The sequence below is a fragment of the Cibotium barometz genome, chromosome 31, assembly GCF_041138505.1.
Source record: "Cibotium barometz isolate CiBa-2024 chromosome 31, ASM4113850v1, whole genome shotgun sequence".
Taxonomy (NCBI): Eukaryota; Viridiplantae; Streptophyta; class Polypodiopsida; order Cyatheales; family Cibotiaceae; genus Cibotium; species Cibotium barometz.
In genome coordinates, this window is record NC_141076.1 from 35,022,739 (window position 1) to 35,311,096 (window position 288,358).

Here is a 288,358-nt window from a genome sequence, read left to right on the forward strand (position 1 = left end):
ACCTTAAAGTTGTCTCCTTGAGATAACCTTAACCTTGGTACAAGTTACTAATCCATATTGCAGATTGATACTCTAACAAGGTAACTTGTGAGAGGAAGATTGAGCTAGATGAAAAAGGAAATGGAAAAGAAAGCTTAGACGGCCTTAAAGTTGTTGTCTCCTTGAGACAACCTTAAACTTATCTCCTTGGTATAAAAAGGTACAAGGTACCGATCCAAATTGTAGACGATATTATAACATGGATACTAAGCTAAATGAAAAAGGCGTTTAGAAAAAAAAATCTTAGACAATCCATGGAGACATATCTAAGTAACCACTTAGTAATCCATCATTGAAAGTTAGTGGCATAGTCCTAATTATTAGATTTGGCATTATATTCATGCTATAGCACTGTAAACCATACAGTTGGGAATGCAGTTCTACCCCGATGTGTCCAAGTCATTCACTGTGCTGAATTAAATCCCTATGAAAAAAAACCTTTAGAGAGGTTATATATACCTAAAGAATGGATTGAATCCCTAATGCTTTGGTTACCAAAGCGACATACTAAGAGGATTCTAGAACTTGACCAATCAATTATCCAATTATTTGGGAAGAAAATTGGGATGGGGAAGGTAGATGCAAATAGCTTTCCCATGCTTAGATTTAATAGCAATTAAATGCAAGAGAAAGCCTTGCATTCCCACACTGTTTTTTTGATGCCATGTTGATCATAATAGCCAATTTTTAGATATTGACACACAATTTAGGAAAGCTTGACATAGTTCACATAAAAACATTTTTCCCAAAAAATAAGAATATTTGTAGATATTTTATGTTGAAATATAACTAAAGCCCTTAAATATTGAAATAAAATTTACAAGTTAAAACCAAAATTGTTCTTGATGGCATATTTAACTAGCTCGATTACAAGAAGAACAATCCCAACAAAACCAAACTCTTATGTGTGTGGGAGATTAGGCATTTACTACCAATCAAAAAAAGTAAAGGAAAAACCTTCTCTCTTAGAGGGTGGCTACAAGCCAAAGGCAAAATCAGCCAAGTCTTTCATCAAGGATGCCAAGAAGGGGGGTGGTAAACCTAAGAAGAAAGGCAAATGCACCTATTGTCGATAGTAGCCAGGCCATTATATCAATGGGTGTAAAAAAAGTTCGGAAGAAGGAGAAGAAGAAAGAGTTGGGCATGGTCGTTGGTTGATGCATCAACTCCAAGTGTTGAAAAGAAAGAGTCAGCAAACTATGCATAGGATGATTCGGCATTCATTGTACATTGTAGTTATGACCCTTATGTCCATGATATATTCATGTCAGTGATGACAGAGCAGCACGTCCTAGTATTTTGACAGCGATTCTTAGCGTGGTTTATTTCCTCCCTTTAGTTTGCTCCTCAAGGAGGCATGGTCACACGTGTAAACAACTCCTCATATTCAGTGAAAGGAGTTGGTAAGGTTGTGCTCCACTGTTACAAATGGTGGGACAATCACTCTCTCAAAAGTCTTATTTGTGCCAATCATTAAAAAGAACTTGCTATCACAATCTATGCCATTGCTAGGGCAAGCATACACATTTGTTGATGAGATAGGTGTGTGCAATTCATGACCGAACTGATGGAGACAACACTATAGTATTCGATACTCTAAGCCATGAGCTTTATAGGTTAGAAATGTATGAGAGATTGGCACATAATTCTTATTTAGTTTACTACCACACGTGCTATGAGTGACGTGGAGCTGTGGCATGCATGCTTTGGTGGGGTCACTTGAATTTTGGCAGTTTGTTGCTCCTTAATGGTGTCACAGTTACCATAGCTTGAGGCCCCTTTTCGAACATGTATGTGAGGGGTACATTTTGGGCAAGATGATATGGGCATCATTCTTGAAAGATGGATCAGTAAGGGTTATCCAAAAATTGCAACTTATATATAGTAATGTATAAGGATTCCATTGATCAGGGGATATGTCTACTTTGTAACTGATACTGGTGACTACTCCAGGCACACATGGGTGAAGGCAACGTCAAAGTTTTTTACATGATTTAGACACTTTCTTTCTATGGCTAAAAATGTGTCTCTGTATAAAGTAAGTTGGCACCCTTCATATAGATCAAAGGGGGGAGTATATGTCAAAGGAGTTTCATGCATATATGGCTAAAAGAGGCACTTACACACCTCAAAAAAATGATGTGATAGAGAGGAAGAAAAAGTATCTCATGGAGATGGCATGTTGCATGGTTAAAGGTCAGGCCTCATGTTTTTTGGTTGGAGACAATTATGTGTGTCATAAGCTAAAACACTGCGATCGCCTAGATTAGAGTCTCATCACATTGCTTGAGGGTGGAGACTATGGGCAAGCAGAGGGCATTTCCATGGAGAATAGACTTACCGATTCTCTTCACTAGAGCTCGGGGATGGAGGAGCACTATTTTTTCAAATACCCAGTGTATTATAAGATACGACAGAGGTTTCATTCCCTCTTTAGGGGTGGGGATTTTGGGTGACTATCATTGGTCATTGATTTCCCAGACCAACAATGCATGTGACTCTATCTATTTGACTGCGTTATGCCACACCACAAGGATTAACTATGCAGAAAGGCACAGAGGCATACCCCAAGTACCTCACAGCCCACCATCACGAGCATGTTTCATCGAATAGAGGTCCTCACTAATGGCCATGAGATAGACCCAACCCAGATGCCCCTATTTCACAAGCTAGTCAACAACGCACACTAGAACAACATATGTGCCACATGTGTCACCCCGCTTCTTAAGTGTCTCCCTAGACACAACAATCCAAGTGCAGTGAGCTTGACACCTAAGACCCACTAGATTGAGGAGATGCTTCACCCATTCAGATATGAGAGATCCTCCAAAGATATAAGAGTGCCCCTCCAAAAGAAATGGATGTGGAAAGCCTCTATATAGTCATAGATGTTGAGGACCCACTTTGATCCCCTCACATTGTATCATTGTATGCAACTTACAAGGCTATTGTTTTTTCTCTCAGCTCTAGTTGGGTTTTTTATCACGTTTTTTCCATGCTTTGTCACTTCATGGACACATTATAACACTTTTGGTCTCATAGACCCTTTGCTGTTTTGTAGATGTTAATAGAACTCTCTCTTTTGGTACATAAGGTTATGGTACAAGGACTAAGGACCATAGGGGTCACTGGTGCAAGGACTAAGGACCATAGGGGTTACACAAAAGATTGGGGTGTTGAGCACAACAATGGAGGGAAGAGGAAGAGGATATTGTGTTGGCATGCCCTGAAGCCTTGTATATATTCTAATCTGTGTGGCTAAGTAGTAAAGCAAAGCTTTTTATTATTTAGTAATACTAGTCGGTAACTTGTTCTTCTGAGACTCCAAATTTAAATTTTACCCAAACTTCCTCAAACCTCCTCCTCCTCTTCCCGAACCTCCACAATCTTGTGACGTGGCAGCTAAGTTAATTGATGAATGGTAGTAAGGAAATCCCATTTATGCTGCTTAATTTTAATGGTTTTTATGATTTAATTCTTCCTTAAGATAATATAGAGATATAGTACATCGCATTATAGTTTTTTCGTTGTCCACGAGATTTCAAGACGTCATTATATAGAAAACTATTTTCAATCAGATATGTGGTTTTCCTCTCGTATATAGTACATTTCAGTATCTATATAGTTCTTCCTTCTTCAATCTAGTAGGAAAGTTGGGTTTCATCTAGGAGATTCAAACATGTGTTCCAACTACTATATACAATTGTTTTCTCTCAAATTGATGCTCTATGCGAAGGGTAGGCAACCTTAGGTTATTACATAATCTCGAGCATTGTTAGGTTATTACATAATCCCGAGCATTGTTTAAAGAATCCTCTATGGACATTCAACTTAAAAACCCACTTTGACAAAGTTAAGAACCCACTATGGACATTCAACTTAAAAACCCACTTTGACAAAGTTAAGAACCCACTATGGACATTCAACTTAATAGCCCACTTTGATAAAATATATATTCTATTAGGTTATAACTTATGATATAAAAGCCACCATCATTAAGGGTCACTTTTATGATATAAAATCCTTTGAATGCCATTGACTTATAGAGGTACATATCTAGTTTTGTGATGAAATCAAAGTTTTCACGATTACATGTGCCACTTAGTCATGTATGCACACATGCACGCACGTGTGTACGCACATGCACATGCATGTTCATGAACTTTATACACTTGGCATTGATGGGGGCAGTAGTGGAAAATGAAGGATCTCATGTACTTTATACACTTGGCATTGATTGGGTAATGGAAAATGCACGATCTCATTGACTATACACACTTGGCATTGATTGGGTAGTGGAAAATGCTTATTATGAACTTTATACACTTGCCATCGATGGGCAGTGGAAAATGTACGAGCAGGGTACAATTGCATTAAGTGTGTAAAGTTTGATCATCCTTAGCACTTGTGCTAGAGAAGCTTATAGTAGGAGGTTCAAACGGATGCACGTCCATTATGTGCGACAAAAAGCTCTAACATCTAATGGTGGGCGAAACTAGGATTGCCTTGTGATGGGCCTCCTTGCCATGTGAAAAGGTTAAAACTAAATGCCTTCTGTGATCTATGATGTAATTGAAAACTAAATGTCTTTTAACACCTCTGCCAGCTTTTATTGCTCTTGCAACTTGCACATCACAATCAAACCCTTTGACATAATATTAGGTACATGGGCCTGTTAAAAAACACCTGCTAGAATAAAGATGCCTCCACTTGCATCAATGGTCCAAAAGTGGATTGATTAAACTCTATTAATAAAACAAAACAGTTGAGGTGTCTCAATCCGATTGGCTAAAAATTTGTCATAATATTGGCCCTTTGCGAAAAATATTACTTCTTGGTGTGACATTATGGGGGAAGTGGTTTTCATGGTTCTTGATTTTATTTTCTTACCATCTCTTGGAAGTTGTATGCTTACATTCTTTCGTGAGTGATCGTGTTTCTTTTTTTGAAAACGATAAACCGGAAGGCCTTTATCGGAGAGGCCCATTGAAATTTAGGGTAGGTTCACAAGAAGGCACCGGGGACACCATTCCAAAAGGGTCCATGCTAATCAGGTCGAGTATTTTTGCCAACCCATTCACATCAGGTGAAGGACATGTGGAGGTATAGCCGACATGTACTGCCACCGTGAGGATAGCTTCGCCATCATTTTATTGGGTTTCCCCATGGGACAATTGCAAGCTTCACCCAATATAGATTGTGCCACTCTGTAGTTGACTATTGGACAGCTACATCCACATGTGTAGTTGTTCGTTGGCTGCTCTGACTCCCTTAGGTAGATGTCATTGAATAGTCCCCTCTACCCTAAGGACACCCACCCTTAGGACATGGGTTCTAAATAGTCCCCTCTACCCCGAGGACACCCACCCTTAGGACATGGAACGCACAGCCTTACTATCCTTATCAAAGTTAGCATTTTAGTTATTTTTCCTCATGAGAATCTTGGTTGGAATATTTTCTTTCCTTTACATAAAAAACATGGTTATAAATTATAATTATTGAGGCAATAAGGCCACCAAAATCTTTTTTTTATAAAAAAGTGATATAATTACTGGCTAATACTAACTTTATGGGAGATTGGATTACAAATCGTTTTTTTTTGAAGGTTGTAGCTTCATCATGGGTATCTATCTATCTATTCACGCAATAGCCAAAAAACTGTGAATTAATAAAATGCCACAAGTGGTATCAAAAGTCAAATTTAAGCTTTAATTAGGGATACAAACCCTGCTTTTTGAGAGAATTATTCGTGATGGTGGTGATGAGTCATGAGTCATGACTGCACGTTCGGACAAAAAGTACAGCTGCATTAAATAGAGGCTGTTCACACGCAGCTTCCCTGGCCACCTTGACCGTACGGTAAATATAGCCCTGGTCGTGCTTGTACTGGTCTAGACTCTACACTCCAAGGCTCAAGGCACAAGCCCCTCCCACTACCTGTAGCCTTCAAGCAGTAAAGACGCTCCCACCATAGCCATCAGGCCCATAGCTTTCGCTTTGCAGCAAGCAATGCCCACTTTTAACCTTAGCAAGCAATGCCTACAGCACAGCCACAGCAAGCAAAGTTTAGCTTTAAGATTCCATGTATTCTGTAGCCATAAGCATCTGCAGAGAGTCTCTCCTGGCTAAGCACAGCCCCCTTGCAAACTAGCCATAGCCATAAACCAAGGAATGTTTGCTACATAGAGAGCATCTTCCACTAGCTTCTCCAAGAAGCAGCCAAATCCTTTACAAACAAGAAGAAGACATTTTTTGGGTCACCTTGCCCTCGAGGCTGGAAGGATGCCATCTCTGTCTGTAGCAGGAAAGCAACAAACAACGCACGAAAAACAAGCAAAAAAGGGCACAGAAGAATCCCTGAGTAGTGGGTCATGCTGAATGATTTCTCCTTCCAAGCTACTTCTGTTTTTGCCACAGTGGATGTGATCATGTGGCCCGAGCAAAAAAGGGCACAGAAGAATCCCTGAGTAGTGGGTCATGCTGAATGATTTCTCTGTTTTTACCACAGTGCAGGCCCAAAAGCCACAGCGTTGCAGAAGGTGAAAAAGTGCAGTCCATATTTTGCATGTGGCCTAAAACAAGAGGGGAAATTTGAAAAGGTTTAAGGTGCTCATCATAGCTCGTCTCTTTCAGTATGTCACCTCTGCATAAGACATACTTGTCTACCATCTCTTCAGACATCTCCTCTCCTGCAGTAAAATGCAGAATCTTTAACCATTACACTTTGCAGTAGTATCTTTATTGTCGCCTGCACTCCATCAGAGGCTTCCAGTCCCTTTCCTTCATCTGAAGCCAACCCTTCCATTCACATTCTCCTTCCATCAAACATCAAAGGAAGGATGATTAGATCCATGCTTCCACTCAACACAGCTTCTGCAAGTGACAAGCTGATTCCCTGCCTGCAACAAACCTCTCTGGCCCTTTATATGTTCTCTTACAGTGGCTTTCTCCTGTCCAAGCTTTCCCTGTGGAGGATCACACATATACTGCCTTCATCTTTAATGCATCAGTGAGCTTGTAAATCCTCCTCTGATCGGCAAAGGGGGAAAGCAGGGTTGTGAAATGGTGGTCAGACCTTTCTACAGGTTGTGCCATACTGTTCTCCTTTGCACAGTGCTGCTGTGCTTTCTTCTCAATTTGGTAAGCACAAAGAATGTTTCAATCTTGAACATAGGTGCTTTAGTTTCTTATGAAACTGTCATCGGAAGAGTGGCCAAACAGGCTATAGAGATAGCTGTGGCTGACATAAACAGAAACAATAGCTTGTTGAATGGCTTGAAGCTTGTGCTGCACATGCTGGACACCAATTGCAGTGCCTTCCAAGGGGCTGCTGGTGGTAAACCTTCACACCTTATGCTACCCTCTATTTAAATTTTTTCATGATAGCATCAAATGTTATGGCTAATTGTAAAGTTTAGTGTGTTCTGATAGAACTTGCATAGAATAAACTCTCAGACTTGTGTACCTCTTGGACTGCCGTGCAATTATGAAGTTTGTATTGTGATTCTGTTGGTGTTTGCAGCAATGGAACTTTTGAAAAAAGAGGTAGTGGCAGTGGTAGGCCCTCAGTCTACTGCCGTTTCTCACTTTGTGGCACACATGGGAGGTGCTACACAAATCCCCCTTCTGTCATTTGCTGCAACAGATCCGGCTCTCTCAGAGTCCCAGTACCCATATTTCTTTCGCATAGCACATTCAGATGCTGTGCAGATGGAAGCCATAGCATCATTGATAGGAAATTATGGCTGGCGGGAGGTGGTTGCCTTGTACACAGATGACGATTTCGGAACTAATGGGGCTGCTGCATTGAGTGATGCCCTCGAGCCTGTAGGAGCTCGGCTTGTGCAAAAAGCGGCTCTTGTTCCTGGCATCAACAAGACTGGCATTGGCAACATCTTAATAGATCTTGCTGCTATGCAAACAAGAATTTTTGTGGTTCACATGCCCCAGAACCTTTCATTTGTGCTGTTTTCCGAGGCCAAGTACCTTGGTATGATGAGTGCTGGCTATGTCTGGATTGTTTCTGATTCAATGGCTGGAACATTGGGCTCTACAGAGGTGGATGCTAGTGTTTTTGACACACTACAAGGTGTAGTTGGGATACGGGGCTATTACGCACCAGATTCCCCTCAGCTTCAATCTTTTCTTTCCGAGTGGAAAAATCAGTCATTAGGGAGCAATGATACAGTTCAACCCAATCTTTATGGGCTCTATGCATATGATGCAATGTGGATGATTGCCCACGCCCTTGACAGCTACCTCAGGGATGGTCTCAACTTCACCTTTAAGGACCCTGTCTTTCCACCAAGTGATGCAGGAGGTGCTTCGGAGCTGGCTCAACTGAGGGTTTTCGAAGGAGGACCATTGCTCCGAACCCATATTTTACAGACAAAATTTGCTGGCACTTCAGGGCTTATACAAGTGAACTCAAAGGGTGACCTTATCCGATCCGCATTCGAGATTGTCAACATTGTAGGAGGGCAACTGCATGTGCTTGGGTACTGGACAAATGAGACACAATTATCCATCTCCCCTCCTGGGAGTGTGACTGATGCAAGCCTTGACTCCCTTGTATCTTTAGACTCTCAAGATTTTTCCTTTCAAGTTGTCTGGCCTGGAAATTCTACCGATACACCTCGGGGATGGGTTCTTCCAAAAAATGGCAGGCCTCTGAAGATAGCTGTCCCAAACAAGGCAGGCTTCAAGCAGTTTGTAAGCTGGTCCGGTAACTCCAGCAACGTCACATCATTCCATGGTTTCTGTTTAGAGGTCTTCCAAGATGCTCTCAAGTACCTGCCTTACAGTGTTCCCTACACCTTTGTCTTGTATGGGCATGATTCTACACCGGTCTATGATGATATGATTCAGCAATTAGCAAACAAGGTATGATTTGATTGCAAAATTTCCAAACCTTCTTTTTAAGGTTGAGATTTACTCAAGTTTGTATGGTTAGATTTTACCTACACAAGTTTAGTAGTTTGTCTTAGGTATGTGGTTGAATAGGTTGATATATCATGTTGAGAAGGCTGAAGCCCTTTCTTTGAAAAATAAAGCTTCTAGTGGATTATAAACCATCTTCACTTCTAAGTTCTCCTTTCTTCTGTCTTTTTTTTCTTGAGAAGAAAAGAAGAGAAAATGATTTTGTATGAAGAAGATTACAAAGCATTAGCCAAAGGGTAGATAGAGTGATCGGACATAGTTGAAAACCAAGAAATCACCCTACATGGAAAAGTTGAAGTAAATCCTCAAGGCAAATGTTGAGTTGATGCAAATCCTCGGTTTAACTGTTGCAAGAGCAGGAAGAAGTCCAATTGCAAATGAGTATCTGATTGAGCAAAGGTTGGAGCATAAAGAGCCAAGATTCCTTACACTGCATGAACGCAGGTGCCTGAGGAGATTGGGGGGAGACTGTAGAAGACTTGCTTATTCCTGTTCAACCACAAGTCCTTGAGAACCCAGCATCTAAGAAAAGCCAACTGGATTGGGCAGCAAGGCCATACTCACATGTCTGTCAAGCAACTAAGATGTCCAAAATAACTAGTGCATAAATGTGATCGTGGCCCAGGAAGAGACGTGTCATCAGAAAAGTTTAATGGTTGGACAAGATCACATAGCCAGGGAAATCAAAGAGGAGACCACCACAAGAAATACGCATTAATGAATTACTCGTCACTGCATTAGAGCCCTCCCAATGCAATAAGGACACCCTAAACCCCAAAACATTGTGCAGGACAGGAGGACTAATGATTTCTAAAAACATGGAACAATCAGCAAAACATTGGATGAGCAATTGAGACCCATCCAAAAGGAAGACACTGAACTCAGTTATCCCTGGCTGCTTGCTCCAAAACAACAATCAAAGGATGAGCAATAATGATAAAGAGTAGGTGAGTAAGTGGGTAATCCTACCTGACAATGATAAAGAGTAGGTGAGTAAGTGGGTAATCCTACCTGACAATCTGCACAACGGAAAAGAACCCACCACTTAGCTGTTTCATTGTAATCATTATCCACAATTGAGCGGGCCTTATGAAGCCATATTGTGAAGGAGAACACTTTTTGAAGAAGATGGGTCATTCTCAATGCCACCACCTTACAGAAAGCAAATAGCATTGTGATGGCCCTCCAATGAGGAAAAGTGGAGCATTCCACTCTTTAACATGCTAACTATGCGGAAGTGTAATTAATGACAATTAATGCTAAGCTATAGAGATTAATGCTAATCACATGCGCAATGATGACACAAAGAAGTAGAAGAGAGAGACTCTTTACCTTGCCTACTCTCACTGCATATAACTGAAACATAATGCATATACAATGATTGTTTAGATCTGTAGTAGATTTGGACACACTTGAATGCTGTGCAAAAGTACCATGCTATGCATAAATGATATATACTTGCTGTCCTCCTGTCGTGCGTTGATGAAACGCTGACATGGAGGCCCTCTGCTGAAGTAGATGTCAGGCTACTGCCTAGGGTACTGTGGCTGCAAACCACTATGCTCCTAAATGACCCTCGACATGCCCATTTGTAGGCTGCTACAGAGCTGGTCGGTTGGTAGGATTGGTTAGGGTTGTCCATTGGTTGACCCACAACCCAATAAAGTGCAAATATCTGTCCACACATGGTTGAGAAGAGGAATCAAAACTAGGTAGTGGCACTTTGGGTGCTGGCACCAAGAGAGAAAAGAGAGGGAGAGAGTCACCCATCTTCTGTACATCCATAATCGAGCGTGTAGTTTTTGTTTTCTTGAGCTTCACAAGCCCTTTTCTTTCCAATCAAGAGATGCCATGTGGCTGAACGTGCTTGCATCACATTTTTAAGAACGTTCTTATGCTGCCCAATAATATTAAGGTTTCATTTCTCACAAGTGGATGCGCAAATTGGGCCAGCCAGAAATGGGCTGCCCGGGCCCAAAACAAGCCTATTTCACATGCACTTTGCATGGCCTTTGTCTTGTGGGCTGTGGGCTGCCCACGCTGTTGCTGAAAGAGTGCACAGAGTGGAAGCAAGATATAGAGTGTAGTGATCTGAGAAGTGCAAAAGAGAGAGAGAGATATGAAGCAACTATGCTGAATATACTACAATGAAAGCAATCCCGAGCAAGAGACAAACTAGTCTCATAAGTGAGGGATACAAAAGACGACCAAGCTATGAAAAAGTGAGGAGGCAAGCCCACCTATAAATAGGTCATGAGGGCTGGCCGACTGGAGCAAAGCAACTGGCTAACTGGACAAACAAATGCTGGCTGATTGGAGATAAGTCACCTGACCTGGAAAAAATACCAGGAAAAATAGAGGTGGCCAGCCCACATCCAAGGGCCATAAAAGGGATCAAAAGGGGACACCAAACATGGGTAGAATTTGGAGATGAATATGCTAACACCCCCTCTCAGCACCAGATGCTGAACAAACTCCGAGAAGCCAAAGATGAGGAGCCAAGGAAGCCTGAGAAACCGGCTTAGTGAACAAATCTATTGCATTCTTTGTTGAAGGACAATACTCCAAACGCAAATCTCCAGCAAGAACCCGTTCACGAACATAGTGATATTGAATTTCAATGTGTTTCGTACAAGCATGAAACACAGGGTTCTTGGTGATAGCGATGCAACTCTAATTGTCACACCAAAGAAGAGTAGATCCAGTAGAAGGAAAGCCAAGTTCTTCCAATAATCTCCGCAACCAAATCGCCTCACATGTAGCATAACAAACTACAAGATACTTCGGCTCTGTAGAGGAAAGCGCTACAACAAGTTGCTTTTTATTGCTCCATGAAATGGCTCCTGACCCAAGTGAAAAAACACAACCGGTGGTCGAACGGCAAGTATCTGGATCTCCAGCCCAATCTGAATCAGACCATCCAAGAAGAGTGCACCCTTGGCCATAGAAGATGTCAACGTCCAAAGTACCACGCAAGTACCGAAGAACCTTGAGAGCACATCGCCAATGCTGCTGTACTTTTGCTGAGAGAAGAAAATACCCTTAGGGGTCTGCCAAATCTCAAAGCTAAGAAAATAATGCAAAAGGCCAAGATCCGTCATCTCAAACTCCGTCTCCAAAGCGTCCATGACTAAACGGATTCTCACAGAATAAGAACCTGTAAAAATGAGGTCATCAACATAGACCACAATGATGACAACTAACCTCCTCTCAAGGAGGATATAAAGGTTTATTTCTGCATGAGAATGATGTAGGCCAAGGTTCTGAAAGAACTCATCAATCCGCTGGTACCAAGTGCGCGGAGCTTGCTTCAGACCATACAAAGCTTTCTTCAGCCGGTACACGTGATCTTGTGTGCCTGGAACCTCAAATCCCGGCGGTTGATCAACATACACTTCCTGTGTAAGCTCTCCATTTAGGAAAGCCGACTTGACGTCCATCTAGAATACAGGCCATCTATGATGTCCTGCAAGAGCAAGAATGGTGTGAATAGTAGTCATCCGGGTCATTAGAGCGACGGTCTCATCGAAGTCGACTCTTTGCACAGCCCTTGGCAACCACCTCACCTTGTGCTTGTCCAAGTTGCCATCAGCTCGGTACTTCGTTTTGAAGATCCACCACACACCAATCACTTTACGTTGCTGTGGCCTAGGCACCAAAATCCAAGTGCCATTCCGTTCAATAGCATCGAGCTGTGCTTGTATAGTACGACTCCAAGGCTCATGTAAAAGAGCCTTGTCCATAGAAGTGGGATCAGAAGGACCATGAATAATAGAGGACATAAGAGCGTAGTTAACAAACATGTTGCTCTCATGAATTTGTTTGCCTGAAACTCTGGAAGATCGATGCTGAGAGAACCAAGCAAAGGAGCAGAAGGAAGCTCTCGTAACCCAGAATCACAAACTATAAAAAAATACCATCTAGGCACCAATATGCTCGAACTCGTTGAAGGAGAAGCAGAGTCATCATCATCATCATCATCTGATTGAGAATCCACAGCTGGAGGTGTAATAGAAGTAGGGGAAGGAGAAGGAGGTGGTGGAGGAAGAAGAAGCTCACCACCCCTCTCAAAAGATGCAGGAGTCTCGTCAAACACCAATCTGCAAGCTGCAACACTTTACACCAGTAATTCTGTACACTTTCTTGAAACAGCACCAAGATTTTACACTGCAACCTTCTTCTTACAATATTCCTTCAAGAACTCAAAAATTTGACAATCTAGGGTTTCTAACTTGAAGAAATAAGGGCTCTAAGGATTAATCTTTGAAAAAGTACGCTCCCTAGGTAAGATAATGCAAGAAATCACTCAAAACTGGTTGCTAAAGTTTTTGTAAATCCTAATTTTGAAAATGAAGAAAATTTTCCAGAAATCAAGATCAAGAAATTCAAAAAATCAAGCAGGACACGGAAGTGTATCCGAGAAAAGTCATGCGTTGAGACGTCAAGTCCAAGTTGGAGCGATGCTCCTTAGGCACACTTACATACACTGAGCAACTAAATACCCGCAAATGAACAACAGAGGGCTTCTCACCATGGAAAGTCTCATATGGAGTTTTATCTGGAAGAGCAACATTAGGAGACCTGTTCTGAATATAGACAGCAATAGAAGCCGCCTCAGCCCAAAAACGTTGAGGTAACGAAGAATGCTCAAGCATAGCACGGGCCATCTCCATGATGGTCCTATTTTGATACCATGAAAGAGTGCACAGAGCGGAAGCAAGATAAGCACTAGAGTGTGCCGATTCGAGAAGTGCAAGAGAGAGAGAGAGAGAGAGAGAGAGAGAGAGAGAGAGAGAGAGAGAGATACGAAGCAACTATGCTGAATATACTGCAATGAAAGCAATCCCAAGCAACAGACAAACTAGTCTCACAAGTGAGGGATACAAAAGATGACCAAGCTATGAAAAAGTGAGGAGGCAAGCCCACCTATAAATAGATCATGAGGGCTGGCCGATTGGAGCAAAGCAACTGGCCGACTGGACAAACAAATGCTGGCTGTTTGGAGAAAAGCCACCTGACCTGGGAAAAATACCAAGAAAAATATGGAAAAATAGGACATCCAAGGGCCATAAAAGGGATCAAAAGGGGACACCAAACATGGGCAGAATCTGGAGATGAATATGCTAACATCTGCCCACTGTGCATAATCTGCTCGTCTCTTGCCCTGTATGGTGCCCCATGTGCCCGGAACTTGGGCATTCAGCCCTAAATCTGCCCTAGGTATTCTAGGCATGGGGTTGTATCTGAGCTGCAGGACAACGCTCGACTTGACACCTCAAATGACCTAGACTTGAGGGCAATGGCAACCCCTTCTTGGACTAGGGCTAATAACATGCCTAGTGCTCAGCTGTACTCCTTTAGTGCTGTCTTTGTGGCACATTAGTACAATGGGTGCACAAGACACTTGTCCACACTTGCATGTCTGCCGAGTAACCAATGCAGCTGATACTACTGGAATTGGGTCCTTTCCAGACCAAGTAGCACAAGGAGCGGTAGCAAAAGGAGGGGTAATACCATTACCCATGATCTAATGATTATCCAAATCACTTCTGCCAGAGTTACTTGACATTGGTTTCAGAGAATTTTTAGACAGTGGTATCTCAAGCTATAACTTTGGACCTTCATATCCCGCATGGTGTATAATCACCTCAAGAATAAGTAGAACCATATAGGAAATAGGGTGATCTGTGATGCTGAGCAAAGGAATGAACTTTCCTTCTCCAAAGCTGCTGAAAGTCCCACAAGATGAAGGCACTGACAATTGCTGTTGAATGCTGAGTTTATGGGATGTTTCATGCGACTTCATGGGATGCAATATGTGTTCAAAGGGGGCTGCAGGGATACCGATTCAAGGAATGCTCAAAATAGGGGAAAGGGGGCCTTTTGTTTTGACATTTAGTAAACCAGCAAAAAAGGGGGCTGTTGCGTCTTTGCAACCCTTGTGAGCTGCTTCACCTTGGCAGCCCTGGGCTGTGTGAGGGCAAAAGGACAAAAGGACAAAATGTACGAGAGATCATAGCAAATCAACACAAGATGAAATGGGTGAATGAGTGTATGTATGATGGTGAATGAAATCATGTACAAGAGGCCCTTTGATGTGAGGTGACTGAGTAGTAGACCGGTGGAGAAGCAAAGACACGGTTGGTGATGAAGGCTCGCGTCGATGTGAGGCAAAGGCACTCCGAGAGGTGGTTGGTGTTGAAGGCTCGCGTCGGTGGATGTAGAGGCACTTTGAGGTGGTAGATATCGATAGTGGGCAGCGGAAGGTGAAGTGGTGCAGGCTCTGGTGGCAAGGGTGCTGCGATACCTGAGGGGTGATGAGGAGCAAAGAGGGCTGCTGTCCCGAACGGTGCAAGCTTTGGTGACGAGTTTGTTGCAATACATGAGAGGTGGTGAGGAGCAGAGAGGGCTGCCGTCTTGAGTGGTGCAGGCTCTGGTGATGAGGTGCTGCAATACTTGAGTGGTGGCGAAGAGCAGAGAGGGCAGCCGTCCCGAGTCGATGTCGAATTAGTAGAGAGGGCTGGCGTCCCAATGCCGAATGAAGATAAGCAGAGAGGGCTGCTGTCCCAATGATGTGAGATGGTGAGCAGAGAGGGCTGCTGTCCCAACGATGTGATGATGATGAAGCAGAGAGGCCTGCTGTCCCAACGATGTCGAATGAAGATGAGCAGAGAGGGCTGCTGTCCCAAGTCGATGGAGGATCAGGAGTAGAGAGTGGGCTGCTGTCCCAAGGTAAGCTACAAGAGAAAAGCGCTGATGTGACGGATGCAAAGAGGGTTGCTGTCCCAAGATGTGTTGCAGTAGGAAAAACGCAGATATGGTGAATGCAGATAGGGCTGCTATCCCGAGCTGTGCTGAGAGTAGAGAGGGCTGCTGTCCCAAGATATGACCTGTCCTCACTACACTCATGTCCTCTCTTACTTTATAAATAGGGTTCATATTGGCCTTATTATTTGCAAACCCTAACTTCAGTGTTCCTCAGTAGACATGGCACAAGCATCTGCCAATGCACTATCAGTATTAAGGGCACCAGCAAGTGAAAGGCTCTCCCACTTTTAGGTTTTGGTTCTCTATAAAATACGTGTATTCACGTGTTCTAGGATTTTAAGGCTTGTTAGGTTCACAAAAAGATTGGTTTAATGGTGCATCAAAAAGGTGGAAATGTCTTCTTACAATGGAGCCTTCATACATGCTGTGCAGGTGTATGATGCAGTGGTGGGCGATGTTACCATAACAACAAAACGAATGGAGATGGTGGATTTCACGCAGCCTTACACAGAGTCTGGACTTGTGGTGGTTGTGCCCATCAGGGATTCACATTCTAACTATGCATGGGCATTTCTGCGACCTTTTACACCAGCTATGTGGTTCACGACTCTAGCATTCTTTATCTTTACTGGGGTCGTAGTTTGGATGCTTGAACACAAGAAGAATCGGGACTTTCGAGGCCATCCCAAAAAGCAAGTTATAACTGTTCTATGGTAAGCTGTCCTCAATATTATACTGCAAAAACGCAGGGCAAATTGTCCGATTGCATTTTGCATAACTATGGCTTGATGGCATAGCTGTTTCTTTACATCATGCAGGTTTACTTTCTCAACCCTCTTTTTCTCTCAGAGTGAGTGCACACTTATCCCCCATAAAAGGTCGAAGTGGTTCTATAGAAGTGCTTCTGTAATGGATCTTATCTTGACATGTCTAACAGAAGATATGGCTCTTTTCAGGAGAGAAAACAAATAGCACATTTGGAAGGTTTGTCATTATTATATGGTTGTTTGTGGTTCTCATCATCACGTCAAGTTACACAGCCAACTTGACCTCAATCCTGACAGTGCAGCAGCTCACTCCTACCATTCAAGGTATTAGCAGCTTGCAAGCTAGCAATGTTCCCATTGGCTATCAAACTGGGTCCTTTGCGAGAGACTACCTGATAAGCCTCAACATAGCAAAAGAAAGACTAAAGCCTCTTCCTACAATGGCTGCTTATGCTGAAGCCCTTAACTTGGGTCCCAACAGAGGAGGCGTTGCTGCTATTGTTGATGAGCTTCCTTATGTGCAAGTCTTCTTGGGCACTCAATGTGGCTTCACCATAGCTGGCCAAGAGTTTACTAAAGGAGGATGGGGTTTTGTAAGTACTTGTAGTCGCTTTCTCTGCAAAAATTTCCTGAATTCTGTTTTGTCAGTCCAATAGGGGCTGTTCCATAGCTTGATTCTCTTTGATCTGTTTATCTGATATGTTTTTGTCCACACAGAGGTTGGTATATTTACACTCGTTTTTTTTCCAAGTTTTTCAATAATCAGAAAAAATCATTGTTTTGGAGCCAGTTAGCTTTGGTTCTGAATATACAAACATCCATTGCAGCCTCACCCAAGCTTTGGATTGGTACTCACAATAGAGTGTCCCGTGGGTTGACACTCTGTATGTAATATACTAAGTTCTCACTATGCGGAAGTGTAAAGAATGATTGCTACAGCTGACAGGCCTATAGGCCATGCCCAGCCAGGCAGCAGGTAATAGAGGCTGTCCCACAGCCATGTGCAAGCTGGAACAACAGTCTGGACAGCAGCCAGCACATGTGCAAGGTGGCCAGCCGGTCAGCAGTGTGAAAAGCTGCTTTATTAGCATTTAATTCAGGTTTGACCTGGTCGTGGGGTTTCAGCAAACAGGCCGACCCCTGTAGAGGCAACTGACCAGCAGTTTGAAGGGGTATAAATACCTAGCATAGAAATCAGTCATAGCATCTCATTATTCACAAGTGTTGCTGCGTTCCAAGGGCCAGGACAGCCACGGTGAAGAAGTGCACGTCAAGAACCAGTCTTTATTTCCAGATTTACATCATTCTAATAAGGCAACTACACCATTCATGGTGGGGGGCCTACAGAGGGTATTCGGGACCCAATTTTGTCCTCTTCTCCCTCTCTCTCTCTCTCTCTCTCTCTCTCTCTCTCTATTTTCCGCACATCTTCTTCTATGTGGTGTGTAATATTCATCGTGAATGATTGCTGAATTCTGAACATTGAAGTTACCGATTCTTCAACCGAGATTCCACATATTACATTGGTATCGAAGCCTTCTTCAAGTGTGAAGATTCAGCCAGATTCACATCATTCTAATAAAGCAAATACACCATTCGTGGTGGGGGCCCCACAGAGGGTATTCGAGACCCAATACTGTGTCTTCTTCTCCCTCTCTCTCTCTCTCTATTTTTCTGCACATCTTCTTCTATGTGGTGCGTTATATTCGTCGTGAATGATTGCTGAATTCTGAACATTGAAGTTACAGATTCTTCCGCATGTTACACCTAAATACAACCTTGCTATCAAATCCCTATATAAAGGCAAGTCAAGGGTCATTCCAAGCATTTAAAGACAGAGATTGCACAGCCAAGACCAAGGGCATGTAGTCACAACATTTGGATCGGCGAAGTACACCTCCTGTGGAGGAACAGTAAGGCAGTAAGCATGGTGTTCATCTATAGCATTCACAATCCATAATTTACTGTAATTTCATTCATTTAGTAATGTAGTAGGTTAGGTAAAGAGTCTCTCTCTACTTTTCAAGTCATTGTGCAACACCATATTTGTTGGCCCCTTGGGGTGGCACAATGTCTACCCCTTGCCCATTCAAGGGATGGAACATCCCCTTCTTGGGATAGCCGTAAGGGCTGGCCGCGTCCTACATGCAAACTACATGCAATTCCTATAGACACCTGGTGTCTGGTTGCAAACCCAACACTCAGATCATTTGACATCATTCCAGAGGGAGACTCACAGTATGGACTGGCACTGCTTCATGCGCAAGACAATGCACACTTGACCTCGGACGCATAGAGTGGAACCCTAGCTGACTCGTCCACAGGACTGGGCCCACGTGGGACCAATTTCCACTCTAGGTCTTACATCTTCTTGTTCAGATATGTCCATGTGGCATCCAAGCGTGGGATGCACGTAACATCCCCTTTTGCTTAACTTGACGGAAGCTGCATAGCTTCCAAATAGTCTGTCAATAAAGCTGGATAGTCTTCAAAGAATTCCTTGTTAAGCCATACTGTTTCGTGGGTCCCTCATTTCTGAAACTTCGTGAGGTGCTGTCCTTGTCTTCGGCTTGAGCCATGCTTGAAGCGGTGCAAAAGGATCTGTTCTGGAACCATCACTTCAGTTTCATCAACTATGTCTAGTTTCACTTCGTCTTTCACTTCTAAAGGGATTGGACCTACATATGGTTTTAGCCAACTGACACGGAACACATTGTGCATAGTTTGGCTCGGAGATAGCTTCAACTTCATTGACACCTTGTTGATCTTTCTTTGGATAGGAAAAGGTCCGAAGCTCTTGAATGATAATTTTGGGCATCACTTGCCCACTTGTTTTAGTCTTTGCTTCATAAACCCAATCTTCTTTTGATAACTTCACAAGTGTTCGGTCTTTGTTGGCCCATCGAGTGTAGGCATCTTGCGCTTTAGTCAACCTGTCTTTTATTGATTCCAAAATCTTCTGGTAAGACTCCATTCTCTTCCGGTATTGAAGACGAGGTTTTGGTCAATAGTGGACTTAAATGGTCTTCCAAACATTGCTTCATATGGAGTCCTGCCAAGAGCTGAAGAAAACTGCTTGAACTAAAGGCAAATATGATTCCCACTTACCTTGCTGATCGTGGACATGACACTTAAACACATCAAAGGTCAACTGGTTGTAGATTTCTATTTGGCTATCAGTCTGGATAAAATGCACCGGATAAATTCAGTTTAGTACCAAAATTATCAAACAATGCTCTCCAGAAATGATTGACACCATGATCCTAGGGATCCCGCTAATCGAGTACCAATCTTGAATAAATAAACGGGCAACGTCTTCGGCGGTCACATTGGCCCTGCCTGGATAAGCATAACAAATTTGCTAAATCTATCAACAATAGTTAAGCATTGCGTATTACGCTTACCTGGATTGGAAGGTAGATTTGTGACACAGTCCATCGATATATCTTGGAAAGGTCCTTCGAGAATTGGTAAAGGCTGTAGCAATTCTATCTGCTTTCCACGAGGAGCTTTTACTTTCTGACAAATGTCACACTGTTGCAGATAAATGAACACATCTTGCCTCATTCTTGGCCAATAATATTGCCTCTCTAGCTTCTCTAGAGACAAATTCATGTCCGAGTGACCTCCAATGATAGCATCATGGGCGCCATGGAGAAGAACTGCCTTGAACGACTTCATGACACAAAGTCGGCCTCTGTAGGAAAGCCAACTATCTCGTATCAAAAAGTCGACTATCTCGTATCAAAAAGTGGCATGGTCCTTCGTGTGCTTCATGTCATCTAGTCTCATACCAACAAGGTGTACCCATCCAATGCATGTTCCCACTGTGTACTGAATTTCTTGAAATTCGTGTGCTTCATGTCATCTAGTCTCATACCAACAAGGTCGAGTCTAGTGGTCTGAATCAATGTCACTGTTTCTCTCCTGCTCAAAGCATCGGCCACGAGGTTGGCCTTTCCTGGAAGGTGCTTGATCATACCACCAAATTGTTGGAAGATTTGGCTCCAGCGGTGTTGACGGTCACTCCACTGTGCACTTGGCAGCATTGTTTGAATCTAGTGTAATGCACTGATAGTCAGTGCGAACCTCAAATTCACAGCCATAAAGGAAATGCTTCCAATGTTTCAAGGCCTGAATAACTGCTAGGAGTTCTCGATCGTAGATCGAGTAATTCTTTTTCGCAGACAGTGGCAATAACTTACGAGACATGTAAGGCTACTGGATGACCATTCTATTGTAACACACCTCTAATCGCGAAGTTACTTGTATCGGTGATTACTTGGAACGGCTTGTTCCACGAGGCAAGTGCTAGAAAAGGCGCTTGTGACAAAGCCACCTTGAGGTTCTTGAATGCCTCCAATGCTCGTAGAGTCATTTGGATCCACTGCCTTCTTGTCTTGACACTCTTTAGCAGATTAGTGAGATCCGCCGAGAGGTCAGAAAATCTATCTATGTGGGTGGAGTATGCTTGGCATATACCTACAAAGAAACTAATGACTTCCCAATTGACAATCTCGGTCACCTTGGCTAGATCAAGTTAGATGCCCTCAGCATTGATTATATATCCAAGGTAGTGAACCTTGAACAAATAAAATTCCGACTTCTTCTCATTGACGTGGAGCTCGTTGCTTTCCAGCAACTTCAAGACTTTCTTCACATCAATGTCATGCTACTCAATCGTAGCTGAAAATACTAGTATGTCATCCAAAAATATGAACACACACTGTCCAATCAAGTCCCTGAAAATATGCATCATCATGCGATTGAATGTGGCTGGGATGTTCATCAAGCGGAAAGGCATGACCACAAATTCATAGTGAGCCCGTTCGTATGGAAGATTGTCTTGGGGATGTCCCCCTCAACAATTCTCACTTCGTGGTACCTACTCTTCAAATCTAGTTTCAAGAACACCTTGGCCCTATTCAACCTCTCGTGAATATAATCTATTCAAGGTATCAAGAACTTACTCTTGGTAGTTACCTTATTGAGTGTACGACAATCGACACACAATTGAGAAGAAGCATCCTCTCGTGAATATAATCTATTCAAGGTATCAGGAACTTACTCTTGGTAGTTACCTTATCGAGTGTACGATAATCGACACACAATTGAGAAGAAGCATCCTTGGAAAAAAGTGCCTTGGTCCATTATCAGCCTACGTCCACACATCACTATCATATAAATGGCTAGAAGCTGCCTCCTTGAATTGCTCCTCCGAATTGGAATAAGTCTCCTCCTCGAATTGCTCCTCTAGTTCTAAAGATCCCTCCTCCTTGGATTGCTCCTCCAAGGTCCTCGGACAATCCTTTGCGATGTTCTAAGTGGAGTCACAATAAAATCATTGTCTAGCAGCCATCTTGGCACGATGCTCTTCAGGGGTGAGGCGAGTCACCGAGGCTCCCTATGTTGCCTTGTCCTTAACATCCTTGGCCTTGGATAGATTTGTGCTTGCATTCTCAATACTCCCCCTCAAGCTCAAATCTATTTGATGGACTCCCATTTGATGTCTAAAATACTCAAACTTGTCCTTGCCCAATGCTTTGGTGAAAATATTTGCCAGTTCACTTGTTTGCACATAAACCAAATCAACATCTCTTGGAGTCACCTTTTTCCTCTATGAAGTGATGGTGAACTTCTATGCGCTTAGTCCTTGCATGAAACACTAGGTTATGTGCTGATTATTCCTTCCATGTCCTCTACCTCTTTGGCCTTCTCTTGACCTGTCATCTTTGTCTCTGTTCCCCATGACAAAGGGTTGTTCTCCAATGGCTTGTAGTCTTTGCCAAGACCATGCAAGGTGACCAAAACAAGGCCATCATCATCTACAAACTACATCAATGGATCCTAATTGATCCACAATCCTTTTAATTTTGAAATGGTGGGTAGTTGTCCCTCATAGATATGGATGTCTCAAATGGCTCATAGTCTTTGCCAAGATCATGCAAGGTGACCAAAACAAGGTCATTGTCATCTACAACTACATCGATGGATCCTAACTGATCCACAATCTTTTTAATCATTTTTGCACAGAGAACCCTTGCTACTTTTATGCAGTTCTTGCTTCAGCAGTAACTTCCTTAGCTTAGAAGAAGAATCAAACACGTTGGCCAATGCATTCCATGTATCTTCAGGAGTGTCTACAACTTGTGTGCGTCCAATCATTCCAACCCATCAGACACACTAATGGATATGTAATGTAAGCCGTAACACTTGCATCAATCTGATACCCCCATGCTGTGTGCGAAACACTAGACACTTGGTTTTGGAAAAAAATCCAAAGAGTCCCTACTTCTAGACTGCATTCGAAGGCTTATGGGATCACCCTTAACATTCAGGAAGCTTTTAGGTGGAGGTTGTGGCACTCGTACAGGGAAATGAAGGTATCCTCTTTTATCTGGCCTTCTCTACATGGTGGACTTTCCACCAACCAATGGAGATCTGTCATCGGCGCTAGCCCAGCTTGTCCTAGATGTGCAGGAGCTTCAGAGACAGTTTACCATTGCTTATGGTAGTGCAGGGAGGCACAGATGATCTGGACTACAATAGCACACCTTTTTGGAAGGATGAGGAGAGACACCAACATTTGTTTTGGTGCTAATGTTTGGTTGACATAGTTGGGCCCATAAATCAGGTTTGAAGGGAATGAAAGAGATATGATCATGCGGGTTACCCAGGGAGTGGGTCGGCGGTGTCATCTTTAGGACATGCCAGAGTTAGGCTACGTACCTCCAGCACATAGGTTGGACATTGCGTGAGAGATTATTGCTAGCATCACAACGTGGCACATCTGGAAGGCTAGATGCACTGAGGCCATGGAGGGCACTTTGGTTTATGATACCCAGTGCATTTGCACGATTTGGTCTGATATGATCACACTCATGACCACTTGGGCCAAGATTCAGGAATCTTCGAGGGCTGCGGAAAGAAAATGTGGCTAATTTATGAGAGAATGGGATCATGGCATTTTTTTGCACTTGATCTCATATGGGGCCTTGCTAGCAACACAAGGCACTTGATTGGTTGAGATTTCTCCCTTGCTTGGTCTAAAATCTTCCTTTTTTGTAAAAAAATTTCATACTTAATAGAAGTCTCTTTTTTGGGAAAAAGAAAGATCTGTCAACTTCCAAAGATGCCTATGAGAAACTGACACCACATAGAGGCCGGAATGGGCCGACCCCCCCCCCCCCCCTCCCCCCCCACTTCCCCCCTTGGAGTATTTTATTACCCAAGGAGAATAATATCATGTACAAGCTTTGAGGCCCTTACTCTCCCCACGGAGATGCCGGATTATCCATATACAAGTGCCATAACATAGCCCAACACGAGACTACCAAGCCGAAAGATAGGTTGTAGAAATGTCGGGCCAATACTATAATCTATATACCTCCGTGTGGGTATTGATTCTTCCCCAAAAACGACGGGTCTTCATGCAATAGAGTTGGTACAGCAAGTACAACGCTCCATTCAGCGTGGTTGGTACAGTGGTTGGTACAATCGGTACGATGGTTGGTACAGCAGGTACAACAAGTACAAATGTTGGTATAGTAGGTACAGTGGCTGGTACAATTGGTACAATGGTTGGTATAGTAGGTACAACAAGTACAAGGATTGGTACAGTCAGTACAATGGTTGGTACAGCAGGTACAAGGGCTAGTACAACAAGTACAAATGCTGGAAATCATAATAAATGATTAAATACCCTTGTCTTCAGTATTTCTTCGCGATGGAAGCCTCCAAAACAATCCTCAACAGTCGGTATTCTTCATGGGCAGCCTTCAAGAGAGAGAGAGAAAGAGAGTAGCCATCATTAGGGAAGCCTGTAACGGTGGTAGAGGCTAGTGTGTAGCAAGAGAGCCTCTATTAATGAAGAGAGGGCTCCAATTTATAGATTTGGGCCTCCCATGAGCTAAAATGGCAAGAGAAGGCTACAATGACAAGTGGAGAGCCACACAATAGCTGAAGTGACAAGTGTGAGGCCACTTGTCTCATTTTGATCCACTTTCTAACAAGTGTCAGGCCACTTGTTTCAGTTTGGTCCACTTTCTTGCCACATGTCCCAATCTAAGAGATGGGTCCTTCCATAAACTTTACCTCTAAAAATATCCCAACTAGTAGACATTCTGTAATAGGCACTTTCCAACTCTTGGTATCTGCTCAATTTGAGATGTAATGACGCGAACAGAATTTTCATCGGAGTTGGGCCAAAAATAGCAACTCTCCTAAATTTTAGGAGTGTGGTCTTTTGTATTCTAGGATAATCTCCCATTCCCAAAGCTTGTACTTTTCAAATATTTAGACATCCTGGAGTCCACTAGACCCCTTTCATATTGGGAAATGTCCAGGCTGGTGATAGGTCATAACCTACTTCAAAGAAGAAGGGCGGCGGATCAAGAACAAAGAAGAAGGGGGAGACAACTCCTTCACAAAGAAGAACTTCAAAGGTATAAAGTGTGCCCTTTGTGGTAGGACTAATCATGCAGAGAAGGATTGCTATTCCAAGAAGTCGTGCAAACATTGTGGGAAAAAACAATGAGAAGAGCTGCTTTCACAGAAAAGGCAGATGCCAATATCATTGAGGAGAAAGTGCTTTTCAAAGAGGAAGCTAACTTGCATGAAGAAGACTCGGCCTTTAAAGTCCATTGTGTGTGTGTGTGTGTGTGTTTTTATGTTGTGTGTGACTTGATCCCTTGTTTATCCTTACCCATGGGAGATCCCATAACTGGCTTGTGAAACTAGAGCCATGTGATTTATCCTTGACTAGGAAAATTGGCATGAGAAACCATGAGCCTACATTTATCCTTGACATAGTATGAGGTAATCTGTTGAGGGAGGTTTGTTGGGAATCAAGGTCTTACTTGTGTGTGAACCCACTCTTATGAGTGTAACTATTTATTTGTGTGTGCACGACCTCTTAGGGTATGAATAATATGGAGATATTTATCTATGTGTTTGACACAAGCATTGATGTCATTGGGGCAATCTTTGTAACCTATAAAGATACTTATACTTCATTGAATCTCTAATGCATTTGTACTTCCCTTCCTCTCTAGTGCATTTGTACGTCCCCCCCTCCCTCTCTCATTCTCTCTATCCAATGCCATAGCCATGGCCATGGCCCTGTACCCCTTCAAGTCCCCATAGCCCAATGCACTACTCTCCCCTTGTACCATCAAGCTCAAGTGGTAGAGATGTTTGATCAGGACCAGGAGGTCTTGGGTTCAAAGCCCCACATGGTTCTTCCTCGGCAGCATTGCCTATGGGTAGATAAAAAGCGCCTACAGGGGGGCGCATACGAACAGTGAAAAATGGTAACAACGAGAGGATCCTTAGCCTTACAAATGTGTGAAATTTACAGACATGCTTACAAATGTGACATTGGTAACAAGTGGGTAAAGGCAGTGATACCTGCCTACCCAACAACACCTATGTTCTACCTAATGTGTTTTGTGAGATGGTGGTAGGTATCAATATCACCCCTTCACATTTGGAGAGTGTTGATCCAATTGCAGTGCCAACAATTTGTCTACTTCACTCTTAAGTCCTCTTTATCATGATTGCTACTGTATGTAGTACTGCAAATGGTCAAAACTTGAACCAGTACAATGATGTTGTCATAATGAACTGGGGTTTTGGGTTTGCTAGCTTATGCTTTACTCTCTGGATATGCTTCATGATAATACTCAGTAGTGAGTTCTACCATTGTATCTGTGTGCAAACCTGGTCTAGCATTTTGAGAGCCCAATGCACTCCTCTCCGCCTTGTACCATCGAATGAGCTGTGTAATTAATGTTGTTTAATAGCTTAATGGATTTTGTGTCAAATAGGAGGTTGCTGAAGCTGGCACCTACATTGGATAGGGCCAATTTCCACACGGGGCAGTTTTTGGGGTGGTTGACAACCAATTGTTCCAAAACAGCAAGCAAATCCTATGTGTTTAGCTTGCAATTACACAATTGTGGGTGATTTTGTCCTCTTAGAGTTTATATCTCTTCAAAATTGAAACTGGTTCTGAATTCAAGCATTCGTGAAAAATGGGTCATAGTTGTGAGTAGGGGCTGACTTGCATTAATACCCAACGAGCTTCATTGCATACATTCAATAAAAGAAAATTTTTCTGAGTTCCTTAAGCCAAGGTGGTTCTTAAGTCAAAGGGGTAAATAAGGGTTCATGAGTATAAGACAGAAGTGTAAATATTCTTAGTGTAAATGTACAAGTAGGGGAGATGTGAAATACCCTTAGTGTAAATGTACAAGTAGGAGGGGTGTGTGCGTGTGCGTGTGTTATCAAACGTGCACATGCTGCTCCTCTGTTACTCCTGGAAATTTACTTTGGAATCACAAGTTTTTCAAGATCACAATTAACATGCTATATGAAAATTTCAGGCTTTCCCGAAGGACTCTGAGCTGGCTATTGACATGTCAACAGCCATTCTCACCCTGTCAGAGAATGGACAACTGCAAAGGATTCATGATGTATGGCTAACAACAACTCAATGTGGCTCAGATGGCAGTCAAGTTGAATCCAGTCAGCTAAGTTTGAGCAGCTTTTGGGGCCTCTTTTTAGTCACTGGGTTGGCATCAATAGCAAGCGTTCTCATCTACCTAATCAGACTACTGTTGCAATTCTCCCGAAATGGTGCTGCCATTGATGGACCTAGCAGGTCCTTGTCGTCTCGGAGTGCAAGGTTCATCAAATCTTTTGCTTCATATGTGGATGAGTCGGGGATCCAAATGCCTGACCAAAAAGGGTCTGCTCATGTTCAGAAGAAAAAAAAGCAGAAGGTTGCCCATCATCGTCCAGATCAGACGACTCTTCATATAAACACTCAAGAATCCCAACATGTGTCTTTGTGATAAGGGGTGGTGGTTCCCATCAATTTCTCCATTCTCTTCATTTAAACACTGATTCATGATAAGGGGTGGTAATTCCCATCCTGTTCTCCATTGTCAACCATGGATACATGTTGGCAATTGTTTATTTCAGAGAGTGTTTTACATGCCAAACTGGGTAAAGCACTAACTGTACTCAGAGGAACATACACCATTCTTAGGTACTACATCAAGTTTGCATCACACCAGTTGATACCACCCACTTCATCGCCTTCTCTGTGCCACCGTCGGCATGGGGCCGCTTGATAGATCTTGGAGGGTGGATGATTGCTTCAGGGGAAAGGTGGAAGGAACCTGAAATCATATAATATAGTATCTACTGGATGTGTACACAATAGGTACTATCTAGGTTTACAAGGGCATAAGGATACTTGCACTAGTTGATACTATTCACAAGGTTTTGCAGAAGAATCTTCAGCAAAGTATGGAACAACACATAGCTTGGTCCATTGACATAGTAAAACTGTTCATATATTTGCTTGTTGACCCCTCACTTAAGAGGAAAGTGATTGCCATGTTGGTAAGCTGCCAAATGAGCAGCAGCACTATGCCATTTTTCCCATCATGACAAGAATTGTTAAGTAATTTGTTGCGAATTGGAGGTTGGTAATTTGAGGCTGCTTGGGGGGCAGCAGACCCTTCAAAAAAAAGGCATAATGTAAGGTTCTTTTACAGGAGGATGATCTGTAGCTGGTTGATAGTGTTAGAAAATCTAATAAGAATTGCAATAAATTTAAAGTACAACTTATGACATATAATGAGTATAAATTTGTGACCCTACAATTAGTCTACACCCTAGATTGACTGTCAAGAATCAAGGTTGAAGGATTTGTAGTGGTGCTTATAAGTTAAGTCAAAAGAAGGAAAGGTTTGTATTTACATATTTTCAAATGATCGCTTTTTTACTTTTGGGTCCCCCTCTAGTCTCTATATTATCTTAAGGAAGAGTTTCACAAACTTGCCATGTGGCAAGAATTTGGAGGTTTGGGAAGGGGGGGAGGAGGAGGTTTGGGTAGAATTTGATTTTGGAAGCCTCAAAAGACATGCGAAACACGGGTTCCCAACTAGTACTGGTAATGCACTCGCTAATAAGTACTGTTTTGAAAATGAGGTGGTTTTTTTTGCTGTTAAACGCAAAAGAGATTTGTGGCAGGAATGAGTTTGGGGAAAGGTTATGGTAGATTTTAGATTTATGTTTACAATGACATGTATACTTGCATACACAGAATTCAATCCTTGTAGAATGAATAATCATGTGCAATTGTAGTCAAATTCTATAGTAGCAAAGTCTCACTAGAAGATGAGTATCAACTTATTTTCTTATAAATGCTTAGCTAATGAAAAGCAATGGTGTAGAGCAATGGAGCCAAATGTAAGTTGTAGTGCCAGTACCTTTGGGACTACTTGATAGTGAACAAGTTTCAAGGGGGATCTTGTGCCTCTTTATTTCGGCCAGATTTTTTATGATGTTATGCTTGTTTTTGGGCATTTTGATCATCAAATATTGGTGAAATTTGAGGGCTAACGTCATAAATTACATAGATGTTGGTAAAAAACTTCCAAAAAACAATTCAAACTTTGAGGGCTTCCATCATAAGTTACATAGGCAACAGTAAAAAACTTGCAAAAAACAATGCATTCCTCTCAAAATGAAGGATGAGGGCACCCGTCAAAAAGCAACCTTGCTAGGATCTATGATATGGTTTTTATTTGATTCTCACTCTTTGAATGACCATGTTGATAGTTGTCTCACACTTTGAATGTCCATGTTGATGGTTGTCTCACCAATCTGGTGATGCCAAGTCTCCAATCCTCTTCAAATTCTTTGACAATAATCCTTCTGAAATGCTCTTTCGGTACTCCACTTTGTTTCTCTCTCACAAATCACCAATGAACTCTAAACCACTCATAAAAACCCAACAACAAGAACTACAACTTGCACCCTCTTCCTCTCTATGCAAGCTTATGCTCAAATACCATGTTCAGGAATGAGGGGTGCAAGGAGTTCTTATATATGTAATCCCAGAAGAACTCGAGAGACAGATAAACACACAATTGATTCGATTCCATGACCCAGTTAGAGAAATTAAGGCAAAATTGAACACCAATTATGATTGTAGAGAAATCAGCTTATGATAATGATTAATATAGAATATATATGACGAATCATGTGAATAAGGGAGATTTGCTCAATCCGAAAGGTGGATGCCTTCTAAACACGATACCCAGTAAGCTAATTGCATTGTAAAACAATTTTCCTTAATGCTTGATTATAATGGGTTTGTATAGTGAAGCAATACTGTGATGGACTACAGTGTAGGGAGTAATTAGATAAAGTTTCAATAAGATGAAAGCCATGTAGGAGGAAAATAAATTCTCTACATGCTAGGAGAACAATTCTACAAATGATAAAATACCCTTGGAATGAATACACAAGTAGTTTGAAAGAATTCCATTAATACTTAATGGGGGATTTAAAGTAAATATCATCTCTATTGTAGGTGGTGAATCTCTCTCATAACGAACACCTACAAAGATACCAAATTAAACAAAGGGTCTCACAAGTATAAGTCAAGGTTGTAGGGCAAAGTGTCACAATTTCATTTGCATTTCTATGAGATCTTGAAGTCTATTGAGCCTACAAAGCCATTCTTGGTGGTCCATGGTTGCGCACACATCATGTCTTGTCTTAGAAAATGAACAGTGTGATCAACTTACACCTTGATCTTTGGGAGTAGGGATGAAATGATCAACTTACACCTTGACTTATCACGAAAGTTAAACCATCATGTACCCTTTGATTGATGATTAATCTAAACCACTAAACCAAATGAGGTAATGACTCTTGGTTTTTTGCAATGTGAGGAGGTGGTTAATTGAAGGCACCTCCTAGCCACCATTTACTAGGCATGATAAATGCCTTAGTAGAAGAGAATGTGAAGGGCTCACGAACTTCACATAAAGGAAGGAAGTTACTGTGAATGCCTTACATTGTAAAGAGAAGAAGAACTCATAAGGAAGAGCCCTATGCAGATGATGGTGAAACTACATCTACAATCCAAGAATAGTGAGGAACTTATTCTGATCAAAAGCCATGCCCACCACTATCATCACATCAACTAAGCCTCCCTCCTCATAACAAAAAGGGCTTGAAAAGCCATGCCCACCACTATCATCACATCAACTTAGCCTTCCTATGGAGATGATGGTGAAACTACATCTACAATCCAAGAAGAGATAGTGAGGAACTTATTCTGATCAAAAGCCATAGCCTCTCTCCTCATAACAAGAGGGGCTTGAAAAGTTTCATGCAAGAGAGAGGATGAGAGGATGGAACACACCTTGAAGGTGGTGGACATGGATGTCACCTCTTCAGGAGGATTGAACTCTGGAGATACTCATATGTTTGCCTGTGTTGGCCCTGCAGATCTCGTGGTCACTGCACCAGCTCTGCTCACCTACAGCAACACATCCAACTCTTAGGCAGAAAAGAAGGCGAGCCTGCTAAGCAGCTGCAGGTGCGGTGGGTGTGGGGGTGTCTCTCTCTCTCTCTCTCTCTCTCTCTCTCTCTCACACACACACACACACACACAAAATAAGCAAAACCAAACACTCGTATCTCCATCCATCACATCACCATTATCACAAATCTAACGGTCTTCTTTGCTGCCCGTGGACTGGTTTTTCACCTTGAAAACCCCAACCCTTGTGTGAAAAGGCTTTATTAGCCTTTAAGGCTCAGGGTAACCACCCTACATGCTTCAGCCCTTGAAGGTTCCTATCCAATAAAGCCAAAAAAGGAAAGTTTTGAAGAGGGCTTGCTTGGTCCACCATTTCTTGTGGAAAAAAAATGAGGTGGTGATGGTTTTCACACATGGCAAGTGAAGGTAAAGTTTCTACTTACTATATGAGAGAATCTTTGGGGAGAATTATGAAGGGAAGCATGTCCTACCGGTGAAGAAGCATCACACTTGGTAACAGAAAGATGAGCGTGGGCGTTCTATTTGTAGCAACTGGACTATCCAATGCCTTGACACATCAAATTGCATCCATTTGATGCTTGGGTTACACTTTAGACACTATTTTTGGGACACAAGCCAGACATTCAAGCCTCAATAATATAATCTTTGGGCTTAAAATGAACATCTAAATTCATAGATTGGACACATGGAAATTAAAATGTTTGAAAATGTATGTCTACAAACCTTGGGCCTAAGCTTATCAAGGACGAAATATGAAACCACTTGGATGATGTTTTAGTCTACAAGATTGCACACACACACAATAGGTATTACCTATTGTCGTGATACTCAAGAAACATTGAAAATTTGAGTATGTGTCAATTTTGAAAATGTTTATGTAGCTATAAAGAGGGATCACTATCTGTTACCATTGATGGAGCATGTCTTGTAAAGAGTAGTTGGGCTTTAGTGCTATAGTTTCTTGGATGAAATTTTCATTTATAGTGACCTCTTCATTAATGCCAATGAGAGATACATGACTACTCTGCAGCTACACGGGATATTTTTGCATGCAAGAGCTAAATCTTTTGAGTAATCTAGAATGCTTGACATCTTCAAAAGCTACTTCTTTTAAGATTCAACTTATAGGAGGTCATCATGGATGGACTATGTGTCTTTTTTGATTGGCATGATCATCTCCACAAGCCAGAAAAGGCTTTTATCCATTATAAACTTTATCATCTCCCCCAAAATGCTAGTTTATGGTTCCACATAGTACTATCCTTGGATACATAGTATCTTTCCATGGGACAGCCAAAGAATCTAACCCTCCCAAAATCTATAAGGAATCTTAAGGCTACATATGATACTTATCTATCATTATGCGAAGATAGGTAGGCCTATTTGTTGAGTGTCAATATGGAGAATGATCTAGAAATCCCAAGGAATCGTTAATTTGAGTTTATAGAAGCAGCATCTATATGCCCACATTGATTGATTCAACCTTGCCCTTGGAAGTATACTTACATAATCTAGGAAAGGGAACCTAGAGTTTCCTATCTACATTGAAGCAAAAAATTAAACAAGGCATAACAAAACTATTCAAGTACAAAAATTAATCTATGCCCACATTGATTGATTCAACCTTGCCCTTGGAAGTATACTTACATAATCTAGGAAAGGGAACCTAGACTTTCCTATCTACAATTCAAGCAAAAAATTAAATAAGGCATAACAAAACTATTAAAGTACAAAAAAGGGGAAGGCCTTGCAATGATATAAGAAAAGAAAATTTACATATAGATTTTTTTGCATTTCTATGTGGATGATTGAGCCCTTCTTTATCTTATTAACAAACCATGTGCAATCGAGAGTGTCTCTAGGTGACTCATAATACTTAGTAAATTCGACTTAAATGTAGTAGTAACAAGAAGAAATTAACACATCATGGTTGATCTTCCTTCAAAAGATCACAACTCGAGACAACTACTAGAATTAATGATAATTTGACTTGATGCACTTGTCTTCCTAACCCCTTTGGAGCAAGGGGATTGGTGAGTTCTTATTTAGTAGACCCATCGATTCTCCCTAATCAAAGATGGAGCTAGAAGATAAGTGAAAACAGTAGCACCATATCTTAGTGGCATGACAACTTTGCATCCTTAGAAAGGATTGAATCCAAAGGAGATGTGTCAAGAAGATGAGATGCTGAAGGCATTTCCTCATGCTAATCAAGGAGCAACCAATGGACACTTTGCCTTTGTCATTACTACCAAAATGGGTTAAAAGTTGGATATGACAGCCAATGAATGCTATTCAAAGAGACTGTTGCACATTGCAAGTCCTATGATGTCTGCCATAACACTTAATCAAGATAAGATGTCATTACATGCTACTGATCACAAGGAAACTATCTTAAATGGGACATCAATTATGTTGGTCCAATCCATCCTATGTTAGGTTTGTTACACTCAAACCTACACAATTGTAACTATTGATTACTTAACAAAGTGGCTGAAACAATAGTAAGAAACAATTGTGTAGGTTTGTTACACTCAAACCTACACAATTGTGTAGGTTTGTTACACTCAAACCTACACAATTGTAACTATTGATTACTTAACAAAGTGGCTGAAACAATAGTAAGAAATGCAAATAATTGCCGACTTCTTGGGTGAGGAAATCACTATGGGTTTTGATTAGCCCTAGCCCTTGGAGATAGTATGATTGAAGAACTCACTCTCCTTAGTACAATATTTAGTAGTCGATTAGAAATCATTTCTATACCATCCATAGAATGGCCAAGCTAAACCAACACAGTGCTATATACAAAATCATCACAAAGATAATGAAGATAAGTTTGCAGAAAATTGTTTCCCAGCTATCACCCACTGCTAGCTACCTACAAACTTGCATCCCCTTTTACCATTTGATTTCATATCTTTTATTAATATATTGGGCACTCACCCTTCACACATAGAAAAAAGTGTACCCCCTGCCCATGCTGACATTAGAGCCCATCAAAACGGTAATCTTAATGGTTGGACATGGATGGGCAAGCTAGAAAATGACCAATCAACACAAAGCCCTCTTTTTGGAAGAAAGGAAAAAAAAAGTTCCATTCCCACTTCTTTTTGAGAGCAAGCTAGAAAATGGTTGTGTAAAGGGTGCTCGACCAAGTTACAAATTTATTTAAAACTTGAACACCTGCCTATAGAATAGGCATGCAAAGAGAATGATGGCTTGTGTATAAAGGGCCTTATTGAATCAATCAAAGACTCACTGTGGAAGTAATGACAATAATCAATGACTAACAGAAGAGGCCTCTGAGGATGTCAATGACTTAAGAAGGCCTCTGAGGATGATTCATTCTCAAGGTGGAACAGATTTGAAGAGGTAGATGAACTCGTGTTGCTAACATAAGGAAGAGAACGGGTGTCGAATCCAGCTGAGAAAATGAGCTGGTCGCCAGCAGTGTGCAGTGGCTTTCCCTGCCTCAGAAAAAGCAATGCATCTAGTACCTCCCTCATTGCTGGGCGATCCCCAGGAGCCTCCTTGACGCAAGACAAAGCAAGGACCAACATACTGTACATCTCATGATGCTTTCCCTCCGTGGCTTCCTCGTGGAGGGCTGGATCAATCACCTCCATCCAGTTCACAAGGATTGCAGACCGCACCCATACTGACAGGCTTGTGCCCTCAGCAAAAACCTCACTGGTTGGCCGCCTTCTTGTGAGCATCTCTAGGAGCACAATCCCATAACTATACACATCCACTTTGTCCGTCAAAGTCTGGCCATATGCATATTCTGCCACATGCAAGCATGCCAACAAGTCAATCGTCAGGGAAATCACAGTTCTTTCAGCTATCCGTTCCTCAAAAACGCATGGGTGCACGTGGGGGTGCTCGTACACACACAAATGCATGCACATGTACACACTCTTGTACGTACCATGGTACACATGCACAAGCGCACGCACACACCATGTGCCTTGACACACATGCACACATACACACACACCCCATGGTACACTGGCGCCCGTGCATACATACACACACACCCCACATCCCCCATGGTTACCATGGTGCAGGGGAACACGGTGCCCCCATGGTTACCTGGTGCACACACGCACACATCCCCCATGGTTTACCATGGTGCAGGGGCATACGCACCCCCCATGGTTACCTGGTGCACACACGCACGCACCCCATGGTTACCATGGTGTAGGGGCACACACACCCCCCATGGTTACCTGGTGCACACACGCAGGCATGAATGCATGCACATGCACAGACTCTCTTGCACACATGCGCTCACTCACCATGGTGCCGCACACGCATGCACGCGCACACACCCAATGGTTACTTACCTGGTGCCACATAGCCAATTGAGCCACGCAGAAGAGGTCCAGATACGGACCTATCCATCTTGGAAGTAATCAGCCTTGCAATTCCAAAATCGCCGATATGGGGTTCAAAATCCTCATCCAGAAGGATGTTGCTAGGCTTTAGGTCACAATGAAGTATCTGCCCAAATCCCGTCTCATCATGCAGATATACCAGTCCATGTGCCACACCCAGAGCAATGTTAAAACGGCAGCCCCAGCTCAAACCACATCCATCCTTGTACAGATGCATATCCAGGTTTCCATTTGGTATATACTCCAGTATCAAGCATTTGAAATGCCTTGTTGTACAGGTTCCCAATATTTTCACAAGATTCCTATGGCGTATTTGGCCTAAGGTGGTTAACTCTGAGATGAAACTCTTCTGTGCCTCAGGGTGGCTAAGCATGCTCAGTTTTTTGACAGCAACAATCATCCCATTATTCAGTATACCTTTGTATACAACGCTGAAGCCACCTCTGCCAACAATGTTAGCATCACTGTATCGTCTTGTTGCATGAGAAAGAACTTGTGCAGAGAGTTTGATCCTCTTATCGAATACTTGAACTTTGGGTTCCTCTGTGCTACCGTGTTGCCTCCTCTTTGAAATCGCATAGCATGCTAGAGCAGTAATTATCATGCCAGCGGCAACCCCAGATACACATCCTGCTATAATCTTGAGCTTCAGTGTGGCACTATGATGCACCATGGCTGCTTGTGTGTTGGGTACTGAGCACTCAAAAGCAAGTGGAAACCCACAGAGATCTGTGTTGCCTAGGTATGATTGACTTGTAAAGGAATTGAACTGGTTTCCTAACACACAAGAATTAAAACGGTGAACAAAGGGGACGTACAAACCTATGAAAAGATTAAAAAGGCAACTACATAGTACATACCTTTTGGGATTGCCCCAGAAAGCTGATTATTTGATAGATTTAAGACTGCGAGGGATGTTAAGTCTGTGAGTCGAGGGGGTATTTGGCCACTCAGCAGATTGTTTGACAAATCCAACGACTCCAGAGTCAGAATACTTCCGAGACTACTTGGAATGGGCCCTGTGAGTAGATTACGCGAAAGGTTGAGGTTGAATAGGCCACTTAGTGACCCAAGCTCATTGGGTATGACACCAGATATTCTATTTCCTGACAAATCTAAAGAGATGACAACTCCCAATATATACTTGAAGTGTGCTTCTGTGCCCTTCAGATCCAAGCTCACATCATCATTCCACAAAGTTTTCTCACTGTTCACTGTGCTCTCATTGTGTTTAAAGCCGTCTGCTTGGCTTATCTCTGTGGAGATGGTGCCCGAAAAGAAGTTGTTTGATAAGTCCAGAAGCTGTAACTGGTAGAGACTCCAAAGCCAAGATGGTAAGGAACCGTCGAGATGATTACTGCCCACACTGAGAACCCTCAAATTCTCAATCTGAGCCCAAGAGTCTGGCAGATGCCCACTAAAGCCATTGTGCTTCAAATCCAGAACCACCAAACTGCTATGGTTCGCGAAGAAGGCTGGAAGGCTTCCATAAAAGTTGTTATTTGCAAGAGAAAGGGTGTGTAGCTGATACAATAAGGTATACTCATAGGGAAGCTCCCCACTCAAAGAGTTATTGGCCATCTTAATCCACTGCAACTTTGTACAATCAGCCAGTTCCACAGGTAAAGTGCCTGAAAATCTGTTTTTGGACAAATCAATATAAACCAGATTTCTTAGTTTTCCTAGAGTGGGAGGGATGGGTCCGTTCATCTGGTTGGGGCTCACTTCAAAGTACTGGAGATTCCCTAGATTTCCCAATGTAGGGGGTAGGTTTCCGGAGAAGCCATTGTCACCAAGATATAGTGAACTTAAATTCTTCAACTCTCCCAGCTCTGCTGGAATGTATCCACTCAGGCGGTTGGAGAAGAGAATGAGGTTCTGAAGGTTCTGAAGCTTGCTCAGCTCAGCTGGTAATGACCCAGTAAGCTGATTGAAATAGAGATGGAGGTCTTGCAAGCTTTCTAGTTGACCCAGCTCGGGAGGGATCTCTCCAGAGAGACTGTTGCTAGCTGCATAGAGATGCTGGAGATTCTTCATATTTCCAATCTCGTTGGGAATGCTCCCAGTAAGATTGTCTTGGAATAATTTCAGCACTTGCAGATTTCTTAGCTGCCCGAGCTCCGGTGGGATGGTTCCAGAGAGCTGATAGTTAATTGAGAGGTCAAGCTCTATCAAATTTTGAAGTTTACCCAACTCTGTTGGTATGGTGCCTTGAAGCTGACAAGAAAGGCACCACAGGTATTCAAGGTTAGTGAGGTTTCCAAGATGAGGGGGGATGCTTCCCTCAAAATTATTGATGGACAATGCCAGGATATCAAGATTTTGGAGCCGGCCGAGCTCGGGATGAATGGTACCATTCAGATGGTTGATGAAAAGATAGAGCTCTTTGAGGGTGGCAAGGTTCCCAAGTTGAGGAGGTATACTGCCTACGAGGCTGTTGCTGCCAAGATAGAGGTATGTGAGATGAGTGAGATTTCCAAGCTGCGGGGGTATGGTACCTGTCAAGTTGGACAGGTCATGAAGCTGGAGCATGTAGAGGTTGGTAAGCTGGCCGAGGGAGGGTGGAATTGTGCCTGTAAGCCGGTTATGGCTGAGATCAAGCCATAGGAGGGAGGTGCAGTTGCCAAGTTCAGGGGGAATAGGGCCCGTGAGCCTGTTTTCCTTGAAATCAAGATGGGTCAGAGAGGTGAGATGGCCCAATTGGGGTGGGATGAGGCCAGAGAGGCTGTTGATGGAGAGGTTAAGGTGGGCTAAATGGGTGAGGTTGGAGATGAAGGGGGTGATGGTACCTGTGAGGTTGCTAGCTTTGAGGTCCAGAGAAACCACTCTGCAGTCTTTGTCGCAAGTGACGCCGGCCCATCTGCTGTCGCAGGGGAAGGACGCATTGGAGGCGCTCCAGGAGCTCAGCATTTGAAGTGGGTCTTGAGAGATGCTAGCCTTGAAGCTAAGCAGAGCCTGCTTTTCCACTCTGTTATCCATGGAGGCGCTGCAGGAGCTCGGTGGGTATTCAGAGATACTGGCCTTGAAGCCAAACAGAGTCTCCTGTTTCTTTTCCAGCTCCTCCATGGAGACGACCCAGGAGCTCACAGTGTGAGCGGGGTCTTGAGGGATGCTGGCCTTGAAGCTAAGGTCTGTCTCGGAAGGGAGCAAGAGAGCTTGACATGAGAGCAAAAACAAAATGAAAGAGATGGTACCTTGCCTGCGAGTTCGCAACAGCATCGAGCTCAAATTACACCTTCCTCTAAACGAAGATGAGATTTCTCTGTGGCAAATCCCCCGCTGCTTGCCACAAGTCTTCTCTAAAAATGGGAGGTCACCAAACATACCGCTCTCACGACCACCGACACGACTTAAGCTAATGACAAAAGCGTCTCTGACCCCAGCTAGAAAAACTTCATTCCAACTTAAAAATTGATGTCCACTCTTCTATATATCTATGTCTCTATCTATCTGGGTAGGAATTGGGAGGCTCGGGCACACATTTTTAGGAGATTAGAGTGGTAGCAGTCTCTAATACGCGTGAGGTTACTCGTAGTGGCAATGTAACCCCTTGGGAAGTGAATCATGGGTGGCAATTCCACTTGAAGCTCGGGCACACATTCAGGAGATTAGAGGAGTGGTAGGCTCCTACCCGTCTCTAAGACGTGTGAGATTACTCATAGTGACAATGTAACCCCTTGGTAAGTCAGTCATGGGAGGCAATTCCGCTTTCCCTTTGACAATCCGCCTTCAATAGGTCACCAGGAAGCTATTCCCCTTTGGTAAGTCAATCATGGGAGGCAATTCCGCTTTCCCTTTGACAATCCGGAAGCTATTCCCCTTTGGAAAGTGGCAAAAAGTAATTCTCCCTTTGAAAGCTTTGCCCTTGGAAAGCCGTGTCAAATATTCATAGGGAAGTAATGAACAAGGCATAGATCTTTGTGTGGTCATTGAATTTTGAGGTTCCTCTATATAATCAATATAGTATGGAAAAATCATATTAAACATATTTCTTCATGACAAAACAACAATGATCAATGCCATGGTTGGCCAAAATTCTAGAGCACTACATACTTCTTGGGAGAGATACAATGTGCTCCACTACCCATGGGTGGCCCACGAGAACTATCTTGAGCACCATGATGTTTGAAAGTAAATTTGTCCATGAACTAATGTAAAATCTCCACTTCAAGAAGACACAATATTTATATAAGACTAGTCATGTACCTATGTGTGTATGTGTGCACATGTGCATGTGGAAATTATGGGGGTTAGAGGAGGGGAGCATATTCCTTGAGTTTTGATATTGTTTCATCCAGACTATACTTTATTTAAAAGTATCATGTAAATTAATATTGATGAAATTTTTTTCTTGCTACAATCATGTTTCAACAAACATGGTTGATAACAACTATGTTTCAACAAATTAATATTGAGATGAATTTTTTTCTTGCAATCAACCATGTTTCAACAAACACATGTATAGAAGAAGTCATTAAGCTGAACTTATCCCTACAAAAAGGATGAAGCGAATATCATTACTCCATACATTTCCTCTTATTCCTACTCCCACTTTACCAAGCTATAAAAGTAGGTCATTTCACACACGTATAGCCACATAAATAATTGAATGAAGATATCCTTAATACGTGATTTAAGTACACCAACCTTATTTAATCTACACATCAATACATAAAGAAAGTTGGAAAAAAATACAAAGAAATAATAATATACATTTATTAAAAAACTAAAAAATGTTAGCATAAAAAAGGATTAGTTGATCATTCATCGTCGGTGCACTAGTGAGAGGTGGCTCATTATCAAGTGTTAGAGCAATAAAGGTTGCACAAATTGGCACATGTGTAGGCTCCTTGAAGCTGGATGCTTTTGGATTACATTTTTCCAACCCATTAAAAAATGACGACTATCCCAACATATAGATTGTATTTTTGCACAAATTGGCACATGTGTAGGCTCCTTGAAGGCTGGATGCTTCTGGATTGCATTTTTGCAACCCATAAAAAAATGACTACCATCCCAACATATAGATTAGTGGTAATATCAAATGCAACATGCTGGCCCTAAGAAGATGTAAGCAATTTGGCAAGAAGATATGTACTGACAACAACCACTTAGACATCTAAAGGGAGAATTGTGGAATGAAGTCAACGAATTCCTCTACGGTCCAGTGATACATTTTAGTTGTTTATAATAATTTATATTGCAATGCACATGTAATACAAGTCCAAAGGAGCACACCCAAAAGTGGAGCTTGGTTCCAAGCTCGAATTTTGAGAACATTCTCTCATTCTATCTTACAAATCCCTATTGGTTACACAAGGATTTGAAATAGTGCATTGGCTGTAAAGGGAATATGGGTCCAAGAAAATATGCGGTTTCTCATGAACACAAGGGTAGCATGGCCAAAATATATGCTTGGCACCAAGTTTGAATTTTGATCACATTTCGTCCTTCTATCGTGGGCCCTCACTATGGCCATGAAATAGTGTTGATTGGTCCTTTTCCCATTGGCTCCTCTTCTTGTGTTTATAGTGATGAATTTAAAGAAAACATGCCCAAAAGTTATGGGTGTATTCTCCCCTTTATTTGACCTTTACACTCTCTTCTTCAACACAAACATAAATAACACCAACTTTATCAATTATAATTTTATCTTGAGTAGCCATGTGTGTTCATCTCTTGGATTTATCAACAAGTGCGTGGCCCCAAATATCATCTTTTATGATATTGGTCATGACCATGTTGGCTTAGCAAGCAATGGCCTACAAGGAGATCAAACGAAACATGCCTACAAGGAGATCAAACGAAACATGCCCAAGTGTTAACCACTTCATAGGTTAACATGGTTTCACCCACCCGACCTACCGTTAAGGTGCTTTGCCGTCTTAATGGTGTTGGACTTTATAAAGTAACCTTACCACCATGAGCTTATTAATGCTAAATAAATGCTAAATAAATAAGTAAACTTACCATGAGCTTATTAATGCTAAATAAATAAGTCACAAACTTCATGTATACACTTGCTTAAGGATAGAACTAGTGGTCAGAGACTATTTCTAAGTTATGGCCAGGGCCAATTATGAACACTAGCCGTTTTAAAGTTATGGCCAAGGCCAAGTGTGAACAATAGCAATACACATTCTATTCCCTTGCAATAGAATACTTGTGAGCTCTCATTCTTCTTAACTCTTGCTTGCTTGTAGTGTGTTGGATTCTTGCATGAATAGGATTGAGTGTAGGCTTTACTCTCTCCTCATGAATCGGATTGAGTGTAGGCTTTACTCTCTCCTCATGAGCTTCTTCTCTCTATTCTCCTTGTCAAGAGCTTCTTGCATGAATGGGATTGAGTTTAGGCTTCTCCCTCTCATGAATAGGATTGAGTGTAGGCTTCTCCCTCTCATTAGCTTCTTCTCTCTATCCACCTTTTATGAAAGAGAACCACCATGAAGGCTCTTCTTGCCCCCATCTAGGCAAAGATAGCTCTTCCTTCACTCCATTAGCAAAGGAAACATTCCAGTGTGACAATAGAATGAGGACATGATAGACGAGTTAGTGCACCCACATCACGAAGTTACATTTGCAGCTCTAAGGCAAGACCAAACAACACTTATTTCATCTTAGGCTAAGGTAATATCTTGACTTAGTGCCACACTTAGATGGAGACTAGTCTAGGGCTTCGCTCTAATATTCTGTCCATTCCAAGCTTTTGGGATTACACAATATTAGTCGGTGTTGTTTAGGAGGTCACACTCCAAAACCATAAAGTTTTTTTGGTAGGTTTGAATGTGTTAGATTCTTTATGTTTTATTTTATTTTTAAAGCTTGTTTGTATTAGGTCATTCTATTTTCATAAGAGAAAACCCGTCTTTCCTTGTTGGTGATTTGCATGATTTTGACGCTGATAAGGCTTTGATTTATTTATTTTTTGCATTAATAAGTAGCTTAGCATTTGCGAGTAGGAGTGCGATCCACTCATAAGGCTTTGATTTTGTTGCATTAAATAGCTTAGCATTAGTGATTAGGAGTGCAAAACATAAGCTTTGAGTGCTTTTTGGTGTGGATTAGAATGAGAAATTGAGAATTTTATTCATGCATTTCATAATTTTTCACATGAGCCCACAAAGCTTGAGGCATAAGCCAATAGACATGAGCCCATGGACGTGATGTGAGCCTATTAAGAATAAAAAAAGTCAAAAAGCTTAAAAAGGAATAAATTTTACTTTTTTCAACTTGGGCAGAACACATGTGTCTAAATCCATTCATACCTACTTTAAGAAGCACTACAGATCGATTCACTAGAGATAAAACCTTCGATGCAAACTTGTTCCATAATAACTGTTGAAAACGATTATCTAATTGACTACAGTAGCATCAAACCACACCTCCTCAAACCCACCCATCCTTCGGTCCCATCAAATGACCCGCATCACTTAAAATATAGTGCTCCCCTATTAAGAAGCCAAGACTCCTTTAAGAATCTACCTTAAGTAGAGCTTTAGGACAAAATGAGCCAATTAAACATAAACATGGGTGGAGAAATATTAACTGATTCCACGATTAGCTGGGTGGATGACTCTGGCATATCCCACCAATAATAATTTTCATGGCCAAAAGTGTTTATAAGTATTCTTGTAACCAACTATTCTTGTAATAATTTTGTAACCACAATTAGTTGGGTTGATGACTCTAGCATGTCCCACACCAATAATAATTTTCATGGCCAAAGTTTATAAGTATTCTTGTAACAACCAAGTATTCTTGTAATAATTTTGCAACCACGATTAGCTAGGTGGATGACTCTGGCATGTCCCACCAATAATAATTTTCATATAGCCAAAAGTGTTTATAAGTATTCTTGTAATAAATTTTCAACCAAGTATGCGTTTATCTTCTTATACCATATGCTCTGGGAGCCTACTTAAGGCCATATAAAGCTTTTCTTAACTTACATAGTTTAAATTCCTACTCATTCTCAATAAAGCCATGAGGCTGAGATACATGAACCTCCTTATGAGCTTGAGATACATAAACCTCCTTATGCGGTTGAGATACGTAATTGCTTCTAACAAAAAAAACCTGAGGCAAATCTTGGCCTTTAGCCATGTAATGTGCCATCTCCATGAGAGATATGTTCTTCCTCTCAGCCATATTTGGAGTGGTGAGAATATAAAAAATCCTTGCTTCTCCTAAGCCTTTCATCTTTTCTTCCATGAATTGTGACCTCACATTTGATGTTTTAATCTTTACCTTAACTCAAGGAGAGAAAGGGAGGCGATGAGGAGGCTGTGAGGTTTCATGCGTTTTAGATTCTAAGAAGTGACCAAAGTGAAATCCCCTAGCTTTATGTCACACTATTCAAAGAAGACGATGAATACACAAGGTACATCTATTGAAGACCTCCATAGCCTGTCTATTGCTTCTCCATCAACTTTAAATCACTCTAGAGAAAAATATGAAGAAAATATTTACACGTGAAAAGTCATGGTTTTTCATGCCTTGAAAAATATGAAGATTTTCACACTGTGTACAACATATTTAAAAGAAGTATATTAGTGGACGACATATTTAAAAGAAGTATATCTTATTTGTATATCAGTAAGAAAAGAAGTATTTAATAATATCTTAGTGTGTACATAAGGGGGAAATCTCCTAAGGAGGGAAAAACTTATTTGTATACCGGTAAGAAAAGAAGTATTTACTAATATCTTAGTGTGTACATAGGGGGGAAATCTCCTAAGGAGGGAAAAAGTATACTTCTTTTAAATATGTTGTCCACTAACATATTTAAAAGAAGTATATCTTATTTGTAAATACTTCTTTTATAAATATTTATTTGTATCTTATTTTTTTCCCTCTATTTGTGCATGCATGTCATAAAGGGACAACCCTCAAATAACTAATTGCTTACACCATAAAAAACTAGTTTGGTTTTTCACGCCACATCAACATATTAAGAGAAGCTAAATTTTTCAAATTAACTACATGTGTAGCCGATTGCTCATGTCAATTAACAAAACACCTTATATTTACCTCATCTTGTGAAAAAATCAAAGTTTTTCATGCCAGCTATTATCTGAGGAAAAGTATCTAAAAACTTTATTTTCTTAACTCTCATGCATCATAAAAAAAACTCTCATGCATCATAAAAAACTTTATTTTCTTAACTCTCATGCATCATAAAAAACTCAAAGTCTTTCATGCATAAAAATATAATTGTTTTTTCATGCCAAATGAAACGTACCCAAAAACTTTATTTTCTTAATTCTCATGCATCAAACTAACCACTAGAAGATGTAGGTGGGGGGTGGTTGTGTCCAACACCAAGATCTACCAAAAGACATCTAAGCCATACACACTCCACAATCACTGTAAAAGCTACCTTGTACTCACTTTCGCATCTCAATGTGGCTAGCATTGGCTGCATATACTGAGCTATGATATACATGAATCAGCAAGATAAAAGAAAAGGCCACTAGTGGACATTCGCGTGTATTAATACCCAACCCAATCGAAATCACTTAAAACATGTAGCTGAATATCCCCCCCGCGCATAAAATAGCCTAAGGTATTGAGAGCGCTGTAATAAGTATCAAACTACTCTTTGTTTCTAATGCTTATAAACATGTTCAACTATTTGGCCTTGTATTGCATAGATAGATGAGGCACCCAATAGCTTGCTTATAAAGTGATGCATGAAATGGTTCACCTGCATTGGAGACTGAGCCTAACACCTCTATCTACTAGTGTAGCAACATGCTTTTAGTCTTTAAGACCAAATCGTGTAAGCAGTCTCTCTCTCTATATCTCTCTCTATATACTTTGACCGTAACATCACAATACCATCATCACGTTGCATAAAATGTATACCCAAATAATAATGCAATAAACCCAAATCAGTCATCTCAAATGACGTAATTTAACCTTAATGGCCAAAATCTTCTTCTTATTAAGTGCAGAAAACTTAAAATTGTACAAAGATAGCTCAGACTAACACTCCCTTGGGATGTCTACGAAAACCTTACAACATATGAACGAGGCTCGAACATGCTTGGCTTGAAAGGCATAGGTAATAACACAATATAGGGTATACCTTCTCCACATGAGAGGACAACTTAATTTAAGATAACTAGAAGAGCAGCTCGAGGGGCCAAGAGAACTTGCTCAAGGGGGTGAGGGCCAAGAGAACCTACTCAATCTAAGATAATCACAAGAGCAGCATAAGGAGGTGATGATAAGGGGATAAGGCCAAGAAAACCTGCTATGATACTAATTATTGGAGTGGAGATAAAGATAGAAATACACACACATATGCAACAAGTAGAGATAGAGAGAAGCACAATACTCAAAGTACATTGATGAGAATGAGTAAAGTACATGTGAAGTGATATGATAAGGTCCCTTACACAGTCACTCACAATAGTGTGTACATAGGGGGGAAATCTCCTAAGGAGGGAAAAGGTGCATCGGTCTATTTTTAGCCTCTATGTTCACACATCACTACCATATAAACAATTGCACTTTGTCCTTCCATTTCTAGTTAATCTGTTGGGGCCAGTTATAGTGCTACAGTGTGGCATGCGTGGGTGTTATGGAACCGTGGTGGTGATCCCCTTGGGCCTTAGGAATGCTTGAAGGTGTCAAGGAAGTATGTGTGTAGCTCTGTTTGGGGTGCAAACTATAAAGTTTTTGGGTTTGAGGCCGTGTCTTGACTCTCTTTGACTTTGAAGATTGGGGTGAAGACTACAAAGTTTTTGGGACCTAGATAGAAGGGTTTTCATTGTAGAAGCCTTAAGCTTCTAACATCTTGATGGGAATCCATAGTTGTTGGGGCTCTAATTGAGGGTACACCACCTTTTCTTGAGACTCCCACTTGGTAGATTTATGCTCATGGGTTGGCTTCTAGAAAAGTGGTGGTTGCCAAGGTATTGTACATTCCTTAGCTAGCCATGGTAACTTTTGGTACCCAGACTTCCCTGAAGGGTTGTTGACTAAGTAGGTGGACTTTCTGGGGGAACTCTAGCTCAAGGTGAGCAAGTTCTACTATTGGTTCTATTTCAAATACATCTAGCATGAACAAGGATGTGATTTTGGTATGTCTAATCATGCAAACCTTATCCCAAGCTTCTATGGAAGAGTGTCCATGATCACCAACATGTGAATTTGGTCCTTGAAGTGGTTAGTCTTGAGAGGGGCTCTAATTCCTCATCTTCACCATCCAATATCTTCTTTTACAAGCTCTACATGTATCAATCAAAGTCGTATGAGATTTTGTGTTACATGCTCTATAGATATCAACTGAAGCTGTCCAAATGATTGTTTCATGCTTATTAGTGAGAATGCCTCTCATTAGGAAGATTCATTGCTAGTACTGCGGCTTGGCGCATTTGGAAGGCTAGATGTACTTAGTCCATTGAGGGCACTTTGGCACATTGCATTTGGAATATTTGGAGTGATATCATCCACACCCTCATTGGTCAATTTGGCTAGAATCCAGGGATCATCAAGGGCTACAAAGAGAAAGTACAACCAATTTATAGGAGAGTGGGATTATGGTATCTTTTCCACTCTCACTTATATGGAACCTTGTTGGCAATACAAGGTTATAGAATTGGTTGAGATTTCCCTATTGTTTGGTTTGAAATCTCTCTCTTGTATATATTTTCATACTTAGAAGTCTCTTTTTTTCATTAGAAAAAATAATGCCTTGACCCCTGAGATGATTCTTTCCTATTTTCATGTCTATTTTCAAGGATTGTTTACCCGTAAATATATAAATGTGATTGGTTTCCAAATTGTGAAGAACCAACCTTACTTCTTAGATATAAGGCCTTTTGGGTATCATGGTGTATGACTCTCTTGTGTGGAAATCCATCACCATGAATGTGTGGTGAAAAATTAGCCCCAAGGTCTTAATCTTTGCATCCTAAAAATGGTTTAGTTGTATGCTCATCTCAGTAAGCTTGACTAGAAGGCTTCAATCCTTGGTTGATAATGTTGACTCCAGCATTACCATCCAAGGTTATGGAGAGACCATGATTTCTTTATAAATGACAGGTAACACACCATTCATTTCATCACTTTTAAAGTTGTGTCCTAGCTTGTTTCTTTATAAATGATAGGTAACACGACATTTATTTCATCACTTTTGAAATTGTGCCCTAGCTTGTTTATGGGAACTTTTGGTTCCCTTAGTCTTGGATATAGAAGCAGTGTGCTCAACAACGTCGCACAACTCATCCTCCTCCTCTTTAGGTTCAAATGTGTGGGCTCTTAGGTTTCCAATCACCTAGTCAAATAAGTCTCTCCAATGCTAAGAATTCCCTTATAAAGAGAACTTATCGGTACTTGGACCTCCAAGGACAAGAAGACTTTGAGGCCTAGTATGTCCCATAGGCAATATTCACTTGGTTTATACTCACTCAAAGTTGGGCTTGGAGTTGCCAAGGTGTAAGGAATGTGCAGTGAGTTTACCCTAGGAGGTGATACCTTAGATGGGGTCGAAATGTAGTCATTGCCAATCACCTCAGAGAAAATGTTATGGTGGCCAACTTTTTTCCTCCCACTGAGTCCTCCTTCACGAAATCTAGCAATACTGGAGTTTGGGTGAATTGGTTCTAGAGGCAGAGGCTCTAGAATTTGCTCTTGATGCGGCCTCTTGAGAATGTCTATGGGTTTGGGTAAGACCTTTGGCACACTTTGATACTCCCACCTAGGTTCTATTATTGGCTTAGGGATAAGGTTATGGATACGCTCTCAAGAGAGGCCATTGGTTTATACTCGACCATTTTCTCAAGGGTTGTCTCTAGTTCATTTTCTCAAGGGGCTTACTCTAGTTCAGCCTGAACCTTCTTTACAAGATCTTGGCCTTGTTTCATTTGCTCCTTCTCCAACACTAGGTTAGGGTAATCTTTGAGTTTCTTTGAAAGGTTTGCATAGTTGACGAGCTTATTCTCTTTGGGAAAAGCTGGTTTGCATAGTCCATGGGCTTCTTCTCTTTTAGAAGAGCTGGTTTGAGCAAGAGATTGCTTGCTACCTTTGTAAGGGAGGAAGCTTTGAAGCTCTCGTTTTTCGAACCACTTTCAATGGTCATGATGCCGTTGTCCTTGATGACTAATCTTTTTTTTTTGCGTGTTCTTTGACCTTTTCTTCTTTTGGATCCCTAGTTACAATCCTTTAGCCTTTTCAAGGGTTTCAAGGGCTATCGTGGCCTTTGGGACTTGGCCTCCTTTGGGGCTTACGCTTTAGCCTCTTTAGTTGTTGTGGCCTTGAGGTTGAAGCTTGAGCTTTCTTCTTCTTTACTGCCTTGGATGTTTTCTTAGCAACTATCCTCGTCTTGGTTTAGAGCCTTGTGATGACATTAAGGGAGACTATATGAATAAGTCCTCCTTATACTCTTAACAAGTGAAGGCTTGTTGTTAAAGTGGCTGTTGCTCTGGCCACCACTAGGATGATTGTCACTCTATTGGGACAATCCTTGTATGCTTACGAGTTAAAAGGATTATAGAAGTGGTTGATGCTCTGGCCACTGCCATTGGGGTGATTGTCACTATGTTCGGACAATCCTTATATGCTTAACAACTTAAGGTTTATAGAAGTGATGTTGCGGCCACCATTAAGGTGATTGTCACTCTATTGGGATAATCCTTGAAAGCAGGTTTGAATCTACACTTGTAACACGTGCTTCTATAAGGAATGACTTTGGATTTTGATACTAAATTCGTGGATAGAGTTGGGGTACTTGTTGGTGCAATATCTATATGAGGACACTCAACAATAGAGTGCAGGCCCTTATCATGGAAACATTGAAGAGGTGGACTTGCATCATGACATGTGAATTCTCTTGCTCTTTATTGCACCATAACTTCAAATAACAAGGAGGCATATATAGTCAATGGCTAGGGGTTGTTTGGATATCCATAGGAATTATATTGCTCATATAACTCATAACTCTCCTATTCTAGACTCTCATATAATTGTATTGCTCATATAACTCATAGCTCTCCTATTCCACTCTCAGAGTCCATTAGCAAAAAGTTATCGAGTATTATTATACTGGTGTGGTTCTAGGAGGAACTAGTTGGGGTGGTAATAGATATGGGTATGGTGTTGGTGGGAATCTATACATACCTCTCAGTAAAGGGTTTGGATAAATAGACACTAGACTATGTACAAAAGCATCTAGTATTATGGCTAGTAAGTTGCATTTGGTATTATGGCTGGAAGGTTAAGTGGTTACTTTTAGCACCGGGAGCATCTATACATACCTCTAGGTTAAAGAGGTTTGATAAAACAAAAAGTGGACTATGCACTAATTAAGGAGCATTTAGTATTATGGCTAATAGGTTTAGTGGTTTCTTTTAGCATCCATAGCATGGGTTGTGGTGCCAGAGTCCACCCTACTCGATTTCCCTAGTACCAATAATGGATTTCGTGGTTCCATGTGGGAATGGCATGAGCACGATATTGTTGCTTTCTAAGCCGTAGCAATGCAACACTCCCCACTTGCATGGTTTTGGTGGCAAATTACACACCAAACCATGTCTCTCTTCTGTGGAAATAAGTGAGGGTATTCGCCTTTAAGAATTGGCTAGGGTTGGTTGGCCTTAAGGTTGTTTAACTTAAGAAACTGGTTAGGGGGGGGGGGGGGTCTTCCTTGGGGTTGGCCTTGACGGTTAGCCTTGGGGTTTCTCTTAGGGTTGACTCTCCCATTGCTAGCCTCGAGGTCTCCCTTGGGGTTGACCCTACCATTGCTGGCCTATTTCATTGAGCATATTTTCTACCAATTCATCCATGCTCATGTTCGTGACTACGACCCTTGCTTGTGCTCCTTTTTGCAGAGGCTTTGAATGATACATCCCCTATCTCTTGGTTTGGGTGGATGACTTCTGCATCCTTGTCTCATGAAGGGTGTCTACTAGGTCTATTGCATTGCTGGCAACACTCATCAACAATGTAGTGTCTATACCTATAGAGATAGTCATGAAGCCTCTTGATCTTGAGATCGATAGCCGATAAGTCATCCACTAGTCTTTTGTAGGGGATTGTATCTCATGTGGCGAAACTTGATTCTATTGACGTAATCCTGGCATTATCTCTCCTTCCTCTTGCTTGAGGTCATAGATTTGAGCAATGGGGCTTCATCTAGCTCCACTAGGTGAGAATCCCATGGTGAATGTGTGTCTCAAGAACTCATAGCTAGCCTTTTCAAGTGAGTTTAGAGACCTAAAACACTAGCCTACTTCGCCTCTTCAAGGCAAAGTCCGAAGGAGCGTTTCTTGGTGGGATCGTCAATCCTTCCCATGGCTTTACAAGCATGAATGAACTTCTCTAGATACTAAATGGGATCTCCAGTTACATGAAATTTGGTCATTGTTGGCACGTCCTTTTGTCTTTTATATGTGTGGAAAGATTATGGAGACGTTAGCCCTTTCCACTATAGGGTAGCTAGATCCCCATGACTACCACGAAGTGTCCTATGCTCTCCATGAGACCTTGGAGCATCTCCAAGAACTCCTCTTTTCTCTCTACTCCTCTTTGCTATTTGTTTTATCAATGCAATGTGGATTGGCTTTATTATGTCCAATTCTGAGCCTCTAGGTACTATGTTTGTGGTATTTTAAATGCTATCTTAAGCATGTGTTTTGCATATTCACATATGGCGGTGGAAAGTCCTAGTCCTCACATAGGTCTGGTGAGCTAGACTCATGTCATGGACCTATGAGCTCATGATCTAGTCAGCATGGACCTATGAGCTCATGGTTTGGTGAGTTATACTCATGTCATGGACCGGTGAGCTCATTTTTGTGGGGCTCACGTCTCTAGACTTACACACGTAGACTCACGCCTCTAGACTCATGTCTCTAGATTCACGTATATAGGCTCAAGCCTATAGACTCATGTCTGTAGGCTCATGCCTTTTTTGTATAAACTAGGCTTATGGATTTGATTTTTTATGATAGAATAGGCCTACCTGAGCAGCACAGAGTTTTATGAAATAGGCATACCTAAGCATATTTTTTTAATAAAATAGGCCTTATAACAGGGTTGGCGTGAAATCATAACAGGATTGGTGATAATAATTATACTTATTGTCCCAATAATTACAAAGGATAAGAATTTCCTCCTTGGAATTTAAAGCTATATGGTAGATTGTATGACAAGAACTTTTCTCCTTGGAATTTATAGCTGATATAGATTGCTTATGATAGGAAAATCTTAATTAGAAGAAGCTAGAATTAGGATGGTCACTAAAGTAGACACAATATATCCTTGAAAGCAAGCATCAAAACCCAGAAGTTTGAATTTGTGAAGCTCAAAAATAAGTTTAATCTTCTTTATTGGGCATTGGATAGTCCAAGATCTCAAGGTTATCATTTGTGAGCATGAAAGCTAGGTACACACAACTATTTAACATATGTCATGCTACCCAATGCAATGAGCACCCAATTTCAAACGTGTCATGTTGTCACTTTGTCTTTAGTCACCAAGGGTGAGCACCAAATATGGGACAAGGATAGTTTACGATTGCTCCCCTTATCCTATTTGCATGTTTGGCCCCTTGTGTGTGGGGAACCTTTTTAAGGCTAAGAATTCGTGACATTCTTAGAGAGCCTAGTCATGTAAAAATGTGCACAATGTTGTGCATCCAAGTGCATCCTGCCCTATGGCCCAACCAAGATTCAAACCCCCTAACCTCCCTCTTCACAATTACATGCTCTACTAATCGCACTAGCTTTCTTGCAACCTTGGGAAAGTTTTAAATATGGTATACATTTTGGCATTCAATCCCCTCAATGGCCAAAAAGGGGCCTAGAAGAGAACGAACCACGCCTAGATCTATCCTTAGCACCAAGTATGCAAGCAAGTTGGCTAGAATGGGATAGCCTAAAGAAGGAAAATAAGGTTGCTTTTTGAAGGGACTAGTTCCTAGTAACTTTGACCTCTTACATGACACTTTCATATCAAAGCCTTGCCGGTTAGGTTATCACTTCATGGGCTAAGGGAAATCAAAGGTGGTAGATGAAGAAAACTTACGAATTAGTGCTTGTTTTGCTGAGTGATTTGTGTGAATGCATCTACATTGCAAACTCTACAAGGAGAACCCATGATCCCTCTATCTTTTACCCTTGTTTAATCTCTATTTGTTGCTTCTTGATCTTTATTTTTACCTTTCCTTCTACGATTCTAATTTGAATTCCACCACCCAAGCTCCCTATTGTCTTTGGAGTCAAGACATAGGACACATCACTTAGTTCAACCTTAGTTCAAACTTTTGGTAAACGAGATATCAAACGGAGTTGTCAAAATTAATGATAGTTTTTCTTGAAACAAGTAGAGCATTGAAAACTTGATGACATTCATGTAAATATTTATTGAGGTCTTTTATATTATTCCTAAAATCTCTCTCTTCTTGAGGTCTCTATTACTAAAATTGATGTTGAAAATGTCATTAACTATGTTTTTCAAATGATACCTTGAAAATATAAAGGGAGTAGCCAATGAGTTCATGTTGATGTGCAGGTAAGAGGTTGAATGTTGAAACCTTGGCACCTTAGTATTACTACTAAGTCCCTCTCAAAAAGAAATTGAAGGCCGGTATATAATGAACCCTTCTCTTGTTTCACATCTTTGAATGTCCTCTTAAACACTCTTCGTTTGCCAATTTTTACCTTGGTTAAGCTAATTATTGCTTGACCTTGGTTCTATGATCAACTTTTTTTTAAATTCTCTCAATTAGCCTTTCACAAATTTCTATTGAAACCCTATCCTTCTTCCAACACGAAGGCATTTCGCAATATAGGCTTCTTGCCCCATACAAACTTAAAAGTTGCTCTCTAGCACCAGGCCTGAAACTTGAAGGCTACAATGGGCATCAAAGCCATTTTAGCTTTCAGGTGAAGGCTACCACTAAGAAGAAGCTTGCAAGTAAAGGCCATAAAAGTAAAATTTCCTTAATTGTGGGATTCAAATGGAAGCCAAGATAGCACCTAAGCCTTCAATTTTGAAGTCGAGGGAAGGGTTCCAAATTTCAAGCTTGTCTAGCACGATGCAACATAAAAAAACACCTACCAAGAAGTCCCAACAGCTACCGACACTAATTCCAATGTAGCAATAATTCTTAATGTAAGCTCACAACATTGCTGGCTACTACACACAAGTCAAGGCTTCTAATTTTCAAACATAAGGTAGGTTGTTCCGTAATATTCTCCGGGGAGAGAACTAATTTAGTAAAAATAGTGATGTTTTTCACATTTTAAAGACAAGTAGAGGGCCCTTATTCCCTCTTTTTGTGATGATGTAAAAAAGACTCTTATATGTTGTAATTTTTGTCTTTTTGAAGTTTAATATTATAAATATTTTTTTATTTTTTTATTTAGTGGATATAGTTTTTATATTCTAATCTATTATTATTATTTAGGGAGTTTAGGGAAGAAGGGTTAGGAGTGCCGCCAGAGCCGTGCCCAAGGGGTTTCGAACACAGACACACACACCGGAACCACCCGGATGGGGCTCTTTTGGCATTATAAATATTCTTTTTAAAAAAATAGTGCATGTTTTTTTTTTCACACTTTTACCTTATTCTCGACCAAGGAAGATTTAAGACAGGCAGATTTAGTGCCCTTTTTCAAGCACCAATGAAAATTCAGGACAGTCGTTCTCCAGCAGGATTTTCGAGCCGCGTCGCTCCACCAAGCAGGAGACGGCAACGGCTTCTCCAATGATAGCTTGGCACGGGAGTCTTCCCCGTCATGGTCGTGGGAGGAAGGATCTGAGCCGTGCAGACCACATGCTTTCTTCTGCCCAGCCATACAATAAGGAACTCTGCTGCATCTACTTCGTCCCAGACTTCAGGATCGCAAGAATTCAGTGCCATCCGGACAAGCTATCACAATTTCCTCGAGAATCCTGTCACCACAATGTTGCTGCTGTTCTGAAGAGAAACTGAGTATTGCTTCAATCAAGCTCAGAATGTTGCTGAAGCTCTAAATTTCCCTGCTCTTGCTGTCATGGTGTAAGGAATGGGCAACGGTAGGCCTTTCCAAGGAGGAAATCCAGTGAGTGAGGAGGCCAAGAATTGCCACTACAAGAGGGCACTCTTCATGGCTTCTAGCTTAAGAAGCAATAAGCTAAAGGAGATGGTGAGACCGTGCAAGCCGTCACTACAGAGAGGGTGACTTTAAAGGCTACACATAAGTTTCTCTCTTTGTAAGGTGTAGGATGTGTAGAGGAGGCCAAGATGGGCCATTACAAGAGGGCATTCTGCATGGTTTGTAGCTCATCAAGTCATCAACTAGCAGTGGCACCAAGTCGTCATCTTCTTCCATCTCAAAGGAATTCGATGCCGCTTCCCACTCGTATTCATCTTCACTAGCTCTGTCTGCTGCCACCACTACATTCATCAGTTAATTCAGGAGTTGACTTGGCACCTCAAGTAGCAACACTCATAGGCAAGTGTAACAATCTCATATTCCTAAAAAACATACACCAAATCTGTAGTACTAAAAGACCTTAATTTGTTACGACAATTCGTATGGACACTACCATATTCTTTCCACCACATCAGATCTCTTTACTGTATCCAAATACCGTGGATCACCAGTACACCTCCTCTTGCAGCAGCAAGTCTTACACGTTGATGAAAGGCCTAATTTTCCCTAATCCCTTGGCAATAGCCAACTTTGAAATTTGTACTAACGTGCATGTATCTGAAAAGTGGGGTCTAATGCCAAAGGCATCACCAGCACCTTCTCTTGTAGCAAATCTTACACGTTGATGAAAGCCCTATTTTCCCCGATCCCTTGGCAATAGCTAACTTTGAAATTTGTACTAACGTGCATGCATCTGAAAAGAAGGGTCTATAATGCGAATGCATCACCATACAAAGGAGTGTGCATCTACTTGATCCCATCGAGTCTTGGCTTATGCAAGAATCTGTGGGTGCCCTCTGTTAGAGAACTTGTCATATTCTGTTACATGATGACGATTAGCCTCTGCCATGAGCCAATATACTTTCCCAATTACAAACTTCTTAGTGTCCAAAGCATGGCAAAAGGCCTACAATGCCAACTATTTTGTCAACATTACGCCAAAATACCATTCAATGAATCGGGCTCATGCTTTCTAGCAGCTACGGCATGCTTTGGATTCTTTGCCACCCAAAGATCCCAACATCTGTAAGCCACCTTCTTGCAAGGCTGCACTAGAGCACGTGTAAACTAATGCTCTCTAATAAATTTTACAGTGTTAATTTTTCAATATCCTTCAATAACAAATTCAAAGTATAAACAACATAAAGAAACCAATGTTACTGGGCATGAATAGAAAGATTGATGCATTGCCCGAGACTAATGCTGTTACGTTCTTTGGCACTCACTGTAGCAACGGCCACCATTGCTTGCACAACATTATGAATGTATTCGGAGACTGACAGATGCCATCATCTAGCTCCCTACGATACATATAGATGTAGTAGAGATCTTCCACCTTCTCATGTATTGTACAGAAAATGTGATTGGATTAAAAAAAACATTTTTTCCTCGGGTTTCTCTTTAGGAAGCAATGGCCACTACAACCAATGCAAGATCATCCATGTGCCTTGTCACAAGCGGATGCTGAAACATTTCATTTAATTGATAGAACAGCATAGCCAAAACCATACAGCTCAAAGTGGGTTGTATGATATCTGCAATACGGTTAAGCCATTGGTGCTTGTGCACTAGCCAAGAAACTGAGTTTTATGTGCAACCTTTTGCTCTTCCTTTGGGCCTTTAAAATAAAAAATTGCCTGGTCTTACAGTTTTAGGGCGTATGGTAATCTCTCTCTCTCTCTCTCACCTCCCTCTACACCCAAGAAGGCCTCTCCACCATCAAAGGTTTGTACAATGGATAGGTCTGAAATTTAAATGTAAATCATATAAGTGAACTGCTGCTACTCCTTGGGAATGTAAGATAACTCCATCATTTATAATAATTAACATATACTAACACCAGGTTGACTTCCAAAGCCCCTTCCTCATCTCTTCACAAGATGCGTCATTCGCAACTATAAACTATTGCCACTCACAACTATAACTCATGCATACTGCACAGGATGCTCAATCGACCTTCTCCCTCCTCCCTCGGATATAAGGCTCTGTTCAACATACTTTGTTTTCCAAATCGAATATATTCTTACGTGAGTGAAGGAGAGTTACTCATTACGTGACAAAAAGAAGATGTTTTGGATCATCCAGAAGGTGTACAGCATCACTTAAAGAGATTTCAAACTGGGAAGGCAATAGATTTCCATAATTAGTTTTCGGACTCCAGTAAATAATCACAGTGCCAATGTGAATAAAAACAGCTGTACTGCACCCATCACTCGACACAAAACATAAACTCATATCTCATCATTATGTACACACAAGTTATTAAGACATTCTTGAAAGAATTTCAGTGTATACAAGCCACGAGGCTAGAGTTACAAAACCTTGCCATGCTTGATATATACAAATTTTAGAATCTCACATCCAAGCCTAGCTGAATATGAAAACAAAGCCGTATGCTTCCCTACAAAGGGCTTTACAAGCTACTACACTTTTGTGCTATAAATCTCTTCAAGAATGTGTTTTAACAACCCAACAATGGGAGTGACACTGAATTTGACAGTCATTTGTCCCTTCTATGTATTACAATGTATTACAAACAAATCACGACTCCCAAAATTTTGCTGGGTCTTTGCTATAAACTGTGCGGTTTTGAATTTCTAGATTGCCAATGTGCCGATCAAGCATTCGAGCTTGTATGATTTTACATATAAAAAGAGCACTAGGAAACATCCACCAGCCACCTTCTTCCCTACAAAATCAAAAAATAAAAAGAACAATTTTCAGTAAAAATGCTCGAAACGAGACCATCATTGCTTGGGACAGAAAACCAAGGTCTTAATCACTTAAGGATTTAGAACTCCGGCCTTGAAAAAACACTTACGTTGTAAAATTGAAGGCATGCATGGCACCAACACCTCCATCTGAAGATGATTGCAATTTGTAATGGGAGAGTCCAAAGAGCAAGGCTATGATCTGGCAAACAAATATACTAATCTCTCTCTCTCTCTTTCTCTCTCTCTCTCTCTCTCTCTCTCTCTCTCTCTCTCTCTCTTTGGATTGTACATTGATGCAGTCTCTGATTATGTAGACAGATTGGGAGGCCCAAGGGCATGCCTCGCAGGGGTGTTGATACCCATCTTGTTATATGCTGATGATATTGTTCTAATCTCAGACTCTCCAGAGGGACTACAGAGACACCTGGATGCATTACAAGCTTTCTGTGCGGATAGAGATTTGACAGTGAACCTTGGGAAAACCAAGGTTATGGTGTTTAACACCACATAGGCATGGGTGACGAGATCAGAACCTCAGTTCACTTTCCGAGGGGAGCCGGTAGAGTACGTCAGGTCATATGTCTACTTGGGAGTTACTTTCACAGGACCGCGTTTCTCCTTGAAGGAGGCAGCAACAGCTAGATTAGCTCAAGGGCATGCAACCTTGGGGGCACTTGAGAGGCAGTGTGCACACATACACTTTCAGGAGCCACGCACCAAATTGTGGCTATTTGATACGCTTGTCACATCGACCCTCCTGTACGGAGCTCCAATTTGGGGACCCAGTATACATCACAGATCTCAGAGAGGGACAGATGAGGGATGGAGGCAAATGCAGAGACCACTGATTATGATGATTGCCCGCATGATTCGGAGCAAATCATCAGTACCACATGAGATTGTTCGGGCTGAGCTGGGTGCCCCACCAATAGTAACCGAGGCCCTATTCTAGGCAGTTACCTTTTTACAGCGGCTATGGGAGCTCCCTCAACAGAGGTACTCCCGTTTGGCATTGACCTCATCCATACAGTTGGCAAAAGATGGAGATACTCATTGTTGGTACGCTCAGATGAGATCATGATTTGACTTACATGGTTTGCGGGTAGAGGCACTACCACCCTTCCAGTACAGTCTGGATTGTCCGTTTTTGGATCTCACCCGCTCAAAGCAAAACCGCGTGATCAGGATGGATATCATCAGAGTGGACACAGAGAGGACATGGACTAGTCCCCTTGAGCCCTTGGGCACGAAAATGACTCACTACAAGAGCCATTTTCTACACCTCTCACCGGATGATTTTATCACCCCCCCGGCGTACATGGATGTACACCTATCACATGGGATACGTTGTGCCATTGGACAGACCCGGACCTCATCACACCAGCTGCGGATTGAGACAGGGCGATATGTGCATTAGATCGTGGATGACCGTATTTGTCAGCTATGCTACCAGGAGGTAGAGACAGAGGAACACTACATTTGCCGATGTACAGTCTATTATGAGATCCGAGGGAGATATCACTGCCTCTTCCGAGAGGGTTTTGGGCCGTTACGTAGGGTCATGGAGTTTGAGGATCAGAGATGCCTGGGATTGTTTCTACTTGAGCTCAGGAGACACAGAGAGACCCTCTTGGCAGACAGGAGGCCGAGCCATGATGCACCTAGACAGAGGACCCTGACAAATTTCTTCGGCACCAGTACCTGTAACCCAGCCCACACAACCCATGATACCTCCTCCATTGGGCCATCAGGGCACCGACCACGCTCCCAGGGAGTCACCACTGATAGAGCAATTATCTTACGTCGTGCTCGTCGGCCACGCCCACCAGGATCCCGACCACGGCATCCTCACCATCGCCAGATCAAAGCCATTATTGCTCGACATCGGAGGCGCCTACCTCGCTTCTACGACCTCTCCATTCTAGACAGCCCCATGGCGGAGATACTTGATCTAAAGAGAGGGCAACACTTCAACTAATCAGCATACATGGATCTACTTGATATACATTTTTCAGTATTTTCCAGTATTTTCTACTCAGTATCATCTCGGAGTCTTATAGTTCTGTTCTTATAACTGTAGGACAATCAGTTTATTGTACTTTTTAGTCTCATTTAGTTGTTCTCTTTGATGAGACACCAATTTCAGATGTACTCTCAGTTTTGGTCTCATAGGCCACTATGGCCTCTTAGAGACATTAATATATCATTTCATTTCTCTCTCTCTTTTTCCTTTTGCATGGCTCAATATTCATCATACATATATTGTACAACCTTTTTCATCTCAAAGACCCTCTTGGTAATACATCTCTCTCTCTCTCTCTCTCTCTCTCTCTCTCTCTCTCTCTAAGTACACAACCTGGATGCCCCTCTTTTTGATCTCTTATGGCAACAGAATTGACTCAGATTCACAGACTGGACATGGCAGTACCCACCAGAGCTTTCTACACACAAGCTCTTGAGTGCTACAGAGGATGGTTTGATTGAAAAACCCAGCTATATCTATAGACATGTCCCATCTTATCTTGCAGTGACCTTTACAAGCCCAACCTACTCCATGAGACCATTTGGAGAGAGTGTTTCCAGGCCCACTACCAGAAGCCTTGCACCACACATCAACTTTAGTGCGTGCCATACAGCGATGTATGGTGCCTCTTTACGGGACCTGATTTCCGACTAGAGGAGGATAGAGGACTGCAGGTGGTGTACTTTCACAAATGATCAGGAGTAAGCCATCAGTAACATATGAAAATTTCCTAGCTGAGTTTGGAGCAGCCCCTCTCATCATAGATGCCCCGATCAGGAGTAAGCCATGAGTATGAAATTGTCTAAGCTGAGTTTGGAGCAGCCCCTCTCGTCATAGATGCCCTCTTTCAAACTACCACCTACGTACATCATGTGTATACACTGGATGGAGACCACTTTCCAGTCCCCATTCAAGAGGGAACGAGTTAGTCAGCTGGTTTGACCGACATGGTCTTCACATGGACCGCCTCCCCCCATTCTAGTGCAAGCTGGGCTTCCCTTTCTTGGTTTTCTCCCAAAGCAAGAGATCAACCCCCTATTTCTCTCCCAAGTGAAAGATGGTGGAAAAAACCTCGGGGGTATATGGAAAAGTAAGCTGCCTTTAAAGCAAAGATTGTTTCTTTGGCGCTGTTTAGTGGGTGTCCTCCCTGTTGCGGAGATGCTCGCTAAGAGAGGGATAGCTGAAGCCACTTGCTGCTGCAGATGTGGAGCTCATTTTGAAACTGTACCACAATTGTTATGGCATTGTTTGGAGACCAAGGAATTTCTTCGACAACTGGCCGATGATATCATAGGACGCTTTCGACATTATAGAAAGCAATTCTGGATATTTGGGACTGGTGTGCCCAACTCTCCTAATTTTGATGAATTCTTTCTATGGACTAGATATTGGGCTCTATGGACCATATGGAAGATGAGAAACAATGCTATCTTTGGGCAGACACCTCTAGAGGCATATGCTTACTTTAAGATGAATTTGCGACAATCCCTCCATGACTACTTCCAGTTGGACATTGCTTTTAGCCAGTTTGAGGTGTTTTTCCACTGCTTCTGAAGTTCTTTGAAGATAGACTTGTCTTGAGTCCATCTCCTATATTGTACGAAGTCATTGTTAATAGAAGCATGGTTTTCACCCAAAAAAAAGTGTGAACAGCCCCTAAAAGGATTAAGTGTGCTTGTAGTGTGTGAATGCTCTCTTATGAGTGGATAAGATGTGTGCAATGTGGCACTTGCGTATTAGTGTGTGATTTGTATGGATCAAAAGATAAGGCTGCAAGCCTACAAAAGCATTGTACTTGGTGTGTATCATCACATCTTTCAGTCAATCTCCCCTGCTGCCCACCTAAGCACATCATCTCCAGCACGTATCTGCTGCCAATTGTGCCCAGCGCTGCCCATTTGCTGCACCTAAGCCTCCACAACCACCACCGGTGTCCAGAGCTGCCACCGTTCAGCACCATGTCCAACGCCGCCCTCTACAACAACTTGCCTCAGCTCATCATTGGCATCCCATCTGGTGTACCTGCAAGCTCCCACGTCAAAACCAAAAAAAAAGGGGGTTTTCAAAAAAAAAAGGTGAAAATCCTCTACTTAATGCTATCACACCTATAATAATTTGGGGCTTTTGCAAAAATTGAGTCCTCTACATCAAATCAAGGCTTTAGGAATATCCAAATTTTGGGGCTTTTCCAAATCGAAGCCTCCTACATCGAATTGAAGCTCGCGCAGTGCCATGGAAGGAGCAGTGGCATGGAAGCATCACCAGAAGAGACCGTTCTTCATCAACAAATGCCCGGGAAGTTTTTAAAACTTCCAAAATAAATCCTTATTTTCTGTTTTGTTCTCTGCCTAGTAAGTCCCCCAAAAACTGAATTAAATAACCTGTGTGTGTGTGTTTTCTATTTTGTAATGCCTTATTGTTATAAAAGGCCTCGTTTCCATGTCATACCCTACTTAGAGCCAAGGGGATTGTATTTGGGTAGACTGATGTAGGCATATTCATGTGCGGTCAAGCTCTTATATCAGGCTTGACATGAGAGTTCGAGTGTTGGCACACTATGTTCTTTTATATGACGTGTTGCAATTGAGAGCCTAAATCACCATGGCTATTCAAGGTCTTCTCAAGCATCTCCACCTTCGCTTTCGAAGGGGGGTCTGTTGGGATTCAAAGCCTCGTGTGTGTGAACCCATGTTTGTGTGTGTGTGTGTGTGTGTGTGTGTGTGTGTGAACAACCCCTAAAAGAGTTAAGTGTGCTTGTAGTGTGTGAACACTCTTATGAGTGGATAAGAGAAGTGTGCTATGTAGTGTGTGAACACTCTCTTATGAGTGGATAAGTTAAATGTGCCATGTGGCACTTGCTTATTAGTGTGTGTGATTTGTATGGGTCAAAAGCATTGTACTTGGTGAGTATCATCACATCTATCAATCAATCTAATCATCATTTAAGTCATGCAATACTCTCTCTCTTTGAGCATTCTCTCTCTCTCTCTCTCTCTCTCTCTCTCTCTCTCTCTCTCTCTCTCTCTTTGAGCATTTCTTCCGACCATGGATGCCATACCCACAACTTCATCCAGCCACACATTTTGGAGTGCCCGACCCCCCGCCAGACCCCACTCTGGTGTGACTCTACACCGGGCCACAGCACTATACTGAGCCCGACATCCCAGACTCCATGGACCTTGCCAGCAACACAGACATCAGCCCCAACTTGAGGAGATCATGGAGAGTCACAATGTCACCTTCCCACACCGGCGGATTCGCAAAGCCTTCTACAAGCTAACCCCATGCTCGATATCCTTGATGGCCCCCTCCCCCTATCAGGGGGTTAGCTCCATAGGTTGTATGATGATGATGGTCCCACTTTGTATCATATGGCTCGGATTTGACATTCAGAGCTCATAGCTCTCGTCTTTGTTTTCTTTTGTACCATGATGAGATTACATGGACACTATTGTATCACTTTTGCCATTTGGTCTCATACCCACTGGGTCTTTTGAAGGCGTTTAATATAACACCCTCTCTCTCTCTCTCTCTCCCCCACAGGAGTTCTTAGCGAGAGAGCTTGATCCATTCTGCCAACCAGACGTCCCCGACCGAGAGCATCAAGACCCTCCACCACACAAAGACAGATTCGTGAGGTTCTCCACCGACGTGACACGCTCCCATCACAGAGACCTGACATTCACTCCACCATCACATCAGTTCTGGTCGAGGCAGGTATCGCCATTAGTTGATCACAGGATCATCTGTTGATCACACGTACTGTCAGATGTTTTCATTTTACTTTTTCTTTCAGTTTTCCATGGCTCAGTATATCCATGGTACCATTGTATTACTTTTGGTCTCACAGGCCCTTTGGGGTCTTTCGTAGACGTTAATATAACTCACTCTCTCTCTCTCTCTCTCTCTCTCTCTCTCTCTCTCTCTAAACACATGCCATGGAGATCTTTGATCCCCCATACCTAGAACATGTGGAGTGCAGTCCTAATCCAACACGTCCCAATGCAAGTACTAAGAAACGAAGATTTCCAAGCTCATATTCATTTGTACAACTCATGTTTGCATGCTTGAGTAGTGGATTTTACTAGACGTTTGACGTATCTTCGAGTATTGCTTGGGATGCCATGCTAAAGTCAAACAGTGTTGGCATGCTTCCTCTTGACACGTGCGAATGCTAGTGCTTGTTGACGTGCGACTGTCATTTTGCAAGACTCAAAAGTTGTGCCAGAACTCAGCTAAAAAACCATGTTTGGGGGACTAAGACAAATTTTAAACTTGATGTGTTCGCACACATTAATGTGTGAACACCTTTATGTGGGCACCAAGCATTTATGACAATTGGGCACCCTATTCACTCCTTTTATTTTGGTCCAAGTGCCCTCTTTTGGACTAGTTTGGGGTGCCCATGCATTCTATCGGGAAGTGTGGACTGGCCTCTTGGAAATGTTCACACTTTGGTAGTAGAAATGTGTTTGGTAGTAAGGAATAAAGTGCTTGGGATGGTGCACTTAGGCGCACACATAAATAAAAGGTAAGAACCTTAGTCTAGCACCTATAGGGTAAGTAGCTGCCTAGGTGGACACTTATCATAAGTAGCCACCTAAGAGGACACATGGCTAATGTGTAATAATTGCTATGTAAATGATGTATGAGGCCTAAGGTTATAAAAGGGCCAAAAAAATCATGAATAAAGTATGCTTTGTCCACAGACCACGTCTTTGATTAATCCCCATTAATCCCTTTGTTTAACCCCTAATCTCTCATTCATCTTGATTAAGTTTTAATCTGTTGCTAACAGCCTGTTTAGAAGGCTGTATTTAGCGTGTTGTGGTTGTACTTAGCCCTTTGCGGCTGTTTTTCTTTAACTAATTGAAGGATCTTTTTCCTGGAAAAAGAAACCATCCTGTGTAGATGCTCGTAAGCTCTCTTTGTCTCTCTCTCCTCGGCATTAACCCCAACAATTGGTATCAAAGCAAGGAATCGTGTTCAAGCAATATCAGAGTAAGGATGTTCGAGGGAAGAGGTTCTTCAGCTCTGAGATTCCATCCAAGCTGATTCCATTTAGAGGCTCCGTCTATCTGCAGACTTCCGTCGACGCCTTCTGCCCATTGGCTGCCATCCAATTTGTCCATCGACAACATCGACCACAGTAGCCTTGCCATCGCCTTTGTGCGCCATAGTATCTCAACTCTAGCACCCACCTAAAGAGACAGTGTTGCCCAGTTGTTTTGTGAGAGCTGCGCTGCCCAGAACAGCGCCTGCTCTGCCTTATGCATTGCCTCTACTCCACCTCTACAGCGCCCAATCACTGCATCGCCACATCTGCAGCACCCAGTTGCTGCAGTGCGTCTCTTGTGCAGAGTTATTGCCACCTGTCACCTATGGTGCAACGCCTAAAGCCACTACTCCGCCACAACAGCAAGGTGAGTGAAGGGTTGTCGCCAGAGCAGCCAGGTAGGAGAGGAGCCACCACTGGAAAGTGGAAAGAGCTGTCGGAAAGGGAGGAGCTGGCGCTAGAAGGGGAGGAGCCATGGCCAAAAGCAGTGCCTCCAGGAGAGTAAGGATCTGTTAGTATATGTTGGCAAGGATCTGTCAGTACATGTCGAGTCCTCGTGATTTGTGCATTCAGGTGCTTCAAGCTCATTCCGGGTGATCTTGTTCATACGCTCTTACTAGGCACCAGCAATTGCATCGCCCCGTTCTCTACGCTTCTATGCAGTGCCCAGCACCGCTTCCTGCCACCACATCAAAGGGAAGGGACGCCACGTCAACGTCTCTACAACAGCAGTTCAATCATCAGGTACAAAATCAACAAGGCATATTCAATAAAATTTGGGGAATTTAGGGCTTTTCAGAAATTTCAGTAATTAGCAAAAGAAATCAAAGCCTTTTTGTTCGCACAAATTGGGGGATTTCAGTTAAAAGGGCTTCTCGTAAAAACATTTGGGGTTTTCTTGGTGGATTCTGAAGCATGACAGTGCACTTCTGTCTCTCAGTACATTCAGGAGCATTAGCTCATTTCAGTAAACATTTTCTTATGTGCTTATTCAGTTTGGTGCCACAATCTCTCAACGCAGGGGGGGTTCTTTCTGTTTAAGCACTTGGTATTTGTAGTTACGGGATTCTATATTTGTGTGAGTATTATGGCACAGGTAACTTCATGTGTGTTTGGGATCCTGTCCTATGAGGATAAGCTGGATGGCTCCAACCACCCATTCTCTAGCCATCCACTCCTCCTCAAGGTCAAGCTACGGCAGCTCAAGTGGTAGCTGGAAGATATCCTGCGCCTCTTGCTCCTACTCCACAACAACAAAGATGGGTTTCCAGAAAGCTATGTCACTTATAGCGCTTTCAGTGAGGAGGAGTATTATTTCCCACATTCAATCTTCTAGGACAACCAAGCAGGCTTGGGAGACCTTGGAGACCATGTATCAGACTCGAAAAGAGGTAAAAGACTTAAGGGAGAAATTGTTGAACGTTGATGAGGTAATTCCAGACAGGCAACTCCTCACAACCAATCTCAACTCACTGCCTCCCTCTTATAATGGCTTTCACACCTCTCTCAATCTCTATATGAGAGGAGGTGCTAGTCCGATTACCTTTGATATTATTATTACAAGAGGAGTAAACTAGAGTTAATATGTCAGCACTTGTGGTGGTGATCAAGCATTTGCAGTTAAAGAGGCAAAACCAAGGTTGATTCAAGCCAGCTATCTTCTCACTAAGAAGATTCATTGACCAAAGGTGATGCTTTTAAAGCCAAGAAGAAGGCCAAGTGTCATTACTGTCACAAGCCTGGCCACTGCATTGGTGAGTGCAGGAAGAGGATTACCGATGAAAAGAAGAAAGAGTATGGAAATACACTGTCAGAAACCTCCAAGGAAAAGCAAGAACCAAATTCAGCCAGTTCTGTTGAACAAGATTGGCCCTTCTAGCTGTCTCTCAATGATTTGGATATTCAGCATATCACTATGGAGGAGAAACATATTCAGCAGCTTCGGTAGTGGAAATGTGTTTGGTAGTTAGGGATAAAGTGCTAGGGGTGGCGCACATAAATAAAAGGTTAGAACCTTAGTCTAGCACCTATAGGGTAAGTAGACACCTAGGTGGACACTTGTCATAAGTCGCCACCTAAGAGGACACATGGCTAATGTGTATTTACGTGCTATGTAAATGAAGTATGAGGCCTAAGGTTATAAAAGGGCCAAAAACATAAAGTATGCCACCTAAGGACACATGGCTAATGTGTATTTACGTGCTAAGTAAATGAAGTATGAGGCCTAAGGTTATACAAGGGCCAAAAACATAAAGTATGCTTTGTCCACCATGACTTTGATTAATCCCCATTAATCTCTTATCCCTCGTTACTCTTGATTAAGTGTTAATATGCTACTAATCGCTCTAAGTAGCTTCTCTAAGCTCTCTCTCTCTCTCTTTCTCTCTCCTGGGCAATAACCCTAACATGGCCTGTCACTTGGCCAATCTCTACCCACCTACTACTCTCCCCAATCTCCCTCTCCTAGAAGCTAGGTGTCAACCAATGTCCAACCCCCAACACTGCCCCACGACGGACATGTGCGGACAGCTGTCAATTTGTTTGGGCAGCATGTATCACCTGTGCAGAAACACTAATTTGCTGCTTCTGTCCCCAAACAATCATTTAAACAGGCTGTTTTATCACACTTTTTCTGCTGGAAACCTGTATTTGATGAATTCACATTGCCCCCTCATTGTTGGTGCTGGTTTGAGGCTTGGTGCTAGCTCAACCCTAATTTGGTTGCCAAGAAGGTGTATTACTTGCCAGAGGAACCTTGTGGTTTGCTAATTTGGTTGCCAAGAAGGTGTATTACTTGCCAGAGGAACCTTGTGGTTTGCTGATTTGAAGACCCCCTTGCCAGGTGTGAGACTACGAGTTTTGCTAGAGCACACAAGTGTGAGATTGGGCAATCTCCTCAAAAATCCACCCTGTTAACGAGTGAGGCATGGAGTTCTCCCCTTCCTGTGTGGCTTGGGCGGCGGCGCCTCTACTCCTGCTGAGTCCTGTTAGTAGCAGGCAGGCATCTCCCCTTGCTGAGTGGCTTGGGCAGGCGGTGGTGACTCTACTCGTGTGCTGACTGGCGGTGGTTGGTTCTTGACCCAGCCCACTGGCTAGGGTTTGGAGCTATTGTTTGAATTGTTTTCATGTACTTGGAAATCTAGTGCTCGGCACCCTCATACTTGTATTTGTAAAATGCTCTTTAATAATTTCCTAAGGGAGGTCAGCCCGCTCCAGCCCCAGTGTGTCTTCTCTATTTTTATGCTAAGTGAATGGTATTTTAAGTTGTTAACTGTTTAAAGGACTTGTTAATGTGAACACAGTAGTGAGAGAGAGGCCATATTGTCTCGTCTGCCTTACAATAACTGGGGAGGTGGGGATAGAGAAGCACTATTTATTCATATGCCCACCCTACTATGAGATTGTGCTGGCCTTTTTCGAGACGAATCCCACCCCACCCTTCCAGAGGTTACGCATTTGAAGATTGGATACATCAGGGCATGTACAAATTGAAGCTTCACCACCGTTGAGAGGTCTCACTAAGACACTACCCAAGAAGTCGGAGCCAATGAGATGCCTCCTAGACCTCCATCACAAACATCTTTGCATTACATTTTCCGACTGCAAAGCCTGTCACCCAGGTTCAACAAAAGCAATGCGATCAAGCACACAACTGCCCTCATACACAAGCATGTGATCCTCTGGCTCAACACATTACGAGAGAGAGAGAGAGAGAGAGAGAGAGAGAGAGAGAGAGAAATGAAATGAAATGATATATTAACGTCTCTAAGAGGCCATAGTGGCCTATGAGACCAAAACTGAGAGTACATCTGAAGTTGGTGTCTCATCAAAGAGAACAACTAAATGAGACTAAAAAGTACAATAAACTGATTGTCCTACAGTTATAAGAACAAAACTGCAAGACTCCGAGATGATACTGAGTAGAAAATACTGGAAAATACTGAAAAATGTATATCAGGTAGATCCATGTATGCTGATCAGTTGAATGTTGCCCTCTCCTTAGATCAAGTATCTCCGCCATGGGGCTGTCTAGAATGGAGAGGTCATAGAAGAGAGCTAGGCGCCTCTGATGCCAATAATGGTTCTGATTTCGCAATGGTGAGGATGCCGTGGTCGGGATCCTGGTGGGCGTGGCCGACGAGCACGACATAAGATAACTGCTCTATCAGTGGTGACTCCCTGGGAGCGTGGTCGGTGCCCTAATGGCCCAATGGAGGAGATATCAGGAGGTGTGTGGGCTGGGTTGCTTGTGCCGAAGAAATCTGTTAGGGTCCTCTGTCCAGGTACATCATGGCTTGGCCTCCTGTCTGCCAAGAGGGTCTCTCTGTGTCTCCTGAGCTCAAGTAGAAACAATCCCAGGCATCTCTGATCCTCAAACTCCATGACCCTGCGTAACGGCCCAAAACCCTCTCGGAAGAGGGAGTGATATCTCCCTCGGATCTCATAATAGACTGTACATCGGCAAATGTAGTGTTCCTCTATCTCTACCTCCTGGTAGCATAGCTGACAAATGCAGTCATCCAAGATCTGATGCACATATCGCCCTATCTCAATCCGTAGCTGGTGTGATGAGGTCCGGATGTGTCCAATGGCACAACGTATCCCATCTGATAGGCGTACATCCATGTACACCAAGCGGGTGATAAAATCATCCGGTGAGAGGTGTAGAAAATGGCTCTGGTAATGAGCCATTTTCGTGCCCAAGGGCTCAAGGGGGCTAGTCCATGTCCTCTCTGTGTCCACTCTGATGATATCCATCCTGATCACGCGGTTTTGCTCTGAGCGGGTGAGATCCAAAAATGGACAATCCAGATTGTACTGAAAGGGTGGTAGTGCCTCTATCCGCAAACCATGTAGGTCAAACCATGATCTCATCTGACGCCACAATTTGGTGTGTGGCTCCAAAAACTGTGTGTGTGCACACTGCCTCTCAAGTGCCCCCAAGGCTGCATGCCCTTGAGCTAATTTAGCTGCTGCTGCCTCCTTCAGGGAGAAACGCGGTTTTGCGAAAGTAACTCCCAAGTAGACATATGACCTGACATACTCTACCGGCTCCCCTCGGAAAGTGAACTGAGGCTCTAATCTCGTCACCCATGCCTGTGTGGTGTTAAACACCATAACCTTGGTTTTCCCAAGGTTCACTGTCAGATCTCTATCCGCACAGAAAGCCTGTAATGCATCCAGGTGACTCTGTAATCCCTCCGGAGAGTCTGAGATTAGAACAATATCATCGGCATATAACAAGATGGGTATCAACACCCCTGCTAGGCTGGCCCTTGGGCCTTCCAATCTGTCTACATAATCAGAGACAGAGTTAGAGGAGCACTGTATTTGCCGATGTACAGTCTATATTTGCCGATGTACAGTCTATTATGAGATCCGAGGGAGAGATTTTTGGGCCGTTACGCAAGGTCATGGAGTTTGAGGATCAGAGATGCCTGGGATTGTTCCTACTTGAGCTCAGGTATTTTAAGACAGATCATCAAAGTCTTGGGTATTTTATGTCTCAACCTAAGATTTCAGAAAAGAATATAAGATGGACTTGTTATTTGGCCCAATTTCACTTTCAGATTATGCATACTCATGGGAAAGACAACAAAGTAGCAGACGTATGTCGAAGGACCATGACCCATGCAGTTTCCATGGGATATCATTTGGACTTCACTATGATGAAAGATCTTTATGCTAAAGATGAAAATTTCAAAGACATTTGGGATAGGTTACAGAATAAAACGCCCATAGGGCTACAAAAGATCCTCTCCTGCTCATAAGAAAAACAGAGCAGTGAACAAAGCAAGGTAGCCCGGGAGACTCTCCCTAGGTGCTGCAAAATACAAGCATCAGTACAAAGAACTTAGGGGCTAAATCATACAATAGGAGGGGGGAAAAGCCAAATAGGTGGCTTGTAGTGCCAACGGGGGGATCCCGCGTGTAGTGTATAGAAGGGGCCGCTGCGCCAGGTGGTGTGAAAGGCCTGGCGCCACAAGATCGCCTCATCCGAGTCGCCCCGGATGCGGTCATACTGTCCTAACAGGGTGTGGATCAACTCCTGCCAAATCCCCCGTACAGTCTCTGCTGGAGGCTCCAGTCTCCCCTCAAAGGCCCTAAAACACCGGGCCCTCCAGGTGAACCAGATGGTGAGGCTGCTGAGGAGCTCCCATCGTAAATCCCTCTCCTGTGTCCAACTGGCGGACGAGAAATCCGGTGACAGAACAAGGCGAGGCTAGCCCCTAATGAATCTGATGGCCTGACTGTCCTGCTCCATCTCATAAACCATAGCAGGCCCTGACGAAGTCGACCAAGCAGCGGCACCCCACGTAAACATACCCTTTGGAGAGAGGGGGGCCAGAATACGCAACATCCGCAGCCAAATTTGCTGCGCCTGAGGGCAATCCCATAGGCAATGTCTATGTGTCTCCATCGGGTGGCCGCATCGGACGCAGGCCGCCGGAAGACCGCTGAAAACAAGCCAGGTGCCAACTGCTGAGCCCTGTGGGGGGCGACCAGTCACTGGAAAGTCGAGATCCTGCGGGCCTGTCGACTAGCCCAGAGCCGGGCCCAAAAATCCTCCAGGAACTCCTGTGAGAGTCCCTGTAGCCGCCAGTGCCCCGCTGCAGCTGGAGAGACCATCCTCCTCGCCGGCAAAATATGCCGCCCCAACCGAACAGTATACTGGAAAAAGGTGATCTCTGTGGCCTCAAGGGATGCATAAGGATCATGCCACTCATACTCCCCAGGGTCCCACTGTAGCCGGGCCAAGGGGCGCGCTGCATATGCCCATATGCGCCAATCCGGGAGCACATCTGCAGGGTCTAGGTCAATATGCCACTTCCGAGAAGCGGCGGCCACTACCCGTATCCTCTGAAAGGTGCACTCTGCAACCAACGGCGACTCCACCTCCACTCTCTGAAGTCTGCCCTCGTCCTGAATCTCATAGTAGGGGCATCTGCCATCCTCAGTGCAAGCTCTGACAGCAATCAGGATCTCCAACTGTGTAAAGGCTCCCATCCACCATGGGGCCACTGGCTCGATAGGCGTGAACCACTCCTCTATGAGTGCCTCCTGAATATCATCCCTCATGATCAACCCCCCTCTGAAGTGACTCAGCCTCTCCACCTGGATCTCCTCTGGGAGACTGCAGAAGGCCTGTCAGTCTCCAAAGCTGCGTGCTGGGCCTGCCGCCAAAGGTCCCCAGGCTAGACGAGGCCGAGAACCCAACATATGACCCTGCTCTGTGCGAACCGCTGGGCTCCAGATGAGCGGCTGTCTGGCCCGCTCTCAACACAAGAAGGAGGTCGCTGAGAGAGCCCCGGTCTCAGCAGCTCCCAAGCTCTCAGGATGCTCAAAGCAAATCTGTCCTCCCATCCTCTACTGAGGCCTGTCCCCCTCATCTCTATGAAGATCCATCGAATCTCTAGTGCCCAAGTGCCCCCTGCTGGGCGGAGCCCGAGCCTGCAACCGCTACGAGAGAAGCTCTTTCCAAGGCTCAACGCCTGGAAGAAGCACCCGAACAATAAGCTTCCCTAATAAGGCTCTACTCTGATCGACTGGATCTATAATGCCCAAGCCTCCCTGAGCCAGCGGAAGTGTAATAACTGCCCATGCAAACTTTGCCCGGGCTGGCTGACCGTCCCGCCCAGACCACAGAAAGTTCCTGATCAGCCTCTGTACCTGGCTGATACAAGAGCTCGAGAAGATCCAGCAAGACGTAATGTACCACATGGTCGCTAACAGCACCTGATTTGCCACCACCACCCTCCCAGCCAAGGATAGTCGAGCTGTACTCCAATACAAAAGCTTCTTCCGAATGCTCAGAAGAAGCGGGGCAATCTGCTGCTCATGTGACAAATCTAGTCCAATCTGGCATCCCAAATACCGCACTGCTGTGCCAGGAGGAATCCATCTACAACCGGGGTCCGGGCTCCATCCCGGAGTGGGAGCGCTGCTGATCCAAAAGGCCACTGTCTTGCGCCAATTGATCAATGCTCCCGAAGCTGCACTAAAAACCTGGAGCGACCGCTCTGCCCGAAGAAGATTGGCCTCTTGGCCATGCAAAAATAAGCCCGTGTCGTCAGCAAACTCAGCATCGAGCAGGTCCTCCCCCCGGACTGGGAGCTGGATTCCTCTCAAACCAACCTCCTCTGCCGTCAAATACATGCTCATAGCCTCCGCAAAGAAGAGAAAAAGAAAAGGGGCGAGGGGACACCCCTGACGGACTGATCTGGTCACCTCAAAACTCGGCCCCCGTCCTCCTGCAATCAACACCTGGCTACGAGCTGTGGAATACAGAGCCCCTCTAATCCAACTTGGCTTAAAGCCCAGGCGAAGCATAGTGCCCTCTAAGAAACCCCAAACGACTCTATCGTATGCCTTCTCAAAATCGAGAAGCATCACGACCAAGTCCTCACCAAGAAATCTAGCTCGAGCCGTCGTCTCGTGAAGATGTTGTCAAGGATACTGCGCTCCTTGACAAATCCTGTCTGGGTAGCATGAATCAACTCCCCCAGGAAGGGCTGGATCCTCAAACTCAAGGCCTTCGCTAAGACCTTGTAGACAGTATTGAGGATCGTAATAGGTCGCTAATGCCGAATATCATCTGATACTCTCTCCCCCTTGGGGATAAGAAAGATCAAGCCCTCTGAAAAGCTCTGTGGCATCACCCTAGTGTCCAAAACATACTGAAAGCCCCTGCGGAGGCCTGGCCCCAAAAGGTCCCAATAGCGCATAAAAAAGGCAGGCGTCAGTCCGTCCTCCCCTGGGCAACTATGTCGCGACAGGACCCTCAAGGCCTCAGCAAGCTCAATCTCTAAAAGAGACGCACCAAGAACTGTACGCATACGATCTGTGACCCTCCTCTGCACATGGGCCCACACAGTCTGTCTGCAAGCATCTCGATCCTCAGTGACTGGCTACCCTGAAAGCAAGTCTCTATAGAATCCACTGGCAATGGCTCTGATCTCTCCAAGCTCAGTAGCTACCGATCCATCCGGCCTCCCAAGCTGACGGCCTCCTGCTCGAGCATGGCGGGTCCAGTAATCTCAAAGAACTCCCCAGTCACTCTATCACCAAGCTGCGTCCACTGAGAGGCCTGACGACGATAGTAAAACTCATGTCTCTGCTCCTCTGCCTCTCTAACCAAATGGCGTGCCTGGCTAAGCTAGGACGCCACCCACTCACATGCAAGCTGCTGCTCCTTAAGGCGATGAAGCGAAGCAAGGCTGCGTCTCAACCGATGCTCCCGCGCGCGAATCTCTCCCAGCCGTGTCAAAGCTGCAGCGTGCAAAAAAGAGCTAAGCTCGATGACTGGGCACACTGGCCAGCTGCATCCTGGTCAGAGCACTAACTATCATGCCAGATCCTCTCAATGTCCTCAGCGAGACTGGGATCTGTAAGTACCCTCTCTGGGATCCTCAACTGCAAGCTGGGCTCCCGTGTCCTCTCCTCCAATGTCAAGATAACTGGCGCATGATCTGAAAATGAGGTGCCAGCGAGAATGCCGACGGAGCCCCCTCGCTCCCCTAACCAGTCGCTCCCCTAACCAGTCGCCCACATAAAAGCGATCAATCCGTGATAGATTAGTCCCTCCCTGGCGGCGATCCGACTGAGAGAAACTAAGACTGTCCTGAGAGCGGGAGAAGGCCCCATGCTGCCATGCATCAGTGATCCTCAGTGACATGCAAAACCGGTCCCAAGCTGCAAGCTCCGTGCCGTGCACTGAACGTGACTGCCTCCCACCCTATCGGCCGGGTCCTCAAGCATGTTGAAGTCTCCCCCGACACACCAATGTGCGGCCTCTGGCAATGCATCCGTAACTTGGGTCCAGAACTCTACTCTCGCACTAGCATGGTTGGGCGCATAGACGTTGAGCTCGCCCAATAGCTCATCGTGCATCCTCAGAATGACATACTGTGCTCTACCAGGCACAATGATCCCTCGATCCACAATGGCCTGCCGCCATACATCTGCAATGACCATGCATACTCCTCTCTGTCCACCCAAAGGACCAAACCTTGCAGACCAAAAGGTGTCCCATCTACCAGGCATCACCGAACCATATCTCCGGATCCTGCTCTCACCCAAGTGGTGCTCCTGCATCATCAAAATATCAATGCTGCCACCAACCAGGCATCTCTGAAGATCCTGCCTCAAGCAACCACGATAGCGTATAAAATGTGCTCCGCCAAGGCCCTGTACATTCCATGAGATGATCCTCATGGATGACCTGCTGAGGTGGATGTTGTCTCAGCCGTACGGCGGGCCTTCGCAAGCGGCTTGGATGGAGAGTAGTCCCCATCCGAGCGGCTGCGAATCTGCCCACCCGCTGTAGTGCCAGAATCACGAATCAGGGGCTAGTGGCTGTGGCCCATGGCGACTGCCTTCCACTCTGACAGAGCAACCTCGTGTATACATACATATCCAGGGTCGCGTGCTAACTCTGCCACTATGCGAACGACCAAATGACGAATCCCTAAGGCGTCCACACTCCCGGGATCCAAGAAAAAATGAGCCAACTCCCATAGTCGGCCTATCACATCTATCACCTCTAGATCGCTCACATGGTGAGAAAACTCAACTGCCTGAGTCTTCAAGGTGCTAAGAGTGAGCTCCAAAGTCCACTCCCGGTCACATGGGCCACAGAGAGGGAACGAGAAGGCCACCGCTGAATCAAGTGCCTCCTCCCCGCGGGCCGGAGGTATAACTACATGAACTCGGATGGGTGCTGGCTCATGGGGGTCCTCTGCTCCAAAAAGCCGTGTGAAGGAGTAATCAAAAGCCTCCGAGCGACGCTGTCTAGTGTCGAGGCGACTCAGCCGACTGTGGATAGATGATATCCGTGAAGCCCGAATCGGCATGGTAAGTCTCCTCTGCGGTGCTCGATCAAGATCGGTGCTCAGAGCCCTCCTGACTGCAGGTGAACGCCAGGGGACTGCCAGGGCCTCCCGGAGAGCTGAGGTGGGCAGGGCGGGAGGAGGAGGGAGCGAGGGTGGTGGAGAAGGAGCCACTGCCGAAACCGGAGCGGGGACGGGAGGCGGCGAAGGTGGAAGCGAGGCGGTATGGGGGGGTGAAGGAGGGGGTGCTAGCATCTCTTGGTCCTCAGTCGTCGCAGGGGTCTCCTCCTGGAGGGGAGCAAAGCTGTTCCTCACGGGAACCCAGTGATGCTGAGACTGTGGCTGCTGCTGCAACGGTCTCTGGGCGTGCTGCTGTGGCTGTCTCCCTCGACAGCGCCCCTGTCCAGGCTGCCACTCCGAGGTCTCTGGGGCCTGAGCAGGTGTCCCGGAGGCTGCCTGCCAAGCCGCATCTGTGGGCGGGCCATCAGGGGCCTGCTGCTACGGTGAAGGCCGAGGTCTCCTGCGAGGGCAGGCCTTAGCCAGATGACCGACCTGCCTGCAAATAAAGCACTGGTTCGGGAACCCCGAGAACTCCACTCTCTGATCAATCCATCCCCCCCCTATCCTAGGTAGCTGAATGACCTTCGGAAGGGAGGAGATGTCAGACACCAAAACTCTGACTGAAGGTAGCCCAGCTGCTCTGGCCACCACTGATGCTGCTGTGGGGCCAGTCTCTAGCACCGAACCCACCAATGCTCCTAGCCTGGGAAGGAGCGGAAGGTACTCCCGGCGGAGTCCAGGGAAACAAACTGTAATATGGAAGATGCGCTCTCCCTGCTCGGCCGCTGCTGGGTCCAAGCCGTGCTGCCAAGGTCTGAAGAATGCCCGAGCTCCCCTGATGTCAAGGGGACTCATGGCGAGGACCTGGGCCATGCTCTGGGCTGTCTCGAACTCGATCTGGTAATGCCCACGGCCCAGTAGTAGTTGAACGTCCAGGATCTTGCCCACATCTGCAAGAAGGCGGGCCTGGAGAAGATCCCGGATCTCCCCTTTGCTGGGGCGAGTGCCGACTATACGGCAGATGGTGGAATGTGCCTGGAGGCGTTCCACCTCTGCACAGCGAGGCTCGCTTCCTCTTCTGGCGAAAGAGAAAGCCTGATGGGGGTATCCTCTGGGGCGGGCGAGAGGGCTGTGGAAGAGTCCCTCTAAGGTGGGGTGGGAGGAGCCTCCATCAGAGTCTGAAGCTATGGCGAAGGCGAGGCGAAAGCGGAGATCCTGCAAGAACCGAGCTGCACACAGAGAGGCAGAAGACGAAGGCCGGAGAAAAAGGAAAAAACCCCCCTGGGGACGGAAATCAGCAAGAAAAGGGAGGGGGGAGCGAGGAGGCGAAGGAGTAGCCCTAAAGGGGGGGGGGGGGGCGCGGGAGCTGCGCGCAAGAGGGGTGGGAGGGGGGAGGGGCGCTGCAGAGGGAAGGTGGGCGCGAAAAGAAGGGGGCACGAAGGAGAGGTGGGGCGGCGGGCAGTACAGCGAGGGAGGGGGGCGCAATAGCGAGGGCAGGCGGGGGGGGGCAAGGGGGACGCGAGGAATGAGGGGGGCGCGAGGGGGCGAGCAGGCAGGTAGGTGAGGGGGCGCAGGTGTGCAGGTAGCGCGAGCAGGGAGGGGCAGGAGCTTCAGCGAGCGTAATTTGTTCGAGTTTCCAATGATGCAACCATCAAGGAAGGATTTCTTATGATGCAAACCCGTTTTTGTGTGACCAAGGATTTGAGACCCAAAGTAATGGAAGAATGCCATGCCCCACCTTAGAGACATAGAGGTATCATGACAACAACTCAGGCTTTGGAAAGTTATTTCTTTTGGCCTAGTATGAGAAGGGATATTGAACAATATGTTCAAGAATGTTTGGTTTGTCAGAAGGTCAAGTTTGATCGACAAAAACCCGCAGGATTATTACAACCTTTGCCAATTTCCAACATTCCATGGAAAAGTATTGCTGTGGACTTCATCTTTGGATTACCAAAGTGAAGATTTCGGAATGATGGAATATGGACTATTATTGACAGGCTCAGTAAGCAAGCTCACTTCATTCCAGTGAAGAAGACCATTCGTGCAGATCATATGGCAGGATTGTTTATTCAGCAGATCTTCAAGCATCATGGATTACCCAAATCCATTGTCTTCCACAAAATTTAAAAACCAATCCTTATGGAAAGTCATTTGAGAAGATGCACCAGAATCAAGGAAGCACTCACCATCATGAGTTGAAGTGGTCTATTACCATTAGTAAGAATCCATCATTCTTCTCTCTTTGATCAAAAAAGTTTTATGATTGCTTTCCTCAGTTGGGAAAGTTTCTTTCCTTCACTAACCTCAATTGATCTATCGTGCTTGTTGCTTATTACTACAATCCCTCTCGATATGCCCTTCTTTTCCACAATCTTATGAAGGTCCTTTGCTTTGCTTTGCATTGTCGTTAGATGATCTGAAACTTTCGCTTCCTTTAGAGTTATAAATTTAATCGAATCTTTGTTGTTGTCGTCCTTGATGCCCTCACCTTGGCTTTGCATTCGTCAACCAATAGCATTTCTTGAATTACCTCTTCCATGACCTTGACCCTCCTCTTCCTCTTCAAAAGTTTCACATTAGATACTTTTTCACTCCCCCTTGAGCTCTGGAGATTCAACCATTTTGAGTTTAACTCCTTTTTAAGTAAATGTCTCAATGATCTTCAAAGAAGGGAGTGTTTTCATGAATCATTAGAGCCCTACGCAAACTATGCCAACCGGGAGGTAGACCCTTGAGCACAATGCTCACCATATCCACATCAGCAGGCACTTGTTTCTTCGCAGCTCATCACACCTCTTTGAGGTTTGTCAAGAAAGACATCACCGAGCTATTTCATCTCCATATTGCATACCTATATACTGATGCATCCAAAGATGACTTGCCAATTCATAGCATTTCTTGGTCCAAACGCTATGGTTATTGCTACCCTTAGTCTTGGTTCTCTAGCCCTCGGCCTTGGCTTGGGAACCTCTGTATACAAATGCCTGTGAATGACCCTTCACTTGCCTTAATATAGGGAATTGATACCAAATCGTATTCAGGTTGGCTAGCGCTTTTATGACCTCAAAAAATTACAAAAAAAGGCCCATTATTTTGCTCATATTGTGCCCAACTTGTGTCCCAACTCCTGGTCCATGTCATGGGCACCCTTGGGCTATCCACGTAGATTACTCACACCTCTTTACGTATAATTGAAACTTAGTCTATCAGCCATTCAATGTTCTAACACCTGAACTAATTGAGAATGTCCTAGGTGCTAATAAATGAATGCTATCCAACACAGGAAAGACACTAGTAGTGTAATTAAACATGACTAGCTCATCCATAAACCACGAGGCATTTTTTATTTTGTTTTTGAATGCTGATCCCCTTTATTATGACTCCGACAAGTTCTGAAAGATTTCAAAAAGTACCCACCTTGAAAATAATTGTGCATGCACAGTTTCTCTTTAAATACCATGCCAATCTTTAAGAGCATCAACTTTCAAGAGGCCACTATTGCACTAGAACAGTAACTAACATTGGAGGAACTTACAGTGTTTGCAAGGGAAGTGGCATTCCAGAGTGCATATACACGGGCATGATAAGCAGACCTTTCAGGTCCATGGCTAAAAAGAGCAAATAGTCCAGTGAAAAAGGGTATCAAAGATGCTAGAGGAAGAATAAGTAAAACTACAAGGAATGCAGCTATCGATATTGAATAGAACTGCAACAATGTCAGCAGTGTCAAGCTGAAATCTCCAAGAAGCAGAATTGAGATGATCAAACCCATCACATCCTGCAAAACCATAGAAAAACATACAAAAGAATGCATCAAGGTTTGTATCAGCAGTCTCTAGCAGCAAGAAGCTTACTCAAGCAGCAAAAAGTTAGGATAACTCTCTTACCTGATGACCAAAAGGGCGGACGTTGTGCAGTATGAGTGTTAAAGGGAAAAATATATCTTTTCTGTCTTCCACGGACTTAATTGTGGTTCTATCAATCACACCACCTCCTATCTTTCTGTGAGAAATGGTACCAGGAATACGATCCTTCTGCCTTTTACATAAAAGGGGATCATCAATATGACCATTATTTGACCTGTTGATAAAAGCTCAGAGTCAGGGAAGCTTGGAAGACCAGATTAACCTCCAATTTCTTTAACTCGCGGTGGGAATAAGCTGATTCAAGAATTGCAAATTACAAACCTATTTTCTTTAAGGCCAAAATCAAAGCTCATATCAGGTAAGGAAGTTGGCTGTAAGACATCACTGGCAGCACTGACCACAAGACCAAGTTGAAAATAACCCGATGCAGTTGCTTGAAACCAAGCAAGATCAACACAAACACCTTGAGATGAGAGCCGAGGATTGGCATGTGTGCCCAGCCAGTCAACAACTGGTAACAACATGCTTCGCAGGCATCCCCGGCGAACTGTACGAAGCTGTGCATTTAATCCAGCAACCATGCGATACCACATTGTCGCAGGGACAGCCTGCAGTAAACACATGGTTAAAGCAGGCCTTTGATCCTAGTCACAAAACTGCCATATGTTTTGATCACAACAATTCGAAATACAAGAGTACATGATATCCTTAACCTGACCCAGAAGGCTTGTCAGAAGATTATCACTATGCAGGTAATAGGCAGCCACGTAGCTCCCATTTCCTCCAAAGATAATAGAAAGCGGCAGCCTTTGCAACAAAGGTGGGGGCAAGTCGGGCCTCTTCTCATCACCCCCAAGGAAAAAATCGATGTAAGCCAACATCAGATCAGGTGTGGCAGCCACCTAGAACACAAAAGGTTGTAAAAACCTTTGCCACAAAACAGTTGAAGCTCCAATGGATTTCTTGCAAGAAAGAATAATATAACCAAAAGCACCAATTCAAAGACCTATATGAGTACCCAAGCTTGCAGCTACTTGCCTTTAGACCTTCATATAAAGCCCGTGAACGACAAGATCGCAGGCAGGCATGATCATACCCTGACCGGACATACTCACGCAGTTGCTGCACCTTTTTTCTTCGGCACCATTGTTTCCATGTGTATGCCAGCGGATAAGCAAGCACTGCTAATATTCCATGTACAGCTCCTTCCCACCACTGATAAGCAGCACGTGAGTTTATCTCATCTACAAATCTGTTGAAAGCATCCTCATATCTGCAACAAGAACAATGCTGGTTCAGTTATTCTGCCGTTCTTTCTTTCCAACCATCAAACTCCAAGGATCTAGCTTAATGCCTTTACCTTGTTCAACTTATATTTATCATGTCTAGCATAATGCATGATAGCGCATGACACACCACCTTGTGGAAGATCATGGTCATACCACCGACTTTTGTGCAAGACATCATCTACTCTCAACATGACCTATCAAACTAGCACTAGAAAGCCCAAGTATTTTTAAACTCAAGAAAAACAATGACAAAAGTTACAGACATGAGCTCCATAATCTGCTTGGGAGGTGTATGTGGCAAATGCCAGGGTTCTGAAAAGGAGTTATTTCCCATAAAATAGAGTCTGTGCACATGATTCTGTGATTCTTCCACTCTTGTTGTCTCCAAAACCTGCAAGATAATATCTTGTATAAACCAGCTAGAAAGAGTCGGAGCATTCATTGCCAAAATGGCTGTTCTACAACCTTACCTCATTCAAGGATTCCAAGAAAGGAAGCGAATGATCAATATGTGCCCCTGGAGGAGTTGGAGTTGGGCCTGAGAAATCATCTGCCCCTATCAATTTGACTCTGGCAACACTTAGAACTAAAGCCAGTAGAACAAGTAATCCAACCAGTATAAATCCAAAAATCCATGGACCACCAAAAGCGTATATTAACTCCTGCAGGGGTGTGTAACAATAGGGCATACGATACTTGTCCGATATGCATTTATACGGGCACATCGAGGATGTTACTCCTCCTGTCAAGATTTAGACAGTAAATTGTTATCATTTTCACTCAAACCACCCCAAACTCAATAAAACATTGACAATTTTCAAGTGTTCAGAATTAGAAAGATGGCATTTGCACAACCATGGGCTTAAAAAAATTCACAAATTTCTTTTTTCTTTTTTTTTAAGCTGAAGGGAAAACATACAAGAACAGCATATTCATTGCATAGGCATGAGGACTCAAAGCACAAGGTCTAGTCGTCGATACTAAGAAATGCCATGTCATTGACACTAAGAAATACGATGCATTCTTTCTGAACCATTCTTTTGCCAGCCTTTAAACTTGTTTTCAGCCATAAGAGCCTCAGCTATAGCCCGTCATTATCTCAACATGCTCCATTGGGAAGGTTCACCACTCTAGCACTGGATCATGTGCTGAAAGCATGTCCAAAAATAAAAGTGGAAGCATCTGCAACACGAATGGTGAAAATCAAGAAAAAGGAAACAGGAAAGAGGATTGAGAAAGTACAAGACCAGGTAGGCAACTAGGTAGATAGAACACGCCAGGGAAGGAGACAAGTAACTCATTGGCTCATTAGAAATCTGGACATTGCAGCTGAGGCAGTGTGGAGGACACAGGACTGATTCAAAAGCTAGCAGACCTGATTCCATATTCTTGTGTCTGGGCAGCAGGAGTGGATGTCAAGGATAGCTGAGCAGCAACAGCAAGTGGGCGATAGAGAAGGGACTATGCCGAGAGCCTGAGATGCCATAGCAGCTTACCTATTAATAATGACCTCATCAAGTGCTACTACGGTAGTATGCAACGATCGCCACCAGCTGGAGCATCCCCCTGTCTGTGCACCTACTTCTCCTCTCCCCCCTTCCTCCTGAGCGCTACCCCCACCACCCTCATAAGCGCTTCCACCCACCTTTGTCAATCCCCCCCCCCCCCCCCGCGAGTAGTGTCGTCCGCCCCTCTGAAGCCCTTCTCAAAGTCTGCCCTAAACACGGCTGGAAACCAAAGTTAGTACACGAGGTAGCAAGCTAGCTCACCTCCCAACTATGACCCACATCCACCAATCTCCCCCAATCCAAGGCTATCCTACAGTCTCGCCATGTGTGTGGCATCAGCATGTCTACTGTAAACCAAATCACGAGGTAGCAAGCTAGTTCCTCCCAACTATGACCCGCATCCACCAATCTCCCCCAATCCAAGGCTGTCCTACGGACTCGCCATGTGTGTGGCATCAGCATGTCTACTGTTTTAGTCCAAGCCAGACCTTCAGTGGTGCATCTGCACAACTATGTCTCATAATAACCCAAGCTCTCACTTATATAGTAATAAGTGCGCCATAGATAGCTAACTTGCTATAAAAGCTTGTTTTATCAATCTAGGAACCCTAGCCAAGCATTTGCTTGCTAATCCCTAATCTCGGGGCTCCCTAACCCCGTTGGATTAGATCCCTAATCTGTAGATTAGTGTCCAAGTACATAACATTCTTCCCCTGTACAAACATTTACTCTTAAACGAAATTAGGGAAACGCTTACTCAAACTAGTTGTCGACTCCCAAGCTGAGTCCTCCTCCGCTCTTTCCACTTAATCTTCTATTCAGGGAACAACTTGTTCTTAAGTTGCCTTTTCTTGAAATCTATCACCCTCTTGGGTGCAGGTGGAACATAGGGTAACAAGGTTATCCTCAGCTCCCAACATCTCTTTCACTCAATTGATATGAAAGACTGGATAAACTTTCACATTCATAGGCAACTCTAGTCTATATGCACTATTTGCTGTTGCGATCCTGTCGCCCAGCCAGGTTCGCATGAACGCTGCTCGCTGAAGCTACGCCCCATCCCTGCCTGCGCGACCTGCACACCAGCGCCCCCCCCCGCCATTACGCCTGCTCTTGCCCCCCCCCCCCCCCCCCCCCCCCCCGCCTGCTGTAGTTCCTGCACCCCTCCCCTTGTTGCTCTGCCCGCCGCCCGTCTCTCCTCCCCCCTTCGCCTGCTTCGCTGCTGCGCCCCATCCCTCGCTGCTGCGCTCCCTCCTCGCCTTCTCGCCCCTTCCCTCCTCGCCTCCTCGTCTTCTCGCCCCATCCCCTGCTTCGCGCCCATCTCTCCTCTGCTTCGCCCTGACCCCCCTCCGCCAGCATTCGCCTCTTTCGCGCAGCTATCTCCTCCCCGCCTCTTTCGCTCTCCTCCCGCCTCATTCGCTCTATCTCCTCCTTGCCTCATTCGCTCTCCTGCCCGCCTCATTCGCGCAGCTGCCCCCCCCCCCCCCCCCCCCCCCCCGGGTTTTTTTTTCTTTAAAAAAAACCCCCCCCCCTCCCTCTCGTGCTGTTTTCCGCCCCCCAGGGGGTTTTGCTTTTCTTTTTTCCTCCGGTCTTCCGCCTCTCTGTGTGCAGCCCGTTTCTTGCAAGATTTCCGCTTTCGCCTCGCCTACGCCTGAGCTTCAGACTTTGATGGAGACTCCTCCCGCCTCGCCTCAGAGGGACTCATCCGCAGCCCCCTCGCCCGCCCCTGAGGACACCCCCATCAGGCTTTCTCTTTCGCCGGAAGAGGAACGCCTTCAGGCCCATTCCACCATCTGCCGTATAGTCGGCACTCGCCCCAGCAGAGGGGAGATCCGGGATCTTCTCCAGGCCCGCCTTCTTGCAGATGTGGGCAAGATCCTGGACGTACAGCTTCTGGGCCGGGGACATTATCAAATCGAGTTCGAGACCGCCCAGAGTGTGGCCAAGGTCCTTGCCATGAGTCCCCTTGACATCAGGGGTGCTCGGGCTTTCTTCAGACCTTGGCAACATGGCTTTGATCCAGCAGCGGCTGAGCAGGGAGAGCGCCTTTTTCATGTTACAGTTTGCTTCCTTGGACTCCGCCGGGAGTATCTTCCGCTTCTCTCTCGGCTAGGAGCATTGGTGGGCTCGGTACTCGAGACTGGCCCCACAGCAGCTTCAGTGGTGGCCAAAGCAGCTGGGCTACCCTCCGTCAGAGTTTTGGTGTCTGACATCTCCTCGCTTCCTAAGGTCATTCAGCTACCTAGGATAGGGGGGGGGATGGATTGATCAGAGAGTGGAGTTCTCGGGGCTCCCGAACCAGTGCTTCATATGCAGGCAGGTCGGCCATCTGGCCAAGGCCTGCCCTCGCAGGAGACCTCGACCCTCACCACAGCAGCAGGCCCCTGATGGCCCGCCCACAGATGCGCACGGCAGGTTGCCTCCGGGACACCTGCCCAGGCCACAGAGACCTCGGAGTGGCAGCCTGGACAAGGGCGCCGCCGAGGGAGACAGTCACAGCAGCACGCACAGAGACCGCTGCAGCAGCAGCCACAGTCTCAGCCTCACTGGGTTCCCGTGAGGAACAGTTTTGCTCCCCTCCAGGAGGAGACCCCTGCACAGCGATTGAGGACCAGGAGATGCCAGCACCCCCTCCTTCACCCCCCCCACCCCCATCCCCTCCCACTGCCTCGCTTCCACCTTCGCCTTCACCCGCTCCGGTCTCGGGCAACGGCTCCCTCTCCGCCCCCCTCGCCTCCCCCTCCTCCTCCCCCACCCGCCTCGCCTTCTCGGGAGACCCTGGCAGTCCCCTGGCGCTCGCCCGCAATCCGGAGGGCGCTGAGCACCGACCTCGCTCGAGCACCACAGAGGAGACCCACCATGCCGATCCGGACTTCACGGATATCATCTATCCACAGTCGGCTGAGTCGCCTCGGTGTTAGACAGCGATCGGAGGCTTTCGGTTACGCCTTCACTCGGCTTTTTGGAGCAGAGGGCCCCCCATGAGCCAGCTCCCATCCGAGTTCGTGTAGTGATACCTCCGGCCCGCAGGGAGGAGGCACTTGATTCAGCAGTGGCCTTCTCTTTCCCTCTCTGTGGCCCTTGCGACCGGGAGTGGACTCTAGAGCTCGCTATTAGCACTTTGAAGACTCAGGCAGTTGAGTTTTCTCATCATGTGAGCGACCTGGAGGTGACAGATGTGATAGGCCGGCTCTGGGAGTTGGCTCATTTTTTCTTGGATCCCGAGAGTGTGGATGCCTCAGGGATTCGTCATTTGGTCGTGCGTATAGTTGCAGACTTAGCACGCAACCCTGGATATGTATGTATACACGAGGTTGCTCTATCAGAGCAAGAGGCAGTAGCCATGGGCCACAGCCACTGGCGCCTAATCCGGGATTCTTGCAGTACACCGGGTGGGCAGATTCGCAGCCACTCGGATGGGGACTACTCTCCATCCAAGCCGCTTGCGAAGGCCCGCCACACGGCTGAGACAGCATCTACCTCAGCAGGTCATCCATGAGGATCATCTCATGGAATGTACAGGGCCTGGGCGGAGCACATTTTATACGCTATCGAGGTTGCTTGAGGCAGGAGCTTCAGAGATGCCTGGTTGGTGCCAGCATTGATATTTTGATGATGCAGGAGCACCACTTGGGTGAGAGCAGGATCCGGAGATATGGTTCGGTGATGCCTGGTAAATGGGATACCTTTTGGTCTGCAGGGTTTGGTCCTTTGGGTGGACAGGGAGGAGTTTGCATGGTCATTGCAGATGTATGGCGGCAGGCCATTGTGGATCGAGGGATCATTGTGCCTGGTAGAGCACAGTATGTCATTCTGAGGATGCATGATGAGCTATTGGGCGTGCTCAACGTCTATGCGCCTAATCATGCTAGTGCCAGAGCAGAGTTCTGGACCCAGGTTACGGATGCATTGCCAGAGGCCGCACATTGGTGTGTCGGGGGAGACTTCAACATGCTTGAGGACCCGGCTGATAGGGTGGGAGGCAGTCATGTTACAGTGCACGGCACGGAGCTTGCAGCTTGGGACCGGTTTTGCATGACACTGAGGATCACTGATGCATGGCCGCATGGGGCCTTCTCCTATTCTCAGGACAGTCTTAGTTTCTCTCGGTCGGATCGCCGACAGGGAGGGGCTAATCTATCACGGATTGATCACTTTTATGTGGGCGACTGGTTAGGGGAGCGAGGGGCTCCGTCGGCATTCTCGCTGGCACCTCATTTTCAGATCATGCGCCAGTTATCCTGACATGGGAGGAGAGGACACGGGAGCCCAGCTTCCAGTTGAGGATCCCAGAGAGGGTACTTACACATCCCAGTCTCGCTGAGGACATTGAGAGGATCTGGCATGATAGTCAGTGCTCTCACCAGGATGCAGCAGGCCAGTGTGCCCAGGGACTCATCGAGCTTAGCTCTTTTCTGCACGCTGCAGCTTTGACACGGCTGGGAGAGATTCGCGAGAGGGAGCATCAACTGAGACGCAGCCTTGCCTCGTTACAGCGCCTCCAGGAGCAGCAGCCGGCATGTGAGTGGTTGGCGTCCCAGCTGAGCCAGGCTTAGAGAGGCAGACGAGCAGAGACATGAGTTTTATTATCGTCGTCAGGCCTCTCAGTGGACGCAGCTTGGTGATAGAGTGACTGGTGAGTTTTTTGAGATCACTGGACCCCGCCATGCTCGGGCAGGAGTCCGCCAGCTTGGTAGACCGGATGGTTCGGTAGCTACTGAGCCCGGGGAGATCAGAGCCATTGCCACTGCATTTTATAGAGACCTGCTTTCAGCGGAGCCAGCCACTGAGGGCAAAGATGCTTGCAGACAGACTGTGTGGGCCACGTGCAGAGGAGGGTCACAGATCGTATGCGTTCAGTTCTTGGTGCGCCTCTTTCAAGAGATTGAGCTTGCCGAGGCCTTGAGGGTCCTGCCACGACATAGTTGCCCAGGGGAGGACGGACTGACGCCGGCCTTTTTATGTGCTATTGGGACCTTTTGGGGCCAGGCCTCCGCAGGGGCGTTCAGCATGTTTTGGACACTGGGGTGATGCCGCAGAGCTTTTCAGAGGGCTTGATTTATCTTATCCCCAAGGGGGAGGGAGTATCAGATGATATTCGGCATTGGAGGCCTATTACGATCCTCAATACTGTCTACAAGGTCTTAGCAAAGGCCTTGAGTTTGAGGATCCAGCCCTTCCTGGGGGAGCTGATTCATGCTACTCAGACAGGATTTGTCAAGGAGCGAAGTATCCTTGACAACATCTTTACTTTCTGGGAGGCGACGGCCAGAGCTAGATTTCTTGGCGAGGACTTGGTCGTGATGCTTCTCGATTTTGAGAAGGCATACGATAGAGTTGATTGGGGTTTCTTAGAGGGCACTATGCTTCGCCTGGGCTTTGAGCCAGGATGGATCAGAGCGGTGGCGGCTCTGTATTCCACAGCTCGCAGCCAGGTGTTGATTGCAGGAGGACGGGGGCCGTGTTTTGAGCTGACCAGATCAGTCCGTCAGGGGTGTCCCCTCGCCCCTTTTCTTTTTCTCTTCTTTGCGGAGGCTATGAGCATGTATTTGACGGCAGAGGAGGTTGGTTTGAGAGGACTACAGCTCCCAGTCCAGGGGGAGGACTTGCTTGATGCTGAGTTTGCAGACGACACGGGCTTATTTTTGCATGGCCAAGAGGCCAATCTCCTTCGGGCAGAGCAATCGGTCCAGGTTTTTAGTGCAGCTTCGAGAGCATTGATCAATTGGCGCAAGACAGTGGCCTTTTGGATTAGTAGTGCTCCCACTCCGGCATGGAGCCCGGACCCCGGTTTTAGATGGATTCCTCCAGGCACAGCAGTGCGGTATTTGGGATGCCAGATTGGCCTAGATTTGTCACCTGAGCAGCAGATTGCTCCGCTTCTTCTGAGCATTCGGAAGAAGCTTTTGTATTGGAGTACAGCTCGACTATCCTTGGCTTGGAGGGTGGTGGTGGCAAATCAGGTGCTATTAGCGACCATGTGGTACATTACGTCTTGCTGGATCTTCTCGAGCTCTTGCATCAGCCAGGTACAGAGGCTGATCAGGAACTTTCTGTGGTCTGGGCGGGACGGTCAGCCAGCTCGGGCAAAGGTTGCATGGGCAGTTATTACACTTCCGCTGGCTCAGGGAGGTTTGGGCATTATAGATCCAGTCGATCAGAGCAGAGCCTTACTAGGGAAGCTTATTGTTCGGGGGCTGCTTCCAGGCGCAAAGCCTTGGAAAGAGCTCCTCTTGCAACGGCTGCGAGCTCGGGCGCCCCCAGCAGGGGGCACTTGGGCACCAGAGATTCGCTGGATCTTCATAGAGATGAGGAGGACAGGCCTCAGTAGAGGATGGGAGGACAGATTTGCTTTGAGTATCCTGAGAGCTTGGGAGCTGCTGAGACCGGGGCTCTCTCAGCGACCTCCTTCTTGTGTTGAGGAGCGGGCCAGACAGCCGCTCATCTGGAGCCCAGCGGTTCGCACAGAGCAGGGTCATATGCTGGGTTCTCGGCCTCGTTTAGCCTGGGGGCCTCTAGCGGCACGCCCAGCTCGTAGTTTTGGAGACTGGCAGGCCTTCTGCAGTCTCCCAGAGGAGATCCAGGTGGAGAGGCTGAGTCACTTCAGAGGGGGGTTGATTATGAGAGATGATATTCAGTAGGCACTCACAGAGGAGTGGTTCACGCCTCTCGAGCCAGTGACCCCACGGTGGATGGGAGCCTTTACACAGTTGGAGATCCTGATTGCTGTCAGAGCTTGCACTGAGGATGGCAGTTGCCTCTACTATGAGATTCAGGATGAGGGCAGACTCCAGCGAGTGGAGGTGGAGTCGCCTTTGGTTGCAGAGTGCACCTTTCAGAGGATTAGGGTAGTGGCCGCCGCTTCTTGGAAGTGGCATATAGACCCCGATCCTGCTGCTGTGCTCCCGGATTGGCGTATATGGGCATATGCAGCGCGCCCCTTGGCCCGGCTACAGTTGGACCCGGGGAGTACGAGTGGCACGATCCTTATGCATCCCTCGAGGCCACAGAGATTACCTTTTTCCAGTATACTGTTCGGCTAGGGCGGCATATTTTGACGGCGAGGAGGACGGTCTCTCCAGCGGCAGCGGGACATTGGCGGCTACAGGGGCTCTCACAGGAGTTCCTGGAGGATTTTTGGGCTCGGCTCTGGGCTAGTCGACAGGCCCGCAGGATCTCGACTTTTCAGTGGCTGGTCGCCCACAGGGGCTCAGCAGTTGGCACTTGGCTTGTTTACAGCGGTCTTCCGGCGGCCTGCGTCCCGGATGCGGCCACCCTATGGAGACACAGAGACACTGCCTTTGGGATTGCCCTCAGGCGCAGCAGATCTGGCTGCGGATGCTGCGTATTCTGGCTCCCCTCTCTCCAGAGGGTATGTTTACGTGGGGTGCCGCTGCTTGGTCGACTTCGTCAGGGCCTGCTATGGGCTATGAGACGGAGCAGGGCAGTCAGGCCATCAGATTTATTAGGGGCCAGCCTCACCTGGTTCCGGCACCGGATTTCTCGTCCGCCAGCTGGACACAGGAGCGGGATTTACGATGGGAGCTCCTCAGCAGCCTCACCATCTGGTTCACCTCGAGGGCCCGGTGCTTTACGGCCTTTGAGGGGAGATTGGAGCCACCAGCAGAGACTGTACGGGGGATTTGGCAAGAGTTGATCCACACCCTGCGAGGACAGTACGACCGCATCCGGGGAGACTCGGATGAGGCAATCTTGCGGCGCCAGGCCTTTCACACCACTTGGCGTTGTGGCCTCTTCTACACCTTACACACGGGATCCCCCCGTTGGCACTACAGGCCACCTGTTTGGCTCTTCCCCCCCCCTATTGTATGATTTAGCCTCTCGTCCTTTGTACTGATGCTTGCATTTTGCAGCACCTAGGGAGAGTCTCCCGGGCTGCCATGCTGTATTCTCTCCTGCTCTGTTTCTCTTATGAGCAGGAGAGTTCTGTTGTAGCCCTACGGGCGTTTTTCATTATATAACTAATGAAAGGATCTTTTCTCGGAAAAAAAAAAAAAAAACTCTAGTCTATATGCAACCTCACCAATCTTTTTCAAGGTTGTTGGACTTACTTCCTCTTCCCCAAAGAAGGTCTGTGAAAGGTATGGTAACTGTGAATAATCCCTCACTAACTTCTTAAGAAACACAGTGAATTCCAAAAACAACTGATGTTGCCTTACAGCCTGAAAAACTTGCTGAGAGAAAGTGACTTATATACATGGCCATAAGTATTCACACACACTTAAACTGTGGCCTCGCCGGATGCCCAAGGCTCATAAGTGACCTATCACTTATACGATGCTTAATCTCATAATACATGTGTGAAGTACATTCACAAGGAATCCATTCTAGCTTGTTACCAAACGCTCTTGAGTGGGAATCGTCATGAGTATTCCGTTGAACCTTTTCTGGGCATGCGTCCATGTCGTAGATTTGGACACTATTGCTTCTGTGGGACCGGTCTCTAGACTGGACCTCATGCTAGGACCCTCTAGGAAGTGGGTGGGACCTTCACTCTGGATGGTGGATCTCGGGATAAATGCTCGATTGTCTCTACTTGAGTCTGGACTGTCTCGCCTGGCGGTGGCGCATTGCTCTGGTAGGGCATCGTGCTACCTTCGCTTGTCGTCTACTACCTATCCCCATCCTCGTCCTCAGGGATAGGGTTCTGGTGCTCCGTCTTGCTGGAGGGGAGAGGTGGCGTTGTGGCGCTCAGTCCGCTCTCTCCACTAGCCCCTAGGCGGGGGGTGGGGACCAGCGGCTAGAGCTCGCCTAGAGTGGTGACGATGGCAGGTGACCCATCTGACAGCAAATGAAACACTTGCTAGGAAGGCTTGAGTACTCCACGTGAAGGATGGGGTCCCCCCAAGAGGCATCAAAGAGAGATGACGTGTGGTATTGTGTCCGGAGAGAGGAAATGTTGATGCGAAGTGAAGGGGTCCCAACCACACGCAGAAGTATCAAGGCGGTTGTTACCAGGGTTTCCAACACTTGTCCTATCATTCTCTCAATGACTGGAGTACTCCTTGGGGCCTAGAAAACAACTTGTGACCGAGAATCCAAATACTCTAGTTAGGGTCGGAGAGGCGGATCAAAACCATGCTGCCAATGTGCAAAAAACACACGGGTTGTGCGCAATGCAACAGGTCTCAGTTGAATCACGTGGTTCGAAGTTGCTACTGGGGTGTTGAACTTGTGAGGGACTCCTCCCAAGGATCACCTAATATACATGCATAAACAAGATTCGAGCAACAAAATAAAAGGGGTGCATGGAAGCTCACCACTCAACCATAGGTTCGCGTTCGCAAACCTCCTCGGAGTCGGGGGCTAAGGTTCCATTCCCCACAAGCCAAGTTAGTCCGCCCTGGCATCCAATACTACCAGAGCCTATCTTGAGGGACCTTTGGCAAGACAACCTGTGAACTGCCGTGTCCATGGCATGAGTAAGCCTCTTGGTCCAGGTCCAGACTACAATGAATGAATAATAACCCAAGACTCACTTATATAGTGCTTATTGCTGCTATAAATAACAATCTAGCCAGAAATAGCCAATAACCTTGGATTTATTTCTATCTGTGTTTAGGGCAGATTTTGCGAAGGACTTCACAGTTGGTATCAGACCACCCCAACGTAGAGGCTGAAGAGGTATGTGCGTCTAGGCATCATAGATGTTGGAGTTCCCCCGTATTCCTTTTCTCTTTCTATCAAAAGCAAATTGCTGTACTGAAGTTTTAAAAGGTTTGTTGGCATCAAGGATTGCGTGTGATTCGTGTGTCAGAGAGATGAGAAGAGGGCTGTTTTTTATGTGTGATTGGAGTTGTGGCCTGAAGCTGCTGAGGGGACCCCATTACTATTCTGGAAGTCTTTGTGGATGGATTACCTAATGGATATTAGCTCTAGTATTCCGAAGATGGATATTAGCTCTAGTATTCCGAAGAAAAACATTGGATGATTTCATCCGATATGCCAAGATTTTCGATGGGACATTGGCGAAGAAACAACTAAAGGGACCCCAACAACCCTCAGTGATAGACTAGGCAACATCCCATTGTAAACAAAAGTTTAAGCATGTGAAGACTTCACAGACTCTCACAGTCAATCACAGACTTTGGGTGACCCCAATTCGAAGAAATCAAAGAAATCAAAGAAATTAGAGCAGACCCTTTTGTACATTAAGGGGAGTCGGTGCTTCACTTGTGGTCAGCAAGGGCACATGAGGATGAAATGCTCATTGTTGAAGGGCAAGTGAAAGTCAAAGGATGCCCATGTGATTGAGGCTAAAGATGAGATTATTTTTGTACATATTATTGTTTTAGAACATAGTTCTTGCAAGGATTGTAGCTTTAATATGAAAGTTTTAAGTCCTACAGGCCTAATACAGAAGTATGGGTCAATTGTGGGGAAAAATCTACACATTCTTTTTGACCCTGGGGGTACTCATAACTTCATGATTGTGCAGATGTTGGGAGTGGAGACTATTATGTACTTGGACACTAATCTACGGATTAGAGATCGAATCCAGCGAGGTTAGGGGGTCCCGAGATTAGTAGGCAATTACGTGGCTAGGGTTCTTGGATTGATAAAACAAGCTTCACGGCCCCTTATAGCGAGTTATTTTTTTATGGCATAGTTATCACTATATAAGTGAGAGCTTTGGTCACTGTGAGACATAGTTGTGCAATGCACCACTGAAGGTTTGCCTTGGACCAAGAGTGTAGACACGCTCATGCCACGCACATGGTGAGTACGTAGGTTGGCATGTCAAAGGCCTGTGGTATGGGACGCTAGAGTTAGACACGTGCCTATGGGATTGTGAAGGAAGCCCTAGCCTTCGCTCGGGGGAGATCGACGGATGCTGGTTGCGGTTGGGATGTGAGCTAGCTTGCTACCTCATGATTTGGTTAAGGACTAACTTGGGTTTCAGTTGTTTTTAGGGAAAATTTTGGGAAGGACTTCAGTGAGACGTAGCCAAGTGATCACTATTATTGTGTCGACATGCCGTCGGACACACAATTTTGGGATCGGCAAGTGTCTTAGTTACCTATAATTATATAGAGCCTACTTGGAGCCACTAGATTTCATGATTATGAATCTAGATAAAGTAGATGTAATTATAGAAAAAGAGTGGTTTCTTCATAATCACAATGTACACATAGATTGGAAGGGTCATAAGCTATCTTTTCTTCATGGTTGGTGTCCAGTTTTGTCTACAAGGATCCTCTACTCTTGTAAACCAAGTTGAACTTCGTAATATAGTAAAGGATTCTAATTATGAAGTGTTTCAATGTGTTCTAGAAGTTGGGAATTAAGGTCTTACCTATGTGAACCCACTCATATAAGTGTGGTAGTATGTGTGTGTGAAGGGCTATTAAGCCTAAATATGTGTGTGTGAACATCCTCTAGCAAAGGAGTAAGCCTAAATATGTGTGTGCGTGTGTGAACATCCTCCAGCAAAGGAGTAAATACCCACTTATGTGTTTGTGTGTGTGAACCACCTCTTAGAGGGGTATAAATAATATCTAGATATTTTTGTGTGTGATAACATAAGCAATGATGTCAGAAGAGAACCTTTGTAACCTATAAAGCTACATGTAGTTCATTGAAAGAATATAAGCTAATGTCACATTGAGTCGTGTACTTTACTCTCTCTAGCATTGTCTAACTCACTCACTCTCACTCTCTCTCTCTCTCGTTTATTTGCGTTAATCAAATGCCATGATGATGTTCTAGTTCCAGCCCCCATAGCCTAGCTACCTGCAACCTTAGCAAATGCCTGCTCCCTCATATGGTATCAGAGCTTGGTACCTGCTGTACCTCAGACATTGTCCCTGCCTTCTGTCTATGCCTCCCTCTGCCCGTGTTGCTGGCCACCATCCAAGACAGCTGCGCATCATCTCTACGCATATAGACACCTGCAACCACCTGTGCACACCATCTACATGCTGCTGTACACTCCGCTTTGCTGCAGTTTTCTCTAGAACTTCCCACTTGCTGTCTCCCGTATACCTACTGCTCAGCCCAACTGTGTGCCACCTGACATCTGCTGCCACTGACTGACAGCCACTTGTTCTGCTGTCTGCCATTCTCCACCAGAGTTGCTGCCCACACAGAGCAGCCGTACCAACCGCTAATGCCAATGATAATACTTCTGCGGTGCCCCCCCTTATGTGAGGATTAGTAGCTGCTTGATGTTAGCACAAAGAGAAGATAAAAAACAGCTAATTAGGGCCTTCATGTCTTGAAAATTTAGGGTTTTTTTACAAAATCCTACTTAATCGAAGCATTAATCTCAACTCCCCCAACATTTTTCAAAATTGAGGGCATATATCAAGCATTGGGGAGTTGCTACAGCGTCCTATAGCATCTGATTCAAGAAACCCTAATTTTTGAGAAACCCTAATTTCTCTTGAGCATAAGATGAAAAATATGTTCTATGTGATGATTCAACCTTTGAGCCACCAAATGAGTAGGCCAAGTTGGTATCAAGGGGTGATGGTGATAAAAGCGGTGCCACAAGAGCAAAAATGTGTGTTGTCATGTGGATGTCAAATGTTTGTGTTTTGTTCAAGGGCTTTTTAAAAGTGTAAGTTATGTGTTGTTCTGTGTGTTGTTTGCTCTTGTGAGTTTGTGACCTGATCTTGTGTGTACTCTACACTTGGGATCTCATACTTGGCATTTGAAACTAAAGCCATGGGCCTAGGTTTATCCTTGACACAGTATGAGGTAATCCCTTGAGGAGGGGGGTGGAAATCAAGGTCTTACCTGTGTGAACCCACTCATATAAGTATGGTAGTGTTACGACCCTGTCTTTTTCCTTTGGACAGTAAGCAGGTGGGCACGGCCACCGGCACGGGATGGACAGTGTGAACGGCATCAGCTTGGATATGAAAAGGAAACCCATGTGTGGCCAGCCCAAGTGTGAAAGGGACAAAAGGGATTTAAAGTTTATAAGGTTTTAAAACCTTAGATGATTAAAAAGAATTATTATATTTGAAGGCATACGTTTTTGCTATTGCTTTTAGTTTTTGCAGAAAAAGCAGGTTGATGCGCCTCGTATTGAATGTCATTATTGTGGCAAGAAGGGTCACAAGTCACATCTATAGCAAAGGACAGGACGATTGCGGATCGAGACCGCTCACGGAAGCTTCCGCTCCCCCCTGCTCGCGCTGCAGCTTGCATGCACACCCCCTCCTTGCCTCCTGTCTGCCTTCGCGCCTGCTCCCCCCGCCTCTGCTCATTAGCGCCCCCCGTCTCTCTGCTCATTCGCCGCCTCTTCACATTCGCGCCCCACGCCTCTGCTCATTCGCGCCAGCCCCCCAGCCCCCCGCTCCGTCTCCTTCGTCCCCCCCCCTTTTTTCCTTTTTTTTTCACCCGCCCCCCCCGGCCTTAGTTTTAATCCTTCCCTCATTTTCTTTCCGCCCCCCCGTTGTTCTTCCGCCCCTCCCCGCTCCGCCTCTTGTGCAGCTTGGTTCTTGCAAGGCTTTCCGTTTTCGCTTCGCCTTCGACAAAGCTTCAGACTCTGATGGAGGCTCCTCCCGCCCCACCTCAGAGGGACTCTTCCACAGCCCCCTCGCCCGCCCCTGAGGATACCCCCATCAGGCTTTCTCTTTCGCCAGAAGAGGAAGCGAGCCTCGCCGCAGAGGTGGAACGCCTCCAGGCACATTCCACCATCTGCCGTATAGTCGGCACTCACCCCAGCAGAGGGGAGATCCGGGATCTTCTCCAAGCCCGCCTTTTTGCAGATGTGGGCAAGATCCTGGACGTTCAGCTACTGGGCCGCGGACACTACCAGATTGAGTTCGAGACAGCCCAGAGCGTAGCTCAGGTCCTAGCCATGAGTCCCCTTGACATCAGGGGCGCTCGGGCCTTCTTCAGACCTTGGCAGCATGGCTTCGACCCAGTAGCGACCGAGCAGGGAGAGCGCCTATTTCATGTCACAGTTTGCTTCCTTGGACTCCGCCGCGAGTACCTTCCGCTCCTTTCTAGGATAGGAGCATTGGTGGGTTCGGTACTTGAGACTGGTCCCACAGCAGCTCCAGTGGTGGCTAGAGCAACTGGCCTGCCTTCGGTCAGAGTTCTAGTTCCTGACATCTCCTCTCTTCCGAGGTCATTCAGTTACCTAGGATAGGGGGGGATGGATCGATCAAAAAGTGGAGTTCTCGGGACTACCGAACCAGTGTTTTATATGCAGGCAGGTCAGCCACCTGGCCAAGGCCTGCCCTCGCAGGAGACCCCGACCTTCACCGCAGCAACAGGCCCCCGATGGCCCGCCCACAGATGCAGCTCGGCATGCAGCCTCCGGGACACCTGCTCAGCCCACAGAGACCTCGGATTGGCCGCCTGGACAGGGGCGCCGTAGAGGGAGACGGCCACAGCAGCAGGCCTAGAGGCCGATGCAGCAGCAGTCACAGCCTCAGCATCACTGGGTTCCAGTGAGAAACAGCTTTGCTCCCCTCCAAGAGGAGACCCCAGTGCAGACTGAGGATCTCGAGATGCCAGCACCCCCTCCTTCGCCCCCACCCCCCCTTCCCCCGTCCCCCCCTCCCGCCTTCGTCTCCTCCCGTTCCCGGTCCTGTTTTGTTAGCGGCTCCTTCCCCACCCCTTCTCCCCCCCCCCTCCCCCTCCACTCGCCTCAGCTCCTCGGGAGGCCCTGGCAATACCCTGGCGCTCACCTGCTGTCCGGCGGGCACTGAGCACCGACCTTGCGTGAGCACCACAGAGGAGACCTACCATGCCGATTCGGGCTTCACGGATATCCTCTATCCGCAGTCGGCTGAGTAGGCTCGACATTAGTCAGCGCTCGGAGACTTTTGACTACTACTTCACACGGCTTTTTGGAGCGGAGGGCCCCCATGAGCCAGCACCCATCAGAGTGCATGTGGTGATACCTCCGGCCCGAGGGGAGGAGGCACTTGATTCAGCGGTGGCCTTCTCCTTCCCTCTCTGTGGCACTAGAGACAGGGAGTGGACTCTGGATCTCGCTCTTAGCATACTGAAGACTCATGCAGTTGAGTTTTCTCATCATGTGAGCGATCTGGAGGTGACAGACGTGATAGGCCGACTCTGGGAGCTAGCTCACTTCTTTGATTCCGGGAGTGCGGATGCCTCCGGGTTCGCCACTTGGTGGTGTCGCATAGTGGCGGACCTAGCACGCGACCCTGGATATGTATGTATACACGAGTTTGCTCTCTCTGAGCGGGAGGCAGTCACCATGGGACACAGCCACTGGCGCCTGATCCGAGATTCTTGCAGCACATCGGGTGGGCAGATTTGTAGCCGCTCGGATGGGGACTATTCTCCATCCAAGCCGCTTGCGAAGGCCCGCTGTATGGCTGAGACAGCCTCCACCTCAGCAGGTCATCCATGAGGATCATCTCATGGAATGTACAGGGCCTTGGCGGCGCACACTATGTACGCTATCGTGGATGCTTGAGGCAGGAGCTTCAGAGATGCCTGGTTGGGGGCAGTATTGATATTCTGATGATGCAAGAGCACCATTTGAGTGAGAGCACGATTCGGAGATATGGTTCCGTGATGCCTGGCCGATGGGACACATTTTGGTCTGCAGGGTTTAGCCCCTTGGGTGGGCAGGGAGGAGTATGTATGGTCATTGCGGATGCATGGCGGCATGCCATTGTGGATCGCGGGGTCATTGTGCCTGGTAGAGTTATTCTGAGGATGCACGATGAGCTCTTTGGCGTGCTCAATGTCTATGCGCCTAACCATGCTAGTCCCAGAGCAGAGTTCTGGACCCTTGTTACAGATGCATTGCCCGAGGCCGCACATTGGTGTGTCGGAGGAGACTTCAACATGCTTGAGGACCCGGCCGATAGGGTGGGAGGCAGTCATGTTACAGTGCACGGCACGGAGCTTGCAGCTTGGGAGCGATTTTGCATGACACTGCGGATTACTGATGCATGGCAGCATGAGGCTTTCTCCCGCTCTCAGGATAGTCTCAGTTTTTCTCGGTCGGATCGCCGACAGGGAGGGACTAATCTATCACGGATTGATCGCTTCTATGTGGGCGACAGGTTCGGGGAGCGCGGGGGCTCCGTTGGCATTCTCGCTGGCACTTCTTTTTCAAACCATGCGCCAATTATTTTGACACTTGAGGAGGGGACACGGGAGACCAGCTTGCAGTTGAGGATCCCAGAGAGGATACTTGCAGATTCCAGTCTTTCTGAGGACATTGAGAGGATATGGCATGATAGTCAGAGCTCTGACCTGAATACAGCAAGCCAGTGTGCCCAGGGACTCATGGAGCTCAGCTCTTTTTTGCACGCAGTAGCCTTGACACAGCTGCGAGACACACGAGAGCGGGAGCGCCGCTTGAGACGTAGCCTTGCCTCACTCCAGCGCCTTCAGGAGCAGCAACCTACATGTGAGTGCGTGGCGTCCCAGCTGAGCCAGGCACGCCAGGAGGTTAGAGAGGCAAAGGAGCAGAGACACGAGTTCTACTATCATCGCCAAGCCTCACAGTGGACGCAGCTTGGTGATAGAGTGACTGGGGAGTTCTTTGAGATTACCGGACCCCGCCATGCTCGAGCAGGTGTACGCCAGCTCAAGAGACCGGACGGCTCGTTAGCCACTGAGCCCGGGGAGATTAGAGCCATTGCCATTGAGTTCTATCGAGACCTGCTCTCAACGGAGCCAGCCACGGAGGCACGTGATGCTTGCAGACAGACTGTGTGGGCCCATGTACAGAGGAGAGTCACAGATCCTATGCGCACAGTTCTGGGTGAGCCTCTTTCAGAGGATGAGCTGGTTGAGGCTTTGAGGGTCCTTCCGCGCCATAGTTGCCCTGGGGAGGACGGATTGACGCCTGCCTTTTTTATGCGCTATTGGGACATTTTGGGGCCAAGCCTCCGCAGGGGATTTCAGTATGTTTTGGACACTGGGGTGATGCCACAGAGCTTTTCACAGGGCTTGATCTTTCTTATCCCCAAGGGGGAAGGAGTGTCTGATGATATTCGGCAGTGGGGGAGACCTATCACGATCCTTTTTCTCTTCTTTGCTGAGGCTATGAGCGTGTATCTGACAACAAAGGAGGTTGGTTTGAGGACTCCAGCTCCCAGTCCGGGATGAGGACCTGCTCGATTCTGAGTTTGCTGATGATACGGGATTATTTTTGCATGGCCAAGAGGCCAATCTTCAGAGGGCAGAGCAGTCACTGCAGGTTTTTGGTGCAGCTTCGGGAGCATTGATCGATTGGTGCAAGACAGTGGCCTTTTGGATCAGTAGCGCTCCCACTCCGGCATGGAGTCCAAACCCGGGTTTTAGATGGATTCCTCCTGGCACAGCAGTGCGGTATTTGGGATGCCAGATTGGACTTGATTTGTCACCTGAGCAGCAGATCGCCCCGCTTCTTCTGAGCATTCGGAAGAAGCTTTTGTATTGGAGTACAGCTCGGCTATCCTTGGCTGGGAGGGTGGTGATGACAAATCAGGTGCTTTTAGCGACCATGTGGTACATCACGTCTTGCTGGATTTTCTCGAGCTCTTGCATTAGCCAAGTACAGAGGCTGATCAGGAACTTTCTTTGGTCTAGGCGGGATGGTCAGCTAGCCCGGGCTAAGGTTGCTTGGGCAGTTATTACTCTTCCGCTGGCCCAGGGGGGCTTGGGCATTATAGATCCAGTTGATCAGAGTAGAGCCTTATTGGGGAAGCTTTTTGTTCGGGGGCTGCTTCCAGGCACTGAGCCTTGGAAGGAGCTTCTTTTTCAGCGACTGCAAGCTAGGGCTCCTCCAGCAAGGGGCACTTGGGTACCAGCGATACGATGGATCTTCATAGAGATGAGGAGGACAGGCCTCAGTAGAGGATGGGAGGACAGATTTGCCTTGAGCATCCTGCGAGCTTGAGAGTTGCTGAGACCGGGGCTTTCTCAGAGACCTCCTACTTGTGATGAGGAGCGGGCTAGACAGCCGCTCTTCTGGAACCCCGCGGTACGCACTGAGCAAGGTCATATGCTAGGTTCTCGGCCTCGTCTAGCCTGGGGACCATTGGCGGCAAGCCCAGCACGCAGTTTTGGAGACTGGCAGGCCATCTGCAGTCTCCCAGAGGCGGTCCAGGTGAGATGGGGCAGTGACACCTTGCTAAACTTATGACATCACTACTTACACACAGAAACATTCTAGTGGCTATAAGAGGTTGTTCACATGCATGTACTCACTCATATAAGTGAGTGTTCACACACATATAAGGGTTGTTCACACACAGACATAAACAGGGGTACACGTAGATGATGGACACACACACAAACTCCAAAATACCCAACAATACACACCCTCCGTGGCCAGGAGGAGAGAAGCCTCGAGGCAGCTCTGAGCGTATGCAGAAGCGCCGAGAGGCTTTTCTGTGGAGCAATGAGGTTACTTGACTATATAGGCCACGTGTTTGGCTGTTCCCACCTCCCCCCATTGTATGAGATAGCCTTTCTCCAAGAGCATCCAGCTAGCGAGGAAGAGCCCCTCTCTGTCCCCTATTGTTTTTCTTGTCTCCCTTGAATGAGACTGAGACATGTACTTAGCCATTTCGGCTATATTTAATGGAAGGATCTTTCCTTGGAAAAAATAATTACAATAATAATAAATAAACACCTGAACAGGCTGCAACAAGTAGAAACAGACACACGCTAATGCAGACAAGAAGTTGGTGAAAGATGCAACCCATTTTCCATATACATTTTAGCATTGGCATTGCAATTAAAAGCAATGCGAGTTCTAAAAGCAGTCTTCTAAATTCTATAATCCATCTCTTGAAAAAAATGAAAAAACAACTCGAAATGCATTTATTTGTTGTTTCTGTAAGCTCCAACAGAAATTTATTTAAAATCAAAGAGAGAGACATATCGAAAGTACTACAAGCATTACATAAAGTAGCAAATAAGAATTTTAACACCAACCACGAACATAGGTGAAATTTGCCCGCTGCGGTAGTCTTTCAAACGAGCAAGGCTTGCAAAAAGTATCATCAGAACCATACTCATCCTTATATGTACCCACAGGGCATTCCTGAAACAAGTCAGAAGCACACATTTACTTGAGGGCATTCCTGTGAGGAATCACATGCATAGGTTTCCAGAAGCAGAATTCATAATTGTAAGAGCCCTTGTCATTCCCAGAAAATCAACACATTCATGGAGTATGAGACTCAAGCCATCATTCATAGCATAGACATCACTACCCTTCTCATAGCACCCAAGACTAGGTGAGTGTTTGAAATGTCACTTGTTTACGCCTATGTCAGCACACCGGAAGCATCACACTATTTAGATGGAAAACCAGGCGACTTGTATTGGAGCCACAAAGAAAGGCAGCAAAGAGCAGAATGCACTTTCTGAACAAATATTTTTTCACCTTGCAAAAGACACCAAAAAGTCCTGGAGGGCACTCTTTCCCTGTCAAAGTCCCATTTTCTCCCGTCATAGCATCCTCGCTTCCAATGCCTCCACTGCCATAGTACAGACCAATAGCATATAAATAGTCTGCATCACAACAATAAACTCCCGACATCGACGACAACATCCAACATCCATCTATCAACTACAAGTCCACCACGTTCTTTTAGCTAAAAGGAAAGTGTGACTTGTCTCTTTCTTCGAGATTCCAAAGTCTCCTCGACAAAAATGCATGTCAAATATCAATACATGTTGATCTCATTGTCGTTGTGCAAGAAGGAATAACTTCCAATGTGTCACAGACGGGCGCGTGAATACACATACTATTTGCCAAGACACAACATACATGCAGCATTCATCACATCATTGACATGCTCCAATACATCTATCACAAATATCAAGAACATATACGTCCTGTAAACACCAAAGGACAACCTTGCACATGACACACCACTAGGGGCTGAAGTTAGCCCACCCCCCCCCCCCGCGCGGGGCGGCCCGGGCGGACGTATCTTTATTACCAACAAAGTATTTTCTTGTACAAGATGCGGGTGCCCAAGAGTTCATACTCCTCCGCCAGCACCATATTTATCCAAATCAGTAAGTACAGAAAAGAAAACAAACCCTTGGTCACCAACCCAAGGCAAAGCAGTCGACAACTGCTCTCTTGATTACCTCAGGGCACCTGTCAAGCCCACCCGAGTGCTAGTATGTGATCACACCCTCTAGCTTAAAGCTGTCTACACAGCTGTTGGCACAACCAGCTTTGTGGACACCCGTACGTTCCACAAGATCATACGTAAATCCTCCATGTTTGCCCAGAGCGACTTCCTCTCTGTCTTCATGACTGAATTCAGCCTGCATACTGTCAAGACAGTCCCAGAAAGCCCTCTGAACAAAATAGTTTAGCAACTTGTGTGCAGTGTAGTTGCCAGGCAAATCCTATATCTATTCCGACCAATGAAACTCTTGATATCCAACCCTGTATTATGCTGAAAACAGTTCAGCCAACCTGTAGGGAAGGGGGAGACAGTGTTGACCAGCTCTTTGTTAGCCTCCTGTGCACTCAGCCAGTCCCAAAAAAATAAACAAAACCTGTCGACCCGCTCTCAGAGACTCTATGGCCAATCCAACCAGCAAGAGCACCCTGTGTGCAGGTCGACTAGCCCTAGAACTTCCTCTGTACAAGTCTGCCAGCCCCTATGCTCCCTCCAGGTGAAGTCGCCATGCCAAAACTTGCCCTAGAAGTCTATAGAAGCACATGTGTGTGGTCTGCCTTGTCCAACACACTAGGGTTTCCCTGAAAAGCAACTCGTAGGCTTCAAAAATTTTCTTCCCAGCCTCTTTTAGTAACTCGTGGGTTTTAAGCCATATGCCCAATCTACCATGCTAGTTGAGCATTCAAAGGCAAAGAGGCTACTTCCAGTGCCTACAGTTCCTAAGGAGTCAGTGTTGGAGACATCATTGGAGACAACAAGTCTAGTAACCATGCTATTGGAGTTCCGACCGTGTGGAGCAGAGAGCGAGTTCACCAGAAGAAGATCCGTACCGTGCTGGAGTGGTTTAGCATCATTTGCACCTATGCTCCAATGTAGGCAGGAGCGGAAGTCACGTGCACAATCTCCCCAGTGTGACATGGACGTGCGTCTACCCATTGGCCAACTCAGAGGTCGAGTATGTGGCCGGATTTGTGTTTGTAAGGGCTATTCTGCCAAATCTTTGTAATATTGTCCAGGCACACAATGAGCAGCCCGATGTGGACAGAGTTATTGAGTTATTGTGTGAACACACTTAGTTGGACATTATTATTAGGGTTGGTACAATTGGTAGCCAACTAACCAACATTAGACACTATAAATAGGAGTCTAGGCCTTGGCCATATTCATTCATAGATCATCAAGTAATCATTGAAAACTCAAGAGCATTGCTACCATTGAGTATCTCTATTCAGCAATGTATATATTTCATGTTAGTAATACATGTAGATTAGGTCATCTCTCTCTATTGTTTATTGATGAAGAAGAAGGAATTTGTGCATGGGTTTAAGTCTCAAATTAGGTGCTTATCACAATCAATCAATTCATAAACACGCTTCCACAAGCACCCATTTTTCAATCTGGCCTCTATCAGGTACATCCTGAGGTCCTCATACTGCATCTAGTGAAACCTCCCCCGTGTCTCACAATACGCTGCTCATACGAACATATCGTGGGCCGCCTCCTCCACCTCCCCTATGGTGCATATTCTACATATCTTCTCCTCTGGTGGGATGTTCTCGGCTCTCCCAGTCTTTACTCAGAGGTGGTGGGAGGATACTATGAGCTGACCAATCGCAATGCGCATAGCATGTGACATATGTGGATCTGCATGTACCTCAGGATCTCAAAGAATCCATCCTTGGTGAGTCTCAAAAAATGCTCCCTGTAGAACTCACGTTTCGTCCCAATCTGTGATGATAACACCCAAGAATGTCCCTTGCTTGGAAGAGACCTGTTGCAAATTTGTCCCCAAAGGAGGTGTCAAAAAAAACCAAGAAACCATCCTCCTTTTAGTCGGAAAAAAAGTGTCTGCCCCAGGCAAATTACAACCCTCATTAGAGGTCAATAAACAAAAGAAGAGGGGCTCCCTCCCCGGCTGGCCACTCCTCAGGAGGGAAACTACAACAGCCCCACCTGTGGGCCTGCTGCGGGGGGTGTTGTGTTGCGCTTGCAGTGCCATTTAATATCGGAGTCCTCTCCAGTGAGAGATAGAATGCCTCTCTGAGAGAGAGAGAGAGAGAGAGAGAGAATGCCTTTCTTTAAATTTACAACACTCAGTCCTACTTCACAAAAAGTATGAAACGCAAACCTCAATGCAATTGAACCCTTCACACTTGCAATGGGAATGAAATCTTCTCCAATAGCAATATTTGACCAATGAAAATGTATGCGACCTCCACCCCCACCACCGCCTCCTACTGCACTGCCGTGACCACCAGCAGAGGACAGCGAAGAACCATTCCCCAATGTCAATGTTTGTAGGAAGAATAGGAGGCTTCCCCCAGAGCCTCCACCTGCACCTCCACTTTTAGAGGCATTCTCTGAATGATAGCTTTCACCATCAGAAGTCACTGCTCCAAAAATTTCAAGATTCGACAACGCATGTTCCAGGGATCCAATCACTGTCAACAATACAGGAAAACCAACTTCATTTATAACCCAATCTCAAAGTTGACTTCCTTTCAAAACATATACTGCATTACTCAGCATTACAGGAACCAATAAGAGATGCCTGAAAAGTGTTCTGTTCTCACCGATCACACCACCACCAACAGTAACTTTGTCAGTCGTCAAGTTACCACTTCCACTCCCCAATTCACAGGGTAATAATGTGCTTCCATATTCTTTCCCGCCATCAGCCCAGCTTTCATTGAAATAGCCTTTACCACCTTTCCCACCATGTCCAGCACCTCCTGCTGCACCTGTTCTTGACAAGCCTCCTTTTCCAATGCCACCCCTGCAACCTGAAGAATCTCCACAAGAAATACCCCAAATTACTTAGATGTTTATCACAAGATGAACCTTGGTTAATCCAAAGGCTGAAAAAAATTACCCCGTCCAGATGCAGTCACTTGCCCTCCTGCATTTATTGTGACTGTCCGAGCCCGATGTATGTGGACAACACTTCCCTTCAACAAGCCATAAACAATCACATCCTCCACTCGACATATCTGATCATGCCCACTCCAGTCATCCAAAAGACGATATTAATTATTTACCACATCTGAAACACTTTCTGTGCAATAAGCAAAACTAGGCCTCAGGTATTTGTTGAAATAGGTCAATCACCTGAAGAGTGAATGGCAGAGACGTGTTTAAATTGCAATCTTCAGGGGGTTGGGTAATCTCAGGAGGGCAAATTGTGCTGTCACAGTAGAGGGACACTACCCTACCACAAATAAATTTAAAGGTAGTAAGACCTCGATGGTTGATAAGGCAGAGGTATGTAGATCCCAGGAAAGAAAGAGTTTCACTCACTCGTTTTTTGGATTGTCTTCATCCAGTGGAGCCTGCAAAACAGCTTTTGAACCAATCTGCACATGTTAACACCATTCAGTACTCTTTTGTCACAGGACTTAGATTGCAAAAGATGGCTACCCATGATTCCATCAGGCATAAGATGCACCCTATGGTAGTAATAGAAGGCCAAATGGCAGAGTAACATATCCACTCTCTGTCTTACTCTGATAAGACACTGCGAGGATGTGAGGTGGTTAACAATAAACAGTATTTCCATGACATGATAAAACCATGGGAATGTTTTTCTTTCTCCTCTCTCCTTGCATTGTCATTCTCTCTTCTTACATCTTTGGTAATTTTGTACTACAGAGAATGTGAGACCACCAAAGATACTCCGATCAATGCACTTGATTGCAGCAGTGAAACCATGGGCATGAAAAAACTGATTGTTTCTTTCACCAGTATTTTGTTTGTTTATGAATGCTTTTGTTGAACCTTCAGAAGACCGTGGACCATAAGGAGTTCAACAGGTTTGTGGAGAGTCAATATTTGTATGCATTTAGCATGTCTCAAATGCAGTTCTTTAGAGAACAAAGCCTAAGGGATGAGAGGCTTCCAAGAAAGGCTTTGACCAACAGAGTCAAATCCCAACCTCACTTGGCCACCTTGCACGTAGGATGGTCCTTGGGGCCTTTGTTACTGGCTACTAGAGACTTACTACATTTACTTTATGAGGGCAAGTGCTTTACGTACTCATGAAGGCAATGTCAACATTACACCTCTACACAAGAACAGCACCCCCTTCCCTTCTTTTGTGGGGCCTTTCTTTATCCCTGGGGGCTTTGTTTCTGTAAAGACTCGGTGACACCTCTTTTATGAGTGCGAGTGTTTTTCATGCTCATGAAGGCAATGTCCCATTACGCCTCTGCATGAGAATGGTCCTTATACTCCAAGCGCCCACGCGGGCGCTGGGGGGGGGGGGGGGGGGGGGGGGGGGGGGGGGGGGGGAGGGAGAGAGAGAGAGAGAGAGAGAGAGAGAAAAGAGGGTAAGGGGGGATGACTGGGAATAAGAAACTGGTATTAGCTTTGTTCAGACCCACTAATTGAAGCTGCTGCATGTTTGCAACCCACATGATGCTGCTGCTTCCATAAACAATTCTTGTTCTTGCAGCCTGCCACATGTCTTGCTGCCATGTTCTCTCAAAATCTCTTCCTCCAACCACATTTTCATAGTGCTGACTACTGATCGTGGCTGATAAAGTGACAGCTGCCCCTGGTTTTGTGGCCTCATGGTAGACCTAATGTTTCATCCAAGTTGAAAATCTCATACAAAAAGGCGATAATAATGAATGATCTTATAGAAGATCTTTTCCAACATTGCTCAGACTCTACATTATTGTTCAAGGAGAAGCCAAATAAGTGCCTCATGCAACAAAATAGTTTGATTTGCCTTGCACCTTACAAAGGATTGTCTGTGATGCCTCTATCACAATATTCATGTTTTAGCCTTAAAACAGGATGCCTATGGGAAACCAGAAGCACCATATACAGGTAGCATCCGCTATTAATTTTAAGACCTTTAAGGTCACTGAAACCCACAGCAATGTCTGCAATAAAATCTGAACCATGAAGTAATAACACCCAGAAGATACAAATCTTGAAGAAATAGTTAAACTCTAAAGAAATGAGAACTTACATTGACATTATAGAACAGTGAAATGAAGAGTCTTTGTGCTTTCATAGCATCCCCTGGCCCATTTAATTTGAAAAAACCTTGCCCATGAACACCAAGGTTGGAGTTTGAAACAATAATAGATCCCTCCTGCAGCTTGAAGCTCAGCCTATAAGACTCAAAACACTCTTCTGAACTCCTTGAGTGTATTATCTTGAACTAGAAGTGTCTATTTAAGGGAGCATATACCCGCAGAAAGACAAAGTTGCTGGCATCAACAGTCGAAGTCTCGACCATGACTCCGCCTCCACCATCAATTTGCAAGACTGAGTTGCACATTTGCAGCACTTTCACAGAAAGCCTCAGTGCACCATAAACCTACAGCTCCAAAAAGCTTTGATTAAAGGAATCATGCTGTTTGGCACCCGTGTACTTGAAGTTCTTTTGCAAAAGTAAACGAATACAAGAAACAAATAATCCATGCCTTATCAAGAAAATCTCTTGGATGGGGTGGGTCATGAACAAAGCTACGACTTATTTCCTCAAAATCATCAGTGTGCATGTGAAACATCCAACACAAAACTAATCACAGAGAGGCACCAAGTCACCTTTATTGTTGAATCGGTCATCTCCACCTCATCGGCAACCAACTCAAATTCTGAGAAAGGATAGTGAGCCAAGCCAGAACTGAGAGTCCCATGGCATTTCAAACTTATTTGTCCTCGTACCTGACTTCAAAAAGTAAACATCTTACTAACGTTGCTTGTCAACACAAACAAAAATTGGAAAGAAAAATTGCAAAGAGTATTTCAGCACATTGGACATGGCAATCCTAAAAACAGACTTGACATGTAGCATGTTTAAAATGCTTGCTGACCTGGACTCTGCTCCAAAGCAAAGGTATAGCAACTTTTGCATAATTCTCTACGTAAACATTTTCCCAAAGAGGATATGTGGGGAACTCCATCAATAGTGTGTCAGTTTGTGTAGATTTGTTGCTGTTACTGACAACTAAACTTTGTGGTACCAGATCAAATCTCGTACCTGCTGCACCAGCATTATCTGGACACCCCAAGCTATCTCCTCCTACACAAGGCACAAAACACACACTTGGGGATCTTCTGAAACAAGATAGTTCTGTTAAGAAAAACAGCCAGTAGAATACACCAACCTGAAAAGAAATATGTATTTATTCATTCACCCACAGTATGCTCGATGGACAAAAGCTTGCCCCTTCTATATGGGGAGAGCTAATACACAGCAGAGTCCAAGTACTCTATCAAAGCTAGACCAAGGCAGTCAACATCAAGCTTTACCAGTAAAAACTCACGTGGTTGATGGTTTTTAATCCCAGCTGCTATCCTTTGGATCAAGAATGGCACACATCCAAATGGAGATTCAATCTCTCATCTACATAGCAAATGGTACAAGTCTAGATGGAGATACGGCGTTGCCTGTGAATGAGCGATTGAAGACAATCTTTTGTAAGATGTGAGATCTATTGAAGACAATCTTTTGTAGATGGGAGATCTGTGGTTATGGTTGTGCAAAAAGCTCTTCATTGTGGTTGAGTCATGCATGACAGATAGTCATGTTTGAACACATGAACTCGTTTCTATGCATGGACGTTGCAAGGATTTAATACTTGTGATTTACTTGCAAATCCAGAATGAAGAAACTGGCCATCCTGGGCACCAGGAATTCACAAATAACAATGTGTTTGAATACTAATAAGTTTATTATAGTTATACAAGACAAAATAAGAAAGATTTATAATTATTAGCTTTCTACTTTCACAATTTTGGTCTGAATTTAAAAGTAAAAACGAATGGCCAGCCAACATACACTTGCCTTGGCTGGCCAATCGCCAAAAAAGGTGAGCAATGCCTAGCGACCAGCTTTTCCTCAGTGAGATCAGCCCTTCAGCCCCACTCGACATCAGCAATCATTGCCCAAATCAGCTATACTGCCATGCAGCTTTCTGGCCCCAGCTGTACAGACTGCCCTGCACAGAACAACTGTACAGAGTCCAGACGGCGGCCAAAATGCCCCAGCGACCTGCACATGTGTGGAAACACCTGTATCAAGATTATTCTCCATGCGCTTGTGCACCTTCTGGCATAACGCGTGCACTGATTTAATCGTGGGCATATGGGCTGTTTCTGTGGATGGAAGACAGGAGTGTGAGATGAAGATAGCACGAAGAATTGTCTTTTTCTAGAACTGGGTCCAAGATTGTAACCTAGACTTGGTAAGAACAGGGGAACAAACATCTTCATCATCGAAAGCCAAATTCCTCATTAATTGGTATAATTTTTTTGTGTACATGCCAAATCTGAGGGCATGGAATCTGTCCTTCTGCAAAACATTGTATCCAGCTTGTCTAATAAAAGATTACATGAAAGAGGGAGGTGGGGTGCATACTTCAGTTTTGCCAAGGCAATGTATGCACACTAAGCACACATACGCACACACAACTTACTTCTATTGCATACAATACTTGCATCATCTTGTTGTTATTTAAGTGAACCATTAAGATCTAATGGGAAAACCCTATTATAAGAGCATTTGACACTAACTTGCGCCTGTTGTATGACCTGCTACCGACCTGTCCAGACTTCTCCTGCTGGCCTGCCCAGCTGCTTGACTTCAGCAACCTGCCTTTTGGCTATTTTATTCATGTCTGATGCCCGGCACTTGGCCTAGTAAGCGTCCTGAATATTTGTACACACATCAATTTCATATGGGTTACAGAACTACATGCGGTTTGCACATATATACAACTACTTGGATTCACCCTGGCCTATCCTGATGGCAACTAGCGACATGTCCCCGGACTTGGGCTCACAAAATGTACAACTCACATCACTAACCCAGAACTTGCACTTTCTAGCACTGCCATGCTGCCACAGTGCCACCCAAGGGGAGTGGGTGCACATGGCATTCGCTCCTGCTTGACAAGAGTCCACTCCTTCCAAGTAATCTATGAACAAGACATTATCCTAGAAAAATAACTCCTTGTCAAAGTACCAAGGAAAAATTGCATCATCTATGAAACGGACACCTAGAGAAGGTGCAGATAAAACCATACCTGGGTATAGACCAAGACCAAGTCCTTCTAGCTCAAACCTACAAATCAAACCAAGTGTTATCAAGGACCAATAAAGGGGAATCTGGCATCTCGCCACCCAGCCATAGATCCAAGTCCAAGGATCTTCCTCCAAGCCTGAGGCTAGACAAGCACCGTGCCCCATCCCTCGCCACAACCCCTATCTCCCATACCACAAGGATCCACCAATCCATGTGTTAGACTGGATTTAGTACATGCCTGCTCTTAGTCCCAACGTCCTCGACAATCATCCCATCATTTCTTACCCATTAATAGCACACATACAGCTAAGGACATATATACCTAGATGAATCCAAGAACATGCCCAAATTCACCTTTTAGGAACGTGCTTGTTATATACTCATAGTAGTCAACCCACAAGACTATATAACTATCAACTCCATTATACATAGTATGGACTAGATACTACGACATCCCCACTAACGTCATCAGCGCCCAATAGTGGGTGTAGAACACTGTACCAAGATTTGCTCTCACACGCGCACTCCACACACACACAGCTAAGGACATAGCGAACATATTTTTGAAGAACATCTTTAAGCTACACGATATGCGTACCCAAAAGAAGAGCTCTCTTAGACTTGGAGAGTTGAAAGTAACGAGCGCCTACGCATTCAGGACCCTTAAAAATTTTACAGGGAATTGGAAAGCAAGGCTATCAATTTCAATTGCCACGAGGGAGCAGTAAAAGCACATAATGTTTTTCAAGCCAGCTTATTGAATCCAAGCCACATATTCGATAACATTACAAAGGTGAAAGAAGTGGAAAGTTTGAGATTGAGCTTGAGATGGTTAGATCGCAAGATCAGGAAATCAAGACATCGTGAGATACTAAATCTATTGGAGTGCTTGAAAATGCATTGTCCTCACAACGTAGAAAAAGCAAGTGTAAAGACTTTGAATCTGAGCTTGGGATACCAAAGTGGCACCGGCAAGTATGTAACATACCTGTTTGGAGTGTAGTTGATTTTTTCACTTTTAATATGTTGTTTCTATGATGATGATTTTAATTGACTCTTTTCATGAAAACATGTAGAAGAGAGTACTTAGATGGTTTATGTTGAGAGAGCAAGCTCAAGTAGGAGCCATGCCACCTTGAAGGACATACATGACATGCCAAGATGATGTTGCCACATGCATGAATGACATGATCTCGACCAGCAAGGCATGTCACATGATGGGTATTGTTATGTCCCAAGGCTAATCAGGGTTAAAACCTTCGGGTTAGGCTAACCATAGCCTAGGGGTTGTTGGGCATCCTAAGTGGGGATTAGTAGCTTTTATGAGATGTGTGCTATATTTGGCTCCTCGTTTATAGAAGGCCTATACAAGTAACTCTATAAGTCAGTTTGAGAGAGCGCTCCTCATACCTGGACTCGAGGCCTTGTGACTACTTGCTTCTTACATCCAATGGGCGTGTACTAGTGGTATGGCCTTTCTTACTTAACTAGGCCTTGGGTGGCCAATATCTCATAATATACAACTTTTATAGTACCGTTTCATGACACTTATTAATGTCCTCAATTGGAGGAGCATGCTTGTTAATCCAAAATGGGATTAACAATAGCATGGCAGATGTACATATTTTTCGTATAATACAAGAAAACCCTAACAACAACTATCTTTCTCTCTCTCTCTTCTCTCCTCTGTCATAATCACGTTCATTCAGCATCTTGTTCTTAATTAGGCTTAGGGTTTTGATACCAATGTTACATGTGCGAAAGCCTTGTTGTACCGATCCTCCACAGCTTTAAGTTTGATTAAGCACAAGATGTTCATTAACATGTGGAGCCATATGGGATGCTACTATCCCCCGATGCTCCGAGGTGAGCCTGAACAACTCTATGGGTGGGTGGTGAGCTAGATGAGAGTTTCTATGCGTGTTTCCTCTTACTCGCAAAGTCTGTTAGCCTAGGAGTTTTACATTGGTATCAGAGCCAAACCTGCTCTAATTAAGTTGGGAACACTCCAGAAGGAGAGGAGAAAATCCATCGCGTGGATCCTATGGGTTGTAACCTAGGGCTGCTTTCTGTCTTCCAAGGCCCGGTGGTATGTGACACCTCGGACGGAAGATTGAGCAAAGTCATAGGTGAATAAAGACGGCGGTTTGGTTAGGTATGCGCACACGGTTCTTGAAATCATTGCATATATATGGAAAAAGCAAGAGCTTTTTGTCACGTGTGTGTTTGCTTGTTCTCTAGCAGTCCTGGTATGCGTGTGTTTGAGGGTGATGCCTTTGGCCTTTGTCATTTTCATGCACAGAAGGCTTTTGAACTGATTTCTTGCATCATAGAGAGGGCTGGTTGACTTCTGCTGGAAGCTGAATCCCATGTGCTTTTGGTTGTGCATGGGAGTTTATGCTTTTTGGGACTCTACCGCAATGTATATAGCTACCAACAACAAACAAGAAAATGACTATAGGAATCCAAAAATGGACAATCCAGACTGTATTGAAAGGGTGGTAGTGCCTCTATCCGCAAACCATGTAAGTCAAACCATGATCTCATCTGAGCGTACCAGCAATGAGTATCTCCATCCTCTGCCAACTGTATGGATGAGGTCAATGCCAATCGGGAGTACCTCTGCTGAGGGAGCTCCCATAGCCGCTGTAAAAAGGTAACTGCCTGGAATAGGGCCTCGGTTACTACTGGTGGGGCACCCAGCTCAGCCCGAACAATCTCATGTGGTACTGATGATTTGCTCCGAATCATGCGGGCAATCATCATAATCAGTGGTCTCTCCATTTGCCTCCATCCCTCATATGTCCCTCTCTGAGATCTGTGATGTATACTGGGCCCCCAAATTGGAGCTCCGTACAGGAGGGTCGGTGTGACAAGCGTATCAAATAGCCACAATTTGGTGCGTGGCTCCTAAAACTGTATGTGTGCACAATGTGTGCACACTGCCTCTCAAGTGCCACCAAGGCTGCATGCCCACGAGCTGCTGCTGCCTCCTTCAGGGAGAAACGCGGTCCTGTGAAAGTAACTCCCAAATAGACATATGACCTGACGTACTCTACCGGCTCCCTCGAAAAGTGAACTGAGGCTCTGATCTCGTCACCCATGCCTGTGTGGTGTTAAACACAATAACCTTGGTTTTCCCAAGGTTCACTATCAGATCTCTATCCGCACAGAAAGCCTGTAATGCATCCAGGTGCCTTTGTAATCCCTCCGGAGAGTCTGAGTTTAGAACAATATCATCACCATATAACAAGATGGGTATCAACACCCCCGCCAAGCATGCCCCTGGGCCTCCCAATCTGTCTACATAATCAGAGACCGCATCAATGGACAGTCCAAAGAGGGTGGGCGATAGCGGGCATCCTTGCTTCACCCCTATCGTGCTGGTCACCCTATCAGATAGTCCGCCTAGAGCTCGGACTCTGCCTGTCTCACAGACTCATACAAAGCATATATCCCCCACTGCATATCCTTGGGTACCTCAATGTCATGCAATCTGTGCATAAGCTTAGCACGTGGTACGGTATCGAAGGCTTTGCGGAAGTCCACAAAGCAGCAGTATATCCTTCTCTTCTGTGCCCTGCCCTCTTCAATAAGTGCCCGAAGTGTCAGTATGTGATCCAAGGTAGTAAATCCTCTCCTCAAGCCAGCCTGTCCATGTGCTCGATGACCATGCCTCTCTGCCCATCGGCTCAGCTCCGACTCCAATATAGAGCCATATAGTTTGGCCAAGTAATGGCCAATCATGATCGTCCTGTAATTGCCTGGTACCATGGGGTCCCCACTCTTCAAGAGTGATACAATGATATGCTCTATCCAGCTTGTCGGGAAACCCTCACAAATGGCACAATTAAACACATGTACGATGAGCGGAACCAAAGTGTCTTGTGCATATGAGAAGTGCTCTCCAACTAGCCCATCATGATTATGTGCCTTTCCATTCTGTAACATGTCTATCGCATCTAGCACCATCGTGGTAGTAAAAAAGGTACTGCTAGCCACACAGAGAGAGACAGAGAGAGATGAAAAGAAATGAAATGATATATTAACGTCTCTAAGAGGCCATGATGGCCTATGAGACCAAAACTGAGAGTACATCTAAAGTTGGTGTCTCATCAAAGAGAACAACCAAATGAAACTGAAAAGTACAATAAACTGACTATCTTACAGTTATAAGAACTGTATGTAAGACTCCTAGATGATACTGAGTAGAAAATACTGGAAAATGTATATCAAGTAGATCCATGTATACTGATCAGATAAAGTGTTGCCCTCTCCTCAGATCAAATATCTGCACCATGGGGCTGTCTAGGATGGAGAGGCAATAGAAGCGAGGTAAGCGCCTCCGATGTCAAGCAATAATGGCTTTGATCTGGCCATGGTGAGGATGTCGTGCTCGGGAGATCTTGGTGGGCATGGCCAACGAGCACGACGTAAGACGACTCTCTATGGTGACTCCCTAGGAGCGTGGCTGGTGACCTGATGGCCCGATGGAGGAGGTATCAGGAGATGTGTGGGCTCGGCTTCTGGTGAGGGTGCTCAAGAAATCTGTCAAGATCCTCTGTCTAGGTACATCATGGCTTGGTCTCCTGCCTACCAAGAGAGTCTCTCTGTGTCTCCTAAGCTCAAGTAGGAATAATCCCAGGCATCTCTGATCTGCGTAACGGCCCAAAACCCTCTCGGAAGAGGCAGTGGTATCTCCCTCGGATCTCATAATAGACTATACATCGGCAAATGTAGTGCTCCTCTGTCTCGACCTCCTGGTAGCATAGCTGACAAATGCGGTCATCCGAGATCTGATGCACATATCGCCCGGTCTCAATCCACAGCTGGTGTGATGAGGTCCGGATCTGTCCAATGGCTCAACGTATCCCATGTGATAGGTGTACATCCATGTACGACGGGCGGGTGATAAAACCATATGGTGAGAGGTGCAGAAAATGGCTCTTGTAAGAGCCATTTTCGTGCCTAAGGGCTCAAGGGGACTAGTCCATGTCCTCTCTGTGTCCACTCTGACGATATCCATCCTAATCATCCGGTTCTGCTCTGAGTGGGTGAGATCCAAAAATGGACAATCCAAGCTATACTGAAAGGGTGGCAGTGCCTCTATCCGCAAACCATGTAGGTCAAACCATGATCTCATCTGAGCATACCAGCAATGAGTATCTCCATCCTCTGCCAACTGTATGGATGAGGTCAATGCCGATTGGTAGTACCTTTGCTGAGGGAGCTCCCATAGCCGTTGTAAAAAGGTAACTGCCTCGAATAGGGCCTCGGTCACTACTGGGTGCGGCACTCAACTCAGCCCGAACAATCTCATATGGCACCGATGATTTGCTCCGAATCATGCGGAGCAATCATCATAATCAATGGTCTCTCCATATGCCTCCATCTCTCATATGTCCCTCTCTGAGATCTGTGATGTATGCTGGCCCCCCAAATTGGAGCTCCGTATAGCAGGGTCGGTGTGACAATTGTATCAAATAGCCAGAATTTGGTGCGCGGCTCCTGAAACTGTATGTGTGCACACTGCCACTCAAGTAACCCCCAAGGTGGCATAACCTCGAGCTAATCTAGCTGCTGGTGCCTCCTTTAGGGAGAAACGCAGTCCTATGAAAGAAACTCCCAAATAGACATGACCTGACGTACTCAACCTGATCTTGTCACCCATGCCTGTGTGGTGTTAAACACCATAACCTTGGTTTTCCCAAGGTTCACTATCAGATCTCGATCTGCACAGAATGCCTGTAATGCATCCAAATGTCTCTGTAATCCCTCCGGAGAGTCTGAGATTAAAACAATATCACCTGCATATGACAAGATGGATATCAACACACTTGCCAAGCATGCCCTTGGGCCTCCCAATATGTCTACATAATCGGAGACCACATCCATGTACAGTCCAAAGAGGGTGGGTGATAGCGGGCATCCCTGCTTCACCCCTATCGTGCTGGTCACCATATCGGATAGTCTGCCTGGAGCTCGGACTATGCCTGTCACATACTCATACAAAGCATATATCCCCCATTGTATATCCTCAGGTACCTCAATGTCCTACAATCTATGCATAAGCCTGGCACGTGGTACAGTATCAAAGGCTTTGCGTAAGTCCACAAAGCCGCAGTATATCCTTCTCTTCTATGCCCTTCCCTCTTCAATAAGTGCTCGAAGTGTAAGTACGCGAGCCAAGGTAGTAAATCCTATCCTCAAGCCAACCTGTCCATGTGCTCGATGACCATGCCTCTCTGCCCAGTGGCTCAACTCTCTAACTCCAATATAGAGCCATATAGTTTGGCCAGGTAATGACCAATCATGATCGTCGTGTAGTTGCCTAGTACCATGGGGTGCCCACTCTTAAAGAGTGGTACAATGGTATGTTCTGTCCAACTTGCCGGGAAACCCTCACAAATGGCATGATTAAACACGTGCACAATCAGCGAAGCCAAAGTGTCACGCGCATATGAGAAGTGCTCTCCAACTAGCCCATCATGATCCTATGCCTTTCCATTCTGTAACCTGTCTATCGCATCTAGCACCATCCGCGCATAGTAAAAAAGGTGCTGCTAGCCGGTCTAGCTCCTAGTGGAGGGGCGGTGGGGGGCTGTCCCGGTGCATCATACAGCTCTCTAGCATAAGCATGCCATGCCTCAGGTGCAGTAATCAGAGTACCAGGCTGTGTCTCTTAAAACCGGTCAATGGACACATAAAGCGGTAGTTCATTCACAAATAACCTGGACTTACTCAGACACACAATCACAGAATCCTCGCTCCCTCGCTCAACAACACATTGGCCCCGAAGTCCGGCGCCCCTTGCGGTATTTCTTTATTGTTAAAAGGTTGGAATTTACAAAGCACAAGTGCAACAAAGCACTCTACTTGCATCAGCTGAGTTTTACAAATTCTGAGAGAAATTTGCCAGCATAACTGCACTAAAACTGTTCCATAACATCTCAGAATGAGTCCCAACTGACAGGCTCACTTCCATAGGCATTAGACTATCCAATGGAGTCCAAAACATCACAATTCAGCTTGCTGTAATTTTCTGCACAAACCTGTTTTCAGCTCTGTTTTCAACCCAAAATAACCCTTGTATTGTCCTGGAGGACTTTAGCAAAGTCCTACTGCATTTTGGCATCAACCGGGCAACATAACAGCCCAAAAACAGCACCTAAACAGTGCTGAAACAGCATTGTTTTGAAGAGGTTATTACCCTCTTCCGTCTGTTTTGGTGTAGGAACCAACTACACCTGTTCCTGTTCAAGGAGGCAACTAACCTTTGCATATAAGCATGAAATTCACACAACTGTACCTGATTTTATCTGATGAAAGCATTTGCATAGTCTGCGAGAGAGAGAGAGAGAGAGAGAGACGCTGTGGGGAGCAAGCTCAACCCTCAATTCATGAGTTGTAGGGCAAGAGAGTGCACCACCATAGCTGTTTTTCTTGCAACAAAACCACACGATGGCTGCAAATGAGCCTCCTCTTCCCAAATTCCCACGCTTCCCTCTTCTCTATGAGGAAAATGCACCAAAATTTGACACTTGGCACATTTTTAAGCCTTTTCCACATGCAATCTTCCAGGCTAAAAATCTCCTGACTGGTTCACATTCTCACAACAGTCCTTTGTCAGCTTTTGGTCCCCTTGACATTCCGCACAAACTGACGCGAACACTTTTCAATTCCGACACTGCCAAAAATAGCAGTTCCCTAAATTTTAGGGATGATGTCATCTGCATTCCTTTTGGTCTCCTGACCATCTTTGACCACTATGGTCACTTCAGAATTTGCTTAGAATTTAAGATACATTCACATTTCGGTGGCGGCCACTTACTAATGTAAACTGGCCTATACCCTCATTCAGTGGCCATGTCTTGGACACTGTCCTTCATCTTTCAGTGCCCATGTCCTGGGCACTGTCATTCATCTTTCAGTGCAGTTCTCAGGCTTAGCCAACCACTGGTCCAAAGTCCCACTGGCTGACCCATTCTGACATTGCAATGGCCCAAGCCCTTCCAAGAGATACCGGGGCAAAGCAACAGCAACCAGAGAGAAAGAAAAGAAAAATATATATATATTTATAAAAAATTGTAAATAAGGAAAACAACTGCAAAAAGTTTCACCTCCTGGTGACATACCCCCCTCTTGAAAGAAGCAAGCGACCTCGATTGCAAGTCCACATGCAAACGGATGACACAGGACGATCACAAGATTCCCCATGTGATTAGTGTCATCGCATGTATCTCCTGCCAACGGATGACATGGGGCGATGATAGGAATTCCCCACTACCATTTGTGCCATCGCAGGTTCAAGCCTTTCAAATACATGTTTCCGGATGCAACACAGGGCGATAGCATATATCTTGTACTATTAGTGTCACAACACGTAAATCATTCATTTGAAGCGTAAGAGATACAACTTCAAAGCACTGAAAGTTCATTCATTGATTAAGTCATTGACAACAAATGTCAAAACTGTACATTGCCAAACATATAATACAAATGTACAGGTCATTCAGAATTCAGCTTCAAAAAGCATATTAAATCATTGCAGGTTCTAACAGGAAGGCTTCCTTGTAAAGTTGCATCAACTGAGGTGAATCAGCCAGTTCAATCTCATCCATCCATTTAGCATCCATTGGTGAATAATTTCTGAATTTCACCAAGTACCTTCTTGCAACTTGTCCTTTCACTTTTCTGTCTTTATGGGCCAGAATCTGCTCAGGAACCAGAATTTCATCCAATTCCTCCACTTCAGGCTGTTCCTCTGGCACCATATCTTCTGGCACATTGCCAATAAAAGGCCTCAAAAGGCTCACATGAAATGCATTATGTATCTTCCAGGTTTCTGGCAATTTCAGCCTGTATGCTACATCACTTATCTTCTCTGAAACTTGGAAAGGACCATAATATCGCATACTCAGCTTAGGAAACAGACGTTCCTTGCCCTTTCTTTTTCTCAGTCGTGCCTTTTCAAAGCGCAATAAGACCCAGTCATTCTCTTTAAACAAGAGCTCTCGACGATGCATGTCAGCAGCTCTTTTCTGCTTAGCTTGTGACTTTTCCAAGGCATATTTGACCTTCTTATACGCTTCTTGCCATCCCTCAATATACCGATCTGCTTCAAATATGTTATCCTTTGTCTGCAGAATGGGAGGTACTTTCTTGCCACCTTCAACAATTTCAAAAGGCGCCTTGCCAGTAGAGGAATGCACTGTATTGTTGTAGGCATACTCTACTAATGGCAAATAATGCTCCCAAGCTGCCTTATGTTCTGACACATAACATTTCAGCAGATCCAAGACAGTAGAGTTAGCCTCTTCAGACTGCCCATCAGTTTGAGGATGAAAAGAAGATGAGAATTTCAAGGTCGTGCCCATATTCTCAAACAATGCTTTCCAAAACAAGCTAGTCATCCTTGGGTCTCTATCACTGACTATAGACTGTGGCATACCATGGTATTTAAAGATACTCTGCATGAAAATCTTAACCATGTGCTCGGGCTTTATCTTCTTTCTAACAGGAATGAAGTGTGCCTGCTTGCTGAATCTGCATATAACAGTCCAGATTCCATCATTCCCTGTCGTTGTCCTTGGAAGATCAAAAATGAAGTCCATGGCAATACTTTCCCATGGTCTCTCTGGAATAGGCAGTGGTTGCAATAACCCAGGTGCCTTCTGTCTATCAAACTTGACCTTTTGGCATACTAGGCAAGATCTGACATAAGCATCAAGATCACGTCTCAAAGCTGGCCAATAAAAGAAAGTCTCAACCGCTTTCACTGTAGCATCAATGCCTCGATGTCCAGCATACGGTGGAGCATGACTTTGTCATCTATGATATGTACCGCATGCTCTGTAGTAGGGTTTGAGGAGGCGGCTTACTTTCGGCCTTAACTCCTTAGTCACACATAGCTTTCCATGCATCATGAGAAAGCCGTCTTTCAGAACATAGTGATCATGATGTTGATTATTCATTAGCTGCTCATAGATTCTAGAAAAATCTTCATCATTGGCATACTGTTCTTTCATATCATCCAATTCCTGGTGATAAGAAATAGAAACAGCTGACACTTGTGGTTTGCGAGACAATGCATCTGCAACCACATTCTTCTTGCCTTCCACATGCACTATCTGAAAATGGAAAATTGACAGAAAATTTGCCCAACGCATGTGTTTCTCTGATAACTTTGCCTGTGTGAGAAAGTATCTGAGTGTCTGATGATCCGTTTGCACAACAAAATCAGCACCAAGCAAATAGTGTTTCCAACTAGTAAGTGCATGGATCACAGCTAGCAGCTCTTTCTCATAAATCTGATAGTTCTTCTCAGTGTCAGAGAGTATTCTACTCTCATATGCCACGACTCGTCCATTCTGCATCAAGACAACACCAATGCTGTTCCCACATGCATCACACTGCACAACAAATGACTTAGACAGATCTGGCAATGTCAACACAGGATCTGTAGTCATTTTCTGTTTCAGGCATCTAAATGCTGATTTCTCTTTATCTGTCCATTGCCATTTAATAGCCTTCTTTTCAAGGGCATGTAACGGTGAAGCAATCTCTGCAAAATGCCTTACAAATCTGCGGTAGTAAGAGCATAAAGCCAAGAAAACTGCGAACATCATGCACAGTCTGTAAATCTGGCCATGAAACGATTGCTTCAATCTTAGCAGGATCCATTGTGACACCATCCTTTGATACAATGTGCCCAAGGAAGTGAATTTCTTTCAGAAAGAATTCACTCTTCTTGCCATTAATGAGCAATCTGTTGTGTTTCAGCTCATTAAAGACTGCTGTCAGATGGTCTTTGTGCTCCTCTTCACTCTTTGAATAGACTATCATGTCATCAAAGAATGTGCCCACAAAGTTTCTGTAAGGGCGGAAAATTCTATCCATCATTCTGTTAAATGTGGCAGGAGCATTTGTCAATCCAAAAGGCATGACTAAGAACTCATAGAGACCAAATGTAGTGCGAAATGCGGTTTTGTGCACATCCTCGGGTCTGATTCTAATCTGATGATACCCACTCTTCAAATCTATCCTGCTAAACATTTCTGCTCCTTGCAAACGATCAAGAATATCATCTATGCGCGGAATCGGAGATCTATTCTTGATCGTGTTCTTGTTCAAGGCTCTGTAGTCAATACACATTCGCCATGAACCGTCTTTCTTTTGTACTAGTAACACAGGTGAACAAAACGGGGAACTACTGGGCTGAATTAGTCCCTTCTCTAACAGCTCATTAACCTGTGTCATAATCTCTTTCTGCTGGGCTGCACTAACCCTGTACGGTGGCCTATTGGGCGGACTAGACCCTGGAATAAGATCTATGGCATGATCCTCTGGCCTCTCAGGGGGTAACTCTCCTGGTAAAGACTCTGAAAAGCAGTCTCTGAACGTATCCAAGAAAGCTTTTCTACCTTCGTCTAGTGTAGACAAATCAGTTTCAACTTCATTCACTTGCTTTGCAAAAACCAAGTACGCAGAAAGATGATTTTTCATTACTGAAGTTATAGCAGAAGCAGAAATGACTTGGACAGACTCTCCTTTCAGCTTCACATCCAAAACATGAGTCTTGTCCCTATGTACAATTGTGATTTTCTTGTTGAAAGCATCCAACACTGCATGTTTCCTATGACACCATGGAATTCCCAACAAGACATCACATCCTTCCAAGGGCATGATAAGAAACTCCTCTGTGTCCACATAACCCTGTATATGCATGCGAAGTTTGCCAAGTATAGGAGTGACAGGAACTGAATGCCCAGGGCATGCCAAATCAGCCTGTCCAACTGGTCCCATCTCTTCAGCACGAATTCCCAACTTGGCTGCCAATGCCGGTGAAATAAAGTTGGCTCGAGCACCAGGGTCAAAGAAAATCAGCCCTGTAGCATCTCTGATTTTACCCCATGCTCTGCACAATTCTGTAGCATTATCACATGGCTGGTCACCAACCATGTCAGGTACCAATCCTGCACTCGGCATTGTCTTCTTCTTGGGTGGCCCTTCTTTATCCTCGGCATCTTTTGTTGGTTGTTGTGGACATTTTGCAGCCATATGCCCTTTCTGTTCACAGATGAAACATTTCCCAGCTTGCATCAATGCCTTTCTCTCTTCAAATGACTTGCCATATAGTGGCCTCTTCTGTCCTTTGCCTTGACCAACACTTTTCTGAGGTTGTGATTGCCAAGTCTTCTTCTCAAATGGCTTCTTTCTATAGAATGGTCTAGGTGGGAAATCCCTCTTCACAAGTGGTTCCTGTTTGCCCTGAGGTTCCTTATTCGCTGTGCTCTTAAAGCCACGTGAACCTCCCTGTAGCAATGCATTAGCCATGTTTGCATTCTCAATGAGCTGAGTCATGTTAGAAACGTTGGTCTTAATGCAATAATCCCTAATTTCTTTGGGCAAACCACAGCAATACTTCTCTATTTGCTCTGACAATGGCACTGTACTGTAGGAAGTTACTGGCAAGAGTGCATCCCAAAACTTCTTATTATACTCTTCCAAATTTACACAGTTGGCTGCATCAAGTTTGTGCCATGCTGTCATAACATCCACTTCAAAAGTATTTGTAAGCCAGGCAAAAGAGAACTGCTGTTTAAACTGAACCCATGTAGCAGGTGCTTGTCCTTGCATCAACAGTGAGGTCCACCACTGCAATGCATTACCTTTAAAGAAAGTAGCAACCTTCCGCACCTTAGAAGACTCTGTAAAGTTACCCCCAGTGTATGCTGCATCAAACTGCTGAATGAAAGTCAGCGCTTTCAATTTGTCCTGCATCCCACTGAAAGTCTCAAACTTTACTGCTTGACCTCCTTCTTTGTAATCCTTTTGCACCTTTTCTGCATCAGTCCTTACTGCTCTTTGTCCACTAGGTTGAGAAAATTCAGCCACACTGACAGGTGCTGCGGGCCCCAAAGCTGGACTAAAATAAGTTTGAAATCCGGGCTGCACACCTATATTGGCATAAAGAGGGTTCACAGCTTCCATAGGCATCATTCCTGGTGACCATCCTGGTAAAACTGTGGGCCGCCTAGCCATGGCCTGGAAAACAGACCCACCACCAAAATAGCCGGGCTGGAAAGCAACGAATGGAGGAATGGTCGGCATGACCCTTTGCACATTACTTTCCTGGCCATTAAATGCATGTACCTGTGCCGGTGTAACATGCTGCACTGGATCAGCTGCCACTGCTGGTGTCTGCTCTACATGCTGTGGCATCCTTGGCATTTGTTCCTGTGCCCTCTCAACTACATGCTGAGATGATTCAGCCTGGGAATCCCCTGTCCTTGACTGCAAATACCTCTTCATCCTAGGATTCTTCACCAACTGTTCAAGGTACCAACCATGCTCAGGAGCTGCGCATGAAATAAATCCTCTTGTTCCTGTTCTTCCTCTAACAAGGCTGGCTGTACTATTGGCTCCATCCGAGCAGAGGCTGACACCTGAGCACCTGTCACCTCTATATGCTGTCTGCGAGTAGAAGAGGAACTCTCTTCGGCAGGGAGCTTGCCTTTCCCTTTGTCTGTCATACTGTCAACTGAAAAATTAAGAGACCGTACTCTTTCTCACCTGTAATCAGTTGTACCTCACTATGTGTGTCTCCTGTTCACCCAATCCAATCTGTGTCCGGGCTCTTGCAGAAAAGAGGACCCTATCCCGGCAATGGAACCATAAAACCGGTCAATGGACACATAAAGCGGTAGTTCATTCACAAATAACCTGGACTTACTCAGACACACAATCACAGAATCCTCGCTCCCTCGCTCAACAACACATTGGCCCCGAAGTCCGGCGCCCCTTGCGGTATTTCTTTATTGTTAAAAGGTTGGAATTTACAAAGCACAAGTGCAACAAAGCACTCTACTTACATCAGCTGAGTTTTACAAATTCTGAGAGAAATTTGCCAACATAACTGCACTAAAACTGTTCCATAACATCTCAGAATGAGTCCCAACTGACAGGCTCACTTCCATAGGCATTAGACTATCCAATGGAGTGCAAAACATCACAATTCAGCTTGCTGTAATTTTCTGCACAAACCTGTTTTCAGCTCTGTTTTCAACCCAAAATAACCCTTGTATTGTCCTGGAGGACTTTAGCAAAGTCCTACTGCATTTTGGCATCAACCGGGCAACATAACAACCCAAAAACAGCACCTAAACAGTGCTGAAACAGCATTGTTTTGAAGAGGTTATTACCCTCTTCCGTCCCTGTTTTGGTGTAGGAACCAACTACACCTGTTCCTGTTCAAGGAGGCAACTAACCTTTGCATATAAGCATGAAATTCACACAACTGTACCTGATTTTATCTGATGAAAGCATTTGCATAGTCTGCAAGAGAGAGAAAGAGAGAGAGACGTTGTGGGGAGCAAGCTCAACCCTCAATTCATGAGTTGTAGGGCAAGGGAGTGCACCACCATAGCTGTTTTTCTTGCAACAAAACCACACGATGGCTGCAAATGAGCCTCCTCTTCCCAAATTCCCACGCTTCCCTCTTCTCTATGAGGAAAATGCACCAAAATTTGACACTTGGCACATTTTTAAGCCTTTTCCACATGCAATCTTCCAGGCTAAAAATCTCTTGACTGGTTCACATTCTCACAACAGTCCTTTGTCAGCTTTTGGTCCCCTTGACATTCCGCACAAACTGACGCGAACACTTTTCAATTCCGACACTGCCAAAAATAGCAGTTCCCTAAATTTTAGGGATGATGTCATCTGCATTCCTTTTGGTCTCCTGACCATCTTTGACCACTATGGTCACTTCAGAATTTGCTTAGAATTTAAGATACATTCACATTTCGGTGGCGGCCACTTACTAATGTAAACTGGCCTATACCCTCATTCAGTGGCCATGTCTTGGACACTGTCCTTCATCTTTCAGTGCCCATGTCTTGGGCACTGTCATTCATCTTTCAGTGCAGTTCTCAGACTTAGCCAACCACTGGTCCAAAGTCCCACTGGCTGACCCATTCTGACATTGCAATGGCCCAAGCCCTTCCAAGAGATACCGGGGGAAAGCAACAGCAACCAAAGAGAAAGAAAAGAAAAATATATATATATTTATAAAAAAATGTAAATAAGGAAAACAACTGCAAAAAGTTTCACCTCCTGGTGACATCTCTCCTGTCCTTTCCCAAGAAGAGTTGGTAGATCTCCTCTAACTTAGCCAGGTAGGCTCGTTTCTTCCTCCACACAAGGTGCCGAAAGATCATCATGGCCTGTCTATGTGTGTGAGTCCCAATGGCAATCTGACGTTGTAGCTGTGCCCGTGTCTCACGACACTCATCATCATACCAACTGTTATGTGGGGCAATACTTGGGGGGGGGTGCTGTGGAAGGGATCACAGTGTAGGGAAACGCGTATGAGGCGGATGCATGTAGTACACCTACCAATCCTCTCGTAATCTCGTCCAGAGGGCTATGCAAGTCTAAAGCCAACAAGGCATCAGATACTGCATCTCGGTAAACCCTAGTTGTCTCACGTGTAAACTGATATCTCGGGTACCTAGGTAGATGAGTGGCTGGCCCATCTCTCAGGGATCTACCTACTAGTGTGAAACTCAGGTATGCATGATCGGCTGCTATGCCAATGGGCCGACTGGAAATCATGAAATCCGCACATCAGGTATCAATGACGTAGATCCCATCAAGTAGTCCACTATGCTCGCTCCCCCTTTAGAGTTCCAGCATGTGAGAGCATCTGATCCCTTCCATCTCAATATGCCATTGTATATGACCAACCCATGTGCACTCCCGAGTGTGAGAAAATGCCTGCCATAATCTGTAATATCCCCCTCACCCTGTGCTGATCTCTACAACCCTACATCCTCTACCGTGATCTCTCGATACATAGCCTCATGAGTATCATACAGCTGTATCTGCTATGTGCCTGTACGTGCATTAAAATCTCCCAATAGTAATATGTCTCCCATGCTGGCAAACCTCATGATATCATCATATAGCGACGTATAGGGCGACTCTAGATGGTGCAAACCTGGAGTTGGTTGGGGTAAAGTAGCATACCACCACATATAGCTCGCGGAGCCCCTCTCTGCATTCTTGGACCCACATGTACCTCGCATCTGCATCTCTATGTACCACATGTATTTTGTCACGAAGCTCCTCACTAAAAAGTATTGCCACTCCTCCAAATCCTCTAGTACCTCCCACTGTGTGTGGCTGAGGGCAGAACATTGATTCCCATCTATAACCCCGCACGTCAAGAAGCCTCTTGTTTGTGCACTGATGGGTCTCCATATACATAGCAATATCACTGTGTCTGAAAGTATGCTCCATCTGTTCTAAGGGCTCCATTGCAATTCCACACCATAAATCGCAAGGTCTCATAGGCCGCACACCATCTGGCGGGCCTCCTATCCGTAATGATGACTCGGCCATCTCTGTATACCGCCCATTTTCCCTCTTTCCTTGCCTCAAGCACATGCGACATGTGTTCCTTCCGAGAGAGGCTGTGAACTGTGCCATCCTGGGCATGCTTTTTTTTCCCGGAAAAGAGACTTCTATTAAGTATAAAAAAATATACAAGAGGAAGTTTTCAACCCAAACAAGATGGACATCTCAACCAATCCGATACCTTGTGCTGGCAACAAGGTCCCATATGAGTGGGAGTGAAAAAAGATTCCATAATCCCACTCCCTCATAAATTGGCCACACTTTCTCTCCGAAACCCTTGAACATCCCTGGATTCAGGCTGGGCCATGAGGGTGTGGATGATATCATTCCAAATCCTGCAAATGCATTATGACTCATAAACCAAATTGCCATACAGCACTGTTTGCTTCACACACACACCCATGCTTTTTGACTGCCGTACAGCATTGTTTGCTTCACACACATAAGCATGGAGGCCTAATTTTGTGGGCGTGTATAGATGCATGCTTTTTAGGTGGAAACTTCTTGTTTCTAGGACTTGCTTAAACTAACCCCTTATGTGTAAAAGGCTAGTCAACCTTAGTGAGCACTTGTGTCCAAAGAAAAACATGTTTTTTCCCCTTATTAGCTGAGCAATCTCTATTACACCCCGTTATTTTGCTTTTTACCCCCTGTTTGCTGAGAGTTACGCATCCTATACTCCATGGTGAAACAACAAGCAACTTCGGGGGTTCATGTGGGTGCTTTTGGTGGCTATACCGTCACAAGGCCAGATGAATATGAACTTACAAATAGTTTTAAAAGAATGAAGAGAATCACCAAAAACAAACCAAAAAAAATTTAAAAATAATAATAATAATAAAACTTAATAGAGACCCGAGAAAAAATAATAATAATAATAGTAATAATAACTTGCAAAAATAGACAAATACATAACTAAATCACACACGCCCACATACACACAAACAAATTCTTTATTGAACCACAACAAAAGAATTTCCAACAAACAAGCTAAATAAATTTTTAATAACTAATTAGCAAAAACCAACTTTAAATGACTAATTCGCTAAAACAAAACAAGTAAAGACAAGAATACAAAAAGTGTGAACTTTACCTCAAAGATTCTCCAATCATGAAGTATAAGATCATCAACTTCATCATGCATAGCATGGACTAGGTGCTACGGCATCCCTACTCACGTCATCAGCGCCCCAAAGTAGGTGCAAGTTTACATATATATAAAAATTGTTCCAACCAAGAGGACAATTTATATACAGACACCAACGAGCTGAGTTTCTATCACTTCTCCAGAGATGAAGGGCAAACTCAGCCATGATGAAGGCTAGCACTTACAACTAGACTAGCAAAAACAAATAACTTCCCTATTAAAGCAATGATTCATCAAGACTAGAAGCATGATAAATAACTAAGAGCTAAAATGATTTAAACAAAAAATGGGCTTTTAAGCTCCCCATTTTTGTGAAACTTATTACTTATAATCTTAAACATTCCAAAAGCAGAATCTCAAAGATATATCTACTTCTATTCAAAAAGCAACGAACTTTGCTTAAAACCTTTTGAAAGCAATAATCCTTTTGCACAAGCAAATTGATGAGTTTGCAAACTTGAGTAATAAACGCAAAACTTGTTTGAACAAATACGCGAGAATCTGAATAACTGAGAAGAGACAGCACTATATTTGGTTATTTTAGAAATGTTAGAAGTGAAGTGAGGCATTCTTATGATATTTAAGTTGGAATACTCGGGTTATAAACATTTATCATATATATCTACATCTAAACCAACACAAGATTGAGAAATCTTAAGGTCCAAAAAAGAACAATGGTCATTAGTTAAGTTCACAAAACTCTTTGGGATAAATTCCTCCACCTAGAGAGGTAGTGTTTAAATACATAGCGTCTTGGAAATCAGGAATATTGGGAGCAAAAAGATCATCAACAAAACGTCTCACTTGACAAAGCTTGTGGAGAAAGACAAGACACCTATCAACGAAAACTAGGCGTTCCATAAATTCAAATTCATATGTAAAAAGATAAAAGTTGGCAAGAAAAACGGCACAATTAGTACCCATAGGAATACCAATGGTTTGTTTAAATAAGAAATCGCCTAAGGTTATCTAGAAGAAAATCTACCCAAGACATAATATCATCTTGGTCTACAATCTTAGTGTATCTTTTTTTATTCTTGGCTATGTCTTGGTTTTTGTTTTTCAACCAACAAAAATCAAAATGAAGAGCTGATTTTTCTATCAACAAAGCTTTGTATCTATTGTACTCTAGTTTGTAATGAAAGACTTGACGAATCAGAGATTTAATTCTACTACGCAAGTCGTTTAAGTCCAATTTAGTATAAAGTGTAGTGAAATCAAAAGTTTGAAGGCACAAAGGAGAAGACTTCTCAGTGAGACTACGAGAAGAGTTTAATAATTTAACAACGGAAATCACTCCCACTGAGTCTTTTAAGATCTAACTACAATCTATACATACATCCTTCTTTCTAAGCAAATTTCTCCAAAGCTCATGGACACTCGACAAAATGGCTTTACAGCAATTACTCAACCATTTTGAGACCAAAGATAAAGAGGTATTACTAGAGGCAACTATAAATCTAGGCTTCTTGGGATGTTTATGAAACTTCCAAATAGCATAAAGAAAAGGTAACTTATTGCTCACCTTGAAACCAAAAGATTTGCAAAAATCTTGGTGTTTTGCAATATTCTCTTGGGACGAGAGAGAGCTACTTTCATACATTTGAGTAGAAGAGTTAACTTCTTTCAAAAGACATTCTAAATAGAACTTTTTGCATCTAAACCCAAAATTATTAGAACATTTATCTACATAGGAAATTACAAAATGTCGATGAGACTTACGAAGAGAAATTAAGTCACTTGAAGATAAAGAGTTTCCATTAGAGCAAATAGTACTTGAATGGGATTCCATAAGTTTTAAAGAGGCCTTTCTTAGAACCATAGCTTTCCAATGAGAAAGAATGCCTTGAACTCCAAGAGACTCTTCTAACTTATTGACAAAATTAGAGATACCCTTATCAATAGCTTTCAAAAGGCAAGAGTCAACCGAAGAGAAAACTCTAAATTTAGTATCTTTCATAAACAACTCTTTAAGCGACATAGAAGGAAGAACCTTGTGGCTAGCGCACAACCATGTCATCTATATATAACCTTGTGACCAATACTACCATGCAATCTGCAGAGGTTCCTCTCCACACTCAAGTACACACAACTTGTACGCCTCAAATACCATATCCTTGGCTGAGGATGAATGACCTAGTAACATGCGCTAGTGTAATTCATCAAAAAAATTAAGAGGGGTGTTAGCAAAGATCAGTTAGAAAAAGAGTTAAGATTAATTAATTAAAGTTTGATTAAATAAGCTCACTATCAAGAACAAGTATTTTTGGTCGAGGATGGATGACTTGGTAGATCATCTTCACAATGCTAAGTATTTCACCAAGATTGATCTACGGGCAGGCTATCATCAAATAAGGATTAAACCAGAGGACGTGCCTAAGACTTCGTTTCAGACGCACTGTGGCCACTCTGAGTTTTTGGTCCTACCTTTTGGGTTGACCAATGCTCCTACTACTTTTCATCAGATGATGAATGATTTAATCCTGGATTGTTATCTCCTTGGATGACATACTGATTTACAGTAGGCCATTCGAAGAGAACATACACCATCTCCGAGTCACCTTGGAGAATCTCAAACAAGAGAAGCTATATGCCAAGGAGTCAAAGTGACTTCTTCATGCAAAACCTCTTGTATCTGGGTCATGTCATCTTTGTTAATGGTATGTGGATTGATCCAAATAAGATTCGTAAGATCCTAGAATGGCCTATTCCACAGACAATTAGGCAAGTGAAATATTTTCTTGGTTTCCCTAGCTTTTTAAAAAGGTGTGTCAAGGCTTATGCCAGGATTGTTGTCCCCCTGACTCGCTAAAGGGAAAATCTAAACACAAGAAGCAAAAAAAGTAAGATTTGCATGTCTCACACATGGTTGCAAGTTATGTCGAGAACCCCACGTATTGTTCTTGCGGAATTGCTCGGGCTTTGATCTCGGTTGAAAAGGTATGGCCGGACGTCATACGCTTTCTTGGGGCTTGCGGACAGAGGTTTATTTGATTTTTTTCTAGCTCTTTTCTTCTACCTCAAGGCAACCCCCGCTAGATTACCTACCTTGATGGTCTTTCTCATCATGTACAGCACCGGGGGACAGCAACGAGCTATGGACCCGGTTTAGAGGGGACTAGGGAGATAGGAGCACGTAGATACTTTGATATTTAGATGGCAGAACTTTGAGAGGCTCTTGCAACGGGTAGTTTTGAAACTGTGTTCTTCCGTGATACCTAGTTCAATTGTCACCATTGGTCCATCTCCATTTCTAGTACCACTTCTACTGAACTATCACTCTACAGAGCGGCCAGATTTGTGCCACACTCACATGAGGCTAGGCCGGTGTCTCCTGTGAAAGGGCCAGTTACTTTGTGTCACACGGACGGGAGCCAATCTCGTGCCACCCGTGTATAACCAGGATCGCGTCATATGGACGGGGGCCTGTATCGTGCCACCAATGTAAGGCCAGGACCGTGTCTTGTCCATGGGACTGTCACTCCATGGAAGGATCCGTGTTTGTACCGTATCTTGCCCATGGGATTGTCACTCCATAGGAAGGCCAGGGTTTTCACATCTTCTAGCGCCAGATTCATGCTAGAATGATTTGCACAAGTTTCATGAAAGGGAGATTTCGTCCATTACATGTGCACGTGTATCCATCTTTGTATGTTGGATTTGTTTTCGCATGACTTCTTTTCGTGTGACTGCCTACTACGTCGTGTCAGTGCATTGGACGATACCATGGGTGTGCCTATCTACTGACGCGTTGGTGTGGCATGTGAACAAGTGGTAAGTATTCTTTTTAGCCCATTTTCTAAAGTTATATTTTTCTATTTATGCTAACCCTTGTACTTACAAGGTTATGAGTTCACATTCATTGAACCATTGGCAATGGTTGTTCCACGCTGAAGGTGAAAGCCTTTTTTAATAAAAATTAAGGTGGAGTTCAACCTTAGTGATTCCCACGCTTGCATGTGGGTGACCAGTGTGGGTAGGTGACCATGCCCACCCCCACACTCACTTAAGTGGGGCTCCCCACCTTGGCCCCTAAGTGGGTGCCCAAAGTGGTGCCCACATTTAAGTGTGTGTGAACAAAAGACCTTATAAATCAAAAGGGTTAGAAATATGAAACATTAAAATAACATGTGCCATATACTTACCACCTGTTCACATGCACCAAAACTTGTCAGAAGACAGAGCAGACTTCACGACTCACTGGCAGGCGTCCCCGCTCAGTAAGTAACACGTCAAGCAGGCAAACACAAAAATACAAGTCATGCGAAAACAGTTTCAAACATGCAGAACATGAGTGCATGTGCAAATAGTATCATGGACATATCTCCCGTTCATGGAACAAGTACAAAATATCTGTCGGCACAAAACTGGCACGACATAAAAACATAAAAACCTGGTCTTCCCATGGAGTGACAGTCCCATAGGTAAGACATAGTTCCACTGAACGGGTAAGAATAAGTGTGGGTGCCTAAAGTCTTGTGTAAATAGAACTTGCCATGAAGACTAGTAGCACGTAAGTGGGCTGGACGGGTCACGGGGGCCACGTTAGAGGAAGGCATGGAGGAAAGAACCTTCACCAACTCTCTCTCTCTCTCTCTCTCTTCTAGCAAACAAAGCAAACCTGACTCTCACCCAGCGAACTGAAACGAATCTCTCCTCTCTCACCCAGCGTACTAAAGCGGACCCCAACTCGTCCTGTCACCCGATGGACTGAAGTAAATCCGACTTCTTCTCTTATCTGGTGGACTGAAGTACCTGACTCTCCTCTCACACGGTGGACTGAACTACCTGACTCTCCTCTCTCACACAGTGGACTGCAGTGAAAGCCCTCGAATCTCTCTCTATCTCATTCGGCGGACTGAACCAAGGGCTGTGTCATAAGAGGAGATAGAAATAGCTGGTTATGACATCCTCTCCACAAGGTAAGGGCTGCATACAGAGTGATGCAGCAGATCATTTTTTTTCCACTCTTACACATTCACCAGGCTGCACAAGTGGGTGGTGAACCATTCAATTTAGTGTGGGACCTACTAAAGATTCTCCATCAAGCTCATCACTTGAAACCGGTGCCTTGAAGAAGTAGCATTTGGTGGAGTTCTTCTTGTAAAAGAGTTCTATTATCCTTTCTTCCTACAAATGGAACTCTTGAGGATGCAAGAGTCAAGATGCTAGAGGATGGGGTAAGAGGTCGGGATTGAAGCTCGATGTATTTCTCTAGGAGAACCGGCTCTCCTGTCACCGTGGTTGAGCACTTTGCCAGGCGTTAGTACGGGAGTGCCAGTTCGTGCACGGTCCCGAAACATTAGTTTCGTAAAAGTGTTCAACCTAGGACAGGTGAGGATTGCCCGAGATTGGACTTCATCGGCAGAATTCTTCACCGACACGTACATTGTTTTGGTATTTGTATTCTCTCCATGTTTTGGACAAACTGGCTCTCAGGCCTGTGAAACTTGTAGTCATCAAATACTCCAAGAAATACATCTTGTATTGAGGGGGGTTCCGCCCTTTCCGGCCCCAGTGGTGCTGTCAAGTTGTTTATTATCATTTTCAGATTTGTGGGTGCTTGTGTTGTTCATAATTGTCAAGGTTAAGTGATCTAAGTTTGTGCATTTATTTTCCGATTGTGGTTGGTCTCCCGTGGGGAGCAGTTGCATTGGTGTTCACATTGTTGCACACTCTCATTGTCTTTATGCCCAAGTCTATCCCACTTCTCTCTGAGAGTTTGCTCCGCATTTGGAGGAAAAAACTCGGCATAAAACCTGTCCTTGAACTCTTTCCAAGTGCAAATGGGATCTTTGGTGGCCTTTTCAGTGATCCACCAATGTGCGGCTGTCCCCTTCAAGAACATGCTTGCATGGTGGGCTTGACTTCTCGATGAAGTCCTCATCACTAAAAGCAATGTCGAATTGTGCCACAAATGCTAGCACCTTATCATTATTCCCCATGAAAGGCATTAAATTTGACAGACTTATCACTTGCCTTAAAACTCCTTGAGCTTTTTGGCATGTGACTCATGTTCTTCCCTCTTCCTCTTCCTCTTCCTCTTCCCCTTATCCAACCGGACAGCCCTCTTTGCATGGGCTTTATGAGCAACCAAAGATGTTTCACAAGTCACGGTGGCATGTGCTCTATGAGCCTGTGGTCCAGATGCATGTGACCTCCCTAGATGATGCAATGTCTCACCACGAGATAACTCAATGGGCAAAGTTTTTCGGTTTGCATGCCGACCACTCTCACCATGAAATACATGCTTTGAATCCACTTGACCATCATGCCTTCCACTGGCTCCAACATGCACATTACATGCTTCCTCCTGTCCCATGCGGAGTAGATGCATGGCGAGAAGTGACTAACACCTCTTCCCTGTGCACATAAGATCTAAACTGTTGTGATGTTCGGTCATGAAACCGATCCCGTCAAGTGGAAAGACTCCGTTGGACACCCACACGCTTAATAGCACAACTTTAAAACCACAAATTTGAAACGGACAACTTAATACAACTTGAAATTGAAATGAAAATGAAATGGAAAGATGGACACCAGCACTGGGGCCGGAACGGGCCGACCCCCCCCCCCTCAATATATGATATATTTATTCGGAGTATTTAATAAATACAATGCTCCATGGGTTCCAAGAACCAGATGATGTCCATGTACATATGAAAAAAGTACCAAACGAATAGGCTCGAAGTCGAAATTCGATGTAGAAGTTCGAAGCAGAATGACCACTAGTGTGGTCCAATCTCTACGGTCCTGTGCTTTCACTGGACTCCGCGGAGAGCGCCTCACTGGTGTTCCGAGACCACGCACAAACAGGCGATCTCGTACTAGCGCCTGGCTCTCCCGATCTCAGCACCTTTGGACCGAGGTTCTCCAATAGAGCTTGGACAACCCGGCACCGAACGGGTGTTGGCCGTATAGGGAGTCGGGAATCCCTTATCAGATTTAAACACAAAATACTTTACTTAAATCTGAAATTCACTTACTTGTCGATGGCTTGATAGAGAACCAATACCCGTGGTATTTGTGTAGAAGATGTAGCCACCCAGGAGATGTGAAGTCTTCTTGTAGTCGCCAGTGGAGAAGATGTGCAATCTTGTTGAGATGGCGCAGTCGCCTTGTAGATAAACTTAGTGTAGCCACCAGGACAAGTACCACCGCAAAGACCACAGCCGCCTGCTGTGAGAGAAGGAGTACCCACTTGCAAGGGAGAAGAGGCCTGGCTGCAGCGTGGAGAGAAGATGGAATGGAAGAGCATAATCTGAACTGTGGCAGCCGCCTATGAGGATGGTGGGCAGCCCTACAGGTAAAACAGGCGCAGCCTGTGAACTGTAGAAGGTGGGTAGCCTGCAGGTAACACCAGCGCAGAGGATAGGGCAGTGCAGCCTGTGGTTGTGCAACCGCCTACTGATGGAACCGCCTGCTGTCTGCCAGCCAGCCGCCTGTAGGAGTGCATGCGCAGCCTGTTAAGAAGAGAGAGAGCACACACACACGCCTGGCTACTGAAAGGAGAAGAGATGCCTAGTCGACTGCAGTAAACAGGCGCAGCCTACTGGACAGAAGAGGCGTGCGTAGTCTGCTGAAGATGGCAGCCGCCTGTAGGAGAACGAGCGCAAGAGATGGTCGCCGGGTGGTTTCTCTACGCAAGAAGGTGATCGCCCGGTTGTTCCACGCTGAAGGTGAAAGCCTTTTTTAATAAAAATTAAGGTGGAGTTCAACCTTAGTGATTCCCACGCTTGCATGTGGGTGACCAGTGTGGGTAGGTGACCATGCCCACCCCCACACTCACTTAAGTGGGGCTCCCCACCTTGGCCCCTAAGTGGGTGCCCAAAGTGGTGCCCACATTTAAGTGTGTGTGAACAAAAGACCTTATAAATCAAAAGGGTTAGAAATATGAAACATTAAAATAACATGTGCCATATACTTACCACCTGTTCACATGCACCAAAACTTGTCAGAAGACAGAGCAGACTTCACGACTCACTGGCAGGCGTCCCCGCTCAGTAAGTAACACGTCAAGCAGGCAAACACAAAAATACAAGTCATGCGAAAACAGTTTCAAACATGCAGAACATGAGTGCATGTGCAAATAGTATCATGGACATATCTCCCGTTCATGGAACAAGTACAAAATATCTGTCGGCACAAAACTGGCATGACATAAAAACATAAAAACCTGGTCTTCCCATGGAGTGACAATCCCATAGGTAAGACATAGTTCCACTGAACGGGTAAGAATAAGTGTGGGTGCCTAAAGTCTTGTGTAAATAGAACTTGCCATGAAGACTAGTAGCACGTAAGTGGGCTGGACGGGTCACGGGGGCCACGTTAGAGGAAGGCATGGAGGAAAGAACCTTCACCAACTCTCTCTCTCTCTCTCTCTTCTAGCAAACAAAGCAAACCTGACTCTCACCCAGCGAACTGAAACGAATCTCTCCTCTCTCACCCAGCGTACTAAAGCGGACCCCAACTCCTCCTGTCACCCGATGGACTGAAGTAAATCCGACTTCTTCTCTTATCTGGTGGACTGAAGTACCTGACTCTCCTCTCACACGGTGGACTGAACTACCTGACTCTCCTCTCTCACACAGTGGACTGCAGTGAAAGCCCTCGAATCTCTCTCTATCTCATTCGGCGGACTGAACCAAGGGCTGTGTCATAAGAGGAGACAGAAATAGCTGGTTATGACATCCTCTCCACAAGGTAAGGGCTGCATACAGAGTGATGCAGCAGATCATTTTTTTTCCACTCTTACACATTCACCAGGCTGCACAAGCGGGTGGTGAACCATTCAATTTAGTGTGGGACCTACTAAAGATTCTCCATCAAGCTCATCACTTGAAACCGGTGCCTTGAAGAAGTAGCATTGGGTGGAGTTCTTCTTGTAGATTTGGGACAGCCTTGTCCTTCCCCTTTGAACCTCCTTGATCCTGTTTAATCTTGAGCACCAATTGCTCCGTAGCAAGAGCAGAAGCTGTGAGCTGTTGCAACGTATGTTTCGGGTGCAATTCAATGCCCGATCGATATGCTGGTTGCAGTCCAGAACGAAACTTCCTCTTTCTTTCATCATCAGTGATTTGCATAAAGGGAGTCACTTCCAGCAACACTTTCCAGAACTTGTTAACATACTGTTGCACGCTTTCATTGTCTCTTTGTTCCAGCCTGTCCCACTTTTGAGTGAGAGTTTGCTCCGCATTTGGTGGCAAAAACTGAGCATAGAATCTGTCTTTAAATTCCTTCCAAGTGGAAATGGAATCCTTGGTGATCTTTTCAGTGATCCACCAATGAGCAGCAGTCCCTTTCAAAAACATGCTAGCATGGTGTACCTTTGACTTTTCAGTAAAGTCCTCATCACTAAAAGCAATGTCAAACTGTGCCACAACTGCTAACACCTTAGAAGCATCATGTTCACCATGAAAGACATCAAATTTAACAGATTTGTCACCTGCTTTGAATTCCTTGAGTTTTCTGGCATGAGGCTCATGGTCTTCTCTTTTTCTTTTCCCCTTATCCAACGGGGTAGCCCTATCTGCATGGGCTCCATGGGCCGTCATAGAAGTTTCATGAGGCACGGTGGCATGTGCTCCACGAACTCAAAACTCAGATGAATGTGACTTACCTGCATATGGCATTGTCTCTCCATGAGACAACTCAGAAGGCAAAATTTTTCTGGAAGCAGACCTGTCACCATGAGATACATGTCTTGCATGCATGAGACTTTCATGCCCTCCATGAGCACTGGCATACATATATCTGTCAAGCTTTGTGCCTTGTGGAGAAGATGCATGTCGAGAGGTGACTGTCACCTCTTCCTTTTGCATAAAAGATTTCAGCCTTTGAGATGCGGAATCTCCATGCTTCAAACGAGGTGGATTTCTGAATTTCAGCTCTCCGTCATCCCCCTCTTTAATATCACCTTTGCGGAGAAGGTAGGCAAGTGCCAACTCCCTTGGTTTCTTGCACACTTCCCGAGCCATAGACTCAAAAGTTACATCTACCATTGCATCAGCCTTCCTGGCTTCAATAGCACTTTGTACATGGAGATCTTCATGCAAAAACTTTAACTCTTGCTCTTGAGCCTGCAAAAGTTCTCATATGTTCCATTTCAGCCCTCATAGCATCAGGCTCTTGTTCAAGCATAACTGTCTTTCCTGGAGACAGTTGACCCTTTGATTCACTATCATTAACCCTTTCAAGGGGCTTGTGTCTTCCTCGCAGGGCATCAGACCCACGAGAGGCACTAGATGGACCCCTCGAAATAGGCACTTCCAAAGGGTTACCTTGGCTGTCCATTGTGTTTTAAGTTTGCTAAAAGCGGGATGTCCAGTACACAGGTTCGTTTCCCCACTAGGAAGAGGGAAACAACCGTAGTTTGATACCAATGAAACCGATCCCGTCAAGTGGAAAGACTCCGTTGGACACCCACACGCTTAATAGCACAACTTTAAAACCACAAATTTGAAATGGACAACTTAATACAACTTGAAATTGAAATGAAAATGAAATGGAAAGATGGACACCAGCACTGGGGCCGGAACGGGCCGACCCCCCCCCCCTCCAATATATGATATATTTATTGGGAGTATTTAATAAATACAATGCTCCATGGGTTCCAAGAACCAGATGATGTCCATGTACATATGAAAAAAGTACCAAACGAATAGGCTCGAAGTCGAAATTCGATGTAGAAGTTCGAAGCAGAATGACCACTAGTGTGGTCCAATCTCTACGGTCCTGTGCTTTCACTGGACTCCGCGGAGAGCGCCTCACTGGTGTTCCGAGACCACGCACAAACAGGCGTTCTCGTACTAGCGCCTGGCTCTCCCGATCTCAGCACCTTTGGACCGAGGTTCTCCAATAGAGCTTGGACAACCCGGCACCGAACGGGTGTTGGCCGTATAGGGAGTCGGGAATCCCTTATCAGATTTAAACACAAAATACTTTACTTAAATCTAAAATTCACTTACTTGTGGATGGCTTGATAGAGAACCAATACCCGTGGTATTTGTGTAGAAGATGTAGCCACCCAGGAGATGTGAAGTCTTCTTGTAGTCGCCAGTGGAGAAGATGTGCAATCTTGTTGAGATGGCACAATCGCCTTGTAGATAAACCTAGTGTAGCCACCAGGACAAGTACCACCGCAAAGACCACAGCCGCCTGCTGTGAGAGAAGGAGTACCCACTTGCAAGGGAGAAGAGGCCTGGCTGCAGCGTGGAGACAAGATGGAATGGAAGAGCATAATCTGAACTGTGGCAGCCGCCTATGAGGATGGTGGGCAGCCCTACAGGTAAAACAGGCGCAGCCTGTGAACTGTAGAAGGTGGGTAGCCTGCAGGTAACACCAGCGCAGAGGATAGGGCAGTGCAGCCTGTGGTTGTGCAACCGCCTACTGATGGAACCGCCTGCTGTCTGCCAGCCAGCCGCCTGTAGGAGTGCATGCGCAGCCTGTTAAGAAGAGAGAGAGCACACACACACGCCTGGCTACTGAAAGGAGAAGAGATGCCTAGTCGACTGCAGTAAACAGGCGCAGCCTACTGGACAGAAGAGGCGTGCGTAGTCTGCTGAAGACGGCAGCCGCCTGTAGGAGAACGAGCGCAAGAGATGGTCGCCGGGTGGTTTCTCTACGCAAGAAGGTGATCGCCCGGTTGTTCCACGCTGAAGGTGAAAGCCTTTTTTAATAAAAATTAAGGTGGAGTTCAACCTTAGTGATTCCCACGCTTGCATGTGGGTAGGTGACCATGCCCACCCCCACACTCACTTAAGTGGGGCTCCCCACCTTGGCCCCTAAGTGGGTGCCCAAAGTGGTGCCCACATTTAAGTGTGTGTGAACAAAAGACCTTATAAATCAAAAGGGTTAGAAATATGAAACATTAAAATAACATGTGCTATATACTTACCACCTGTTCACATGCACCAAAACTTGTCAGAAGACAGAGCAGACTTCACGTCTCACTGGCAGGCGTCCCCGCTCAGTAAGTAACACGTCAGGCAGGCAAACACAAAAATACAAGTCATGCGAAAACAGTTTCAAACATGCAGAACATGAGTGCATGTGCAAATAGTATCATGGACATATCTCCCGTTCATGGAACAAGTACAAAATATCTGTCGGCACAAAACTGGCACGACATAAAAACATAAAAACCTGGTCTTCCCATGGAGTGACAGTCCCATAGGTAAGACAGTTCCAGGCACGAGTCTCCCTATGGTGTGACAGTCCCATAGGCAAAACACGGCACGAATACTGGCTCTTCCATGGCGTGACAATCCCATGGGTCGAACACAGTCCAGGTCATACACGGGTGGCACCAGTCTGGCTCCCGTCCATACGACACCATCCTGCTAACACACGGGTGGCACCAGTCTGGCTCCTGTCCATGTCAGCAAAATACTGGCCTCTTCACATGAGACACCGGCCTGGCCTCAAGTGAACGAGACGCAAAAACTGGAGATGGACCAAATGGTCGGCCAATTGGTGACATCCCCCCGGGCTTCTAAAGAGTTGACCTCAACTGAAAAGCCTCAAGATATGCCTGCAACAACTGCGGGTAATCAACAAAATAATCCTTATTTACCCACTTGGCATCAATAGGCAAATAATTCTTAAACTTCACAAGGTATCTCCTGGAAAGCTTTCCGGCAGGTAGCTTTCGCTCCTTGTGAAAAACAATCTGTTCTGGCTGGAGGATCTCCTCAAGCTCTTCAATCTCTTGCGGATCTTCTGTGACAGGCTCATCAGGATCTGGCCCCACATATTTCCGAAATAGACTCACATGAAAAGCATTGTGAATCTTCCAGTGACTAGGTAAAGCAAGCCTGTAGGACACTTCATTGATCTTCTGAATCACCTTGAAGGGTCCATAATAGCGAGGAGAAAGCTTAGGATATGACCCTTCTCATCCTGGCCTCTTCCGAAGCCTAGTCTTCTCAAATTTCAGCAATACCCAATCACCTTCTTTGACTTCCTTGTCCCTTCGATGCTAGTCAGCAGCCATTTTATGCTTATCTTGAGATCTTGCAATGGCTGTCCGCACCTGACCAAAGGCAACATCCAAGTCACGAACATATTCATCAGCTGCAAAAATCTCATCCTTGGTACGAAGGATGGGTGGCAATACCACTCTGCCATAGATAATCTCAAACGGAGCCTTTCCCGTGTGGAAGCATGGATCGTATTGTTGTAGGCAAACTCAACAAGTGGAAGATACTTCTCCCATGCATTCTTTTGATCTACCACATAACACTTCAATAAATCCAACACGGCTGAATTTGCAGCTTCACTTTGGCCATCCGTTTGGGGATGATAAGCTGATGAAAACTCAAGCTTAGTACCCATATTATCAAATAAAGCCCTCCAAAAGAGGCTTGTAGTCCTGGGATCTCTATCCCCAACAATGGATTAGGCATACCATGATGCTTGAAAATATTTGCAAGAAAAAGCTTTACCATATGATCAGCTTTAATGGTTTTCTTGACGAGCAAGAAATGAGCTTGCTTGCTAAACCTATCCACAATGGTCCAAATAGCATCATTCCTATGCTAGGATCTAGGCAAGTCCATAATAAAATCCATAGTGATACTTTCCCAAGGTTGCGAGGGAAAAGGCAATGGCTGAAGCAAACCTGGAGGTTTTTGCCTATCAAATTTCACCTTTTGGCAAGTGATACATGTATGCACGTAAGCCTCAATGTCTTTACGCATGCTCGGCCAAAAGAAATACCTCTGAATCATGCGTGTAATAGGCATAATACCTCTATGACCAGCATAAGGTGGAGCGTGACATTCGTCCATAACCTTTGGACGCAAATCCTTCAGGTGGCTGTCCACCCTTTTGCAGATTTGGAACAACCTTGTCCTTCCCCTTTGAACCTCCTTGATCCTGTTTAATCTTGAGCACCAATTGCTCCGTAGCAAGAGCAGAAGCTGTGAGCTGTTGCAACGTATGTTTCGGGTGCAATTCAATGCCCGATCGATATGCTGGTTGCAGTCCAAAACAAAACTTCCTCTTTCTTTCATCATCAGTGATTTGCATAAAGGGAGTCACTTCCAGCAACACTTTCCAGAACTTGTTAACATACTGTTGCACGCTTTCATTGTCTCTTTGTTCCAGCCTGTCCCACTTTTGAGTGAGAGTTTGCTCCGCATTTGGTGGCAAAAACTGAGCATAGAATCTGTCTTTAAATTCCTTCCAAGTGGAAATGGGATCCTTGGTGATCTTTTCAGTGATCCACCAATGAGGAGCAGTCCCTTTCAAAAACATGCTAGCATGGCGTACCTTTGACTTTTCAGTAAAGTCCTCATCACTAAAAGCAATGTCGAACTGTGCCACAAATGCTAACACCTTAGAAGCATCATGTTCACCATGAAAGACATCAAATTTAACAGATTTGTCACCTGCTTTGAATTCCTTGAGCTTTCTGGCATGAGGCTCATGGTCTTCTCTTTTTCTTTTCCCCTTATCCAACGGGGTAGCCCTATCTGCATGGGCTCCATGGGCCGTCATAGAAGTTTCATGAGGCACGGTGGCATGTGCTCCACGAACTCGAAACTCAGATGAATGTGACTTAACTGCATATGGCATTGTCTCTCCATGAGACAACTCAGAAGGCAAAATTTTTCTGGAAGCGGACCTGTCACCATGAGATACATGTCTTGCATGCATGAGACTTTCATGCCCTCCATGAGCACTGGCATACATATATCTGTCAAGCTTTGTGCCTTGTGGAGAAGATGCATGTCGAGAGGTGACTGTCACCTCTTCCTTTTGCATAAAAGATTTCAGCCTTTGAGATGCGGGATCTCCATGCTTCAAACGAGGTGGATTTCTGAATTTCAGCTCTCCGTCATCCCCCTCTTTAATATCACCTTTGCGGAGAAGGTAGGCAAGTGCCAACTCCCTTGGTTACTTGCCCACTTCCCGAGCCATAGACTCAAAAGTTACATCTACCATTGCATCAACCTTCCTGGCTTCAATAGCACTTTGTACATGGGGATCTTAATGCAAAAACTTTAACTCTTGCTCTTGAGCCTGCAAAAGTTTTCTCATATGTTCCATTTCAGCCCTCATAGCATCAGGCTCTTGTTCAAGCATAACTGTCTTTCCTGGAGACAGTTGACCCTTTGATTCACTATCATTAACCCTTTCAAGGGGCTTGTGTCTTCCTCGCAGGGCATCAGACTGTCACGTGCACACCAGTCAGGTGTACAGTGACATGGCATCATTATGGCTTCATTAGCATCATCAGGATATTATCAGATATTTTATTGGCATTTATAGGCATTTTTACAGGCATTTATGGGGCAGCCGACAGCATTTATGGACATGACATCTGGCCGACCAGCCCTCTCACCCATATAAATACAGGCGCCTCTCCATTCAGCAGAGCAAGTCCATCATTCAGTCATCAAGGGCTCATCAGTGAAGCGCATCCTCATCAAGATCATCTGGCGTTTCAGCATATCATCATCAGCAGTAGTTGGAGTTAACGCATCATCATCAGCAGTTGTTGCAGTTAACGCATCATCATCAGCAGCATAACCAGCAAACGCATCATCCTCAGCCTTCATCTTCAGCAAACGCAGCATCATTCAGTTCAGATTCAGCCATCAGGTCTGCGTTTCATCATCCCATCAGCATTCAGCATCTGTTCCAAAGTCTCCCTTCAGTGTTTCCTTCCCAGGAGACAAGGGAAAGAGTGGACAGCAGTTCATCCCGCATATTCAGCATATAGGCAGCATATTCAGCAGTACAGATCCATTTGGATCTCATTGTAACATCATTCATTCATCTAATATAGCTGCATTGCATTGACACATATCTGTTTGTCTCTTAAACATCATTAAGTGCAGTTTAGTTAGACTAAGGTTGTGTTTACGACGGTCATAAGCTCTCTCACATGTCACATTGGTATCAGAGCGTTCCAAGGTAACCAGCCTTAGAGCATGTTCAGTTCATCAGTCATTCAGTCAGTCATCAGTTTTATCGCTTCCGCACAGTTAAACCCAGTTCTCAAAATTTTGCAAGCCACCCTTAGGGATTTTCCCTTAGGTTTGCATCAGTAACCCATCCATCTGCATTCTTGCACAGCATATAGGGTTGCACATGGCTTGCATAACAGTCATCTTAGCAGTCAGTCTTGCATACATGTTGCCCATGAACTCTCAGGGAAGAATGACATCCATCATCAAAGGAAGACATAAGTTTTGGGCTTCAACTGGCAGCAGCAGGGGGTTTCTCTTCCACAGAAGACGGAAGTTTGCTCCAACATCGCCTCAGGAGGTTCAGACCTTCAGGTACGACGGAGATGGTAGGTGAAAGGTTTCCACAGGCAGGTCAGGGGTGACTCAGGTATTTGCCATTTAGTTCCCGCAGTACATAGCGTCTTGGCTCAAAGGATTCCACTCCTGCAGACGGCCTCAGTCCAAGCAGAAGACAGAAGGGGGCAGTGGTTCGGAGGAGAAGGATCGCAGAGGAGTCGAAGGTTGCCAGGTTTATCACCCAGCAACAGTTTAGCAGCGGGGAATGTCACGTGCACACCAGTCAGGTGTACAGTGACATGGCATCATTATGGCTTCATTAGCATCATCAGGATATTATCAGATATTTTATTGGCATTTATAGGCATTTTTACAGGCATTTATGGGGCAGCCAACAGCATTTATGGACATGACATCTGGCCGACTACAGCCCATCTGGCCGACCAGCCCTCTCACCCATATAAATACAGGCGCCTCTCCATTCAGCAGAGCAAGTCCATCATTCAGTCATCAAGGGCTCATCAGTGAAGCGCATCCTCATCAGGATCATCTGGCATTTCAGCATATCATCATCAGCAGTAGTTGCAGTTAACGCATAATCATCAGCAGTAGTTGCAGTTAACACATCATCAGCAGCAGCATAACCAGCAAACGCATCATCCTCAGCCTTCATCTTCAGCAAACGCAGCATCATTCAGTTCAGATTCAGCCATCAGGTCTGCGTTTCATCATCCCATTAGCATTCAGCATCTGTTCCAAAGTCTCCCTTCAGCGTTTCCTTCCCAGGAGACAAGGGAAAGAGTGGACAGCAGTTCATCCCGCATATTCAGCATATAGGCAGCATATTCAGCAGTACAGATCCATTTGGATCTCATTGTAACATCATTCATTCATCTAATATATGTTCCATTTCAGCCCTCATAGCATCAGGCTCTTGTTCAAGCATAACTGTCTTTCCTGGAGACAGTTGACCCTTTGATTCACTATCATTAACCCTTTCAAGGGGCTTGTGTCTTCCTCGCAGGGCATCAGACCCACGAGAGGCACTAGATGGACCCCTCGAAATAGGCACTTCCAAAGGGTTACCTGGGCTGTCCATTGTGTTTTAAGTTTGCTAAAAGCGGGATGTCCAGTACACAGGTTCGTTTCCCCACTAGGAAGAGGGAAACAACCGTAGCTCTGATACCAATGAAACCGATCCCGTCAAGTGGAAAGACTCCGTTGGACACCCACACGCTTAATAGCACAACTTTAAAACCACAAATTTGAAATGGACAACTTAATACAACTTGAAATTGAAATGAAAATGAAATGGAAAGATGGACACCAACACTGGGACCGGAACGGGCCGACCCCCCCCCCCCCTCAATATATGATATATTTATTCGGAGTATTTAATAAATACAATGCTCCATGGGTTCCAAGAACCAGATGATGTCCATGTACATATGAAAACAGTACCAAACGAATAGGCTCGAAGTCGAAATTCGATGTAGAAGTTCGAAGCAGAATGACCACTAGTGTGGTCCAATCTCTACGGTCCTGTGCTTTCACTGGACTCCGCGGAGAGCGCCTCACTGGTGTTCCGAGACCACGCACAAACAGGCGATCTCGTACTAGCGCCAAGCTCTCCCGATCTCAGCACCTTTGGACCGAGGTTCTCCAATAGAGCTTGGACAACCCGGCACCGAACGGGTGTTGGCCGTATAGGGAGTCGGGAATCCCTTATCAGATTTAAACACAAAATACTTTACTTAAATCTGAAATTCACTTACTTGTGGATGGCTTGATAGAGAACCAATACCCGTGGTATTTGTGTAGAAGATGTAGCCACCCAAGAGATGTGAAGTCTTCTTGTAGTCGCCAGTGAAGAAGATGTGCAATCTTGTTGAGATGGCACAGTCGCCTTGTAGATAAACTTAGTGTAGCCACCAGGACAAGTACCACCGCAAAGACCACAGCCGCCTGCTGTGAGAGAAGGAGTACCCACTTGCAAGGGAGAAGAGGCCTGGCTGCAGCGTGGAGAGAAGATGGAATGGAAGAGCATAATCTGAACTGTGGCAGCCGCCTATGAGGATGGTGGCCAGCCCTACAGGTAAAACAGGCGCAGCCTGTGAACTGTAGAAGGTGGGTAGCCTGCAGGTAACACCAGCGCAGAGGATAGGGCAGTGCAGCCTGTGGTTGTGCAACCGCCTACTGATGGAACCGCCTGCTGTCTGCCAGCCAGCCGCCTGTAGGAGTGCATGCGCAGCCTGTTAAGAAGAGAGAGAGCACACACACACGCCTGGCTGCTGAAAGGAGAAGAGATGCCTAGTCGACTGCAGTAAACAGGCGCAGCCTACTGGACAGAAGAGGCGTGCGTAGTCTGCTGAAGATGGCAGCCGCCTGTAGGAGAACGAGCGCAAGAGATGGTCGCCGGGTGGTTTCTCTACGCAAGAAGGTGATCGCCCGGTTGTTCCACGCTGAAGGTGAAAGCCTTTTTTAATAAAAAATAAGGTGGAGTTCAACCTTAGTGATTCCCACGCATGCATGTGGGTGACCAGTGTGGGTAGGTGACCATGCCCACCCCCACACTCACTTAAGTGGGGCTCCCCACCTTGGCCCCTAAGTGGGTGCCCAAAGTGGTGCCCACATTTAAGTGTGTGTGAACAAAAGACCTTATAAATCAAAAGGGTTAGAAATATGAAACATTAAAATAACATGTGCTATATACTTACCATCTGTTCACATGCACCAAAACTTGTCAGAAGACAGAGCAGACTTCACGACTCACTGGCAGGCGTCCCCGCTCAGTAAGTAACACGTCAAGCAGGCAAACACAAAAATACAAGTCATGCGAAAACAGTTTCAAACATGCAGAACATGAGTGCATGTGCAAATAGTATCATGCACATATCTCCCGTTCATGGAACAAGTACAAAATATCTGTCGGCACAAAACTGGCACGACATAAAAACATAAAAACCTGGTCTTCCCATGGAGTGACAGTCCCATAGGTAAGACACAGTTCCAGGCACGAGTCTCCCTATGGTGTGACAGTCCCATAGGCAAAACACGGCACGAATACTGGCTCTTCCATGGCGTGACAATCCCATGGGTCGAACACAGTCCAGGTCATACACAGGTGGCACCAATCTGGCTCCCATCCATAAGACACCATCCTGCTAACACACGGGTGGCACCAGTCTGGCTCCCGTCCATGTCAGCAAAATACTGGCCTCTTCACATGAGACACCGGCCTGGCCTCAAGTGAACGAGACGCAAAAACTGGAGATGGACCAAATGGTCGGCCAATTGGTGACAGGTCACCAAGCTTCAAGCGAGGTGGATTCTTAAACATTAACTCCCCATCCACTCTGTCTTTGAGATCAACCTTTCGGATGACATAGGAGTGCCAACTCCCTTGGCTTCTTGCCCACTTCACAAGCCATGGACTCAAAGGTCATATCCACCATAGCATCAGCTTTCTTTGCTTCAATGACACTTATGAGGATCTTCATGCAAAAATTTCAGCTCTAAGCTTCTTCATGTGTTCCAATTCAACCCTCAATGCATCGGGCTCATCCTCATGCGTAGGCTCCTTTCCACAGGATGGCTGTCTCAACAAAACATTGTCATAAACCCTCTCAAGGTGCTTGTGCCTTCCTTGCAATGCATTAGAATCTCGCGAGGCACTTGATTGACCCCTTGAATTCGGCACTTCCAAAGGATTGCCTTGGCTGTCCATTGGGTCAAGTGTCTACATGATTGCTTCCGATTTCAAAAGACCGTGACCCCTCTTAAGAAAGAGAGACAACCGGGCTCAAATAAGTTTTGGAAGGTCTTGCTTGAGGTTACTCCCTTTATGCATCTTTCCAAAGATGAAAAGAAAAGGAAGTTTTGCTCCGGGTTGCAATGAGCCTACCGTTCGGGCATCGAATTGCACCCGAAACACACCCTTCAGCAACTCATAGCATCTGCTCTTGGTACGGAGCAATTGGTGCTTAAAATTAAGCAAGATAATGGGGGTTCCAAGGGCAAAGAGAGGGATGTCCCAAACCTGCAAAAAGGTGGACAACCACCTAAAAAGAACTTTCGAGAAGCCCAAAAGGGACGTAAAGCTGAAAATACCTCATCTAGAGACAATGGGACAAAGAAGAATAAGTTTGGCTTGACTCCTAAGCAAAGGGAGTAATATGCAAAAGAGAGGAAATGCTTTTCATTTGGTAGCAAAGAGCACATGCTTAGGCAATGCCCAAACCGCAAGCAAAAGCAAGAGGACAAGCAACCTAAGGTCAATGTCCATGCCATTCCCGATGTGCAAGGTAGCACTCAGCATGATGGCAAAGAGGGAACGGCATGGGGGCAAATCAAGGATCAGCCCGCCTTGTTTATGTTTGATGATTGTGCAACGGATAACTTCATCTCTACACAGCTGGCAGCAGCCTTGGGCATAGAGGTTGGGGACATGGGACCCTACACTGAGGCAGAGGCCGCCTTTGTTGGCAAAGTGATACATACACATACAAGGTTATCTAGATCATGAGCACTTCTTGATTGCTCCTTTGAATGGATGTGATGTATTACTTGGTAAGCCATGGCATCATAGGCTAGAGCCCCACAAAGAGTACAAAACAAACACGATCACTTTTATGCATAGAGACCGCATGCATGTCATTGATGTTGGCAAAGAGGGGAACTCCATCCAAGTTGTATCACACATCCATATTAATAAGGCAATGAAAAAGAGTCTTTCCGTGTACTTGGGTTTTTTTCGTGATAAGATTGAACAAAGTAATGTGAATGTGGATGTATTGACTCAAGATAGGCTGAATTTTCTTAATGCATATAGAGATTGTTTTGCCGATGCATTGCCAAGAGAGCTACCTCCTGAGAGGCCCGAGGATCATCGCATAGATCTTGTGCCAAGTAGTTCCCCACCAAACAAACCTACATACCGTGTGAGTGCCACACAACAAGAGAAAATCATGAAGCAGGTTAATGAGATTTTGGAGAAGGGTTTGGTTCAGCCAAGCTCCTCACCTTTTTGCTCTCCGTGCTTCTTGTGCAAAAGAAAGTGGTTCATTCCGTATGTGCGTGGATTACCGAGCTCTAAACAAGCTCACCATCAAGAACCAGTTTCCAATTCCGTGCATAGATGATATCTTGGATAAACTTGATGGTTCGGCTTGTTTTAGCCGCATCGATTTGAAGAGTGGTTTACACCATATTCGTGTGGTATCCCAAGATGTCCATAAGACCGCATTCAAGCCAGCTTTCCGGTTGTATGAGTTTTTGGTGATGCCTTTTGGCCTTACCAATGCCCTGACAACATTTAACCGTATGATGGACAAGATCTTTCAAGCCCATCGTAAATTCACATATGTATTCTTTAATGACATCTTGGTTTTCTCCAAGAATGAGCAAGAGCATAGGATTCACTTGGCCACAATATTTAAAGAGTTGCGAAAGCATAAACTCTTCATAAATGCCAAGAAGAGTGAGTTCTTTCAATCATAGACACACTACTCGAGGCACACAGTATCCAAGGAGGGTGTGAGAATGGATCCTGCTAAGGTCAAAACCATTCGGAATTGGCCAGAGTTACATAGTGTGCATGAGGTCCGTAGCTTTCTTGGATTATGCTCATATTACAGGAGGTTCATAAGGCATTTTTCCAAGATTGCCTGCCATTACATGAGCTTACAAAGAAGAAAGCCACTTTCAAATGGACCCAGGATGAACAAGATACCTTCTACCAACTCAAGGATGCTATCATATGTGGGCCTGCATTGATCATTCCGGACTTGCAAAAGCCATTCACGGTGGAACGTGATACTTGTAGAAATTGCATAGGGACTATCCTCAATCAAGAGGGTCATGCAATGGCATATGAGAGCCGTAGATTGCATGATGCAGAGATCCATATGGACATTTATGTAAAAGAGCTCTTGGTTGTAATTCATGCCTTGAAAATATGGAAGTGTTATCTTCTTGGGGCTGAATTTATAGTCAAAACTGATCACCAAAGTTTGAGATACTTTCTATCTCAAATAAAGCTCTCGGAGAAGCAAATGAGAATGGCAAATTTCCTATGTTCCATTTTCAAATTGTACACACTCCGGGAAAGAAGAATGTAGTGGCAAATGCCTTGTCCAGGAGGCCATATGTGGCTGCCGTTTCAGTGGCCTCACATGGGGACTTGACTGCCATGCGTGATTTGTACCATTTGGATACTGATTTTTGCCATATTTAGGCTCATTTGATAGCTGGTCACACACACGTCTTTAATGTGATCAAATAGGGTTCTCTCATGAAGGATAATTGCTTATGTGTGGTAAAGGATATGCGTGCAAAGGTTATGGAGAAATGTCATGCTCCACCTTATACTGGTCATAGAGGTATTTTACCTACAACACGCATGATAGAGAGATTTTTCTTTTGGCCAAGCATGCATAAAGACATTGAGGCTTATGTACACGCATGTATTACTTGCCAAAAGGTGAAATTTGATAGGCAAAAAGGCTTGCTTCAGCCTTTGCCTATTCCCTCGCAACCATGGGAAAGCATTACTATGGACTTCATTGTGGACTTGCCTAGATCCCCACAAGGGAATGATGCTATTTGGACCATTGTGGACAGGTTTAGCAAGCAAGCTCACTTCTTGCCAGTCAAGAAAACCATTAAAGCCGATCATATGGTGAAGCCTTTTCTTGCTCAGATATTTAAGCATCATGGTATGCCAAAGTCCATCGTTGGGGATAGAGACCCTAGGACTACGAGCCTCTTTTGGAGGGCTCTATTTGACAACATGGACACTAAGCTTAAGCTCTCATCGGCCTCACACCTGCAAACGGATAGTCAGAGTGAGGCTGCAAATTCAGCTCTGTTGGATTTGTTAAAGTGTTATGTGGCAGATCAAAAGAGTGCATGGGAGAAGCACCTTCCACTTGTAGAGTTTGCCTACAATAACACAATGCATGCCTCCACGAGAAAGGCCCCGTTTCAGATTATTTATAGTAGAGTGATCTTGCCAACCATCCTTCGCACAAAGGATGAGATTGTTGAAGCTGCTGAGTATGTGCATGATTTGGATGTAGCCTTTACTTAGGAGCACACAACCATTGCAAGGTCCCAAGACAAGCATAAGAGGGCTACCGACAAGCATAGAAGGGACATGCAAGTCAAGGAAGGTGATTGGGTATTGCTGAAATTTGAGAAAGCTAGGCTTCGGAAGAGACCAAGATGAGACGGATCATACCCTAAGGTTTCTACTCAATATTATGGACCCTTCAAGGTGATTGAGAAAATCAATGAAGTGGCTTGCAGGGAAGTGGCTTACAGGCTTGCTTTAACCAGTCATTGGAAGATTCGCAATGCCTTTCATGTGGTTCTTTTGCGAAAGTATGTGGGGCTAGATCCTGAGGAACGTGTCACAAAAGATCCGCCAAAGGTTGATGAGCTTGAGGAGATCCTCCAGCCAGAGCAAATTGTGTTTCACAAGGAAAGAAGGCTACCAGCTGGACAGCTTTCCAAGAGATACCTTGTTAAGTTTAAAAATTATTTACCCATTGATGCAAAGTAGGTAGATGAGGATTACTTTGTTGATTGCCCGTAACTTTTGCAGGTATATCTTGAGGCTTTTCAGTTGAGGTCAACTGTTTAGAAGCCAGGGGGATGTCACCATTTGGCCGCCCATTTGGTTCATCTCCGTTTCTGGTACCACTTCTATAGGACTGTCACTCCATAGAGCGGCCAGATTTGTGCCATGTTCACATGAGGCCAAGCCGGTGTCTCATGTGAAAGGGCCAGTTACTTTGTGTCGCATGGACGGGAGCCAATCTCGTGCCACCCGTGTGACCATGATCACGTCATATGGACGGGGGCCTGTATCGCGCCACCAATGTATGGCCAGGACTGTGTCTTGTCCATGGGACTATCACTCCATGGAAGGACCCATGTTTGTACCGGGTCTTGTCTAATGGGTGGTGAACCATTCAATTTAGTGTGGGACCTGCTAAAGATTCTCCATCAAACTCATCATTTGAAACCAATGCCTTGAAGAAGTAGCATTTGGTGGAGTTCTTCTTGTAAAAGAGTTCTATTATTCTTTCTTCCTACTAATGGAACTCTTGAGGATGCAAGAGTCAGGATGCTAGAGGATGGGGTAAGAGATCGGGATTGAAGCTCGAAGTGTTTCTCTAGGAGAACCAGCTATCCTATAACCGAGGTCGAGCACTTTGACAGGCGTTAGTACGCGAGTGCCTGTTCGTGCACGATCCCGGAACACCAATTCGTGCAAGTGTTCAGCCCAGGAAAGGTGAGGATTGCCCGAGATTGGGCTTCATCAGTGGAATTCTTCACCGCCACACATACATTGTTTTGGTATTTGTATTCTCTCCATGTTTTGGACAAATTGGCTCTCATGCCCGTGAAACTTGTAATCATCAAATACTCCAAGAAATACATCTTGTATTGAGGGGGGGGGGGGTTCAGCCCTTCCGGCCCCAGTAGTGGTGTCAAGTTGTTTATTATCATTTTCAGTTTTGTGGATGCTTATGTTATTCATAATTATCAAGGTTAAGTGATCTAAGTTTGTGCATTTGTTTTCTGATCGTGGTTGGTCTCCCGTGGGGAGCAGTTGCATCAATGGCCCTTCTTTCACGCCAGAGCTTTTTGGGGTGACAAGAGGGACAACTTTGAGAATTCCTAGCTGAACCGAAGGATTATCCACTTGGACTGCCACCTTTCCAAGGTATCGCGGAAGTACAGATTGTACAAGGGTTCCTCACAGGGCTAAGGGGAGGCCCCAACCGGGTGGAGGAAGATTGTGGAGAAGTTGACTTCGGGGGTTGAATTTGAGCCTCAGTTCCGGGCTGAATTTATTCAATGGGAGGATGAGTTCGATGTGATGGCTAAACTTACAGATGACCAAACTTACAAATTTGAGCATGTAATGGGTGATGGATGTATCTTTCGATACTTATTCAATGACCAGTACATTACAATACTTATTCGGTGACCAATACATTACAAGGAGGGAACACACATCTGCTTGTGTGGATCCTTGTGATTGTAGGCTACTTGGTAGATTCCAAGGGATGAGTAGGAGGAATGATTGATATGCTTTGGATATCCAGACTTTTGCCAACATGATTGTCGTGATTATCATAATTGTCAAGACTGACACATGGATTCCTTATGACACCTTTCGATTCTAGGATAAATTCTCGATAGATTGTCCGTGATTGGTCGACAAACGAAATTTGGTCAGGATTGTTAATTCAACATAATCAAGATTCATCATAGCTGAGTGCGACTAACTAGTAGAAACTGACTATTGTAGTTGCTATTACTTTCCTATACAATCATTGATCTTGCCTATTTTGACATTACCAATTAGAGCCTTGGTTCACTAATCCGGTTCCAATGATATTATATGTTTTACAAAGGGATTGTGGAGGAGATTGGGCACATTTTTTTGTTGTCATGAATGGTACTCTTCAAGGTATTATTTTAGAGCATCCCTTGATAGAGTTTACAGCTTTACACTAGGGTTTCAACGGGGCTCCCGGTTGCATGGAGGTTCTTGCGACTCGGACGAGTCTCAACCACGAGAAGTATACATCTTGACTACTATCAAGACTAATTCACGGAGGTGATTCGATACACTGACGAGATTTCTCTATGTACACATGAGATAGCTTTACAAATATAAGCATGTGAAGGATGGCCCATAGTGCCAGTTGATTTTACTTGAGGTGCACTAGTTTTACAGGTACTTATCCAGTAATTCCGAAGTGTGCATGTTAAGGTTCTACAAAATAGATATCCCTTTCCACGATCGGATGAGCGTGGATAACAATGTAATGTGCTTGGTCTGACAAGTATACCAAGTGTCATTCAGTTGAGGAGGAGGATGTCTTTATGACAAAGCGACCATTACCAGATTTCCAAGATACCTTTGTGTTATGTACCTAGCACTAACCCTTGGGGTTAGAGACTAATCTGTCGGGGTTAGGAGAGCCTTGGGGTTAGAGAAAGCAAGCGGATTCAAGTGGCTAGGGTTCAGAATCAATAATAACCCAGGACTCGAGCAAGCGGATTCAAGTGGCTATGGTTCAGAATCAATAATAACCCAAGACTCACTTATATAGCTTGTTGCTGCTATAAATAACAGTCCAATCACTAACCTTGGATTTATTAAATCAATTTTATGTACCTAGCACTAACCCTTGGGATTAGAGACTAATCCAACGGGATTAGGAAAGCCCTGGGATTAGGGAAAGCAGGTAGATTCAGGTGGCTAGGGTTCAATCCAAAAAACCAAGGGTTTCCCAAGACAATCCCGCCCACACGCTTGCATACAAATCTCATCGTTGTCCCCCCTTCTTTCAGAATCGACATGAACCCTATCTTGCCAGCAAAACCTAAAAAGCACCTACTTCTTGCAGAGTCAAAACGTAGATATGGTGATCAAGAGATATCTGGCTTCGGCAACCTTGATAAAAGCATGATGACATGCAAACCTTGCTTTTTCCCACCTCCACAATTAGGCTTGCTCTCATACCAACTGTGAGAGGTGGGATCACTTAGGGGCTTTACACCTTTAAAATGATGGATAGCAAAGAAAAAGATGAACAAGGGAGACTCCTAATAACCTACCAACCTTTGCTCATTCTTATAGAAATCTTATAAGTGGACTTAGGTGTGCAAATCCCTTAAGTAGAAGAGTTGAGTACTTCATGATGCTTGGATATTTCCTTCCGAATCTTCTATGTTTCTTTCTTATTTGATACTAGTCTAAGAAACCTTGTATTTGGTGTTCCCATCTCAAAGCTTCATGATGCCTGGATATTTTGTCCCAAATCTTTATCCTCTATCCGCATTCGCCTAAGTAGTCTCAACACTAGACAGCACTCGGAGGCTTTCGACTACTCCTTCACACGCCTCTTTGGAGCGATGAGCTAGCACCCTTCAGAGTTCATGTGGTGATACCTCCAGCCCGAGGGGAGGAGGCACTTGATTCAGCGGTGGCCTTCTCCTTCCCTCTTTGCGGCACTAGCGACCGGGAGTGGACTCTAGATCTCGCTCTTAGTGTGTTGAAGACTCACGCAGTTGAGTTTTCTCACCATGTGAGCGATTTGGAGATGACAGATGTGATAGGCCGACTCTGGGAGTTGGCACATTTCTTTGATACCACGAGTGCGGATGCCTCCAGGATTCGACATTTGGTGGTTCGCATAGTGGCAGACCTAGCACAAGACCCTGGCTATGTATGCATACATGAGGTTTCTCTCTCCGAGCGGGAGGCAGTCGCTATGGGACACAGCCACTAGCGCCTGGTCCGAGACTCTTGCAGCACACCGGGTGGGCAGATTCGTAGCCGCTCGGATGGGCATTACTCTCCATCCAAGCCGCTTGCGAAGGCCCACCGTATGGCTAAAACAGCCTCCACCTCAGCAGGTCATCCATGAGGATCATCTCATGGAATGTACATGGCCTTGGCAGCGCACACTATGTACGTTATCGTGGTTGCTTGAGGCAGGAGCTTCAGAGATGCCTGGTTGGAGGCAGTATTGATATTCTGATGATGCAGGAGCACCATTTGAGTGAGAGCAGGATTCGGAGATATGGGTCGGTGATGACTGGTAGATGGGACACATTTTGGTCTGCAGGCTTTGGCCCCTTGGGTGGGCAGGGAGGAGTATGTATGGTCATTGCGGATGTATGGCGGCAGGCCATTGTGGATCGCGGGGTCATTGTGCCTGGTAGAGCACAGTATGTTATTCTGAGGATGCACGATGAGCACTTTGGTGTGCTCAATGTCTATGCGCCCAACCATGCTAGTGCCAGAGCAGAGTTCTGGACCCTTGTTACAGATGCATTGCCCGAGGCCGCACATTGGTGTGTTGGGGGAGACTTCAACATGCTTGAGGACCCGGCCGATAGGGTGGGAGGCAGTCATGTTACAATGCACGGCACAGAGCTTGCAGCTTGGGAGCGATTTTGTACAACACTGCGGGTCACTGATGCATGGCAGCATGAGGCTTTCTCTCGCTCTCAGGACAGTCTTAGTTTTTCTCAGTCAGATCGAGGGACTAATCTATCACGGATTGATCGCTTCTATGTGGGCGACAGGTTCGGGGAGCGTGGTGGCTCCGTTGGCATTCTCGCTGGCACCTCTTTTTCATACCATGCGCCAGTTATTTTGACACTGGAGGAGAGGACACGGGAGACCAGCTTGCAGTTGAGGATCCTAGAGAGGATACTTACAGATCCCAGTCTTTCTGAGGACATTGAGAGGATATGGCCTGATAGCCAGAGCTCTGACCTGGATGCAGCAGGCCAGTGTGCCCAGGGACTTATCGAGCTCAGCTCTTTTTTGCACGCTACAGCCTTGACACGGCTCGGAGAGACTCGAGAGCAGGAGCGTCGCTTGAGACGTAGCCTTGCTTCGCTTCAGCGTCTTCAGGAGCAGCTGCCTACATGTGAGTGGGTGGCGTCCCAGCTGAGCCAGGCACGCCAAGAGGTTAGAGAGGCAGAGGAGCAGAGACATGAGTTCTACTATCATCGCCAGGCCTCTCAATGGACGCAGCTTGGTGGTAGAGTGACTGGGGAGTTTGTTGACATCATCGGACCCCGCCACGCTCGAGCAGGAGTACGCCAACTCAGGAGGCAGGACGGATCGTTAGCCACTGAGCCCGGGGAGATTAGAGCCATTGCCACTGAGTTCTATAGAGACTTGCTTTCAGCGGAACCAGCCACGGAGGCACGTGATGCTTGCAGACAGACTATGTAGGCCCATGTGCAGAGGAGGGTCACAAATCATATGCGCACAGTTTTGGGTGAGCCCCTTTCAGAGGATGAGCTTGTTGAGGCTTTGAGAGTCCTTCCGCGTCATAGTTGCCCTGGGGAGGACGGATTGACACCTACCTTCTTTATGCGCTATTGGGACCTTTTGGGGCCAGGCCTCCGCAGGGGCTTTCAATATGTTTTGGACACTGGGGTGATTCCACAGAGCTTTTCAGAGGGCTTGATCTTTCTTATCCCCAAGGGGGAGGGAGTGTCAGATGATATTCGGCATTGGAGGCCTATTACGATCCTCAATACTGTCTACAAGGTCCTAGCAAAGGCCTTGAGTTTGAGGATCCAACCCTTCCTTGGGGAGTTGATTCATGCTACCCAGACAGGATTCGTCAAGGAGCGCAGTATCCTTGACAACATTTTCACCTTTTGGGAGGCGATGGCCCGAGCTAGATTTCTCGATGAGGACTTGGTCGTGATGCTTCTCGATTTTGAGAAGGCATACGATAGAGTCGATTGGGGCTTCCTAGAGGGCACAATGCTTCACCTAGGTTTTGAGCCAGATTGGATTGGAGGAGTGGTGACTCTATACTCCACAGCTCGTAGCCAGGTGTTGATGGCAGGAGGACGGGGGCCGAGTTTTGAGTTGACCAGATCAGTCCGTCAGGGATGCTCTCTCGCCCCGTTCCTTTTTCTCTTCTTTGCAGAGGCTATGAGCATGTATCTGACAACAGAGGAGGTTGGTTTGAGAGGACTCCAGCTTCCAATCCGGGGTGAGGACCTACTCGATTCCGAGTTTGCTGATGACACAGGATTGTTTCTCCATGGCCAGGAGGCCAATCTGCAGAGGGCAAAGCAGTCGCTACAGGTTTTTGGTGTGGCTTCGGGAGCATTGATCAATTGGTGCAAGACAGTGGCTTTTTGGATCAGTAGCGCTCCCGCTCCGTCATGGAGCCCAGACCCGGGTTTTAGATGGATTCCTCCTGGCACAGCAGTGCGGTATCTGGGATGCCAGATTGGACTTGATTTGTCACCTGAGCAGCAAATCGCCCCGCTTCTTCTGAGCATTCGGAAGAAGCTTTTATATTGGAGTACAGCTCGGCTATCCTTGGCTGGGAGGGTGGTGGTGACAAATCAAGTGCTTTTAGCGACTATGTGGTACATCACGTCTTGCTGGATCTTCTCGAGCTCTTGCATCAGCCAGGTACACAGGTTGATAAGGAACTTTCTTTGGTTTGGGCGGGATGGTCAGCTGGCCCGGGCTAAGGTTGCTTGGGCAGTTATCACTCTTCCGCTGGCCCAAGGGGGCTTGGGCATTATAGATCCAGCTGATCAGAGTAGAGCCTTGTTGGGGAAGCTTATTGTTCGGGGGCTGCTTCCAGGCGCTGAGCGTTGGAAGGAGCTTCTTTTTCAGCGGCTGTAGGCTAGAGCTCCCCCAACAGGGGACACTTGGGCACCAGAGATACGGTGGATCTTCATAGAGATGAGGAGGACAGGCCTCAGTAGAGGATGGGAGGACAGATTTGCCTTGAGCATCCTGCGAGCTTGGGAGCTGCTGCGACCGGGGCTTTCTCAGAGACCTCCCACTTGTGATGAGGAGCGGGCCAGATAGCCGCTCATCTGGAGCCCCGCGATACGCAGAGAGCATGGTCATATGCTAGGTTCTCGGCCTCGTCTAGCCTGGGGACCATTGGCGGCAGGCCCAGCCCGCAGTTTTGGAGATTGGCATGCCTTTTGTAGCCTCCCGGAGGAGATCCAGGCGGAGAGGCTGAGTCACTTCAGAGGTGGGCTAACTATGAGGGATGACATTCAGGAGGCACTCAGTGAGGAGTGGTTCACGCCTTTCGAGCCAGCGGCCCCACGGTGGATGGGAGCCTTTACACAGTTGGAGATCCTGATTGCTATCAGAGCTTGCACTGAGGATGGTAGATGCCTCTACTATGAGATACAGGATGAGGGCAGACTTCAGAGAGTGGAGGCAGAGTCGCCTTCGGTTGCAGAGTGCATCTTTCAGAGGATACGGGTGGTGGCCGCCGCTTCTCGAAAGTGGCATATTGATCGAGACCCTGCAGATGTGGACTCTGATTGGCGCATATGGGCATATGCTGCGCGCCCCTTGGCCCGGCTCCAGTGGGACCCTGGCGAGTACGAGTGGCACGATCCTTATGCATCCCCCAAGGCCACAGAGATCACCTTTTTCCATTACACTATTCGGTTGGGGAGGCATATTTTGACTGCGAGGAGGATGGTCTCTCCAGCTGCATCCGAGCATTGGAGGCTACAGGGACTCTCACAGGAGTTCCTGGAGGATTTTTGGACCAAGCTCTGGGCTAGCCGACAGACACGCAGGATCTCGATTTTCCAGTAGTGGCTGGTTGCCTACACGGGCTCTGCAGTTGGCACCTGGCTTGTCTACAGTGGCCTTCCGTCGGCCTACGTCAGATGCGGCCACCCATTGGAGACACAGCGACATTGCCTATGGGACTGTCCCCAGGCGCAACAGATTTGGCTAAGGATTTTGCGCATTTTGGCCCCCCTCTCTCCAGAGCGCATGTATACGTGGGGAGCCGCTGCTTGGTCGACTTCGTCAGGGCCTGCTCTAGGATACGAGTGGGAGCAGGACAACTAGGCCATCAGATTCATTCGGGGCCAGCCTCGCCTTGTTCCTTCACCGGATTTCTCGTCCACCCACAGGAGAGGGATCTACGATGGGAGCTCCTCAGTAGCCTCACCATATGGTTCACGTGGAGAGCCCGTTGTTTCAGGGCCTTTGAGGGGAGACTGGAGCCACCAGCAGAGACTGTTCGGAGTATCTGGCAGGAGTTGATTCACACCCTGCGAGGACAGTATGACCGCATCCAGGGCGACTCGGATCGAGCGATCTTGCGGCGCCATGCCTTTCACACCACTTGGCACAGCGGTCCCTTCTATACTCTACACGCGGGTATCCCCCGATGGCACTACAGGCCACTTGTTTGGATTTTCCCCCCTCCTATTGTATGATATAGCCTCTCAGTTATTTGTACTTGTATTTGCACTTTTTTGCACCTAGGGAGAGTCTCCCTAGCTGCCTTGATTGCATCTCTGCTTTGCCTTCTTATGAGCAAGAGAGGGGTTTTGTAGCCCAGTGGGCGTTTTTTATAACCAATGAAAGGATCTTTTCTCGGAAAAAAAAAAAAAAGAAAACTTGATTGAGAAGATTGGAGAGTTTACCCATATCAAGCTGCAGCTTGAGGAGTATGGAAGCACCATCAACAATCCCATCCATAAACTTCTTGGTAAGTTGCCTGCTTCCTTTGACTCTTTCAAGGATAATATTTATTTCTGTGATCCTCTTCCCCCTTTTGTGGAAGTCGTGAGTAATCTCCACAACTAGTTAATGCTTCGCGGAAAAGGCAAGTCAGAGTTTGCCTTTGTTGCCTCTGACAAGGGCAAAAGCAAAGGCGGAAAAGGGAACTCCAACAACAAAAACAAAGGCAAAGGCAAGAGTAAACAGGATTCTAAGAAATCCAAGGACAAAAGCAATGAATGTGATTACTGTAGCAGGTCAGGTCATATTGAGGGTCGCTGCTTTGCTCATCGTGATGATTCTCGAGCAGCCAAAGCCAAGTATAAAGCCCAAGATGCTTCTAAAGCATCTGACAAGGACAACACCAAAGATAAAGGCAAAGTTTCAGAGGAGGGATCTGCCAAAGTTGCATACATGGCAGTCACAGATTCATCCACTTCTTCACAGGATTCATTCCTCATGATCGCATATATGACTTCTCCTGAAGCGGTTAGTGACACACCTGAAGCGATGGAATGGGTCGGTGATAGTGGTGCTTCTGCCCACATGACCGATCAGGCCCATATCTTGGAGGACTACTAGACTCTCTCTTCTTCAGTTCGTATTGGCGACATCTCTTCGTTTCCTGTCACCGATGTTGGTAATATTTCTTTGGGTTCCTCTCCCACCTTACATGATGTTCTACATGTACCACGGATTTCCAAAAATTTATTTTCAAAATACAAATCTTCTCAGAAGGGACTTGGTGTGTACTTTGATGATGAGGTCATCGAAGTAATTGACAAGAAGACTCTCTTGGTTGTTGCCAATGGAGTCCATGATGGGGGTCTCTACAAGATCACCAATTTTTCTTCCCAGATCCCTCACATTGATTCCCATATTCATCAGCTTTTCTCCCCTTGATGACTTTGGTTTCTGAGGCAGATACTTCTCTATGGCATTCTCGCTTCGGTCATGTACCCATTGCTGCCTTACAGAAGTTCCATTCTAAGCAGGTTGTCGACAAACTACCTCAGCTCAGGTCTCTCACACATCTGCTCATCCTCAGGTCTCTCACACATCTGCTCATCCTGGCATGATGGGCAAGCATCATCGAGATGCATTTCCACAGGAGGCCACTCATCGAGCAACCCAAAGACTCGAGCTTATACACGCAGATCTTGCAAGACCTATGGAGGTTGAGTCTCTTGGTGGGGCTCGATATTTTCTTCTTCTTGTGGATGATTTCACTCACAAAGTCTGGGTATGTTTTCTGGCTTACAAGTCAGATGCTTTTGCCAGTTTCAAGACTTGAATCGCAATGGTGGAAAATCAGTTTGGAAGTAGAGTTTCATTCCTCCGGATAGATAATGGTAGCGAGTTTGTACCATTTGATGACTTCCTTGCTTCAAAGGGCATTCACCAACAGACTACAGTTTCTTACACTCCTTAGCAGAATGGAGTTGTGGAACGGAAGAACCGAACCTTCAAGGAGATGGCTCGTGCTTTGTTGCATCATGCAGGTCTCCCTCCTGCTTTCTGGGGTGAAGCTGTGGGCACCTCAATTTATCTCATTAATCACTCTCAGAAGAGCGGTTGAGGGGATGACTCTGGAGGAGGTTTTTACAGGCCACACGCCTTCTGTTTCTCATCTTCGTGTTTTTGGTTGTGTTGCTTATGTGCATGTCCCAGATAAGAACAGGACCACACTCGCACCGAAGTCAAAGAGGCAGTCTGAGATGCAAAGGGTACCGCTTTTGCGATCCGAAGGTTGATAGCATCATCATTTCCCATGATGCTCAGATTGATGAGATCTTGTTTGGCATTGATTCCTCTCCACCTGATGCATCTTCCAACTTTTCTGGATGATCCATTCCCGACAGATGCTAGTGATCTTTTACCTCTTCCACGTCCAACTCCTCCTCCTCCCCCTGCTGCAACCCCGGTGCCAGCTACTCCTTCACAGTCACCCGTTCCCATTGCATCAGCTTCTGCAACTCCGAGTCCCTCTACGAGTCCTGCTTTGACTCCAGGATTAGCCTCACCAATGCTTACTTCAACACCACTTCCAACAGCATCAAATGAGTCCTCTACTACAGTTGGATCTTCTTCTTCACGCTTTGAGAGGAAGGCTGGCCGACCTCGATGGGTTCAGTAACTCTTTAGAGATTCTGGTCTCACTGATGCACAGCTCCATAACCAGATCTCTACCACCACCCCTGGACCTCGCCGTTCATCTCAAGCTTCCACATCTCATCACAGTGAATTATGCTCTCATGAGTTCTCTCCATGAGATCAATGAGTCTGAGACTCCAGAGGAGGCTCTTTCACAGCCGCAGTGGCGGCAAGCCATGGAAGCAGAGATGGCCTCTATTGAGAGGAATAACACTTGGTCTTTGGTGCCACGGCCTTTACATCGTCGTGTTATTGGTGTGAAATGGATTTTCAAAGTCAAGTTTCATGCAAATGGTACTTTGGACAAGTACAAAGCCCGCCTTGTTGCTCGAGGATATGCTCAAAAGGCAAGTGAAGACTTTGATGAGACATTTGCTCCTACAGCCAAGTATACCCCCATCAGGATTGTTTTGGCTCTGGCTACACACTTCAGATGGCCTGTGTTCCAGATGGATGTCAAATCTGCTTTTCTGAATGGAGATTTAAAGGAGGAAGTTTATGTTGAGCAGCCTCCTGGTTTTGTGATTCAGGGACAGGACACCCATGTGTATCTTCTGCAGAAGGCTCTTTATGGTCTCAAACAGGCACTCCATGCCTGGTATCAGAAGATTGATCTTCTTGTTATCTCTTGGCTTTGAGAGGGCATATGATGACAGCAATCTCTATGTGCTTCTTTCTAATGGAGATATTTGTGTCATTGTTTTGTATGTTGATGACCTTATTCTTTCTGGCTCAAATACTAGGTTAGTCACACAAGTTCAGTCCAAGCTTTCAAAGACATTTGAGATGACTGATCTTGGCCTTCTACATTATTTTCTTGGGCTGGAGGTTTAGCAGAAAGATGACTGTATCTTCATTTCTTAGCACAAGTATGTGAATAAGCTGCTCTCACTTTATGGGTTGTCAGATTGTACACCTCCTTCGTCCCATGGATCCCAATGCCAGGTTATCCAAGGAGGATGATACACCCTTGGTGGATTCCATAGAGTACCGACAGGTTGTTGGCTCATTGCTTTACCTTGCCAACACCCGTCCAGACATCTCCTATGCTATGAGTGTTCTCATCAGCCAGTTCTCATCAGCCGCTCGAAGGTCTCATTGGCAAGCAGCTTTGAGAGTTCGTTATCTTCAAGGTACTTCAGATTATGGCATCACCTACTCCAGTGGTGCTGATTTGGTTGGCTTCACAGATTCTAATTCGGCAAGCTCCATTGATACTCCAAGATCTACATCTGGATATTGCTTCATGCTTGGTTTTGGATTGGTTTCTTGGAAATCTCAAAAGCAGAGGACTGTTTCTGCTTCTTCCACCGAGGCTGAGTATAAATACTACCTTCTCTCTTGGTTCTGGATTGGTTTCTTGGAAGTCTCAAAAGCAGAGGACTATTTCTACTTCTTCCACCAAGGCTGAGTATAAATACTACCTTCTCTCCTCCACTAAGGTACTTTGGATTCATCAGATTCTGGAGTATTTGTGCTATGCCGGCACTTCCCCGATTACTATCTTCTCGGATTCTCAGAGTGCTATTACTCTAGCACAGAATCCTATGATACGGGGACGATCCAAGCATATTGAAGTACATTATCATTTTGTACGCGACTGGATCGAGTTGGAACTTCTTCGACTGGCCTACTGTTCTACCAAGGACAATGTGGCTGATCTCTTCACCAAACCACTTTCGAGAGCTACTATGGAGGTGTTACTTCAGCGTGCTGGTATTGGACCGCCTCTCTCGCGCTGAAGAGGAGGTGTTGGATTATATCATCTCCAAAGGGTCTACATCACCATTTTCATGCTTGTATTGGCCATTTATGAGGCCCTACATTGGCATATCTTAGCAGATATTATTCAGCATTTTCTACCATTTTTTAGGTATTTTATAACATTTTATGCTATTGTCCTGCTGTCGGCTTGCTACAGCTGGCCAACCAGCACTCTGAGGTATATATAAGGGTTCTCACCCTTTACCTCATTTTCATCTCATTCTTTTGCATCTTGTTGAGGTCATTAACAGCTACTTCTTACCATCGTACAGCACCTACGGGCTTCCCTCATGCTCAGTTTTCAGCAATAAACATTAGTTTCCAGCATTTACAGGTCTTGTACTTGGGCCTACATCTGTGTTTTCTATTTGCTTTACTTTTTTTCATGGTCCAACAAGGAGGTAGCTTCAGCTTCATAGAAACCTCGTTGGTCTTCTTTAAAATGGGAAAGGGTCCCAAGCTTGGAAATGATAACTTTGGGCATCGCTTGCCCATCTATTTCAATCTTTGCTTCATAATCCGTAGATATACCTAATCTCCTACCGAGAAGATCACGTCTCTTCTGTCCTTGTTGGCCTATCGAGTATAGGACTCCTGCGCTTTAGCCAACCTATCTTTCACCGACTCCAATATCTCCTAGTAAGATTCCATCAATTTGTTAGCTTCAGGCACTGAGGACAATATTCTGGTCAAAAAAGACTGGAACAATCTTCCAAAGGATGCCTCATATGGAGTCCTACCAATAGCTAAAGAAAAAGAGTCATTCAACAAAGCTTCAACTAGGGACAAAAACTGTTCCCACCTACCTTGTTGATCGTGGACATAACACTTAAGCACATCGAACGCCAATTGATTGTAAATCTCCCTCGGGTGGTCGGTCTATGGGTGAAATGCACGAGAGAAATTCAACTTAGTCCCAAAGTTGTCAAATAATGCCCTCCAGAAATGACTGGTAAACTTGGCTCACGATCTAACACAATGGTCCTAAGTATGCCACCTATGGGGTACCAATGCCTGATGAACAATCTAGCAACATCCTCAACAGTAACGTTAGCCCTGCAAGAAATAAGCATAACAAACTTGCTAAAATAATCAACAATCGCCAAACACTGCATATTACACTTACCCAGATTGGGAGGCAAATTCGTCACAAAATCCATAGATATATCCTAAAAAAGTCCTTCGGAGCCATGGTTGTAACAACCCTATCTTCTTCTCACGCGGAAGCTTTCACCTTTTGACAAATCAAACAATGTTGCACATGTTCAAACACGTCTCACCTCATTCTCGACTAGTAAAATTGCCGCTCTAACTTCTCCAAAGTCGAGTTCATGCTCCTATGACTGCCAATAATGGCATCGTGGGCATCATGGAGAAGATGTAACATGTGGAAGCTTAGATAGTCTTCTTTCAGCCCTAAGCACTACACAGGACATGTTGATGTAAGAACAATCAAAATAAACGGAGAGAGGAGGGAGAGATGTGGTTGTGTATTCATTATATTCATATGATACAAAAAGGTGTATATGTCTGACAAATTCCATGGCCTTTGGCTAGCTCAAAAGAGTGACTAATGCCCTTCTAATTCCTATCTAGGACCTATCTCCATATGGGAGAGAGATCAAGAACCATGAACAATGTTACACCTTTTTATAGGCTTTTGGAATACTAAATAAACTGGCCGACTTACCTTCTCGAGGCCAGTTCCACAGACAACAATAAATATGGTTATCTATTGCCCATCAGGGATTAGCCTTAGATTAGGCATGTCCATGTGCATGTACATGACATCCCCTCCTGCTAGACTTGATGACGGGATTCCAACCTTGACCTTGGATAATTCTATCATCATCCTCTGTCCCCACATATGGTCTCCCATACTTGTTATCCTTCCCTTCTTGGCAACCTTTTCACTGAAAACCTTGCCATATGTCTCTGAATCCACTCCAAATTTGGTGTAAAGATTTGTGCATCTGTTCCACTTTGTCCCCTTGCCTTTTTACCCTGTCCCTAAACACAAACATGAATCCTCCTCCTTGAAATTGATCATGGCACCCTTGGCTCCGCCCCTTGATTGAGGTCGAAAGGCTGCAACAACAACAAGGACAAAGGAAAGGTTCACTATCCCTTGGAGTTGCTCCATAAAAGCTTTTCAGTAGCCCCAACTGGCTACCAACTCTCGTGAAACCCTCCCCTTTGGGTTTACCTGACACCAACCAGCTTCTCGGAGTCTTAACACATGCTGAGTTACTCTCCTTGGACTTGTGCACTTCTTCTAGGACACTAACAGCACTTAGCATGCCACCTTGCACCACGAGCTATATGATATAGAACTGAAAAACGCAACTTTGAAGCAAAAATGCAAACATGAGGTGAAAAAGTTGATGATGACACGTTTCTTCCGGATAAAACTCTACGCCTTAATCAAAAAAAAAATTGCAGACCTCCTTGATCAAAGCCTAACGCTCTCATACCCAATGGGTGCTTGTAGAAGCGTGTTTATGATTGATTGATTGCGATTAGCACCTAATTAGAGACTTGAATCCATGCAACAAACTGTTGCTTCTTCATGCTCAATACATAGCAAAGAAGATGACCTAATCTACCTTGCATTACTTATCATAAAATATATATTTATCAATGGATGATGAATGAAGGATCAATGTGACTAAGGACCTAGACTCCTAACCTAACTGTCTATTCACACGATAACCCAATAATTCTCAACACTTGGCTACTCACTAGGCACCTAAACAATACTACAATGAACCAGCACAATCACTTTTACAAACACTTGAATCCATCCATGTACTTGACCTTTGAGCTTGCCAATGGGCATAAGCATGTCTACGTCACACCTCAGAAGAGTGTGCACGTGACAACTTACTTTTGTTCTTTGACGATACCATTGGTGCACCCTCGTTGCCACATGAGGCAATGAGCATCGTCACACCTCAAAAGAGTGTGCACGTGACAACTTACTTTTGTTCTTTGACGATACCATTGGTGCACCCTCGTTGCCACATGAGGCAATGAGCATTGTCAATTTCTCATAATGTACCACATCTTCGAATGGCAGCACACATTATTATGAGTGTCTTAAGACCAATAAAGTAATACATGCACAGGTAATGATTTGAAAACTATAAGTTCTATTCTTGCGAAGGCAACACGGAACTCATTTGAATAAGCTCAATTCCCAAACAAACCATGGTTCAAAAGCCCATTCTCTCTCCCCTCTCTTCTCTTCAATATACACACCAAAGTGATTGCACGCCTTAATCACACAGCTTCCGCACTCCATATGACATTCGTAACGAAGCAGAGTAAAGCCATGTCGCATGTAATAGCTCAGGTTAAAGCCTAGATGCTCAAGATGCTAAAGCCTCCCAAGTTCAATGGGACGAGCAATGGTAGTCACAATTGAGCTCAAGAGACACCAACCACTCTGGAGGTAGTAGAAGACTCCGATTGTTACTAGCTGCACATTCGAATAGTGCCGCCTTGTTATGATAGGAGCACTACTTGAATCACCATGGCATTTGGACTTGGGCAACTGTCAGGAACTCCACAAAATCTTAGATTCTTGGAATGGAATCCTCCCAAGATCTCCTAAACACAAGAAAAATACAAAGTTTGTTCCCAATTAGGGTTCAGTAAGCTAGCTCACCACCCAACCATAAATCTAAGAACGTTGAATCACCCCGAGCATGAAGGCTTAAGGCTACGTCCATACAAAGACCACAATGGCATCCCATACCACCAAGACTTGTCCTAACGGAACCATCGGTGGACCGTCTCCATCACGATGGACTACCAAGAGTGTTTTAGCACTCATGGTCTAGGTACAACCCCATGTGCACAAAAACACAATACAACAATAACAAACTCATACTCCACACTTATATAGCTTTTGCCACTAGCCAATAAAAGCTATACTTATGGGATTATAACTTATAAGCTTTTATGCGCCTTAACCCTCATAATAAGCCTGCTTACTAATATTTGGGGTCCCCTAGCCCACATATTAGCTTACCTAACCCTAGGATTAGACAATCTAACCCTAGGGTTAGCCTCAGGTACATAACAGCGACTCTCGTCGAGCAATCCTAGGGTTAGCCTCAGGTACATAACAGCAACTCTCGTCGAGCAATCCTGCTCACATAATCTAGAAACAATGGGCAAAATTCTCTCAAAAGCAAAGCGAGAACATAACTAACTACCTAGCCAACTAAAAGAGCAAAGCCTGGTCAAAATTAGTGCCAACTTATGAATTGGAGACAAGGATGCACATGCCATGTCAATGATTGCCATGTCCATAAAACGACCCTTGCTCTCCATAATCCTCATTTCAGTTGAGATTTAATACCAACAGATATCTCCCTAGTCAAGTCTTTTTATGTTTGAAAGACAACAGCATTAAACCTGTGCCAAATCTGCTTCAGATCAGCTCCAAAAATGTCATCATTGTAGCTCAAAGGTGGTATGCAAACACTGTTCTATGTGGTGCACATTTCTCATGAAGTTGTGTTGAAAGGCATCATATGAAGGGTGCAAGATGGACCTGATAAGCATTAGAGTCTAGAAACTACAGTTCTTAGGAATTTGAAGAGCACATATCCTCATATTATAATCATCCATTGATGCAAGAAAAATGATCCATTCAATAACAGATTGAGAAAGAAACTAATAACCTGTAGTGCGGCAAAAAAAACCTACCATGAACAGAAATAATCACGCCTTCTTGCTCCATGCTTTCAATTGCAACTCTTCCACCACCACCTCCAGCCCAGCCCGTACCCCCAGAAGCACTTATCTCCCCTGTTCCATTCCTGCAGAAGTTTAAGTCCAGTTTTAGAATTTTGAGGAAAAATGCAAGTAACTCGTGATCCTAGCAACATGACAGATGGACCAACATCACATGTCTACAAAAATTCTTGTACCTATTAAAAAAAAAGAGGAGGAAGAAGAGGTGGGGGGGGGTTCCTTTCGACTCAAATTTCAAAAGGAAAGCTGCATCATAGTGGGGAGTAGAAAAAGGCATCAAAGGACACAAGTGCCTATCACATGTGATGAGACACCAGAAAACATTCCACATAATAAGTTCACATGCCGGAATGAATCGAAGAGCAACACTGGAACCTGTAGGGTCACGTGAGCCCTTGCCTCCAAAAAGAAACGGCCCAAGGCTCCCTGCATAGCCCTGGAGCTGCTCAAGACCCTCCAGAGGCAGTGGATGGTGTAAAAAGGTTCACATATGGAGAGGACAGACTCTGCGGGAGTATAAAACCCCACTATCATCTCGTTGAAAATGGTACTGCTTTTCCTCAGCCTTATGCCTGTCATCAAGGTGTGAAGCCAGATGAACAAACAGTGCACAAGGCGAACATCTTTGCGAGACAGGTGCGCACTGCAGCCCATTGAATGCTTCAAAAGCATTTACTGGGCCAATATATAGCAAGCAATTTGAGGCATTTGACATGCCTGTGTGACTACTCTTTTGCTTTCTTGATATTACTAGGAGCTCAGCAAAACACCAATATCAGCGAGGTATGGCCAAAACTGATGAGCGAAAGTGTAAAACTAACAAGTAACCTCAAAAAACACTGTCAAAGCCACTAAGGGTGAAAACATGTGGGCACAGAATGATTAGAAATAAGGTTAACACAAACGAATTGGGCACCAGCACAGCCAAATGGAATAAATGTGATTTTTTAGTGGCATGTTACAATTTGAGGACCTGCAGCACATGGCAAGACGATGGCACAAAAGACTTACAAGCTGGAGGCCTGAATCCTGATGCTGCCACCTGACCCACCCCCACCGTTGACACCTGCATAGCCCCCATCAGCAAGGAGTGTGCCATTTAAATTTAACCATGCACTCGCAACAAATATTCTTCCTCCCCCACCACCTCCAAGTTCCTCCTCCCTGCTTGTAGTTCCACCCTGGCTGCCATAACTCCACGGAGCTGAGAGAGAGGACCAAGAATACACATCTCCACCCCATGCATCCTCCTGATCCTTGCCATCACCCTTCACACAGAAGGCACCCCTCCCTCCATGTCCACCTCCTGCACCATCAAGCCCAAGTGGAGTCCCACTGGTCTGTGGAGGGGGGGACCCTGCTAGCCCTGTTGTGTTGAGGGAAGACTCATATGCCAATTCCACATTCTCTGCATCTATTATTATCGTTCCTGCCACAACGGAAGAACTCCTGTCCATGTATATGTCTCCTGACAAATTGATTTGAATGATGCATCCTGGAATGGGACAACTCATGGAAACATTGGCTGCAAATACCAGACTCCCCCCACCCCTTAGAAATGAATCCTCTTCCAAATATAAACTTTCATTGAGTGTACACACACTATCCAGGGATCCAAATCCTCCCAAATCTTCTTCACAGGAAAGGGTTTTGTTTGAATTTCCCCATAAAGAGCTGGAATAGATCTCGTAGAAATCAGGGACTGCATCATACTTGTTACTTTGAAAAAGCTTCACAGGAACTGCTGCAATTGAATCTGGAGTTTGATTTTGGTAGAGTACACAGGACCCGATTTGAAACAAGGGCAAAAGCCACGGCAGATAACTCAAGAAAAGAAAAGCCATGTCTCGATCTTGAATGCATTACAACACATGAGGATGAACGCATGTAATCACTCACTTCAGCAAAGCCGACGCATATAATCACTCACTTCAGCAGAGGAGACGCATATAATCACTCACTTCAGTAAAGGATACGCATATAATCCCTCACTTCGACAAATGAGACACATGTTATCACTCGCTTTGGCAAGCTCAGGTATCAGGGTTGGCTATCATCCGTACATGTCTTACTCCTTGGGTGTAGTTCCAAAACATTCGCATACCACCACCACATCCCCTCACATTAATATACACAGACAAAGCATTCTTCACTCCCTGGCAGGAGACACCTCCTTCTCTACCCAGGAGAAGGCACAGCCATGTGCTTTGAAGCTGAGATTATGTCAATGTGAAGATATCATCAAGAGGCAGCTGAAAGAAAATTGAAACAAAATTGAGCGTTAAATTATCAAGCTTCAAAACAGCCCTTTCACTTTCTCTCTGAGAGAAAATCAACATAATATGTTACCATGCTCCTACTTAGCCTTAAAATAATTCATGATTTGTCATTGATGCTATTAACATTCAAAGAAACATTAGAAGTTGAGAGAGTATGCTTCAGATATGTGAGGGCCAAAAGTACAAAAATGGAGCCTGCATACAGCAATTGGAGACAGAAATGCAGAAATTTAGTTAGTCAGCACCGCATTCAGCAAAGTTAGGTGCACAAATGAGCAGGAAGATGAACAAGGACAATTGGGTTAGCCGGAAAAAATGCATGATGGATCTTCTTGTACCACAAAACAGGAGACGGAGATGGGAAAACGCAGAGAAGAAACAGCAAAGAATACAGGAATGGAGCTTCCCGTGCATCGCCGTATAGCAAAATGAGAGGTGGAGAGACAAATTAGGGAAGGAAAAGAAAAACAGCGATGGAGCTTCCTGACCATGGTGGTGGTGCAAAAAACAAAGGTGGAAAGACAATTTAGGGCAAAAAATGCAGGGATGGACCTTCTTCTGTAACGTTGTGTAGCAAAATGGAAGATTTAGGGGGGGGGGAGGGGGGAATGCAGCGATGAGGCTTCCTGTGCAACGTCGTGCAGCAAAATGGAAGTTTTAGGGGGGGAAATGCGGCGATGAGGCTTCATATACAACCTTGTGCAGCAACTTAGAAGATTTAGGGAAGAAATGCAGCGATGGGCTTCTCTGTGCATCGTCGTGCAGCAAAAAGGAAGATTTAGGGAAGAAAATGCAGCGACGAAGTTTCTCTGTGCATCGTTGTGCAGCAAAAAGGAAGATTTAGTGCACAAAATGCAACGATGAAGCTCGTTGTGCAGCTAGAAAAGCAAGCATACCTGGATTTTAGCATCGATCAGGAGGATCAGACCACTCCCGTCTTCAGCAGCACACGCACAGAGAGAGAGAGAGAGAGAGAGAGAGAGAGAGAGAGAGATGGCCTCCTATTGATGTTCTTCCTTTTCTGATGAATAGATGGCCTCCTTTCTTCTTCTTCTTCTTCCTCCTCTAATGCAGATACGGCCTCCTGTGTGAACTTCTGATGAAACGGCCGCCTCTTCTTCTTCGCAGACCGCTTGAGCTTCTTTGCTTTGCTTTCTTGACTTGTGTACAAGAAACCTATAGGAGAGTAGGGAGGCACACAAAACAAAGAAAAGCCGATGCACAACACAATACAACACAACACGCGCGCACGCACAGGGGCATTTCTGCAAAAGCAAGCAACAGCGGCAGTGCACCATTCCATCAACAGAAACCTCCCGCCATATCTTGCGTTACCCCAAAAACAAACGTGGAAAAGAAGAACCCAACACATGGACCAGCCTCCACGTCTTGGCGCGCCCTCCACGTGTCAGTCTAATCACAGTTTTCACCGGCGACGCCATCTACGTGGCATCCTCCATGCCAGCTCCGCAACATGTTTCCCATGTGGCAAATCGGCATGTCCCGCCTTGCGTTTTTCATACTCTTCCAAAGGTTTTGCATCACACTTAACACCTATGGTATATTGCACGATAATAATATTTATTATATTTGGCACCAAAATGTTTTTTTTGCATTTCTATTAAATATATTATGTGAGATTTTCAAGAATAAGAGTGTTTTTCTAAGGTTTTCATTTTAGTACATAATGATTAATGCTTGAAAAAGTAAATGAAATGATGACCTCCATATCCTCTCTATTTAAGGCAATAAAATTATGACCCCCATATCATTTATATTTGTACACATTCACCCATATGTTTTCTATTTGTAATCTAATCCTATCTATTTAAGGCAATAAAATGATAAGCCCCCATATATTTTTTATTTGCATGCATTCACCCATATCCTTTCTATTTAAGGTCCACAATTCTCTATAAAAAGCTTCAAAGGGCTCACTCAACGAGTAGAGGGAGAGAGAGGAGCAAAGGGAGGGGGTGGGGGAAACTCATCATCTAAGGTTGTATTAATTAAATGTCACATTACTGGCATTTAATTATTACATATCAAATAATTTGTCTGAATATATATCTCAAATGTTATAATCTATATATATATATATATATATATATATATATATATATATATATATATATATATATATATATATATATATATATATATAGAGAGAGAGAGAGAGAGCACCACATATGTACACACGAAATATGATATACCATACTTTTTCATCAAATATGTATATGCAAAAACATATGTTACGATCCATCATGGGTCTCACTCTATATATATATATATATATATATATATATATATATAGAGAGAGAGAGAGAGAGAGAGAGAGAGCACCGCATATGTACACACGAAATATGATATACCATACTTTTTCATCAAATATGTATATGCAAAAACACATGTTACGATCCATCATGGGTCTCACTTTATCAAGAGGGAGGACCAGCACCTTAGTGCCACATGATTTTATTATGGAGCTGACAAACTTGCATATAATATAATAATTATGATACACAATAGGCACACAAAATGTTTCTTTTTTAATTCAATTAAATAAACAAGAATATACCTTCCTTTTTTAGCTTCCAAGTTCAATTCAATAAAGCGTATTTGAATATTTTAGGTAACAAAACTATAAAATCCCAATCAAATCTACACTTTGTATGCATGTTAGAGCTCTCTCTCTCTCTCTCTCTCTCTCTCTCTCTCTCTCTCTCTCTCTCTCTCTCTCTCTAGCCACACGTTGGGGGCAACAAGGGTGGTATAATAGAGCATGCCACCAAGTGGCACGAGTTAGGCAGTAGTGGTGGTGGTTTGGGCCAAGTGGAGATCCATTGCAAGAGGAGGGGCATCGGGGGGGTTTGTGTAGAATATCAGAAGAGGAAGACAAGTGTGAGGGGCACCCAAAAATATGGTCAAACAAGTACAAGGTTGTAATACAACACACATTATATTAAATATGTATCGCAAGTACATTTTATACAAATGATATGTTAATACTAGTTTAGGTTCTAATTATCTAGTAGATATGAGCAATCATGATCTAGGTATAGCACCACATGTACATCTCTTCTCTATCTCTATATTATCTTAAGGAAGAGTTTCACAAAGCTACCAAGTGGCAAGAATTTGGAGGTTCAGGAAGGGGAGAAGGAGGTTTGAGGAGGTTTGGGTAGAATTTGATTTTGGAAGCCTCAAAAGACGTGCAAAGCACGGGTTCCCAACTAGTATTATCTTAAGGAAGAGTTTCACAAAGCTGCCATGTGGCAAGAATTTGGAGGTTTGGGAAAGGGAGAAGGAGAAGGAGGTTTGGGTAAAATTTGATTTTGGAAACCTCAAAAGACATGCGAAGCACGAGTTCCCAACTAGTATGATTTAAAGTAGGAAAAAAAAACTATTATATGTGATATATGATGGTCTGGGTATAGCTAGTTTAGGTTTGTTAGCCCTTGTCACATGTACATAATGTATGATATACAACGTCATCAAAACTCATCCTTTTAAAGTAAAATGAATTGGGTCCCTTAACTAGCTTAATTGGAGTAACTTTTTAATCCTCACTACAATGGATCCTTTTTTGCCCCCACATGGAATCCATTTGAGATGTTGCTTATAGCGATCATGAAATACTATAAACATTGGTGAACTAAACTCCTTTTGGAAGAATCATGTATAGACAATGACCTACTAAGCTCCTTTTGGCTAATCATGAAAGACATTTTTTTGCCTCTATCATGCCTTCAAGAAATCATCTCCACACCCCGCCATCTCACCTCTTCAACCCTCTATCGCACGCTTTTACCTATGTTGTAACTTTCTTGTGATCCTTCCTTACTATACAGCTACATCCCTTATCAACTTCTTTCTATAGCTACAGCTATACAGCTACATCCCTTACTATACAGCTATACAGCTACATCCCTTACTATACAGCTACATCCCTTATCAACTTCTTTCTATCTCCTTCACCCTGGACTCCACTTTGCCTCACATTCCACCTAATATATATAGTTCAAAATCGAGTATAAGCAATGTTCACACAAGCTCTCCTTCTTTTCCCACTTTAGCAAGGTTCGCCATCAAAACTTAAAGAAAAACCTCCACCTTGAAGAGAGAAAACCTATTTGTTAACAACATATCAAAAATAATTAAGATCAAAGGATGATCATTAACTCTCCCCTAACTACTAAAACTTGTTATGGTTTGATAATGAACACTTATTAACCCCTGACTTGCTTCATCGCACCCTACATCATCTTCTACAATATTGACAATTGCATTTCAAAGGATGAGATGGCACATATTTGAAATAGCATACATGCCATCATAATAAAGTCCATTCCTAGGGTCAATAACATATTCCCCTCAACTCTTTCACCCCAATTTAGAGTTTCTTTCCAACTTTATACAAACACAAGTTTTTACTTAAAAAAGTGAGCCATGGCATTTGAATGAGTCCATCATCACATGATAACAATGGCACTTAAATAATTTAATATGTTGGTTAAAGCATTAAAAAATCAAATATGACGTGACAAGCATGCAATGTTGTTTCTTGTGCCATGGGAGGAAAAAGAAAAAAACTGTTAAATCCAATGAATAGACATCTTCCTATCCTAACAAAAAAAGACGATAGCATTATGAAACAGTTGATTTTTAGAATGATACTACTTTTAAAATACGATTTTAGTGCTTCTTTACTTCGACAAGGATTGACATATTAAAACTTTTTCCCATAACAAGTATTTTCCTCAAACACTTTTACTTTTAAGAGAAAGGGACTAACATTGGCATCATATGAGGCAAAAGGCAAACCTATCCTCTTGTAAAGTTAAAGAATATATAAATGCATAGCCACATATGTATGTATAAAAAAAAAACCAATACATAGTTCATACCATAAACTTCTCTCTCAAACCAACTTGTGTTAGCATCTAGACTTTTGAGTACATTGCAACTAGCATGGATGACATTATTTTACTTATGGTCTTTGTACTTTTAGACATGATTTAACTTTGCATAAGTATTTTAACATGCCTTTGAAAGAAATCCAATACATCTCATTGTATATTTAGGGTTAATTATACATAAGAATTTTATCGATTTCAAACTCGTCAATAACTATTATAGTCATGTTGCCTTTTGTTAAAATCTTCATTATTTTTCCCATTGCAAACTTCTTCATGAAGACAGACAATATGATTAGGGTTTATAACATATTTTTTCAACAAGCTTACATGAAATATAGGTGAACTTTAATATTCTATAGTAGTTTATGTAAACTAGCCAACCTACCATGTCTCCTTATAACCTTTAATGGACTAGCATTTATGAAAGAGGTCTCTTACCTCTCCTTAATTTCATAATAGTGCTCTTGGGCTCAGCTATTAAGAACATTATATCATATTTAGATTCTCTTACTGGTATGCTTCTTATTGTAATAATCATTCTTTATGTCCTATGTTGCCATATATATAGGCAGTGATGTGTGTGAACACACTTAGGACCACCGCCGGGGCACTTCTTCCCTCTTTAGGAGGTTTTTTCCCCTGGTTTGTATATACGCCCATTATTCTAGGGCTAACTTATCTTTTGTACATTGACACAATCTAATACATTGTGTATTGTGTGCATTCTTGCTTCTTCTTCTCTAAGCTTTGTGTGCTTTCCTCCAACCCTAATTCCAACAATTGGTATCAGAGCAGGCATCGGCTCGTAGGGCTACGCTGCTAGCACCCTCCGACTCACGTTCTCCGATTGAGGTGAGCTTTCACGAGCGCTTGCAGGTCCCTATACTCTGCAGAAATTGCATTTGATTTCGTTTCGGGCTCCGTTTTTGCATTACAAGTTTTGTATAGGTGTTTTCGTCACTTTGTGCAGAAATTTTGACAATGCAGTTTTCTACAAAACAGGCATACATATTCTATTGTGGACCGTGCTACATAGCACGAGTTGTTTTCTGTTCAGTCTTTGTTTCATTACAGGTAGCTTTTGCATCAGTTTCAGTTAGTGGTGGCCATGGCTGATAACAGCAATGATGTATTTCGCATGTTGTCTGTTATCTGTTGATGACAAATTGGATGGAGACAGCAACTACTCACTTTGGGCATACATGATGCAGCATGTTTTGGTTGTAAAAGGAGTGTGGAACATTGTGCAAGGTATGGATGTACGTCCAGGTTCTGTGGATGTAGGATCTATTGAGGATGTTGCAGGTTCTAGCAGCTCTACTGTTGTCGCTGTTTTATCCACTGCTGAACAAGCTCGTTGGGATAGTAAAGATGCGCAGGCTCATGCCTTCATTGCACTTTCTATCAAACGTAACATCACTCCACATATTCGTTCAGCTAAAACAGTAAAACAGGCTTGGGATATTCTAGCTGGTTTGTATGCAGGTCGTAATAACGAGGCAAAAATCTCTTACCTGCGTAAAGAGCTAGAATCGAAGATTATGCAAGAAGATGATGACATGAATGTTTTTCTTGTTGAGATTAAAGATCTCAAGGAACAGTTGATTTTTGCATGTGAGATTATTCCTGATCATTCTCTTGTGCATACTGTTCTTGATGCTTTACCTGAGTTATATTAGACTTTTGCTTCCACATGGAGACTTGTTACTGATGAGTACAGACGTGATGTTGTCAAGTATGATACTTTAGTCAACAAGCTCTTGCAAGAAGCGCAGTCCAGGCAAAACAGGGCTAGGCAACGTGCAGTTGATCATGCATTTGTTGCTGCCGAGCAGAGAAGAAGTGGTAAGGCAGCCCCTTCCACTGTTTCTTCTCCTATTAGTAGGTCTGCAACTTCTTCTCCTTCCATAGCTAGCAACAATAGGTCTTCTGAGAAGGCTCTTGATAAAGGCAAGAAAAAGATCAAGTGCAACTATTATAAGGCAACTGATCATGTCATTAAGAATTGCCCTAAGCTAAAGGCTAAAGAGGCAAAGAAGAAAGAGTCAAGTGCAACCACAATAGCGGATGCTTCTACAAATGTAGATTCTGTAAATGTTGTACAAGATACAGAATGGGCGTTTAGCGTGTATTACCAGTACGACCCATCTGTACATGATGCATGTTTGGCAGTTTCTGTTGACTATGATGTATGGTATTTTGACAGTGGTGCTACAAAGCACATTACCTCGCATCGTGATATGTTCACTTGTCTTGAGGTTGTCCCTAATGGGAATACTGTCACATGTGCCAATAATGCTTCTTACCCAGTGAAGGGCGTTGGTAAAATTATGCTTACTGCTGCAAATGACAGCGCTTTCACACTTTCAGATGCTTTGTATGTGCCAGGGATAAAGAAGAATCTATTGTCTATCTCTGTGCTTGCTAGACTTGGACTTGTAGTCAAATTTGTGGATGACAGATGTACTGTTCATGATTTGACTTCTGGTGATACGATTATTGTATATGGCACCTTGTTTCGTGGGCTGTATAGGCTCAATTCTTATAACAAGTGTGTGGAAGATTCAGCAAATGCAGTTTCTGATGAAAAGATAGTTTCAGATGCAAAACTATGGCATGCTCGTTTTGGTCATTTGAACTTTGCTAGTTTGCTGCGTTTGCAGAAATTTGATATGGTTACTTCATTGCCCCCTCTTGAGGCACCATTGAAACATGTTTGTGAAGGCTATATTTTGGGCAAAATGCAACGTTCTATGTTTCCAAAGGATGGTTCTGTGTGGGCCACTCGCAAATTGCAACTTGTACATAGTGATGTATGTGGGCCTATGCAAACTCCGTCATTTGGTAAACACTTGTACTTCGTGACTTTCATTGATGATTACTCAAGGCATGCATGGGTATATCCACTGAAGGCAAAGTCTGAAGTGTTTTTGTGCTTCAAACAGTTTTTGCTTATGGTTGAAAATGTATCCAATTGTACTGTGGGCACCCTCCATTCTAATCGAGGGGGGGAGTACATGTCTAAAGAGTTTGATGCATTTCTGGCTAGTCGTGGAATAAAACACCAATGTACAGTGCCGTATACCCCTCAGCAAAATGGTGTTGTTGAGAGGAAAAACAAGTCACTTATGGAGATGGCACGATGTATGGTCAAGAGCCAAGCTTTGCCACATCCGTTTTGGCTTGAGGCTGTCATGTGTGCTGCATATGTACTCAACAGGTGTCCCACTAAGGCCTTGCAGTCTGTTACTCCATACGAAGCTTGGCATGGCAGGAAGCCTTCTATTGGTCACTTGCGTGTCTTTGGTTGCTTGACCTATGCTTTAGTGCATGTGCAACAACGTAGAAAATTGGATGATAAAACTGTCAAATGCATTTTTGTTGGTTACAGTGCTGAGAGCAAGGGTTATAGATTGTATCATCCGCAATCAAAGCGTATCTTGATTAGTCGAGATGTTTTTGTGGAAGATGCTGTGCAGCCTTTGTTATCATGTACCAAAGAGACATGTGTGAGCTCACAGGATGTATTTAATACGTTGTTGCCTCTGTTTACAGATGGGAATTCAAATGTAAGTCCTAATGAGGCAAATATTCAGCCTATGCAGATTTCAAACGACATCATAGATCAGCCTATTTTTGATACAGATTTACAGGATGTAATTTATGAGGATAGGGCTGAAAATGAGCAGGCTAGAGGTATGCCTAAATGGTTGGTGCAAACCTTGCGTGATAGTAAAATTGATGCACCTATGTCTAGTCGTACTCATTCAGGTTTTTAGCATGCCTCTTATGCATCAGATTGTTATGTTTTGGCTGTGTCTAGTATGTGTGAAGAGAAAGAACCTCTTTCATTTGATGAGGCACAAAAAACAAAAAATTGGTTGGCTGCAATGCAAAGTGAATATGATGCTATAATGAAGAATGGCAAATGGTCTTTGTGTGATTTGCCTATTGGTAAAAAGGTCATTGGATGTAAGTGGGTTTTTAAGTTGAAACGAAAGCCAGATGGCAGTGTTGATCACTATAAGGCTAGACTTGTTGCAAAGGGTTATGCTCAAGAAAAGGGCATTGATTTTGATGAGACCTTTGCTCGCACTTGTCGTTTGACTACCATTCGTAGCATTTGTGCATTGGCAGCTCATAATGGTTGGAATGTACATCAGTTGGATATAAAGACTGCGTTCTTGAATGGAGATTTGCATGAGGAGGTGTATGTATCCCAGCCTCGTGGGTGGGTTTGTTCAAAGAGGGCAGGAAAACTAAGTGTGCAGGTTGAAAAAGGCTTTATATGGTTTAAAGCAAGCTCCATGAGCTTGGTATAAAAAGATACATGCATATTTGACTGCACATGGTTTTCACAATAGTCCAACAAAAAGCACTTTGTATGTTAAACGTGTGGATGATGTACATCTAATCATTGCTCTCTATGTCAATGACACGCTGCTCACAAGACCAAATGAGAGTCATATTGCTTATTTGAATGCCTCTTTTGAAATGTCAGATTTGGGGCATTTGCATCATTATTTGAGATACAATTTAAGCAGTGTGATGGAGGTATTGCTTTGTGTCAGACAAAGTATATTGAGACATTGTTGCAAAGATTTGGCCTTGAAGACTGCAAGCCTATTGCTACTCCAATGGAAACAGGTTTGAAGTTGAGTCTTCATGATGCTGGAGATCACTTTGATGTCACACTCTATCAGACAGCTGTTGGTTGCCTCATTTATGTATGCATTACGAGGCCGGACATTCAGTTTGCAGTCTCACAGATGAGCAGGTTTATGCATAGCCCGGGGTCTCAGCATTGGAAGGCAGTTAAACGCATCTTTCGCTACTTGAGTGGCACCATACATCTTGGGTTGTTTTATCCCAAGGGGGAATCATTGCCGCCAGATTTACATGCCTTTTCAGACTCAGATTGGGCTGGTTGCTATGACACAAGAGTGTCCACAAGTGGTTCTTGTTTCATGCTCGATATCTCATGCATATCTTGGTTGAGCAAGAAGCAACCTACTGTGGCCACTTCTAGTTGTGAAGCTGAGTACAGGGCAGCTTTCACAGCTACGGTTGAGTGTGTGTGGCTCAGACGGCTTATGGCTGACTTGGGTGTTGGTCAGGAGTCTGCCACCTCTATCTACACTGATAGTCAGAGCGCATTGGCAGTTGCAAGAAACCCAGTTTTTCATCCTCGCACAAAGCCCATCGAGATGCATTATCACTATGTCAAGGGGAGACTCTCAGCAGGAGAGATAAGCTTGGCCTATGTGCCAACACAAGACAACCTCGCCGATCTTTTCACAAAGGCACTTCCTCATGAGAAGTTCGAAGCTTTCCACAAAGCTTTGGGCTTGCTCACCTTCGTGGACTGATCTACTTCGGGCATGGCACTTCCCTATACATGAGTGCTAGCTCTCGTTCACACCATCACTCCCAGGGGGGATTTGTTGCCATATATATAGGCAGTGATGTGTGTGAACACTCTTAGGACCGTCGGGGGACTTTTTTCCTCTTTAGGAGGTTTTTTTCCCCCGGCTTGTATATACGCCCATTATTCTAGGGCTAACTTATCTTTTGTACATCGACACAATCTAATACATTGTGTGTTGTGTGCATTCTTGCTTCTTCTTCTCCAAGCTTTGTGTGCTTTCCTGCAACCCTAATTCCAACTCCAAAAGAAAGGTTAAATTTTTGAGCGTACAAGCTCTACCAAAAATATAGCAAGCTAAAAATATAAAGTCTTGGGCTTACCAAAAATATAAATACTAATTGATATGTACAAAGGTTTGAGGCCTTGGCCTTCCAAAAATATAAATACCAAAAATATGTAACCATAATAGGTGTTTATATATCTTCCAAGATATCTCATTGTGGTCCAACTTATGTTTAGCCCTCGATGACTAACAAATAGTCCACCAGTCAATCATCATTGTCTAAATCAAAATAATATTGGTTAGCGTACAAAGCCAATTAAACACATTAATCTTAACTATATCATACCAATGCACACAGTTGATTAAACACATTAATCCTAGAAAATGATATAAATAAAAGGCATATACCACACAAAATAACTCTGATCAACATATATAATTAAATAATGGTATCGCAAATTCAAAATGTGTAAATACTTATCCCACTATTTAGGCTAAGATGAAACATAAGATCTAAGCAAATCAAGAATTGTACTATTTGTTACTTCAACTTTCCCATTTTATTCATATTGAAAAGCACTAGAAAAATCAAGTTTTGTTCCAAGATTATCAAAAAAATAGTTTAAAAATAACTACAAAACTTTTTATCTCTATAAAAAACAATGATTTTTGGCAAATCATGATACACAAACACTCGTTTGATGAAAAGATGTGTAGCTTGATAAATAGTCCAAATTATATCATTCTTGTTAGCAGTCAAAGGAAAACCAGTAATGAAATCCATACTTATTTGTTCCCATGGTTCATTAAGAATGGGTAATGGCATAAGCAAACCACATTTATTTTCTTTATTTCTCTTAACCTTTTGATAAGTAACACATTCAGGCACAAACTTTGCAACATCTCGACATATATTAGGCTGAAAGAAATCTTTGGCAAAACAACTAGCAAAGTAAATGAAACTCCTCCATGACCAATAAAAGGCGGTTGATGAGATTCTTCGATAACAGCTCGCCTAAATGGTCTAGTAATACATAAATTATTTTGAAAGAAAAGAAAACCATCACCATAATAATAATCCAAATGAGGTAATCAATCATTATCTTTCAACTTATTATATACATCAAACAAATCAGAATCATTTTCATAACTTCCTTTTTATGTTATCAAATTAAATTACCTCAATAATGGATATATTATTAATACTAGGTCTCCTACTCAAAGCATCGGAAAACGACATTCCCACGAACATGTGTATATTGAAATATGTATATCCGATATTAAAGGTTGTGAAAGTAAATGTCAAATTTTCAATAACAACATCAATAAATTCTTTATCATAAGTACTATACTTAAGCTTAGATGGTTTCAATTTTCTATTAATTAGATGATTATCTTGCATAAGCATAGCACCAATACAATATCCACTAGCATCAGTCACTACTATGCTAAAGGAATTGGTCTTTGCAACCTCATTCCTCTTATCTAAGGCCTCACAAACTTGATTGAAGATCTCGAGATGTCTTCTAGGGTTTCTCTCTCCATTGAACTTGTGCGTGAACTTCGCGATTGTGCAACCTTTCAAGAGACACTCCATCTATTATCTCTATGAAGAATGGTATAAGGAAATCATGTAATGTTAATATGCCCAAGGTTTTCAGTTTTTTTATAAAAGAAATCACTCTTATCCACATTGGCATAGAGTTGATTCTCCTTCAAAAGATTGAATACCATCTCTAACTATTTTTCATGCTCGTCATCTTTGTCTTTGCTAAAGACCAAGATGTCATCAAAGAAAATAACCACGAAATTATGGTGCTTTAGAAATATATGGTTTATTATGTGACTAACTGTGGCCAGAGCATTAGTATGTTCAAAAGTCATTATTAACACTCATAATGATTCCACCACTCCCATGAGACAAAGAATTGAACAAATTGAGAAAAATAAAACACAAGAAAGGTTAAGGTTAACCCATTTACTTGTGAAAGGCAGTCTTATAGACATCTTCTTTGGGCATTCTAACATGATGATAACCTGATTTAAGGTCAATTTTGGAAAACAGTTTAGATCCTCTTAACTTATCTAAGAGATCATCCACACTTGGGATAAGATATCCATTCTTCATAATTTTCTTATTTAAAGCTTAGTAGTCTATACACATAAAGCATTCCATTCTTCTTTTTGTTGACGAGAAGAACAAGTGCTTCATATGGTAAACTACTAGGCCTGATGAGTTTCCTATCAAAAAGTAGGTCCACAATTGATTTTGGATCTTTTTTCTCTCTAGAAAATTTACTCTATAAGGAGCTCTACAAGGCAGTATGCTACTAGGGAGAATGTCTATTCTATGGTCTTTCGGTCTAGAATTAGGCTATCCAAAAGGCAACACATTCATTTTAAAAAATCAAAAAATTGTGAAATGAATGGCTCATGTGATGTGTCCTTAGAAATTGGCTTAGAAGTGGTAAGCTCATTAACCATGACTAGATAAGTCTTTTCCTTTTTTCCTTATGGCTCACTTGGCTTGGGTATGGCTAAGAAGTGCATAACCACTAGATTTTTGTAATCCTTTCAAACATACATTCTCACCATTGAATGCAAAAGATAAGTCATGAAGAATCATAATCAATGCAAGGATTATGCTCATGTCTCCATGGCATACCGTGAATAACATCATATGAATGCAAAGGTACAACAAGAAAAGTGAGAGGTTACCTATATGATGCAATAGATAAAACCACAGCTTTTGTTTCCTTAGCATAGTTGTACTTTGTTCCTTGAAAAGTAGTCTTGATCTTCTAATTTGAAGGAATAGAATTCAACTCAAGAGCATCGCAAGATTTCAAAAATGAAATCATGGCACATAATTCTATCATCATGCAATATATTTACTTCCTTGTCCTTATTTTTTTCCTTTCATTTTTAGAAGCATATGAGGTGATACTTTCTTTACAATAGGTTTAGGCATACATAAATCATCAAAAATATCATCATGTTCGGAACTACCCTCTTTTTCGAGAAAGAAGTCATCTTCTTTTGCATCTCCTTACCATCAATCATGTTGGCGCGTGTAGTTGGTTGCTTCTTCTTCTCTAGGACATTGGGTGTGATAGGACCTTTTTGTCGACAGTTGTAGCATGTAATATTTCTAGGTACACAATCTTGATTCTTCTTTATGACATCACCCTTTGTTGTTGTTGTTAGCACTGCGATTTTATCGTTGTTAAAAACAACACCCTTAGTATCATTTATGTGCTTGTCAAACGTATGAAAAGGAACAAATTTTTTAAATTTTTTAGCATGAGAATCTTGAGGTGATTTATTCTCCTTTGGAACTCCATTCTTTCACTCATAATTGTAATCCAAAGAGATTACCATCGATAGAGAATGAGGTTGAAACATATTGATCTCTGCTCTAAGAGTAGGCTTCAAGCTAGCAATAAATTTTCACTTTTGGTCCTTTGATCTCACTCTTTTAGTGGCTGAGTTGTAGAAGCATATCCCATTGACATGCTCTAGCTTTGTACTGAGGTGGCAAGAAATTTATTTTAATAAGCTTTTGGAACCCCTTCCAAGTTTTTGGCCATTCTCTTCCGTGCTTGATTGCATTCCACCATAATGATGCACTTTTGATCAAATGATTTGTAGCACACTTAACCTTATCCTTGTTGGAAAATTCTTTCCCATAAAAATAATCATTAACCCATGACAGCACTGTCTTTGCATATTTCTTATCATCGAAATTTTGGAACATAAAAGCTTTATGACAATTGATTTTCTTTCCTTTTTGTTGTTCTTGCTCTTGAAAAGTCACCTTGATGGTAGTCGAATGTTGAGTTCAGGTTCAACACTTTGAGCTCGTTTCTTGCTAGGGATTAGTTCCTCTAATTCTATTATCGTAGCTCTTTCTTGGTTTAATTGAGCTTGAATAGACAGAACTTACTCCAAAATATAAGGTCATTGTGGGTTTGTCATGATGAGGAATGAAGAAGAAAAAATAGATTTATAAGAATTTAATAGTAATTATGATAAGCAAGAAAATAATATGTGAGGAATAATACTTACAGCCTTTCTTCGAATTTGATGAAGTCGTATGTTGTACCAATTTTTGCGGAGTAAGAATCAATAACTTTAAGTGTGAAAAAGCTAAAGTGGTTTTGTGAGCTTGGTAGAACTCAATAAAAATATGTAAAAAAAGCCTAAAATGTGGAGAATCGTGGAGCTCAATTGATCTTTAAACCCGTGGTTAACTCTCCAAAATAGCAAGGCTTGGAAAGTCCTTTGAATTTATCCTTTTCTTGTGCCACTAAAGGAAACTATTATTTAAAAAAAGCTTGAGTAAGAGAGCCTATGGACTTTGGAGAACTTGACCCAAAGCTAAGACTTAGCTTTGGGCCTTATAAAACTTTAAAAGCTTTAAGGCTTAGCTTTAAACCTTATAAAACTTTAAAAGCTTTTTAAGTGTTTAAGCTTTAAAGCTTTTAATAAACAAAAGCTTATGAGATAGCTTTGAGGCAATGTCTGCAGTGACGACGGGTGGCATCGCAAAACAACCAAGGTAAATGTGTAATTGGTGGCACGGTAGCTCAAAATAACCAAGGGAAAGGTGTAATTGGTGGCAACGTGAAAACAATTTAGGGAGTTTTTTTGAAAAATAGTGAGGAATCCCGATTTTGAAGCTTTTGAAATTATGTGAAGATGATGTTTACTCCTTGCTAACTACATCCATGGCTTTTAATCTTGGAGAGGTAGAGGGAAAAGAAAGGTGTTTTTGAGTTTGAGAGTGGTTTTGAATGAAGGTGTTTTTGAGCTTGAGAGTGGTTTTGAATGAAGGTGGTTAAGGAGAGCTTTATCCAATGGTCCAAAAACCCCTTTGCCTTTATACAAAGGTCCTCAAAAACCCCTTTGCCTTTATACAAAGGTCCTCAAAAGCATGTAATTTAACCTTTCCAATTCACATGTACCTCTGACAGTGCCTTGCAGCCTTTTGCCTCTTTCTGTGCCTTGAATTGTTGATTTGTTAAAGCCTTAAGAATTTCTAAAAATAGTTTCCATGGCCTCCTTTTTTCTCCAAAAGCTTTTGTGAAAAAATTAGTTTGAATTTTCTCCAAAAATTATTCTCCTTAAGTGATCCAAAGCTCTGATACCACTGTCATGACCTTTATGACACTTGGAGACGAATTATTTTTCTCAAACACAAAAAATAGAGCAAACCATAGACTTGAAAAAAATTAAAAGCATGAACCTTATGTATAAAAATTTTACCAAAGTAAATAAACACGAAAGCTTGAAAATAAGAGAGATCTCACTATTGACACAAGATTGGGTTCAATCTCCCCTAGATGAGTGTGGCCCATCGTATTACTCATCCACATTTATATGCATTAAAATTTGCATTTTAAAAATAAAACTCCAAAAATATTGCTTAAGAACTTTTTAAGTTTTTTAGCGTATAAGCTCTACCAAAAATATAGCAAACTAAAAATATCAAGTCTTGGATCTACCAAAAGTTTGGATTCTTAGCCTTCCAAAAATATAAATGCCAAAAATATGTAACCATAATAGGTGTTCACATATATTCTAAGATATCTCATTGTGTTCCACTCATGGTTCATTGACCGACTAACAAATAGTCTGCCACTCAATCATTGCTTACATCAAAATAGTCTGCCACTCAATCATTGCTTACATCAAAATAGTATTAGTCAACATACAAAGCGATTAAACACATTAATCCTAAGTATATCATACCAGTGCACAAAGCTAATCAAACACATTAATCTTAGAAAATGATATAAATAAAAGGTGTATCCCACACATAAAATATCCCTGATAAACATACATTACACATATGAAATTAAATAAGTGCATCACCCACATTCCTAAGTGTACGTAATGATCACACATGCATTCCCACTTTACCATAAAGGTTATAACTAGCAGAAGTACAACACTCAAAGTATATTAATGAGAATGAGAGAAGTACAAGTAAAGTGACATGATAAGGTCCCTTATACACCCACTCATAAGAGTGTGTACACACAATCCGGGGGAAAAACCTCCTTAGGAAGGAAAAAGTGCACCAATCCATTATTACCCTATGTCCACACGTCACTATAATATAAATGGCTACAAATCTCCCCTAAAGTGATGATGTGAACATATATAGGGATCTTGTGGCTAATTATCCCCAAATGGAAATCAGCCTAAAGCTTTACAAAAAGCTTTGATGATTATCCCCGAGAATGGTAATCATCCCAGAGCTTTACAAAAATCTTTGAACTTCTTTCATGAGAGAGCCCTCGTGAACATATTTTCCATATTATTATGTGTGTAGACATAAGTCATGCTAATCTCTTATCGAATGAGCCTCTCCCTAGCTTAATGATAATTCACCTCAATGTGCTTTGTATGAGCATGACACACTAGGTGCCTCACAAACAACTGCCAATACACTATGTGAAGATGGATTTGGGGGATTTCCAAAAGACATTTGAGCTATGCATACTCTACAGTCATTGTAAAAGCTATGTTATACTCAGCTTCATAGCTTGAAGTGGCCCACCATTGCTTTTTGGTGATTTATGATATATATGAATCACCAAGATGATTTATGATATACATGAATCACCAAGATTTATGATATATACGAATCACCAAGATTTATGGTATATATGAATCACAAAGATGAAAAAAAAACCACTGGTGGACAACTCATATGTCATAACGTCTAGCCCAATCAGAGTTACTCAAATATCATCGCCCCCTTAGCAAAGAATAGCTAAAGGGACTGAGTGCCCTGTAAGTCTCAAAATACTTGCTTGGAATCCTGTCAATGCTTTTCGGGATTGTGCATAAACTTGCTCAATTTAGGAGATCCCAAATTGAATGTATGGCCTCGTATTACATAGATAGAGGATACATCCAAACCCAATATCGTAAAGTGATGCATCAAATGGTTCACCTATATCCTGGAGACTGAGCCTAACTCCTATCTCTAATGGTGTAGTAATAGGCTTATAGTTTTCAAGACCAAACTGTGTGAGCAATATTTGTACGTGCTTTGACTAAAACACATCACAATATTTGTATGTGCTTTGTCTAAAACACATCACAATATTTGTATGTGCTTTGTCTAAAACACATCACAATATCATCATCATAGCAATATTTGTATGTTCTTTGTATAAAACACATCACAATATCATCTTCAGAGTAATATTTGTATGTGCTTTGATAAAAACACATCACAATATCAGCATCAACATCAATATTTGTATATGATTTGACTAAAATGCATTACAATATCATCATCAAGCAATAACAGTATAAATTGTATATCCAAATAATAATGTGATGAGTCCAAATGTGTCATCTCAAATGAGTCACTTGCATCCTAGAGAGACCGAGCCTAACTCTCATCTCTAACGGTGTAGTAATAGGCTTATAGTTTTCAAGACCAAATTGTGTGAGCAATATTTGTACGTGCGTTGACTAAAACACATCACAATATCATCATCATTAGTAGTAGTTATATAAATTGTATACCAAAATAATAATGCAATCAGCCCAAATCTGTCATCTCAAATGACACATATGATTTTGTCTTGATGCTGAAATCTTCTCCTCATCATCACGGCATGTGGGTAGCATGTTATCAATGTATAAAACCATGAACAATAAACAATCTTTACATAGAGGGAACTCTTTGTTAGACTGTTGCAAAGGACTATTTGAAACCAAGTGTACATGTATACATTTATCTTCTCATACCATGCTCTAAGAGTATGTTTAAGGCTATATAAATATTTTTTAACATATATACTTTAAACTCTTGTCCCTTTTGAACAAACCTACAAGGCTGAGACACATAAACTTCTTCATGTAAATCACCATTCAAGAAGATAATTTTGATATCCAACAAATGTATATTCCATGAATTATGTACTGCCACTGCAATAAGCCTTGCGTTGTAGTGATCAAACACTACATCATCTTTTTTCATGCTTAAACTTATAAACCCACTTCGTACCAATGGACTTTGTCGTAAGGTAAATTGACGAAATACCAAGTGTTATTTTTGAGGATTGATCATACTCATCCTACATGGCTTGTATCCAATGATCATTTCAAAGGAAACAGGTTCCTCTTCATTGCATATATACTGGCAATTAAAGCATGATCCATAAAAGAAGGCGATGATAGTAAAGCATCATGCCTCTTTTAGTTGGCCCTCTTCATTGCATATATACTGGCAATCAAAGCATGATCCATAAAAGAAGGCGTTGATAGTAAAGCATCATGCCTCTTTTAGTTGGCCCTCTGTTCATGTGAAAGTAAAGATGCTCCGAGCCAAATCCATCATGTTTTTCTTTAGGTTGATTGATGAGGACTACTATCAACTTCAGGAATCACACAGCAACTACTATATCCAGATTTGAGATTCTGCACCATGTGAGAAATTGCTATCTTTAACTTGTTATATCTTGGAATGTTGATGGTGAGAAATGCGGGAAGTTGTAGCACACATGAGAATCCCGTTTCTTTGCCTCTTAGAACTGTAGTGGAGTCGAGCACCGTTTAAGTGGCATGAATAAAGGATCTACTCTTTGTGCTAGCAGGGAGCTCTGGTACTGATGATAACTGTATTTGGGCACTATTTGGTACTCCTTTCACCATTCTGGCTGTATGCCAAGATCTGTTAGGTGGCGGTTGGTATCATATGTGCGAATAGCCATGTAGCCTCCCCTTGTATGCACTGGTGGGTGTTGTTTCCGCCATCTTTGGAAACAATACCTAATCATGAATGTAACAATTCTAATCTCCAACAAATCAACCAATTGTGGATTGGCCAGCTTTGTGTGATGAGCCCCACCCATTAGTTAATAGCTCCTCTAAATCTGGCATTGGGGCTCGGAGAGGGTATGGAATGTAAGGCTTCCTCCTTGACTCTATGGTTGAGTATGCATCCGACATGATTCTTCTGGTAGGCTCAAAGGGTGTGATTTGCATCAGCACCTTAAACATGAGTTTCGGTTTCAAGAGTGGGTTTCCTGCATGGATGAAGCCCTCATATTCTGCAGCTGTCAAAGACTCAAGAATATTATAATAAAAAAAACCTTGGATATTATCATGAGGGTGATGGCCATGTACCTCATCGAGCGGCCTTGGTGGAGATAGTGTTGGTGCCGACATCTCCTCGGGGGCAAGAGTGTTAGTGGGAAAATCAACTGGGAGAGAAGAGAAGCAAGAGAAGATGCAATTTGCCTTAGTTTTGTTAGTTGGAGATACATTAGGAAAGGGGTTTAATAACTTACTGGCCATGGAAGAGAAAACTGTATAAGTATAAGAGTAGGAGGTTTCGTGTGTTTGTTCTTGACCCTCTTTGGGACTTGGGGGCAGGAGACTAGGCTTTTTAGTTTTCATAAATTCTTGGAGATCACTTATATCATCGGTGGTTATATGAGGATATTCTATATGCTCTTTATCAAAATTAAAAATCACAGTAGTGAGCATAGCCTCTAAATGTTTAGGGATATTTCGAGATAAAGTTTTATAATATCAAAAGGATGACATAATGTAGATTTGGAGAGATTTAGATGCTAATGGGTATGATATACATTAGTCCATCCATGGCTAATAACCCATTGGCAACTTCGTACAACCACCTCATAGTTGGCTGGTGTCATTGGGATATCATTTGGGATAAATAGGTTGAGTTTATCGACACTGTCATCCAGGATGTCTGACGTTGGAGCACCCAACACCAACTACGAAGGTTTAGCACTATGGGATGTAGGGGGAAGAAAAAGATATCAACTGGGTCAGTAAGCACTATATCCCCCCAAAAAGGATTCCCATTATGATGTTGGGTTCTGCATCTCTCTCCATGTTTGACAAATTAGTGTAAGTTCTCCTAGATTGAGGGAGGTTGTTAACCTATGACGGACATTCAGACGTACTATGTTTTACGTCATTAATTTAAATATTCTGAGTCATGGGCCGGGCTTGTCGGTACCATATGTTAAGGATGAAGGGATTGGGTGATCGCCGATGAGAGGCGCACCTTGAATATCAGTAGGATAAGGGTTAGGATCGGCCGGCCATGTATGGGCGCCCAAGTGTAAACGGCCAAGTCACCTATAAGAGCCAAATGTAACCCTAAAATCCTCATTCTCATGTGTTGTGAATACAAGAGTGCTCTTGCCTTATCTCTTTGGTTTCCTTCTCTTACGTGTGTGTGTGTGTGTGTGAGAGAGAGAGAGAGAGAGAGAGAGAGAGAGAGAGCGATTGAGCACTGTGTAGCGGCACGGCGGCGGAGAGGCGGTAGAGCGGCGACGGCGGCTCCTTCTTCACGGCTGCAACGCGGGAATCCTTCAAGGTGGCGGTTGAGCGGTGAGTGACACACCTTGTGCATTCTGTTTGAGCTTCCTTCCCTGGTTGTATGCTTGCAGACATTCGTGGCTCGCATACGGTGTCTGGCAAGTCCCCAGCTACGACCTGTGCGACAAAAGCGCACATTTTTGGCGCCGCTGCCGGGGAGTTGCCCTGCACCAAGCTCCAGTTTGCAGCTCGGGCTGCTGCGTGAAGTTTAATTTACATTGTAGGAAAGGCGTCTGTGTGTTTGCTGTTGAGGTGTTTCTGTGTTTTGCAATCTGGTTATGCAATTTGTCTTCTGCATTTCTGTTTCTTTTGTTATTATTCCACTCTGCGTGTGGGCGCACGTTGTGTTATCTGGTTTTCTGCGTGTGAGGGAGGGATTTCTGAATCCCCAGACCTGTGTTGTGTGCGAACTGCACCGCGGCCAAGGCTGAACCCTAGATAGAAACCTTAGAAAACTTATCCCAAAAAAAAAGAAAAAATTAATTTTGAAAAAAAATAACAAAAAAAACAAAAAAATTAAAATTAAAATTTTTTGAAAAGAAAAAAACCAAACGTGTGGAGAGGAAAGATTTTTCATTTGGAGAAAAATTTGAAAAGAAAGAACCCCAATTGACCCACGACCCACGCCCCGGCCTCGGTCTTTTGATATATATATATAGGAGAGTGAGCCTCCATAGCTTTCTTTCAAGTGAGAGCTTATGGGAAGTCGTGCCCTATATGTAGCCCACTCCCCAAGGAGTAAAGTGAGCATGTGGGATAAAGCCCTCACCCTTTCCTCCACAAGCAAATAGGCTTCTGCCCCTTCCCCCCAAGGGAAACGGACTGTTTTGAGGACTACAGGAGCTCTAGATAGGCGAACACGGTGCTGTAAAGCACACTAGGACCCTTTGAACGATACGCTCGTTTTGAGCTATCACACGCCCTAGTCCAAGTTTGACCGTAAGTAAAGGGGTCAAAAACGGGTTAAAAACAATCTAAAAACAAGTAAAAACGAGGTACGAAACACCTAAGAAACCACTTGTGTGAGTTTCAAGGGTAGTTATCAACGCACGTAGGGTACCCACGTCACATGCATCTACGTTCTGGTCGGGTGCTAGAGCCTGAACCACTAGAAAGTGTTTCAGTTTACGCAGGCTCACACCATCCCTCCACGTTAGCATCTTGGCCTTCGGCTGGAACCCAAGGGAGTGCAACCCAAGATCCACGAATAGTGGATAGTGACTCATCTTCTGACTCAGAAGCCATGGAAGGACACCCTAGCAAGAACCCTGAGGAGACAAGCCAAAACATGCCAGTGTGGGCCCCACAACCTGGATCTAGCATGTTTAGTCGTCTAATAGAGACCTTTAGTAGAGCTACACGTTCTGAACATGCGACAAGCGAAGTAAATGAAGAAGGTGGGGTAGTGGATTCGCCATTCACATCTCATGTAGACCCTACCCTCCCAAAGAGTGTCCATGTGGATATTCTACCCACTTCGTTTAATGAGGGCCCTACTGAGCTACCACATTCCGATGCTCTTCCTAAAGTAGAGGTCCCTAGAAGCCAATCCATAAGAAGTGACATTGTGTCCACTTCAAGAGAACCGTTTGGCACACCAAGTCTAGATGGGATATTTCTCAATGAAAATTGGGAATATGATCTACACACAGAGACTCTAACGGACCTATACACGGGTTACACATACCATGTGGGTTGGTTAGAAGTCCTACGATCTACATCTAGCGCCACTAATCTAGAAGAGCAACAGCAAATGATATGTGAGGTTATTCATAGAATTATCCAAATTGAGAGGCAAAATAGGGGAGTGAACCTAGTTTCCACTGGCCCTATGAGATTTTTGGATACGAGCAAGGCCAAACAACCAACCCTATCACAATTGGAGACTCCCTCGGTGAGTCCCATAGACCCTTCGTATGTTGTTTCGCCTGGAGTCTCAATGCAGGTTGAGCCCACGAGTAGTAACTTTAGCTTTCCAACCTTGGCTCAACTTTCCATTCAGGAATCCACAATGCCTACCCCAATGATGAGCATAGCGAAAAATGCACCTGTTAGTACGACACCGCTACCTAGTGGAACAGTTCCTACAACAGTGCGTGCCAGTGCCTATCAACCATATGTACCTATCGCTACTCATGCTCATGTAGCTCCTATGCCTCTTAGTATGCCAATGGCGTATGCTCCACGACCACCTTGTCATAACCATTATCCAAGAGGAGCTAGGCCTAGTCACATATCATATCCTACATCATTTGCCAACATACTCAGACCAACGCTAACTCCTATCAGCCAGGCTATCCCAGAAGTGCCTCCACCAACTATACCTACCAATGGGAGTAGCGGTGTCTACGATGGTCCTGCGGTAGTTAAGGAGATAGACTTAGCAGATCCGGGTGAGGAGTCTAAACCAGTTTTTATTGCTCAAGACCTCACCAAGGCGGAAGAAGCTGCACTTACGAAGCTTCTTAAAGAATTCAAGGACATATTTGCTTGGACACATCATGATATGAAGGGTGTTCCACCCTCGGTGGTGCAACACACGATTCCAATGATTAGCACTGCTAAACCAGTCCAGCAACGTCCCTACCCAATGAATCCTAAGTACGCAAAGATTGTACAAGAGGAAATTGAAAAGCTGGTAAAATGTGGTGGATTCATATACCCAATTGAGCACTCAAAATGGGTTTCTCCGATAGTCATCGTGCCAAAGAAGAATGGGAAACTCAGAGTGTGCGTTGATCTCAAAAAGGTTAATGTAGCCACCAGAAGGGATCATTACCCCTTGCCATATTCTGAACATGTGCTTGAAAGAGTGGCAGGCAAGGAGGCATATAGCTTTTTAGATGGGTACTCGGGTTACAATCAGATTACAATTGCAGTCGAGGACCAAGCTAAAACAGCATTTATCACGGAGTTTGGAGTGTTTGCCTTTCGCGTCATGGCTTTTGGCTTGACCAATGCACTTGCAACATTCCAACGATTGATAAACACGGCTTTTAAGGAATATCTAAGGGACTTCTGTGAAGCTTTCTTAGATGATCTTTCTGTTCATTCCTCTTGGGACGAGCACTTGATGTGTTTACGAAAAATATTTGAAAGGTGTAGATTATATCGCATCTCATTGAATCCTTTCAAATGCCAATTCTGGGTTAAACACGGAGTTATCTTAGGGCATATAGTGTCCAAAAATGGGATTTCCACTGACGAGAGTAAAATCAAGGTCATTCTGGAATTACCCCCACCCACCAACTACAAGGGAGTCCAACGCTTTATGGGCCACGTTGGTTATTATCGAAGGTTTATTCTCTTCTTCGCCGAGATAGCTCGACCATTGTATAAGCTTCTCATCGAGTTTATTTGGACCGAAGAATGTGACCGTGCCTATGAGCTATTAAAGAAGGCCTTGGCGAGTGCTCCAATCTTGAGAATGCCTAACTGGGATTTACTCTTCCATGTGCATATTGATGCATCAAACTTTGCTATTGGGTGTGTTTTAACTCAACCTGGAGAACACAAGCTAGACTACCCCATTAGCTTTGCCAGTCGTCGCCAGTTGAACGATGCTGAGATGAACTACACCACTACGGAGCGAGAAGGGTTGGCAATGATATATACAGTAAGGAAATTTTGTTATTACCTCCTTGCCACCAAGTTTGTTTTCTATGTAGATCATCAAGCATTGTTGTATCTGGTAAACAAACCATGCTCCACAGGAAGAATCACACGATGGCTATTGATTCTTCTTGAGTTTGATTTCACTGTTGTTGTGAGACCTGGCAAAAAACATGTTATGGCTGATCATTTGTCTCACATACCTAATGGTGAGGCTCCTACGGGGGTTGATGATGACTGACACTTCCCTGTTCATGGTGGAGACAATGCCTGAATGGAGTGAGAAGATTGTTAACTTTTTGGTTAATGGCTTTCCACCCAAGGAGCTTCGTAAAGATCTAGCTCGAAAGCTAATCAAAGAATGCGAACCCTATTGCCTGATAGCCGGGACTCTTTATAAAAGAGGAAAGGATGACGTTCTTAAGCGTTGCCCGAGAGGATGAGTATCTATACATTTTACAAGAGGCACATATGGGCGTAGCCGGTGGTCACTTCTCAGGAGACTTAACTGCGCGAAAGATCTTACAATCAGGGTATTGGTGGCCCACTATGTTCCAAGACGCATCACTCTTTGTGAAGGGTTGCGATGAATGCCAACGATATAAGAAGCCCCAGAGGAAAGATCAGATGCCCCTACATCCGATCAAGGTAAACCAACCATTTGAAAAGTGGGGTTTAGACTTTGTAGGTCCAATTAGTCCAGCGGCCCGAAACACACAATCTCGCTATATTATTGTGGCCACTGACTATATGACCAAATGGGCTGAAGCGAAAGCGACACATAAGGTAGATGCGAGGACAACAGCCAAGTTCCTCTTTGAAAATATAATCACACGCTTCGGTTGTCCTTTTGAACTTGTGAGCGACAATGGTACGCATTTTATAAATGAAGTGATTAAAGAGCTCACAACAAATTTCATGATATCCCATCATAAATCTACTCCTTACTATCTGCAAGCGAATGGCTAAGCCGAGAGTACCAACAAGACTTTAATCTCTATTTTGACAAAGACGGTTGAAGCTCATCGCACGGATTGGGATCTAAAGCTTACGACAGCTTTATGGGCCTATCGTACTACGTACAAAGTGGCTATTAATTGCACACCATTCAAAATGGTATATGGCCAAGAAGCAGTCATGCCGTGGGAATTTGTCATTCCTAGTCTTCGTGTTGCTACTCAAGAGGGTTAAGATGGTAATCCCTTAGTAGAGCGTCTATATATCCTTGAGCGACTAAACGAAGAAAGACAATTGGCTGTATACAATGCCCTTGTGGAGAAGGATAGAAGGAAAAAATGGTTTGATCGCCATCTAAAGGACAAGGACATCAAGGTTGGGGATAAAGTCCTGATGTATGGAGTGCGAAACGAAAAGAAGAAGCTCAAATATGCTGGTAAGGGACCATATAGAGTATGTGAAATTACCCCGCAAGGTACCATCAGAGTGGAGACTCTCGAGACGGAGTTGAAACCATTGGATTCCTTAATGGGAGTAAATTCAAAAGATACTATGACCCCCTGAGCCAGGAGGAGTTACATGCAATCCATCAAAAGAAGGCAGCTAAAGAACAAGCTGAGCTTAAAAAGATACAAGCGAGAGTCGAAGCCAAAGAACGTCAACAGCGTGCTAGGCGACAACGAGAAGCCAACTTGGGAATTACGCAAGTATTTTTCGAGGAAGCAGAGGAGGATGCACTAGAATCTGACCCACCTCTAAGATACCCAATTGAGTTACAGAGTCCTTATGGGGAGGTGCTGTATAATGCATTATTGGATACAGGAGCTCAACATAATTTGCTATCATATGGCAAATGTAACCCTAAAATCCTCATTCTCATGTGTTGTGAATACAAGAGTGCTCTTGCCTTATCTCTTTGGTTTCCTTCTCCTGCGTGTATGTGAGAGAGAGAGAGAGAGAGAGTGAGAGCGATTGAGCACTGTGTAGCGGCACGGCGGCGGAGAGGCGGTAGAGCGACGACGGCGGCTCCTTCTTCACGGCTGCAACGCGGGAATCCTTCAAGGCGGCGGTTGAGCAGTGAGTGACACACCTTGTGCATTCTGTTTGAGCTTCCTTCCCTGGTTGTATGCTTGCAGCCATTCGTGGCTCGCATACGGTGTCTGGCAAGTCCCCGGCTAACGACCTGTGCGGCAAAAGCGCACAGAGGTCTTCTGTGTGAGGTTAATTTTGTATTGAAGGAGAGAGAGGGTTAGTGTAGATAAAAACAGTGTTAGTGTTTGAGGAGGGGCCCGAGAAGAGTTACTAGCAATGAACCTATCTCTAAGGTGTTTGAGGAGTCGTAATTCATCAGTTTGTTTCGTCCTATGAGATCTTTGTTGGAGGGAAAGCCAGCGTTCCAGTTCCTGGATCCTTGAGTCTTTGGTGGTGAGGAGTTTGGAGATGGCGGCTTCTCGCACATCCCGAGCAGCAACTAGTTCTGCATATCTTCTATCTGCTTTCTCTGCTACAATCCTGGAAGTTATGGCCTGAATGGTAGCTTCTTCAAGTAGTCTTTGCCGCTCCTTTGCCAAGCTTTGGCTTAGTCAGCTCTGCTGGTAAACATGCTCAAGTACTTGTTGATGAGACTAACAAGCATTTGATCTATCTCTTGGGACTTTGCATTGATTGCCTCATTTAGGGCCTTTAGTTTATCGGCATGCACTTTGTTCATCTGCTCTCTTTCTATCTATAGGCTCACCACACTATTTTCTGCTCGAGTAATTACTTCAGTGAGTGTTTTGATTTGTCCTGTATACCCATCTTCTTTTGTTTGGAATGTGGCTTGTGCTTCCTCTAGTTGTCTTACATATTGTGCTTCCTTCTCCTTGGTATATGCCACTTCCTTTTGCAATTGGACCTTGGCCTACTCTAATCTTGCCTTCAACTCCTCATTTTCTTTTGTGGTATGGACTATGGTCTTGCTGATGAATCTGTTATTACTTTCTGAAGTCTGTAGTCTGACCTCCTATTCCTCGACTGCTTGTAAGCACTTTAGGATTACTTCCCTGTGAGTGGCATCCACCCACTGATATCTTCTCTTTCAGTGCTTTCACTTGGTCTGTAGACTCTCGAACCTGCTTCCATAGCGTAGCATTCCTTTTATACATCACGTGAGTGGTAAAAAGCAAGTGAGATCTCCATACCCTTTGCTCTTGGGTCCAAATATTTGCACTTGTGGAGGCTGAGCCTTCTGTTTGGTGCACCAGTAGAGTATCGAGGCCTTCTATGGTTTCTTCGAGAAAGCGATGAGCGTTAAGATTGTGCAAGAACTAACCTTCTTCAATTGTGCCCTTAGCTTCCAATTGCCTTCTCTTACTTGGACTCGTGGTCTCATCGGGTCTCTTCCTCTTCTCAACTTCTTGAGCGTCTTGAGATTTTGGGTGTGTTAAGGTGGCCTCTTCATCCCTTTTGCCTTCATCCTTTTGTGGCACTTGTTCTGATGGAGTTTGTGTTGCACCAACTTCCACTGAGGTGGGCTGATCTGAGATGATAGAGTCACGGAGTGGTGAAAGGTTAGTGAATACTATTTGAGTAGGGCTAGAAGGTGGTGTTTGATGTGTGGACTCTGGAATTTCTCCTGCTACTACTGTCAAGCTGATGTCCTCTTTATCTTTGGTTCCTTTTAATCTAAAACCTCCTGAAAAGATGCAATATCCTGTGCCACCTCTTCTTCCATACGCTGAGTTTTGAATTCCAATTATTGTAGGCTACCACACATCTTTTTACCTTTCTTTGAATTCTTTCCACCCTTTAGCTCTTGATGTAGCTCCTTGGTTTCCTTTGAGACTGCATGTCCCTATTGCAGCTCTTTGGGAATGATGCTAGATGGCTCCAAGGATCCTTCAGCATGAGGTATTTCTACCTCCTGAGTGCATGATGACTGATCACTTTGGGAAGGAGATAGGGTTACACACCTTTTATTGGTGTGACTTGAGGTAATTTTTGTGTATATACGGCCCAGGGTAAGAAAGCTTGGTGTCATGTGGTGCTCATCTCCTCTTTTCCACTGGTGACCCTGTGGCATTGGCCCAAGTTACGGCTGGGCTTCCCTCAACTTCTGGGTTTGATGTAGCAGAGGAGGCCATCTGAAACATTTGAAAAGAACGTCAGTCATAGTGACTGGTAGGAGCTCATGGTCCTCCTTTTGTGTGTGTGTGTGTGTGTGTGTGTGTGTGTGTGTGTGTGTGTGTGTGTGTGATGATGATGATGATGATGATGATGTTTTATGGAAAGAGTGTTAGTGGCATGAGCAATATAAGGTGTGTATTAGTGTGTGTCAGGATCTAGATTTAATCCGTGAAATGGCTGAGCGTGAAGTAGCAGTGTGTGAAAGGTTAATCCGTTGAGGGGTTTTACGTGAAGTATTAAGCTGGGAAAGCTTAACATGTGAAATGTTAGTGCGTGATAGGCTAAGGCGTGAAAGGTTAGTGCACGAAAGGTTAGCGCGTGAAGGGCTAAGCCCATGAAAGGCTTAAGCCGTGAAGTAGTAGGTGCTAAAAAAGTGAAAGAGCATGTGTTTACTCGTGAAAAAGCAAGTGTGTTAGATTATTTGTGGTGATGGGTGTAGCCTAGATGTGGACATGCAATCTTAGCCATTTTACGATATGTTTCTCGGTTTAAGATTTGCATTTGACTCTGTGGAATAGTAGATTGCTATTCATGGGTCATACTTGTATGCATTTATGAGAGGAGATTTGTTTGTCTCAAGATTTAAAGCAAGAACGACCAGACAAAAATCAAGATGAATGAACACAAGAATTACACATACTCAGTCAATGTAAGTAGAGATGATTTCATGAAAATGATTTTAACTGTTGTTTTCCTCACTGATGTAAAGAAAAAGAATAAAATCATCAAAAGTGTGAAGAGCTTCTACATGGAAATCGATGGTCTCAAGCAATCATGGGAGAAGCACATTGATGACGCACATAATCTAGAAGGCGATGCAGACGAGAATACCACAAAATGAAGCAATCTAGGTGATGAAAAATGAAAAAAAAAAGGGAAAGAAGATGTATATTTGATTTAGCCATTAGCCCCCGGCGGCCATCTTAATTGGGTATGCCACGTGTTTTCTCCTCGTGATTCATGGAGGGTTTTTTTACCATTTCATGATGTGAACTGGCATGAGGCAATTCACGACGTGAACCATATTGAAATGTTTCACGATGTGAAACAGTCCTGAGTGTTTCATTGTGTGAAGTAGCTCGGATCGGTTCACAACGTGAAAACATGAAGCAAGCTAGGTGATGAAAAAATGAAAAAAACGGAAAGAAGATGTATATCTGATTTAGCCGCCATTAGCCCCTGGTGGCCATCTTAATTGGGTATGCCAGGTGTTTTCTCCTCGTGATTAATGGAGGGTTTTTTACCATTTCATGATGTGAACTAGCATGAGGCAATTCACGACGTGAACCACATTGAAATGTTTCACGATGTGAAACAGTCCTGAGTGTTTCACAGTGTGAAGTAGCTCAGATCGGTTCACGACATGAAAACTGTCTATACGCTTCTCCTTGCAAATATTGATACCCTATTGCTTTCTATAAGATCAAACATTCCAAGGTAATATGAAGTGCATTCTAAGGAGCAGAAGTGTATACATGAAATGAATAAACATGTTTTACGGCATGAAAAGCATACCCCTTTATCTTGTACCCAGTTGTAAAAGTTGGGTACTCCTTTGTCATCTTCCTTTTTGTTACGGTAATTAATTTATTATTAGGTAATCCAATAAGTAAAAAGAATATCTTGGGTGACCCAAGTGTGATTAAGTTGGTTGTGAGTGAGTCCAACCAGTTGTGACACATGTGAAACGTGTGGTATACTTTTTGAATACATGTGACGCATATGAAAAACATTGTGAGTGAATCCAATGTACGAGCTTGATTGTGAGTGAATCCAATTAGCTATTTTGAATTAATTCTTGATAAGGGTGACCCTAGTTGGTTGTGAGTGAGTCCGATCAGCTGTGAGACGTGTGAGACGTGTAGTATACTTTTGAATATGTGTGACACACATAAAAATATTGTGATTGAGTGAATCCAATGCGAGAGTTTGATTGTGAGTGATTCCGATCAACTCTAAGACACGTGTGACGCGTGGAAAGGTTTTGTGAATTTGATCATGAGTAAATCCGATCAACTTTAAGACACGTGTGATGCGTGTGAGGATATGTGGGAGTGAATCCATTTAAATACATAATGACATTATGAATGAATCCAATGTGGAAACAATTAATGTGTTTGATCACTCTTGTGTGCTAATAGTTACAACCGAGGACGGTTGTCTTCTCAAACGGGAGGACTATCACGGGAGTGAGATTTTTCAGAATATTTTATCATGGGAGTGAATCCAAATAATTATGTGTGATGCATGGTTCATGTGTGAAGCATGGTAGAGTGAATGATTTCTATTTGTTAGAATTATTTTTGTCAGTGATTCCAAAGTAATTGTGATCTAACATTGTGGATTATGTTGAGTATAAATCATGAGTTCGAGACAACCAAGGTGGACATTGGACATGATTATCTAGCCAAGCACATGTGCTAAATATTTAATTTTGTATGGTTTGGCCCATTGTACATATGTTTGGTAAGGTTTATTTTTTATGAGATGCTTTAAAAGCATTAGACTAAGGTTCAAATTTGAAAAAGCCCAATTTTAGAAAAACTATGCTATTTATGGCTTCAAGGGTTAAATTTATTAATATGATTTAAATACTGTGTGTGGGAGTGGAGTCACATACGTCGGGGGGGAGATTGCACCCAATCTTGTGTTCTTTGATTTTTCATGCTCTTAATTTTATGCTATGATATTATGGTTTATTTCTTTTATTATTTAATTTGTGGAATAATCTAATCTCCATGTACCATGTTCCTGTAACATTGGTATTAGAGCATGGCAAATTCAAGTATTAAATTTGGGTCATTTGAAGGATTTCTAACAAATTCAAAATACTTGCTCGGGAAGAGCCATAATCTCCACCAAGGGTACATGGCTTTGGATAAGGACAGAATTCATCCAAAAATCCAAGGGCTAAAGAAGAGAAGGTATGGAAGACCTTTGGGCAAAAGAAGGTATGGTTATGTGAATTTTGTGGACCATTAAATTAAGATTTGGATCAAGGATTAGATTAAGATTTGGATCAAGGGTTAGGAAGAAAGCCACCCTTCTTCTCCCAAAACCACTTTTCTCAATTCAAATCCTCTCCCTAATCCAACTGTACTGATAAAATCAGTAAGAGGAAGAGCATTAGAACCCACAACAGGATTGCTAAACTAGTAAGAGTGTCTGAATTCCATAATCAACGGTGGTAGATTAAATTTTTCCTCATTTTCTCTTCAATTAATAAAAGCGCTAAGCGCTGTAGAGAGAAAACAAAAGCCATATAAATATAAATATAAATATAAATATATATATATATATAAATATAAATATATAAATATATATATATATATATATATATATATAAATATATATATATAAATATATAAATATAAATATAAATATATATATATAAATATAAATATAAATATAAATATATATATAAATATATAAATATAAATATAAATATATATATATAAATATATAAATATATATATATATATATATATATATATATATAAATATAAATATAAATATAAATATATATAAATATAAATATAAATATATATATATATATATATATATATATATATATCCCCTCTCTCCTCTCCAAATTCAATGGTGGGCGGCGATTCAGCACGATAAGGCCGATGGGGCCAAAGAAACTTCAAAATTTATTTTATTTTTTATTTTTTATCCATGGTGGCGATTGCACTGCGCTGCTGGTTGGATCTGTTTCCTGCACTGTTCTACAGCCATCGACTGGTTTGCATAAGCTTTACAAAGCTTTGGTAAAGCTTAGTATAAGCTTTGATAAGGCCTAGTATTAAAAGCTTTAATAGTTATAGTTATATATATATATATATATATATAAGTATTTAATTAATAAGCTTATATATACAAGCTTAATTTCGAAGGAAAAATAAATCTTTTGAGGGTTTCAAAGAAGAGAGATGGTCATAATTTTTAAAAAATAAAAAATAAAAAATTCTTCATAATCATTTAAAAGCTTCTTGTAAACAAGGGTTTCTGAGCAATATTTTTGAAGATCTTTCAAAGTAGTTTTGAATGAGCTCCTTTTTGAATTATCAACATCAAAACATTACTAGATTATTATTATTATTTCTTTGTGGGACGCCACCGACATCAAGCACTTCGATAAACCTTCTTTTGAAGTACACGACGGGAGTAAGATAAGTTTCCCACCATTTCTATTTTATTTCTACAATTCCACAATATTTTACTTGTTTCTTTTACAATGGCAATCTATCCACAATCACCTACCATCCAAGATCAAGTAAATGCAGTTCAAGCTCGGCTATTGAGTGAAAGAGGCAAAGAGAAGATTTCGAGTAGAGATTTACTCGCAACAAGAAGCAAAGGCATGCGTATTCCGAATCTGATTATTTGGATTATGAGGAGGACCCTATTCAAAGAACTGTGCGAGCTCCTCTCAAAGCTCAAGAGTCTTGAAAGGGACACAAGATCAGTACAAAAGCTTTTACTTTTCAGGATTATGATGGCAAAAAGGATGCACATGTCATACTCGCATGGTTGAGCCAACTTGATTATTTTTCTGGAGAAAATTTTTATGAGAAAGATAAGGTTAAATATGTTACTAATCATTTGGTAGATAGTGCAGCTCTTTGGTGGAATGTTATTAAACATGGCAAATGCAAACCAAAGTCATGGAAAGACTTCCATAAGCTGATTAAAAAGGACTTCCAAAAGCTGATTAAGGACTTCTTACCTCTGTCATATAAGAGTAAAGCCAAACAGCGATGGGATATTTTTAGACAGCTCGAAAAGGAGAACATATCAGCCTATATTGATAGATTTTGGCAAACTTTACTGCAACTTCAAGCTATAGAGAAAGTGTGTGAGAAAGAGCAAAGGAGAAAGTTCATAGCTGGTCTCAAGCCAGCTATATTAGAGCAAAAGTGAACATGTTTCATCCTCGTTCTCTTAGCAATGCCATCTCTCTAGCAATATACTGCGAGAAGAAAAATGGATTTTCAAGGGATACTACACTGACAGATTCTCATATTCTTCCGTCTTCTCGATCTACACATTCTGAGAAGCTTTAACACAAAGATAAAGCGGAGAAACACAATGGTTCACTAGTGAATGGAAAGAGTATTGAAGCTTCAAAGAAGACAAATAATGAAGATCAAAAATCACGTGTGATTACATCCTAGATGCGACAAAAAAGGACATTATGCATATGAGTGCCCAGAAAAGAGAGAATCGAGTTGCGGTCGTGAATGTGATTGAAGATGGTGACCAACCTAAACAAGAGGGTACTCCCAACCATGATATCTACCCATAGAGAGGTAAACCTAAAACTCATACTTATGCATTGTTCAAATTTTATTTTTATTTTTATTAAAAAAACTATAGTTAAATTTAAAACATAATGATAAAGATAGTTCAATGATTGATATGTACTTTCTATACACGGAAGAAAATACATACTAGATCATTCACTATCAGGACTCGAGTGAACTAACAATGATGTGCATATGTTTTTCGATTGATCACCGAAGAATGTATGTAACTTATTATTATTTCACATTCAACCTTTAAACTTAAACACCTTATTTAATACACTTTCTTCAAATTATTCTCTTTTCTATTTTGAATAAGGTTAACTAGGTGTGTGTGAAAGATACTTATATTGATATATGTAAAAGATACTTATTTAGGTGTCTGTGAAATATACTCGTATTAGTGTATATTTTAATGTCCGAGATAGATAATCTAAGTGATATTTATCTGTGAGACGGATAACTTATCACAATCTAGTGTTGAGAGAGATTCTATCTGTATACGGATATTATATTCTGACTCTCTTCACTTGCTAATTAAATACGCAACTGAGGTCAGTTTGCAACCGAATAAGAGAGAATGTTACGATAATTAATTTATTATTGGGTGATCCAATAAGTAAAAAGAATATCTTGGGTGACCCAAGTGTGATTAAGTTGGTTGTGAGTGAGTCTTGTGACATGTGTGAAACGTGTGGTATACTTTTTGAATACGTGTGACACGTATAAAAAACATTGTGAGTGAATCCAATGTACGAGTTTGATTGTGAGTGAATTCAATCAACTCTTTTGAATTAATTCTTGATAAGGGTGACCCTAGTTGGTTGTGAGTGAGTCCAACCAGCTGTGACACGTGTGAGACGTGTGGTATAATTTTGAATATGTGTGATGTGTATGAAAACATCGTGAATGAACCAATGTAGGAGTTTGATTATGAGTGAGTTCGATCAACTCTAAGACACGTGTAAAGGTTCTGTGAATTTGATCGTGAGTGAATCTGATCAACTTTAAGACATGTGTGATGCGTGTGAGGATATGTGGGAGTGAATATACTTAAATACATAATGACATTGTGAGTGAATCCAATGTGGGAACAATTAATGTGTTTGATCACTCGTGTGTGCTAATAGTTACAAGTGGGGATGGTTGTCTTCTCAAATGGGAGGACTATCACGGGAGTGAGATTTTTCAGAATATTTTATCATGGGAGTGAATCCAATTAATTATGTGTGATGTATGGTTCATGTGTGAAGCATGGTAGTGAATGATTTCCAATTGTTATAATTATTTTTGTGGAGTGATTTCAAAGTAATTATGATCTAACATTGTGGATTATGTTGAGTTTAGATCATGAGTTCGAGACAACCAAGGTGGACATTGGACGAGATTATCTTGCCAAGCACAAGTGTGCTAAATATTTAATTTTGTATGGTTTTGCTCATTGTACATATGTTGGGCAAGGTTTATTTTTATGAGATGCTTAAAAAGCATTGGACTAAGGTTCAATTTTGAAAAAACCCAATTTTGGAAAAACTATGCTATTTATGGTCTAATGGCTAAATTTATTAATATGATTTAAATACCGCGTGTGCGAGTGGAGCCACACACGTTGGGGGGGAGATTGCACCCAATCTTGTGTTCTTTGATTTTTCATGCTCTTGATTTTATGCTATGATATTATGGTTTATTTCTTTTATTATTTAATTTATGGAATAATCTAATATCCATGTACCATGGTCCTGTAACACTTTTGTTTAGTTCCATGGGAATCAATGTTGTACTTTGGAGCTTGTGGGTATATGTTGTTGCAACCGCATAAGTTATGAGTGAGAACTTTTGATTTTTCCCTCCATCCAGTGGAGGAGTACATCCACCGAATCCTGGTAAACTTGTTTTGGTTCTTGTGCGTGTGAGTGCACATCTTTCTCACCCTAGTCCACGGCTTGGTTCAACTTTTTCTCCTTGTTGGATGTCATTGGCGGTCTCACTCTCCCTTGTTCACTTTGTTGGCCTTGTTTCTTTTTCCAGATCAACTTTGGTGCTTTCTTAGCATTTGATTTAGATGGGACTTGGTTTTGTCTATGCTTATGGCACTCGTCTATTTTTCTAGAAGTGCATATGAAATTGGGTTTTGGATTTGTTTTTGGTACCCATAGTGTTTCATTTCCTTGATAGTAGTCTTGTGCCGCTAGTAAGTCCCTTCAGACCCACCGCTATTGAATGATGAGTTGTGTGTGGGCTTGCCTGGAATACAACTTCCTATCCTTGTCTCTTGTGCTTGTAGCATGACTGTTTTGATTTGTTACCCATGAGGCTTTATCTATCTCATAGTATCCTTGTGCTTGAAGCTGGGTCTTGGGAACCCATTGTTTTTTGCCTGGATACTTTTGTTGCCTTTGCTTTGGTCCTCTTGAAGAGGGAAGACCTTTCGATGTGGATGCTTGTTCTGTTAGGCCTTCTGTTTTTCGTGGCATTGGAGATTCCATCTTGCATGTCACTACTTGTTTCCCCTTCTTCAATGGACTCCATAATGGTACGATGATGGTGTCTTTTCCATCATTGAGTTGTACTTCTCGTTTTGCCCATTGGATGTGGCAGTTGTTGATGGCGCAAATCCAGGTTCATCCAAGAAGCATGTCATCTTCCATTGTTCCTACAGGCATAACAAACACCTTCCCGACCAAGGGATTATTTCTAACAGAGATGTTTACATTCAAAAGCCCTATTGCATGTGTAACAGATGGATGCACACTTTGAATCTCGACATTAGTTGCCTCTGGTGGGGTTTGTTTAAAGTTACCCATGTCTCATAGGAAATGAAGTTAGACTTGACCCCGTATTAATGAGTGCGATGCTTATCGTGTGGCCCTCCTTTTTGTAGAGACCTTTACACTGAGTTGTGTAGATTCAGTATCCAAGTCATCCTTGTCAAAGCAAGGTGAGTGAAGCCATAGTGACGTGTAGCATTCTCCCTTGGAGTCTTTGTTTGACTTTGGCTTCCCTCGCCTTGGATTCCTTTTGTGCTTATTTTATCTTTTCCTTGACTAGCTCTTTTTTTGTTTTTGTTTTAGGAGATGCTCTTGTGTGAGCTTTTCATGGGTCAGGCATCCATAATATTTCTTGAGTTTGCTTCCATCGATATACCCTTCCATTTCTACTCCCTCGATAGTTTCAATGCAAACTAACCCTTGAGGGGTGATTTCAGACACTCTAAAAGGCCCTAACTCTTTTCTTTGGGCTTCCCACACCATACATGAGGACAAGGTCCCCTGTTTCCAGTTCTTTGTGCTTCAAGTTATGGTCAAACCAATGTTTTTTGCGTAGTTTTTTTACCATAAGCCCATGCGAGGCAATCAACCGGGTTTCATCGAGTTTTTCCAAGTCAATTAACCTTTCGGCTAATGCATTTTTAGTGAGCCTTTCTGATATGGCAATTCGTAAGCTTGGAATTAAAAATTCCATAGGCATTACTGCAACAATGCCATAAGCTAGACGGAAGGGAGTGTATCCCATCGCTATCTTATATGATATGCAATAGGCCCATAGTGCTACAGTCAGCTCGTGTTCCCAATTTGTGTGACTGGCTTCTAAGGTTTTAGTCAAGACACCACACAAAATCTTGTTTGTGCTCTTTGCTTGGCCATTTGCTTATGGGTAATAAGGTGATTATTTACAGTGTACTACAAGAAATCCTATAAGTAATTGTTCAATCATCTTATTAATGAAATGTGAACCCGATCACTCACTGACTAACTCAAGTGGGCAGCCAAATTTGGAAATAATCTGTTCGTATAGGAACTTGGCTGTAGTTTGAGCGTCAGCTCTTTTAGAGGCTCTCACCTCTATCCATTTAGTGAAATAATTTGTAGCCACGATCACATAACATGCTTGGGATGGATGCGTTGTTGGATTAATGGGTCTAACAAAATCAATTCCCCATTTTTCAAAGGGTTGTCTCACAATCACAGGGGTGAGTGGCATCCTGTCCTTTTGTTGTTGAATAGTAAATTATTGGCACTCCTCATATCTCTTTACAAATTCTATGGCGTCCACGAATAACATAGGTCACCATAGCCCTTCTTGAAGCACCTTGCAAGCTGTAACTTCTTCTGCAAAATGGCCTCTGGCTATTCCTTCATGTCCTTCTTCAAAGATAGTGACAAACTCATCCTCTTGCACACATCTCCTCACGATATCATCCCTGCCTAACTTATATAATTCCCCAGCAATCAATTGATAAGGTGTGGCCATCTTAATAAACCAACACATTTATCCTTGTTCAAAGGTCGATCTTGCGGGAAACCATGAGCTAGATAGTCAGATATTTCCTCACTCCACTTAAGCACCATGTCAAGTTTGAACAGACAAGTATTTGGGAGGTCACCATCAATGTCGGTTGCACATTCCCCATTTGGAATTCTAGACATATGGTATGCCAAAACATGTTGTTTTCCCTTTCTCACCGTGGACTGTGAAGTAATTCCAGGAGTGGAAGCAGCCATCACGTGGTTCTTCTCACCAGATATAACAGGGCCTGATGGTCCACAAAGAATACAACTTTTGTTGGCCAGCAGCAGGTAATGTCTGTATTTCTTTATAGCATAAACCATGTCCAACCCTTCATGCTCCATGGTGGTGCAGTTTATCTCTGCATCATTCAGTTGACGATTGGCAAAGCAAACTGGATAAAATTTGAATTCCCCAGGCTGTGCCAATACGCATCCTATAGCAAAGTTTGATGCATCGATGTGCACGTGGAATACAAGATCCCAGTTGGGTGTTCTCAGGATTGGTGTACGAGCCAGTGCATTCTTCAATTTGTCATAGGCCTCTTGGCATTCCTCAGTCCATTCAAAGACAATGAGTAGATTATACAATGGCTTGGCAATTTCAGCATAGAATATGAAGAAGAGTCAATAATACCCAACGTGGCCCATAAATCGATGTACACCTTTGTAGTTGGTTGGTGGGGGTAATTCCAAGATTAGTTTTACCTTTCTCTCATAAGTGAAAATGCCATTTCTAGACACAATATGCCCTAAGATTACACCGTGCTTAACCCACAATTGACACTTTAAAGGTTTAAGGATATACGATATAGTTGACATCTTTCAAACACCTTCCTCAAGCAAGCCAAGTGCTCAGTCCAGCGTGAGTGTGCACATATACTATCAATGAATACCTGTAGCTACTTTTGCCAAGTAGTCCTTGAAGGCCATGCACATTAGTCGTTGGAAAGTTGTTAGGACATTGGTGAGGCCAAATGACATAACCTTATAAGCATATGTTCCCCACATCGTATTGAAGGTTGTCTTGTGCTAGTCTTCTGGTGCTATGGACACCTAATTATAGCCCGAAAACCTGTATAAGAAGTTGTAGGCTTCTTCACTTGCTACCCATTCTAATACATATTCTGTATACGATAATGGTGGGGTAGTGGTCTTTCTTGGTGGTGGCAGCATTGAGCTTTTTGAGATCAACACAGACCCTCAATTTTCCATTTTTCTTTGGCACAATCATGATTGGTGAAAGCCAATCTATGTGCTCAATTTCATAGATGAAATCCACAGTAATGAGTTTATCAATTTTCTCCTTTACAATTGCCGCATTCAGATTCATTTGGTACTGTTTTTGCCTAGATGGTCTCAATTTCGGGATAGTGTGTTGGACCACCTTGGGTGAGACACCCTTCATTTTCATGTATTTCAAAGAAAAACAGTCTTTGAATTCTTTTAAAAGATCAATGAGCTCTTCTTCTTCAGCCCCAGTTAAGTCTTTAGCAATGTAGCCAGGTTTGGTGTCCTTCCCTGGCTCTATAATATCAACCTCCTTAACTTCAACTAGGCCATCGTAAGATGTGGATTGGTCATCTTCCTTTACCCTTTTTGCTGCCAATTGGACCACCTTTTGTTTATCAATGGTATATGTTTTGAAATGGTTTGGCACTGAGAGCAAGTCTTGCTCTTCGTCCAAGCCATTGCCTTCTTTGTCTCGCAAGATTGACTTCAACCAGAGCCAGATTGGATTCGCAAGATTGGCTTCAACCATAGCTTTTTTTTTGTTTTCTACGTTATGCCTTAATGAGTTTAGGTGTTTTTGGCTATTGTGGCATAGCCTTTTTCTCTTGTTTTCCTTCCAAGGTTATCTTACTCAACTCCTCACCCCAATTCTTGGAGGGCTCCTCGTTGCACCTAGTGACCTCGAGATATCTTAGCCACTAGGTGTCTGTGGGTTTACTTTGTAGTAGGGAATCTCGCCGAGCGATATATCGTTTAAGCCATTTCTTGAGGCATTGGGCAATGTTGCGGCCTTGCGACCTAGACCCCTCTATGTTGGAGGCTTCATCATATGTTTCCTCTTCTATTGGTTACACATCTACCATACGCACTAAGGTGGTAGGAATGTTTCCCGATTCAATGTATTGGGTTCCTCTAGGGGGAAACACATCTATAGTGGCAAAGCACGTGCATCCAATTTTCCCTAAAATCCGGAGGTGGAAGTGATGCATACATTGCAGCCTCTTCCTCTTCCCATGAATTCTCCTCAACTAGTTGGCAAACTTGTAGGATGCAATTTGTTTTGTGGTGATCAAATAATTTCCAAATAATTTCCCTTCCATGGGTTGTGCCTTCCAAGTATGTAGATCAATTTTCAGAATCTGCAAATCCTTTCGAATATACACCTGATCTAATGCCGAATCATGCACCGATTTGGCTTTCCTCATGAAGGGTCTACCCAAGATAATGTCATATGAATCCGGTTGGCACAGAAAGTCCATTACAAGAAATGTATGATGGTAGCAAAATGAAAAGACCTTAAGCCTAATGCTTTTCAATAGTCCCATTGGTCTTGAGGATGTTCTATCTACCATCTTGACAATTAGATCTGCTCTTTACAATTTTGGTTTTCCCCAGTTTTCCTAACATCATTTGGTAATAATGCTCACACCTGCGCCTCCATCTAGGATAGCTAGTGCTTGGTACCTGTTGTGGTGGATTGGAATTGTGGCATTCGTATCATCACTCTCATAACTATTGGCCAATTGGTTTACAGGTATTTTGACGAATCTAGGTGTTCCTTCTTACTCGTGCACTAGGTTTTTCTCTGCCAGAGGCGATCGACTCCCCTCTATAGTGGACATTGGGTTCAATCTTCCTTCTACCCAATCCTTGACATTTGTCCACAATGCTGGCGTGTTGCATAGCAATGGTCCTAGCAGCATTTTGATAGTTGTGGATAGTATGATTGCGAGGCTATCTATGTCTCTAGGTTACCTGGCAAGTAGGGCTCCTTACACATGTTTGTCGTGTATTCAATCCTAGGGAATGCATAGATTGAAAAATCTTGATCTTCTTCCTCAAACATTCTTTCCATGAGGTCACTTCGAGTCCCTTCCTCATATTCTTTTGGGATTGGAGTAGGCACAGCCAATCTCCTTTCCTTTAACAACTTAGTTCTTGGATACACTATATCCCTGACCCGATTTCTTCAAGTTTTCTTATTTCTTCTTCAACATTTGGATATTCTCCAATCCCCTTAGGGGTTGCTGGGCATGCCCATCCTGTTTTGGCACTTGGTCAAATTCTTTCTTTGATTGGGTGGATCCGGGCCGATGTCAATGGTATCTTCTTCAAATCCATCCTAAATTATGACCATGGTATCCCCCTTGCACACTTTTTTCACTCTTCTTCTTCTCCCAGTCTTAGAGGTTATAACATCTCTTGGGTTTTTCCTCTTGTCCACTTGTTTCTCTTGTGCTTGTGTTAAGACATTTAGTGACGTGATATTCCCAAGCTGCACACTTATAGTCCTGATAGTGGTGTGGTTAGAAGTAGAAGCAGAACTACTAGCGCGATATGGGTAGTCTTTGATCAAATGATAGACACCACACTTTACACATGAAAGTGTAGGCATCATGTTGGTATGTGCTGCTAGCTGAGCTTGGCCAGCATTAGCCACATTCTTAAGAGGACACTCCGCTACTCGATGAGGTCCATCATAATGAAAACATTGTATGGGTCCCCTTCTGATAGTTGAGTTTATATCTTTTCCTTTCCATTGTACCATGGTTTGAAATACTGGTATTGAAAACATTGTATGGGTCCCCTTCTAATAGTTGAGTTTATATCTTTTCCTTTCCATTGTACCATGGTTTGAAATGCTGGTATTGAAAACATTGTATGGGTCCCCTTCTAATAGTTGAGTTTATATCTTTTCCTTTCCATTGTACCATGGTTTGAAATGCTGGTATTGGTATGCTGTTTTGTAAGACATAATACTCTGGTGTGATCTCCGTGGGCTCCTCTTAGTAGTCATTATTGACTTCTACCTCGTGCATGATTTCTCCCTCATCCAAGTGCTCCTCAGTCTCAACACTTGCTTGATTTTGGCTTGTGGTGGCTGTGGGGGTAGTACATGTGGTGGCAAAGGTGACATGTCCTACATTCAGAACATCCCTCTTGGTAGGTAGGAATTTGGCTGCCCTGTAGTCACATTGGTTTGTACTGGTGGTGCTGGTGGCGGCAAGGCTAGCAACACTATGGGTGCTGGTAGTTGTGCTAAGGTCTGAACTCTCAGATATCTACACATGGCAATGTCATGGTTTCCCAATACCTGATGACAGTGCACAATAGAGTAATTGCCTTGGTCTTAAGTGAGGGCATTCGGTGCTCATGTGATTTTGTCTACAAATTGAGCACCAAATTAGTTCTCTCCGAGGGTAGAGATGAGCATTTCATGATACTTCTCTCCCATCCCTGACTTTTAATTTCTCCAAGATGGCATTATTGAGTTCTTCCACTGTCATATTGCCAACTTGCTTATTCTTGGTTCATGTGTCCTGATGATGACTGGAGACTCGTGATGTTGCCACTATCGAAGTTGCCTTAGCATCTTCTGGTTGTAGCAACTCAAGCATATTGTCCTCATATTTAATTGCCAGCTTACAGTAAGTATCTAGAGTAGCTAGTCGGGCTGACACTAGATAATCATGCATCTTATGATCTTGGACTCCTCTTCGGAAGCAAGGTAGTAACTGATCATTAGTTAGCCTTTTCCTTAACTTGCATATTGAATTCAAGTGCTTGAGCCAAGAAACATAATCCCACATCAACTCATTTTCCTTGAGCTTGATATTGTGGAGCTGAGCCATATGACTCCACTTGTCACACCACTTTGAGCAAAGCTGAGTATGAACACATTTTTAAGTCGAGTGAAATGGACTTTATCCTCGCGTTTTAGTGTTCGATACCATTGGTAAGCCTTCCCTTCTAGGGTGAGAGAAAAAGCATGTATCATGGCTACGTTGCTCATTGGCCCACATGTTTCACAGGTAGACTCAAAGATCTCTACATGTTAGATTGGGTCCTCATCTCCTCATAATTTTTGCACAAGCTTTGAAATAATACATGGCTTCATCTGGGATGGTCTGGATTCTAGGGCAGTGCTTGGTTCCCTAACCATTCCTCAGCCCATTATCGCAGCAATGTTAAACAGATCCTCCCTTATGTGATTGCGTTTAGATCTATGTTGGGATCTACAATTGGCTTTTAAGGAGCTACTCCCCCCTACCTAGACCACGGCCTCTTCCTAGATAGGTTCTTCTATTCAATTTAGGCCTATGGTTAGGTCCGAAAAATTCCTTATTGCTCGGCTCATTGTTTTAGCAGCCTCAACCCGCCTTTGTTCAATCAGGAGTTCCATGTTCTACAAGAATGTCGGATCATTGATCATTTCTTGTACATCCTCTCTTATATAGAGATGATCCTCACCACCTGTAGGTGCCCTAGGTAGGTTGTCCTCCTCCTCTTGTGTCTCAAGGCTTTTGTCAGCCCTTGGTTCCTCATTGATGGGTTCTAGAATTGGTATCACTCCTTCTGTTATTCCCATCCACATACTATCAGTGGCATTTCTAGATGTTTTTGGTTGTTTGCCTTGTGGTCGAAATGAATTCAATTCCTCCATTTCCCATTGTTCCGCCCTTTTTCTTTATGTATCAATCTTGTTTTCTTAAGCTTAATAGCTGCAATTATCACTCTGCCGCCTCAACCCTCTTCAATTCTGTTTCTATTTCCTCTGATGTGGGGAAGAAGACTTGACCTATCCTGGTGGCGCTTTCCTTATCCCTTCCAACCCTAGGGGTTATTCCACAGATCCTTATTGTGTTAGTATTCCTAGGGCTAGAATGTTGGCTTGGTAATTTTGGTCTTAGACCGTGTTTTGCACTTGTTGAAGGGCCCATGCCTGCAGATTGCGCTTCATCTTCCGTGCCGCTGGTGGAGACCAAAACATCCCTTGGCCATATCAAAGATTTTGTTGGATCTCGCAGGAGAAGAGGGTTTTTCTTCCTCTCCAAGGCCAGAGAATCTTAGCCCTTCTTCCATGGATTTCTCACTACTTGTTTCTATGGTGGTCAGATTCCTCCAAGCTGAAACACTCAATTGAGTGCCGAGTGGCCTGAACTAACATTCCTTTGGTAGGAAGAACCTAGGTGATTTGATGCACTGTCGTCAGGGGTAAGGTCGTCTCCAATGAGTTTATCGGACCTTAAGTGCATGAGAATGTATTTTGACAGGCGAAATCACTACTCCAACTGTTTCACCTGTTTTTCTACCAAATTATCTTTTTTAGCCATAAAAGAGCATATATCCGTGAAACCGTAGAGAATGGTTCACGTCGTGAAGTAGGCAAGGAGCAGTTTACACTGTGAAACAAAATGTTTTTCACGTGGCTACATGCGATTCATCTTTGCAATTTTGTGCAATCTTACTGTCAGGATCTTATGACACCTTGGAGAATAATTACTCAAACTTAAACATAAAAATTAATAGAACATAGACTTTGCACAAATTGAAGACTAAAACCATACATAAACAATTTGACAAAATAGCATAAAACATGAAAGCTTGAAAATAGAGAAGATGTCACAGTTGAACAAAAGGTTGGGTTCAATCTCCCCTGGGTGAGTGTGGCCCATCATACCACTCACCCATATTTAAATATATTAATGTTTGCTATTTACAACAAGATACTCCAAAAATAAAGTTTAATAACTTTTTGAGTCTTTGAGCGTGCAAGTTCCTTCCAAAAATATAGCAAGCAATAGAGTCTTGGACCCACCAAAAGCATAAAAATACTATTTGGTATATACAAAGGTTTAAGGCTAAAGCCTTCCGAAAATATATATGCCAAATATGAAAACCTAAGAGGTGATCATATGTCTTCCAAGATATCTCATTATGGTTCAACGCATGTTCCACCTCCGCGACTAACTCATAGTCTGCCACTCAATCATTGCCTATACCAAATAATATTAGTTAGCACACATAACCGATTAAGCATATTAATCCTAACTATATCATAGCAGTGCACACAGCTGATTAAACACATTAATCCTAGAAAATGATATAAATAAAAGGTGCATTGTTTGGGACATCATAGCATAGCGAAGGCTACACTCCAACCCACACACTTGTCAATCCGTGAATGCAACTCGGTTAGCGCATAGAGGCTATCCCGAATGGGAGAAGATGAGTTAACCACATACTAATGACTTCTAGTCCTACTCAATCCTTCTTCAACACTCAAGCAATCAATCTAACACAATCAACACATCAATCTAACATAATCAAAGCATCAAGATTAGGCTACACTTAAGCACAAAAAATGCAACTTATGCAAAGAACCTAACATGCAAAGAGCTATCACACAAGCCTCAACTACACATCATTTCATGCACAAGCTTCATCACATGCACTCTACAACTCACAAATCAAAACATCATTAAGAAATCTAGATTGGCAAGTGTATAGACCAAAACCTCATATCATTGAAAATGTAGAGAATAGAGAGTACAAGATTGAAGCATGAATGGAGATGGAGAGCTTTGGGAGAGCACATAAGAAGGAGCTATGGAGCAAGCTCTCTCTATGAGCCTCTCAACCAAATGACCAAAGAGTGCTCTCTAGCTCTCAAATGGGCCACCTTTTATACAAAAATTCTAGAACTCCCAAAAGTTCCCATGTGGGATTATTGTCAAGCCCTCTCCCACATTCATCTACAACTTTGAACTCTTTTCAAGAGCCCTAAGTGTCTTTTTTGTTGCATCCTTGTATTGATCTTCATTCGTCATGCAACACTCCCCCCTTCTTATTTTGCGCACGTCCTCGAGCGCGGTAGTAGCAAGAGTTGCAACAAAAAAACAATGGATACAAGTAAAGTCTCTTATTGAAAAAAAGAAAAGAAAAGAAAAACCAGCAATGATAATTTCACACGTGAGCATACAAGTGCAAGGCTGATTAAAGTTTTAATGAGTACTAAAATAGGTGAGTAAAGACTAGTCAAAGTGAGACTTAAGTGGTAGATAGTGCTATGCAAAGGCAAGTGTGCTTTGTACACCGCCGGTTATGACCGTAGTCTCAATGTCCTACAAGTATGTAAGTTATTCCTAAGTGGCAAACCTACTCCTAAATATGAGCAAAGGCGATTGGAACTCTCTTTTTTTTTTTAAAAAAAACTAATAAATTTCGTGCCAAATATAAAAAATATGAATTTACTAATTATGCATCATTTACAAAAATTCTAAAAAAAATAAAAATAAAAAAATGCTAGCTACTTTAATTATGCAAAAATTTAAATAAGGAACAATGGATTCAAAAAATAAAAATTGTTTTTTTTAATTTAATTATTTTTTCCTCTTTTTAAATTTTTTTTTTACTATTCTTTTTTTTCTTTCTTTCTTTTAATTTCTTTTTTCTAAATTTAATTATTTTTCTTTCTTTTTTCTTTTTTAATCTCTTTTTCTTTTCTTTTTAAAAAAAAAATATTATTATTTTTGTTTTTTTATTTAAAAATACAAAATAAACATGAAAAATTAATAAAAATAAAAAAATAAAAAAATGAAAATTCCACCTACCTTATCCACCGCTCGCCGCTTCCAGATTCGTCGCCGCGCCGTTAGCCTCTTCACGTGCTTCTTCGCCAGCTGCCTCTCACCTGCAGCCACTCCACGCCTCTTCCTGCGCTTCTATTGGAGACACTCGCTTCAGTTGCTGCTCCTTCAGATGCCTGCGCTTCTCTGCGTTCTTGCCGACGGCCACCACCAACAGATGCAGACGACCCAGTTGGGTCGCCTTCCCCTCACACCTCCTTGCTGCTACCCGCCTTCTTCTGCCGTCTGCACCCATTGTAGACGCCTCACGGTGCTGCCCACTGCAGACGCCGTCTGCTTCGCCCACTGCGCCTTCGCCTGCTGCTTCTTTCCGCCTACGCCAACAGTGCCGTCTCACGCCTCTGCTGTCGGCTGTGCAGGCGCTATGCCAACGCCGCCGGCCGCTTCTTTGCTGTCGGCTGCAGGCGCTATGCCAACGCCGTCGGCCGCTTCTTTGCTGTCGTCTACAGGCGCTATGCCAACGCCGCCGTGTCCTCTACACCAACGTAAAAAAAAAACGATTATACGGCCGCCTACACCAACGTAAAAAAAAATGATTATACGTATATATATATAATTATTTTTTTAAATAAAAAAAACCGTCTGCTGCACGCCTCTTTTCAGCCGCCTTTCCACGATGCAGCGTTTGATGCAGCCCGTAAATATATATATATATATATATATATATATATATATATATATATATATATATATATAAGTTTTTTTTCTTAAGGCCACCCTTGGTTGCCCGTTTCTTTCAAGCAAATCGGTTAGTCATGCTGCAATAGATAAATATTCCTTATTTTTCCTCGAGCACGGACAGCTTATATTGAGCTTAATGGCCGCCTTACATGTGCATGTATATATATATATTTATCTTTGCTGCGCTTGATGCGTTGGCTCCCCACACAATAACAACACAACAAAACAATAAAAGAAAGGCCGCCTCCAACACTTCCTATCTATCCCTCACCAACCCCGTCAAAAATACAAAAACAGAAAGTACTTAAATCTGATTAGTGGCGGGATTTCTCTACCGCAATGAGGTTTTAATTAATTTTGTTTTTTTTGCTTTTAATCAAAAACTGAAAACACTCAAGGCGCCCTTGAGATCACACACTCAATGCCCTTGCAAACTCTACTCTAATCTATCCTAATCCACGATTTTGCAATCAATGGAGCACTTAGTAAGAAGTAATGGTTAACACCCTTCACTAACTTAGGTATGCGTTCCCCGGCAGCGGCGCCATTGTTTGGGACATCATAGCATAGCGAAGGCTACACTCCAACCCACACACTTGTCAATCCGTGAATGCAACCCGGTTAGCGCATAGAGGCTATCCCGAATGGGAGAAGATGAGTTAACCACATACTAATGACTTCTAGTCCTACTCAATCCTTCTTCAACACTCAAGCAATCAATCTAACACAATTAACACATCAATCTAACATAATCAAAGCATCAAGATTAGGCTACACTTAAGCACAAAAAATGCAACTTATGCAAAGAACCTAACATGCAAAGAGCTATCACACAAGCCTCAACTACACATCATTTCATGCACAAGCTTCATCACATGCACTCTACAACTCACAAATCAAAACATCATTAAGAAATCTAGATTGGCAAGTGTATAGACCAAAACCTCATATCATTGAAAATGTAGAGAATAGAGAGTACAAGATTGAAGCATGAATGGAGATGGAGAGCTTTGGGAGAGCACATGAGAAGGAGCTATGGAGCAAGCTCTCTCTATGAGCCTCTCAACCAAATGACCAAAGAGTGCTCTCTAGCTCTCAAATGGGCCACCTTTTATACAAAAATTCTAGAACTCCCAAAAGTTCCCATGTGGGATTATTGTCAAGCCCTCTCCCACATTCATCTACAACTTTGAACTCTTTTCAAGAGCCCTAAGTGTCTTTTTTGTTGCATCCTTGTATTGATCTTCATTCGTCATGCAACATGCATCCCATACACAAATACTTACATGATCTACATACATTCACTTATGGAATTAAAATAATGGCATCACCCACATTCCTATGTGAAAGCAATGATTGCATGGGCATCCCCACTTGACTATAAAGTTCATGCCTAACATTCCCTCTTGCTCGGGTCACAATTGACCTCAATTGCATGTATGGTGTGAGTGGATGAGATTCTGGTAAGAACGGAAAAACCTTTATGGCATCCATTTATCATCTTCAATAGGGTGGTTCTTGAAGGTCACATAAGTGTTACTAGTGCATGTAGTGTTGGTCTCATGGTTAGTTGTAATCTCAAGAGTAAGATTAGTTTTTCTATTTGATGTTGAAATGTCCATAAAATTTAGAGGTTAATGTTAGCATATGTTACTTATTGTCCTTAATTTGTCCTTTGATTGATTGATTGGCTGATTTATTTATTTTTAGAAGAAGAACTTTATTTTCAATAGGTTTAGACATACTTGGATGATAAAAAATACCTTTATGTGCAGAATTACCCTTTTGCTTGAGAGAGAAGTTGTTATCGTCATGGTTGACTCGTGAAATCTACAAAAAGCAAATGTTGACAAAACCTTTGAAATTCTTGCTAAAAAATAAGCTTAAAATTTTTAATACTTTAATAAGCTACAAAACCCAAAAACTTTCAAAGGATCATATACCAATGGAAGGACTATCAAAGAACTTCTCAAGGCTTACAAGCAAAATGAAAATTTTAAAACATTTATCAAGGCTTACTTTTTAGAGATTCAGTCATGAGCTTCAAAGGCAATTCCTCATCAATGGTTTTCACCTTTCCAGAATTTCATCAATAGAACATCTCCAAGGCTTTTAAAATCAACAATGTTTCATAGTTTTATGAAGATTTTCTTTTTGCATATTAAATCAAGCTTTTCAAATGACAATACATCATCAAGGAGAAAAAATTTAAATTATTTAACCGCCACGAGATAAACAATTTCTTAATTACAAGATGACAAAGTTCATTTTTCACTCAACAGGAATCAAATTAATATGAGCCTTTGAAAGTTTTTGGGTTTTGTAGCTTGTTAAAGTATTGAGAATTTTAAGCTTTAAAAGTTTTAGAGCAAATAAAATAATGGGCATCATAAAGTTTCCAAGGGGCACTACTTTTCATAATGCAGATCCCAACTCAGCTCTCTCTCTCTCTCTCTCTCTCTCTCTCTCTCTCTCGCTCTCGCTCTCGCTCTTGGGGAGCTCCTCCAAGGAGTCTTTGCATAGTACTGTACTAAGGCTTTTAAAAGCCTTAGTGAAAATAAAATTTAAAAAGAAAGCTTTTCAAAACAATATCTCACTAGTGGCATGACTGGTCTCCAAAGAGTATTCTAGCCTTGTAGAAAGAGGAGAAAAATGTTACCATATTATAGTAGTGATGTGTGTGAACACACTTAGGACCGCCGGGGCACTTTTTCCCTCACTAGGAGGTTTTTTCCCCCGTGCATTGTATATACGCCCATTATCTTCTAGGGCTTGTTATCTTTCATTTTTGGCACTCATAATACACTACTGTGTTGTGCTCAAGCTTCCTCATCTTCTTGAAGTTGTGTGTGCATTCCTGCAACCCTAATTCCAACAATTGGTATCAGAGCAGGCTTCCTCCTCCCGGGCAGCATCACCGGCACCTGCCGCTTCATCTCCTCCGATTGCAACGAGGTTTCACGAGCGTCTGCAGGTTAGTATATGCCGTGGGAAAGCCCGTAGGGCTTGTTCGTTTCAGAATTTTGATCTGAAGTCATTTCGTCCTCCGTTTTTGCATTCCAAGTACTGCGCAGGCAAAATCGTCCTACTGTGCAGATTTTCTGTCAAGAAAATCTGCAGGACAGGTGCCCATTCGTCTGTTTTGGGCTGTGCTACATAGCACAGGTCGATTTTATACAGGTTTACCTCTTACAGACAGCATTTACATCTAGTAGTACAGTCATTGGCCATGGCTGACAACAATGATGTATTCCGCATGTTGGCTGCTGAGGATAAGTTGGTGGCACCAACTATCCATTGTGGGCATATATGATGCGACATGTATTGGTAGCAAAGGGGTTATGGAACATTGTGCAGGGTATTGATGCACGTCCTATTGTGGCTGGGAATGCTGCAAACACATCAGAAACAGGTACTGTTGATGATGGTGCAGGCACAAGTGCTGTAGCAGCTGTTCGAAAACCACCACTTTCAGCAGAGCAGATTCGTTGGGATGGTAGAGATGCGCAGGCTCATGCCTTGATTGCGCTGTCTGTCAAACGTACCATTATCCCACATATTCGCTCCTGCAGGACTTCTAAGGATGCTTGGGATGTACTTGCCACATTGTATCAGGCAAGAAATGAGGCTCGTGTTGCTTACCTCCGAAAACAGTTGGAGAGTGAGCATATGAACGAAGGTGATTCTATGGATAGCTTTTTGACAAAGATCAAGGATTTCAAAGAGCAGCTCATTTCTGCAGATGAAATCCTGTCAGACAGTTCACTTGTGCAGACTGTTTTGAATGGTCTACCAGATTCTTATCAGGGTTTTGCTTCCACTCTTCGCTTGATGATGAAAGGCAATCCCAATGCCTTATCATTTGAGGAGTTAGTTTCTGTTTTGCTGCAAGAAGACCAGTCAAGGCAAAACAGGAATATTATGCGTGTCGCAGATCAAGCTTTCGTTGCTAGTCAGAGAAGCGGGAAAGGTAAAGCTGGCTTTTCTTCTAGTAAGCAGAAATCTGCAAATGCTGCGCAACCAAAGAAGGAAGACAAAGATGAGAAGAAGGGTGATAAACAGAAGACATTTTGCAAGTACTGTAAGGGAAATGATCATGTCATCAAAGCGTGTCCTAAGCTGACTGCGAAAGAGGCTAAGAAGAAAGAGGCTGGTATGGCTGTTGCAGATGCCTCTCCTTCTAACAATGAATCTGCTAATGTTGTGCTAGATACAGAATGGGCATTCAATGCACAGTGCAGTTATGACCCATCTTTGCATGACACATGTATGTCTGCAGTAGATTCAGATGTATGGTACTTTGACAGTGGTGCCACTAAGCATATCACCTCGCAGCGCAGTTTATTCACTTTCCTTGAGTCTGCTCCCACAGGGAATACTGTCACTTGTGCTAATAACTCCTCTTATCCCGTTGAAGGAGTTGGACAGATTGTGCTGAATGTTGCAAATGGCAACACCTTTACACTTTTTGATGCATTGTATGTGCCAGGGATCAAAAAGAATCTGCTGTCAGTCTCCGCATTTGCCAAAACAGGTTTGGTTGTAAAATTTGTGGATGACAGATGTACTATTCATGATCTCTCTTGTGGTGACATCATTGTAGCATCTGGTTCACTATGTCGAGGGCTGTATAAGCTCAATATGGATGGCAAATGTGTAGAGGATTCAGCATGTGCTATTATGGATACGCAGGCTATTTCAAATGCAAAACTGTGGCATGCACGTTTTGGTCATCTGAATTTTGCAAGTTTGCTGCGCCTGCAGAAATCTGAAATGGTGTCTTCTTTGCCTAAGCTTGAGGCACCTGTCAAGCATGTTTGTGAGGGCTGCATATTGGGTAAAATGCAGCGTGCTTCCTTTCCCAAAGATGGATCAGTGAGAGCTGAACGCAGATTGCAGCTTGTTCACAGTGATGTTTGTGGTCCCATGCAAACTCCATCATTTGGAAACTACCTTTACTTCGTGACTTTCATTGATGATTTTACCAGGCATGCATGGGTATATCCTTTGAAGGCAAAGTCCGAAGTGTTTTTGTGCTTCAAACAGTTTTTGGTTATGGTTGAAAATGTGTCAGAAAGTAAGATGGGCACCCTCCGTTCAGATCGAGGGGGGGAGTATATGTCTTCAGAATTTAATGCATTTCTGGCTGAGCGTGGGATAAAACACCAATGTACAGTGCCGTATACACCACAGCAAAATGGTGTGGCTGAGAGAAAAAACAGGTCTCTCATGGAAATGGCAAGATGTATGGTTAAGAGTCAAAGTCTACCACATAGTTTTTGGCTTGAGGCTGTCATGTGTGCCACTTATGTACTAAACAGGTGTCCCACCAAAGCATTACAGGTTGTCACTCCATATGAGGCTTGGCATAGCCGCAAGCCATCTGTTGGCCATTTACGTGTTTTTGGTTGCCTAGCATATGCATTAGTGCCTGTGCAACATCGCAGAAAATTGGATGACAAAGCTGTCAAATGTATTTTTGTTGGATATAGTGCTGAGAGCAAAGGCTATCGTTTGTATCATCCACAGACAAAGCGCATTTTGGTTAGCCGTGATGTTGTATTTGTGGAAGATGCAGTTCAGCCCTTGGTTTCATGTACTAAGGAGACAGATATCAGCTCACGTGATGTCTATGATACATTGTTGCCTCTTTTCAGTGGTGCACAGTCAAGTGCAATACCTCATGAGGCAGTTTTTCAGCCTATGCAGGTTTTAAATGATGGCACAGATCAGCCTATATCTGATGCAGATGTGCATGATGCACTTGAGGATGAGAGACAAGAGATTGAGGGCTCTAGGAATATGCCTAGATGGCTGGTGCAGACTTTGCGTGACAGCAAGTTGGATGCCCCTTTGTCTAGTCGCACTCGTTCTGGCTCTCATGGTGCCTCTTATGCGTCAGATTGTTATGCATTGGCTGTTTCTAGTATGTGCGATGAAAGTGAGCCTGTTTCATTTGATGAGACACAAAGTTCAGAAAATTGGATGGCTGCTATGCAAGCAGAATACGATGCTATTATGAAGAATGGTACATGGTCTTTATGTGACTTGCCCCCTGGCAAGAAGGCCATTGGCACTAAGTGGGTATACAAATTGAAGCGTAAGCCTGATGGCACAGTGGATCGCCATAAGGCTAGGCTTGTTGCAAAAGGTTATGCTCAAGAGAAGGGCATTGATTTTGATGAGACTTTTGCTCCCACATGTCGTATGACCACTGTTCGTAGCATCTGTGCATTAGCAGCTCATAATGGTTGGAATGTACATCAGCTGGACATAAAGACTGCGTTCTTAAATGGAGATTTGCATGAGGAGGTGTATGTATCGCAGCCTCGTGGTTTTGTTCAAAGAGGGCAGGAAAACAAAGTGTGCAGGTTAAAAAAGGCTTTATATGGTTTAAAGCAAGCTCCACGAGCTTGGTATGAAAAAATACATGCATATTTGACTGCACATGGGTTTCAGAATAGTCCAACAGAAAGCACTTTGTATGTTAAACGTGTGGATGGTGTACATCTAATCATTGCTCTCTATGTCGATGACATGCTGCTCACAGGACCAAATGAGAGTCATATTGCTGATTTTAAGGCTGATTTGAATGCCTCTTTTGAGATGTCAGATTTGGGGCATTTGCATCATTATTTGGGGATACAATTTAAGCAGTGTGATGGAGGTATTGCTTTGTGTCAGACAAAGTATATTGAAACATTGTTGCGGAGATTTGGCCTTGAAGACTGCAAGCCTATTGCTACTCCAATGGAGACAGGTTTGAAGTTGAGTCTTCATGATGCTGGAGATCACTTTGATGTCACACTCTATCAGACAGCTGTTGGTTGCCTCATTTATGTATGCATTACGAGGCCAGACATTCAGTTTGCAGTCTCACAGGTGAGCAGATTTATGCATAGCCCAGGCATTAAGCATTGGCAGGCAGTGAAGCGTATCTTTCGCTATTTGAGTGGTACTCGGCATCTTGGGTTGTTTTATCCCAAGGGGGGATCATTGCCGACAGATTTACATGTTTTTTCAGATTCTGACTGGGCTGGTTGTTATGACACACGCGTGTCCACGAGTGGTTTTTGCTTCATGCTTGGAAGCTCATGCATATCATGGTTGAGCAAGAAGCAGCCTACTGTGGCCACTTCTAGTTGTGAAGCTGAGTACAGGGCAGCTTTCACAGCTACGGTTGAGTGTGTGTGGCTCAGACGCCTTATGGCTGATTTGGGTGTTGGGCAGCCATCTGCCACCACCATCTTCACTGACAGTCAGAGCACATTGGCAGTTGCGCGGAACCCAGTGTTCCATGCTCGTACGAAGCACATTGAGGTGCACTACCATTATGTCAGGGAGAGACTCTCTGCAGGAGAGATCAGTTTGGCTTATGTGCCAACACAGGATAACCTTGCAGACCTTTTCACAAAGGCTCTGCCTCGTGAGAAGTTCGAAGCTTTTCGCAAAGCTTTGGGCTTACTCCCTTTTGTGGATTCGTCCACATAGCTAGACACTTCCCTATACATGAGTGCTAGCTCTTGTTCACCGCATCACTCCAGGGGGGATTTGTTACCATATTATAGTAGTGATGTGTGTGAACACACTTAGGACCGCCGGGGCACTTTTTCCCTCACTAGGAGGTTTTTTCCCCCGTGCATTGTATATACGCCCATTATCTTCTAGGGCTTGTTATCTTTCATTTTTGGCACTCATAATACACTACTGTGTTGTGCTCAAGCTTCCTCATCTTCTCGAAGTTGTGTGTGCATTCCTGCAACCCTAATTCCAACAAAAAAGGCCTTATATTTAAAGCCCACTTTGGGCCTCATGGTCATTGTTATGGCTCACCCTAACCCCTCTTGAAACGCATCCAACAAGAGATTACCTCTGGTGGTGAATCATGGAGGATGTTTTTAATGGCAGCTGAGCTTGTAACCCTTGAGGTCTCCAAGCTCTACAACTTTTAAGAAGCAATTCCACTGCGTCTCCCATGAGCGTTGTCACACCGCCGCATTGCACTACGTGTACTCGTCCCTCCTCTCCCCTCACATCACTCACACATACTCACTAGCATGCATGAGAGAGAGAGAGAGAGAGAGAGAGAGAGAGAGAGAGAGAGAGAGAGAGATAAGCAAGAGCAAGACTCTATTGCACAATGGGAGAGTTCTTTGTATTATGAGAGATTTTCACTTATAGAGAGAGAGAGAGAGAGAGAGAGAGAGAGAGAGAGAGAGAGAGAGATAAGCAAGAGCAAGACTCTATTGCACAATGGGAGAGTTCTTTGTATTATGAGAGATTTTCACTTATATACATGGCCATAAGTGTTTACACTCAAACTGTGGGGCCACTGGGCACTTTAGGCTCATAAGAGGCCTAATGCTATTACAATGTTACTTGTATAATATATCTATGAATTACATCACTTGGGACTTCATCCTAACTTATTACCACATGCTCTTGAAGCGGAAATCTCCATAAGTACTTCGTCGGACCATTACGGGCGTCTATCCAAGTTATAGATTTGGACACCATTGCTTTATATCTTGAATGTATAACCTTTTGTTGTATCTAACTTAACTCCTTGATATAAGATAATGGTAGTAGCTCTTGTTAACCCTAGGAATAGGTTAACATTCCCCTCTTGTTAACCCTAGGAATGATCGTGTTGAAGACCGTTGTGTGGGGAGAATTGACAAGCTTTGTTAATGGCTTTTGATGTTGAGGGACGGTCAATGGTCTTTGTTCCTCCAAAAGGAATAAGAAATGCTAGTTAGTAAATGAAAAGGGTAGAAATTAGCGAAAATTCCTAATGGGGTGGGTGGCTGGGGGTTTGCGAGTGATTGCATTTTTTTTTGTGTGAGCTTTTTCTTGGAATCTGTTTTGCTCACGTTGTGTTTGGCATCATAAGCAGAGTTACATGGGATTTTGTATTAGTTGGGAAACTAAGAGATGTTAATAATGGGGGAGAAGAGAAGGAAGGATCCAGAGGAATGTAGACAAAATCATTAGAATGAGATTGTGACTCTCAGTTCCTCATTTGATTCATTAAAACGACATTCATCATTTGAATTAATTGGCCTCCAATGAAGTCTCTTTTTGGGGTAGGATTCTTAGCAAATGTTGTTACATATAGGACCTGTTCCTGCATGCTTCTTCCCATGTGCTTTTTATGCTTTTATGTATATTTAAGTGCTCTTATGATGCAAATATACACGAAGTACAAGAATGGAGTCATATAGATTCTTATTGAGCTGCTCTTGTTGAAGTTACCACTCATTGGTGAGGCATGAAAGAATTATGTCGACTTGCAAGGCTTAGATAGATATCTTTACCAAGGATTAGAGAAAATTTTGTTGTGAAGCTTCTATCTTCATTTGGAGAGGTTTGCAATTTACAGGAAAATTCCATGTGATGGGTTACACCATGGACCAGGCTTTCGCCCACCATGGCCCCCCCCATTCAGAGATGTACTTCGGAAAATTGTCGATGATAAGGCCTTGGTGCAAATGTCCTCCAGTGCATGAGTATGGATATGTACTCATGAAGTAGCTACTACATTAACTTAGCCAAAAGAATAGTAAGCTATAAGCATAACAAATATGTAATGCCTATTGAAGATCATTGGGAGTTACTTGGGATATTCTACCATTTTTAGGGAGGCCATATGTGTGACTCCCTTGTGTGTGTGTGTGTGTGTGTGTGTGTGTGTGTGTGTGTGTGTGTGTGTGTGTGTCTTTTTCTCTCTTTTTTTTTCTACCACCTGGCGAGCAATAAGTTATTGTGTCGATTGTCCTTTTTGAGAGAATAGGTTCTTATGTCTGTCGCGTGGCTTCTACACTCATGCTTGTCATCCAGAGGGGTGACAAGAGCATTGTGAGTTTGTCTCTAATGCACTCAAAAGTCTCTATTATTCTAAATGTGGGAATTGAATCTTGAATTTGTGGCTTAAGCGTTGTCAAGGCAGTAGGTATAACTTCTGGTTGGTTTGCCACCATCGCGTTCGAATGAACACGCAAGCTCTTGTGTATTTATTGAGTGGCTTGCTCGGTGTTGCTTAGGTTTCCATTCTTGTCAAAATTTAGGTGAAGCTGCTGGGGTTGAAGTCGGTGGTGAGGCTATCTTCACTTTGTTCGATTTTGGCAATCGTATGAAAGTATTACCATCATATTACCTTTGTTATTAAAGCACGTTCACAGGTACCCATCTTTGATGAAAATTAGGAGTTAATGGTTGATGCCTTTGGTGTTGAGGTTTCTTTCTTTGTGTAGGCTTAGGGGGTTTTTTTATGCGCTTGGGAATCCAAGCTTTGGTATTTTCTTGGTAGTACCCTTGTGCTTGTACTAATATTTTTGGTACCCACACTTGTTGCGTTACCAAAGTTCTTTGAGAAACTCGAATAGGCTTTTGCGGACAGTGTTGTGGAGTGCTTTTATTTTTGCTTGGCCTCTGAGTGTTGCATTGAGGAAGATGCTTTGATGATCGAGGAACCCAATATAGATTGGTGTCTTTGTGTAGTAACCTTGGGCTATAAGTAACCGCTTTTCCACTCACATTTTGATACCTATAAGATACCTTGATTTTGGTTGTCTTAGTGGAGTTTTCTTTTTGGATGAAGTGGAAGGTTTTGGGCCTTCCTTAACGTTGGTTGGCGCTGATGTTAGACTTATGGGTGTTGTTGATGAGGGTGGAGTCTCTTGTAGAGTGGCTGTTTGATGATGAGTGGGTGGAGTCTCTTGTAGAGTGGCTGTTGATGATGAGTGGGTGGAGTCTCTTGTAGAGTGGCTGGAGTCTCTTGTAGAGTGGTTGTTGATGATGAGGCTTTTGAGCATGCATTCGTCTCCTTTGGTGAGGTTAGTTGATGTGAAGAGTTATTGGATCTAGAGCTTTTTCCTTGAGTTCCTTGTTAGATGGTTGCACTTGGGGATGTGGATTGCAAGGTTGTGGCATTGGACTTTGTTGGTGAGGATGGAGTTGAGGGGGTGTATGCTTTATCGAAGTCGGTCATTTGATGTAAACGGGATTTCATGGAAGAGACTTGTGTAACTTTTTGCATTTAGGATCATAGAAATCCATTAGGGTTGGATCCTCTTTCGTGCAATATGGTATTGTCATTTTTGTGTCGTTGACCATCATGATGACCCTATCGCTAGCAAGCAATAGTCCATTTATGCACCAAGATCAAATCTACTTCCAATGCATACTCAACCACAAAAAACTTATAGGAAAGGGAGCTAGTTTCAATATACATTTTATGTTCAAAGTACCCCAAACATGGCATGTTCAAGTCTTGTGTAAATGGAATTCTATTAGGATGAGCTGTGAGTGTTGGTTGACCTAACAAATCCCATAACTCAAGGGTCATGAGATTGTGCCCTTGTGTTGGATAAAGCTGTGCTTGAATTGTGGCGAGTTTAGTGGAAAGTTTTATCCAACCATAATTCTTAGGATATTCTCAGTAAGATATGTTGGAAGTTCTAGCTCCTCTAAGGCCCTTCCTCCCATAAATAGCAATTTCACAATGCCTACAAGAGTGTTAAAGGTGACCGTTTGCATGGATTCATTAACTGAATACAACAAGTCACTTACCCAAGTTCCACCCATGATGACATTATACCCAAGGGGATTTGGGGTAACATGGAATCTAAATTCCACATTTCCATCGATTGTTTGAGTAGCATAGCTAAAGTAACCTAGCACTTCAATGTTTTTTCCATTGGCACCTCTTGCAAGACCATTGTCTTTAGGGATGATTTTAGGTTGTCCCAAAATGACACCCAAGTGTCTATTGTCATGATGTTATGACTAGCTCGAGGGCCAATCAATGCACGATTGCGCTTAACATCATTGTCCATAGGGAAATTTAACCATACCATGATAGAATCTTCAAAGAGGTACCATGGATGTTTTAGTTTCAGTTCAGCTTGAGATCCCGTTTCGGTTTCATATTCCAGTTCACTTTCATCCTCTTCTTTGCTTTCAGCTTTTGCAATAGTACCCAATGTGTACAATGGCACACTTGGTCCTCTGACAATTCTGAATGAGTTCTGTTTGGAAACTTGTGAATCCTCACAATCTTGTTCTATATAGCTCTTTATGTCTTGGTATAACTCATGTTTAGCCTTTAATGGTGCAAGTGTTGATGCCATGCTGGCTCATGAGAGAAAAGCACTCGTCCAAATGAGGATTTAAGAGACTACTTAAATTTTGTAAGGGATTCATCGAATTCCTCATGTGCCTTTTCAATCGCATTAATCATGCAATTTGCCTCTAATGACTCTTCTGTAGAGAGTACGTCTTCCTCTTGAAAGGGGAAGTAATTTTCCTCTGATTTTTGTATTTTGGTTGCTTTTTTAGGTTTGACATTATGAGGTTCAATCACAATCGGTGATCTTGTATGACACTCAACAATGCTAAGCATGCTCTCCTGAGCTTGCTTTTTGCGTTCTGCATATATCATGTGATCGTGATTTTTAGTTTGGGGTGGCTGGGTTTGGTCTATGCGGTGCACCTAGTGACGAATCAGAACTTGTTTCATCCTCACTAAGTGACGTACTAGAACTTGTATTATTTTTTTACTTTCCTTGGATCGTCAGGTTTTCATTAGATTTGCCCTGTGAGATAAGAACGAACTTTCTTTTGGGATTTTGTATCCTATGTTGCACATGTTGGTGTTGTGGTTTGTGTGGTAGCCTTTAAGGTGGATGATTCAGCATCATGTGTAGCTTTTGGCTCTTTTGGATTTATTTCCTCCATAGGCTCTTCTTCCCTATCCTTTATTTTAGCTTTGGTTTCGATAGTTTGTTGCCCCTTGTTTTTCTTGGGTTTAGAAGGTTTTGCTTTCTCTTTTGGTTTCTGCTTTAAAGCATGTTTCTCTACCCATTTTGAAGTGTTTTCTTTTGCATTATTTTTTATTGTTTCTCATGCCTTAGCTTGTAAGCGTGTAAGCACATTCAAGGGTACCGTGGAAAATTGCCTGTTTTGTACACTTAAGATGTTAAGAGTTGTATTATGTGAGACAGGTTGCAGTGAGACAACTCGCCTGGGCAATCTTGGAATATGTGATCGATGCCACATCGTTCACATATGGGTTACAAAGTGTCAGTGATTGTGGGCATGGAAGTATTTCAAATTGTGCCATCTGTTGCTTTGTGCAGTCCACGACAATAGAAACACTGAAGTGTTTGTTGAACTGTTTCTTGAGCAGTTTTGACCCTTTGAACTGTGTTTGGTTGGGGCATGGGAGATGGAGGCTTTGAGTTAATTGTAGGTGAATTAGGACATTAAGATGTGTCATGACCAAAGATTTTACAAAAAATGCAGTATAGAAAAATAGGTACCTTGTATGCACAATGGGGAGTGGGATGGAGATGGACATAGTGATTGCACTGAACACAGTGCACTTGGAGAGGCATTAAGGATGGTTGGTTTTGAGAGGACTCATCCTCTCTTGGAGATTCTGGTTCAAAATGTTTAAGCAAGGCTACGTAGAATTAAGAGAATGACAATTCCAATATCAAATTTTCTTTTGCCATTGCCTCACTTGGTTTAGATGAGGGACATATCATATCATGATCATCCTCCATTATGTTGTCATCTAAACGTATTACTTCTTTACAATATTGATTGAATTTTTCCAAATTGGATACAATGATCAAGTTGTGTAAGTTGTTATTCTTTAAGCCCATCATGAAATATCTCTTCAATTATTGTGCATCATTTAGTTTCTCCCATGGCTCACATCATGAGTCCAAGATTTTTTTTCTAAGGATAAAATCTCTAATGGTTTCATTTTGTTTCCACTCAATTGAATAGAGTTCTTTCATTGCACTCCCATCGATCACCTTATCTTGAGAAGCCGTAATAAAGGCTGTTCTCAAAGTCCTGAAGTTCGTCTTGATCGCTGGCATCAATGTGATGAACCATCGACTAGCCTTTCCCACTAAGCATATCAATGCATGTACCTTGGTAGGGCGGTTTGGATTTCCAAAGGCTTCACATCGTTGTTTAAACATTTGTATGAATTGAACAGGATCAATTGTTCCATCATATTTGTTCAAGATTTTGGAAATTTGTACGGTCGTGTTTTTGTATGAGTCACTTAGGTCGTGTGTGGGTGCTAATCTGGGTAGGGACTCACTTAGTCCTTGGGAAACCTCCTTCCTAGATTAGTCAATACGTCCAAGGTGTGGGTATCTAGGGGTTGTAAAGGGTTGGTACTTAGCATGTTTAAAGGCTTAGCTAAGACTTGTGATAGTACTAGGTAAGGGGCCAAATCCTGGAGGGATTGATGTGACAGTGGGTGTAAAACCTGATGACACGCTTGTTGTAGGCATGACAATTGAATGGAGAGATGCATTTAGGGCATGGATCTTAATGGCTCGAAGATATCAGCCATTGGGTTCAGTCTGGGTGTGAGCCCACGTAATTCCTCTATCATTACCATAGGTCGACGTTGTCAATTGCTCCTTTAATGTGCAAGCACTTTTTTTTTGTTTAATTTTTAGGCTTTCTTACAGTCGGTTATAGCCTCAGGAGGCCTGGCGTACCCTTCATTGGGTCAAACGAGTGTCCGTTTGCCCTAATAATTAACTTAGGCGCAACACACACATGGATGACCTTAGAGATATTTTTCTGAAAAAAGTGCATGCTAGTAGCATCCTAGATGGAAGAGGAGGTCTCAAAACTTGTTTTCCATGCTTTTTTTTTCTGGAAGGATTTTTCCTGTTTCACAGCTCGTTTTTAGTGTTCCAAAAGGAATTTTGAAAAACTCTATATGAGAGGGTTGTGGTATTTTTGGAGTACTTTAACTTTGCCTCTGTGAGATTTTCTTGATTTTGTCGTTTAGATACTTAAAAAGTAGCGTGAATATGATCCGTAATCGTTTTCACACTGTTTTCGGTGATTTTCAATGCTTGAAGGGCCGTTTTTTGCCTCGATTTTCGGATCAAATTTTGAGATTGTTGGTCGAAAACCAAAATGATGGATTTTACCCTCGGATGCTCAAGACCAATTTCGAAGAGCTCGATGCCGGCTTTCTAAAAAAGCACGTTTGTTGGATTCACGGTTTAGGAGATATGAGCCTCCATACAGCGCTGCTTTTTTTTTTGGGTCGACAGACTCCCCTTCATGACGTGAACTAGCAGGGTGCAGTTTACAGAGTGAAACGGACTCCACGAAAAGAATTAAATTTGATTATTATTTTTTGGGCATGAGACCTTAAAGTGTGAAACATCTGATTTTTTTTTAAATTTTTCTTTTTTTGGGACTTGAGACCTTAAGGCATGAAACGTTCGATTTTTAATTATTTTTTGGGCGTGAGACCTTAGAGCGTGAAACTTTTGATTTTACTTTTATTTTTTTATTTTTGGGCGTGAGACCTTAAGGCGTGAAACACTTAAGGTGTGAAACGTCAGTTTTTTTTGGGATGTGAGACCTTAAGGCGTGAAACGTCTGATTTTTTTATTTTTATTTTTTATTTTTTGGGCGTGAAACCTTAACGCGTGAAACGTCTGATTTTTTTTTTGGCGTGAGACCTTAAGGTAGGAAACCTGAAGGCGTGAATTACTTATGGTGTGAAATATCCATTTTTTTTTGTTGGACGTGAGACCTTAAGGCGTGAACCGCTTAAGGTGTTAAACGCTCGATATATATATATATATATTGGAGTCTAGAGGGAATTTGAATTTTCTTTTATTTGGGGGAATATTTTTTGAATTTTAAATTGGGGAGATATGACCATTTTTCCAAAAAGGAAAGTGAGAATAAAAAAAGTCAACACTTTTATGACACCCCCTTACACCCTTCATAAATGACCCCCAAAATGGACATAAATGACCCCCAAAATGGACAAATTGACAACTCGTTGGCATCTTCTCATTCAATGTTCATTAGCCTTAATGAGTTATGTAAAAATGTGCTTAGAAATTAATCAAAGATTAAACATTCGACTAATCTTTCCCTCTTTTAGACTAATCAAGGACTCTAATTAACTACTAATCACTAATTAATTCACACCATTGAGCACATCATTAGATAGAGCATGAAATTGCTAAGCTGTATGCACCAACTAATGTGTAAATTAATCTATAATTGGAGATTAATTAAACTCTTAATTTTATTCTCTTCTCTTTATGTAAAATTAAGCAAAAGAGAGAAATTCATCCAACTGATGAAGAAATTGATACAATTAGATGTTTTGATGCATCTAGATGCTCCCAAAACACCCAAAAACACTAATTTCGACCTCCTACATGATCAATTTCAATCTTTTTGCCTCTTGATCTGGATTAATCACACTTAATGATAAAAACTAGTCAATTAAGGAAGATTAGTCGATGTCAAGAGTTTTGAGCAAAAATTTAATGTTTTGAGAAAAAATTTAAAGGATTAAGCTACTCCTAATGCTTGCTAACACTCTAATGCATACAAATCAAACAAAAATTAATTATTCTAGCTCTATGTTTAACTTTAAAGAGAGCTAAAAACCACTAAAAATTGCATTCTATTGCATTGTTTAATGCAATGGATGTAAACTAAACCTAGCACACACTATGTGTACACTTAACAAACACTAAAAACTAAAATTTAAACAACAACACATTTAAGCTAAAAAAATCATTCTTTCAAAAAACAAAAAAGAGAGCTATTTCTCACCAAATCACACACAAATCACCATCAAAACCACATCTTTTTCATGAGAAACCATTAATAAAGATAATGGGTAATGCTTAGATTAGAGAAAAATGATGGAAAAACTAAGGTATGATTCCCCAGTCGGTGCAAAAAATGTTATGGCTCACCCTGACCCCCCTTGAAACACATCCAATAAGAGATTACCTGGTGAATCGCAATTATTGTGGGTGGTTGTAGGATCAGGGTGCCCAGTTTTGTCCACTCAAGCACCTTGTAAAAACTATAAAAGCACAGGTATTTGTTTACCTTTAGTGGCCAATCTCTCCTAGCTAACGAGGGAATATCCTTTCAAGTTATTTTGTTGGAACATCACATGAAAAGTTGAGAATATAGTTGCATAATCTGATTAAGCATTAGATAGTCGAAAGTCCTCATTTCTTTAGGTACAAAGTCAATGTATACACCCTGTCGTCCCAAATTTGGACTGATTCCATAAAATGCTAATATCTTTTACATATAAACTCATATGAGATTACCACTTTATACCTTAGATCTTCACATTATATAAAACTTGATTTTTTGAGAAAAGTTTAAGCTATTTGTCTATTTTTTAAAAATATTTCAAGGTCTTTAAAGTGTTATAATATATGCCACTTTTTGCACCACAATAACTATCACTTAAAATGCTCAATCTTGTAGATCAAAAGAGTGGTAGATAGTGAGACATTATTAGAATGTGGTGGTTAGTCAAAATTGCAAATTCAATGGTTAGTTTTTTGATGATTTCTTTTCCAAAATTCTTCCAGGCTATCAAAATACCTATAAATATTCATAATATAATTAGTAAAGCTACATTTTAGATGTAAATCTAAAACCTATAGGGACTACTGTACTTGTAATGGTGCACCTATGAATTTTTTTTTTGATCACTCTAAGTATGGAGAGATCGTCTTTTTTATCATGACATCATATTTTTTATTAATTTTAATTAATTAGACTAATTTATATTAATTTAAGTTATATTGGGTTAATTTGAGTGCATGTGTATTTTCTATTAGTTTCTTGATCTCATTTGAAGTACCTTGTCCTCCCAAAATTTCTCTCCAAGAATTGTCCTAGTCCAGCATAAAGTGGACACTGGACACCCTAATCTTGCAACAACCCTCATGAAGATTTTTCCAATATCTGAGCTTGTAACCCTTGAGGTCTCCAAGCTCTACAACTCCTTGAGAAGTTTCCATAGTATCTCCCCCATGAGTGTTGTCACACTGCCGCATTGCACTACGTGTACTTGCCCCTCCTCTCATCTCACATCACTCACACACACACACACACTCACTAGCATGCATTAGAGAGAGAGAGAGAGATTACAAGAGAAATAGCAAGAGCAAGAATCTATTGCAAAATGGGAGAGTTCTTTGTATTATGAGAGATTTTCACTTATATACATGGCCATAAGTGTTCACACTCACAAAAACTGTGGCCGACTGGGCACTTTAGACTCATAAGAGGCCTAATGCTATTACAATGACTACTCTCATAATATATCCATGAAGTACATTACTTGGGACTTTATCCTAACTTACTACCACATGCTCTTGAAGTGGGAATCGACACATAAGTATTTTGTCGGACCATTACGGGCGCCCGTCCAAGGTGTAGATTTGGACACAATTGCTTCATATCTTGACTGTATGACCTTTTGGTGTTTCTAACTTGACTCCTTGATATAAGATAATGGTAGTAGCTCTTGTTAACCCTAGGAATGGGTTAACAGTCGTCGACTTGACAACCTACTTGCCATAATATCAAAGCTCCCAAAACACTTAGTTTTCTTTGAATAAGCACCAATTCCAACCCACGGTAGTGGTGGTGACAACCAAACACATGTATGCAAATCATTAAAACAATCTTTCGAGCGACTGGATTATCTCTCCTTTTTGGAAGCCTGTGCTCCTCACCTGCCATCTGTCTATAAAATATATATAAGACAATAACATTGGCTATGGCAAGATATAATTTTAAAGAAAAATAAAATAAAAGATAGAACCTTACAAAACTCATTCGGTGGATCATAATTTGAGATGAATGGCATTTGAACAGGCTTGTAAACGCCAAATCAAAAAATTCTATACCGTCCAATGCCTATGCACCAAAAATCTATCCTGTTAGGCTTTTCATGGCCTACAAACATTACATGTACATGAAGATAATCCGTAATCTTAGATTGTAAATTCCAAGAAGCCCAAAGCTCTCATTCTGTTAGCATCTGGACTATACAAACCTAGCAATAATCTAGGTTCTAAAATATAAAGATATTCCTTGTTTCAAGAAAACATATCAATATTATTTTTAATATGCATTAAAATGCAAAAAAAAAACCCAAAAATAAGATTTTTATACCGTAATACACCTGTACACTCTAATAGTTTGATCATTAGAGATGTTGTAGCTTTTCCTTCCTAAGATGGAGGGTCTACAATTGAGCCATGAAAATTAAATAGATTATAGTAAATAATGATGACTATGTTAGTTAACATCAGGACCAATACCTTCAATATCTTGTCGATCGCCATAAATAAATGAGAATGATCTCCTTGCCACATCCATCCTATGCGTGGCTTTACCTCAATGTCAACCCATTAATCGAGACAATGTAAGTATATTTATATATATCAATTTAATATTACTGACAATGAAAATGCGAGTGTGGGAGATAAATTGCATAAATTTTTCCATTCAACTTCTATTTATCTTCATGTCTTTGCATCACAAAAATAAAAATGATGTTGATCCCATTTTGGATTAATAAGCCTGCTCCTCCAATTGTTGAGGGCATTAATAAATGTCATGAAACGGCACTCTAAAAGTTGTACATTATGAGATATTGGCCACCCAAGGCCTAGTTAAGTAAGTTTTGGACACCCAAGTGTGAATAAGGGCCAAATTTATATAAGGCATTTTCTCATAATGAAAAGATGCAATCCCCTTTTGTGCTATAAAGAGCTTTTCTTTGTGTCTTGAGAGAGATTGAGAGAGAGAGCATTCTAGCATTGTGTCTCTTCTATGCTTGTATGATTCATGCTTGTGTGGGAGAGTAAGGGAGAGTGATTGCCTTATGCGACGGTGGGAGCGACTCTACGGTGACAACATGGAGGTGGAGCTTGGAGGTTTGGAGCTTAACAAGGGAGCTTAGGATTGACAAAATCTGATCAAAACTAAATTGGGTCATCAAAGTAGCTTATCAAATCATACATACATGCACTTAAGATCTAGAAAGCTCATCGGGGACGATCTTACACCTGACGATAGTGTATCAAATCATCTAGGATCTTCCTATCAAAAAAGTTTGGGTTCAGGTCACTCATTAAGCACTCACTTGAGTGTCTTAAGGAACCTGACCACCGTTGAAACTAGTAGTGAAGAGTCCATGGAAGAAGGGCTGAGGTACTCTGGGTTTGGGGAAGAGGAGAAACCACCCTCCCCAACCAGATCTAGTGGTATCAATGATATCACCCGGGGATTTTTTGGTCTCCAAACTAGTCATGAACAAAGAAGCGCAATCTTCGAGCATGGGTCCATCAGCTAGTGTGCTGGACTTGGTCTAAGACAAGAAGTTCCCATCCAAACATCAAATTCAAGATTGTCAAGCATCGGCACCACCCAAATGAGACGGGACATGGAAAGTGTGACCAGGATGGGTCAAGTGTTCTTCCCCACCTCAGAGGAAGTAGAGTTAGATCTAAGAAGGATCGAGGTAGAACGACAGTTATGAGAGTTGAGCTTAAGGAAACAAGAGCTCGACACTCGAAGGACGAGAGCTGAACTAAAGGAGATGGAAGGTTTAAACTTACTCTAATCACGGGGTAAGGAACCGGAATTAGTCATGGGAAGAAGTGAGGGATAAATTCCAAACTTGGAACCCATAAATGAAGAGCCCATAACTGAGGAGGGGTTTGTAACCCTAGAAGAAGAGGATAATCTAGCAAGAACGACAAGTGAAGTGGAGGACCGTCTATACACAAAAAACAATATTGAGCAAATGATCAATCATCCTATGTTCCTATAGGACATGGCACTTTTAATCTGCAAAGGCGCACAGAGGCAACTAATGATGAGCCACTCCAAGGTGGAGTGGTAAGACCATCCCATGGACCGGAGATACCTAGAAGAGCCAACACACAGGAAGAGGACGAGGTCTAGGAAGGGGGGGAGCAATTCCTCAAAGACCAAGGGTGGATCCAACCATTGACCTTAATGCAGTCACAATAAGGATGGATCTATTGAATATCTCTAGGGATGGAGACCCTATTTTGAATCCACATGCAAAACTTGCAGACCTGTCAGTGATGTGACAATGATTCATGCTTTCTTACTGACCCTGGAAGGGAAAGCACATCAGTGGTTTCGAACCCTCAAACCCGAGGATAAGGTTCACTGCACATGACTCAAGAATGTGTTTGTACCCAGCTTTGCTACAGAAGTGGTGACTAATGGAGCCCAGTGGCACAACTGCACAATATCAAACAAAAGGAAATAGAGTCAATGAGAGACTATGCATCTCAACTTAAGCACTTAAATTCAAGGTGCAAACTATTGGAGAGGTTAATTCCCGAGAGGAATTAGAGACCATAAGATTCATGATTATCTGGTACTAGCCCGACCAACCACTCTAGATGCATGTTACAAACTAGGTAATTGAATATGAAGATAATATGCTGGAATTACGCAACCATAAGATGTTAGAATATCTTCAGCAACTACGACTTCTCGTGTCTTGAGTCACCAAAAAATTGGAACTCGGAGCAAGAAAGTCAGAAACATGACTGTGGAGGACGAGCTCAGTAACGCAATACTAGAGAAATTAAAGATAAAGGAGGGAAGAGAAACATCTGGGCATGGGCATAGCCATATTTACCCCTGCAGGGAATTGGTGTGGTGCTTTATGTGCAGATAGAATAACACTACCACTGAATGTCCACAATTAAGAGCAAGGCCATTACTCTATTGTGCACATTGTGTAAAATTAAGGAATCATGACACTTCAATGTGCAGATATCCAAGTATCTAGAGCTCCATTGGCTTTACCAGTGCCACCTTGATAGATCACTATTGCTGTAGGACAACCCAACTCTTCCTATTTACCTAGGGGAGTGTTCTGGGTACAAGACGCTTCACCTCTACCACCAGTTCTACCACCACAACCACCACAGGCTAAAATCAACCAAGTATTGATTGAAGAGCCATTAAAAGATGTTGATATGGTACGTTAAGTAGAACTTAGTAGAGAGTAATATGAGGAAACTACAGAGGTCACGCTTGAATTCTACATCCTACAGAAGAATAACACGTAAGTACCTATGTTTTAAACCACGGTACAGTGGAAGGGCAAGGACATGAACTCAAACATGAGGAGAGGACTGCTACAATGTTTTGGCTATGGAGGGCCATCGAATCACTGAGTGCCCAAATAAGAATATGGTTCATATGCACCAACCCCAAAAAGTGACTACTACACCCAATAACATGCTAGTACTCACTTGTACTAAATGTGGTATTGATCATTTGATCAAGGATTGTCCATATTATGCTAGCGGTTTGACTTCCAATGCTAATCAGGCCACCATTTGAACCACTAGTGTTGTGCAGCCTAGAAATATCAAACCACTCAATGTCCTTACATGAGCCCAAGCCCAATTAGGGGACAAGGGGAAGAACTGAGCACATTCAACCATTTCCAGAACTGGCCGCTCGCAGGAGAAGAGTGGAAAAAGTGGGTAAGGGTGACACAAGGGTCACAATCCAAGATGGGTCTGAAGAAGATACGACTGACACTGGATCCACCCATTTGAGAGAAGAAGGAAATCAAAGGATCAACCACAAAAAGAGCCAGACCTAGAGGAGCAAAGAGAGCGACCCTCAACTCTGAAAGGAGTCGGTGAGTACCCCAATGCCGATGAGGAGATAAGAAAGCTTGAAGATGCTAAGGCCTTAGTAGAAGAATGTCAATGGCTTTATAAAGCCAAGCTAAGGGCTAACCGGGTTAGGGATACAATGTATCCTTGAAACGAGTGGCAACAAGGGAAAGGGAATTGGACGTACATACTCCTATTCTAGGAGTAATAGAAGAGGGATCTCAAGAAAAGCAAACACGATGTCTAGAATGTTTGAGGAAAATTCATTGGGTGAGTCCATCCATTCCTTCCCTATGGATGAATACAAGACACACACTTGGGAGCAACCCTCAATCATGAGACAACCCAGAGATATTGAAAGTCTCGTGCCTGTATTGTCCATGCTGTACAAATGCCATTGGGGAAACTATTATGTAGTTCACCAACCCTATGGACAACATGAAGGAATGGGTAGAAGGTGTATTAAATCCTGTCGATGCTATAGATAAGGTTCTGTCACCTTTGGAAAAAAGAACCTTAAGACACACAAGGAAAACCCGAGTCGTCAAGATACCAGTTAATCAAATGGGACATTATTACAAAAGCGAGACGACACAAATGCTAAAATCTTGATTCATCATGGCGGATACCAGGCACTGGCTATCTTGGATGGTGGGGCGGGGGTTAACATTATCACAAAGCGTTGCTCTAATCGTTAAAATGGCTGACGGAACATCTTCAAGGCCCATTGGACTTCTGGAGAATGTGAAACTCAAACTCTTTACGTTTTGATACCATCATATATTTGTGGTAATGGACTTCCTGTGCCAACCTGACTCATATGACATAATATTGGGGTGACCCTTCATGAGGGAATCCCAAATTGGTGCATGATTGGGCATTAGATCATGTGTATGTGCATAGGGATTTGTAAATTTTAAAGATAGATCTGAGAACATGGAAAGCACATCCCATGAAAGGATCATTGTTTAGTAATGATTCGGCCACAACGGAGCGGACCGCGTCTGTACAAATATGCCAAACCATAGTGAAAAATTCCAAGAAAGAAGAGGAAACGGAAATGTATGTGTCACTTCCTCCTTCGGAATTTAGTGAAAAGTGGATGCATGTGCCTACCATAGATGTGATGCAACCCATGGGAACCCAGTATGTGGAATTTGAAAATGTCCCTAAAACCTCTGTCTGTATGGTTAAGTAGCAAACCATTGATGAAGAATCAGAAGAGAAAGCCTCTAGCATAGAAGGGACCATAACACAAGGCCATACCAATGCTCAACACCTCAGAAGATGGCCAAAACAAAAATGATATATCGCTCGATGAGACCTGTATACATTGCTAAGGACTTGACTTTGGCTGAAGAAGACGAGCTTGTTGCCCTCCTAAAGGAATTTAGGGACTATTTTGCCTGGAATTACAAGGAGATGAAGGGTGTACCACCTGAGGCAGTGTAACATATGATTCCAATCATGGAGGGATCAAGACCAACCAGGCAGAAACCATACCAGATAAGTCAAGTAAGGCACTGGACTTTTTGGACAATGGTTGGGACAGGAGAAAGACAAAAGGCATCATTTCTGTTTTGGAGAAGAAGTCAATAGTTTGCAAGTACATTATTGGCTCTCAAAACTTCATTGTGTAACTTTTCACTACACCAGATATCATTATTAGCTCTCAAAACTTCATTGTGTAACTTTTCACTACACCAGATATCATTATGTTAATGGCAACTTTGTTCCGTTAGATCAAGATTTGGAGTCAAATCCTGAGAATACGCCTCTAGTAATGGAGATATATTTGGAAGGGCAATTGCTTACAATGCTGAGCACACTATCTAAAACATCTCTTTCCCAAATTAGAGAAGACCTTACATACGAGGAGATTGAACAATTGCCAAAAGATTATACATTTACAATGGATACTAAAAGGTAAACCATTTATATTTACATTCACCATTTAGTATGATGTGTAGAACATTATGTAAGATACCACTAACAAAACCCTTTTTTTACAAGTGCCAAGGCGAAAAGAGAAAATGACTTTCTGCAAAGAATCTATCTCTCATACTATTCACTTGATTAGTCATTGAATGATGACAATCAAAACATTGTAACTCCAAAAGCAATTTAATATATGAAAGATTTTCTTCTTACAAAACAATGTTAGGTCTCTTACAAAATTAATGTTAATGTTACAAATGTAAATAAAAGTCTAATGATGCCGACGTCGATCAAAAGACTCTGGGCATGGAAGCGATGCTATGATTAAGAACTAGACTGTGATTAAGAACTAGACTGTGCTTGGACTGAGGTGGCCTTCGATTTTGGTCCTCTTGCAAGCTTTCCATTTCTTACCATAGTCTTTTTTCTCTTTCCTTCTCTGCTTGCATCTCGACCTGCCTCCTAGATTCCACCCATTCATCCACCTCAGCTTGCAGCATGTCATAATCATTTAGGGTAGCCATATGTGACTCGAATTGTCTTCCACTCCTCATCTCGCCGCCTGACATACTCTCTCTACATCTTCCCTTGCAAATTCGTCTACCCTCCTGGTCTCTTTTTCTGCGGCACGATCATGGATAGCCAAAATAATCCTTTGTACAGCTTTGGTCCTAAACTATTTTATGTGCAAGGGAGCAAATTTATTCAAAATTATTTCCTGTGCATAGAGTAAAGCATTGTTAGGGACATTATAGCTACGTTAGATTATGCAAGTCTACGTTACAAATATCACTTAACAAACATCATTTATCGGGAATATCAAAAATTTTCTTTATTAAAAGGTAGGCATTTAGGACCGACCTCCATCCACATCTGACATCTCCGGGTTGGGGACTGGCACCCTTATCCTACGATATGTCATGTTTTGTACAAGGTTCGACTTAATTAAGAGATGTTCCAATGCATATACAAATTTTTGAGCACATCTGAGAGGTCAAAAAAACAAGCATCAGCTTATCCTGCTTAAATGAATCTACATGCTTGTGGAAGAGGGAAATGTCAATAGGGACTTACTCTCTAATGTGGCCATGATATTGTTGAACAGAGTTTGCAAAATAACACGTGTTTTGATTAATGTCGTACAAAAACAAACTCCAGTGTGGCTCAAAAAAAACAAAGAGGACTTAGGTGTAATTAAAGAAAATACATATAGATTACCAAATATTTGATGTCAATTTAAAACTTAACATGAGACTTACTCTTCATGTATGATGGTAAGCCGTGAAAATAAGTCTTGCCAAATCGAGGTTCACTGGTTCAAACCAGGACATAAGACTAAAAAATAATGAGCTATCATTTTGTAATGCTACGGAAATGAGAGGATCCATAGTGTATGTACAGTTTTGGACCTCTTCCGGTAGTAGTAATATACAATACCTAAAGGCAACAATGAAAAAAACAAAGAATTAGTTCAATGGTACCTTACAAAAACTCAGTCATGCATCATACTATATACATCATGCATTATATATACTATACATACCATAGTAAAATATTGAGAATGCTATCTGTGATTTCCATTGCGTTATTCATCAAAACATGTAAATCGTATCCATCCAGAGGCCTGACAAGTCTTTGGCCCCGAAGTGAAAATGCCGCTCTAACTGGCAGAGCAGCCTCCGAAACTCTCAATTCTCAAATATTCACTACTTTAATTAGATTTAATTCCCTCTCAGTCCGGTCTACATCTTCTTCTTCTGTAACAATTTCAACTTCAGCGGAGGGCTATGGTTGTGCTGCAGTAGCCTCCGGTTGTGGTTGTGCCTCTAGTTCTAGTTGTGTGTGAGGTTCAACTTGAGGGGCATCATCACTGGGGTGTTCTAGTCTTAACCTACTCTGCGAACGGGTGTCTCTATCTCATGAGGAGCACGGGAGCTCTCAGATGGCCTTGTACGAGGATGGAGGGGGGGATTACAAGGATACACCACATTCGAGGATCGCTTAAAGAAATAGGACCAAGCATCTGGTCATATGTGTACCGCAAATCGATGAAGGGTATCAAAATCCCTTGGCAATATTGTCAGCCTATGGGCATGAGCGGCGAGAAAGTAAGCATCTTCAAAAAACTTGATGATCTAGTCTCTCAGTGATTTCTTGAAGACATAATAATGCAGATGCTTGCCCACCAATGCGATGAAGCTCCTGTAAAATTGCCCTGTGAGCTTGATACCTCCTTGTTCTGCCTTGCGCCTGTAGTGACTCGGTAGGTCATGATGAGAAACGCAATATGACAATGGGGTCTGTACCAAGAGATATAAAGCATACATGATTCGGGAGGCCTTTGAATCGCTTGGTACTAACCCCATGACCAACGTTATCACAGTGGGGTTGGTACCAAGCGATATAAAACAAACATGACTCTAAAGGGCTTTGAATCCCTTGGTACTGACCCCACGAAAAACATTATGACAATGGGGTCGGAACCAAGTGACATGAAACAAAACAAGAGTCTAGAGGGCTTAGAATGGCTTCGTACTGACTCCATGACCAACATTATCACAGTGGGGTCGGTACCAAGCGATATAAAGTAGACAAGATTCCGGAGGCCTTTAAATCGCTTGGTACTGACCCCATCGAAAACATTATGACAGTGGGGTCGGTACCGAGCGATATAAAACAAACAGGACTCCAGGGGGCTTCGAAATGCTTGGTACTAACCCCACGAAAAACATTATGACAATGAGATCGGTGTAAGATTCCTCATTAGCTAGAATAATGAATAAACTTTTACCTCAATCCCCTGTAATCATCCCCTATTTCAGAATGCAAGAAAATATTATTATCCCTTGTTTTGGCTTAGAGAGAAGAAATATTATAGAGAGAGGTAATTTAATATTATGATATTTTTGGATATAAAAATTCTCCTAATATCTAAGATATATTTCCCTGAAACAAAAGTTTAAAATAAATTCTCTAATGTGCATTAGGAATCAATTAAATATGTGTATTAAAGGCCTTAGCCTAAGGGTCCACATTTCATAAATTTTTGGATTATGGGTCCAATTAAGGTTCCAATGGGCCAATAGGATTAATCCAAGTGTTGGGATGAGATAAATCCAAAGAATAAAAGAAAATACCCAAAAATGAGTAAATGCTCACATAAGATGAAGAGTTGACTGAGTGCAAGGTTTATTAGCTAAAAATTAAGGTATATTAGTTAAAAAAAAGAGATATTTAGGAGAAATGATGAATTTTTGACACCTTGGTAAGGAGGGGGAGCCCCATCAAGTAGGTGCCTTTTTCTTTATCATTACTTGGGTTTTTAAATTCAAAAACATGTGATATTTTTATCTCTCCTCTCTCCTAGAGCAAACTGGATCAAAAAGGTGATATTTTTATCTCTCACGGAGCAAACTAGATCAAAAAGGGAGCCAAACTTATCCAAATCTTGTCCAAATTGGGTCAAACTTAAGCTGGAAAGCTCTAGAACCCAGTTTGACTTGGTTAGTGGCCTCCCTCACCTATAAATAGACCCTCATTCCTTTGTATTTTCATCTTTGAGCTATACCATGCCAGTATTATCTTAAAAATTAGTATATTTCTATTATCCCTTAAATTGCCTCTTCTCTTTGGAGCTTGGAGCTTCTCTCTCTCTCTCTCTCTCTCTCTCTCTCTCTCTCTCTCTCTCTCTCTCTCTCTGGCCAAGGGCTTGCTTGGGGGCATCACTGTTAATCAAAGAATCAAGCCAAACTTAGAGATAATCCTATTTTTATGGATTTTTTAATTTATCTTAATGATTTTCTTCTTCTCAACCCCTCTAAAGCTTGAGAAGCTTTCAAAATAATGGTTCTTTCTTCAAATCAAGCTTTCCAAATATTCATAATGTCTAATTAGAATTATGTTAATCTTTATGCTTAATTATAATATTTTCTTTAAGAAAATCTCTCTTGAAAAGATTAATCATCTTTATGGCTAGATCCTTATAAAAGGATGAATTTCAATAATAATCTCTTGTTTCAATATAATCTCTTGGCTTGATGAGCTAGAGAATGAGGATTGATATTTTCATGATTTTTAATTTAGTAAAAATAATGGTTATTTCTTTTTAGCTTGATAAAGAGTAGGAAAAATCACATTAACTCGTTCTAAATTGAAAGAGGAATATACTAACAATTTTAGAAATGAGGAATGGTTAATTTAGTTTAATAAAGAGAAATAATCATAATTATGCTTATAATTATGGTGATAATTATGCTAAGTATACATAATTTAATTTTAAGTCTAAAAGAAGAGTTTCTATCAGCAGCTACAACATCAAAAGATAGCAATGTATAACAAGTACGCAAGGTAATCCAGATCACGGACATAGACAATTGAAGAACGATTGTCGTAGAGAAGCCCGGAAGAAGTGGTATTTAGCTAGAGGCAGAACACCAAATACTCTATGGTTTCTATCTTTCCATAGAGTCCAAAGAGCCTAGTAGCGAACCCAAGTGAAAAAAGACCATACCCTTGCCTAGCAAGGAGAACTCCAAATAGCCAGTAAAGCTTGTCGAAGGAAGCACTGGGGGAAGGGTGTGTGCAAAAGCTGCTAAAGAAACTGTAGGAAATCATGAGTCTCAAGGCAATGCCAGAAGAGATGGGGCATGAACTCTCGCAGGGCCATACATCTATGTGTGACAAGTTGATGGACCAATGTGTCTGTGTGCCAAAACCTGTCCAACTAGGAAACCCCAAGCATGACCCACCATAAGAAAACTTGTTGGCGAAGCACCAGTTTGCAAGCCCAGAGATGCCGCAATCTTCTTCGCCACCAACATGCATCACGAGTCATAGACCAAATGCGATTTGCATGATCGAAAATCCAAGGTGGTGGCAGCAAAACCTTATACAACTTGGCTACCGTAACATCCGCCAACAACAATGGACGATAGCCCAGATCATTAGAGTACAGGGCCCAATCCTTGAGTTGCTTGTGTAAGCTCAAGACGAGGTATCGGCGGCGGCGACTGAAAGGCCTAGAGCATCTGTGAAAGTGCATGCCAAAGGGAGCGATAGTGCAGGCCCAATCCAAACTATCTGACTCTGCTAGAAAAGACAATGCATTTCCTACGTAAGCTCAAGATGGGGTATCGACGACTGAAAGGCCTAGAGCATCTATGAAAGTGCATGCCAAAGGGAGCTATAGTGCAGGCCCAATCCAAACTGTCTAACTGCTGCTGGAAAAGATTGCATTTCTTGCATCATCAAGCACATCACCCACAATATGGATCCCTTTTGACTGAATAAAATATGAACATATGGGCTCCTGCAAAGCCAGTGGAAGTGCAAACACCTACAACCAATGCAAGCTCTCAGCACGCAGAGAGTTCCCATCAAGAGTGTCCCGTCCCATCCATTTAAGATGAGAGAGAATGTGTTTCCAGCCAAAAAGCATACGGGTCACAAAAGGGCATCCCTTTACTCCGCCATCAATGTGTCCAAGAAGGAATCCCACTAAAGTGGCCAAAAGGTATCAGTAGTCAAATGTGAGAGCAAAAGGTGCATCATGACAGCCGAGGGCTGATCACCTTGCATGAACTCAAGCATCATTTTCCCTTGTGTGCCAGAATGTGAATGTGGATATTGAGAATATTAAGTCCCGCATGCATCTTCGGTGAACAGAGGTGCTCCATGGAAAGTAACCGAAGGCCCTTACGGCCATGCTGCACGATCGCCAGAAAGTCTCTGTAATAGTAGACATGAAGCGGGCTATGTCTTGCTTGCCGAACATCATCAAAGTCCCCCATGCATCTTCGGCGAATAGAGGTGCTCCATGGAAATTAACCTAAGGCCCTTATGGCCATGCTACAAGATTGCCAGAAAGTCTCTGTAATAGTAGACATGAAGCGGGCTATGTCTTGCTTGTTGCCGAACATCATCAAAGGCAAAAAGAACTGTATATATGCAACCAAGATCAATTGGACTATGCGTAATTAGACATGCAATGGCCAAGTGGCTAACTTCTAATATTCCAATTTCATTTTCATCTTGGTAAGCACCCATTCCGTTTGTGCTGATGTCTAATGATTGTCCACCCCAATGGGTAACCAAGGTGTTGCACAAGTTTCGTAGGTGGAACAATCTCCCTAGGCCACAGAATGCTATGCCAATCTTTCGCATGCAATGGCAGAAGCCTAGATTTTTTAAAATTCACTTGTAGGCTAGCTGCTAGACCATACAACGATAAAGCATTGATGAGTTGCGAAAGATCCTCTTCTGTGTTCTTGGGTGTGAAGAAAGAGTCATCAACATATGCTTGTGGAATCATAGTCTTTCTTTCATGCATCTCTAAGCCATGTAAGCTACCTGTAGCAAATAAGGTGATCCATGTATTGAAGCATCGGAAGTGTAGCAATTGCATATAAGAATGCATTGAGAGGACAGTCTTGACATATTGACCGACAAAGAGTCCATTGGTCAAATAGATCGCCAGACAGAATGCATGCTGCTTTACTATCACAATACATCTAATATATGATGTGCTGCATTTTTTCGCCGAACCCCAGCAATTTCATAGTCTGTGAGATAAAATCCCATTGTACCATGTCAAATGCTTTGGCAATGTCCACTTAGATTAAGAGAACATCTTGTTGAGTTTACTTAGCATATTATATCCCCACATAAGCATTGGCAATATTATCCACAATATGTCTATGGGGAATGAACCCATATTGATGATGAGTAGGATGCAAGCCATCATGTAGAAAACCTTTAATGTGATTAACCACCATCTTAGCAACAACCAGCTTATAGATAACATGCATCAGTGTAATGGGTCTCCAGTCAGCAAATGATTCACACAAGTTCTTCTTGGGGAACAATTTGACCAACCCTTTTTTCCAAGTTACCAGCATTTGTTGCTGAGTTTCCCAAGCATAATTAATCATATGTAATAATGCAGGCGAAAGGGCATCCCAATATGCGAGAAAGAACTCTACAGTGAGACCATCCCAACCCGGAGACTTCCATTTACCACATGACTTTATTGCATCACCTAGTTCCTCTTCTATGAGAAGGGTGTCTCAACCTACAATGCCTGTTTTGGGGACACAATCGGACGCACATGCTGAAGAAGCTCATGTCTTGCCGACAGAACAACATACGACAGAAATGCAAGTTGCCCAAACTATCTGCTAGCATAGTGACTCAGGCAATCTCAAGAAAAGACAACCTCAACCAAAGGGAGCATGATCCAAGTGAGGGGAGGCATAATCCACCTACATGTGACAAGTATAGGCATCATATTGGTGTGCATTAACGATATACCACCGATCCAAGCGTGCCCAATAATTGGATTGTGCATTATGCTGATAGGTATAGTCAAAATGCAATGGCCTAGATTTTGTCCAAAGGTTAGCAAGATACATCTGAAGCATTAGATGAGACCAAAGGTGACGTTCAGAAGCCAGCATATGCATATGTCCAGATGTATTATCCCCTGGTTGTGGAGCATTATTGAAGTCCCCACATATGAAAGCATGTTGCCTCCAAGGATACTACAACATAGCCTACCAAATCAAGGCTCTATTATGTGAAGATTGCGGAGCATATACTAAGGCAAACTCAAGAATCTCCCCGTGCATAAGGCATTGCATGACAATCCATCTGCCATCCCAGTTATTAAGAGCCACAAAGGATTGAAGTGCATGTTTCACAAGAACCACCATACCAGAAAACGAATGCTCACCCGCATAAAAATATCATAATCGGCAAAATGCCCCGCTCGGCCTGCATAAACATGTTGATTGTGCTCTTGCAAAGCAACTATATTTGGCTGCAATTTATTAACATAAGCCCATACCAGCTTCCATTTCCGTTTGGTTACACAACCCTTGCACATTGTAGGTCAAGCATTTTATTTGTTCCAGCATATTTTCAGGTATATACATATTGTGCCGCACAAGAAAATATTCAAGATTTCATTTCTGCCTTAGGATCCATGTGATGATCTTGATTAGGCACACCGACTTTTGTTGCCCATGCAATACAAGTGCTACATCTTCTTCCATAAATAAAATTCGATGCTCAGTCATTGCAGCCCAAGTAATGCCTATTCCTGAGTTCTCTGCTGGAGTTTGTCCATTGGACAAAGCACCTATCCAAATACGGGATGGAAAAGTCTTCTTAGGGGGCTGATTTTTTGGGAGTTACCATCTGTCAGATGACATCCTTTCCTTTCCTTTGGGTTGATTAGCATTAGACACAAGTACATTAGCATTGCCACCACCAGGAGCGACTTTGGCTTTTCCTTTGTCCAGCACAACATGGGCTGATTAATAGGTCTTACTTTTAGTCGTCCCAGGAACATCGTTGTTAGGCATGGAGACAGATATTGCCTCAAGTGACATCTTGTGCATAGCTAGGGGACATTGCGAGGCCATGTGCCCAAATTTACAACATTCAAAACATGCGCTAGAAAAGAGGCCCCATTTGACTTTATAATAGGCACTGCCCATTGCAATGTTGTTGGCATTTACATAGTACAATTGTGGTGTGGCTATATCCGTGTCCCACAAAATGCACTAACAATTTGAATTACCATTCTGTCGAGGCGGGCACACAACTTTTCCCAATGAGGTTGCAATTTTGGGCAATAGTTTTCCAAACACTCAGGGAAGTCCATTATCTCAACCCAGACCAGACATCGATGCTTAATCAGATTGATAATTGCATATAGGAGACCAGGGTAGTACATGCACCATTTGCTCATACGGTAGTACAATGGAGACTGTTCCAATAGCATTTGTTTATATTTTTCTTCTGCCAAAATAACCTTTAAAAATCCCTTCATTGCATAATGCACTTTGTGAACAAAAAAGCCCCCTAAAGTCCTTGTTAGTCAATTGCCTACATCTGCAAAAATAATAGGCATGTGGCCTGGAAAGAAAATAATTACATGTTTTGCATACATCCAAACTGGGTCAACAATCTCATCAACATCAACAGATATGCCAAGAGAAGGGGGAGAATTTGTCCAAGCTTTCCTGGTGTCCTCAAAACCTTCATGCATAACATCGAATACCAATTGCACTTTCGACGAAGGATGAATCGGGCCATCTGGCCCCACCACGAATTTCTACTTTTTATTTTGAGAAGATTTATCCCTGCTGCTGTAAGCCATGTTCACAGAAGCTGTTGCTACAGCCATAGCTCACTGTATGCACACACACCCACACACAAACACACAAAGAGGGCTGCCCACACAAACACACTATTGTACACGTGCATGCACACACACAGATCAAACTCGAGGAGGAAGGGCGAAGGAGGTCACAATGAAGAATAGCAGTCCCAGAGGGGGTCACCAAACCACGCTCTCCACACACACACACACACACATGAACCAAATACACATACAAAGGAGGAAAGAGATTCAAGTAAAGGGTTTTGATGCTAGCATGAGAACGATAGCACGAAGTTCCGTGATGCTAAGTTGTTCATCAAACACACCGAGTTTGTCTAAATAACTGACCTACCAAGTAATACTTTTTGAAGTTGAAAGATCAACAGATGTGGATAATCTTGTCTGAGGTGTCACAACAAGTGGACAGACATGGGGCTACTACTAGGCATTTATCAGTAGGTGTGTGCATGTAGGTAGCACTAATACTTCACCCATTATAGACATTAGCATGTGTGGGCACCTTATGTATGTAGACTCACCTTTATGTGAGTAGGTGAGACTTTATGTGAGTAGGTGAGAGTGAGATAATGTAGGAAAAATGAGATTAAAAGAAGGCACCTAGTTATGAGTTAATTTGAAGAGTGTGGCTAATCTTTGTATAATACATTATATTCTTTGCCTGATCTTATCCCCATAATTGATATATGGAAATTGCAAGGCAACTATGCATCTACTAGTTGTAAGGATGATCAACATGAACATTTATTTGCTATGATACAATGGTTGATCAAGGCTTGCAGGTTAGGTTCAAAGAGAATGGTTATTCTATGAAAGATTTTAGGAACAACTGTAAGCTTATTACTAATGGTAAGAAGAATGATAGGTTGTTCACATTATCCTTAAGAATAAGATAGCTATGTTATCTAATGGCATATATGTGATTTTGACATGGAGATGTGGCATAAGAGGATTGGACATGTGTGGTTAAAGGTTGAAAACCATGCATTCTAAAAGACTTGCGACGATAGGATTAGTTATGTTAAGAGTTGAGGGGACTCATGGTAAATGTGGTGCTTGCCTATTTGTTAGGAATCCCTTTTCCAAGCATGGGAAATGTGAGCAAGAGACCCTTAGAGGTCATACATATGGATGTATGGGGACCTAACAAACAACTTCTCTTAATGGTTGTTTTATTTATAAACAACCATACTAGGAAAGTATGGGCCTATTTTATGAAAGAAAAGAGAAAAGTATTTGGACAGGTTCAACAATTTAAGGCTCTTACGGAGAGGCAAAAAGGAATGTACATAAAGTGCCCGACGTTTGATGGTGGAGGAGAGTATATATCAAATGAATTCTATCTAGTCTTGAGGACAAAAGGAATGTACATATCAAATGAATTCTATGCATTCTTGAGGAAAAAAGGAATTTACATAAAGTGCCTTACGTTTGACAGTAGAGAGTACCAAATGAGTTCTATACATTCTTGGGAACTCAGGGGATCACTGTATAACTTACATGTAGGTATACCTATCAGCAAAATAGGGTTGTTGAGAGGAAGAACATGCATAATTGTGGGCATGGATAAAAGCTTTTCTTCACTTCAATTAGTGTGTATATCTCTTATCTCTTCTAATAGGTCCATAATTTAAAAAATCATATATCTTTTAGATCCTATTTTTTCTCTAAGCAACACACTTGATTACAAGTCATATTCATATGTGGCTCACACACCTACTCATATGCAATCTCACACTTGCCATTTATTGCTCCTACATGTGTGCACATCTATCCAACCTAACTAGCATCCCATAAATGCCTCATGACAGTGTTTTGACTGACTCCTATCATCCTGCTACATGATAAAGTTACTTGTTTGTCAACCACTCCGTTGGTTAGCATGGTTTTGCTCGCCAAACCTATCATAAGGCGCTTTGTCATCTTAACTGCATGAACATGCACTTAACTTTTGTAACACAATGTTGTAACATATAAAGTAGCCTTACCATGTGCTTAATGTCAAATAAGAAAAGTCTATGGACTCCATGTACATAGTTGCTTAAGACTAGTAATAGAGGTCATACCATTTTTTAGTTTGGCCGACCTAGTGTGTAAAAACTAATCAATTATATATAAGTCATTTTTTACAATAAGCGATATATAATCATTCACTTCAATAGTTTTCTTATGAGTTTCCTTTTTCTCTCTTGCTTACTTGCATGCTATTAGATTCTTACATGCTTGATGTATGCTTGTTTGAATAGGTGTGCTTGTAGGTTTCTCCTCTTCTATTAGCTTCTTCTTTCTGCACCTTTTGCGACGAATACCATCGTGAAGAACCCTCTCTTCTTGCCTCCATCTAGGCATTGAGAACTATCCCTTCACCCCTTTGGCAAAAGGAGCATTTTGGTGTGATAATGTAGCGAGGACGCGATGGACGAGCTAGTGCACCCACGATGGGAAGTTTTGTATTTACAGCTCGAAGGCAAGACCCATCAACACATGCTTTGGCAAGGCTATGGTAAGCTCTTGACTTGAACATTGGGGACTTTAGCTGTGTTTTTTCGCCCATTCTCAGGTATTGGGATCACCCGATATTACTCAATGTTGATTAGGAGAGGTCACGCTCTAAAAAACATTTGTTTTTAGGGCCTTGGATGTGTTTGCTTGTTGTATTTAATTTTAATTCGAACTTTACTTGCATTAGGACATTCTATTTTCATCTATTGGTAGGAAAAAACTCTAGTTCTTTAGTGATTACATGAAATTGGATCCCAAGTAATCATTGCTTTAAGCCAAGGATTAGCTTAACAATTATGAGTAGGAGTGGAATCCACTCCAAAAACATGAGCATTGAGCTCTGTCGGGTTGAATTAGAGTGGAATTATCAAATTTTATTCATGCAATTCATATTTTTTTCATAATTTGTTTATGTATTGGTAGAATTGGTAGATTAGATGCATGCTAAACCATAAAAAACAATAAAAAATATGTAATTACTTGCATCACAACCATTAATTAAGATTAGGACCATTAATCGTATCCTATCAAGTCTAAAAAATCTAAAAAATCATCAAAAATTAGGCCACCATTAAAAAACGTAAGTCTGGACACGCGTCTTGTCATGCAATCTGTACCAAGGGAAATTATGGTCCTTCATAATTATTAAGGAACTAAAATACATTTATTACCCTAATAAGTGCACACCAAACCTATCATAGGCTCAATTCTTAAACTTTCATGCCTCAAGTAGGCTTATTTCATACAAGGAAAGTAGGTGAGCCAAGCTCATATAAAAAAGACATGAGCCTTTAGATGTGAGCTTACACACGCGAGCCTACCTAGTTCCTAGATTTTGTGCCTCAGGTAGGCTTATTTCATACAAGGGAAAAAGGTGAGTCGAGTTTATATAAAAAGACGTGAGCCTGCACACATGAGCTTATTTCATAAAAAGGACATGACCTTGCACACATGAACTTAGAGGTGTGAGTGTAGAGACATGAACCTCGACACATGAGCCTAGAGACGTGAGTTTAGAGGCATGATCCTGCATACATGATCCTGGAGATGTGAAACATGTGAACCTATAGACGTGAGCATACAAACATAAGTCTATAGACATGAGCCTAGAGATGTGAGTCTAGAATCATGTGCGCTTTTGCCGCACAGGTCGTAGCTGGGGACTTGCCGAACACCGTATGCGAGCCACGATTGGCTACAAGCATACAACCAGGGAAGGAAGCTCAAACAGAATGCAAAAGGTGTGTCACTCACCGCTTAACTGCTGCCTTGAAGGATTCCCGCGTCGCAGTCGTGAAGGAGGAACCGCCGTCGCCGCTCTACCGCCTCTCCGCCGCCTCGCCGTGCCGCTACACAGTGCGCTCGATCGCTCTCTCACTCTCTCTCTCTCTCTCTCACACACACGCAGGAGAAGGAAAACAAGGAGATAAGGCAAGAGCACTCTTGTATTCACAACACATGAGAATGAGGATTTTAGGGTTACATTTGACTCATATAGGTGACTTGGCCGTTCACACTTGGGCGCCCATACATGGCCGGCCGACCCTAACCCTTATCCTAATGATATCCAAGGTGCGCCTCTCATCGGCGATCACCCAATCCCTTCATCCTTAACATATGGTGCCGACAAGCCCGGCCCATGACTCAGAATATTTAAATTAATGACGTAAAATATAGTATGTCGCAATGTCCGCCATGGGTTAACATGCCCCCCTTCCTGATGTAGATTCCGTCCTCGGAAGCTATGGTATGGTAAGCTCGAGAGGGTTGTTGTGGTAGACCGTCTGCAAAACAGGGAAGTAGAGTGAAGGTATGCTGGAATTCAAAAGATATAAAGTGTATAAATTCAAGCGTGTGAGACCACAATGGATGATGCTATTAGAACTTAGTTTAAGGGTACATGAGTGAGCTAGTGTAGCAAATTAATAGGAGTTTAAAATTATTGAAAGGAATTCAAGAGTTAGCAAGGTGTCAAAGGTTAATCAAGGTTTATAACTGGCCTAAGTCAAGGAAAATAACCAAGCTTAATAAATAAACAGATGACCATACTATGTCTACTCTAAGAACAAGTAGTTACCACGAGCCTAGGGACACAAGAAACATCAGAGTTACAGGAGCCTTTTGTCTTTTTTTTTTTTTGCACATGACAATTTTTATACACAATGGCGACCTTCCTAAGGCAAAACTAACATCGATCCTGGTACCATGTTTAACACAAGGCATTATCCAGGAATCTATTAGCTCACTTTAGGCAAGGCTACCCCCTACCAACCAAGGCATCGGTCTGGAGTAGAATACTCCTCGCCTACCAAGTATCAATAAGGCGATAGGCCAACATTAAAGCACATCATAGACTTGTATTGCCATTTATTGTAGGCTTTCTTTTTTTTTTTTAAAGTTTGTTTTGATCTTCGCTCCTGAACTAAAATGTGTTCTTACATCTTTTCGACAAGGGGTAAAATCTTTGTCCTAGAGGTCAACACACACACAGCCAGGTGTTCAAACATTAAGATGGTTTGACCCTAGACCTAAGACAATCGTATTCCAAGGTTAACTAAAGACGTCATGCTGCCGAGGAATATTTCCAATAAAGTTAAGCTCATTAATGATTTACACTAGCATGCAAGCAACTTCAAAAACTAAGTAGTACATTGATAATTTCCATGTGGTCATGCATTATAGTTTATGCAATTGATTGAACAGTAAAAACGAAAGAGAGTGGGTATGGAAGAATTACACCTGTAATTGGAGATCTCCTTGATTTGACGAGACAGCTTGCAATTTGATGTAGATATATTTTGATGAACGTTGCGGCAGTCTCTGGACTTGGAAGCGAACCCACCTCAAACTTTTTAACCTGTACAATCAACTAACAAGCACTATACCTCGAGAGGCACATCAGTGTGAAAATTTCAAGACTTGTTTAAAGAATCTAAACTAGAAAAAACTTGAAAACACTAACCTACCTACCAGTCACCACACTACTACTGAGGATACGGTAAGAGGATGTTGTAGAGTCCTGGCTCTAGCCCTAAGGCTAAGCCTCTATCCGCCTCATCCAAATAAATAAAATCAACCTCAGTAGTGCCATGAGTTTCATCCGTCCATTCATCATTGTCAGATATTTCCTTTTCATTTTCCCATCCACATAGACTCATCAAGAATATAACCATGCGAGGATAGTCATCTTGTGGAAAAGGAAAGCATTGGGCTATCGGGGATATGTCCTCTACGGAGTAGGGGTCAGTCATGGTTAATAGGCGAATTAGCCATTCTAATTCCTCAACATTTTCCTCTCTGGCTAATACATCTATATGATCCCATTCAGTTTCAATTACAGGATAGCACATGTGAAATATCTGAGAAAGGTACAGATGATACCTCTCATCAAAGGCGGGAGTGGATGAAGTGTATGATGATCGTGCATCTGCCATATCTGCAAACACAGATATAGCATCAGTAGGTTTGTGAGACAGGTCAATCTAGTTCTTGATTGTATACGGATATTTATCCTCTTTTTGTGCTCTTGCTCTTTTTACTATTTTTTATTTTTCTTTTCTTTGTTTTGTTTTTTTTATTTTTTGTTTATTTTTTGTTTTTTATAATGTATGAAGCTATATATATACATCCCCTTGAATTTGGCAATTACATGGTCAGGGGAGAAGGTTAAGGAGGAAGCATTAGAATGTCGAGCGTGAGTACATGCTCCCCCTTTCCTTGGGTAGATCATATTATTTGCAATGATGTTGCAGCCTCTTGGAACCAATTTGTCCAGCGGGTCATAGGTTGTGATGTGGGCAGATAGCTTTTTATGACCCTTGTGGCCACATCCAATTGCAAAGATGGTAGTGTACGCTCCCATTGACGAATGGAGGAAATGGTTTCCATCGATACTATTACAAGGGGAGATGTAGGCTCATCGGTTTTTTGTTGGGTGTTGACAAGAGTAGGTGTAGAGCATGTAGAAACTTCTATATGAGTGTGTGCCTGGCATGAGGAGCTAGAAGCTTCATGTGGCTCCCCCCTTCCTGAGCTAGGTGGTAATGATCGATATCGTTTGGGAATCCAAACTAACTCTGGAAGTGGTGCGGAGCACTCTGTTACCTTTCCCTTACCACGGTCTTGAATTGTCATTGGGGTGGCAACAATTGGTTTGCAAGGTTTTACAGGTGATGTAGAGGGATTCACCTTATGTTTAGGGACCCAAATCTGGTCATTCCCCTCGTAGTACCCTTGGGCTACTAATAATTTTTTAGGGATCCATCGCGATGTTACATTGCCCTTTCTCGGGTGGGTAGCTGCTTTCCTTTTACGAGGCTTCTTGGTGGCTGAACGAGATTGAGCAGGGGAAGTAGCTGTTAACGAAGCTTTGGGGACCCATTTGTATATACTCTTTGGCATAGTAAGTGAAGCTTTAGGGACCACCTTGCCTGTTTCCACTCTTGGCATTGAAGCGTTAGAGGGGTGGCCAACAATCGAAGATGGTTTTGCCACTGGACTTTGTGATTTTTCATTATCTAATATTTGAGTGGATGACTTAGGTGCGGAATTTTGAGCGGTCAGACCTAGTGTTGGTTCTTGCGTTGTGACTTGTCTGGTTGCCCAATCGATATTGCACTTGGTGGCCATCATCCATTTGCGCCCTAAGATTACAGTCCCTCCCATGGTACCAGTAGGCATAACCAAAAAGCTTTGAATTATGGTTCCCTTGTCATAGGCAACCGGAGTGTGCAGAATTCCTGATACAGGGGTTTTCTTCTTGTTGATTCCTTGGACTCGGATAGAACTCTTGGTTAAAGGTGGTTTTCCCAGTTGACACCACACGCCATATGATAGCAAATTGTGTTGAGCTCCTGTATCCAATAATGCATTATACAGCACCTCCCCGTAAGGACTCTGTAACTCAATTGGGTATCTTAGAGGTGGGTCAGATTCTAGTGCATCCTCCTCTGCTTCCTCGAAAAATACTTGCGTAATTCCCAAGTTGGCTTCTCGTTGTCGCCTAGCACGCTGTTGACGTTCTTTGGCTTCGACTCTCGCTTGTATCTTTTTAAGCTCAGCTTGTTCTTTAGCTGCCTTCTTTTGATGGATTGCATGTAACTCCTCCTGGCTTAGGGGGTCATAGTATCTTTTGAATTTACTCCCATTAAGGAATCCAATGGTTTCAACTCCGTCGAGAGTCTCCACTCTGATGGTACCTTGCGGGGTAATTTCACATACTCTATATGGTCCCTTACCAGCATATTTGAGCTTCTTCTTTTCGTTTCGCACTCCATACATCAGGACTTTATCCCCAACCTTGATGTCCTTGTCCTTTAGATGGCGATCAAACCATTTTTTCCTTCTATCCTTCTCCACAAGGGCATTGTATACAGCTAATTGTCTTTCTTCGTTTAGTCGCTCAAGGATATACAGACGCTCTGCTAAGGGATTACCATCCCAACCCTCTTGAGTAGCAACACGAAGACTAGGAATGACAAATTCCCACGGCATGACTGCTTCTTGGCCATATACCATTTTGAATGGTGTGCAATTAATAGCCACTTTGTACGCAGTACGATAGGCCCATAAAGCTGTCGTGAGCTTTAGATCCCAATCCGTGCGATGAGCTTCAACTGTCTTTGTCAAAATAGAGATTAAGGTCTTGTTGGTACTCTCGGCTTGGCCATTCGCTTGCGGATAGTAAGGAGTAGATTTATGATGGGATATCATGAAATTTGTTGTGAGCTCCTTAATCACTTCATTTATAAAATGCGTACCATTGTCGCTCACAAGTTCAAAAGGACAACCGAAGCGTGTGATTATATTTTCAAAGAGGAACTTGGCTGTTGTCCTCGCATCTGCCTTACGTGTCGCTTTCGCTTCAGCCCATTTGGTCATATAGTCAGTGGCCACAATAATATAGCGAGATTGTGTGTTTCGGGCCGCTGGGCTAATTGGACCTACAAAGTCTAAACCCCACTTTTCAAATGGTTGGTTTACTTTGATTGGATGTAGGGGCATCTGATCTTTCCTCTGGGGTTTCTTATATCGTTGGCATTCATCGCAACCCTTCACAAAGAGTGATGCATCTTGGAACATAGTGGGCCACCAATACCCTGATTGTAAGATCTTTCGCGCAGTTAAGTCTCCTGAGAAGTGACCACCGGCTACGCCCATATGTGCCTCTTGTAAAATGTATAGATACTCATCCTCTCGGGCACAACGCCTAAGAACGTCATCCTTTCCTCTTTTATAAAGAGTCCCAGCTATCAGGCAATAGGGTTCGCATTCTTTGATCAGCTTTCGAGCTAGATCTTTACGAAGCTCCTTGGGTGGAAAGCCATTAACCAAAAAGTTAACAATCTTCTCACTCCATTCAGGCATTGTCTCCACCATGAACAGGGAAGTGTCAGGTAAGTCATCATCAACCCCTGTAGGAGCCTCACCATTGGGTATGCGAGAAAAATGATCAGCCATAACATGTTTCTTGCCAGGTCTCACAACAACCGTGAAATCAAACTCAAGAAGAATCAATAGCCATCGTGTGATTCTTCCTGTGGAGCATGGTTTGTTTACCAGATACAACAATGCTTGATGATCCACATAGAAAACAAACTTGGTGGCAAGGAGGTAATAACGAAATTTCCTTACTGCATATATCATTGCCAACCCTTCTCGCTCCGTAGTGGTGTAGTTCATCTCAGCATCGTTCAACTGGTGACTGGCAAAGCTAATGGGGTAGTCTAGCTTGTGTTCTCCAGGTTGAGTTAACACACACCCAATAGCAAAGTTTGATGCATCAATATGCACATGGAAGAGTAAATCCCAGTTAGGCATTCTCAAGATTGGAGCACTCGCCAAGGCCTTCTTTAATAGCTCATAGGCACGGTCACATTCTTCGGTCCAAATAAACTCGATGAGAAGCTTATACAATGGTCGAGCTATCTCGGCGAAGAAGAGAATAAACCTTCGATAATAACCAACGTGGCCCATAAAGCGTTGGACTCCCTTGTAGTTGGTGGGTGGGGGTAATTCCAGAATGACCTTGATTTTACTCTCATCAGTGGAAATCCCATTTTTGGACACTATATGCCCTAAGATAACTCCGTGTTTAACCCAGAATTGGCATTTGAAAGGATTCAAGGAGATGCGATATAATCTACACCTTTCAAATATTTTTCGTAAACACATCAAGTGCTCGTCCCAAGAGGAATGAACACAAAGATCATCTAAGAAAGCTTCACAAAAGTCCCTTAGATATTCCTTAAAGGCCGTGTTTATCAATCGTTGGAATGTTGCAGGTGCATTGGTCAGGCCAAAAGCCATGACGCGAAAGGCAAACACTCCAAACTCCGTGATAAATGCTGTTTTAGCTTGGTCCTCATCTGCAATTGTGATCTGATTGTAACCCGAGTATCCATCTAAAAAGCTATATGCCTCCTTGCCTGCCACTCTTTCAAGCACATGTTCAGAATATGGCAAGGGGTAATGATCCCTTCTGGTGGCTGCATTAACCTTTTTGAGATCAACGCACACTCTGAGTTTCCCATTCTTCTTTGGCACGATGACTATGGGAGAAACCCATTCTGAGTGCTCAATTGGGTATATGAATCCACATTTTACCAGCTTTTCAATTTCCTCTTGTACAATCTTTGCGTACTTAGGATTCATTGGGTAGGGACGTTGCTGGACTGGTTTAGCAGTGCTAATCATTGGAATCGTGTGTTGCACCACCGAGGGTGGAACACCCTTCATATCATGATATGTCCAAGCAAATATGTCCTTGAATTCTTTAAGAAGCTTCGTAAGTGCAGCTTCTTCCGCCTTGGTGAGGTCTTGAGCAATATAAACTGGTTTAGACTCCTCACCCGGATCTGCTAAGTCTATCTCCTTAACTACCGCAGGGCCATCGTAGACACCGCTACTCCCATTGGTAGGCGTTCGTTGGGCTTTTGTGTAGACTACTTTACGTTCCCCTGTGGTGAATGATTTGAAATGCTCGGGTGCGGGGTGTAAGTCTACTGGTTCTTGTTGTGCTAGACTTTTTTCTTTCAATTCCGCTTCCTTTTGTTGTTGAGCCAACTCTTGGTTTTGCCGCCTTCTTGCAGTACGACTTAGTTTCGGCTTCTCTTCGATTTCTAATTGGGCGACGTCATGAGGTTGTGGAATACACCACATGACGCTTTGGAGGTATTGTCCCCAATTATCCGCTATCTTCCGATGAGCATCAATGGCTCCTACATAACTAAGCCATTCTGCAGTGGATCTTTCCTTGTTTATTGCAGTTCGTACATCAGCTCGATAGCGTTGGCGCTTATGTCTCGTTTTCTTCTTACCAAGTTTTTGATTTTTGTTTCTATCCGATTCGGACTCACTTGGTCGATCTTCACTTTCGGATGAACTGCAGGAGGCCACTGTCCTAGGCCTTGAGCACCTTGCTTCCACATTTGGGTGAATATTTGATTCATTTTCTCCATCAGGCTCAGGGTCAGTTTCTTCTTGAGATTCATACTCAGAGTTGCATTGGTCAGAGTCTTCGCTACTTTCAGTGTCGGTGGAGTTTGCCACGTTCTCGCCATCAGGAGTCATGTGCATAACACCTATCATGTTTATTGGCACTAACGGTGGCATATCTTGCCCCTCAGGTGTTACCCAACTTGTGCCTCTATTTCCCCATGTGTCTATGGTTGCCGCTAGGTGTACCCAATCCACGTTATCCGACTCAGTCATACCCGGTAGGACATCCATGTAAGGAGAATCTTTTCCATCATCAGTCTCTTTTTTGCATGTATAGCAATACCTTAATGGGGCGGAGTGAATAGTGGTATCCGATCGATTATCAATGATAACCTTGCTTCCTAAAGGATGCGCACGACCATTCTCAAGATCAACTCGAATGACAGAGTCCTGGAATTGTAGGTAGACATGGTTTTTCGATCAGTCATGTACCATTTGTGCTTCCCTCATGAAAGGACGTCCTAAGATCATTTGATATGACATAGGATGCTCGGAGAAATCCATTACAATGAAGGTATGTTTTACCTTGTATCCCAGGACCTTGATCTTAAGGTCCCTTAACATTCCAATAGGTTTAGCTATGGTTCCGTTTGCCATCTTAACCACTATGTTTGTGACTTCGAGGTGAGGCCTTCCCATAGATTCCCAACAGTTTTTAGTCACAATGCTCACTCCAGCACCACCATCAAGGATTCCCTTTAGAGTTAATCCCTTGGTAGTAATGGGGAGGGTGGCATTAGATTCGTCACCTTCAAAGTACTGTCCCAACTTGTTCACAGGTATTTCCACGACCGAATCTTCATCAAAGTTGGGTTGTAGATCCCAATGCTCCCCTTCATCTTGAAGCGTGTCAGGTCTATCCATATTTGCAAATTGTGGTAACCCCGCCTTTAGTTCTCCATTGAGAAATGCCCGAAGAGCTAAGAATAGCTCAGGATCTCCATATAATTTGGATATGATCGTGGTTCTGATCTCAGAGGACATAAAATCCATTAGCTTGGACACATTCAATGGTACTTTTCGAGATATCGCCCCTTGACTAGGGACTGGTGAAGATGGAATCACTTCCTCTTCGATGGGGTCAGGCATTCCCTCACTAAACATTCTTTCCAGCAAGAAGGGTGTTTGCCCACTTCCGGATGTCCTATCCTCACTTTCTTCCCGAATGATACTAGGTATAGCTAACGGTTTATGGTTCCGGTGAGGCTGAACTTGCGTAGGAAACACTGTGTCTGGAATTTTGATTTTTCTCGGGTTTGGCTCCAGTTCTCTTTGTGTTTCTTCCACCAAACCCCTTAAGTGTTGCACTTGTTCAATCTCCTCAACTGGGTTTGGGTAAGTTCCAATCTTTTTCTTGAGGGTTTTTGGCCCACGTGGCTTGTCTTGGGGAGTCTCAGTCAGTTTGGGTGGTCGAGGGGGCATTAACTGACTTGGTTGTGGGGCCGAGGAAGTTTCCTTCCGTTTCCCCTTATTTTGGTACTCGCTTGATTCTCCTTCATTGAGCTCCCGAGTGGGTTCCTCCCTTAAGGTAGTGGCTTTGGTCCCCATGGTTTCTATTGAATCAGAATCGTCTTCAGGATCATTCATATACACGGGGTCGTCTCCTGTCCCTATGTTAGTCTTTGAACTGGGCTTGGAGCTTGTGGCATTAAGCGATCTCTTTCGCCGTGTTTTCTTTTTCTTTGCCTGAGCGATTGATGCAGTATCCCTCTCTTCAAGAATGTAGTTTTGATTTTGAAGCATTGACCGTGTAACTACATTCGCGGGTACAACGGGTGTGGTTCTTCGTGCTTGGTTGGTGACCTCAACCAAATTCAATGGCGTAATCTTGGGTGCATTAGGATTATGTGGACATTGAGCGATCAAATGATCTATGCCACAACGATTACATGTAAGTACCGGCATTCCCGATGTGCTCCCTTGATTTGGTTGCATCTGAGTAGCGATCTTTTGTAACCTATTAGGGCACTCCGCTACACGATGCGGTCCACCACAATCATAGCATTGAAGAGGTGGTCTCCTCGCCAAGGTATTAAGGTTTTGCCCCCTTGTGGCGAGAGCAGCCGCTTGATATACAGGCTTAACTTGCCCGAAATGATCCTCCATGTAGTACTGGGGAATCATTTCAAACGTATCAATCCCGTATGGAGCAGTGGGGTCTATCTCCTCTTCATAATCCCCACATGCACTATGTGACTCACAACCCATCTAGTTTACAGGGGTAATCCTTGGATGTGGAGGTTGTGGTCCTAGCACTGGCGGTGGTAATGGCACAGACTGGACTACATTCGGATTCCTTGGAACTATGTGCTGTGACGGTTGCTCGATAGGTTGTGCAGGCATTAGCGCGGGTACTTGAGGTGTGTTTGACCAAGCTAGTGGTGCCTGGTTTGCCAACATTCGCTTAAGTGTTAGGCAATCTTTAGATTGATGGCCATACTTACCACATGCATTGCAATTCCCATTGAATTTGACTCTGAATGTGGGACATTCACTCGTGCTATGTGGTCCTAAGCACACCGAACACCATTGTTGCTCTCTTCTTGGGTACATATGGCTATTCTGAGGAGCTCGATTACCCCTAAAGTATTCTTGGAGAGCCTTAGTAAGGTCGGTCACAGACATTTCAGATATCTTGGGCTCCTTGGCAATTGGTTTTACCGTCATTGGCTCGTGCCCAGATACTTGCGAACTAACGGATTTTGTTTCTGAAGACACCTTTTTACCTGCAATCATCAAGTTGTCTTCTAACTGGATTGCATTGGCAGTGACTGCTTCCCACGTTGTAAGACCTCTAATGACTAGGCCATTGTAAATGTCCTCGTGGCGCAATCCTCGGATGAATCTATCGAGGAGTTGGTTGTTATTGAAGCGTTCATCGGGAGTGCAGCGAGAATTTAGATGCTTCAATCGACTTATAAAGTCTCTCACTGACTCCCCTTCCTCGCGTTCAGCTTTTTGGAGTTGAGATGCTACCCCCCAAAGCACACCCTCGCGTATGTATTCTTTCAAGAACAATCTCTTGAGAGTGGGGTAGTGAGTGCGCTCTTCAACCCTTAAGGTTCGATACCAATCTCCGGCCTTCCCACTCAAGGTTAAGCCTAAGGCTTTACACTTATGCAGCTCATTGTGTTCTTCCAAGGAATCACACACGTGTTCAAATACTTCAATGTGCTTCCTAACATCCTCGTTACCACTGAAGTTTTGAGTGAGCTTAGCCACTTGTACTGCCTTGCTTCTAGGTTCTCTCTCAGGCATGCCCCGCATGTTTTCCGCAATGGATCGTCCGATCGTCTGAGCAAACGCTGCGAGATCACCTAGGTGAGCAGGCATAGTTGGTGGAGGCACTTCTGGGATAGCCTGGCTGATAGGAGTTGGCGTTGGTCTGAGTAGGTTGGCAAATGACGTAGGATATAATATGTGGCTAGGCCTAGCTCCTCTTGGATAAGGGTGGTGATAAGGCGGTCGTGGAGCATACGCCATTGGCATACTAGGAGGCGTAGGAGCTACATGGGCATGAGTAGCAATAGGTACATAAGGCCGATAGGCACTACCATGCACTGTTGTAGGTACTGTTCCACTAGGTAGTGGTGTCGTACTAACTACAGTGGTAACAGGTGCACTTTCTGTCATGCTCATCATTGGGGTAGGCATTGCGGATTCCCTAATGGAAAGTTGAGCCAAGGTTGGAAAGCTAAAGTTACTACTCGTGGGCTCAACCTGCATTGAGACTCCAGGCGAAACAACATATGAAGGGTCTATGGGACTCACGGAGGGAGTCTCCAATTGTGATAGGGTTGGTTGTTTGGCCTTGCCCGTATCCAAAAATCTCATAGGGCCAGTGGAAACTAAGTTCACTCCCCTATTTTGCCTCTCAATTTGGATAATTCTATGAATCACCTCACATATCATGTGTTGTTGCTCCTCTAGATTAGTGGCGCTAGATGTAGATCGTAGGACTTCTACCCAACCTACATGATATGTGTAACCCGTGTATAGGTCCGTTAGAGTCTCTGTGTGTAGATCATATTCCCAATTTTCATTGAGAAATATCCCATCCAGACTTGGTGTGCCAAACGGTTCTCTTGAAGTGGACGCAATGTCACTTCTTATGGATTGGCTCCTAGGGACCTCTACTTTAGGAGGAGCATCGGAATGTGGTAGCTCAGTAGGGCCCTCATTAAACGAAGTGGGTAGAATATCCACATGGACACTCTTTGGGAGGGTAGGGTCCACATAAGATGTGAATGGCGAATCTACTACCCCTCCTTCCTCATTTACTTCGCTTGTCGCATGCTCAGAGCGTGTAGCTCTACTAAAGGTCTCTATTAAACGACTAAACATGCTAGATCCGGGTTGTGGGGCCCACACTGGCATGTTTTGGCTTGTCTCCTCAGGGTTCTTGGTAGGGTGTCCTTCCATGGCTTCTGAGTCAGAGGACGAGTCACTATCCACTATTCGTGGATCTTGGGTCGCACTCCCTTGGGTTCCAGCCGAAGGCCAAGATGCCAACGTGGAGGGATGGTGTGAGCCTGCGTAGATTGAAACGCTTTCTAGTGGTTCAGGCTCTAGCACCCGACCAGAACGTAGATGCATGTGACGTGGGTACCCTACGTGCGTTGGTAACTACCCTTGAAGCCCACACAAGTGGTTTCTTAGGTGTTTCGCACCCCTTTTTTACTTGTTTTTGTGTTGTTTTTAACCCGTTTTTGACTCCCTTACCTACGGTCGAACTTGGACTAGGGCGTGTGATAGCTCAAAATGAGCGTATCGTTTAAAGGGTCCTAGTGTGCTTTACAGCACCGTGTTCGCCTATATAGAGCTCTTGTAGTCCTCAAAACAGTCCGTTTCCTTTGGGGGAAAGGGGCAAAAGCCTATTTGCTTGTGGAGGAAAGGGTGAGGGCTTTATCCCACATGCTCACTTTACTCCTTGGGGAGTGGGCTACATATAGGACACGACTTCCCATAAGCTCTCACTTGAGAGAAAGCTATGGAGGCTCACTCTCCTATATATATATATCAAAAGACCGAGACCGAGGCCGGGGCCGGGGGTCGTGGGTCAATTGGGGTTCTTTCTTTTCTAAATTTTTTTCTCCAATTAGAAAATCTTTCCTCTCCACATGTTTGGTTCTTTCTTTGAACATAAAATTTAATTTTTTTCTTTTTTATTGTATATAATTTTTTTGTTTTTTATTTTCTATTTTTTTTTGTGAGATAAGTTTCCTAGGGTTTCCTTAGGGTTCAGCCTTGGCCGCGGTGCAGTTCGCACACACAGCACAAATCTGGGGATTCAGAAATCCCTCTCACACGCAGAAACCAGATAACAGAACGTACGCCCACACGCGGAGCGAAAATATAACAAAAGAAACAGGAATACAGAAGATAAATTGCAGAAACAGAGATTGAAAACCACAGAAACACCTCAGCAGCAACACAGACGCCTTTCCTACAGTGTAGATTAAACTTCACGCAGTAGCCAAGCTGCAAACTGGAGCTTAGTGCAGGGCAACTCCCCGGCAGCGGCGCCAAAAATGTGCGCTTTTGCCGCACAGGTCGTAGCTGGGGACTTGCCGAACACCGTATGCGAGCCACGATTGGCTACAAGCATACAACCAGGGAAGGAAGCTCAAACAGAATGCAAAAGGTGTGTCACTCACCGCTTAACTGCTGCCTTGAAGGATTCCCGCGTCGCAGCCGTGAAGGAGGAACCGCCGTCGCCGCTCTACCGCCTCGCCGTGCCGCTACACAGTGCGCTCGATCGCTCTCTCACTCTCTCTCTCTCTCTCTCTCTCTCACACGCAGGAGAAGGAAAACAAGGAGATAAGGCAAGAGCACTCTTGTATTCACAACACATGAGAATGAGGATTTTAGGGTTACATTTGACTCATATAGGTGACTTGGCCGTTCACACTTGGGCGCCCATACATGGCCGACCGACCCTAACCCTTATCCTAATGATATCCAAGGTGCGCCTCTCATCGGCGATCACCCAATCCCTTCATCCTTAACATATGGTGCCGACAAGCCCGGCCCATGACTCAGAATATTTAAATTAATGACGTAAAATATAGTATGTCGCAATGTCCGCCATGGGTTAACAAATCATGAGCTTGGACACGTGAGCCTAGCAATAACAAAAAAAAACAAACACAATAATTAAAAAAACCTTATCTAAAACCATTCTTATACCTGATTCAAAAGCACCATGGACCTTTGATGTAAACCCGATCTGGACTAATTATTGGAAATGATAGTACGGTCAATTATAATGCATCAAACCACACCTCCTCAAACCTACCAAGCCTTCAATCCTCTTCCCTTGTTAAGAAGGCTAGCCTCCGTTGGATCCACTTGAAGCAAGGAGCTTTGGGAAGAAATGAGCCAGTAAAACACATACGTGATTAGAGACAAGAGCTGAATAGGAGGAATAGTGGAACACCTACAAATGGGAGCCACTGTGGTCCTTTGAACTCTCGATTCACCAACTAGCTATGTAAACAATACCATAAACTTCATGAAAAGGTGCCCTATTTTTGGCTGAAGCTCCAGTGCATGAGTGGGAGCAGGGCCAAGGACCTTAAAGTTTGCTCCCCCACCACAAGAAGACATTAGTGTCGATCTTGAGCTGGGCGAGCTAAACTTCCACCATATAATGATGGGGTGATGGATTTTCAGATAAGAGGGTCAAACACCATGATCCTCGAAAGGCCTTGCATGAGAGACACAAGACTAGTTCACAGTTGGGAAACCAATCACAAAGGTAACCAGTCCTTAAAAATAAACTTGAAAACATGGAAGACATCCCATGGGTCGAGGCATTCTCGCCAATGAGTTAGACATAATTGCTCAAACCGCTGCAATCCAGAAGCTCACACCACGCTGATTGATATCTGTAGACCTTGTAATAATAAAATGTTAGATGGTGAAGATAAGGACCAAGAATATGAGCCCCTCCTAGAGTGCATGCTGACTCCAAGGACTAGATTCACGTTTTGATGACCATGGACACTCTTCCACAAAAGCTTAGGACAAAGTTTGCACAATTGGATGGTGCTAAAATCACATCCTTGTTTGTGCTCTGCATTCGAAATAGAACGAGTAGTGTAATCTACTTGTCTTAAGTTAGAATTCTCCCAAAATGACCATATGGCTGTGTGAGGCATCACCTTGGGTGACATCGAGGCTAGCCACAACATTTTGGGGAGACATGGACCTCACTAGGCCACCCACCCCTCGCGCCATTCACAGCAAAACTATTATTGCGATAAATAATTCCCAACCTATGACCGTCGGTTGTTTTGAAGTGAAATTTCTAATTGGCTCTAAATTTGTATCGTGCAAGTTTTATATAGACCCTTAGCTACACAATGAAAGAGAGCGTCATCCTCATAAGGGGATGATTAAATAATTCCCAACCTATGACCGTTAGTTGTTTTGAAGTGGAATTTCTAATTGGATCTAAATCTGCATCGTGCAAGTTTTATGTAGACCCTTAGCTACATAATGAAGGAGGGCGTTATCCTCATAAGGGGATGATTGGATCGCCAGCTATAGCGCAAAGAAGGAGCACAACACTTGAACTCCCTTATGGAATGGTTATCACCCACACCAAAAACTTACCCAAGCCTTATCCTCCACTTATTTACGAGCCACCACCGTAGGTAACGTATAACACTTCATAACACCCTTGTCTCACTGTATCAACCCCCCCTCAAACCATTATAGAGATCCAAAACCTCACCCCGGCAAAGACAACGACCACCCCCTAAACCTCAACCTTAGTAACCCTTCAGGGAGGTCACCAAGAAGAAAGAATGGGTACCCAAGAAAATATGATGCCAATGCAAGGATCTAGAAAAGCCACCATTTGACCCAACGCCCAATCATGAGTAGAGATCTGCCAAGTGGGAGCCCCATGAAATAGTGCTCTACCCAAACCCTAAGCCCAGTTGGATCCCCGTCACGCTGCTAGAAGCCAAGGACTTCTACGAGGAACCTGTCCATATGGGCAATGGCCTTAGTACCCAGTACCACCTCAAAAGTCGATGCTTCGTTGGATCCCCAAAAAAGTGCTAGAAGCACAAGGATTCTACAAAGGGAATCCCCACATTTGGATGCTAAAATCAAAATGATTCCTCCTGGTGTTTTCCCTTCATAATTGTCACAAGGAAGGCACATTGAGTGGCTCCCCAAGGCTCAACAAGATGTCTTGGCTCCTCAAATATGAAGGCAATTCTTATATCCTTATTTATGATTGCCAAACGAAACTTGCTCATCCTAATTTTTTCACATTCTAAAACATAAGTTTGTCTCATTTAAGTACCCACAACTCGGGTCCATCCGACTGTGCACTTTCCAATGTTTAATCCTTTTTCTATTTCAACCAGATCCATAGGCTTAGCCTAGCCTTGCCAATCCCATGGGTCTAGCCTTTCGCCCTCCACTAGACCTATGGAACCAATTTTAACTCACACACCCATAGTTGAAATTGCTATTTTACTCACACACACCACTTAAGATAAGTTCACACATGTACTCCTTTAAAAAAAGCATCATCAGTGTGCATATATCATATGTCCATATCACATATTACAAGTAACACCTTAGTGTCATATCATCAACATAAATCACCTCACACCATGACTTTGATCCTTAGACTAGGACAGTACAGACCACTAAGCATGAGCACTCCACTATGACGACCAGAGAAGCCCTACATGTCCTACATCCACCTCAACACAAGTGCCAAAAATTCCTAGGAGGTTTCTATATTTGTTGTCACCTATCCTAGATGTACGGACACTCCAGGTAACATTATCAGAAGCCACGTATGTTTAGTACGAACACACATACTTAGCCCCCACAAGGCACTACCCTGCTTGTTTCACTCCAGAGCCACTTCCTCTCTATCATGCAAATTGTGCCAAGAGCATACCCATGATAGGCCGAGAGGGTCTCGAAAGATCTCCTTTATGTGATGCACTTGTAGATGACACCCACATAAACCTATGTGGTACCTCAGAGTTTGCTTTAGATATTCCTTAGGTATGCTCTTTAGAAGTATGGCAAGTGCATCCTTTTCACCTATCTTTGCATCAATGCTATCTAACTGGGTCATGATGCTTTTCATTTTGCTTATGAATTATGCTAGTGACATGAAATTGCATCTCTAAGCCATAAAATTTATTTTTCAAATGGATTTCTTGATTCTTGGCCTTGGAACCAAATATTAAATTTAATTCACCCCATGATTATTTTGCTATGGTTTTAGAATCAATGTGATGGATAAGGCTGGTGTCCAAGTGCAATAGTCCAATTAATGACAATGCTTATTCAACTCTTTCATTCCAATCATTAGTTGGATTAGCAAGTGCATTCTCCTTATTTAATTCCCATAGCTTCTTGTGCATGAGAAGATACTTCATTTGTATAGCACGTGTGGAGCCCTTCCCCATTGAACTTCTCAACTTGATTAATTATCTTGATGCCATTGGGAAGGTCTTAGCAAGGTGTACTACTCACTTGCCCAGTGTCTATTCCCATATAATGTGGTGGTACAAATGTGGTGAAATCTTGGTGAAATATGCTTACAATTTTCAAGCTCGTTTTTCTTAATTTGTGCTAATAATCCCTTGATGGTTGTGATTAGTAACTCAAAATAGTGATTAACAGCACTAGAATTCCAAAATAGTGGTTAACAGCGCTGGGATTTGGAGGCTCAAATTAAGCTCATAGAAGATGAAATTTAAGGGGCTTTTACCATGGCCTTGAAGCACTTGATGAAGCCTTGGATAAAGCCCAACAATAAACTTAAAGCATGCCCAAATCGCTAAAATCCCCACGTATTTCAATGATTGGTATTTTTGCTCTCTCGACATGCACAATTGATGATTTGAATTTATCTCTAGACTATAGAGTCCTTAGGCTATGGGTAAACACCTCCTAGGAGGGCTTTAGCTAATTGTGAGCACACACTATAAATGGAGTAGATAAGCAAGCGCGACGAAGAAGCGCAAAATGCAAGAAATAGAATAGGGCACAAATTCGAGCAAACCCTTTGGTGAGGTTGGATACCTTGGAGTGGGGAATATGGAGTTGGAAGGATTTAGGCAATGGCATTCATGGAGATAGGGGAGCTTTGATACCATGATAAAATACATGGTGGAGCTATGGCTATGGTGATGATGAAGCTATGGTGGAAGTGTGAGTGAGGCATTTATCATGCTAAATGAGAGTGTGTGAGCTAACTAAATTGTACTCAAGTTAATTAGACTCTAAGATAGATTAGCTTGGACACATAGAGAAACTTGAGATAAGTGCATTGGTTCATTGCTTGAAATGATCTCCTTATATAGGAGTTGGGACTTGGCTTTCACATGCTTTATGGGACAATGTAGAAGATGCTACATCACTTGATGCTAAGCTATCTCATCTCATACTCACTCCCCCACACCACATTTTTAACATATTTTTAGTCACAACTTGGCAAATGTAAACACTAGCCTCTTGTATATGACATTAAGCAATATGACAAGTCATTCTGCTAGCAATACAATTCATGTGAGTTCTCTTCTCCCTCCCCCTCGCTCTCTTGCATGCATCATTGATCTATTCTCTTGCATGCATGGTTGGGTGTGATTTGGATTTCCACATTGCATGAGTTTCCTCTTTTCCACCTCTTGCTTCAGTTTCTTCTTTTCCACCTCTTGCTTGAGTGAGCTAGGTTTAAGAATCTCCCTTGTCTCCATGAAGGCAATCTTGTTCTTCCTTCACACCTGATTAGTACTTGGCCCACAATCAAAAAGTCTCTTCGGCAACTCTTTGTTGAAGTTCCCACAACACATGAATCAACAAGGTAAGCATTTGAATGGAACATGGAGTGTTGGAAATTAGAGTAAAAGATGACATGCCATTGAGGAGGAGTTTGTACCTTCGATTTTAATTTTGGGTATGGTTATGAGTACAAGGGGTGTTTGTAAATGGGTAACTCTAAATAAGAAAAGGGTAGAAGAAGAGTGTAGAAGAGTTAAAAAGTTATGGATGGAGTTTGTAAATAGGTAATTCTAAAGGGTAGAAGAAAGTGTAGAAGATTTAAAAGTTGTGGATGGAGTTTGTCATAATGTGGATAGCTTTTGGCCCACTTATGTGGAATAATTTGATCATTGTGGTACATATGAGCTCATTAGAGCTATAGATCTGAAAGTACATGGCCCTTTGATTATGAAATGTGTGATTGATTATTGGTGTGATTAGTTGCTTTATTTGCTTGATCTCTTGCATCTCTTAATTAGTTGCTTCATTTGCTTGATCTCTTGCATCTCTTAATCTCTTAATTAGTTGCCTCAATTATCAGGTCGATCATTTGCTCTATGAACTACCATGGCTATGTGAAATTCAACGCTTATTTGTGTAAAAGAGCTTAGTGTTCTCTTTAATTCCTTTGCAACTCCTTATGAGCTCATTGGTGGGAAGAAAACCTAAAGAAAACTAGGTTATTTTTATGGCAATGCACATAGCTACTACTAAATAACCTTTTTGTCATTGCATAAAGGAAACAATGATGCATCTTCTTTGGTCTCGTCGAGAGACCAAAAGTTTCCTTCGCCAAATTTCACACTCTCTTATAAACTCAAATTCCCAAGTTATTCATTCTCTAGATTTTTTCTGGCTTTTTGGCATGTGGCCTTCTAGATTGGATCATGCACAACCCTTTCTAATCTGGATTGCCTTGTGGATAATATGGCATGAAAGAAATCAGTTGGTTTTTTTTGCATGCTATTAGTACTTTCACTAATCCTTGCATTGGTCTTTGTTTGATAGCATCCATCTACATTAGATTGATGATGGCTAGTTGGCTTTGTTTTTTTGCTGTTTTTAACTTGTGTGTATGTTTTAAGAAGTTTGCCTCATTTTTAGGGTTTCTTTCTTTGTACAATGAAGCAAAAGAACATAGCTTTTTACAACAACAAAAAAGATAGTTTGTTCTTCTCTCTTGCATGAGTGAACCTTTGCACATAGATGAAATCGAGTCTTGGCAGTCACGATCGTCATTACTTCTCTTAGTTGCACAATACCCACTAAGTAAGAAACTATGATAGTGTGACAACATATGTGGAAGAGGGAATGAGGATTAGCACCCACACGAGAGTTATACCCTCAAGTTCAACGAATTGGAAAGCTGTATCCAAGGCCCAACACCAAGTTTGTGTCAAAACGGGAACTCTGCCAAAATTCCTTAAACAACAAAATAATTGCCAACCACCCTAAAAAAAATATCATGCGCGCCTCTTGTCCAAGTAAATCACCAGCCCCCACCTTTCAAACATGTACTTGACCTCTCATTCATGCTTGCTAACTAAATGTCTCAAGCTACATGTTACACATGTCACGTGCCTCCCCTAGTTAACGTTCTCTCAAAAAATTTCACATTCCAATGTGGATAGCCTTGCACTTTATACATAAATGTCAAGTGCCAACAAACATTTATATTTATCAACCTAATTAAAGCTATTTAATTTTCCACTCACCTTCTTTTCCACAAATTTGATCTGTCATAGACTTGCAAGAAGCTTACAAGACTAGTAGGGGTTTTGCAAATCATAGTCTTTATTATTTCATCATATAACAATATGATAAGGGACTTGTCAATGTCTCTTATTGTTGTAAACTAGGTTGGAGAGGATAGCATATGACATGGGTGAGTCTCTTATCATATTACAATATAATAAGGGACTCACCCATGTCTCTTCTTGTTGTAAACTAGGTCGGAGCAGGAAATGGTGAGCTCTTTTAATAGTTAATATCGTTTAATACGTGTTCTATCTTCTAACCCCTCATTATGTGTATATGCAACTTCAACAGGTTCACTCTATGTCTTCAATCCTCTAATACGTGTTCTATCTTCTATCCCCTCATTATGTGTAGCCTCAATGGATCCACTCTATGTCTTAAATCCTCAATGACTTTAGTCTACCTCTCTAATCCTCAATGGGCTTCACTCAATGTCTGCAAATAGCTTCACTCTATGTCTGTAATCCTCATGCAAATGGTGTGGGCCTCATGTGATGCTTCAATGTGCATATGAAAAATTAGATACCACTTCAGTAGCAAAGTCTCTTATTGTAAACTAGGCTGGAGAGAGTAGCATATGATATGGGCGAGTCTCTTATCATATTACAATATAATAAGGGACTCACCCATGTCTCTTCTTGTTATAAACTAGGTCATAGTAGGAAATGGTGGGCTCTTTCAATAGTTAATATCCTCTAATACGTGTTCTATCTTCTAACCCCTCATTATGTGTATATGCAACCTCAACGACTTCCCTCTATGTCTTCAATCCTCAGTGACTTCACTCTACGCCTTTAATCCTGAATGGGCTTTAGTCTATGTCTTCAATCCGCAATAGCATCACTATACATCCTTAATCCTCATGTAAATTATGTGGGCCTCATGTGATGCTTCAATGTGCATATGAAAAATTGTATATCACCTCAGTAGTTGAGCATTCATGAGTTTCTCCTTACGTATTTGGATTGCATGTTTTTTGGTTTCTCCTCATTGCAACTTGGCATTGGCCTTTGATATACGGTATAATGGCAAAGCAAGTTGTTGATAAATCCCTATGTTCATGATGCTAGAGCGAGCATATTCAAAATGACCTTAACTTTGCACTTGGTATAGTTATTTCTTCTCGAAAAATGACATGACCAAGTAACCCTCTCTTTATATACACAAAACACACACTTGAATGGACTCATGTCCTCGTCTTTAGCCCCAAAGGTACATACATGGGATCCTACAACCTAAACAAATTAAGATCAATGTATGAGATGACCTTAATTTATAAAATGAACAAAACTCTCTTGTCTCTTTCAGGTTTGGATACCAAACTGTATTACATGAATCCTTTTCCACTCTTGTGGAGGCTTTTTTATGTGTGGATCAACCGTAGTATAGGGTGCCAAAAACTTGGCTCTTTCAACAACACACTTATCATAAGTAGCTTTAAAGGATAAATCCATCATTTCTTAGAAAATGTGAACAAGTGATGGGTTGCAAGCGGGAAGGAGTGTATGAGTTTAAAGTCCTTTATATCTCATAGAGCTCCTTAGTTCTCACTCTCTTCATCAACCGTAACTTTGGACTCTCCCAAACCTCACACCAATTCACCATTTCCGCACGAGAACAACCAAAGCAAAAAATGACTAAATTATCTATATATTCTCAACTCCAATTTCACAACTTTATTCTCATATGCACATCTATAATATAGCCTCCTTTAATTAAGGCTACCATCATGTTCAATAAATCTAAGGTCTATAAACCTTAAGGAAAAACTCCATGTCATACATGCAACTCATTCTTGGCCTTGAGTAACTACGGTAGCTCCCCTACCTTGTATATCATTGTCTTGCACCTTGATTGTCCTTTGAGTGCTAAAGCCCTTGCCGTCATTGCATGCCATATTATCCACAAGGCAGTTAACATAAAAAAGGGTTGTGTATGATTAAATCTAGAAGGCCACATGCCAAAAAGCCAAAAAAAATCTAGGGAAGGAATACGTGGGGAATTAGAGAGTGTGAAATTTGACGAAGGAAACTTTTTATAGATTTTTACAACAACAAAAAAGATAGTTTGTTCTTCTCTCTTGCATGAGTGAACCTTTGCATATCGATGAAATCGAGTTTTGGCAGTCACGTTCGTCATTACTTCTCTCAGTTGCACAATACTCACTAGGTAAGAAACTATGATAGTTTGACAACATATGTGGAAGAGGGAATGAGGATTAGCACCCGCACGAGAGTTATACCCTCAAGTTTAGCAAATTGGAAAGTTGTATCCAAGGCCAAACACCAAATTCTGTATTAAAATGGGAACTCTTCCAAAACTCCTTAAACAACAAAATAATTGCCAACAATCCTAAATAAGGTAAAAAAAACATCATGCACACCTCTTGTCCAAGTAAATCACCAGCCCCCACCTTTCAAACATGTGATTGACCTCTCATTCATGCTAACTAAATGTCTCAAGCTACATGTTACACATGTCACTTGCCTCCCCTAGTTAACATTCTCTAAAAAATTTCCACATTCCAATGTTGATAGCCTTGCACTTTTTACATAAATGTCAAGTGCCAATAAACATTTATATTTATCAACCTAATTAAAGCTAGTTAATTGTCCACTCACCTTCTTTTCCACAAACTTGACATGTCATAGGCTTGCAAAAGAAGCTTCTTTTCCACAAACTTGACGTTTCATAGGCTTGCAAGAAGCTTACAAGATTAGTAGGGGTTCCGCAAAGCATGGTCTTTAAGGGACTCATCGATGTCTCTTATTGTAAACTAGGTTGGAGAGAGTAGCATCTTATATGGGTGAGTCTCTTATCATATTACAATATAATAAGGGACTCACCCATGTCTCTTCTTGTTGTAAACTAGGTCAGAGTAGGAAATGGTGGACTCTTTTAATAGTTAATGTCCTCTAATACGCGCTTTATCTTTTAACCCCTCATGTTAAAATAAATTAAGAAAATTACTAAACTAAGGATAGGAAGATGCAATTTGTTGGCGTTGGGCCGTATACTATAGTAAACTAGGAAGGGTGAACTAAGGAAGGTAAACTAGGGTTGTTTGGTGATGACTATAAAATTTCTTAACGTTAAAATAAGCTAAGGAAATTACTAAACTGAACACAAGACCTAATGTTCTTTGCTTTCATACTAACCATCTCAGTGCTGCTAGCCTTGTTTTTTATTGAATATTTGATTTTTGGAAACATGCATCTCCCCTGGTTTACCATCCTTATTTTAGTAATTATTCTAGTTTACTTTAACGTTGAAATTTTTTTAAGTTGCAGTCGACAATCCTGGTTTACCTTCCTTTGATACTTTACCATTCTTAATTTACTACGGCATTTGAAGGTGAAACGTGGCAATTGAATGCTCGATTATTTTTGATCAGATAGATCTCATGTGACAAGGCTCTTTAAGATCCGGTGCTACTTAGTCTTGAAGTTGGTAATGAATCAGAGTCTCAAGCGCATGCCTAGGGGTGCTTGATGTAAATAATAAAAAAAAACCACTAAAAAAGGATAATAAAAAATACCATTAAACTCCGGATCATTTGGCGGGAAAAGGCGGGCGGGCGAGCCTATAGTGGCGTGGGCGGGCGAGGCCGGACAATGGCCCCCTCGAGCGTGTGTCCACGTACAAGCTTTTGGCAGACTCTCTACCAACACGCCGGCGGGCCAGTAGATGGATCGTTGCCTTGACGGCGATGGCGATGGCGATGGCTATGGCTATTGCGGATCTCGCCTTTCCTCTTGTCGCTGGCGGCTACCATTTTCCTAAGCAGTGATAGTAAACTGCTCATCAAATCTTACACCATAGCCTTAAGGGCCTTTTCTTGCTTCGACGGGTTCCTTTCGCCTACCCTCAGCACAAATCTATCTGCATTTCTGCATGAATGCAGAGCTCCAGCGCAGGCCCCCAGGCAGATGCCATTCTAGAATGGCTCCGACAGGAAATGGGATACCGGCCGCAGAGTCCATACCAGAACTCGGAGAAGCTTCTGCCGTCTGTGGAGAGTCTGAGGAGGATCTGCAGAGGAAACATGCTGCCTGTTTGGAAGTTTCTTCTTGAACGGGTTAAATCCGAGAAGACAGTAGAGATTGTGAAGAGAAACATACTTGTCCATGGAAGCCCTAGCAGCAGTCCACAGCCCAAAGCGGCGTCTTCTTCAGAGTTTCGGGCTACGAAAGGGAAAGGAAACACAGGCAAAGAGAAGGATTTGGGGAAGGTAGGCAGGAGGAGGCCAGATGTGAAAGGTAGGAGCAGTAGGCCTGCAGCAGGTGAACCAGTGAAGGCAAAAGATGGAAGTGAGAGTGAGAAGGAGAAGGTTTCTGAGGCCACAGAGTCCAAAGAGAAGGCTTTGAGAGAGAGAGAGGCAGCTGAATTTGAAGTTGAAAGGTTGAGGCATGTGCTGGACAGACTCAGAAAAGATCTTAAGGGGAGGATGCTAGAGCTATTAAGGGAAGAAGGCGAGCGGCAGCGAGTTTTGGACGACAAATCGGATTCCAGGTATGTGTTGTACGCACTCTCCCTTCTTTGTAGAGGTTGCTTAATTTACGATGCATTTTGGTGCTGCTGTTTAAGAGTTGGGCTGCCAATCAAGAGATCCAAGGTTCACATCCCATTCCCTGCACTTTGGTGCCGTCATATCCATCATAGCTGGTCTGCTGGCTTGGCTATGGTGCTAGAGAGACTCATCTAATCTAATCTCTCTCTCTCTCCCCCCCCCCTTCTCCCTTGGAGCTATGTGGATTTCACATCTCTTGACTGAAGCACGATAAAAAGGTAGCAGGTTATGATGCTATCATGTCTAGTACATTGCAAACCCTTCATCCCACATCGTATCATTTTAGCAGACATTGCAGACCACCTAGATACCTCACTTCAGCTTGTTACTTACATACAGAGGATGTGATGCCTTGGAGGCACATCAGAGTGCAGAAATGGCTAGGTAAGGCAATTGCAGGTGCTAATAGGAGGGATGATTAATGCAGTGTAAGTTCTCACATAAACACATGCACACACCAACAGCTTACAATTACTACTGCTCATTTATTCTAACTTGAGCAATCCCTCTACATTGTAGTGGAGAAAAACTAACAACTGGTTTTTCCGCTGATTCCAAGTTGCAGAGATCTGCTGTCCAAAAGCAAATGCTGGCTGTGGCTGCTGGGGAAAGAGGGGAGACTTGCGGATTTCTACTGCACAGGGATGCTCATGCCCAAAAGAGAGGGAAAGTCTATATGCCGGAACCTTCAAAGGCAACAATGAGGGAAGAGGGGGCTCGGGGCACAGGGGCTCCCTTTTGCAGGGGCCCCTATGTGCTGGTTGGCTGGAGAGTGAATCAGCCTGCACGACCAGCCATTTTTGCCTTTGAAATGGCTTTCTTTGTTCACATGTGGTCCTCTATTGGCTGGCGAGCTCAGATCTGGCGCCCATTCAGTCCGTGCGTCCATGCTGCTGCTGTCTGCCTTAGGCAGACCATTTCTCATGGAGGCCGCCCACCCTTGTAGCTGTCTTGGGCTGCTTGTAGTGAGGTGTGTCTCATTCTCCCTCAATAAGACTGCAACTGTTCTTAGCTGTATAGCTTCTGTATAAAAAAGAATGGACAAACTCAGGCTTCCTATGACCCAAGGCATTCGATGCCCTAAGAAACGTGATGAAGCTTTGAGTCTTATTTTGAAGCTAACATTGCGCCCTGGTCTTGGCAGTAGTGAACACGAGACTGCAGTGTATCTTTGGATGAGATCTCCAATCAAGCACCTCCTGATGAAGTACCTGCCACTAGTTACGCACATGCTGATGAAGTATTGGTCGTTAATGAGAATCTTTATGTATAAGCATGGGCTGAGAACTCTCTTGATAGACTCTTTCAAAAGTCACCAAAGCATACACATCCGTTAGAACATCAGTTGAGATTGTAGTTGTCAAAACGTGGTGTTGGCAAGGTCCTAACCGTGTTCTCACGTTTTTACCCAAGAGAAGCTGTTGCTAACCTCATTGAGATGTTTGCATCTGCACTTGCCAGCCATATTTTCCAATCCCGACAGCAACATTGGAACTGTTGGTTGGCAAGTTGGAAAATGCTACATCATTAAGCTTGCACTTATGAAAATAATGTCCTACCTAGTTGTCAATGGAAAGATTGTAAGCGCTATCCCAAGTGCAGTTATGTTATTGCCATTGTGATGCACCTTCAAATAACCTTTTCTCGTGTTGTAATACTCAAAATCCTACTTGTGCATGTAAGCTTGTCTATGGAATACAACTAACCCTACAACATGGCATGATGGCATGGCGTTGGGATCCGTTTCCGATATCATTTTTTGGCTGCTTTCAAAATGCTTTGAGGTTTCTGTTTCCATTATGTTGGGATGTTTTGACAACTATGGTTGATATGGTTCACCAAAACCCTCTTTGCAAAATCCAAAGCAATTTTGCATATGGAAGGGAAAAAAAGGTAGATGTTGCTTTTCAAAGCCATTAATTGGAATCTGCACTTCCTTGGCTATACATGTTGAGACCAAAATCCACCATTTCGAGGTTGGGCTTAGACTTTTAGCCCTCATTCTGGACACAATCCTGGCAACATACTCAAGGAAACAAAATTTGTGATATAAATAAGTTGAAGTTGCAACTATGGACATATGAGATCTGCAACTTCCATTGGTGAAGACACATTAGCTATAACATATCCTCTTGTGGTGCGGCAACTCCTTACAAAAACGATATCCACTGAACACCTTGAACGGCCTTGAAGACTCTTCTACGCATACATTGTTGGAAATGTTGCCGGATCACTTATTCAACTTTTGGGATCCGGCAACAAGTATACTATGGATATGTATGGGCTTGATGCTATTTTGAAATCTTGGTTTGCGACTAACCCAAGAAATGAAGATAATCGAGACACATGTAGGTCCATATCCCCTACAATCATTCTTTGGTTCTAAAGTAGCCTCCTCCTTGGATTGCTCCAGAGCATATCTTGATACAGAGTTCACCCACTATTGGGCACTGATGACGTTAGTGGGTTGTCATAGTATCTAGTCCATACTGTGCATAATGGAGTTGATAGTTATATAGTCTTGTGGGTTGACTACCATGAGTATATAACATGCATGTTCCTAAAAGGTGAATTTGGGCATGTTCTTGGATTCATCTAGGTATATAATCGAGACAATGCAGGTCCATATCCCCTACAATCATTCTCTGGTTCTAAAGTAGCCTCCTCCTTGGTTTGCTCCGTCACGTTGTGTGGTGATCTTTTGCAATGTGCTTGATATAGTCATACTTGACACATTATTGTGTTAGAAGTCATCTCCTGTCCAGTTTTATACACCAGGGCCTTTGTTGTGGGTGTGCCCGCCCTTATGAGGTGTTTTATCATTTTTCCCCACTCCGCATTTTTTCCATTTTTCTGTGGCTTGGGAGGCAGCCCTGAGTTGGCAGGAGGATCCATTTGCTGGCCGACTACATCAGATGTGTGTATTGGAGCTGGCCGACTGTACCTGATGCAGTCGTGGACCCTCAGAGCTGGCCGACTGCATATGCAGTCGTGGAGCCTTTTTTAGCAGGCCGACTACACATGTGGGGGCATATAAATAACCCCCATACCACTTAGTGGATCATATTCGGGATCTTCTTGTGTATATCAGAGCAGAGTTACACGCCTACATCTCTCTCTCTCTCTTGCTGTTTTTCTGCATGCGTTTTTTGCTCGTGTTCCCAGATCTTGTCATCATCTCTGCTGCGTATTCTGACATGGTATCAGAGCCCTAGGCTCTAGATAGGTCTTGGGATTTGTGTGAGCAAGAGGGGGACTGTTTTGGGCTGATTGGGAAGAGAAGGTGCAAGAGGAAGGCGGGTTGATTGCTGGACAGCCACTTGCAGGTTTTAGTTCTTCTTTGTTCCCACTCACCCACCCTATTCAGAGTACATCCCCGCAATGGCAGATCTGTTTGAGATGGCCGAGAGACATGTGAAGATCCGGACACTCCCCACGTTTCCGGTGGACCGTCAGTTGGACGGGAGCAACTACGGCATATGGAAGGTTATGATGGAATCTGTCCTGGAGTCTTACGACCTCGTTGATTTCGTCGTTGGTGGTGTTTCACGGCCGGAAGTAGAGGAAGGGGAGTTACCGTCAACCCGAAAGGGATTGTGTCAACGCCAGGGTCCGTTCGTTTATTTTCCTCAACTGCACACCGCAGGTAATCAATCATGTAAAGCACATGACGCTGGCCAGAGGTATATGGCAGCATTTGGCCTCACTTTACAACAGGGTATCGCCCATGAAGAGGATTTCCTTGGAAGTACAGATGCGGGTTATGAGTCCTGCAAAGTCGTTGACGATGCGGGAGCATATTAACAAGTTGCAGGCTCTTCAACAAGAAGTTCTTCAGGCTGGAAAGGAGATATCGTCAGAGGACATGGCCATAACGTTGCTGTCGCACTTGCCCTCTTCGTACTCAGCATTTTACTCCTCTTTGATTACCAGTGGGTGGCAGGCTCAGCACCATCACGTGGGAGGAGCTTGTGCCCATGGTCCTGGACCAGGAGGAACGATTCACGAACCCTCCTCAGGGTGGAGGTTTGGAGGCCTTAATTGGCCAACGGTCGAAAGGCCGTAACTCGGGCAAAGGGAAGGCTTCATCGAAGAAGTCTTCTGAGAAGAAGTCTGACGCTGACCGCGAGAAATTGAAGGCAGAGAGGACCTGTAATGATTGTGGCGAGAAAGGCCACTATTGGAGGCAGTGCCCCAAGCGGAAGACCGAGAAGGGTGAAGATTCCTCAGCAGCAATCATGAAGACTCGGGCTTTTTTGCACCTGGAGGTGGTGGACACCGATGTTTCATTTTCTTCAGGCAGGGAGGAGATTAGAGGATTCTCCGCAACGGATACTCGGGAGTGGATTTTCGATAGTGGTGCTTCCAGGCACATGACTCCTTCCCGTTCCGGTTTACAGGATCTCTGTAGGCTTTCTGGTCATATTCTTAATGGGGATACGTCCACTATCCCTGTTCACAGTGAGGGCATGATGGAGATAGTTCCCGATGGCAAAGGGGGGAAGCATTCCTCCCAGGTGTTGTATGTTCCGGCACTTGGTTTTCATCTGTTGTCAGTGCATCGGGTTTGCAAGACTGGCGTACGGGTGGAGTTTGATGAGCATTTTGTTGCTGTCTGGGACAAAGCAACAGGCCAAGTGGTTTGGGAAGGCGGAGTGGAGAATGAAGTTTACAGGCTTTCAGTACTCTCTCCCCCAGGTCCTCAGGTTTGTGATGAGTGGCAGTCTGGTAATGGCCACTTAAGTGTGGATACGCTGCAGGTGCGGGCTTTTCGGGACCAGATGGTGGATAGCTTGCTAGTAGATGGCAGCAGTTGGCAGGAACCTTCCAGTACTGATGTTGGTGGTTCTTGTGTTTGTCAGTCAGAGGAAGCTGAACAGGTCACTTATGCTCTGATGTCTTGTCATGTTCAGGACAAAGAATCTCCGGTAGTTGAGGATGTTCTTTCCACGGGGACCTTTTGGAAAGCTAGTCAGGTGGGCAGGTGCTTACTTGCAGAAGGAGGTGGTTTCTCCAGGCTTTGTGGTTCCGGATTCAAAGGGGGTGGTTGACAGGTTTCATCAGGTTTCCAGGACTTGTTTGTGCACCGTAACAGGTGTTGATCCTTGTGAGCAGTGTGATGTCTTTGTGACTCAGAAGCTGTATGGTCATTGATCTGGTTGATGGACACCAGATTGGACGGGAGCTTCTTGATGAGGCAGTTGAGCTCATGGTTGCAGATGTCTCTTTGGGAGGCAAGATTGCGTTTCCTGTGGTTTGTGCGGCATGCGAAGGATCATGGACTCTTGTACGCAAGAGGGGGATTGTTGGATGGAGTCCAACTCCACGGTTGGAGTGACTCAGTTTGGGGAGGAGATCCGGACACGAGGAGCTCTACTTCAAGCCCAGGAGTGGTTTTACGGAGCAGGAGGAGATAGTCATCTTTTGCCTTGTCGAGAACAGAGGCAGAGTACCGGGCTGTTTGTGATGCTGCTTGTGAGGTGGTGCGGATGCAGAGGTTACATTGCAGGTTTGGGCTTCCACTGGAGGAACCCATGGTCATCCAGAGGCACTTTGTTCGTGAACAGATCGTTGCTGATGACAACTTGCTAGAGTTCTGTTCGACGGAGGAAAGTACGGTGGACCTCTTCACGAAGTCGCTCTCTCAGGATTTGCTCAGGCGGCACCTGAGCTCCATGTGGTTGGTTTCACAGCCAGGAGCTGAGAGGGGGTGTTAGAAGTCATCTCCTGTCCAGTTTTATACACCAGGGCCTTTGTTGTGGGTGTGCCCGCCCTTATGAGGTGTTTTATCATTTTTCCCCACTCTTCGCATTTTTTCCCTATTTTTCCCATTTTTCTGTGGCTTGGGAGGCAGCCCTGAGTTGGCAGGAGGATCCATTTGCTGGCCAACTACATTAGATGTGTGTATTGGAGCTGGCCGACTGTACCTGATGCAGTCGTGGACCCTCAGAGCTGGCCGACTGGCTGCATGCTGCTGGCCGACTGCATATGCAGTCGTGGAGCCTTTTTCAGCAGGCCGACTGCACATGTGGGGGCATATAAATAGGCCCCCACCCCCATACCACTCAGTGTATCATATTCGGGATCTTCTTGTGTATATCAGAGCAGAGTTACACGCCTACATCTCTCTCTCTCTTGTGCTGTTTTTTTGCATGCGTTTTTTGCTCGTGTTCCCAGATCTGGTCATCATCTCCGCTGCGTATTCTGACATATTGTGCCAACCCCTTGTCTTGGAACTCTTCTCGAGAGAGTCATGGCTTCAACACTTAACAACTTGAATCGTCTAGAGCTTGACCCCTTTCTTGAAGTACAAGCTTGGAAGATGGGAGATTGTCTAGTCAACAATGCATTTGCATCAAGCATGTTTGCTTGGGAATGACTTGCACGTGTGAACTTGTTTTCTGATATGGACATTGCGTGGTTTTAAATGCCATTAATGTCCATGTGTTGGCACTTTATTAAAGGCTTCCCTATATAAAGGCTTCTCTCCCCTCTTACTGTATCCATTCATTCTCAGTGCATGATTGTCTCCAGCCATCTCTTGGCGAGTATAAACCTTGTGTAAACCTCTTGCTATAATGAAGTTGATTGTTGTCTGACATCTTTCTCTCTTTGCCATCTCTCCCTGTCTCCTGTGTTTTGCTCCCGCATTGTGCAACTCTGATATAGTATCAGTCGCTGAAGGTCTTGGCTGCCCTCTTTTGCAAAATTCTTCCCTCTTCTAGCAGCGTTTTCTTTTGGAGATCATCGATTGGCTGTGTTTTTTTTCTGCTGTACCTGCGTTCCTTACATCTGCAATTCTTCTTCATCAGCATTTTGCTTCTCTGGTGCTCCTGCCCCCCCTTGTGGTCTCCGCATGGAGTCAAGGTGCAACCATGAGGGGGTTGTGTTTTTTGCTTCCCCGAGCAATTTGCTGCTGCTGTTGGTGAACCGTGGGCTGCTCTTAACACCCTGGACAGCAGTTGGAGGAGAGTTCTTGCATCCGGAGCAGCCCGATAAGCGGCTTCACAAGGCGAGCCCTTCCTCCCTCCTGCGTGTCACCAATTGGCCGACCATTTGGTCCATCTCCAGATTTGTGTCTTGTTCACTTGAGGCCAGGCCAGTGTCTCATGTGAAGGGGCCAATATTTTTGCATAACATGGATGGGAGTCAGACTGGTGCCACCTGTGTGTTAGCAGGACGGTGTCGTATGGACGGGAGCCAGACTGGTGCCACCCGTGTATGACCTGGACTGTGTTGTATCCATGGGATTGTCACGCCATGGAAGAGCCAGTATTTGTGCCATGTCTTGCCTATAGGACTGTCACTCCATAGGGAGGCTCGTGCCTGGATCTCTGTCTTACCTATGGGACTGTCACTCCATAGGAAGACCGGGATTTATGTTTTCTGTCGTGCCATCATTGTGCTCGACAGATGTTTTGTACTTGTTCCATGAACGGGAGATATGTCCATGATACTATTTGCACATGCATTCATGTTTTGCATGTTTGGAACTGTTTTCGCATGACTTGTATTCTTGTGTTTGCCTGTTTGACGTGCCACTTACTGAGCGGGGATGCGTGCCAGTGAGTCGTTTAGTTTGCTTTGTCTTCTGACGAGTTTTGTTGCGTGTGAACAGGTGGTAAGTGTATTGCACTTGTTTACTTTATAGCATTCTTTTTAACCTTTGTTCTTTATAAGGTGGCAAGTTCACATTCATTAAAGAGTGGGCACCCTGCCAAATATTTAATGATGTCCTTGGTAGGGTGGGCACCCACGTTTAATCATGAAGGGTAAAAAGAACTCTTTATGTGTGGGGGTGGGTGCATGGCCACCTACCCACACCCCACCTTGGAACTGGCCGCCTCCATGCAAACTAGAGGGGCCGGTCAACTGTGGTTGTGTGCTCTCTCTCCAACACCTACAAAGGAGCGACCATCTCACCAGCTTAGGAGCACTGTGCAGGCGACCATCCTTCATCCTCCATAGGCGGCTGTGCTCCTCCCCTTGCAGGCGGCTGCGCTCTCTTCCACACGCGGCCACAGGCGGCTGCGCCTGTCTTGTGGAGGCGGCTGTGCCTCCTCTCCACGGGCGACTACAGGCGGCTACGCACCTTCTACAGGTGGTTGCGCTCTCTACAGGCGGCTGTGCT

General features: G+C 43.4%; 4 protein-coding genes across 8 annotated transcripts in view; 2 read left to right on the top strand and 2 right to left on the bottom strand.

Moving 5' to 3' along the window:
• Window positions 1–5,340: 5,340 nt before the first annotated feature.
• LOC147620790 (glutamate receptor 3.5-like) lies at window positions 5,341–28,147 on the top strand. 2 transcript variants are annotated; one of them, XM_086825060.1, is made up of 6 exons: window positions 5,341–7,375; window positions 7,562–8,922; window positions 16,180–16,460; window positions 16,566–16,597; window positions 16,704–16,838; window positions 26,900–28,147. In XM_086825060.1, exons 1-6 carry the CDS (start codon window positions 7,102–7,104, stop codon window positions 26,917–26,919), a joined length of 2,103 nt encoding a protein of 700 aa, XP_086681186.1. In that variant the 5' UTR covers window positions 5,341–7,101; the 3' UTR covers window positions 26,920–28,147. The 2 variants fall into 2 exon arrangements, with proteins under 2 accessions (XP_086681186.1, XP_086681185.1); XM_086825059.1 differs by having other exon boundaries at window positions 5,349–7,375; window positions 16,704–17,107.
• A 5,648-nt stretch (window positions 28,148–33,795) lies between these two features.
• LOC147620791 (uncharacterized) lies at window positions 33,796–38,745 on the bottom strand. 3 transcript variants are annotated; one of them, XM_086825058.1, is made up of 3 exons: window positions 36,149–38,745; window positions 35,288–36,065; window positions 33,796–34,675 (listed from the first exon to the last, which is right to left on the bottom strand). In XM_086825058.1, exons 1-3 carry the CDS (start codon window positions 38,610–38,612, stop codon window positions 34,630–34,632), a joined length of 3,288 nt encoding a protein of 1,095 aa, XP_086681184.1. In that variant the 5' UTR covers window positions 38,613–38,745; the 3' UTR covers window positions 33,796–34,629. The 3 variants fall into 3 exon arrangements, with proteins under 3 accessions (XP_086681184.1, XP_086681183.1, XP_086681182.1); XM_086825057.1 differs by having other exon boundaries at window positions 35,706–36,065; window positions 36,149–38,740; XM_086825056.1 differs by having other exon boundaries at window positions 35,238–36,065; window positions 36,149–38,735.
• Window positions 38,746–56,695: 17,950 nt separating this feature from the next.
• Window positions 56,696–171,729, bottom strand: LOC147620792 (ephrin type-B receptor). Its single transcript, XM_086825061.1, has 23 exons — window positions 171,700–171,729; window positions 169,536–170,776; window positions 168,477–168,589; window positions 107,727–107,935; window positions 107,458–107,577; window positions 107,099–107,227; window positions 106,874–106,999; window positions 105,196–105,251; window positions 105,007–105,106; window positions 104,771–104,888; window positions 104,472–104,681; window positions 104,027–104,339; window positions 101,139–101,232; window positions 100,685–100,793; window positions 80,747–81,018; window positions 80,540–80,667; window positions 80,026–80,260; window positions 79,701–79,889; window positions 79,309–79,595; window positions 79,009–79,201; window positions 78,657–78,899; window positions 57,258–57,349; window positions 56,696–57,125 (listed from the first exon to the last, which is right to left on the bottom strand). Exons 2-23 carry the CDS (start codon window positions 170,366–170,368, stop codon window positions 56,978–56,980), a joined length of 4,317 nt encoding a protein of 1,438 aa, XP_086681187.1. The 5' UTR covers window positions 170,369–170,776; window positions 171,700–171,729; the 3' UTR covers window positions 56,696–56,977.
• Window positions 171,730–279,242: 107,513 nt separating this feature from the next.
• Window positions 279,243–288,358, top strand: part of AUG5 (HAUS augmin-like complex subunit) — a 29,159-nt gene continuing 20,043 nt past the window's right edge. For both annotated transcript variants that reach the window (XM_086825063.1, XM_086825064.1), the window contains exon 1: window positions 279,243–280,169. In XM_086825063.1, coding sequence (XP_086681189.1) covers window positions 279,556–280,169 — 614 coding nt within the window. In that variant the 5' untranslated portion in view covers window positions 279,243–279,555. The remainder of the gene's footprint in view (window positions 280,170–288,358) is intronic.

Coding starts and splice junctions, on each gene's coding strand:
- LOC147620790 (XM_086825059.1), top strand. CDS start 7,102: ATGGTGGTCAGACCTTTCTACAGGTTGTGCCATACTGTTCTCCTTTGC. Junction 16,461..16,565: donor CAAGTTATAACTGTTCTATG/GTAAGCTGTCCT, acceptor TACATCATGCAG/GTTTACTTTCTCAACCCTCT. Junction 17,108..26,899: donor CTAAAGGAGGATGGGGTTTT/GTAAGTACTTGT, acceptor TGAAAATTTCAG/GCTTTCCCGAAGGACTCTGA.
- LOC147620791 (XM_086825056.1), bottom strand. CDS start 38,612: ATGTTTGGTGACCTCCCATTTTTAGAGAAGACTTGTGGCAAGCAGCGG. Junction 36,066..36,148: donor TTCTGGGGCAATCCCAAAAG/GTATGTACTATG, acceptor CTTGTGTGTTAG/GAAACCAGTTCAATTCCTTT. Junction 34,676..35,237: donor AATTGGCTATGTGGCACCAG/GTAAGTAACCAT, acceptor TGCATGTGGCAG/AATATGCATATGGCCAGACT.
- LOC147620792 (XM_086825061.1), bottom strand. CDS start 170,368: ATGGCTTTTCTTTTCTTGAGTTATCTGCCGTGGCTTTTGCCCTTGTTT. Junction 107,000..107,098: donor GCAACTTTGTCTTTCTGCGG/GTATATGCTCCC, acceptor TTCAAGCTGCAG/GAGGGATCTATTATTGTTTC. Junction 79,890..80,025: donor CTTTATATGAAGGTCTAAAG/GCAAGTAGCTGC, acceptor TTTGTGTTCTAG/GTGGCTGCCACACCTGATCT.